This window comes from Emys orbicularis, chromosome 1 (genome assembly GCF_028017835.1).
Source record: "Emys orbicularis isolate rEmyOrb1 chromosome 1, rEmyOrb1.hap1, whole genome shotgun sequence".
Classification (NCBI taxonomy): domain Eukaryota; kingdom Metazoa; phylum Chordata; order Testudines; family Emydidae; genus Emys; species Emys orbicularis.
This window is the reverse complement of record NC_088683.1, coordinates 308,463,395-308,701,568: the sequence shown is the minus strand read 5'-3', so window position 1 is coordinate 308,701,568 and position 238,174 is coordinate 308,463,395. Positions and strand designations below refer to the sequence as shown.

The 238,174-nt window shown below is 42.9% G+C and overlaps 3 protein-coding genes across 5 annotated transcripts; all 3 read left to right on the top strand.

The window, feature by feature from the left end:
- The first annotated feature begins 36,415 nt into the window (after positions 1-36,415).
- LCP1 (lymphocyte cytosolic protein 1) lies at positions 36,416-79,430 on the top strand. Of its 2 annotated transcripts, XM_065401976.1 has the most exons (17): positions 36,416-36,504; positions 52,121-52,211; positions 54,004-54,167; positions 54,716-54,845; positions 55,193-55,325; positions 62,502-62,583; positions 64,787-64,952; positions 66,717-66,859; positions 68,017-68,043; positions 68,374-68,469; positions 69,009-69,204; positions 71,339-71,417; positions 71,718-71,832; positions 73,238-73,371; positions 74,172-74,295; positions 75,904-76,028; positions 77,936-79,430. In XM_065401976.1, the coding sequence occupies exons 2-17, from the start codon at positions 52,145-52,147 to the stop codon at positions 78,066-78,068; spliced, it is 1,914 nt and encodes a 637-aa protein (XP_065258048.1). In that variant the 5' UTR covers positions 36,416-36,504; positions 52,121-52,144; the 3' UTR covers positions 78,069-79,430. The 2 variants fall into 2 exon arrangements, with proteins under 2 accessions (XP_065258048.1, XP_065258056.1); XM_065401984.1 differs by lacking the exons at positions 36,416-36,504; positions 68,017-68,043 and adding an exon at positions 51,555-51,564 and having other exon boundaries at positions 52,170-52,211.
- A 17,353-nt stretch (positions 79,431-96,783) lies between these two features.
- On the top strand, positions 96,784-130,230 carry CPB2 (carboxypeptidase B2). Its single transcript, XM_065417491.1, has 11 exons — positions 96,784-96,935; positions 102,936-103,011; positions 109,547-109,671; positions 109,772-109,880; positions 115,747-115,848; positions 116,774-116,881; positions 118,823-118,933; positions 122,551-122,641; positions 126,362-126,564; positions 129,840-129,924; positions 130,046-130,230. Exons 1-11 carry the CDS (start codon positions 96,784-96,786, stop codon positions 130,228-130,230), a joined length of 1,347 nt encoding a protein of 448 aa, XP_065273563.1.
- Positions 130,231-132,735: 2,505 nt separating this feature from the next.
- Positions 132,736-192,159, top strand: ZC3H13 (zinc finger CCCH-type containing 13). 2 transcript variants are annotated; one of them, XM_065416446.1, is made up of 19 exons: positions 141,231-141,347; positions 141,780-141,889; positions 148,802-148,913; positions 159,849-159,957; positions 161,420-161,559; positions 162,391-162,548; positions 163,969-164,166; positions 165,679-165,852; positions 166,786-167,096; positions 168,313-168,777; positions 169,857-170,039; positions 174,971-175,505; positions 179,190-179,293; positions 179,707-180,702; positions 183,725-184,234; positions 186,991-187,140; positions 187,941-188,141; positions 190,124-190,287; positions 191,339-192,159. In XM_065416446.1, exons 1-19 carry the CDS (start codon positions 141,231-141,233, stop codon positions 191,507-191,509), a joined length of 4,908 nt encoding a protein of 1,635 aa, XP_065272518.1. In that variant the 3' UTR covers positions 191,510-192,159. The 2 variants fall into 2 exon arrangements, with proteins under 2 accessions (XP_065272527.1, XP_065272518.1); XM_065416455.1 differs by lacking the exons at positions 141,231-141,347; positions 141,780-141,889; positions 148,802-148,913 and adding an exon at positions 132,736-132,758.
- Positions 192,160-238,174: the final 46,015 nt, after the last annotated feature.

The following is a 238,174-nucleotide window of genomic DNA, read 5'->3' as shown; positions in this document are numbered from 1 at the left end:
CCCACATTCCCCCTCCTCCCTCCCGCTCTGATCTTGGTTGGGGGTTGCTAAGTGCTTCCCTGCTCCCCACTCGCCCTGCAGCCCCTGCACCCCCCCCGCCCCTGCAGCCTCTGTGCCCCCTGCTCCCCACTCACCCTGCAGCCCCTGCACCCCCCCGCCCCTGCAGCCTCTGTGCCCCCGTCTGCCCTGCCCCTGCGCCCCCCTGCCCCTGCAGCCTCTATGCCCCTGCCTGCCCTGCTCCTCCTCGCCCTGCAGCCTCTGCACCCCCCCGCCTGCCCTGCTCCCCCGGCAGCCTCTGCCTGGCGGGGGCTTCGGATGCTCAGCGGCGACCGGGGCAGCGCGGGTCCCTGCAGCCCCGGCACACGCCGCACTCCCTGCCCCGCGCCGCAGCCTCCTTCCTGCCACGCGGGGTGATGGGGCCGCAGGAAGGGTCCCCCAGTGGCCGGGGAGTCCCCGCCCGTGAGGGAAGCCCGAGCCGTTGGCTGGGCCCGGCCTCCCCATGGTCCTGCGGGCTCGGCTGGGGCGCGCGGTCCGCCCGGCCTCCGGGGGCAGCAGCAGCCCCTTCGCCGCCTTCTGCGGCTGCGCCCCCCCCTTCCCCCGCCCGAGCTCGCTACAATGTAGCTGGGCGGCTGGGCTGCGCTGCAGACCCGGCGGGTCGTGCTGGGGCCAGGCGGACCCTGGCTTATGCTGCCTCCCTATTTCCCCGGACATATCCGGCTTTTTGGCAATTCCCCTCGGACGGGGATTTGAGTACCAAAAAGCCGGACATGTCCGGGGAAATCCGGACGTATGGTAACCCTACTCTTTAGGGCCTAGTGGCAAAAGGTGATTATAAAAGGGACTTTAATGAAGAGAAAGTGGTAGCTTGGTACACTGGCCTGGGGATAGCATTCCATGCATAGGGGTATTCCTGGAAAAAGCCCACACAGATGGGAGTGAGAGAAAGAAAGAAAGAAAGAAAGAAAGAAAGAAAGAAAGAAGTAATTGAGACTGGCATCATTCACAGATTATAAAGTGAGAAGGGACCACTGTGATCATCTAGATCTAGTGTAGTCTGACCTATATAACACAGGGCATTAGGCTTCCCTGAATTAATTCCTGCTTGAATTAGAGTACATCTTTTAGAAACACATCCAATCTTGATTTAAAAATTGTCAGTGATGGGGAATCTACAACAACCTTTGGTAAATTCTTCCAGTGATTAATTACAGTTACTGTTCAAAATTTGTGCTTTATTTCCAGACTACATTGTCTAGCTTCAGCTTCCAGCCAGTGGATCTTCTTATACCTTTGTCTGCTAGATCAAAGAACCCACTATCAATTTTTTGGTCCCCATGAATTACTTATAAACTATGACTAAGTCACCCCTTAACCTTCTCTTTGTTAAGATAAATAGATTGAGCTCTTTGAGTCTATCACGCTAAGGCAGGTTTTACATCCTTTAATACTCTTTTGGTCCTCCTCTGAACCCTCTCCAATTTATCAACATCCTTCTTGAATTGTTGGCACCAGAACTGGACACAATATTCCAATAGCAGTCACACCAGTACCAAATACAGAAGTAATATAGCCTCCTTACTCCTACTTAAGATTCCCATTTTACTCCTGAGGGAATTCTGCATCAAAAAATAAAAAAATATGTGCCAAAAAATAAAATAATGCTGCACACAATATTTTAAAAAACTGCAAAATTCTGCAGATTGTATTTGTCAATAAATGTGGAAGTTCTAGCATGGCAATGGGGAGCACAGGCCACTGGCTGCATGGAGGTGGGAGATCACCCTGCACTCCCCCTACCCCCCAGGACATGGACTCAGTGGTGAGGCTGTACTTGACCCTGACACAGTGCAAGGGCCGGGCTTGCCCCAGAAACACCCGAGGCCCTGCCTCTCCACATCAAGTGTGGGCAGGCAGGCTCAGCCCAGCAGGATCCGAGTGTGGAGGGGCTTAATGTGGGGGGGTCCAGGTGTGGGGCGAGAGGGTTCTGTGTGGGGCAATCTGGGTGTGGGGCTTCAGTGGGGGGGGGGGGGTCTGCGTGTGCGGGGATCTGGATGCACAGCACCTTGTTGGGGAGGTTCAAGGTACAGGGGCTGGGGAGGGCTGGGTACAGGAAGTAAGGCTTGGTTGTGGGAGGTTTAGATGTGGGTGGCTCAGTGAGGGGGATTATGGTTGCGACGGGGAGGTAAGGCTCAACAGAGGGCCCAGGGGGGTCTGGATGCACAAGGGTTGGGCAGATGGGGTGTGGGTCTGACCTGGCACCAGCCAGGGTGTCCCCAGCCCTCCTTTCCCCCCATAATTTACCTCTCTGCCAGCTGCTCCAGGTGCCCAAAACAAGATGCCTATGCTGCTGGGCTCTTGTGGTTTCCCTTTGCTTCCCTGTCAGAAAGTCATTTTTCTGTGAGAAAGCAAAAAAAATCTGCGGGGGCCATGAATTCTGCGCACACGCAGTGGTGCAGAATTCCCCTAGGAGTACCATTTATACATCCAATGATTGCATTAGCCTTTTTGGCCACACAATCACACTAGAAGCTCATGATCAGCTGATTGTCCACTACTATTCCAAACCTTTCTCAGTGTCACTGCTTCCAAGGATACAGTCCCCATCCTGTAAGTATGACCTACATCTTTGTTCCTAGATGTATAACTTTACATTGGCCCTATTGAAACACATCCATGACCTGTCCTCTTCATTATTTACCATCTCACAATCTTTGTGTCATCTGCAAACTTCATCAGTGATGATTTTATTTTTCTTCCAGGTCATTGATGAAAATGTTAAATATTTTAGGGCCAAGAATGGATTCCTGTAGGATCTTATTAGAAACACACCTGCTTGATGAAAATTCTGTTTAAAATTATATTGAGACCTATTAATTAGCCATTTTTAATCCATTTAATGTGTGCCATATTAATTTTGTATTGTTCTCATTTTTTAATCAAAATGTTGTGTGGTACTAAGTAAAATGGCTTACAGAAGTCTAAGTATATTATATCAACTCTACAACCTTTATCAACCAAACTTGTAATCTCACGAAAAAAAGATATCTTATTAATTTGACAGGATCTATTTTTCATAAACCCAGGTTGATTGGCATTACTTATATTACCCTCCTTTAAATTCATTATTAATCAAGACCCATACCAGCTGTTCTGTTATTTTTTTCAGGATTTAGGTCAGGCTGACAGGCCTATAATTACCCAGGTTGTCCCATTTACTCCTCTTTTAAACATTGGCACAATATTAGCTTTCTTCCAGACTTCTGGAATTTCTCCAATATTCCAAGAGTAATTGAAAATCAAAATTAATGATCCAGCGAGCTTTTTGGCCAGCTCTTTTAAAACTCTTGGATGCAAGTTATCTGGCCAAGCTGATTAAAAATGTCTAACTTCAGTAGCTGCTGTTTAACATCCTCCTGGATTACTATTGAATTAGAAAGTGTTTCATTATCATCATGATACATCAGCTATTTTTTCCACCAAATAGAGAACAAATATTTATTGAACACTTCTGCCTTTTCTTCATTATTTTATTGACAATTCTACCATTTCTATCTAGTAATGGACTAATACCATTGTTAGGGTTAATTGATGAGGCAGAAGTGTCAGGATAGGAGACAAGGTCTATAACATAGGCAGGAACACAGCTCTAGAAGACACTGAAAGGCAGGACTCGAAGTTTAAGTTATATACAATGTGTAAAGAGGTTCATAGAAAGATTAATGAAGTTTTCATGTGACTCTGGGCTTACATGCAAGTGAATCTCTGTTGGTTTGCTTTCAAATAATGCAATATTTGGTTTTGAATGATTTCATATGAAATTAGCATCAATTTGATGGTTTCATTTGGAAGTCATTTTGACTTTGTTCAAACCTGAATATATGTCCTGGACTACACACAAAGATTCACTGGTTTAACTAAGTGTGATGTACCAATTTAGCTAAACTGGTGCAACTTTGTGTGTGAAGAAACCCTCAAAGTGAAACAACAATTAAGAGATGACTTGATCATAGTCTGGAAAGTACCTACATGGGGAAGAGATTTCTGATAGTAGACTGTTCTTTAATAAAGCAGAAAAAAAAAAAAGCATTAACGAAATCCAGTTCACAGAAGCAGAAGCTAGACCAATTCAGGCTAGAAATAAGGCCCATTTTTTTTTTTTTTTTTTAAACACTGAGAGTATTTAACCCCTGGAACAACTCACCTAAGGACAAGGTGGATTCTCTATCACTTAAACCTAGACTAGTTATTTTTCCAAAAGAGAAGCTATAGCTCAAACAGAAGTTATGGGCTTGATGCAGAAATTACTGGGTAAGGTTCTATGGCCTTATGCAAGTAGTCAGAATGGATTATCATAATTATCCTTTCTCATCTTAAAAAACTATTAAGTTGAAGAAGAATATATAAACCCTTGCAAGCAAAACTGCAAGTTTGACACAGCTGTAGTAACAAGATCTCTTTTCTCATATCTAATTCTAGCACTCTTCTTCAATCATGTTATAAATTTGCACTAAAGGCCAAATGCTTTCAATGTCTTTCACTCTAAATTTCCTCTCTTCATCTTTTGTGACTAATACAGTATGGGACGCAAATCAGTTTAAAGTGTGAACTAGATTCTATTTGGCTTTAATAATTGCTAAATATCAGAACCACTATGCTCTGTATATAGCAGAAATAGATTTATACCCACATTAGGGTGACCAGATGTCCTGATTTTATAGGCACAGTCCCAATATTTGGGGCTTTTTCTTATATAGGCCCCCCACCCCCTGTCCTGATTTTTCACACTTGCTATCTGGTCACCCTAACCCACATGTTATTAACTGCCCAGGACAAAGCACCTGCTTTGCATGTTAAATGAAAAAGTAACTTTTTCATAAATGTATACTTTGAAAAGAATATTACAATTAGGGACAAATAAAGATTACTGTACAAAAACTACCGGTAATACACAACATTATACTTGCTTTTGTTTTGTAACCAAGAATCCTCCCTCCTCCTCCCCTCCCATTTTGGACTCAACTTCCAAAAAAATTCTTTCCTATAATACATTATTTCTACATATCCTTTAAAAAAAGCACATTTTGGTACAGTAACATCCCCGCTATAGTCAAACTATATTTTAAGCCCCTGCCCCAATTTTATTAAAGTGAAGATTTATATATATGTGTATACACACACACATACATAACAATATAATACTCTGCATGTCTATCGCTCCTTCTGTGCAAGGATCTCAAAACACTGTACAAACAGTTGTGATATTTTGTGCCATTTTCTGACAGCCGCACGCTTTGTTTCATCCAAATACAGCACTGCTGACCACAAGTGGTAAAAAAAATCATGAGATTGGCTTAAAAATCACGGGATTTGACAAAAATAATCGATTTAGGGTTGTTTCTATTGGTCTTCGAGCCATGGGGGTGCACTCAGCCCTGGTTTTCTGATTCCACCACAACCAGGAGAGCTAGAAACTTTCACTGAATCAAAGCAGGTTGAAATTCGCAGCTAATACCGGCTTGCTGGGGCTCTAAGAACAACCCCCGCTGTCAGAAATCTGGCAAGCTGGCAGCATTACAGCCCCCAGGGGAAGTGTGCCAGAGGGGATCCATCCAGGATCCCTTTGTCATAGAATCATAGAATATCAGGGTTGGAAGGGACCTCAGGAGATCATCTAGTCCAACCCCCTGCTCAAAGCAGGACCAATTCCCAACTAAATCACACTGCTCTGCCCCCCTGACCCCAGCCACCCCGCAGCCGCACCTTACAGCCCAGGGGCCTGGCATTGCCTCTTGCAGCCCTGCAGTGACATGGGCTGGGCGCCCCAGCCTCTCCTCAGGGGGAGTCAGCCTCACAGCAGCCTCTGCCCATCCCCTTTAGCACCAGGAGGGGGCGGGGGTGGTGGGGAAGGGGCTCCTCTCCGCCCAGCAGCAGCCGCAGGCCCTCACATGCCTCCTAGGCCGCCCCAGGCGTCCTTGGAGACGGGCCCTAGCAACCCCCAGGGGAGCCTCGTTCTCGCCAGCCCGCGCGGCGAGAGAGAAAGAGAGCGCGAATGCGCGTCCCCGCGCATTCCTCCAGGGCGGGGGGAGAGAGAGAGAGAGGTCGGCGCGCTCCCGCCCGGCGCGCGCGCTTGAGCTCGGGCAGGTGTGGTGCAGCTCATCTGCAAGGTGCTAGTGGCCAAGGTGGGGAGGCAAACAGGAGGCGGCGCTGGACCCACGTGCAGCAGCATTGCACTACAGGGGTGGTGAAGATAATTAATAGTATTGAGTTTATAACTATGACACACTCGTAATTAGCATGGGCTCGTCTAGATTCATTTGTTAGTGCAGGCTTCATTTGCTTCCTAGTCAGCATTTCCAGAGTTAGTGGTGTCGCTGAATAGTTATGGATGATGCTAGAATAGTCCTTATCACTACTGCTATAGGGTTAGCTTTATCATCATTAGTGATAAGTAATTATTGATGTGATTATTATTGCTGTTACCTTTTTGTTGTACTTCCTTTATTACCATCTGCAGTTATTTATCAGCCGTGGTGTTACAGTATTCCTTATAATTTATGTTTTTCATTGTTCTGCTTGTCATTGCTATTTATGGTTGTGATTTATTACTGGCGCATTACTTGTATTAGATTTTTCTGTACTGATTGATTATTTTTTAATAATCTATAATGCCATTTAATATATTGATCCTTGTTAATGAGGAGACTTATTGAGCATGCTGCTTGGCAGTTAATGAGTCAGGAGTACTTACCCTTTTCCTCATCCTTTCCTTTCAGTGCAGGATTCCAATGCCTGTTTGTGTGCTTAGGAACGAAAACCACTGGCTGAAGGGCAGCAGCACCAGTTAAAAAGAAAACAAAGCAAACAGTGAGTTTTGAAACCATTATCTACGGTCACATTCATCTTACGTTTGTTGCTCTGGATGTTGTGTCTGGTTTTCCTCGTGTTTCTTGTGTGTTAAGTTATCAGCTTTAAGATAGTTGACAAAATAGTTTTTGTCTGTGTGTAGTCTGGAAAGGTGCAAAGTAAAAGGGAATTGTCCTTAGCAGTGATTTAAAAAAAAAAATCAAAGAAACTTCAAATTTAGCTTAGTTGTATTCATTTAACCTTGACCCATTGTCTTGTTATCTACTGGACATAGAGTTACTAATTGCATTTAATAACAGTGCAGGTTTCTTAGTGGCTTTTATTTCCAAATTGACTCAAGCTTCCTTCAGATAACATTAGATTTCAGCAGGGTCACCAATACTGCAGTCCTGATTCAAGCAAAACTCCTATTGATTGACTGCACTAGAAATGTTGCCTGAGGAAAGACTACACTGGGTCCATTCCAGACTATTTGTAAAAGGGAAGGGGTGAGAGAGAAAGCAGAGATGGAGTTGCTTTTTATAACTCTGTCAGGGGAAAACGTTAAGTTCAGTGACATGTTTAGGAGAAGCAGGAAGATAGTATCTCTGTTGTGTGAATAGTGATCGCTCTTGTTTTTTGTTTCAATGATTCAGCTAATCTTAGTTTTTTAAAGGAGCACATTAAAGAAGTTTTCTTTATATTTGTAATTATTTTCACAAACATTGAAGGTCATTTCCTCTAACTCAGGGGTGGGCAAACTTTTTGGCCCGAAGGCCACATCTGGGTGGGGAAATTGCATGCAGGGCCATGAATGTAGGGCCGGGGCGGGGCTTGGGGTGTGGGAGGGGGGTGCGGGGTGTATGAGGGGGTTCAGGGCAGGGTGTTGGAGTGCAGGACGGGTTCAGGGTGTGGACTCCGGCCCAGTGCTGCTCACCTTGAGTGGCTCGGGGGTGGTAGTGACATGCAGTGGTGCTAAGGCAGGCTCCCTGCCTGCCCTGGCCCCACGCTGCTCCCGGAAGCGGCCGGCACCACGTCCTTGCGGCCCCTGGGGGAGGGAGGGCAGAGGGATCTGTGCGCTGCCCCCCCCCCCCCCGGACCACAGGGACGTGGTGCCAGCCGCTTCTGGGAGTGGCGCGGGGCCTGCAGCGCCACAGGGGTGGCAATCCCGTGGGCCGGATCCAAAGCCCTGACGGGCCAGATCCGGCCCACAGGCCGTAGGTTGCCCACCCCTGCTCTAACTTATTATGGAAATAAAGAAACTGTTTTGCATGTTGCTGATTTAATATGTTGTTTGTCCTTTATCTGCAAGGTTAATGTTTTTCACCTGGACTGTCATCAAATCGATTGTCCTGTCTTGTGCTTTTTTTAATGTACAAATTCAGCTACATGGAAGATTACAGATCAGGGATGGGAGGAGGGGAGACATTTTATATTTTTTTATACAAAACAAAACCAAAGATATTGACTGTAAAGTAAATAATAGAAAATCGAAGGGGGGTTATTTGCTAAATTACATCAATACGTTCAGATTTTTCTATATAAGTATCATTCCTTAATCAGTAACCAATAACAATGTGATATCTGGTCTACAACTCATATACTTCTGTTGTGTTTAGTGATGTGAAATCCAAAGCAATGTTTTTATGTCTAAGATGTGTTCTCACAGCAATGTAATGCGAAATGATGAACTCTAGATTAGATTGTAAATTCTTTTGGGCAGGCACCACATCCGCTACTAAGTTTGTACAGCATGTAACACAACAGGGCACAACAGGATAATACATCCTGATTAAGACTTTTAAAGAAATCCTCTTGTTTAAACAGATCTCAAGAAAACTGTAGTGCTGAAACTAATTTACATTTTCACATTGTCCACAGTGAAGTATTTGGTTGGGTTCCTTGTCTTTGGCTGAGAATGGTCAATTTTGTGACTCGTGTATGGTGCAATCATACAAATCCTTACTGAAATAAGTACTTCCTCATGTAAGCAATACCATTGAGCTTAATAAAACCAACAGTCTGAGTAAGAACTGCACATGAGAAGTGTTTGAAGCATTGGGCATTATATAGTTTTAGGAAAGGCAGATTATTGTATTTAAATATTAAACAGTATTAGCCTTCCAACTCTTTAGGAAGTCAAAACCAAATAGTAGGCCTGATCCTTCATTACTTGCATATGGAATGCAGGGTTGGGCTCCAAATTTTAAGGCCCTGATTTTGCAAACCTTACGGGAATGTCTACACTGGAGCTGGAAAGTACATGAATTTCTTCTACTTTATGGACAAGTTGTTAATACAATTGATTGCTCTTTTGGAATGCAACGACTTCTGTTTTTGATGATTACCTGTTGTGATCCTTTTTATACATTTTTTTTAAAAATGGCTTTATTTTTTAATGATATGTAACAAACTTTCCCTAAATATAATTAATTTTATCTCTAGCTTTACATTGTTTTGCCTTTGTTCCTTTTAGTGACTGAAGCTTTAATATTTAATCTTTCTTTCCTGCTGTGATATATTATTGCCAGAGCAAGGTGATTATGCTTTGAATGTATGTCCTTGGCAAAAACAATGAGGAGTCCGGTGGCACCTTAAAGACTAACAGATTTATTTGGGCCTAAGCTTTTGTAGGATGCATCTGAATAAGTGGGTTTTTTACCCACGAAAGCTGAGGCCCAAATAAATCTGTTAGTCTTTAAGGTGCCACCGGACTCCTCATTGTTTTTGTGGATACAGACTAACACGTCTACCCCTATGATACTTGTCCTTGACAATTACCATTTTAAAAAATCCTTAAGTAGATGTTTCTGTATTTTTCTGTCATTTCTTACTGTAAAGGCAAATGCCATAATAAGATTATCCTGTTTCATTTTGTCCTCTAAGGCCCTGATCCTGCAAGCACTTAATTGACTTTAATGGGACTAGAGAGATAAGGTGGGTGAGGTAATATCTTTTATTGGACCAACTTCTGTTGGTGAGAGAGACAAGCTTTTGAGTCACATAGCTCTGGTCTGTGAAAGATACTTCAAGCTCTGTGAGGCTTGAAAGCTTGTCTCGTTCACCAACAGAAGTTGGTCCAATAAAAGATATTACCTCACCCACCTTGTCTCTTTAATATCCTGGGACTGACACAGTTACCACAACAGTCATACATTTAATGGGACTACTCAGATTCATTGCTATTACATTATAGTTTTATACCAGTGAAACTTGGTTGATTTCCCTGAAGTTACACTGATGTAAAACTGAAGTAATGAAGCTGTGAATCAGGCCCTTGGATTATCTTTTAAAACCTCTTTGTTCCCATAAACCAGTGATCGGCAACCTTTGGCACGCGGCTCGCCAGGGTAAGCACCTGGTGGGCAGGGCGGTTTTGTTTACCTGCCGCGTCCGCAGGCTTGGCTAATTGCAGTTCCCACTGGCCGCAGTTTGCCGCTCCAGGCCAATGGGGGTGGTGGGAAGCGGTGGCCAGCACATCCCTCGGCCCGCGCCGCTTCCCGCAGCCCCCATTGGCCTGGGATGGCGAACCGTGGCCAGTGGGAGCCGTGATCGGCCGAACCTGCGGATGCGGCAGGTAAACAAACCGGCCCGGCCCGCCAGGGTGCTTACCCTGGCGAGCTGCGTGCCAAAGGTTGCCGATTCCTGCCATAAACAATCACTATTCTCATGAAAGGGAAGTTTCTTCACTTTTTCCTATCACCACATTGTTATGTTTTCTAACCTTGACATGTTACTTGAAAGTAGCTCCATTAGCATTTTAAAAGTGCTTATTGCCCTGCTTGGGTTGAGTTGCCTGTCCCTTACTTTTATTGACAGGAGAAACTCAGAAACAATTTAGTACCCCTGTCTATTTTGGTAAAATGAATCTATTTCTGGGTACAGTATGAATTGAGTGCCATCACTTTGGAAATAGAGGGAAGAGCGCACTCCAAGTATAATACAGACAGTTGTTGCTACTTATTTTTTAAAGTTAACCTTTATAAATTGCTTTGTTGTGATGTTCATGGAAAAAACAAACATACAAACATGCTAGCAGTTCTTAAGCAGAAGTCTCAGATGAAATTACTGTCTAAAATGATATACCTCAGAAACAGATTCTACATTTTAAGGTTGTGAAATAATATATGAGAACATCCTTTAATGTATGTGAATATAAGTCTCCAAAAGATTAGCTACAATAGGATGCCAGCAAGTTCTTTTTGTAATGCTCATGGGGAGAACTGAAGCACAATATCTCAGTGCATCTTGTAGACCAGTGCTTTCTTGAATGTAGGAGAAGATAAATCATTTAAACTCCACATATTTTCTGACTATACAACCTCAGCTCTATTGTTATATTTGGAATCTTTAAATCTCCTGGGTGTGTTTCAACAAAGTTTTTAAGTTCTAAGCATTTGTAATTCTCTGCTGTTTGTACACAGTCTTCAATCACTGATGTTCTGTTTTAAAAAAAAAAAAAAATCTGTGCGATTTTTATCATGAAATGTATATAATAAAATATTGAAAATTTAACTTGATGTTAGTAGTTTAGACTTGACAATGTATTTTCCCTTTCCCGCTCCCATTTCATACATTTGTTGGCTATATACTAGCAGGTGTTCTGGCTGACCTTTGCCCTCAGATTTTTTTGATTATATACTTGAGCCAAGATTTTGAAAAGTCATTTGCAATGTTGGGTACCTTGGTTTGGGTGTACAAATTAAAGGGGCCCCGATTTCCATGAAGTACTGAGCACTGTCCCCTCTTAAGACAAGGCTCTATTTAAGGTGTCAGACATGCAAAAACTAAGGGTATGTCTACATTGTCATTAAAAACCCTTGGCTGGTCCACGCTAGTGGACTCAGGCTCAAGGGGCTTGGGTTAAGGGACTGTTTAATTGCAGTATAGACATGTGGGCTCGGGCTGCAGCCTAAGCTCTGAGACCCTCCCACCTTGCAAGGTCCCAGAGCCCAGGCTTCAGCCTGAGCCTGAATGTCTATACTGCAGTTAAACAGCCCCTTAGTCCAAGCCCCACAAGTTCAAGTCAGGTGGCAGAGGTCAGCCGCAGATTTTTAGTAGCAGAGTAGACATACCCTTACGCATGCAGCCTCACTAATCACTGTTGAAGTTCTTGGACTCTAGCTCCTCGGATTCTCTGAACTCCATTCATTGATCTATAGGGTTAAACCTGTCCAAGAAGAGCATTATTGGATTATATTACATTTTGCAGGTTACAGTGAGATCATGTATGTATACAAAGTCAATCAGAACTGTAGTTCTGTGCACACAAACAGTTAGAAGTGCTAATGGGGATGAGAGAAGATATAATAAAGCCTTTTTTAACCTATAAATTAAAATGAACAACTAATTTAAGTATTTTTAAAAATACTTAAACTTCCCCCAAAATCTATGTTTATTTTAAAATGGTCTGATTGTCTTTTCTCAGCCAAACTTCTCTTCCACTAACTAGGACTTTGATTATTGGGCAGAAGTGTGACGTCACCTAAGATATATCACTTTAGGAAAAAGGAGAATAATTCCTAGAACCAAAAAATGTTCCAGAAAGGAGAAGTTCAAGCAGATATGGGGCTCCCTGCAATACTGCTTAATTGGCCCGTGCAACTAAAAGGTCCCAAACATCAGTGAGAAATCTTCTACCCTACTCCTCAACTAGCCCAAACTCCTTTACCATGCTAACCGGTGAGGTAGACACTGAAGTGCAGTGACGACTTTGGATGGGTTTGAAACGGATATGAGTGGGAGAAGGTTTCCTGTTAAGTAGACGAGGAGAGAACCTACTATGTGCCCAAGCCAGGCAGAGATACATTGAGGAGATGTCTGTATTCAAGGGATTCAAGTTGTTATGACCACTGCGCTCTCAGTCAGCACAAAGCAGCTTATGCCTCTCATTATATGAAACTGGAGCACAGGAGTAAACATCACGCTACCAGTGCAATCTATCCTTGGTGAGGTGGGGCCTCAGAATCCCCGGGCCTCCTTTGGCTCAGGTTAGGTTGTATTCTCTGAAGCACTCCTGATGCCAGACATACAGTTTCTCAAATGATTCTTATTTTTAAATATGTTTTGAAACTGGGGAATTTAGTGCTTGTGAAAGGTTCAGTATTGGCAGTGTTTTTATATTGTACCATAGGTGAGCATGGGACTTTATCAGCAAATAAAAAAGGCCTACAATGGGGGTGGGGGTGTTGGATTGAGGTTCACTTACTCAGCAGAGGGGTCTAACAAATATTTATTACAGCAAAACAGCTCAGAATAGTGATCAGTTTCTCACAAGTGGGAAGCTTATCAGGGCCATCTCATCATAGTTGCCTCCAGCATTGGACAATACAGCTTCAACCTCCGTTTGACACACAAACTTATTTATAACATTTTGTTCTCTTTTCTTTTGTATTATTAGTCTCTCATTTCCATGTTAACTCTCCTCCCCCTTCAGTACAGGTTTAGCGTTAGTTCAAACCGGTCTTATCTAGCTTGTTAGTTACTTTATCTTTTCTCGTTCTCACAAACATGATTACTCTGCCATTTCTTTTATATACACAGTTCTACTTATGCAGTTTATCATAACAGACTCTTGAACTCCACAGCAGGCTTCTGTCAGATCTAAATATGCTTTCGTTCCCCGGGAGTGAGGGGGGTAGGTTTGTACTTTTTGGTCCTTTATGATTAACAAAGGCTTGGAAGTTTTTAATTTCTGCTTTATATTACATCAGAAATTCAGTTCTTGTCTACCCGGTTTGTCCTCGATGACTTCGTGGCTAGACTATGACATCACAAGTATCAAAAAAGTGATACTGAAGTAACTGAATAGGAAAGGAGTTTTAGTCAGCCTTCAAGGAAAGATGTTTTTGTTAAAGATTCATCACGTCCACCCTGGTCCTCCAGTAAGAACAGTACAGAAAAGACTACGTAGACCTCATGTGTAATGGCAGAAGAACCCATTTATCTTTGTACATTTTTTTAATTCAGTATGTTTAAAAAAAAAAAAATCTCTTTTTTTCTCTTTGCAGGTATTTCTTAAAAAAATGTCTGAAGCTGAATTCACAGACCCTGTAAAGTTCCAGTGCAGGTTTAAGCCATTGGCTACTGATGTGCCTCAACTCAGTTCTTCAGGGACCAAGTCTAGGTGTGTGAGGGCAATTCACTTTTCAAGCCATTTCAAACCTGACTTCTCTACTGAGACTGCCTATTAGGGCCAGATTTCAGTTAGCCTCACAGGAAAAGCTGTGAACACAAACACCTGCATCTTCATACACAATACTGACTGGCATGTGTAACCTGCAACATTTGCTTTCACAATTACCTATTAAGCGTAGACAGATAAAAAGTTATGTGCAGACAAACAGATTCCCTGGTCCAGTAGTTAGAGCGCTAGCTTGGGCCATCTGAGACCTGGAGTCAATTCCTACTCTGCTATGGATATCTTGGGCAAATAACTTAGTCTCTAAGTGCCTCAGTTCTCAATCTGTCAAATGGGGACAATAGTAAACCCCTCCCTCCTGGGGGTAGTGTGAGGATAAGTACATCAAAGATTTTGAGGCACTCATATACTACAGTACTGAGGGCCATATAAGTACCTAAGGTGTTTGCAAATTTTAAAACTGTAGGTAAGGAGATCTGATGAAAATGTGGCCCTTAGTAGAAGAGGTTTTTTTTTGTATTGTGGATACCAGTCCACTGGGAAGGAAGTGAGACCACCAATTCATGGCCACAGAACATCTATTAGATGGCTATTCTTTACAGTCTCTACCAGCCTGGACTAGATTTGAACTGTTGATTAAGAGGGTTTATAGCCTGTTATTTATACTACATTTCTAATGTACCCATCACTGTGTTGGCAAGGCAACAATATTACTAGTGGGAAAATAATTGCTAATTCTTTGAGTTCCTCTAGCCACCCAACATGATCTTAAATGAGCACATAGGAGATACAGTCTCCCTCTCTCATTTCTGGTGCCCAGCACCACAGTAGCCCCAGGGGGCTGGGAGGAACAAATGCAGGGAAAGTCTTGCTCAGCCCTGCAACCCAGAATAGTGCATGCTTGGTACAGAGAGAATTTTCAGAGAACTTAGCTGCCAAACTCTGACAAGTGTTTACTGAGCATGTGTGAACTGAGATTTTTCAGAGGCTTATAACTTGGCAAAATTTGGGTAAATTTTTACAGGAATGGCAGAAGGCACATCTCTGACACAAGGCATGCCCCATGCCAGATTTCAAGTCTCTTCTCTGAAGCACAGAGGCACTAAAGCTTATCCATGAAATGGATGGGGAAAAATTTAACTTGGGGGAAACAATGTATTTTTTTTCCCCTTTAACTTTGTTCTCAGAAACAGGTAAACTGTTTTGGCTAAAACTTTGCAGAAAGATTCACCGTGAGCAGACACTCAGCATGGAAAATTTCAGCTTGAATGGCTGGCTATATTTTGGCAAAGTTATAAGTTACAGAAAACAAGATCTTATAATGGGAAGTGTAGGTTAACCTTAACCACAGGCAGTCTATCTGCTCTGCCTATAATAAGTAGTTAACTGAATTTCCAAAGTGTGCACATGCTTTAAACAGAGTAACTGAATGATAGACTACACTTGGATCACTTATTCGTTACTGAAATGCAGCCACCTCTGACATGACACATAGCCACTGTTCAGCAGGAGAGGAAGTGAAGAATACAGTATCCAGCTAAAACTTCAGAGGCAGGCAGAATTGCCAAAACTACAATTTGGCCAGGACACCAAGTTGTAACTATAATGACATCAGTTTTATGTATGAAGTACAAGAAAGAATCTCCCAGTTGTGATTGAAAGATGGCACCTCCAACAGCAGAGTGCCCCCGAACGTCATGCTAGGACTTCGCTGCAACACTGAGGGAAAAAGTATTTGGGTTCCTGGGAGACCACTGCAGCCCAACAATGGGATCCCAGTCAATTTCTTCCCTTTCCTATAGCTGTTCAGGGATAACTCTCATGGTCCCAGCTGAGGGGAGAAAGGGATCAGGACTAGTACAGAGTTTCTTGGGCAGAGGATGTGAGAGCTTTGCCTGACTGCTATAATTTGATTATCCAATGATTCTGTATGGTAGTAATGATTTCCTCATATACAGCAGCGTATTCCCTGCACTCTACAAAAAAAGGAGGGCTTGAGGAATGCAAACCAAAGGCAAACTGTTTGGGTAACCAGTGGGGACCCAGTTCTTGGAGGAAGTAAGGGACTGCCCAAATCTAGTAAAGGGATTTATTTCTGGGGTGTGGGGGCAGGAGAGAACCTAAAGTGTTGTTGGGGCAGCAGCTTTGTGTATGTGGGGGGCAAGTGTCAACGTTGAGGGGTTGAGGGTGTGCAGAATTTGGCACAGCTTCCCCCATTCTACTCCTCTCCCCATTAGCCCCATCCCCTTTTTGGGCCATGCCTCTTTTCATCCATTGATCTCTCCCCATTATCAGTCCTTGCCCACTCTGAGCCCTCCTAGTTGACCCCCACATGTCCCTGATAGCAATACCCAGCTGCCCACTCCTCTTTCTTCTAGCTGAGGGCTGACTTGGCACCAGCAGGGGAGCAGATTGATGATGCAGAGATGCTGCCTGGCTGTATCAAACCTTGAGTCACAGCATCCTCTGGCAGCTGGGAGGTAAATGTGTGAACGTCACTTGAGATGTAGGACATTTGACAGCCCTCAGACACTTATGGACTGTTTTTCAGGAGAGTTGTTCATCCACAGTTCCAGCTCATGGCAATGAGAGCTGTGAATGCTCAGTAACTTTGAAAGTCAGGTACGGTATCTCATGCTGGGAACTCAGAAAAGGAGGCACCCAGAGTCAATGGTCACTTTTGAAAGTTTGGCTACCAAGGGCAAATCCTGGTCATCATTGAAGCCAATGGGGAGTTTGGCCAGGGACTTATATCGGAGGGTGCTGAGGGAGTTGGCTGATGTGATTGCAGAACCAGTGGCCATTATATTTGAAAATTCATGGTGATCAGGGGAGGTCCCAGACAATTGGAAAAAGGCAAATATAGTGCCTATATTTTAAAAAGGGAAAAAAGAGAACCCGGGGAACTACAGACCAGTCAGCTTCACTTCAGTCCCCGGCAAAATCATGGAGCAGGTCCTCAAGGAATCCATTTTGAAGCACTTGGAGGAGAGGAAGGTGATCAGGAACAGTCAACATGGATTCACCAAGGGCAAGTCATGCCTGACCAACCTGATTGTCTTTTATGATGAGATAACTGGCTCTGTGGATATGGGAAAAGCAGTGGATGTGATATATCTTGACTTTAGCAAAGCTTTTGATATGGTCTCCCACAGTATTGCTGCCAGCAAGTTAAAAAAGTATATATTGGATGAATGGACTATAAGGTGGATAGAAAGTTGGCTAGATTGTTGGGCTCAATGGGTAGTGATCAACAGCTCGATGTCTAGCTAGCAGCCGGTATCAAGTGGAGTGTCCCAGGGGTCGGTCCAGGGACCAGTTTTGTTCAACATCTTCATTAATGATCTGGATGACGGGATGGATTGCACCATCAGCAAGTTCACGGATGGCACTAAACTGGGGGGAGAGGTAGATATGCTGGAGGGTAGGGATAGGGTCCAGAGTGACCTACACAAATTGGAGGATTGGGCGAAAAGAAATCTGATGAGGTTCAACAAGGACAAGTGCAGAGTTCTGCACTTAGGAAGAAATAATCCTATGCACTGCTAGAGGCTGGGAACTGACTGGCTATGTGGTAGTTTTGCAGAAAAGGACCCGGGGATTACAGTGGACGAGAAGCTGGATATGAGTCAGGACTGTGCCCTTGTTGCCAAGAAGGCTAACGGCATACTGGGCTGCATTGGTAGGAGTATTGCCAGCAGATTGAGGGAAGTGATTATTCCCCTCTGTTCGGCACTGATGAGGCCACATCTGGAGTATTGCGTCCAGTTTTGGGGCCCTGCTACAGAAAGGATGTGGACAAATTGAAGAGAATCCAGTGGATGGCAACAAAAATTATTAGGGGGCTGTGGCACATGAATTATGAGGAGAAGCTGAGGGAAATGGGCTTATTTAGTCTGCAGAAGAAAAGAGTGAGGGGGGATTTGATAGCAGCCTTCAACTACCTGAAGAGGGGTTCCAAAGAGGATGGAGGTAGGCTGTTCTTAGTGGTGGCAGATGACAGAACAAGGAGAAATGGTCTTGTTGCAGTGGGGGAGGTCTAGGTTGGATATTAGGAAAAACTATTTCACTAGGAGGGTGGTGAAGCACTGGAATGGGTTACCTAGGGAGGTGTTGGAATCTCCATCCTTAGAGGTTTTTAAGGCCCGGCTTGACAAATCCCTGGCTGGGATGATTTAGTTGGGGTTGGTCCTGCTTTGAGTAGGGGGTTGGACTAGATGACCTCCTGACGTCTCTTCCAACCCTAATCTTCTATGATTCTATGACTTCAATAAAACCAGAGTTCAGATCTGAATCCTTCATTTTATACAATTACTATGCAGAATTATATAAAAAAATTAACTAGTCAAAGATGTGCGTTCAAAAGTTCACTCACTATTCATGATGTCTTTATGCCTTTTCAGTTATGATAAACATTTAGGGATCCAGGCCCAGATCCACAAAGATACTTAGGTGCCTAAACCCCAGACTTCGGGTCCAAATTTTAGGCTCCATTGTGATCCACAAAATTCCTGCTCTGCTGTCACCTAACTCCTGTAGGCACATACGTTTTCAGGGTTGAAGTTCTCTAGGTGCCTAAACCTCTTGACAAGCACACTGCTGTCTCCCTCTACCCATTGTATGCTTTTACCACATAAGCTCCAATGTGATCCACAAACTGTGGAAAGATAGGCATCTGCATGTCTATCTTGCCTGCAGGGCCTGATCTGGTAGGCATGCTCAGAGGCTGCCTACTAGATCAGGTCCTGTTCAACACCTCACTGTAGGTGGTGCTGCCCACCTTATAACCTTTAGCCCAGTGGTTAGGACACTCGGGATATAGGAAATGTAGGTTCCATTTCCCCCTCTGTCTTAGTGGGAGAAAGGATTTGAACAGGGGTTTCCCACACCTCTCGGAGGAGTGTCTAACCACTGAGCTATGGGATATTCTGGTGTGGGTCTTCCTCAGTCTCTTCTCTTGAAGCTGTTCCACTGTGTATAAAGACTTAGAGTTGCTGGGCCACAGAGAGAGCCTGAGAGTGACTCTATTCTGGTGGAGATGCCAGGTCAAATCCCCTGGCTCCCATGACTCTTCAATTATTTATAAAAAGTGGAATAGCTTCAACAGGAGAGACTGAGGGATTCTGAATATCCTATAGCCCAGCAGCCGGAGCACTCTTGTGAGAGGTATAGGAGATCCCTGATCATATCCTTTCTCCCCTTCAGGGAGAGGAGGGAATTGAACGGGGGTCTCCCACCTCTCAAGTGAGTGTTCTAACCACTGGGATAAACTTCTAAAAGGAATAGCAACTCCTCCTCCTCCAGCCATTGTGTATGGAATGAGGCAGGTGCCTAACACTTTCTCATCAGAAACCACTTATCACCTAGGCCAGTGTTTCTCAACCTTTTTGATATCAGGGACCGGCTTGCTGCCTCCCTAAACTGTGTCAGGGAGATGACCGGGACCGGTCCATGGACTGGTCGTTGAGAAACACTGACCTAAGCCACCTGATTCCAGGAGTGAATCTGGTTGTACAACATTAGTTGAGATAAGCACCTATCTCCATGAGAGGGGATGGCCTTAGGATACCCCCTTTTCCTTGGCATCTCTCATTAGCTAGCATGCTGGCTTTTGTGGATCCATTCTTGGATGCCTGTCTCTCACCATTCATTATACAGGGAGTCTAGGTGCCTAACTTTGTGGATCATCAGTGTTGTTACTGTGATTTTCTAGGTGACTAAAAGTTAGGCATTCCAATGCCTAAGTCCCTTTGTGGTTCAGGCCACAGTCTGGAAGTGTGGTCTTGTACAGAACCTGTGGTCTTGTACAGAACCTGCTACTGGCTCTGCCACCAACTCACTATGAGAGCTTGAATACAAAGTCATAGTTAAGTTTTTAGGGTGTGTGGCAATAGGCCAGTCCCTTCCCTACCAACTTCCCCCTCTGCTGTTGCTCTTTTATAGATTCTCTTCTCCCAGTGCTGTTTTTTCAAACAGCTTACTTTGTTTTTATAAATTTCCTGAATTACTGAGCCACTAGAGTCAGTGGGTAAACCATTCTGTCACCAGTGGTGTCTTTGCTACATCCTCATTTATTTCCAGGCCAAGTGACCAAGGCAGGGGAGGCCAGTATCAGCATTCCGGTAAACAGTTGTTGAAAGAAAATGTTGCGCAGTAGCACTTTCTCACTCCGCCTCCGTTACTCTCTCTCCAACTCCCCACTTCCTGTCCACCAACTTCTTTCCAAACTCTGTGGCCACCTCATACGCTGCAGAAGCTCTATCATATCAGCGATGTTTAAACAAAACTCCCCCAGTGATGGCAGTGCTTACAGCAGGTAGTTTTACTTGAAACTGGATGGGAAAATATGACTCCAAAAATGCAAATTATTATGACTGGTTTATCTTGAATTATGGTGCACAAAAAATATTGTTTGCATTTCCCTCATAGCATTGTGTGCAGATCTCGGAAAACATGACAGTTGCACAAGAGAGGGTTATACAAGGGTATGCTCAAACAGGGAGCGAAGCAGGAAGGAAAAAAGAGGAGGAAGGAAGAAACTCAATTAAGCATATTAAATATTTTCTTGTCAATAGTGTTTTCTTAAACATTGGAAAGTCTGAGTATGTAAGTTAAAGCTGCCTGGGCAGACCGTGCTTACTCATTGGATTCCATAAATCACACTGATGTTACCAGCATATTTTGTTTCGATGATTTCTCTAATTCATTCATCACATGCTGTTGTTGGACTTGAAGACCTAATATTCTCCATCTCTAATTTGTATGGGACAGATCCTTCAGTCCTAACTCAGGTCCAAGTCCTGATTATCTTACTCCTGCAAATAGTCCAATTATCTTCAAATGGGACTAACTGCATGGGTAAAGTAAGCAAGATTTGGCCTTCAGTCCATACACAGCTAAAACTCCGACTGCAGTCTAAGGAGGTTTTGCCTAAGTAAGGACTGCAGGATTTGACTCGATACTATGATTGTGTTCAACCCATACTTCTTTTAACAGTAGAAAGCAAAATTCCACTATGATTTATATTACCGTATTGTATATGTCAATTGTTTGAGTTCCCCTATGTTCTTTTGGTATTATCTCAGGATAGTGATGAATACAGAATCTTGATTCAGACTTGTCTGTCTTTTAGATAGTTTTAGTGCTTATTGCTCTTTTTCAAGAATTGGCCTAGGGTTTATTGGGAAAGCTTTTGAGAACTATCATTCTCATTTTAACATTTGAAAACACATAGGGTCTCTTTGGCCTGGTCTACACTAACCCCCCCCCAATCGAACTAAGATACGCAACTTCAGCTACGTGAATAACGTAGCTGAAGTCGACGTACCTTAGTTCGAACTTACCGCGGTCCAGACGCAGCAGGCAGGCTCCCCCGTCGATGCCGCGTACTCCTCTCGCCGAGCTGGAGTACGGCGTCGACGGCGAGCACTTCCGGGATCGATTTATTGCGTCTAGACAAGACGCGATAAATCGATCCCAGAAGATCGATTGCTTGCCGCCGAACCAGTGGGTAAGCGTAGACATACCCTTTGTCTCATTTCTCCCCAGTGTGCATTGGCCCTAGCCGCAGAGAATGTGAAGCAGCAGCTTATGATATTGGAAAGATCACTAGGAAAGAGAATGTGTTCTGATTCTTCTAGCTCATATTTTCTATGCATCCAAGTAGCTCCTGTATATTACCCACTAGTGGAGAGCAAACTGCCTTTCTGTGGGCAAATGACACCTGCAGCCAAATTTTCATGTGGTCTTGCATTCTGGATGACTGTATTTTTCAGTGTCCAACCTTCAACACCTTGCACGCCAGACTCAGGGTGTCCCAAGGTCAGCACTCAGAAATGGAGGCACCCCAAATTAGAGGCCACATTTGAAAATGTTGGCCTTAAGGTGTAGGTTGGACTACTTCCTTATCTATATAGTCAATAAGGAGATTCTCTAGGCCTACATTTTAAGTATTTAAATATACCATTAGCTAACCTTGTCCAAACCTCCTCATACTCTTCCCCTATGCTCTATATCTAATAAAAAACAACAAAAAAACCCAGCAGTCATGGGCACTGCTACTGACTAATCATCCAACGGCAGCTGAAGATCTAGCTAGATCACCAGATTTTGAACTTTAGAAATAGTAAACAAACACCGTCAATCCAAGATACACTAAGGATTGTATGTGCATCTTCTATTTGCTTCCATAACCTACCAACATCACCCTAGTCTTATTTCAGTTGAACCAGAGAAACCTAGATCTCATCCACGCTCCAGTGTCAACCAGTCATTCAGGCTTGGTCTCTATTACATAGACTCAGTTGTGCATGTGTCTACATGTAAATTTGTCTCCCAATGATGTAAATGCCTGTTATGGTCACACTGTAACACCACCTCCCCAAATGGCGTTAGGCCATGGTTGATGTACTGAGGTTGATGCAGTGTGAGTATAGACACTATGTTACCTATGTCAACCATAACATCCTCCAGCAGCTATCCCACAATACCCAACACTGACCATTCTGGTCACAATTGTGAACTCCACAGTCCAGAGATCTCACATACTGGAAGCCCTCCCTCCCCCTTCCCCATTTCCCTTAAAACCCTGCAAATTTTGGAAATGCCTTTTCCTGATTGTCCAGCTTGGTGAACAAATTAGCAACTTTCCATTGTTGTGTGCAACTGCCCGGCCAGCCATGCCAACTACATGCTCCAGATATGCTTCAGCCTGGAGAAGACAGGAGATATTGGATCTCCTGGACCTATGGGTAAAATAAGCTGTGCAGGCACTGCTACAGATCAGCCATACAAATGTGGACATATAGGAGAAGATTGCACGGGGAATGCAGGAGAAGGGGTACGACAGGGATCAGCAGCAGTGCTTCATGAAAGCGAAGGAATTGTGGCAGGAATACCAGAAGGCCGACAGTCGATCTGATGAGGCGCCTCAGACCTCTTGCTTTTACAATGAGCTGCATGCCATACTTGGCAAATACCCTACCACCACCCTTTAGACCACCATGGATACCTCTGAGGAACCCAAGACGCAGACCCCTGCTGTGAACAGCAAGGAGGAAGAGGAAGTGGATGGGGAACAAGCAGCTGGGGGATCCAGCTATACTGAGAGCCAGAACCTGTTTGAGACTCCACTGCAGTGCAGTCAGTCCCAGCAGTTGAGCATAGGTGAACCTGATGCAGGGGAAGGAACCTGGGGTAAATGTGTGAATGTAATTCCCATTAAAATGATGCACTGATGGTACCTCCAACTTAGCAGGGCACAGCTATTGACTTTTCATTCATTTACTCATACTAGAATAGGTAGAGTACAACAAAGACAGGCAGAGTTGTTATCTGCGGTTCATTCCCCTGTACAGTGAGGCAAGGGGGGAGGGGGTATGTGAAGCAGTTTGTTTATGTACACGGGGATGTCCCTTGAATCCTCTGGAGAGATCTCGATGAAATTTTCACGGAGGTACTCTGAAATCCTCTCCTGAAAGTTTCTAGGGATGGCTGCCTTGTTTTTTCCTCCCCAGTACGACACTTTGCCACACCAGTTGGTGATAACTTGGGCAGTCACCATTGCAGTAAACAGACTAGCAGCATTCGGGCCTGGGCAGCTTCAGGACACCAACAGGAGCTGTGCTCTCTGTGCCTTTATTACACTCAAGAGTGAGATATCAGCTAAAATCACCACCGCCTGTTGAAAATAGTGCCAGTATTCAGTGCCATTGCCCTATACTCATAGTTTCATGCAACTGAGCCATTCCGTCCCCATTTCCCTCACCCCGGCAGGCCATGCTCACCATGTTTGGTGCTGTGAGTGGCACCGTGCACAAGCACCCTGAAGTATTAATAAGCATGTCTTGTTTAAAACTTTAGGGAGCAAAGGAAGGCAGTTCTGAACCTTAATTTTTGCTTTCTGTTGTGACTATCCTGACAACGGTACCTCTGTGTGTTTTATTGTAACTACTGTTGTCGTGGCCTTGGGGTTCACCTTCTACACTCGTGGAATCAGGGCTGGCTCCAGGCACCAGCATTCCAAGCAGGTGCTTGGGGCGGCAATCTGCAAGGGGCGGCAGTCTGTGTGTTTTTGCCCCCCCGCAAGCAGCGCGCCGAATTGCCGCTGCAGACGGCGGGGGCAGTCCGTGTGCCGTTAGGGCGGCACATGCGTTTCTGCAGCGGCAGCTTCTGTCTTCAGCTGCCTGCGGCGGCTGCCTCCAGCTGAAGACAGAAGCTGTCGCCGAATTGCTGCCGCCGCGGAAACACGCGTGCCGCCCTAACGGCACACGGACTGCCCCCGCCGTCCATGGCGGCAATTCGGCGTGCTGCTTGGGGCGGCAAAAATAGTAGAGCCGGCCCTGCGTGAAATGCCTGAGTCACATAAGGAAGAGAAAGAAGAGGACTCGGGATGACATATTCAGCGAGATCCTGCAAGCCAGTGCTGCATCAGATCATGAGCATAGGGCCTGGAGGGTGAATATTGCAGAATGTATGGAGAAGGCAAGAGTGGGTAGGAGAAAGGCCAGGAGTCCTAACAGGAAAAGGAGAGGGAGCTGCACCAGGACATAATGGGGCTTCTCAGGCAGCAAACACTCATTCTGGTGTCCATGCAATGGACTTCTGGGGCAAACTCGTCACACAGATCCAGGAATGTGGCTTTATGCATCTGAAAGTTCTGCAGCCACTGCTCACCGTCCAAAACGTGCATTACAATGCAATCCCACCAGTCAGTGCTTGTTTCTCAGCCCAGAAGTGGCGCTCCACTGTCAACCCTGTGAATGCCACCAACAACCTGGAATTGGTTTTTGTTCACTATGTCCCACAGCAATCTGTCTTCCATGAAATCATGATGTGGTTCTTCTTGTGGGTGTGGCAATATCGGAGGATCATGTGTCCTGTACTTGCAACACTCATGACAATAGTGCAGAGCTGTGTAATTTCCATGCTTCTGTTAGAAATGGTGGACAGTGAGGAGGGTCATATGCGTTTATTGGATTTTTAAAAAAGGCATGAAAATTATGGGATAGGGCTCACATTATAGGCTGGAGAAAGTCTCATGCAGGGAACTTGACCCCTTCTCCTAATCATGCCTGTGTGACTTGTTTCTGCCCCACCCTATGTTGCCCAAACTTCCCAAAACAGTGCTCTGGACGGTGGTGGGTTGCACACTGGAATATCTACCCCTGGTGCACCTCACTGTGCATTGACACAAACATTGCTGGTGAATATGCTCAGCGCTGATGCAAGGAGCCAAGTATGCACGTGCATTAGTGATCTACTAAGTGTGGTGGCTTTATGCCAATGTAACATGCTTCAGCCAAAGTTTGTGGTACAAACATGGCCTCAATAAGGCATTTAACCAACAAGATAAAAAAAAATCCTACTGCCATTCCTGCAAACTTAGTTTGATCTCAGTAAGTCAAGTTGGGTTCCTTCTTTCTAGTGCATCACCACTAATAAAGGTTCTGCAGGCCAAATTAGGTCTTCATGATGCTGTCAACGGCACCAGTACAAACTGGTGCCTTCTGTGCTAGGTTACCTGTTGGTGATGCATAAGAAGGAATAGAATCCAGCTCCCACGTTTAGCTGTGTTAGCTCTGTGGGACTAACAGAAGTAAACATTAATTTTTGTCACGGAGGGCAGCAGATATGACTCAATACATATTGGGGGGGGGGGGCGGGTGATCTGTCAGGTAAGATGATAGCATTTTTACACAGTCATTTTTCAGGGTAGAGCTGAATTGAATGGGGATTGCTAGCCCAAACCATTCAGACATTCCCTGCTATGGTCCTTATATTTCATTCTTGCAGGATATTTCAGTAAAGTTATTAGCTTCATTTCTTTACCAACTCCATCCCTCATCCTCCACCTCGTATCCATCTATATTTTTCTGTCCTGTAGCATCCCTTTCAGTCAGTGCCGGAGTTAGGCATAAACAGACTAAACAATTGCTTAGGGCCCTGACTAGTTCCAGAGGCCCCCCTATTCACTTTCTTAGTATGTGTTGTATGTGAAAGGGGCCAAAATATTTCTGCATAGGGCCCCCAAAAAGCAGCACTGCCTCTGCTTTCAGTCTAACACTAAGGCGCACAATCAGCTCTGTGACAACTGTCATTGCTTTTTTTTGCTGGAAAAAAATGGAGCCCATGACCTTCAAAACAACTATGGAAATGTTGAGAATAACACTTCTGTATTTCATCCAGTCCTTCACTTTTGGAGTTTACTATCCCAATTCCGTGCAAAGATTTTTATGTGTTGTGGAAGGGTAGCAAGTTCCTCATGGGGAAGGCCTAGTTCCTGTCCTCACAGGGAACTGATAGCAATTTTTACAGACTCCTATCTTCAAAATGCTACAAAACTGCTGAGTTGTATGAGCTATGGGTTTGAATGGAGAAGCCAAGTGCTGGGGCATTCTTGGCAGGGTAATTCAGAGATAAGCAGGGAGCGAGGCTGGGTGCTGCAAAGAGAAGTAGGAAGGAGAAGAGGGTTGGAAGAGGCCACATGACTGGGTGAGGGCAGGCAGAAAGAGAATGAGGGGAAGAGTCAGAAAAGGGTAGTTAGAGGGAGAAAGTGGAAAGGGAAAGAGATTAAAGGGAAGTAAGGTGAAATAAAAAGAACCCGTGGAAAGAGGGAGAGAATGCATTATATGAAAGAGAGGGACAAGTGGGAATAAGGGAGATAGAAAAAAGTGAACAGCAGACACTGAAAGACAGAGGAAGAGACACGGGTATAGTTTTCAAAAAAACTGAGTGAAGGAAGTGAAAAGAATAAACTAAGAGCAAAATGAACAGAGATTGGCAAGTTAGAATGTTAACATTTTAAAGCCAAAATGTGACAAAGTACACCAATTATTTTAGTTTGCAAGTGTGTATATGTACAAACACAATTACACATGCACGTGTGTGCAATTTTCTGAGTGAAATCCAAAAGCAAAGCAAATTAAATTGCTGTTTATTAGGGCTGCCAAGTGATTAGACTTAAAATTAATCATAATTAATCGCACAATTAAAAAAATTAATCACGATTAATCGTGCTGTTAAACAATACTAGAATACTATTTATATAAATATTTTTGGATGTTTTCCACATTTTCAAATATATTGATTTCAATTACAACACAGAATAAGAAATGTGCAGTGCTCCCTTTATATTTATTTTTTATTATAAATATTTGCACTGTAAAAATAAAAGAAATAGCATTTTTCAATTCACTTAATAGAAGTACTTTAGTGCAATCTCTTTATCATGAAAGTTGCACTTACAAATGTAGAATTATGAACAAAAAATAACTACCTTCACAAATAAAACAATGTCAAACTTTAGAGCCTAGAAGTCCACTCAGTCCTACTTCTTGTTCAGCCAATCGCTCAGACAAACAAGTTTGGTTATATTTGCAGGAGATATAATGCTGCCTGCTTCTTGTTTACAATGTCACCTGAAAGTGAGAACAGGCGTTCGCATGGCACGGTTGTAGCTTTCTCCAATTTGTCCACATTTTTCCTGAAATGCGCAGAACTGGACACAATACTCCAGTTGAGGCCTAATCAGAGCGGAGTAGAGCGGAAGAATTACTTCTCGGGTCTTGCTTACAAAATTCCTGCTAATACGTCCCAGAATGATGTTCGCTTTTTTTGTAACAGTGTTACACTGTTGACTCATATTTAGCTTGTGATCCACTATAATCCCCAGATCCATTTCCGCAGTTCTCCTTCCTAGGCAGTCATTTCCCATTTTGCATGTGTGCAACTGATGGTTCCTTCCTAAGTGGAGTACTTGGTATTTGTCCTTATTGAATTTCATCCTATTTACTTCAGATCATTTCTCCAGTTTGTCCAGATTATTTTGAACTATAATCCTATCCTCCAAAGCACTTGCAACCCCTCCCAGCTTGTTATCATCCGCAAACTTTATAAGTGTACTCTCTATGCCATTATCTAAATCATTGCTGAAGATATTGAACAGAACTGGACCCAGAACTGATCCCTGCAGGACCCCACTCGTTATGCCCTTCCAGCATGACTGTGAACCACTGATAACTACTCTCTAGGAACGGTTTTCCAACTAGTTATGCACCAACCTTATAGTAGCTCCAACTAGGTTGCATTTCCCTAGTTTGTTTGAGAGAAGGTCATGCGAGACAGTATCAAAAGCTTTACTAAAGTCAAGATATACCATGTCTACCGCTTCCTCCTATCCACAAGGCTTGTTTACCCTGTCAAAGAAAGCTATCAGGTCAGTTTGACATGATTTGTTCTTGACAAATCCATGCTCACTGTTACTTATCACCTTATTATCTTCTAGATGTTTGCAAATTGATTGCTTAATTATTTGCTCCATTAGCTTTCCAGGTACAGAAGTTAAGCTGACTGGTCTGTAATTCCCCAGATTGTCCTTATTTCCCTTTTTACAGGTTTTTTTTTTAGTCTTTAACCACTTGAGCCGCTGAGGTCACATTTTCATCCTTTCCCCCCATAGTCATGAGAGTTTGAAACTTACTATTAAAAAAATGAAAGCTGAGATTCTTACATAATCACTTGTCTCCAGGAGCTCAGGCTTTAAGAGATACACCAGTTTTCATGAGCCTTGTGATTAAAATTAAGAGTGTTGGCATCGCTATAAAACTGTTTGCGAACCACTGGTGTAAGTCATGCCCTTTTGAAAATATTCGTGCATTCAGCATAAGACTCAATTTGAGACATAGCGTGATCCAGAAAGATTACATTTTTTTTCATGACAGCCAAAATAAGCACTTTTGTATTTCACAGCCACTATTTTACCTTAGTTGTGTAAGTAGAGTGCCAAGAGGCTAGTTGTCTAACAAAAAAAGATACACCACAGCTGTTCTGTTTCACTTAATAGTAGGCAGAGACTCCTCTAAACTGGCCTACTTCCACCTAGCTGTACCTAAGAGGGGCTCATATTGTATCAGTCATATTTAACCAGAACTCCCTATTGCAACCAGTGCAGGGATCTGTTTAATAACAGATGGCAGATTATGTCCTATTAAATTTGCATTAAAGTGTATCTTTTATTTCACTTATTTATCATTGCTTTGGTTTTACACTGTTGTTTAGCCAATCATTTTTCACTTTCTTATACACCCGTTCTCCTCCTGCCCTCCTCCCAAAAAATAGAATTGTTCACAGGGAATCAATGAGACTGCTTGTTCCTTTTAAGTCAGGTTATGTTTCTCTTGATGTCAATTGGATTTTTGCCACTGGGTAAGATTTTCAAAAGCAACTAGTGATTTAGGCACCTAAGTCCTATTTTTTAAAATGACTTGGGTATTGAGAAGTCCTATTGACTTGCAATGAGATTTAGGTGCCTAAGTGCCCACATTACTTTTGAAAATGGGACAGAGGCACCTAAATTGCTAGTTGCTTTTGAAAAGTTTATCCACTGACTTCAATGGGAGCAGCAGCAGGCTCTCACTGAATAAGGTACTGATTCAATTCCCATTGAATTCATAGAGATAGCCCTCCCCCCTTCACCCTGTTAAGGTTGGGAACTCCTGCAGTGGGGGCCAGATTCACTTTACTCTGTGAATTTGGGATAGCTGGCAAAACAGTAGTTGCCATACACACATCAGGGGTGGGCAAGGGGAGTTTGAAAATCAACAAACACACCAAAACCACAACATCATCTTTACTAAAACCAATCACTTAATGAGTTGTAGACCAATCTCAGGAGTTACTGGGGTCTGACTTAATATTTGAACTTTTAAGGTTGGTAATACTGTAGAAGGAAGGGCATTTATACCTAACCCCCTCCTCATCCGGTCTTGCTAGTGCACTGGACTCTGCTCACTGGGACCCAGGGAGATTGGCTGGGTGGAAGCTCACAGCCCCAGTTTGACCCTCAGCACTGAGGGGTGAGAGGAATTCCAGCCCATTCTGGCACTGGAACTCTAGTCCGAGGCCCTAAACAAAGGAAGCAGCCTGGGTTTTGTTCCAAACTACTGCCACAACACCACTTCCTCCTGCTCATCATCTACATCCCCTGTCCCCAGGGCCGGCTTTAGGCCAATTCAACCAATTCCCCTGAATCGGGCCCCACCCCTAAGAGGGCCCCGCGCCCAAGCCCTGGTACCGGGATGGCCCAGCTTCTCCAGGGGGCAATTTAAAGGGTCTGGGGCTCCCAGCAGGGGCTGGAGCTCCAGGCCCTTTAAATTGCCACTAGAGCCCCACTTCTGGAGCCCTGGGGTAGGGCTGCAGGGCTCTGGGGGCTATTTAAAAAGTCCGGGGCTCCCGTTGCTTCTACTGCCCCGGCCCTTTAAATAGCCACTGGAGCCCCACCACTTCCCCAGGGCTCCTGCAGCTATTTAAAGGGCCGGGGCAGTAGAAGCAGGGGAGTCCTGGGCCCTTTAAATAGCCCCCAGAGCCCTGGGATAGCGGGGGAGCTCTGGGGGCTATTTAAAGGGCCGGGGCTCCAGCTGCCTCTGCCGCCCTGGTCCTTTAAATAGCTGCTGGAGCCCCGCCGCTTCCCCAGGGCTTCCTCGGCTATTTACAGGGCCGGGGCGGTGGAAGCAGGGGAGCCCCAGGCCCTTTAAATAGCCCACGAGCCCCGGGCTGCTGCTGCTACCCTGGTGGGGGAGGGAGGAGGAGGGGGCACTTACCGTACATGGTGGGCTGTACCCGCACCCCCTGCCCACACCTACCCCGCACCCCCTGCCCTGCCCGCAGCCAGCCCCTGTCTCCAGCCAGCCCCGCACCCCCTGCCCGCAGCCAGCCCATCTCCAGCCAGCCCCGCACCACCTGCCCTGCCTGCAGCCAGCCCCTGTCTTCAGGCAGCCCCTGCCGCACCCCCTGCCCACACCAGCCCTGCACCCCCTGTCCTGCCCGCACCAGCCCCGCCCCCCCCGCCCTGCCACTGCCTGCAGCCAGCCCTGCATCCGCTACCCACAGCCAGCCCCTGCCGTACCCCCTGCCCTGGCTCCAGCCAACCCCTGCCGCACCCCCCTGAGGCCCTGCCCGAAGCCAGTCAGCCCCACACACACCCCTGCCTGCACCAGCCCTGCACCCCCTGCCCTGCCCTGTCTCCAGCCAACCCCTGCCGCACCCCCCTGCCTGAAGCCTGCCAGTCCCGCACTCCTCTGTCTCCAGCCCTGCCAACCCCTGCTGCACCCCCCTGCGGCCCTGCCTGACGCCAGCCAGCCCACCCCACACACCGCTTGCCCTGCCTGCAGCCAGACCCTACCTCCAGTCAGCCCCTGCCCTGCCTCCAGCCAGCCCCATGTCCAGTGGTGCCCTGCAGTTCCCAGGGCAGAAACCCTCCACACCTGCTTCAATGAGGGGGGCAGGGAGCAGCTGGGACCCACACATGTGCACACACCCCCAGGGAGTGGTGGGGACCCACACATGTGAAATGGAGCTCATTTCTAGTTCAGGCCCATCGTTTTAAAAAAGAACTTTAGGTAGGGTTAACATACATCCGTATTTTCCTGGACATGTCAGGCTTTTTGGTTCTTAAATCGCCGTCCGGACGTATAGTAACCCTATTGGTACAAAAAATACATACTGTGGCACATCCCTTAAATCAGAACTTTTTATAGGGAACCGGTTGCTAAGAAATGAAAGGCTTTTTTTTACATGTGTTTTTTTTTTTTTTAGTCATCCCTGCAGGGCCCCGCTGAAAATGTTCGAATTGGGCCCCACACTTCCTAAAGCCGGCCCTGCCTGTCCCACAGGTTTGTCTAGTTCCAGAAAAAATCTGGAACAGGATCATACTGTCTCCAAAGACTTCCCCCACCAACCTTAAATGGCTAGTATGCCCTCTTACAAAAATGAACAGCGCATCAATCCTGGGAGAAGGGAAAGATTGCTAAAGGACATAGTGGGAGACAAAGTCCCAGATCTATCAGGTCAAGGTGGAGTTGAGGGAGAAGATGAGAAGTTCCAACTCAATGCAGCATGCAAGGGGAAGCCAATGCAGGGATTCTGAGTTGGAATGGCCTTATCTCATTGACAGGCACAGAAGAGTGGCTGTGTATTGGGCAGATAGGTGGGGGACAATGGCAGTGCTGAGAAGTTAGACGTGAAAAGGCACCATTCGAGGTGCTGTGTTAATTAATGATCTTGAAAGAGGGATGTAGGTAGCAAAATTTGCAGATGATACAGAGTTATTTATTTTAGTCAGGACTAGAGAGGGCTGGGAGGAGCTTCAGAGACACCTAAACAAGAATGAATGGATGGTAGATGAATGGGCTACATGATGGCTAATGAAGCTCGGTGTTATTAAATACAAAGTAATTAATACTGGAGGGAAAATAATTAGCTACTCCTACACTTTACATGACTATCAATTCAGGTAAGGGACCAGGGTGTCACTGTAGACAGTCAATGAAAATCTCTGCTTAACAGGGCCGCCCAGAGGATTCAGGGGGCCTGGGGCAAAGCAATTTCGGGGGCCCCTTCCATAAAAAAAAGTTGCAATACTATAGTAACGTATTTGGAAATGTAAAAAATAACCAGTGAAATACATTCAAAAATTAATTTTTAATAATTTGAAAATACACAAAATACATTATTTAAAAACATTAAATGCTTTAATGGTATGTTTACATTTGCAATTACATAATGGGCTGTCGCTGGGTGATGGTGATGGTTGGTGCCATGAGCTGTCGCTGCCTGGGGGTGGCGCTACTGTTGCCCAGGGCTGGGTGGGGAGCTGGGCTCTGGGGTCGGGGGTGCCCGGCTCAGAGGGGCTGGGCTCGGAGCTGGGGGTCAGGGCTGGGGGGGAATGGGGTCGGGGGAGTGTCCGGTTCAGAGGGGCTGGACTTGGAGCTGGGGGTCGGGGGATTTCCGGCTCAGAGGGGCTGGGCTCGGAGCTGGGGGTCAGGGCTGTGGGGGGATGGGGTCGGGGGGGTGTCCGGTTCAGAGGGGCTGGGCTTGGAGCTGGGGGTCAGGGTTGGGGGCGGGAATGGGGTCAGGGGGGTGTCCGGCTCAGAGGTGCGGGGCTTGGAGCTGGGGGTCAGGGCTGTGGGGGGATGGGGTTGGGGGGGGTGTCCGGTTCAGAGGTACTGGGTTCAGAGCTGGGGATCAGGGCTGTGGAAGGATGGGGTTGGGGGGGTGCCTGGTTCAGAGGGGCTGGGCTCGGAGCTGGGGGTCGGAGGGTGCCCGGCTCAGAGGGGCTGGGCTCGGAGCTGGGGTTCGGGGGGTGCCCGGCTCAGAGGGGCTGGGCTTGGAGCTGGGGTTCGGGGGGTGCCCGGCTCAGAGGGGCTGGGCTCCGAGCTCGGGGTCAGGGCTGTGGGAGAATGGGGTTGGGGGGTGTCTGGCTCAGAGGGGCTGGGCTCGGAGCTGGGGGTCGGGGGGTGCCCAGCTCAGAGGGGCTAGGCTCAACAGGGCTGGGGGGCTGCCCGGCTCAGAGGGGCTGGGCTCGGAGCTGGGGGGGTGCCCGGCTCAGAGGGGCTTACCACGCCGCTTACCTCCTCTCCCAGAGCCTCAGCGAACTGCGTCCAGGAGCTCCTGCCGCTCGGCCTGCTGGAGCTCGCAGCTCCGCCCCCTTACCACATGGCTCCAAGCGGGAGGACCTCAGGCCCCGCCCGAGCCAGGCCGCTGCAGCGCTGTCCAGGGCCGCTCCTGGGTGTGGCGCGCTGAGGCAATGGGGGAAGGCGAAGGCGGAGGCGGGGGGGAGTCTCTGACATTCTCGTGGGGGCCCCTGCGGGACCCCGGTCCTGAGGCAAATTGCCCCACTTGCGCCCCCCTCTGGGCGGCCCTGCTGCTTAATGCAGAGCTGTGATAAAAACAAAACAAACAAAAACACACTGAACATCGGGAATTGGATGTAGAATACCAAAAATATTATAATGTCATAATCTAAATTCCCTGGGGTGATCTCATCTAGAATACTGTCTATAGAACCGACCAGCCCTGGGTTTGAGATGGGGGACATTGGACTCCCTGTTTGTGTACCAGTGCAAAGGCCCAGTACAATAAGGTTCAGTTTTGTCCCATAACTAGTACTAATAAGTAGCCTGCTGCATTCATAGCACATGAAACGAGATGGTGTTCTGAGCGTAGGGCTGGGCATTCTGCATTCTAATCCCAGCTCTAGCACTATGTGGCTTTGAATGAGTCCCTTAACTTCTCTGCTTCATGTTCCCTATTTGGAATATGGGGATAGTAATACTTATATACATCACAGGAAGACCGTGAGGATTAATTCATGTCTGTAAAACACTTTAAAAATGAAAAACACTTTATAAATGCTAAGCAAAATCAGGTATTATATACAGTAAAACCTGCCTTCAGCAGCCACATCTTCTTCGGCATCTCCACTACTGCAGGTTTGCAACTAATTGTAGCCCATGGTGTATGATTCTCTGCTCATCTCTTTTTGGCTATAGCCAAGATACCACATTATCCATCCATAATCTTCTTTTTCTGTTTCGTTTTCTTCTGTCATTAACTTTCCCTTCCAGTGCTTGTAAATATGCATTGGCTGCTGAACATCGCAAAATGTGCCCTGCAAATTGCATCTTTCTTTTTCATAAGATCTCTGATGAGTGTTTGCTGAGTTCCAGTCATTTCTAATACTTTTTTTGATGATTACACAACCACATTAGGGACCAGCAGAAATCTGTTGCTTATAAGAGGTAATCTACTCATAACAGTTGAGCAGAATTCATAGAATCATAGGACTGGAAGGGACCTCGAGAGCTCATCTAGTCCAGTCCCCTGCACTCATGGCAGGACTAAGTATTATCTAGACCATTCCTGACAGGGGTTTGTCTAACCTGCTCTTAAAAATCTCCAGTGATGGCGATTCCACAACCTCCCTAGGCAATTTATTTTCAGTGTTTAACCACCCTGACAGCTAGGAAGTTTTTCCTAATGTCCAACCTAAACCTCCCTTGCTGCAATTTAAACCCATTGCTTCTTGTCCTATCCTCAGAGGTTAAGAAGAACAATTTTTCTCCCTCCTCCTTGTAAAAACCTTTTATGTACTTGAAAACTGTTATCATGTCCCCTCTCTGTCTTCTTTTCCAGACTAAACAAACGCTGTTTTTTCAATCTTCCCTCATAGGTCATGTTTTCTAGACCTTTAATCATTTTTGTTGTTCTTCTCTGGACTTTCTCCAGTTTACAATATTCCAGTTGAGGCCTAATCAGCGTGGAGTAGAGCGGAAGAATTACTTGTCATGTCTTGCTTACAACACTCCTGCTAATACATCCCAGAATGATGTTCGCTTTTTTTTCAACAGTGTACACTGTTGATTCATATGTAGCTTATGGTCCACTATGACCCCTAGATCCCTTTCTGCTGTACTCCAACCTAGGCAATCATTTCCCATTAATTGGGGTGGTCTCCTAAAACAGGAGGTTGCCTACTGTGGAGAGAACGCCCGTGCAAGTTTCACTGTAATACCATACCGTCATATGATAATATCCACCCCCAGATTGCTGTATTTGCATCAGTGATGGGATCTTAAGCAGGGGGTTATAATTCAGGTGTGGGGGGTTCCAAAGCACTCTACATCTTCAGGTGTAGAGTGGTCCAGTTAGTCAGTTTGTCCGATTAATGGTGCTCTATTTGTTTTTGATGAAGGGTCTTTTTTCCTCCCCAGCAGTAACCTTACTGAACTTAAAACAGTAAGAAAAACTGCTCAAAAGAGTCAAAAGAGAAAGGGTGAAATCCCGCCCCCCATGGAAATTAATGGGAGTTTTGCCATTGACTTCCATGGGGTCAGGATTTCACCCCAAGTTCCCATAGTACTGAAGAGTCATTTTTACATACCAAGATCCTGATTTTCGGTTACTTTAAGGCCCCTATACAGTACTCTGGCAGTGTAGAGGTGGGTTAAAGTAGGTGTAAATTATATTCACACCCACTTTAAAGCACCTTTTACTCTGAGCCTGAAGCCTTGGCTACACTGGCGCTGTACAGCGCTGCAACTTGCTGCCCTCAGGGGTGTGAAAAAACACCCTCTGAGCACAGCGAGTACAGCGCTGTAAAGCACCAGTGTAATCAGAGCCTGCAGCGCTGCAAGCTATTCCCCTCGGAGAGGTGGAGTACATACAGCGCTGCGAGAACTCTCTCGCAGCGCTGGCGGCGCAACTACACTCGCGCTTCACAGCGCTGCCGCAGCAGTGCTGGGAAGTCCCGAGTGTAGCCAAGGCCTCAGTGTGACTGTGAACTGTGACCTGAAACTGTAATTGTTCAATTTTGAAAGAGAAGAGGCATAAATAGTGTGTGTATGTGTGTGTGTATATATAGATAGATAGGAGAGAGAGAAAGAGAGAGAGAGAGAGATGCTTTTAAGAGACATAAAAAGGAAGCGGAAAGAACTCTACATTTCAATGTGACCTGCTCTGTGTGAGTAATCAGGTGATGGGGGGGGGGTTGCCCAAAGTAAGTAATATTTCCTTATAAAGACAAAATCTATCTCACTGCCAGATGACGTTTGATCACTCTAGTCACTTCCTTCGTTGGGGTCACATACTGAAGGTTGACAAGTTGCACTTCGGATCAGAAAGGAGGGTTTTCCTAGGCACACTCCAAGCTGCTTCTACTTATTTTTTTACAGCTTTCAAACAAGGTAATTTTACAAAAAATCTTTCCTTTCAGTTTGAGTTGGATCTCACACTGCCTGGTAATTTGGACCACAGCATTAGATTTCTGGTATGCTTACAGCACCTGTTATTTTTCTGTGCACCCACCCTCAATGTGCACTCTAGCAGTTTAACTGCACAGGAAACCTGTGGTCACCAGAAGCAAGAGCATAGGATCAGTAACAGCATGAATCATTTTCCAGTCTAGTGCAGATTATTTCTATAAACCTTTGGAAGTATATGTAGTGTGTTATTTTGGTATATTGCCGTTCGTTCGATTTGTATCGGAGTTATCGGCTGTATTTGATCCATTTGAAAATGTTGTGAGAATGAGTGGATTGATGTGGTGGTGTAGTTTAATTTTAGTTCCAGTGGTCTGAAACAGGCTGATATTTTCTAGATGATTTACTTTTTCTGATACGGCTTAAAATTGTTGCTTGTTAGGAAGACATACAAGCTAACCTATTATCTGTCTAGTTTCACTGTGCTGTCCCTTCCCCGATAATGGGAGCCATATTGGGTTATCAATTTTAAGGCAGAACTTATCACTGATTTCAATAGGGACTACTGCTTAAAAACATGTGGGATGGCCCCAGAATAAAACTTCGTTTTTAAAAGCCTGAGCCAATGTGCATTTAAGTCAGTCAAAGTATTGCCATTGACTTGAATGGGCTTTGATTTAGACTCTAAATTTATTGTGTGTTACAAGTCTCTGGATTCTCCGGGTGGCTTTATCTCTTCTGAGCATTCAGAGGACGTTTGCACAAACAAGGATCTTCCTGCTGATCCTTCCATTCCATAATTTCCATAGACTTTCCTGCCTCCCTCGGCCAAGCAGGTGTGGATTCACCATGAAGTTAATTCAAGCTTCATTAAACATTGGCTGTATAGAACTGTGGAACATTATGTCTCTGGATGACTTTGATTTCCAAATCATAAATGAAATGAGATGGCAGGTTCTAAATACATGACACTAAAATTTCAGGAAAGAATAACAAATATATATTAACCAAGATACAAAATCTTCGTTAACGTGACACAAAATGTAATGGCCAAATCCTGTAGTCCTTAGTCCACTAACATCAAAGGGAGTTTGTCTCAATGCAGGATTTGTCCACTAGCTCCTGCGAACATCAAGTGAAGATAATCTTCAAAACAAATTACAAATGAGGCTACTTCTTTAGGGATGCAGATCGATTGTTGACAAATGGAGTTTTGATCATTTTGGTGAAATCTCAGGGCCACGTGTGTAGAGGGGACCCTCCATACTCATATCTCCCCCTCCTTATGCTGAAGGGGTGGGTCAGACCTCCATGGTGTCTGAAAGTAGAGAATGAGTGGAAGGGGAGGGCAGGGAAAGACCCAGGCAGTCTCCGCCTGCATCGAGTAGAAACAGAAAACCCCCTTCTTATTGGAAAATCCCATTAAGAGTTGGCACAAGCTGCATGAGCCATTTGGGAAATTCCTGATAGAACAGCTAGGTATTTCTGCATAAGAGCGTGATTTGGCTGATAGAAAGTTCTGCTCTCTCTTGATACAGTGTCAAAATGTATTTACTGTAATCCCAGAAGTTGAAGTAAATGATAATACATTCTTCCCCACCCCAGAAAAAATCATATAGTCAGTTTTTAATCAGAAGCCTCCATTGAAATACATTAAGAGTTCTGCCTAAACATGGATGATGTAATATAGCTCTAGAATTTGCAAGATACTTTTCAAAAGTAACTGACTGTAAGCGTATGCAGAATGGCATTCACTGAGTATAGTCTCCTCTCTTCTGCCCACAAAATTAGCATGAAACAGATAGTGTTATACCGTGCCATTGATTTTTAAGCCCCGGTACTGGTATTAGGGAGATGAGCTTAAAATTCAGTGGCACAATATGACTCCATGGAAATGATGACCTTAATACGAAGATTTTGATGGAGATCTTACAGCAATGGTTATCACAAAGATTTTATTAAAATATGTGCTTACTTTGGAAAGTGTGTGTATATAGGAAATGGGTGGCGAAACAGGAAGATAAATTAAAATTAAACGGTGACTTGCCTTCAAAATACCAGTTAATTAATTCATCTACTTATCTGTTTCGTACACAGCTGCAGAATCTAGTCAAATTCTGATGATGTTTTGCAATATGTTTAGCAAATCAAACCACATTTAGCATACTAAATCCTATCTTGTTATCATACAGTGGTAGGCTCATCATTGGTCATTCTGTACTAAACCAGGCCCTTTACAATTAACAAAAAGGAAAATGGGTGCTGAGGATACAGAATAAATTGGTGCTGAGGGAAAGAGAAGGGTTTTGATGATGATTTTCATCAGTTAAATTATTGTTATTAATTATTTTTATTACTAGTAATTACCCATTACTGTGATGATGACTAGATTGTGGTAGCAACCTAAATATGCTAGGCATTTTCTGAACACGGGAAGACACTGCCCCTGAGGTGGAGAGTGTGCATGCAATCTTAAAGACGAACACAGATGATTGATGGGAGGGGAAAAGGATGAAACACACAAACAGAATGATCATCAGGGTGGTAATGGGCACATGACTTCTTAGACAGGTATTTATTTGTAGTCATTTTTGTTCTCTTTTTTCAAAGTTAGACACACTAAACTCCCCTTATCCCCCCTTCCCTCCACAATTTAACCTTCCCAGCTTTCTCTCATGCTGAATCCCAGATTCAGTTCCAGTGTCCTTAGGCCTCTCCTCCCCAACATTTCACCTCCCTCCCACCATGCAGAGGAGCAGTTCATTTATGAATCAAAGAAACAGAAAAGTGGATGATTTAGTCAGATAGTTTCTTGAAGAAATCACAAAAGTGAGTTTTCTTGAGGGAAGGTGCAGAGGTAGTTGTGGGAGAAGCAGACAAACAGGGCACTGGCAGAGTAGAGAGGGTGAGGTGATAAGATACAAAGGCAGGTAGGTAAGGAGAGGCAGAATTATGTAGGGTCTGAACAGGTTTAGAACAGCAGGCATAAGGAAACTTTAGTTTACCTAGAAAATAGTAACTAATTGGAAGGACCTCCTAAGCAAGGTTGTTGAAGCAAAGACACAGGGACAATTAAATAGAAGTCATTCAAGAGCATATAGGAAAGCAGTACACCACAGTCAAACAACAGTAGGATACACAGAATTTTCTTCCATTTCTAGTATTCTTGGGATAGCTGAATGAGTTTGGGCCATATCATGACCTCAATTTTAAAGCAGAATTCCCCAATGAAAGCAATAAGGAGTTCTGCATAACTGATAACACAATATGGCCCTTAGTATGCCCCAGGAAGAAATCTACCAGCAGATTTTCATACTGGGGCAAAAAGGAAAAAAGGACTGGAGAATATGAGAAAAAATCCTTCATAAATCCCGTTGGAACACCAAACTGAAATAAATATTAATAGTTTATACATAAAAATATATTGGCAGCTCTTTGTTTTACCTTCTGAATATATTTTGAAAGTTTAGCTGGTTATGATTATTTTACATGCACCATGTTATTGGTTACATACTAATACGCTTGAAATATGTACAGTAATTTTCTTCTATGAATTTATATCAAATACATTTATTATACTGTACATATTCAGCATACTTTAATTGAGTAAACACTTTGAGGTACGTCTAACAACCCACCACCATGCATAGTGCCACCACATTTTGCAGAGCCCCTGGGACTCTACTGCGTAGGAATGGGGGATCGATTTGAGAGAGACTGTCCTCTGTTTACTTAAGATTTCTTTATGCAGTCCCTCTCTGCACTCAGTAGGTGCTGAACATGTAGATTAAGTCTGCTTGCTAATATCCGAAGTGGACTTTGCTGGGAATTCTGCTCATTGCCCTTCTCAGGTTCTAAGAAGTGTTATGTCGGCTATTTCTACAGCAGGAAAAATTTGATGGATTTATTGCACAGAAGGGCAGGGCTAGTGATTCCACAACTCTGCATAACCACTGGCCAAAAATCCCTGCAGGATTAGCAGCCACTACTACAGCCTAGTAGTGGCTGGGCTGGTGTGTGGGAAGGAGGACTCCATTCCCCTACAACCTCTCTGGAACTCTCTTGCATAAACTCTGTTTACTTAAGCTAGGTCTAGGATCCAAGATTTGGCCTTAAGCACTTAATAAATTATATTGAGAAACAATGTCCTTTCTTGAAAGTTTACGAAATTAAGACTTGTGTAGCACCACCATGTTGTCTTTCAAGCAGAGATAAATATGTCGTTTTGCTACAGTCTCTTCAAATTCTCTGATGCAGCGTCTTTATCATTCAGCAGCTATATTGGGGATGGCTATAGTCTTTTTGGGGACGGTATTATCATTTACTGTGGACCAATTGTGAACCCCTTATATTCACACTGGGGAGCAGTTACTCACAGAAGTAATCCCATTGACTTCATGAGGGTTGCACAATCTTGTCCTGTAGTTCTATACAATGCCTTGCACAGTGCGGTCCCAACCTAGTTGAAACTTCTAGGCGCTACCGTAATAGGAATGTTACGTATTGTTAATGGAGTCAGGTACATTTTGGGCTGTTTGGGATTCAGAATTTAATTCAACACCCTTGAGAAAATTAGAATGAAACTTTATTGTGTATTTGTAGCTATTTAAGTAGGCCGATGGACACACTACAAAGAATATACACCTAGAAAAAGAGCATTTTCTTAAATGCAGCATATTCAAAATACATTAGTCAGTCTATACCCTTCAGTGATCTTGGAAGTCATTTTATTAAGAATTACATTTTAATTTGATATTTTGTTCAGAAATTGTTGGTGTTTCCTAATGTAGTTAACCACAGTGGCCTAGGAAGGAGTACTGCGGAAAGGGATCTGGAGGTCATAGTGGACCACAAGCTAAATATGAGCCAACAGTGTAACACTGTTGCAAGAAAAGCAAGCATCATTCTGGGATGTATTGGCAAGAGTGTTGTAAGCAAGACTCGAGAAGTAATTCTTCCGCTCTACTCCACTCTGATCAGGCCTTAGCTGCAGTACTGTGTCCAGTTCTGGGCGCCACATTTCAGGAAAGATGTGGACAAATTGGAGAAAGTCCAGAGAAGAGCAACAAAATCGATTAAAGGTCTAGAAAACGTTACCTATGAGGGAAGTTTGATAAAACAGAGTTTGTTTAGTCTGGAAAAGAAGACAGAGAGGGGACATGATAACAGTTTTCAAGTACATGAAAGGTTGTTACAAGGAGGAGGGAGAAAAATTGTTCTTCTTAACCCCTGAGGATAGGATCAGAAGCAAAGGGCTTAAATTGCAGCAATGGAGGTGTAGGTTGGACATTAGGAAAAACTTCCTAACTGTCAGGGTGGTTAAGCACTGGGACAAATTGCCCAGGGAATTTGTGGAATCTCCATCATTAGAGGTTTTTAAGACCAGGTTAGACAAACACATCAGGTGTTTATTATTTAGTCCCGCCTTGAGTGCAGGGGACTGGACTAGATGATCTGTTGAGGTCCCTTCCAATCTTACATTTCTATGATTCTGTGATGATAAATAACCAGTGAAGGACAAGGTGTTGCAGTGGGTCCTTTCACCTTGGGAGATGTGGGTTCAAATTTTGTCTTAGACTGCTAGTGAAAAATCATTAGACCACATAACTAAACCGCCACACAAATAGGAAGGATCGCCAGTCTGGTCAAGAACCTCCAGACTGAAAAAGCAAGAGTGTTGTAGATTAGCACTGGAGCATTGATGGATCTATCTAGCTGTCTAAGGCATTGCTGTCAGCTAGATTCTTGTAGACCCCCCACCTATAAATTAATCCTGCCCCCACTCTGAGGGAAGGTTGACATGCTAACACTGCCTGTCCTCCCGGGCTGTGAATACATCCTGGGTTTCCTTCTTGGCACAGAGAGGTGCAATTTACCTCTGACAACACTAGAGAATCTAGGGTTTTATGTACATTACAGCTTAAAATAACAAAAATAGAATATAAAATGTGTCCTGAGGAGTGAGAGAGAGGAAATTTTAGACTATGCTGTAACTTCATTAAATATGTTTTGCTGAGCATCAGCAACATTATTTTGCTCTCTCCATTTAGTGCCTTTATGGATGTTGATTTTAAAGAAGTTAGGGCTTTTTTCTTTCTTTTTTTTTTTTTGCCAGTGAACGGAAGACTAAAGTTGAGCAACTTTTAAGCCACAATGTTGTGGTTTATAGCATTGATTCTTCTTTTCACATGAGATCAACTGAATAATTTCTCTTTTTCTCTCTCCTTGTGTGTGAGAGCAAAAACAGAAGAAAATATTATGTGCCCTCCCTGCAAGACTATCTGCAGTTGTCAAACATTTCTAAGGCCCAAAAACATAAATGCCACCTTCCCTCCTGTACAAAATATGCTAGTTGGACACATAGTCTGACCAGGACACCTTTGCATGGGGACTGTAGCTGGGTCAGAGGACATATGGGCAAAACCATGGAGACTATGCGTGCTAGTCCCCATTGAGAGAGAGAGAGAAATATTCCAGGAGAAGAATGTCCTACCAGAGACATTCTGATCACCATCAGTTACATGCACATGGATGAGGAGAGGAATTTAAGAAACATTGGTTGGAGGAAGGATTTAGTGAGGAAAATCCCCCAAAGATACCACCTACTCCCATAGGTGCTGGAAATAGGGTAGGTGGGGGTGCTGCCGCACCCCCTGGCTTGAAGTGGTTTCCATTATAGACAGGGTTTACAGTTTGGCTCAGTGGCTCTCAGCACCCCCACTATACAAATTGTTCCAGCACCCCTGCCTACTCCCGTATATCTTTGTGATATTCAAGCACACTTGGGATACATCAGAAGATGCAGAACTCCTTTTCACTTCCCGAAAGCTCCTTCTCAATCGCTGTTGCTTATCTCATTGCCCAGATGCTGTAGGTAAGGAGAATTTTCCTGATGCATTTTGGGTCAAAAACTCTCCTTGAAATTGATCAGAAAGAAATGCTAATTCAGAAAAGTGGAAAACTATTCTATAATCCTGATGAAAAATCCTGCAGAAAGAAATCAGGTCTCAGATAACTGACAGCCTGGATAGGGCAAGGAAGAGTAAAGAAAACAGGAGTTAAAGGGGATCCAGCTCTGCCAGAGAAAACAGTACTGTGTTGTCGGGGAGAGCTCCGTCTTGTGTTTTTCTTCTGCTGCTCTAAATGCTCTATTTCGCAGGGATGACATGCTTCTTGTTCCAGCAGCCAAAGTGAGAATAACCCATTTAGAAGAGGGTGGCTGGGGCAGGGCCGGTGCAACCATTTAGGCAAACTAGGTGGCCGCCTAGGGCGCCTAGTGGTTGGGGGCGCCTAAAAGCCCACTCAGGCGCGGAGGTGGAGTGGAGGTGAGCTGGGGGGGTGGGGCGCAGGGAGGGCCTCCCGCAGTAACAGGGTGGGGGCACGCAGGGGAACCACTCCCCGACCCAGATAACCTCCACTCTGCCTCCTCCGCTGAGCACACAGCCCCTGCTCTAAGTCTCCTCCAATCGGCGCTGCAAGCCTGCGAGGGGAGAATTAGAGCGGTGCCGGCGTGCTCAGCGGAGGAGGCGGAGCCGAGGTGAGCTGGGGCGGGCTCCCCAGGCGGGGTTAGCTGCCGCGGTGGGGGTCTCCCCAGGAAGGGTTAGCTGCCGCAGGTGGGGGGCTCCCTGGGCGGGGTTAGCTGCTGCGGGGGGGGGGGCTCCCCGGGCGGGGTTAGCTGCCGCAGAGGGGGGGTAGCTGCTGCGGGGGGGGCTCCCCGGGCGGGGGGGGGTGGTGGGCTCCCCGGGTGGGGGGCTTTGTTAGCTGCTGCGGGGGGGGGGCGGGGTTATCTGGGTGGGAGGGCTCAAGGTGGAAGTTTCGCCTAGGGCACGAAACTTCCTTGCACCGGCCCTGGGCTGGGGAGTTGAAAATTTATGAGACAAGGGACACACCCAATTCTCCCCTCCCTGTTCCCCACAATACTCTAGAAAAAAACATACTATTAACAAAGTAATGCCCCAGTGGGTAAAGAGTGTGTGGAAAATCTTTATTTCTTCAGCTATTCCAGCACTTTAAGTCATTGCTGAGTTGATAATGACTATTCAAATATGTGTTTATGAAATGTAATGTTGCCACATAAAATTTGCCATTTTGCTCCGGGGAAAAAATGCAACTTTACTTACGGTGCATTGATATATCTGCACGGTTTTCATTCTAGTGCCTGTGAGAAGCCACAAAATGGAGGAGCTTATGAAACGAGAGCTTCTAGTAACTAATTTAGTACAAATTGTGAAAGCATTCAGTATTTAATGACTTTTTACTATTTATTATTTACATTGCACCGTGAGTGAACACTTACTTTGCCGAGTAATATGTAATAATTCATGAGATTACAGTACTTTTCAGATTTTTTTAACTATGGCCTCATAATCAGAAGAAATGAAAGTGCATTAACGCTGAAGTGCATCAGTTTAGTGGTGACATTTCATTCCTCAGGTTTGAGACTGTTGTGTTTGTTCCACTGTGTCCTAGGCAGAAAATAGTTTGTCATTAGATCTCTTAAAACATCCATGATATAGCTGTTCCTTTTGAGGATGAGGTCAACTGAAAACCAGACAAATTACACTGTTGTATTATTTTAAATATACAACAATAAGGGTAATGGCTTTACAGAAGCTATTTCAGCGTAATTTTGTCAGCATTCTCAGCACACAGGATGAGAATATATTTTTAAATAAAGGAACACACAAAACAACATTCAGATACGGTTAAGAAGATGGAGCAAGAATGCATTTGCACACTTTGCTCCTATGTTGCAACATTGGTGTGAGCGGTGCTTTGCAGGTAAATAAAAAGACAAGGCCCCAGACCTAAGTAACACACAGTCTGGATGTCCCACTACTATCTTAAATTCAATCTATCCAAAACGCAGCTTTGTACCTCTCCTTTTAATCTGTTTCCATTTACTTCTGCCTCTTTCTCACTGTTGTCAACTCCACTTCTTCACACAGCGCACAGTCAACTGGTGGAACTCCTTGTCTGAGGAGGTTGTGAAGGCTAGGACTATAACAGGGTTTAAAAGAGAACTAGATAAATTCATGGAGGTTAAGTCCATTAATGGCTATTAGCTAGGATGGGTAAGGAATGGTGTTCCTAGCCTCTGTTCGTCAGAGGGTGGAGATGGATGGCAGGAGAGAGATCACTTGATCATTGCCTGTTAGGTTCACTCCCTCTGGGGCACCTGGCATTGGCCACTGTCAGTAGACCCGATACTGGGCTGGATGGACCTTTGGTCTGACCCAGTATGGCCGTTCTTATGTTCACTATTTTCCCCATCTCTCTGGCATATTGATCGTCATCAACTCCTTCCTTTGCATTCAAGTTCTTGCTAAGTCCAGTCTTTTCATTCTCTGCAATGGCCCCCAGCTATGCCATTTATTCTGCTATAACCCTTGACCATACCTTGCTCATTCTTCACTTTGATTAACCTTGCCCTTCCTGGCACCCCTGCCTTTCCCCTCTCCCCTCTATTCAAATCAACTGCTGCTAATGCTATTTTCTTTCCCACTGCTCCAGTCACTACAACCCTTCCTTAAATCTCCAAAAAAACAAAGAGGAGTCTGGTGGCACCCTAAAGACTAACAGATTTATTTGGCATAAGCTTTCGTGTGTAAAAAACCCCACTTCTTCAGATGCATGATGCATCTGAAGAAGTGGGTTTTTACCCACGAAAACGTATGCCCAAATAAATCTGTTAGTCTTTAGGGTGCCACTGGACTCCTCGTTGTCTTTTCACCTTGTTCACCTCACCAGTAATCTCCTCACACCCTCCTTTGCCTGAACTACTGTCCTGCCTTTGTTTGTTCTGTCCTGTCTTGTCTGCCATACACAGCAAACTCTTTGGAGCAGGGAACGTGTCTTACAGTAAGTTTTATAAAGTGTAGCATACATTTTTTACAGTGCATTGTGAATGACAAGTTACAAGGTTGTTCAGATTCAGATGGAGTTGGTGGACTCTCAGTAATCCCAATATCTGTGAAATAAATGCAGGCGTCTTTGCTAGAGTCCAAGCCAGTGTCACTCAGTGTACCTTAACCAATAGGTAGGGTTGCCAAAGTGTCCTAGGCCCAGGGGTGGTCACAGGGGCTCTGCACGCTGTCCCCACCCCAAGCACCAGCTCTGCAGCTCCCATTGGCCAGGAACTGCGGACTCCCAACAATCCCAATTGTCGCCACTTCCAGGAGCTGCTTGGAGCCGAGTAGGGAGACCGGGCTGGTCAGTGGTGCTGAGTGTTGGTTAAGGTACACTAGGCACCTGGCCCTTGACAGCTCTCTACTTTCTCAGTGCATTTCATTTAACCACCTCAGATAATTTCAGAAAAGTGACAATAATTTTTAAGTATAAATTAATGCACAGGAAAACTCCCTTGGCATCCCCAACAAATCAGACTCTCAAGCAGCATCTTTCCAAAATAAATCACATTGACATTAACACAAAATTTGTTTCTCTTACTCTGAAAAGTTTCTGGACAAGATTCTGCTCTCAGTTCTTCCAGTCTACGTTTGGGGGACCTTAACTGACTTTACTGAGCAAATCTGGCCAAATATGAGACTATAAGTATTAAAAATAAAGACTTGGTTCTTTCACCCCCTTTACTGCAATCTATTGCCAAATTGGGGTTAAAGGTAATCTTGAAACAGTGTAGGAGCGGTGTTCCACTAGGGACTTTGCTGTTGATATTATGTGGATATTATGTACCTGCGATGAGGTACTAAGGTGCCCAACTTTACAACTTAAACAATTATGTGACTTGCAAAGTCCTGTGATAGAGTTGTGCCGATGGCAGTTTAGGGTTAACTGACAAAAATAGAATCTGGGGATCCAATTTTGATCGCACCCCAGGGTAATAGGGAGTAACTCCATTGAAGTAACTATAACAGGACCGCTTGGAAATAGTGACCATAATACAATAGCATTCAACATCCCTGTGGTGGGAAGAACATTTCAACAGCCCAACACTGTGGCATTTAATTTCAAAAGGGGGAACTATGCAAAAATGAGGCGGTTAGTTAAACAGAAGTTAAAAAGTACAGTGACTAAAGTGAAATCCCTGCAAGCTGCATGGGTGCTTTTTAAAGACCCCATAATAGAGGCCCAACTTCAATGTATACCCCAAATTAAGAAACACAGTAAAAGAACTAAAAAAGAGCCACCGTGGCTTAACAACCATGTAAAAGAAGCGGTGAGAGATAAAAAGACTTCCTTTAAAAAGTGGAAGTCAAATCCTAGTGAGGCAAATAGAAAGGAGCATAAACACTGCCAAATTAAGTGCAAGAATGTAATAAGAAAAGCCAAAGAGGAGTTTGAAGAATGGCTAGCCAAAAACTCCAAAGGTAATAACAAAATGTTTTTTAAGTATATCAGAAGCAGGAAGCCTGCTAAACAACCAGTGGGGCCCCTTGATGATCGAGATACAAAAGGAGCGCATAAAGACGATAAAGTCATTGCGGAGAAACTAAATGGATTCTTTGCTTCAGTCTTCACGGCTGAGGATGTTAGGGAGATTTCCAAACCTGAGCCAGCTTTTGTAGGTGACAAATCTGAGGAACTGTCACAGATTGAAGTGTCACTAGAGGAGGTTTTGGAATTAATTGATAAAATTAACATTAACAAGTCACCGGGATCAGATGGCATTCACCCAAGAGTTCTGAAAGAACTCAAATGTGAAGTTGCGGAACTATTGACTAAGGTTTGTAACCTGTCCTTTAAATCGGCTTCTGTACCCAATGACTGGAAGTTAGCTAATGTAACGCCAATATTTAAAAAGGGCTCTAGAGGTGATCCCGGCAATTACAGACCAGTAAGTCTAACGTCGGTACCGGGGAAATTAGTCGAAACAATAGTTAAGAATAAAATTGTCAGACACATAGAAAAACATAAACTGTTGAGCAATATTCAATATGGTTTCTGTAAAGGGAAATCGTGTCTTACTAATCTATTAGAGTTCTTTGAAGGGGTCAACAAACATGTGGACAAGGGGGATCCAGTGGACATAGTGTACTTAGATTTCCAGAAAGCCTTTGACAAGGTCCCTCACCAAAGGCTCTTATGTAAATTAAGTTGTCATGGGATAAAAGGGAAGGTCCTTTCGTGGATTGAGAACTGGTTAAAAGACCAGGAACAAAGGGTAGGAATTAATGGTAAATTCTCAGAATGGAGAGGGGTAACTAGTAGTGTTCCCCAAGGGTCAGTCCTTGGACCAATCCTATTCAACTTATTTATAAATGATCTGGAGAAAGGGGTAAACAGTGAGGTGGCAAAGTTTGCAGATGATACTAAACTGCTCAAGATAGTTAAGACCAAAGCAGACTGTGATGAACTTCAAAAAGATCTCACAAAACTAAGCGATTGGGCAACAAAATGGCAAATGAAATTTAATGTGGATAAATGTAAAGTAATGCACATTGGAAAAAATAACCCCAACTATACATACAATATGATGGGGGCTAATTTAGTTACAACAAGTCAGGAAAAAGATCTTGGAGTCATCATGGATAGTTCTCTGAAGATGTCCGTGCAGTATGCAGAGGCGGTCAAAAAAGCAAACAGGATGTTAGGGATCATTAAAAAGGGGATAGAGAATAAGACTGAGAATATATTATTGCCCTTATATAAATCGATGGTACGCCCACATCTCGAATACTGCGTACAGATGTGGTCTCCTCATCTCAAAAAAGATATACTGGCACTAGAAAAGTTTCAGAAAAGGGCAACTAAAATGATTAGGGGTTTGGAACGGGTCCCATATGAGGAGAAATTAAAGAGGCTAGGACTCTTCAGCTTGGAAAAGAGGAGACTAAGGGGGGATATGATAGAGGTATATAAAATCATGAGTGATGTGGAGAAAGTGGATAAGGAAAAGTTATTTACTTATTCCCATAATACAAGAACTAGGGGTCACCAAATGAAATTAATAGGCAGCAGGTTTAAAACAAATACAAGGAAGTTCTTCTTCACGGAACGCACAGTCAACTTGTGGAACTCCTTACCTGAGGAGGTTGTGAAGGCTAGGACTATAACAGCGTTTAAAAGAGAACTGGATAAATTCATGGTGGTTAAGTCCATTAATGGCTATTAGCCAGGATGGGTAAGGAATGGTGTCCCTAGCCTCTGTTTGTCAGAGGATGGAGATGGATGGCAGGAGAGGGATCACTTGATCATTGCCTGTTGGTAGTCTCCCTCTGGGGCACCTGGCATTGGCCACTGTCGGTAGACAGGATACTGGGCTAGATGGACCTTTGGTCTGACCCGGTACGGCCGTTCTTATGTTCTTATGTAAGTTGGTGGCACAAGGGGCTATTAGGTACTAGGATTAATTGGGTGAAATTAAAAGGTACAGTTAGACTGGGAATATAGAAAAATTCCAACTAATGTGTGTGTGCTGGAGGGGAGGAGACATCAGGGTACTTTAGTGGTATGAATACAGCAGCATGCTGGCAGTTCCACTCTCAGCTCTGACACTGACTCTGTAGCCTTGGGTAAAACATTTAACTTTTCTGCTCAGTTTCCCCATCCGTAAAATGGGGCTGATAATATTGACCTCACAGGGGTATGTGAGGATTAATAACAGTGAAACCTGTGCCTTTGGTGGCCATTATTATCAGGTTGCATTGTACTTCATGGACCAAATTCTCCACCAGCATATGTGGGCACAACTCCATTGGTTTCAATGGGACCATTTATGCAGATGGTGAACTTGACCCAATATTTGTAACTGAATTGTGTGATAGTATGTATGTGCTATTATTGTTATTTACATTATCTATTGTACTGTGGAATAATCTTCCTGGAGCAGTGTTAGACATCATATTGCTTGATAACGAATCTAGCCTGGACAGTATAAACCTGCATTGGAAAATGGATTAATGAGATGCCCTAATAAGTCTTTTCCATGATTTCCTGTCCAGTAGGTCCCTAATAGTAATACTTCTCAATACTATTAATAAGAGTGGCCCAATTGTACAAAGCACTATACAAACACAAAAACACAGTCCCTGCCTTTACAATCTTATTTGTGTATTGTGTTATTCTTCTCTATAGGCAATGCTTCAAAAAAGTCTGAGCAAGATGAACCAGCTTTCTCTCCTGATGAAGAAGTCTTTTAGTTCTGATCCAGAACTTGCAGAGATTAGGCAGCTAAACTGTGCTACTGTAGGGTCAGACAGGATGAAAGAACCAACCACATTTTATTGCCTTTGGCTTATTTTTAATCCATTTCCATAAAGAGTTCTCCTTCTATGCCACACTTACTGACATTATAAATCAATGCATAAATTCAGGAAGGCATTAAACCTGAAATCCAGATAAATGGTGCCTAACTGTTATACTCAAATTATTGTAGCAAATGTGTCAAGTATCATCTTCCATTTTTCATATCTACCCTGAATATCTTTTACAAAACAATACAAATGTTTGCAATCTGGGCCTTCTCAATGAAGTTATGGGGTTGGGGTTTTTTTAGGTCTGAAGTGGTTTTAGTGCATTCTCTTTTGATTCTTTCCTAAATAAGGGCACTGCAACTCAGCAGCCACCCTCAAATCCTCTAACTAGGGCCCATATAGTATTCTAGTCTAATACAGTCCTTATATTATTTTGTAAATCGTATTTTATTTATTACACTAGTGCCTAAGGACCAACCAAAAGTGGGGCCCCATTGTGCTAGGTCCCGTACGAACCCAGAACTGTAGACAGTCTGTGCCCCAAAGAGCTTCTACTATAAACAGACAAGACAGGGGCAGGGCAGGACAATCCCAGTCCTATTACCATGGTATGGGAGCACCCTTCAGCAGTGCATGAAGCAATGTGACAAGCATCTGTCACAAGTGGAACTGAATCTTCCACCTCTGTGCAGCATTCTCAATGATATCAGAATGAAGGCACAATTGTGTTTAGAACCTAATCCTTCTTTGTGTTGCATTGGTGTACTGAGAGGGAGAGGGCACAAAATGCCTCTTTCTCCCACAGTGTGCCGATAAAACAATAGAGCTACAGTTTCAACCTCGAGCTGAGGAGATCACTAAAATGAAGGCCCTGTTACAACACTTGCCAGTGTATCCCACTCCAAGGGATACATGTTCTGCTAGCTCGAAGACCCAAGTAGGCCCTTAGCATGTATGCTGCAATGTGAAGCATTTGCTAATTGGTGATCCAAGCTGCCCCCCATGGCAACAGTAGCAAAGTGCTCCCAATCATGTGTTTTCCCCCAAACATCCTGAGCCATCCTGACCCACACTTGCAGGATGGCTTTGGGAATTCCTGAGTGTCCAGCATAATTCTGTTCTGTCCCTCCACAGAGTAATTAAGGCAAGTGAGGATGGGATTTAGGTATCAAAAGTATTCACCAGCCTTGACAAGAATTTTGGGCAGGACTTGGCAAAACAGCGCAGTTTGGTAACAAATCAATGTGGATTTACATCTATAGGATCAAAAAAGGTCACCTCTTAGTTACACTACTGGATACAGATGGAAACTGTGTTGTAAATTATGAAGAATGATGCAGTGACTTCGTGTCATGCTGTTAATTCTAACTTCTAAGTGAAATTGCTTTGAACTTCTGACTCTTAAAAATAAAAGGCACAAACTAATAACATGCATTTTCCTGCAGACTTGTCATTCAAAGAAGTAAAAAATGGCATCAACAGCACACATCTCAGAGGAAGAGATGACAGACTTAAGAGAAGCTTTCAATAAAGTCGGTGAGTACAGTTAGCATGTAACATACAACACTAGGTGAAGTTGTATTGTATCCCTCTGTACTGACCAGCTTCAGTTAAATGAGCCATGCTTCAGTACTGTCATACTGTGAAATGGAAACTATATGAAGTAATGTTCATACAACTGCAGTCCTTTTCAAAGAAAACCACTTTAGCCTGCTGTAGCTTTCTGGAAGTACAGTATTGGCATTCCTTTGCTGAATGAAGACAGCAGAAAGTTGTGAAACAGGTTTTATGAAATAAATTTGAAAACCTTTTTGAAAATGATACATGAAGTATTTTAAAGTATTTTCACCCAAACATTTATTTGAGGCAAATTACTGAGAAGACAAAACAAGGATTTTTGATATAACATAATACACTGGTTCACATCCCCTAGGGAAACTAAAACAAAGGCAAATTAAAAAAACCTCAAATGTACAGCCCCTTTTCCTTGATCCTTTTGTGCTCTATGTGTGTTTTTAAATTCATATCCCTTTTTCTACTTTTAAGCCCCATTCTGTTTTTCTCTGCTTACACTGGCCCATCTTTCTCCCCTGATTCTAAGGATATGCATTTCTGTCTCTCACAGCTCACTTATTCTCAGCCATTAAGTCCTTTCATTGCTACCAAGCATTTTTCCTCTCCCAGTCCTGATCCTCTCTCTAAGTCCTCTTCTCTCTACTAGTTTCTGTTTCCACTGTGAGACAGACATTGAAAGGACACTCTTCACAATCCCATATTAATCCATACTTCTGTTGCTAAGAAGCAGCCTCAAATGTAGATCCTATGTGGCTTTGCTGCAAATGGCATGGTCAATTTCCAGCTCAACTCAGGAAATCACAATATATACTTCTTTGAAATCTCTCTCTGGGCAAATGAAGACTACAAAACAAAATTTGGGACAATATATATATATATATACTGAGAGTATAGGAGAGTTTATTACAAATAACAAGTTGCTAGCATTTTCATATGTCAAAGAAAAAATCTGTCTACATGACATCTAAATAGTTTCAACATATAAATCCCCTCATTAAAAATTCCTTACAAATCACAATAGGCTGTGGTACAACTGAATGTTTCATTTTTAAATTCCATAGAATTCTGCATTTTGATGCCATGGGTTGCTGATGGCTAAACATTTGCACGTACAGGACCCTCACCAATATCCAAAGCAAAATGAGAAGCAATGAAAGAATGGGACAATATTGGAATAATCATACTTCTGTTATTATTTGCCTGCTACTGTTCCACATAACATGCAAGGTTACTGTCATAGAAAGAGATTAGAGAAATAAAATTATTTTACTAATTTTTCTCATTTGCGTAATTTGTGCATTCGAGAGCAATTTGTGGATAGTCATTTTGCATATTTTCAGAAATGCTCCTACAGACAGGGTAATCTCTGCCTAACTCACACTCTCATTTTGGGCCTTAATAAAAGAATGTAGTAGGAGAAAGCTAATAACTTTTGGTTTTGAGTTTGTTTTTGTTTATTTTGTAAAAACCATTAATTCAGTGTAAATTTAATAAATTCAAACTATAAATACATCCACATATCATGCTGCTACTGTAACATATATCCAACTATCATGCAAATTATTCCTTCTTTTTTTGTTTGATGGTCATTATAAACTTTCCCTGGGGTTGAAAAGGTCACTGCAATTGTTAAAAATAATTTACTATATTTTTGTTATAAGATTAAAAAATCATTACACATAATTCACATTTCCTGAAAAAACAAACTTTTCGGTGCAGACAGGTTCATTAAGCTGTTTTTTTTCCTTTACAGACATTGATGGAAATGGTTTCATAAGCAGTTCTGAATTAACAGAGCTGTTCAAAGCAGCCAATCTGCCTCTGCCAGGATATAAAGTCAGAGAAATCACTCAGAATTTGATGGCCACGGGAGATCAAAACAATGATGGCAAAATCAGCTTTGATGAATTTATTGCAGTGAGTAAAATGTTATTTTGGAGAATATCCTCTAAAAAGGGAATTCAGAAAAAAACAGTTTAACTTTCAAAACTAGAGCTGGTCAGGAATTGTTTGTCAAAATGATTTTTCAGTGGTAAATGCAGTTTCCACAAACTGGGACAAAAACAAATGTCAAAGTATTGGAATTTCCTGCAGGATGGAAATTTCAGAATTTCACTTACCTCTGTTCAAAACTTAAACTTCTAAGGGCTTGTCTCCAAAATACAAAGATTGTAGATTTCTAATACTCTTTAACTTCCTATTAATTAGTTAAAATATAAAAAAATTAAAAGGTGCCAATTCTGCAAAGGGAGCCACAAGTGTGAACTCTTGCTTCTGTGCAGAGTGCCCATTCAAGTAATTGTTATTATTACAGATTATTTATTTATTCGATGCCCACGTTGTTTTCAGCTCTGAAAAAAACATAGAGGACAGCATGGTCCCAAGAAACTTACAACCTAAAAGCTCATAGTTTTACTCTAGTTTTATAACTTGCAATTTTAAAATCACTCTATGTATTTTGAAAGGTTTTCCAGGGCCTGAAGAGCACAGATGTTGCTAAAACCTTTCGAAAAGCAATCAATAAAAAGGAGGGGATTTGTGCTATCGGTGGAACTTCAGAACAGTCCAGTGTTGGAACCCAACATTCTTATTCGGGTATGTAGAATCAATTGATATAGGTAGTAACTGCAACTAAATGGTTCCTTGGAGATCATTTCGTAACTGTCTGTGTGAAAAGCCTTAGGGAATTGCAGTATCGGTAAGGGTGACTTAGAATAGGCATATTTTGGACAAACTGTAATAAAGCTGAGGAGAAGTAAGAGCAGTATTTTGGCCGAAAATGCAACCTCCCTTTTTTAAAATAATTGTTCGGTTCCCAGGTAGAATAGATAAGTAACAGAAAAGATGCCAAATCACTTTTAATAAGAACTGACATTTTCATGTCAAGAGAATTGGTAAAAGTTTTAGGCTCCAAATTGATAGATCTGACCTTTTGCTTGCAGAAGAAGAAAAGTACGCCTTTGTGAACTGGGTTAACAAAGCCCTAGAGAATGATCCTGATTGCCAACACGTGCTCCCAATGAATCCAGACACTGATGACCTCTTCCAGGCGGTTGGTGATGGCATCGTGCTGTGGTAAATACCACCTATGTTTCCCTACACAGTTAGGCCTTGACCCTGTGAAAACTGATGCATGTGCTTACCTTGAAGTACACAAGCAGTTGCATTGCTTTTAGAGTTAGGCATGTGTGTAATTCTTGCAGGATCAGGGCCCTAGTGATTCTCTTTCTCACACATCTTTTCTCTTAAGAGATTATAAGCTTTTTTTAAACTATTGTTTATAATTGAAAAATAGATATTTTATATGTTAAAAGTACTGTCTCTGTCCATTAGAATCAGGGGAGAAATAACGGAGCCAACAGGAGTGAGCCTGAGTAGAGAATGAGTAAAAACTGGGTAAGGACCTCAGAATATAGAACCCAATGAGTTTTATATACTTATTTGCATAGCTGAAATGTCCTGCATTACACAACATAAGCCAAATCCTGAAGTTCTCACTCAGTCCTTACTCATATACAATTCTTATGTTGGATTAGTTGGAGATTTAGATTAATAAGGACTTCAAGACTTGGCACAATGGAAATTTTGCTTAAGATAAGAACGGAATAACTTAGTAAGGGCTTCAGGAGTTGGTTCCACCTTTTCCATTAAATGATACTGAAACACAACCAACCTGCCTAAATGTGAAGAGCTCTGAGCAGCCCAAGGTTTTACAACTTACTATTAAAGAACTATATTGTTAGATGCAAAGGGAAAATTCCACGTCAATCATGCCCAGTAAACACATGAATGTGTCGTTCTTTTTCTTCTGTATTAACTATGTTTTGTAATAGTAATAAGAAACTTGAGACAGGGAATTTCTAGGGGGCTCCTATCTAGAGGCAGGGCCGGCTCTGGCTTTTTTGCCGCCCCTCCCCCCCCCCCAGCGCCGGGGGGAGGGCGGCGAGCCTGCCGTGGCTCTGCTGGCGGCCGGAGCCCCGGGAGGAGGGCGGAGAGCCCGGCCGGGGCTCATAGACTCATAGACTTTAAGGTCAGAAGGGACCATTATGATCATCTAGTCTGACCTCCCGCATGATGCAGGCCACAAAAGCTGACCCACCCACTCCTGGAATAATTCTCTCCCTTGACTCAGCTGTTGAAGTCCCCAAATCATGATTTAAAGACTTCAAGTCGCAGAGAATCCTCTAGCAAGCGACCCCTGCCCCATGCTGCGGAGGAAGGCGAAAAACCTCCAGGGCCTCTGCCAATCTACCCTGGAGGAAAATTCCTTCCCGACCCCAAATATGGCGATCAGCAGAACCCCGAGCATGCGGGCAAGATTCTCCAGCCAGACCCACATTGACCATTGATACTAATTACCAGCGATGTCACGTTATTGACTTATTGACTAAAATCACGTTATCCCATCAAACCATCCCCTCCATAAACTTATCAAGCTTAATCTTAAAGCCAGAGAGGTCTTTCGCCCCCACTGTTTCCCTCGGAAGGCTATTCCAGAACTTCACCCCTCTGACGGTTAGAAACGGTCGTCTAATTTCAAGCCTAAACTTCCCGACGGCCAGTTTATATCAATTTGTTCTCGTGTCCACATTAGTACTAAGCTGAAATAATTCCTCTCCCTCCCTGGTATTTATCCCTCTGATATATTTAAAGAGAGCAATCATATCCCCCCTCAGCCTCCTTTTGGTTAGGGTAAACAAACCGAGCCCCTCGAGTCTCCTTTCATACGACAGGTTTTCCATTCCTCTGATCATCCTAGTGGCCCTTCTCTGTACCCGTTCCAGTTTGAGTTCATCCTTTTTAAACATGGGAGACCAGAACTGCACACAGTACTCCAAATGAGGTCTCACCAGTGCCTTGTATAACGGAAGCAGCACCTCCTTATCCCTACTAGAAATACCTCGCCTAATGCATCCCAAGACCGCATTAGCTTTTTTCACGGCCACGTCACATTGCCGACTCATAGTCATCCTGCGATCAACCAGGACTCCGAGGTCCTTCTCCTCCTCCGTCACTTCCAACCGATGCGTCCCCAGCTTATAACTAAAATTCTTGTTAGTCATCCCTAAATGCATCACCTTACACTTCTCACTATTAAATTTCATCCTATTACTATTACTCCAGTTTACCAGGTCATCCAAGTCTCCCTGCAGGATATCTCGATCCTTCTCCGAATTGGCAATACCTCCCAACTTTGTGTCATCCGTAAACTTTATCAGCCCACTTCTACATTCGGTTCCGAGGTCAGTAATAAATAGATTAAATAAAATCGGACCCAAAACCGAACCTTGAGGAACTCCACTGGTAACCTCCCTCCAACCTGACAGTTCACCTTTCAGTACGACCCGCTGCAGTCTCCCCTTTAACCAGTTCTTTATCCATCTCTGGATTTTCATATCGATCCCCATCTTTTCCAATTTAACCAGTAATTCCTCATGCGGTACCGTATCAAACGCTTTACTGAAATCGAGGTATATTAGATCCACCGCATTTCCTTTATCTAAAAAATCTGTTACTTTCTCAAAGAAGGAGATCAGGTTGGTTTGGCACGATCTGCCTTTCGTAAAACCATGTTGTAATTTGTCCCAATTGCCATTGACCTCAAGGTCCTTAACCACTTTCTCCTTCAAAAATTTTTCCAAGACCTTGCATATTACAGATGTTAAACTAACAGGCCTGTAATTACCCGGGTCACTTTTTTCCCCCTTCTTGAAAATAGGAACCACAGTAGCTATTCTCCAGTCCAACGGTAAGAACATAACATAAGAACATAAGAAAGGCCGTACTGGGTCAGACCAAAGGTCCATCTAGCCCAGTATCTGTCTACCGACAGTGGCCAATGCCAGGTGCCCCAGAGGGAGTGAACCTAACAGGCAATGATCAAGTGATCTCTCTCCTGCCATCCATCTCCATCCTCTGACGAACAGAGGCTAGGGACACCATTCTTACCCATCCTGGCTAATAGCCATTTATGGACTTAGCCACCATGAATTTATCCAGTCCCCTTTTAAACATTGTTATAGTCCTAGCCTTCACAACCTCCTCAGGTAAGGAGTTCCACAAGTTGACTGTGCGCTGCGTGAAGAAGAACTTCCTTTTATTTGTTTTAAACCTGCTGCCTATTAATTTCTTTTGGTGACCCCTAGTTCTTGTATTATGGGAATAAGTAAATAACTTTTCCTTATCCACTTTCTCAACATCACTCATGATTTTATATACCTCTATCATGTCCCCCCTTAGTCTTCTCTTTTCCAAACTGAAGAGTCCTAGCCTCTTTAATCTTTCCTCATATGGGACCCTCTCTAAACCACCCCCGAGTTTACAGATTCATTAAAAATTATCGCTAACGGGCTTGCAATTTCTCGCGCCATTTCCTTTAATATTCTCGGATGAAGATCATCCGGTCCGCCCAATTTAGTCCCGTTAAGCTGTTCGAGTTTGGCTTCTACCTCAGATACTGTAATGTCAACCCCCCTCTCCATTATTCCCCTCCGTTACACTGCCTCTATTCCTAAACCCTTCATTAGCCTCATTAAAGACCGATGCAAAATATTCGTTTAGACATTGTGCCATGCCTAGATTATCCTTAATCTCCACTCCATCTACAGTCTTCAGCGGTCCCACTTCTTCTTTCTTTGTTTTCTTCCTATTTATATGGCTATAAAACCTCTTACTATTGGTTTTAATTCCCCTCGCAAGGTCCAACTCTACACGGCTTTTGGCCTTTCTCACTCCATCTCTACATGCTCTGACCTCAATAAGGTAGGTTTCCTTGCTGATCCCTCCCCTCTTCCACTCTTTGTACGCTTTCTGTTTTTTCTTAATCACCCCTCTGAGATGCTCGTTCATGCAGCTCGGTCTAAATCTCCTGCCTACGATCCGTTTTCCCTTTCTCGGGATACAGGCCTCCGACAGCTCCTGCAACTTCAACTTGAAATAATCCCAGGCGCTTTCCGCCTTTAGATCCATAAATATGTTAGTCCAATCCACTTCCCTAATTAGTCGCCTTAATTTATTAAAGTTAGCCCTTTTGAAATCGTAAACCCTAGTCTCCGATTTAATTCTGTTAATCCTTCCATTTAGTTTAAACCGAATTAGCTCATGATCACTCGAGCCAAGGTTGTCTCCTACAACCATTTCCTCAACGAGATCCTCACTACTCACCAAAACCAAATCTAAAATGGCATCCCCCCTCGTCGGTTCAGTAACTACTTGATAAAGGAATTCATCAGCTATCACGTCTAGGAAAATCTGAGCCCTATTATTGTTACTAGCATTTGTTCCCCAATCTATATCCGGGAAGTTAAAGTCTCCCATGATTACACAGTTCCTATTAGTATTTACTTCCCTAAAAACATTAAAGAGTTCTCTGTCCATATCCAGGGTAGATCCCGGCGGTCTATAGCACACCCCAAGCACTATCCCTGGGGAGGCTCTAGTAGTTTTTTTACCCAATGTGAGTATTGCCCAGACAGACTCCGTCTTATCCATTCCATCACTTATTATTTCTTTACAGTTTACCTCATTATTGACATACAATGCTACTCCCTCACCTTTACCTTTGTTCCGGTCGTTCCTAAACAGCACATACCCTTCCGTACCTGTACTCCAGTCATGACTACTGTTCCACCACGTTTCGGTTATTCCTACGATATCCGGTCTCATTTCTCGGACCAGGAGCTCCAATTCCTCCATTTTGTTACCTAGGCTTCTTGCATTGGTGTATAAACATCTTAATTTATGCCGTTTAGCCTCCCTCACATTAGTTATCCGATTTGGTACGGACACCGTACCGCCAGTCTGACCTATTAGTCTAGAATCCATCCCCCCCCCTCCTCCTTATGTCCAATCTCTTCCCCCCGGCTATATCCGTTCTTATCTTGTCACCCTCCTTCTCAATGTTGTAATTTGGCGTGGAGATTAACTGGACATCTCCCAACCGTCTCCCCCGAATTCCTAGTTTAAAGCTCTTTTGTTGAGATGAGCCAGCCTCCCTCCCAGAAGTCTATTTCCTTCCCTACTTAGGTGAAGTCCATCCCGTGAGAACAGTTGTCTGTCCCCGAAAGCCTCCCAATGGCCATACATCCCAAAGCCCTCCTTATAGCACCACTCCCTTAGCCAACTATTTATCATCACAATCCTGTCAGCCCTTTGCTGCCCTTCTCTAGGAACAGGCAGAATCCCACTGAAAATGATCTGAGCCTCGATTTCCTTAAGCGTCTTCCCCAGCCTGGCATAATCTCCCTTGATTCTCTCTAGCGAGAACCTAGCCATGTCATTCGTTCCTACGTGAAGGATGATCAAGGGGTTCCTACCTGCTCCTTTTAGGATCCTTTTCAACCGCAGGTCCACATCCCGTATCTTAGCGCCCGGCAGACAGCACACCCTTCTGTTCTCTGGGTCCGCCCTGGTCACAGGCCTGTCTAACCTCCTCAGTAAGGAGTCCCCAATCACATAAACCTGCCTTTGCCTGGTGACAGTGCGATCTACTAATCTATCCCCTGTTCCCTCTAGTCGCAACCCCTGTCTGTTCCTATTTTCCTTTATAGTCCCCCTTATGCCACCCTGTACCGTCCCGGGGCCCAGATTTGGTGCTGTCTCCATCAACTCCTCCCCTCTTTCTATGGGACTAGCCGCTCTTCTCTTCTTCCTCACCCTTCCCCCCTCCACTCTTCCCGGCGGCCAGAGCGCCGGGGGGAAGGCGGCGAGCCCACTGCGGCTCCGCTCTCCCCGGCGGCCAGAGCGCCGGGAGGAGGGCGGTGAGCCGGCTGGGGCTCCGCTCTCCCCGGCGGCCAGAGCGCCGGGGGAGGGCGGCGAGCCCAGTCGCGGCCCCGCTCTCCCCGGCGGCCAGAGCCGGAGCGCCGCGCCGCCCCCCTCCAGGTGCCGCCCCAAGCACAAGCTTGGTGGGCTGGTGCCTGGAGCCGGCCCTGTCTAGAGGCATGCAAAATATTTGTGATGCAAAAATTATGGTTTTCACATTTTATTGTGAACGTTAAATTCTGCTGAAGTCTGCCTATTTTTTGAGCAAAATTGAGGCCATTTTTGTACAGACTGGTCCATTTTTGAGTGAACATGGCTTTGTGTCAAAAATGTGTGTAAATTTGAGGATTTGGTTGCAGTTGTGGACAATGAAAATAGCTTTTTTTTTTTTTTTCCAAATTTTGCATAAAATCTTTGGAGGTAGAGGGTGAAAAGCAACATGAAACTGAATATTTTGACATGAATTTTCACAAAATGAACATTTTGAATTTCACACAGGTTTACTTTATTGCCCTTTTTGGCCACTATTCAATATATCTGCTTGTCACCTTCCCTGCCTCCACTGGTTAGGAAAAAGCTGTGCTAAATATTGCAGTACGTGTGTATATGAGTGTGTGTGTGTGTATGTGTGTGTCTCTCTCTCTCTCTCTCTCTCCAGCGTTCCTGGACTTTCTAATGCACTAAGCAAGTTCTTGTGTCAATTCAGTCTCTGGATATCTGATCAACATGTCACACTCTGCACTGATTAGGTCTCAACTGGCGTATTGTGTCCAGTTCTGGGTGGCACATTTCAGGAAAGATGTGGACAAATTGGAGAAAGTCCAGAGAAGAGCAACAAAAATGATTAAAGGTCTTGAAAACATGAACTATGAAGGAAGATTGAAAAATTGGGTTTGTTTAGTCTGGAGAAGAGGAGACTGAGAGGAGACATAAGAGTTTTCAAGTACATAAAAAGTTGTTACAAGGAAGAGGGAGAAAAATTGTTCTCCTTAATCTCTGAGGATAGGACAAGAAGCAATGGGCTTAAATTGCAGCAAGGGAGGTTTAGGTTGGACATCAGGAAAAATGTCCTAGCTGTCAGGATAGTTAAGCACTGGAATAAATTGCCCAGGAAGGTTGTGGAACCTCCATCATTGGAGATTTATAAGAGCAGGTTGGATAAACACCTGTCAGGGATGGTCTAGATCAGTGGTTCCCAAACTTGTTCTGCTGCTTGTGCAGGGAAAGCCCCTAGAGGGCCGGGCTGGTTTGTGTACCTGCCGCGTCCGCAGGTTCGGCCGATCGCAGTGCCCACTGGCCACAGTTTGCTGCTCTGTGCCAAAGGGAGCTGCTGGAAGCGGCGCGGGCCATTAGTGCAGGGGACTGGACTAGATGAGCTCTTCAGGTACCTTTCATTCCTATGATTCTATGATTTTATGATGAAGGTTCAAAATGACTTTGTTGTAGGCAAAGTGACATATTTCTCACTTGCGTTTATTCTTTAATTTACAGTAAAATGATCAACTTTTCAGTGCCAGATACAATTGATGAAAGAACAATCAACAAAAAGAAGCTCACTCCATTCACTATACAGGTACTGAAACATCAAGTATAAATGCTGAGTCTCTGTTATGTAATTAATTAGGTGTAATGCTATAAATTTCATGGCCCTGCACAATGCAGCCAGACACAGTTTGTGGCAAAGTAGGGTACTTGAGCTGCAATTCTGCAAAGATTTATATCCATGCTTAATTTTGAACTTGAGAATGATCCCATTGAAGTCAATGGGACTACTCATGTTCTTATAATTAAGCAAGGTATAAATCTTAGGAGGATCTAAGTGATAGGTGCCTAATGAATACTACAGATGAGATGAGATGAAGACAATGACAAATTCAAATATGGGTTAACCGCTAGAATACTAAATGCAGGGGTGGAAGTAACAATAAACACTTACTGGTACAAGGGCCTGGAAGGGGCAGGGCCTTGGGCGGAAGGGGCGGGGCTGGGGTCAGCTTCCCCCAGCCAGCCCATCCGCGCTGCTTGGCCTGCATCGCCCCGGGCTCTGGTGGCGATTTAAAGCATCCGGGGCTCCGGCTGCTGCCGCGGTAGCAGTGGCGGTGGCCAGAGACCCGGGCCCTTTTAAATCGCTGGCCCTGGGGTAGGTGCCTCTTTTGCCCCCCCCCGCCCCCCCCCCGTCATCAGCCTGGAGGGGGGCAAAAGGGGCAACGATGTTAAAGTGCTGCCACAGCAGCACTTTAAACAGAGTCCTTAAAGTGCTGCCGTGGCAGCGCTTTAATGTCGGCTGCGTACAGGCCGGTACTGGTGGCCACTTTTTACCGGTACGCCGTACCGGCCTGTACCGGCCCACTTTCACCCCTGAGTAAATGACACCTGAGTACTGTGATTAAGTGACTTCCCCATGGTCACACAGGAATTCTGTGGCAGAGCCAGAAACTGAACCCACATCTCCTGAGTTCCAGTCTAGTGCCTTAATCAAAAGGTCATCCTTCCTCTAGAAAATACCACATATATGAAAGATGGCTGAGTTAACGTTGTTGGGCCCTTAGCATTTGCATTTTCTTTTGTGATTTTTATCTGTTCAACCAGCGTGTTGGATTCATTTTGTAACATACATTGCGTGCATGTGTGCACACCTTCATTTTTTAAAGATGAAATTCTGGAAAATAAAATTCTACCTGCCAAGATCTAAATTCAGGTTTATTCTATTTCCTTTACAATAATATGTAGAGATACATCATTCTATATACAGTATATATGTACCTCTGTACCAGGATATAAATAAATATCTACTATATATGTACACATAACCCACTGTAGCCTTTAGTTACTCTGATTAAATGGAACATTAGCCAGGCTCAAGTGAGCTTAGAAGCCATTAAGTTTGGTTTCTGTGCTGCAGTCCACATTTTTTTCCAGTTTTAATCCTCTTGGTCTTATTGATGCAGCACAGATCAATCCCTGTCAGATTTAGACATGATTTAATCAATATAGCTTATGCTTTAACTTAACCCTTTTACAACTGTCAAATAAAGAGAGGGTGATTATTTTTCAATGCTATAAATTTTTCATTTTATGACAATTTACGCTTTGTGTCCCTGTGTATTTTCTACCTAATCGAATGTACCTCTCACACTCACGGTGGTGAAATCCATGTGATAAATTGCAGAGCCAGGAAACAAATGGCATTTGTCATGCACCTTTGCCTGCCTCACCTGCCCTCTGCCTACTAATCCATCTCCCCAGGGGCTTATTCGAACAACCCAAGCCTTTGAGCAGATTCAAACTGCCCTTTTGAAAAAAGAAAAGAAAAGAAAAGAAAAGAAGCCACCTGCCCGAAATGTTTCTTCTTTCCATCCCACCACCTTGATATATTGAAGCTCCTTCTTTCCACCCCACACTCCTCAAAATATGGATTTTCTCTCTCATCCCATATTCCACCAGTGTAAACACCAGAATGAGCAATATCCAGACAAGGACAAGTGAGGGGCTTAAGGTCCAATGTCTTGTAACAGTTCAGGACAAGAAATGGAAGCTTTTTAATTTTGCAAAGGAGAGGTTCCCTGTGCTGCAGAAGGGCACAGGATTTGCTTTTACTCCTGGGAGTTCTAAGCTATCACACCCTAGGCCCTGATCTGAAAAGGGTTATACCTAATTTTGCTCACTATATTTCCACTGAGTTCCCCACCCCCTCTTTAGTTCTCCTCCTCCCTCCCCTCCACTATTTAGTTATTGCATAATAAGAAACCTCTTTCTCTCTCTCTCTCTCTCTTCAGGAAAATTTGAACCTTGCTTTGAACTCTGCCTCAGCCATCGGGTGCCATGTTGTTAACATTGGGGCTGAAGACTTAAAAGAAGGGAAACCTTACCTGGTCTTGGGCCTCTTATGGCAAGTTATCAAAATTGGCTTGTTTGCCGACATTGAGCTCAGCAGAAATGAAGGTACATGCGGTACACTTTCTCAAACCAGTGCTCTCATCTTTAGAAGTGTTATTTCAATGAGTCCTGTGGACTCTTAGGGCTTGTCTCCACTTACTGGAGGAATTGACGCACGGCGATCGATCCACTGGGGGTTGATTTAGTGGGTCTAGTGAAGACCCGCTAAATTGATCGCCGATCACTCTCCCGTCGACTCCGGTACACCACCGGAACGAGAAGCATAAGGTAAGTCGACGGGAGAGTTTCTCCCGTGGATCCAGCGCAGTGTAGACACTGCAATAACTCAACCTAAGGTACGTTGACTCCAGCTACATTATTCACGTAGCTGGAATTGTGTAACTTTGGTCGACTTAGCTCCATTGTGTAGACCTGCCCTTAGTCAAGTCTTCATTGCCTCTCTTCTTCACTACTCTGATTCACCCAGTTCTAGTCTCCATAAGCCCAGAGGCCCCAAACTTTCAGTCCAACCAAAATGTGTATCCTTGTCTCCTTACCTATACCTGGGATCAGGAGCACATCATGCTACAGTCAGGAAGCCCTGCTGGTTTCCTGTTCTTCATAGAATCCAGTGCAAAATCTCCCTTCTCTTAAAAATGACACACGCACACTGCTCTCCAACCATATATTTTCCTGCTGCTTCTTTCCCTTCTCCCCTGGATTTGATACCCAGTCACCAGCACTTCTTATAACCTGTACCACCACCGCCTCTGCCGTCTCCCCTGAACATATTGCTTGGCTTCTTCATTCTCCCCTCCACACTGCTGTCCTGCTGAGGGCTGGCAGTCCCACTGGTATCTCCAGTTGCAGAGAATGGCTCCATTTTCCTCTCTTTCACTTATTATATAGTGATGGTATCTAGAAGAGGCAGCAAAGCTCACTCTTCTTCCTTGTTCCCAGCTGTTTTTAAAGGCCTGCAGGCTCTCCTTGCAATGAAGAACCTGGCCACTTGTACAAACAGCTGGAAACAAAGGAGGGAGCCAGCCCCAGGTGACCAGCCAGCTCTGTAAATCACCAGCCATTGCTCCAGAGACTACCAGTGATCCATAAACCACAGCTGGGAATTTCTGGACTATTCATACCTTACTTTCTAAACTGCCTTGCTCTCCATACTGATGCTCTTCATTCTTCCTGAAACTTAGCCTTTGTACCCTGCTTCACCGCTGCCCGGCGACATCTGTAGATGTTACATGCATGAGACAATATACTGTAAGCTATAGATGTTACTTTTCTTTGTGTGTTTAGTGTGCAAAAAGCTGGAAAGCATTCTGTGTCACTTGTGAATGAACAATGCTCTAATACATTGTGTTGGGTTTTTTGTCTATGTAAAATGTAGCTCCTTAACATAAAATGAAAACCAAACACATTTGAGAATGTATGGCATGTGAAATAGAAAAACAAAATTAAAAAGCCAAAATGTAAATCTGCCAGTAGAATAACATTTTTTTATTTGAGCACGGAAGGAGGAAGTGGGGTTTACAATTCTTTGATGCAACAGTTATACAAAACACTGCCCAGAAGACAGCAAAATGGCTGTAACATCTCTAACAACAAATTAATTCCTTAATAATAAAATAACTGTAGGCTCAAGGGACAGCTTTCGCTTTACTTGAGCCTCTCAAATATATAAACACACTGATCTCCCCCATTTTCTTCGGTGGGAGAAGGATCAGGCCCTTGCTCAGTAAAGGAAGTTAAGATGGATAAATTAAGAGCACAAATATTCCTGTGCATGGTGTTTATTTTTCTTTCCATTTTGTGCTTGCCCAGCTCTGATTGCCCTTCTGCGTGAAGGAGAGAGTCTAGAGGATCTGATGAAATTATCCCCAGAGGAACTGCTGCTGAGGTGGGCTAACTATCACCTGGAGAACGCTGGATGCAACAAAATCAATAACTTCAGCTCAGACATCAAGGTATGAGAAACACTGATCAGCTACAGCAAAAATAACAACCCCAAGCTTCAGCTTTCTCCTCTGGACTGAGCTTGTTCACCTGGAGGTGATGGCTTAGGCCACAATCCTGAAAACACGTATGTGTGCGCTTAACTTTAAGCTTGTAAATAGTCCCGTTCAATTCAATACGACTACTCACTTGATTAAAGTTAACCACGTGGGTAGAGTGTTTCCAGGGTTAGGGCTTTAGGGTATGTCTACACTGCAGCTGGAGGTGAGCCTCCCAGTCTGGGGTAGACAGAGTTGTGTTGGCAGCGCTTGCATTAGCATGCGAAAAATAGCAGTCTGGATATTGCAACTCAGACCGAGGCTTGGGCTAGCCACACAATAACAAATAAGAGTAGGAAGAAAATATGAAAGATTTTGAGCCCAATTCTACAGTCACCTCATGCATAAAATTTCCACTGAACTCAATAGATATTTTTTAACTCAATAGATATTTTTCCTGGAGAAGGGCTGTGGGACCCTCACCCTTACATAGGCAGGCTGGAGAGTTATCTAATGTAGCTAATTAAATCTAAACTATGATTTATGTCACATCAATGTTGGAAAATATAAAGTAGACATTGACTTCAACAGGGCCAGGATTTCAGCCTATGTAACTATTTACTACTTCTAATCAGCTTTGCCTCTTTTATAAATACATATGTTATACAATGAATGTATGCTTACAAGGAAGCATTTGGGTAGAAATCTGGAAACTTCAGTGGAATTACTTGTGCACATGAAGACAAATTTCAGCAGTAAAGGTTTGCAGGATATCACCCGGAGCCTTTTTCCATGTATCTAAATAGTAACAATTTCTTGGTCTTTTTTTCTTTTTTAAATCTGAATCTTTATTTGAAGGGCTGTATTTATGTTTAAGATGATTTCTGACGTGAGATTAATTTTTTGTACACATGGAACCAACACTATGCTTTATAAAGATGAAAGTAAACAGCATGTGAAATCTTTGTCTTGTTTTAGCCTTTTCCTAAAAAAATGCTTTTTAACTTGTCAGCTTTAATGTCTGTCCTTGAAAACTTTACTTTGTACTTTGTGACCATTTCAACGTTTCTTTAAACTCTGCTTTAAACTTCTGCTTCCTCCTTCTGTCTGTTCTTTTACTAAACCTTTAGCTGACTGACTTCTACAGCCTTATAAAGGTATATTTTTCATATCTCTAATTTAATATGTTCATATTAAATCAATTCTATCCTTTTTTCCTAAATGCAACATGCAGTATTGTGTCTAATGCTTCCAGCTTTTCCATATTTAACGTTTTAATTACTTTATAAAACAAACAGATATGCAAACCAGAAGGCATACAATGGAAACTGTTAAATGCTTTCAGCTTGATTAATTTAATTATGTTGTCAAATGGTTGATGTAATAAAAACAAAGCATGCTTGCTCATTGTTCATCGGAAGTATTGGCATGCAAAACCTGGCTTTAGATGTGACTTTTCCCCCCTTTAATTTCTTGGTCTGTTGCAGGATTCCAAAGCTTATTACCATTTGCTGGACCAAGTTGCCCCAAAGGGAAATGAAGAAGGTATTCCAGCTATTGCTATTGACATGACAGGATTAAGGGTAAGATGATACGCACTTATACACTAACATTCCTAGAACCTAGGATGCACTGTAATACCTAAACAAGCAAACTAGATTTACCATTGGAGCGTAATCCTGCATTCAAAAACCAAAAATGCAGAATTAAATTGATATGTGATAACAAACTATCTTCCAGCATGAGTTATCACAGAAGCTTTAAAAGCCAATGAACCAGCTAGACACATTAGCAATACTTTGCCAATATATGTTTACGGACATTTTTCTGGGTTATTTTTCAAGCTTATCCTATGTGTTAAGATTTATCTTAAACATTCATTTTAATGTCGCATGGTGTAGCACATTGATTTTAGTTAAAAGCAATTTGCAGATATTGACGTGATTTGTAATGTGGAAAAGGAAAATGTTATGGATTTAAACAAGAATGTGTTGTAGTTTTTACAGCATCAGTATGAAAAGAGACAGCACGTTCATGTGTATTATGAGTGTGATATTTCAGTGCTATTGGATGTCAACATATTTTCATGTTTTTGCTGACTGACGCGTTTGATATCTCTTAGGAGAAGGATGACATCCAGAGGGCAGAGTGCATGTTGCAGCAAGCAGAGAGATTGGGCTGCCGGCAGTTTGTTACTGCCACAGATGTAGTCCGTGGCAACCCCAAGTTAAACTTGGCTTTCATTGCCAACCTATTTAACAGATATCCTGCCCTCCAAAAACCAGAGAACCAGGACATTGACTGGAGTTCTATTGAAGGTAAGGAAAATACAAATAAGAATTGGCATCCAACTGAGGCCTCTGACTTTTAACATGTAACTGAGACCTGGTTGGGTAATTCAGCTGTTAGCTCAACTTTCTCCTGCCATGTACTTACTGCAACATTAGCCAAGGCAGGTTTGAGGATGAGATATTGCTGTGTGTTACTTGCATGTGGCTTCAGATATAGTTGGCTCCCTTCACTGTAGGTGTATTTGTTTGAATGCACTGTGGCTTTATGCCTCCTTGGTTTGTCTAGACTAGAATTCGTGGTCCTGTTTAAATTAGAGTTAATTGACTAGGGAGGTTGTGGAATCTCCATCATTGGAGATTTCTAAGAGCAGGGTTAGACAAACACCTGTCAGGGATGGTCTAGATAATACTTAGTCCTGCCATGAGTGCAGGGGACTGGACTAGATGACCACTTGAGGTCCCTTCCAGTCCTACAATTCTATGACTCCACAAATGGTAGTTCCAGTTTTGTGTCCTGGAACAAACATTTATGGGATGTCTGAACTAGCATTTATAATTGTATTTGTCAATTAACTTGATTTAACTAACAAACAGTTAAGTTAAAACAAGAGCAAAAACTCTAGTCTAGACAAATCTCTTATGGAGTTATTATGAGAAAGGCACAGTTTGCTTTGTTGCACATCAGATCTCCTTTCTGAGCAAAGTGAGTTCTTGTCTTCTGTGGCACTAGAGCCACCTAAGCTTATTGACTTTAATGACTTCAATATCTGTGTGGCTTACAGTTATTGTGAGCTGACCTTAGTTCTTTTATCCAATATGACAACTTGGAAATGTCCATTATAAACTTATTTCCTTTGTATGTAAACCTCCTAAAAAATTTTTGTTTGGACTGAAACTTCCTGCTTGGTCTCAGCCCAAAGTTGAATTTTTCTGGGAGGAGGTTCTGCTTGGAGATTTTTAAGTTAAATGAGCAGAAAAAAAGTATAATTTTCCCTCTTTGCTAATATTTTAGAGACTTTTTCTGTGCACAAATAACTCACAAACATCTGAATGCAAAACTTTAAACTTTGCATGTGTCTAGACATCAATCAGCAACAGTCACTGATAGCTTTTTGAAGAATTCTAAAATATAGGTAAATTATAATCAATGAAAAGCAGGCTTTTGCACATGCTCAGTGTGACACTTCTATTAAATATTGTTGTGTAGCTGACAACAACAACAACAACTAAGGAGTTCTTTAAATGCAATTTCACCAGTCTGCAGTAGCAGCGCAGTTTTGCAAAGTGCTGATCTTTCTAGTCCAATGCAGCAAAAAACCTAAATTGTGTGCTCAAAACTAAGCATAAGCATATGAATTTCTTCACACACTGCACAGTCAACCTGTGGAACTCTTTGCCAGAGGATGCTGTGAAGGCCAAGACTATAACAGGGTTCAAAAAAGAACTAGATAAGTTTATGGAGGATAGGTCCAACAATGGCTATTAACCAGGATGGGCAGGGATGCAAAACCATGCTCTGAAGTGTCCCTAACCTCTGTTTGCCAGAAGATGGGAATGGGCAACATGGGATGGATCACTTGATGATTACCTGTTCTGTTCATTCCCTCTGGGGCACCTAGCATTGGCCACTGTCGGAAGACAGGATACTGAGCTAGATGGACCATTGGTCTGACCCAGTATGGCCGTTCTTATGTTCTTATATGTTCTTATGAGTAGTCCTATTGAAGTCAATGAGATTTTTGTGTGTGCTTAAAGTTAAGTAAGTGCTTTGCTGGATTGAGGAAGAATGCTCAGCTCCATACAAGATCAATCTCTTATGTGGTGTGACTGCAGACGGCAACTCATCATAAATCTGTATTTTCAATTGCTTCTAACTTTCTCACAAAGCTCATGCTGAAATGTCTCATGATTCGACACAGACTAAAGTTGAATTTCTTAAGTAAGTTTGAGAACAATCTGCTCAAATATGACAGTGCATATGGTATGTACAGAACATTACCTACTGTTCTGTACTCTCGTATTTCACTGCCTGTTGATATTTCATTCTACATGTCATTTTAGTATACAGTAAAATCTGCATTTATATTTTCCTTGTTGTAAAAAGTTTATTTCACTGAAGTGTTGTCTTGAGGATCTGTTGATTGATATTCTGTTATTTTAGGTGAAACAAGGGAAGAGAGGACATTTAGGAACTGGATGAACTCCTTGGGTGTTAGTCCCCGTGTCAATCATTTATATAGGTAAGGAAAGTTATCCTTCCTTTAGATGACTAATGTGATCTACATCTTAAGAAAAAAATATTTCTAGAAAACATGAACACATTGCTAGTCCTTATGAAAACAGATGCCTCTGTTTCATTCTTTAGGAAAATGTGATTCGTTCTACTAATGCTTAAATTAGAATCATAGAATATCAGGGTTGGAAGGGACCTCAGGAGGTCATCTAGTCCAACCCCCTGCTCAAAGCAGGACCAATCCCCAACTAAATCAACTGGATTCCTTGCTCACATTATAAGTCACAATATGTTTCCATTGTTTCAGTGACCTGTCAGATGCCATGGTTATCTTCCAGCTTTATGAAAAGATTAAAGTGCCGGTAGACTGGAGCAGAGTGAACAAACCACCATACCCTAAGCTGGGTGGTAACATGAAGAAGGTAAAAAAAATTGGCATGGTTCTTATGAGGATATTTATTCCATTTCATCTACACTACTGCTTAAGTCGATGTAAGTTACATCGCTCGGGGGGGTGAAAAAAGCTTACATCAACCTAACTCTTCTGCCTCTCAGGGAGAGCGATCTCCCATTGACTTATTGCGTCTTCACCAGACCCACTAAATTGACGCCGCTGCATTGATTGCAGTGGCGCTGATTTAGCGGGCCAGTGTAGACAAGCCCATAGAGAGCAATCGACCCATACATAGCCCCATTCATTACAGATTGACTATGCACATGTTTGAAAATGGAACTGAGTCCTTAATCAACAAATTACAAAGTGTAAAGTCTGATTTGCCTTTGTTACTGTGGGTTACATTTTCAAAGAATTCTCAATCTGGCCTCCTTTTGTGTGTATGTAATTTTGCACCTGCAGACACTTGCATCTGTATTCTTTCGAGTGCAAACAATAGCATGTAGCATCTGCATGTGACAGATGATTGTGCTTAAAAATGTCTGTGTAGGGACTTGCATGTGCCAGCAGACATTGTTCTCAAGTCATAAGTAGATCCAACCAAATTATATTTTTATTGTCTAATCAGTGTCTACTTTCCATGAGTTTCCTAATAAATTCAACCATGTTTCACAAGCTGGATGGATGGTCAAACATTATTTGTGATATCAAGAAACTTGACATTTTTCTATCAGTCTTTAAAAATGTATTAGTGAATAATTTTTCCCACTATCCAATTCGCTCTAATCACAAGTCCCGATATATGTCCATGATGAGTCATGTGACACCCACATTAATTCCAGCCCTCCAGATCACCTCCACCACATGAAAGAAATAAGCAGATTTTAAACATTCCTGACACAGATACCTGACAAGCTGGTTAAGAGTTCCCCTCTGAATCTCCACTAACTACCCAGCTTTCTCCCAGCTCTACCACAGTGAAGAATTTTGGTCCGGAACATTCCCATACTATTTGTGTGAAGCAGCACAAGATGACTAAAGGACCTAAAACATTAATACTTACGGACTGAAAACCTCAGTTATTGTCCCACACAATCACTCTGCGGTGCTGGAGGTGGGCATGATTGCACAATGCTGTACACTCTGTCTCCATATTTCCTGGTCTGTGTGATGGCATTTAGGCTCTGATGATATACAATAGCATTTCTATGTTAGATTTGTCTAAGCTGCCTATCCTCATAGTATCTAAGGGCCAGATCCTAAAACAGCCAAACCCCTGTACACACATTGACCCCCATTGGATGGAGCTGCTGCCTGGATCCATTGGCAGGATCTGGCCTAAGTTCCCTGTAACAATTAAAGATAGCATGAATGCCCTGAACAGCAACTGTTTCACATTTACGAAGCACCCTAACTGACTCTGTCATTAACAGCTTGAAAACTGCAACTACGCAGTGGATCTGGGAAAGAATCAAGCCAAGTTTTCCCTCGTTGGAATTGCTGGGCAGGATCTCAATGAAGGAAATCGCACACTAACCCTGGCCTTGATCTGGCAGTTAATGAGAAGGTACGCTAGTTGAACATATACATACTGCTGTTCTGGTATGGAGAGATTCCATGGAAATGGGGTGCCAGCACTCACCACTGCACAGGAGGATCAATACCATTATTATTATTCCTATTGTCTGTATTGCACCATAAGTGTTCCTGGCCCTCCACAGACAATCATTAAAAGGCAGGTCTTTGCACCAAGAAAGGAGAGAGAGAGAAAACATTGGAAGGTCAAGGGCTGAAACAGTGGTTAGAAGTCCTGATCTTTGCTTTCTGTTATGGAAACACCTTGTTAGATCCTTTAGGGATGTCATGGATTTTCCATCCCTTACAGTCTGTAAGTCAAGACTGGGTGTTTTTCTGAAAGCTAGGCTCTAGCTCAAACTGAAGTGTTTGGCTTGAAGCTCAGGGTGAGGTTCTACGGCCCATGTTACGTAGCAAGTCAGACTAGATGATCACAATGGTCCTTTCTGGCCCTAAAATCGACACATCTATTATTATTTTTAGATACTGTGGTCCTGAGTCTCCTTTGCACCACTCAAGCCATATAAAAGGGCCTTAGCACATGGGAGTAAATGTAATTTGTACCTATTCTGAACCCCTTGATGCTGCCAGAGCAGTGTTAAGGGGCCATACTGTAAATGAGAATCAGCCCTGTACTTTGTATTGGTTAACTTAACATGAGGGAACAGAATCAGGTGTGAGTGAAGACTGCAGCATTTGGCCCTTGTCAGGTTTCACAGATACACTATGCTACAATGCCAAGCTTTTTATAAAGCATGAAGTAGTAGACAGCATTTTGTCCTCTGTGTTAAGGTACACTCTGAGTATCCTGGAAGATATTGGTGGTGGACAGAAGGTCAATGACGACCTCATTGTCAACTGGGTAAATGAAACACTGACTGAAGCTGGAAAAAGTTCAGTCATCAGTAGTTTCAAGGTACAGTATTTCATGATAAGTCTCTGTTTTGGGACCCCGGGTGGGTACATGTGTGTACTGTTGTTTATTTTTCACTGCATTTTCAAGGGATGTTCAGATCTGGGGGTTCGGTTCAGGCTCATCTCTAATTCAAGCAGTAAAAGCTTTTTTTAAAATTACTGCATTTATGACATTCAAAAGCTGAAGCGTTATACCCTGCTTGGATCCATCCCAAAGGGACCTTTATGCTAAGTGAGGTGATAATGAGAGTTTTAATCTCTGCCAGTCGTGGTCAGCCTCACACAGCTGGAAAGTCACTTCATCAGTGAATGGGGTTGTAGTGAGCCAGTGAATTGCACAGTAATGTCTTGTATAGCGCAGTTGTAGCCGTGTCGGTGCCAGGATATTACAGAGACAAGGTGGGTGAGGTAACATCTTTTACTGGACCAACTTCTGTTGGGGAGGGAGAAGAGCTTTCGAGACATACAGAGCTCTTCTTCAGGTCTGGGAGAGGAGTCTGGGCTGGGAGTTCCTTTCCCAGACCTGAAGAAGAGCTCTGTGTGGCTCGAAAGTTCGACTCTCTCACCAGCAGAAGTTGGTCCAATAAAAGATGTTTCCTCACCCACCTTGTCTCACACAATGCCTTGGCATTCTGTGGTCATAGTTGTTCATGGCGTTCAATTTTTGTGACACAAAATCATTGCCTGTAGATCGGGGCAATGGATTCTTCCTAAAAGTGTGTGTGTGTGGGGGGAGAACAAAGCCCCGCCCCCTCCGTGGCCCCACCCCCTCCTTTTCCCTCTGAGCTCCCGGTCCTCCAGCCAAGCCAAAAGCTGTAGCTGGGTCAGGAAGCCCGGGACCCTCCACCTGCCCAAGGTGGGGGGGCCCAAGAGCAACCCTCAGCCCATGTTCCTGCCCCCCGGGCCCTCTGCCCAGAACAGGTGGAGGTTCCGCAGCTCCCCACAGCTGCCTGCGTGGCTCTTATCCCGATCCAGCTCCATCTTACAGCCTGGCCTAGGGGTGGGGCCTTGGGGGCTGAAGAACCGCAGCCAGGCCATGGTAAGAGCCACCGGGGCAGCTGTGGGGAGCTGCAGACCTTCCATCTGCCCTGCGCGGACATGGGCTGGGGGCTGCTCTCAGGCCGCCCAATCCCAGGCAGGTGGAGGGTCCCTGGCTCCCCCCACAGCTGCCCGGACTCTCTGGGCCACTCTTACCCAGGTCAGGCTCCAGCTTCTGGCTGGCTGGGGGCGGGGTCTCAGGGGGAAGAAGAAGGGCAGAGGGCTTGCCTCCCCGTTCTGGCACCCCTGCTATAGATATAATAACATTGTGACACATATATTGCAATGCAGCAGCAAGATAACCATGCCAGGGTTATTGTGTGGCCATTGCAGCTCCTTTTGACTCCATGTCACCTTTCTCTTCTTCTGCCCACCTCCTGGCTGGTTGGAGGGACAAGGTGGAATCCTGGTGACTCATTCCATGTCTCACCACCCGCTGTGCTGCTTGTTGCAAAGTTCTAAACAGTATGTCATTTGAATGACCCATTCACTGTCCTTGAGCCATTATTATGGCTTTGTAGGACATCTGTCAATCTGTGTTTATATCGAACTGCATTTTCCCTCTGTGCAGGACAGCAAAATCAGCACAAGCATGCCAGTCCTGGATCTCATTGATGCCATTCAGCCAGGTTCCATCAAATATGACCTTCTGAAAACAGAGGACTTGAATGAGGAAGAGAAACTTAATAATGCTAAGTATGTGCATGCCATGGGACACTAGGGTTACATTACACTGTTTGTTCTTTTTGAAAAAAAAGCTAATCACACTGTCTGCTTTTAATGTATATTTCATCTCCCCCTCCCAACTGTTCTGTTCCTTTCACTGCTTCCTGCACTTGTCTTTCTTCACATGGCCCCTTTCTCCCCCTCTCCTCATGCTCATGTTTCCCTGTTACCTACTTCTCTTCTCCTTCACATGCGTCCTGGCTGTTTAGTTCCTTTCTCCTCTGCTGCCCTCAACATATTGCCCCAGCCCTTTCTCACTCTGGTGGCTGGCAGCTCCAGTCCCACTGATGAATCCAGGCCGTGAGGGCAGCTCCTGTTTGCTATCCCCCTCCTCTGTAGCAGCACCCCGGTAAAGGCAGCTAGGTTGGCTCTTCCTTCTTGCTTCCAGCTGATTTGTAGGTTTATATTCTTTGTGGTGAAGTGCCTAGACACCAGTAGAAATGACTGGAAAGACAGGTGAGAGCCAGCACCATCTGACCAGCCTCTTCTCTGCAGGTCACCAGTGCTCCTATGGGCCTCAGGATGGGAACTGCTATACTACAGGAGTGGACTTAATCACAGATATATTTCCATTTTAAAACAAAATACCTGAAATTCAGTACTTCCTTTCCTGATCTGTCAAGTCTCTTCACCAAAGGAAAACTCCAGCTGGCAATAAAGGACCTATGCAGCCTCACTGAAGTCAAAGTGATTGCAGCAGGCATAAATCAGGGAAGGGACTGGCTGAGAGTTTTTCTCTTTATGTAGCATTAATAAACTTTACTTATTTAAAACAGGAACCAAAAAGTATTCTAGGAATATCACCCTCACCTCTGACTCCTTCCTCTCACAATAGATGTGTGCTTTGCTATCTCCTGTCCTTTAACCCTACCTATAACTACTGCCTAATGGATTCACTTCTTCCCTAGTGTTTGGAGGCACTCAGATATGATAGTGATGGGGGGCCATAATAGTCCGTAGATAGAGAGAAGCTTATTGAATACCCTGTCTTCAATTGCTGCCTCACATACCTCTAACTCCATCTTCAGTCCTTTCTGGTTTGGCTTCCAGCCTCTCTGCTCCACTGAAATGGCTCATACCTCGGTCTCTAACCTGTTCCTTGCCAAATCTCAGGGTCCCAAGGCCATTCTCATCTTCTTTGACCTGTCCTGCTGCTTTTGACACTGCAGATCATTCTCTCCTGCTTCCCAGCTTATCCTCCCTTGACTTTTCCAACACTTGTTCTCCCTGGCCATTCTTTTTGCATTTCTTCTGGTGTATCATCTTCCTCCCTTCTGCTACATCCCATGTGAGTCCCACAGGTCTCTGTTCCCTCCTCTTCTCACTCTACCTTCTATATCTGGGTGAACTCATCAACTCATAACACTTTACTACTATCCATATGCCAACACCTCACAAATCTACCTTTCTACTTCTGGTCTGTCTCCATCCGTCTAATCTTGAATCTTGGCTTCACTCTCCAACATCTGGATCTGAACATCTTGCCACCACCTTAAATTTAATTATCAGAGGGGTAGCCGTGTTAGTCTGGATCTGTAAAAAGTGACAACAAGTCCTGTGGCACCTTATAGACTAACAGATGTATTGGAACATAAGCTTTCGTGGGTGAATACCCACTTCGTCAGATGCATGCTTATGCTTCAATACATCTGTTAGTCTATAAGGTGCCACAGGACTCTTTGTCACTTAAATTTAATATAGTTCAAACCAAACTCATGATCTTTCATCTGAAACCTTGTGCACTCCCCCATTCTCTGTCACTGTTGAACTCACCTCCAATCTACTGTTTATCTGTATGAAGCACAAGAAGTTGTTAAACAAATTGATTACTAAGGTTGCTTCTTACTTTTTTTTTTCATTTTTTCCCCCCAATGTAGATATGCCATCTCCATGGCAAGAAAAATTGGAGCAAGAGTCTATGCCCTTCCAGAAGACCTGGTTGAAGTAAAACCCAAAATGGTCATGACTGTGTTTGCTTGCCTTATGGGAAAAGGAATGAAGAAAGTTTAAGCCATAAAAGACTGATACTCATGACTGGTATATGCCCCCTGACTCCCTCAGACCGGATGTTCCTCAGACTCAGATATCAAGGAAATATGCAGTCTTGGTACTTTCCAAAGCATGGATGCTAGACAAGGTTCCAAATCATACAAAAGATGACATGCATATCCAGCAAAACACTCTACCATGTTCTGTATGGAACAGCAATGTGCTTGATTTCTTTGCCACATTATCCCCTTTGCTAGATGTAGCCTTTTCTGCTTCCTGAATATGTTTCCAAACAACACGAGCTTTACATGTGCTGATATTAATGGCTGTCCAGGTCATTGTCTGGAGATCACCTGGCATTTTTGTTTTGGGAGCAGGATTAGGTTATACACGTTTTTCAGGATTGTGAAATGTTACATTAACTCTCTTATAGGTGTTCATGCTTGTGACATTTACGCTATGCTTTCCTTCAGCTTGTACCTGGAACTACAAAAGAGATTTCCTTAAGCCAATGCAGGTACTGCATAGTGTCCTTATCAGTGTTTATTTTTCTGTGATAGTAAAATCCACTCTGTTGGGAAACTCTTGTGGCAACAAAAGTGCTAATTAAGGACCCTATTGTGGCACCCTTATTCAGACTAAGTAGTACTTTACACCGCGAGTCGTCCCAGTGCTATCAGTGGCATTACTTGCAGAATATGACATTAATCATTGAATAAAAGTCTGGCCCTCAGAGCATCCTAATTCTGTGAGACCTTCACAGCCTATGTTGTGCAAGATGATCATTCATTTTTATTTCATGACATGCTTTAAAACAAAGCAAGAACATCCTTAAAATGAAATCTATGCTAAAGAACTTAAGGAGAGGTCTACTCACGTAGTAGCAACAATACAGCTGGGACCAGAGTGAAGTGAGCATAAGGCCACATAGTGACAGATTTATTTATCAAACAATAATTCAGCCCTGCTAACAACTTTGAACAGGCTTGCAGACAATACAAGGTATGCTACTGAACACACAAGGGGCCAGGGCCCTGATTAAGCAAGGCAATTCAGCATGTACTTATCTTAATTAGGCACATGCTTAAGTGCTTTACGGAATTGGGGCCCATTTCCTCAACTGGGGTAAAAAAGCATAGCTCACATTGACTTCAACATAGCTCTGTCAGTTTACTCTAGCTGAGGATCTAGCCCTATCTGTTTAGAATAAATGAAATACATTGCACTGAATCTATTCTTTGGCATGTGGTATTCATTGTTATGCTCATTAAGCGCATTCTACTGTAGTTCAAATGCAAAAGAAGTGAGTTTTGCCTTAATGCACATTCTTTCCCCTTGCGAAATTGCCTTAATGAAGAATAAATATACAGTGATGAGAAAAGCCTCTCTAAATAAAACATTCTATAAGTCAAAATTTAAGACTTTTCCTTTCAGTGATATATGTGCTAATGATGTGATAAGTACTGTATGCTTGTACAACTGACACATACAGATTTTAAAACAAACTCATGGGACTCAATATATGTAGACTTGTATGCTGGACTTGTACATTATATAATCCACCACTCCGTATCACCGCACTTTATGGACACTAGCCATCAACATTAACTTTACTGCTTTATTTGTTTTGTAATGGAAATATGCTGTTGGGTGTACAATATTGATTAGAAAGGCTAGATTCTGCCACCCATATTCATCTTGAGTAGTAACTTGCTCCTGACCAGATTCTGCTCCCTTACTTGTATTGAGTAATACCTTACTCTCTGAATGGTCCCAGTGACTTCAGTGAGACGGTTTGCATGGAAAGGCATGGAGTAAGGATAGCAGAATCTGGCCCTTTGTGTTTAGTTCTTTTGATTGAAAAGGGAATGCTGATGGAATCAAGTGCAACTCAATGTGAGTAAGGGTTGCAGAATCTGGCCCTAACTGTGTACTAAAGATTTTGAAAGGAATATAATCCCATGGTACATTTAATTATGTCATTATATATCCCATCGTGTGATGTGTTGGTAGAGCAGAAGAACTTTTTTTATGATACATTTAGCTATGATTGGCATTATAAAAAAATCACTGGTTCTCGAACCCAGGTCCACAGGCAACCCTGATAGCCCAGCTGTGATCCAGCAGCATGCTAGTAGCTGCTAGGCTGAGTGGTTAATGGAGCCTAGACCCACCAGAGGCACCACCCCCAGGAGTCCTGACTGGAGGAGTGCGTGCTTCCACGGATGGGTCTGGCTCTGCTATGTAAGCCAGAAAGAGGCACAGGAAGTTGTCTGGGCAACTGGGTGAGTTCCTGGCTGGCTGCTACACTGGACCCTGCCTTCTCACCTGACTCCTGAGCCCTGATTCCCTGGCTGGTTCTTGCCTTCTTGCTGTGTTCCTGATCCCTGCCCCTGTTCTTACACTCCAGCTCTGACCCTAGGCCCTGGTATTCAGCCTCTGACTCCAGTTCTGACCTTTGGCTCTGATTCCTGGCTCTGATTCCAGCTTGATCCTTGACTCTGGTCTCTGGTGTCTGCCTCTGGTTCTGACCCTAGGCTCTGTTTTCTGGCTCCTGACTCCTGCTCTGACCACTAGGTCAGACTGTCCACATTCCGATCCCTAACAGTTTGCATGGACCTTTAGCCTCCCAGGGTTGACTCTTCTGGGAAAGATGCAAGCAGAAGAGCTCTCCCACTACACGCGTGCCAGAATCACCAAAGCAGGAAGCCTGCCAGCAGGCAGACAACCAAGCAATGCAGACCCAAATTACACAGCTGCCAACCGAGAACCAGATGTTACAGGAACAAATACTTCAGCTTTGCGCTGAGAAATTTGCACTTTGGACCTGGCCTGCAGCATTGCCCTTTGATCCAAGACCTGTGATTCCGCTGCCAGAACCCTCAGAGAGTCCAAGGTTTCATGAACCACTGCTGCTTCCTGTTCCTACTTCACCTGCAAGTTTACTTTTCCAATGAGACCAAGGTAGGCCTGGTAATTAGCCTGTTGACTGGGGAAGCATTGGCCTAGGCCTTCCATTTACGAGAGATGACAGTCTAGTACAAGCCAACTGGAATGCCTTCCTAGGGTCGAGCTTGACTATCTTTGACAACCCCTATCGTGGCTCCTCGGCCAAGTCTTCCCTATGAAAACTCCAGTGAGGGCAAGGCACAGCTGCCTCCCCCTACGTGGTGCATTTCTGTCAACTCATATCAGACACTGAGTGGAGCAAAGTGGCCCAGCTGTAACAAATCCGATGAGGCCTAAAGAGGAGGTTAAGGACAAGCTGGCTCAAGTAGAAACCCAACAGGTGTGGATGCCTTCATTGACCTCGCTATTTAGATCGACAATTGTTTATGTGAGCGGCAGGAAAAGAGGGTTGTCACAGCCACCTAGCCCATGGCCCCTGCTGTTAAACCCTGCTCAGCACACTGCGCTGATGCCAGTAGACCAGGCTTGTCGATAACTTAACCTTGAGGGAAAGGAACAATGATGACACCTCAACCTTTGCTTCTAGGCCACCCCATCTCAGAAACTCATAGACTTTTAGGCCAGAAGGGACCATCATGATCATCTAGTCTAACCTCCTGCACATTGCAGGCTGCAGAACCTCACCCATCCACTCCTCCAATAGGCCCATAATCTCTGGCTGAGTTACTTGAAGTCTTCAAAACTTGATTTAAAGATTTCATGTTACAGAGAATACACCATTTACTCTAGTTCAAAGCATGGCCCATGCAGCAGAGTACAGTGACCCTCTTCCTCCCTTCCCAGGTCTCTCCATCTGCCTTATTCAGAACCCAGCCCAAAAGGAGACAGGAAACAAGCTGGCCAAGGCTTGGTAAGTGAGGGCTGGCTTGGGCATCACAACAGCGTACCATTAAGTCTCCAGCCCCAGTCTTGATCAGAACACGCACTGGGTCCTGCCAGTTGACTCCAGGCCTTCAAGTACTGACCTGATTACATATTTCTGGACAGTCCAGATGTCTTCCTGTGCAGTGGGCCCTCATTGACACACGTGCAGCTGATAACTTTATGGATATGTTGATAGCCCCAGTCTGCCCTGGACCTGGGAGACATAACTGATGGGTGCCATCTATCCTCAGGGCTGCTGAGCATAGAAACTGTATCTTTCGAGGTTCAGCACTGGGAAATGCTGCAATTTCATGTGATCCACTCACAGTACTTTCTCCTGAGCCTAGGCATCTTCTGGCCGACCCTCCACAACCCTCTTGTCCATTGGCAGGAGCAAAGGGTCAGTTTTCTCTCAGAACTTTGCCAACAGCATTGCCTTGTTAAAGAAGGTATGGGGTCATGTACCTCTCCTTGGTGAAGATTCTGTTTGACCACGTTTATGCCATGTCAGAGCCTGAGTTGGTCATTCTATGCAGGTATCTCCAGGAGAACTTGTTTGTCTGTCCACCTTGCTCACCAGGGCACCTGTCCTCTTTTTTAAAAAAACAAAAGCAAACATAAAGATGGCCATCTCTGCCTCTGTTTTGAACCAGATAACTATAAGGAATAGATACCCTTCTACTCCTGCACCCCAAACTGTTGGGTCATGGGGGGGCCACTTGAATATTCATGGAACTGGACCTCCAGAGAGCATATAACCTCATATGTATCAGAGTGGGAGATGGGTGGAAGCAGGGGCGGCTCTATGTATTTTGCCGCCCCAAGCACGGCAGTCAGGCGGCTTTCGGCGGCATGCCTGCGGGAGGTCCACCAGTCTCAAATGAATTAGCACACACCCCGAAAGTGGTGGAGACAGTAAATTAAAATATGGTTAAGATATGGAATGCATGTTGATGAATGCTTGATGTACATAAATGGTTAGGGAGGTGCCAGCCTAGAAAGGGAGTATCCATCGGCCGAAGAATGTGTCAAGTAGGACCACCAGACAACCTCCTGAGGGTAAACTGGGATCCACCCCATCACCTAAAAGGATGAGAAACACAAACTTTGGACAGTGTGGAGCCACCAGGAATGTGCCACTTTGAACAGGAATGTGCCATCTGCTGATTGAGTCAGCAACAGCAGGATGAAACAGTTCCCATAGACTAACATAGGAATTAAATCCTATAAGAATGGACTCTCAAGACTGAGGACTTTGAGTCTCTGATTCTGCTGCCAACCTCCAGGAGCATCAGGTGCACCTGACACAGACTCGGCTCCATCCTCATGACCAAGATACCTGGCCAGTAATTTGGCATGAGCAACTTCTAGGCTGGTAACTATAACACCTATACAGAACTTGAATGAATGATTGTGTGAATGAATCTATCTATCTATCTATCTATCTATCTATCTATCTATCTATCTATCTATCTATCTATCTATCTATATGTGTGTGTATAAGGAATAAGTATTCAAACAACATTGTTTACTTTTATCTTTTGCTTTATCATTATATTTACAATAAATGTGGCATCTTTGCCTTATCCCTCTTAATAAGATCCTGCTGGTTTTTATTCTATTGGTATAACAGCAGCTTCAGTGGGTTCTATACTTTCCCCATTTTGACTTTATCTCCTACTGGCTGGGATCCTGGAATGGCAAGGCTGACATTCTGTCCTGTAAAGGGGAGTACTGTGTTGATCCAAAGAGGCCTAATCAGGAAACCTCCTGCATCCTTAAGCCCCATAAATTTCTTGGTGCAATGGTCAGCCATGATCTGCTTGTCCTAATCACAGGGACTCCCACTGACAAACATGAAGTTATAAACTAGGAATCACACGACACCCGGAATGGACTAACTTTCACAAAGGAATACATATACCGATCGCCATATTTGGGGTCGGGATGGAATTTTCCTCCAGGGCAGATTGGCAGAGGCCCTGGAGGTTTTTCACCTTCCTCTGCAGTGTGGGGCATGGGCATGGGTCACTTGCTGCAGGATTCTCTGCACCTTGAGGTCTTTACACCACGATTTGAAGACTGCAATAACTCAGACATAGGTTAGGGGTTTGTTACAGGAGTGGGTGGGTGAGATTCTGTGGCCTGCATTGTGCAGGAGGTCAGACTAGATGATCATAACGGTCCCTTCTGACCTTAGAGTCTATGAGTCTATATACGTTTCCGCTGGACTTCCACAAGTTGCAAGTGTGCCACAATTTCCCCTGGATGGGGCATTTCCACTCGCTCGAAGACCCAGTATTTAGCATCTTGTTCCTTTTGATGGCCCTGAATGAGAGCAGTGACAACGGAATGTGTTGCCTCCTGCAATATATGCACCCACACCAAGATGTTGCGCAGTAAACCCCTCAGACTCTTTCAACCCTCTAGAGACTCCCCCTAGATTCTGCAGGGCTATTGCTCTATACTTCATCATGGAGCTACTTGAGTATATGACAATTTTGACAGTTGTGGATCATTTCACAAAGACGGCTCACTTTATTCCCTGCACCCACCTGCCCTCTCTTCCAAGGAAACCACCCAGCTATGGGTTAACCAGGTTGTCCACTTTCATGGGCTCCTGGATCACATCCCTTCAAATCACAGTCCACAATTGATCTACTGTTTCTGGCATCAAGCCCTCCAAATATTAGGGGCTCACTCTTGCTCCTCTTTTGCCTACCACTCCCAAGTGAACGGCCAGCTGGAGAGAGTAAATCAAATACTAGAGTAGTACCTATGGTGTTACATCAATCATCAACAGAATGACTGGTCCTCACAGTTACCCTAATGTGGAGTTCACACATAACAATGCAGAACATGCCTCTACTGGGAAAAGCCCTTTCTGTAAGAGTCCAGGGTGTAGGTGGTCTGGCCTAGCAGTCACAGCTGAGCTGGGGGCAACACATCAGGGGTGGTAGTCAGTGAGCAGGAGTCAAAGGAATTGCTAGAGCCAAGTTCAGTAAGCAAGAGTCAGGCCAGAGTTGGAGACCAGAGATCAGGGTAGTAGCAGGCCAGAGTCACGAGGCAAGAGTCAGCATCAGAGTCAGGTTGGGATCAGAGACCAGAAGATGAGGTTAAGTCTGGCATCACAGCAGGCCAAAGTCTGTGCAGTTGCCCAGACAACTTCCTGGGGCACCCTCCAGAGTTAAATAGGGTGCTCAGCCAATCAGAGAACTGAAGGGTACTGTCACTCTGGGTCCCTTGGGTGGACTTCCTGTGGCATCTGCTCTCCAAAGTGCTCCCTGACTGCAGCTCTGCATGGCTTCTTTGTGGCACTGTGGGAATGTCAATTGGTCCAGGCTCTGCAGACTTGGGTTCTAATCCATGGATCTTTACACTTCCTTTGCAAATTATGGGGTCCATCCCCTATTCCACCCAGAGTTCCCCATGTCCTCCTCTACCCCAGCAGTCTCAGATTGGATATAATAGATCCATTAGACCCAAGAAATGTTAAAGAACTACCTTGAAGAAGCAAAAACATGTTACAGGCAATATGTGAATCCATAAGGGCAGAAGATGTCTCTCAGCTAAACATTACACATGGACAGACCCACAAACAGCATCATCTGTTCGTCAGCCCCCATTGGATCCATAGACAAATCAACCCTCTCAGTTTTGAGCTCCACCTGCCTCGATCCCTCAGAATAGACACTTTTTCATACATCGCTCCTAAAGCTGTGTATAAAGAAATCATTTTCCCATAAAACCCAACTGCCTTCCCATTGCTACACATCTAGGATCATGACAAGTATATTGTGCATGATGTCCTCAATTGTAAGTCAAGCGGGGCAAGTGCTGGTACTTGGACTATTGGGAGGGCTACGGGCTTGAACAATGCTCCTAAGAGCCTGCAGAGAATGTTCCTGCCTAAGAACTTGTGAAAACCTGCCATGAAAGCCACCCTGAGAAGCCTGGTCCAGTGGCACCTTGAAGGTGCCCTAGGGAAAGGGTGATGTGAGGATCCATGGGTCTTGAACCTGGGTCTCCAGGCAGCCCTTGTATCCCAGCTACCCTCTGGCAGCTTGCTAGTAACTGCTGAGCTGAGTGACTATTGGAACCCTAGCCCCACCAGAGGCACCGCTCACAGAAATCCTGATTGGAGGAGTGCCCAACCCCACTGACTGGTCTGGCTGTGCTATTTAAGCCAGAAAGAGGCACAGGAAGTTGTCTGTGCAACTGGGTGAATTCCTGGCTGGCTGCTACATCAGACCCTGCCTTCTCACCCTGAGTCCTAGTTTCTGTCTTCCTGACCTGATGCTGATCCCTGCCCCTGCTCTCTGACTTTAATTCTGGCTCTGACCATTGGCTCAACTTTCTGACTCTAATTCTGATCCTGGCATTTGGCCTTTGGCTCTGATTCCTGGCTTTGACTCTGGCTTGACCCTTGGCTCTGGTATCCAGCTTCTGACTCTGGTTCTGACCATCAGCTCCACTTCCCGGCTCCTGACTCCTCCTCCAACCACTAGATCAGCCCATCCACGTCTGAGTCCTTAACATGTAGATCTGACTCACAGTCCAGCCCATAATGAACAGGAAGTGGATCCATTGATGGGAAATGTGATTTTAGCATCTCCTAGTTATTTATTTTGACCTTTGCATATATTTTGCACATTCTAGGGGACATTTAGGCTGAGTGGTTAATGGAAGTCAGAGAGTGGGGTGAGGCAATAGTGCGTGACTAAGGATAATGTGGCAAGGGGGAACTGGCAGTTCTTTTGCACACTTTCTACTATTTGTTGTTTTTTAAAGGGTAGAATATTTCATAGAATCACAGGACTGGAAGGGACCTTGAGAGGTCATCTAGTCCAGTCCCCTACACGCATGGCAGGACTAAGTATTATCTAGACCATCCCTGACAGGTGTTTGTCCAACCTGCTCTTAAAAACCTCCAATGATGGAGATTCCACAACCTCCCTGGGCAATTTATTCCAGTGCTTAACCACTCTGACAGTTTTTCCTAATATCATCTTAAACCTCCCTTGCTGCAGTTTAAGCCCATTGCTTCTTGTCCTATCCTCAGAGGTTAAGAAGAACAATTTTTCTCCCTCCTCTTTGTAACAACCTTTTATGTACTTGAAAACTGTTATGTCCCCTCTCAGTCTTCTCTTCTCCAGATTAAACAAACCCAATTTTTTCAATCTTCCCTCATAAGTCATGTTTTCTAGACCTTTAATCATTTTTGCTGCTCTTCTCTGGACTTTCTCCAATTTGTCCACATCTTTCCTGAAATGTGGTGCCCAGAACTGGACACAATACTCCAGCTGAGGCCTAATCAGTGTGGAGTAGAGTGGAAGAATTACTTCTTGTGTCTTGCTTACAACACTCCTGCTAATACATCCCCGAATGATGTTCATGTGAGTTCTCTGCTTAAACAAACCTATTTAAACCTTATTTTACAAACCTACTAAAAAATCAGGGCAAGTTCCAAATAAAAGCTTCCTTTGAAAAAGAGATAAGTTTGCATATGTGTTTCAGCAGGTCCAGTGAAGAGCCCAGAACATTACTCCTTTACTCTCTAGCTCAAACAGCATGCCAAGGCCACTCACGGACTCCACTGTGATACTCCAATGCTTTGCTATCAGCTCTCTAATGCTCCCAATACTAACAATGCAGTAGAGCAAACTAACCACCAGATGGCAATACATCTAGCTGGAGTTTTAACACAAATATGTGTGTATGTAACCATACAACTGTGAAACCGTCTCCCATGGGGAGCAGTGGAAGCCCTTCACTTGGGATATTTAAACCTGGACAAAAAATTAGCACCTATCCATGTGCAATCGGCTACAATACTGCATTGTCAGGGCAATATAGTTAGATGACCCAGCAGATCTTTCATCTCTAACATTTTATAATCTTATGTGAAAAATAAACCTGGAATAGCTATATTCTTGTAGAATTTTATAAATATTTTCACTTTCACATACAGAAAATGGGACCTCGCTAGCTTTTTGCTGATGGACTCAGGTGGTGTTTGAGGTTTTGCTTTGATGGACTGGTACGGAATGACGCTCTTAGTGGTTACTGAAAGGTATCATTCCATGGCATTTTGATCATGGCACAGAAATTCTGAACTTTTCATTGTCTCTTTCTCCCTAGTTTTCTATCTCCCCAAGAGGCATCAGATGTCTTTTAGTCTTCACTTCCAAAGCAAGCTGGCTTTGTAACCTGTTTCATGATTGATTTTCAGTGCACAAGTCATCATAATTTAGAAAGATTCAAAAAGGCTTAGACGTTTATATGAATAAGAATAGAGCATCAGCAGTTGCACTAGCTAGGATGAAAATTACAAGGGCTCAATCAGCATGCTCCAGGGCATAATCTGATCACCAGATGGAGTCAGAAATAAATGTTCCCCCATGGTATAGTAGAGCATAATTAGGTGCATTATGAGGATTTTACACCTTGCTTTAAATCATGTGGTCCTGGCTTCTTTCAGAAACAGAATACCAAATTGGATGGATGCTTGCTATGTTTTACTGTGGCTGTACCAAGGTGTATATCTACATTATAATGACGTCAAGCCAGAACTCTACTTCTGCAACATTTTGTTCCCCCTCTGAAGTTTGGTAAAGTTTGGATCCAGATATTAACTTTACAACTGGCCCATACCTATGGCAGGGCCAAATCAGAACATTAGATTCTGGTTTCTAATGTGTTCAAACTTCGGGGTAATTCAGATCTGAATCCAGATCTGAGCTTGGGCCCATCTCTAAGAGATGCTGCAATAATCAAAGTAAAGGTGACTCTATTGCTGATTATGACAATTTGTACAACATGGGCTATATCTTGCTTTCATTCCATGTGTGGAACCCACAGGATGTAGCCCGTAACTTTCAAAAATGTGTTCAAAAGTCCCAGAATTCTGCATCAGTAGCTTATGTGACTTTGCTAGGTATGACGCTTCCCAGGGGTACCCAGGGTTGTGAGCCACCTCGCAACCACCTGCCCTGAACATGAGGAAGTCTTGTCTGTGCCTGCTGTGGGTCAGGTCCCTGACTCCAGCAGCCACGGGCAACACAAGCTCTCTCTTCCAGGCCTACAGAGGCCCCACACTCTCTCTCTACAGGTTAGCGGTAGGCACACACCAACCACGGAGCCCGCTGAGCATCTCCCTGGAGCGTCTATCCCCTGGTCCACTGGACACATGCAGTATTCACAGATTACCTCTTCCAAAGAAGCAGTGCACCCCAGCTTACCAGTTCTACCTCAGATCATTGCTCCATTTGACACATAGCACTTAGATATGTTTTTAGGGAAAACAAGTAAAAGATTATTTAACAAAGTACTGTGTAGAGATTCAAGTGACAGAAGGTAGAAGTATTGGAAACAAATGGTTACATATAAAATAAAATCATAATTTGCATTCTAGACTTACCTAACTAGATACTTTCATGTCTTATAGAGCAATGCTCAACCAAGGTGCTTCCAGCGATTTACAGCCAGGCTTGATATGATCTTCCATTCATGAGACAAGGCATAATGTCAGCTTGCCTCCTTGATGAAAGACGCCAGGAGTCTATTGGGCCTTAGACATAGCAGGACAGTCCTTTATTCTTTTTCATAAACAGGACCCCCTCATCCTCCCTTCCCCCTGCCCCTCCCACTGACTGGGTTTTCCTGTGGCTTCCTTTGTTGTCCATTTAGCAATCTTTTGATTAGCATCAGGCTCAGTTTGCAGCTAAACCACACAATGGACAATACATAATGACCAGATAGGGAGATAAGCATCTGCTGCACACTGCCTAGAAGGAACCTGTCCAAAGCATGCCACCTTCTGGTGACCTGCCTTACCTTAAGAACGTAATTTTCAGTATCAATACACAATTTCTTCAATACACCTCTACCCCGATATAACGCGACCCGATATAACACGAATTCGGATATAATGCAGTAAAGCAGTACTCCGGGGGGGGGGGGGGGGCTACGCGCTCCGGCGGATCAAAGAAAGTTCGATATAACGCGGTTTCACCTATAATGCGGTAAGATTTTTTGGCTCCTGAGGACAGCGTTATATTGAGGTAGAGGTGTATTATCTTTACATACATTTCACAATGATTATGATGACCTGGAGGCTACTGGCTCTTGGTAGAGACCTCACATGCCACCCTTTGGTGAACTAACGTGTATATATATACACCTGACTTAGGGGATCTCTGTTCACCCCATGTGTCCTCAACCAGTTGGCATCAAGAGGTTCCCTGGGTCACATTAGGATATACAGAAGGTTTGTGTGGGTCTGTTGCAAAAGTGTGAACTTTGTAACTCTGTGATCCTGTATGTGAGATGATATTATTATTATATACTTAGATTGTGGTTGTGACTAAAGTGTGCCCTGAAGAATGTCCAATCTAAACAAACTTTAAAAAAAAAGCAGTGCAGGGAGAAATTTTAAACATTTAAAAACCTTTCTGAAGATACCTTTAAATGTTATCATCCTAGAGGGCAAGACTGTCTTGCTAACACAGAGCCACACTTTTGAAAGGGGCCCCAACCTCCCCTCCAAATATGTACCTTCAACAGATATAAACAGGTGCAGGTGCAATTGATGGCAGTTAGATAGCTAACCATCTGAACAATGGATGTGGTCATGTACTTATGCAAATACTCATTTGCATCTCCAGCATTCATCCATCCACCTGTCTATTGCATATCTATGCAGTGTTGTTGTAGCTGTGTCGACTCCAGGATATTGGAGAGACAAGGTGGGTGAGGTAATACCTTTTATTGGACCTACTTCTGTTGGTGAAAGAGACAAGCTTTCGAGCTACACAGAGCTCTTCTTCAGGTCTGGGGAAGGTACTAAGAGTGTCACAGCAAAATAAAAGATCAGACAGATAGACACTGCATATCTATGGCAGTTTTAATATGCCTGTTGCTGTAGCAGCTGGGCATCAGTGTACTAACAGCAGCAGGCACAAAACTGCAGTCAAAAATTGGAGACTGTTTTTAAAAAATTAGTCCATGATGTCTATTTCCTTCTGAGGAACTCTCCAGCTATGATTCAGCATCAACAATGACGTTGCCTCCTTTTTTAGGGTACATCTTCACTACCCGCCATATCGGTGGGTAGCAATCGATTTATCTGGGATCGATATATCGTGTCTCGTTAAGACGCAATATATCGATCCCCGAACGCGCTCACCGTCGACTCCGGAACTCCACCAGAGCGAGCGGTGGTAGCGCAGTCGACGGGGGAGCCACGGCCGTCGATCCCGCACCGTGTGGACCCCAGGTAATTCGATCCAAGATACTTCGACTTCAGCTACGCTATTCGCGTAGCTGAAGTTGCGTATCTTGGATCGATCCCCCCACCAGTGTAGACCAGCCCTTAGCTAGTCTCAACTCAAATTACAGCTTTCTAGAAAGAAGAAACACTGAGGTGAATCCTAAGGATTTCGTCAGGAATCAGGGCCTACAGCAGAGCCAGTCTCCGGGTAACCTGACAAGTGCCTGATCAGTTGGAAGAGTCAGCAGACCGGCTCTTAAGCCCAGCAGCAGCAGCAGTTCAGTGGCTGTTCAAAGCATTTGCCCACAGTTGTGACTGCTCCTGAGCCTGCTTGTTTCTCGTCCTGCATGGACCCAGCCGTGCCCCTGCCTTGACTCACTCCAGGTAACCCGGTTCTGATCCTCGGCTCTGATTCCTGATCTCTGACTTTGACTATGGGCTCTGAAACCGGTTCTGATCTGGGGCCTCACTCCTGGCTCTTGACTCAGGCTTTAACCTTTGGCTCTGTCCTCTGACCCTGGCACTGACATTGGGCTCTGATTCCTAGCTACAGACTCCTGCTCCAACCACTAAGAATGACTGCCCGAGTCCCAGTCACGTGACAGATCTTTCCTTTCTTAAAATGATCTTTCCTGTTTGTGGCTGATTCCATTATTTATGATTATTCTATTTATTTTTTCAACTAAAAAAATACAGAATGTCAAAAATTAAGAAAAAAGCAAGAATTAAGGAAAATATAAAAGTGCATCTGCGAGGGCTGTTTCCGAGGACACGTTGCTAATGACTGACTACTGCTCTTGGTACTGGGAGCAGACAACCCAATGTAAAAGCTAATTCCTGGTCCAATTGACTTCAGTAGGACCAAGATTTAGCCAGAAGTGAATTACAGAATCGTATTGATTCAGACATACTCAAGAGTTTCTTATTTCACTGGTTTGATAGGCTGCAAATTGTTTCCTCAACAAGATGACAGAAGTTGGTGACATTGCCCATGTATGTAAATGATCACAGTATCCTGTGGAGATGAACTGATCATGAATAAAGATGAGGAGCAGAGGTGTGGAGGGAGAAATAATTTATCAATTATATGCCATGGAAAAACTGAAAGATGGTGTGGCCTTAATGGCTGAATGAATTTGAGAGGGAGACTTTTAAATTGAGTTCTAATTCTGTTCTGCTGCACTCATAAGAAAAAGCTGTTAAACTAATTGCATCTTTCCGTGGTTCATGAACAACAGCATTATGCTGCATGGTATGGAGGACAATGGAGATCAGAGTTTAATTAGACTTTAGTTATTGTCCTTTCCATCATATAAAATGGAGAGCAGCTAGTTATTTTTCCCCACTGATAATAATAATAATAATTAATAATTAATAATACCAGAGGTGGGAAAGGGGACAACTTTTTGTTTCAGAAAATGGAGGAAGTAACCAGGGGGACAGCCATTTTAGACTTGATTCTGACCAACAGAGAAAAATTGGTTGCAAATGTGAAGGTGGAAGGCAATTTGGGTGAAAGTGATCGTGAAATGACAGATGTCATGGTTATAAGGAAAGGAAGAAGTGAGAGTAGCAGAATAAGGACAATGGAGTTCAAAAAAGCAGTCTTTAACAAACTCAGAGTGAGAGAGGTCCCATGGGAAGAAAAGCTAAGGGATAAACGGGTACAGAAGAGCTGGCAGTTCCTCAAGGACACAATATTAAAGGCACAAATTCAAATTATGCTAATGTGAAGGAAAGACAGAAAGGATAGTAAGAGATCAATATGGCTCCATGAGGAGCTCTTTAATGATCTGAAAATAATAAAGGAATCCAACAAAGAATGGAAACAGACAAATTACTAAGATGTACGAAAGAATTGCACAAGTATGTAGGGATAAAATCAGAAAGGCTAAGACACAAAATTAGTTACACCTAGCAAGGAACGTAAAAGGCAATAAGAAGAGGTTCTATAAATACACTGGGAGAAAGAGACAGATGAAGAAAAGTATAGGTCTTCTACATAGAGGGGGAAAAGGCAAATATCATTGTTAGGGGTATTAACAGGAGGTAAGACATAGGAGGCAATTGTCCCATTTTACTCGGTGCTGGTGAGGCCTCAACTGGAATACTGTGTCCGGATCTGGGCACCATACTTTAGGAAAGATGTGGATAAATTGGAGAGTCCAGAGGAGAGCAACATAAATGATAAAAGATTTAGAAAACATGACCTATGAGGAAAGGTTAAAAAAACTGGGCATATTTAGTCCTGAGAAAAGAAAAGGGAGAGGGGACTTGATAACAGTCTTCAAATATGTTAAAGGCTGTTATAAAAGAGGATGTGATCAATTATTCTTTGTGTCAACCAGAAGTAGGATAAGAAGTAATGAACTTAATCTGCAGCAGGAGAGATTTACCTTAAACTTTAGGAAAAACTTTCTAACTATAAGGATAGTTAAGTACTGGAATTGACTTCGAAGGGAGGTTTTGGAATCCCCATCTCTGGAGGTTTTTAAAAACAGGTTGGACAAACACCTATCAGGGATAGTCTAGGTTTACTTGGTCCTGCCACAGTGCAGGGTGCTGGACTTGATGACTTCTCAAGATCCCTTCCAGCCCCACGTTTTTTATGATTCTATGCTAATGAGCATGAAGCCACAGCCTCTCACAGATTCATCTAATTCAGTGTTTCTCAAACTGGGGTCGCCACTTGTGTAGGGAAAGCCCCTGGTGGGCCGGGCCGGTTTATTTACCTGCCCCGTCTGCAGGTCCGGCCGATTGCTGCTCCCACTGGCCACGGTTCGCCGCTGCAGGCCAATGGGAGCTGCTGGAAGCAGCGGCCAGTAAGTCCCTCGGCCCGCGCCACTTCCAGCAGCTCCCATTGGCCTGGAGCAGTAAACTGCGGCCAGTGGGAGCCGCGATCAGCCGGACCTGCAGACGGGGCAGGTCAACAAACTGGCCCGGCCCGCCGGGGCTTTCCCTACACAAGCGGCGACCCCAGTTTGAGAAACACTGATCTAATTCATCTAGGAATAGTGTAATAATATTATGAATGTGGTATATATGGCCTTGTTATTGAGGCAGACTGTAAAACTAGATGAGGCTAGTGGAATGTTTATTATATGCCTATATCGATTTAACTCTATGAGAGTTGTTGGATGAGTAAGCAGGAAAGAACCGCAAGAGATCTAGATAAGCAATCTCCAACACACCTTCAAAGATAATGGGGAAAGCTATTCGCTCTGGGGAATCCTATATTGTGTCTCCAATGCAGATGCAAGCCTGGTTTTGCCAGACTGGGAGCTGAGAGAGCAAAAGGATACAAAACAATTAAAAAGCCCTTCTCAGGAAAGAAAGGGAGAGGTCAGTTGTCAGAGACTGACAGAGGCTCTAAAGAAGCTGGGCTTTCCCAGATCCAGGGGACGGCAAGGCTTAGGGAGAGGCAGGCATGCCAATAGACTGGTTTATTATTTTAATATCTATTTGCTTCTTAAATGCTTTGGTTCTAAATAAATAATACTCTGCTTTAAGAAGGCTGTCTGGTGACTGGTTATCACTGTCATTGCTCTCAGTGGGACCAGAAATGCACACATTGAAAATAAATCAGGCCTGATGACTAGTTGTGGTTGAGAACAGGGGACTGCAGCCCAGGGCAGATTCTGAGAGTGAGAGAATCACATGATTCCATCCCAAGAGAGAGGAGACATCTTAAGGCCTGAGACCTGAGGAGGGTGCACTCAAAAAGACCAGGAGAGCTCAGAAGTACAGTTAGTCTAGTAACCATTGACAGAGAGCAACAAGACTTTCTAGTGTCAAGTGAATCTTGTGAAACAAATTATTTTTTTGCCTACCTAGGAGTGACTTCGGAGTGATGTTTGTGTGTGTATGTAAGAGGCTCTGGTTTCACAGTGGAATAAGACTCTTTAGTGTTATTGTCCAGTAAGTTGTTGTTTCTATAACTAATACAATGACTAGAGTCTGTGGTGATGGGTACTTTTATCAATTAATCAATCAGCTAACTACATAAATTAATAGTCTGAATGACTATAATACATTATTTCCTAGGGTCCCTGCTACATTGTCATGTGCTTTGAAGCTCAGTCTTCAGATTGCACAATCCTCCAATATTCTACTTTGCTACGCATTTCAAAATGAAGAGAGACCATTATTTCTACAGAGAAATTGTTGATTTATCCAGGGCCCTCTGGAAACCTGGTCTCAATGCAGCAGGCAGCTTTTCTTATGACAGAGGAGCACTTGAACCATTGGTTTAAACATCAACCACTATGGCAGAGTGCTCACTGCTTCCTTATCTGAGAACTGTTTGCGTAACTTACTAGAAGCTGATATTTATTTGTACAAAGTTTAGAAACGATAAAAAAGGGACTTCGAAATCTAGGCAGTAATGGGTGGCATTGTAGTGATTCTTTTTATTATTAGTAATTATTTTTCATTTCCTATGTCCTGCTCAACCAGTCTTGCCCTTCTTTTGTAATTCAGGGTCTTTTTTATGATTCATGTATTTTTACTGACACATTAGAGGTATTTTCCTTTGGCTTATTTTCATTTTTGGCTGTGTTGGGATCCATTATTTGTCTTATGATACATTCAAGAAATGTCCTTAGTTTAAAAGACTCAACTGTTTTTGTTAAATAATACTGTGCATGTCTATACAGCTTTCATCTGAGGATCTTCAAGCACTTTGGAAACATTAATGAATTAAGGTTCACACCATTCCTTTGAGGGAGGTACATATTATTACATGTATTTATATAGGTAAACTTAGGCACAGACCACTACCAAAGCTGAGAATATAACTCAGAAGTCTATCCCCTGCTGCTCCCCATTGATCCTCGGGTTCTTCACCCCTGTATCATCACCTATCTTACTTCAAGTATTACATGAAGCAACTAACAAAGATACAGGAAAAGTTTTGGGCCTTTACTTTTCATTTGAAGCACTATTGTTTCTATATTTCCCCCTCTCAGTCTCACTGGGCCTAAAAGCAGAAAGCACCAGTGCTCCTCTCTGGATTGTAAAACAGGAGGAATCCTATGCAAAACAGTTAGTACTTCCATCACAAAGCTAAACCTCGAGGGCCTGATTCACGACCTGGCTTCCACCAGGCTTTGGGGATCAGCAAAGGAAGATCTCCCAAGAGAGGGGGTGCAGCAATGCAAGTAGCCCACGGTCCCCGCTCTGCTGGAGTTGGCCAATGCAGCACCAAAAGTGGGCAAGGTCAGCTGTGGTTGAAGCAGGACTAAGAGATGTGTTCCAATCCTGATCTGAAATAGTGAGAGAATAACATGGATATCTGTCTGCTTCTGTTGGGACTGAGAGCACCATCCCTGTTTCACATTAGACCATGATTTCCTGTATGCTGTATAGAATGATAACATTAACAAACTTAGGCATCAATGTGGCTTTTTTGTTTAGGCCCGAGTTTTGTAGCCACAATAAAATGATTTAAAAGCTCAGAAGACAAAGTGACTCGTCAATATGAAAATGATTAAAATGTACCATGTCCCTTCTAGTATTTGCTTCATCAGTATGAACAGAATCTCCCACAGGAATTAAGTCACATTTACTCAACCACAGGAAGCGGGGGACAGAGAAGAGTGACAGTATTAAATTTTAACCACTCTTCAAATAATGGTTTTAGAAATCAATGGTGTAGGTCCTGAACCCTTGGCTCCTCTAACTGCACTTGATTTCATGGCAGATGCTGTTGAGATGAAGTTTTACCTCCTATTTGTCACCCTAGCTATCTGCATTCAACAGAAGCATGTCTTCACTTTTCAAAGGTAACAAACTCCTGGTGCTATCTGTATTTTAGTGGGTGTGGGTATGGAAGGCTGTCTGGCTGAACCATAATATCTCCTACTGGTATAAACAAACATTTTACAAAGATCTAAGGTTATTTATTGTATTTGTAATTGGATGTATAGATCAATATAATATATAGATGACGTAGGCAATGAAATTAATATATGTCTCCTTTGCAACCATAAATCCTATGTTTTTAATCATATTAAAACTATTCTTTTTGGTCTAAGTGCAAATCAATTCTGTTCAGTCAGTGCTCTGGAATGCAGTTAAATGGCACACTTAAGCTTAATGGGAAAAAATAATCTGCTTCATTTGCCTTAAAACAAGGCTTTAAATGAATTACTTCTTGAAGTGGAAATAGAAACCATTTCTGAAAGTGCTAACAATCTGTTTTCTTTCTAAAAGAGTTTTTATGATTGTTTTTTCCTGCCATAATTCATTTTCGAATAACCATTTCATCCTTGTATGACATCTGAGAAGCAGCTTTATTGCTACCTATTGATAAACCTCAGAAATGGCCTGAAACCAAAAAGCTCTAGTAAAAACATGAAAACAGATGCCAGAAACAAAAACAGCCAAAAAGATTATATTTTCTAATATTCAGATGGTTTTAAAACCTGAAACACTGTGATATGTGGAGATAAAAAGATAATGCAGCTTGTAACTATATTGAGCAAACCCAGTAACAAAAATAATCATGATTAAATAGCACCCACCATCAGAAGATATCAAACCGCTGCACAAATATGTATGAATTAAACCTCACAACACTCTTATGTGACTTACTCAGGTTCACACTAAAAGTTTGTGGCAGAACTGGGAATAGAAGCTAGATCCAGGTCTTCTGGCTCCTAGTCTTGTGCCCTAAACACAAGATTGTTTTTATTGCCTTGTGTTGTAATCACATTTTCCAATGGTTACCTAAATACAGGTTACAACTGGTTATACACAATGGGATAAATAGGGAAGGAAGTGGACAGGCTCATTAAAATAACCTTTGGGTGAAGTCAATGGAGCGACACCAATTTACACCAGTGGAAGCTTTTTTTAATGTTTAAACAGAATAGTTAAGATTTGACGTAGTCAGAAGAAATGCAGTATTTCCAACCCCAAGTGTTCAAAAATCATGAGTCAGGTCCCCTAAAAACATTGAAATTGGCTGAAAAGTTGTGAGATTTCAAAACTAATACATTTTATTTGACTACTGGTGTCAGAGCATTTAGGGATCACATTTCCAGGCTTTTCTCTGTAACCACAAAGCCTGTAGCATGATTCCAGGAGGTAGACCTTTAAGAAAAATGCCAAATACTGCAAGATTAGTGATAAGATCATGAAAGTTGTCAACACTGGAATGTGTCCATCTCACTGAACTGTTTTAGGGAGGGGATAAAGGTGGAGACTGTTTTACAGCACCTAAAAGGTGTGTGGAAGGGAACAGACTCCATTGTTCATAACTCTGTTCTCCATTGTCATGAAATATCTTAATTCCTAGTCATGAGGGACCATTTTATGTGTCAAATATACAAGCCATGAGTAGTGGAGGAAAGCAAGACACATATTTGGTGAGATTAAGGACACTCATGGCTGCCAGAAAGAAGCTGTAACAAATCCCTGGCCACCTGTTATTCTTATTTACTATTTGTATTATGGTGCCCAAGAGACCTAGTTGTACACCAGGATTCCTTTATGCTAGGCAATGTACAAACAGAACAAAAAGAGAGCTTGCAATCTATGTAGAAGATAAATGACAACACATGGATACGGACTGACTGATGAGGGAGTACAAGCAGGGCTGGCTTTAGGAACTGTGGGGCCCGACTGGAATACCCGGCGGCGGTCCGGGTCTTCGGCGGCACTTCAGCGGTGGGGCGTCCTTCACTTGCTCCAGCCCCCCGCCACCTAAATGCCGCTGAAGACCCAGAGCGAGTGAAGGACCCCCCGCTGCCGAAGTGCTGCCGAAGACCCGGACCGCCGCCGGGTATGTAAAAAAAAATTAAAAATTAAAAAGGTGCCTTAGGCGCGGGGCCCTCTTAGGCATGGGGCCCGATTCTGGGGAATCGGGGGAATCGGCCTAAAGCTGGCCCTGAGTACAAGAACATAATGAGACAATAGTGGGCAGCATGACTGACAGTGGTCTCTCAGCACATCAGAGTCTGGCCGTTGCCAAGTTTTTTGTAGTCATCACTGGAAAGATGAGATTTAAGGAGGGATGTGAAGGTGGATAATAAAGTAGCTTTGCTGATGTTTACAAGGAGCAGCTCCCAAGCATGAAGGACAACATGAGAGAAATACTGAAGGTGTTTGAAAATTTAACAAGTGGGTGATGGCCGATCAAAGGAGAAATGATAGGTAGGCATAGGCATGAAGGGCCTTGAAACTAAAGACAAGTAGTTCATGTTTCAAGAGATAGAGAAGGCAAACTCTGTGGAGGGATGCAAAGAGAAGATTGACATAGTCAATGCAATTGATTAGCAGAACGATTTTTGTAGCAGCATTCTGAATAAATATGTGTGGGGCAATACTGCATTTATCAAGACCAGAGAAAAGGATGTTGCCATAATTGAGACATGAGATGATGAAAACATTGGATGAGAGCTTTAGCTGTGTAGATTGATAGGAAAGGCCATATCATAGATATGCTATCCAGAAAGAATCTGCATGATTTATACATAGACTTGATATGATGATCTAGAGAGAGGTCTGAGTCAAAGATGACACCCAGGTTACAGGCCTGAATGACAGGCAGGATGGTGGTGGTGTCCACAATTATTGAGAAAGGAGATAATGGGGAGAGGTTGCGGGGAAGATTAAGAGCTCTGTTTTGAGTTTGAATTGGCAACTAGACATCCACGAGAAGATGTCAAAGAAACAGTCTGAAATTTTAGTTTGGACAGAAGGAGACAGGTCTGGAGTAGAGAGGGATCTGTGAGTTGTCAGCATGGAAATGGTAGTTGAATTTGTCTTTGCACATAAGATTACCCAGAGCGAAGGTGCAGAGAAAGATGAAAAAGGGACCAAGGACAGAGCCCTATGGAATACCCATAGGAAGTTGGAGGGGGGATGAGGAGGATCCCTTGATAGACACACTGAAAAGCAACTAGAGATATAGGAGGAAAGCCAGGAGAGAACAAAGTCATGGAAGCCCAGGGAGGACTGAGTTTCAAGAAGAAAAGCATGTTCAATGATGTAAAAGGTAGCTGACACGTCAAGGAGGATGAGGATGGAGTACTAGTTCTAGATTTGGCTAGGAAGAGGTCATTAGAGACTTTGGCGAGAGTGGTTCCAGTTATGGGAAAGTGACAGAAGCCAGATTGGAGAGGGTCTAGGATAAGAATTCTCAGTTCCTGTCCTCCAAATCTATCAGTAGGATTTCACAATTGTCTCCAGGGTGCACACCATAGTATCTCAAATTTCACAACAGCAGTAAGGACAGAACTCAGATCCTTATGCTCCAAAAGCACAGGCCCCTCCAACATAAGTTATAGGAGAATCTCCATTAACTATTGACTAATTTAATGCCTATAACAGTCAGCTGAGCAGTTCTGATTCCATCCAACAGAAGATAGTGGTATGAATACACAACAGTCACCTCACTGTAATACTTTGCACTATAGTGAGCAATGGAAACTACATGAAGAAGTCACATGCAGGCAGCCCAGTTCAGGCACCCTTTGTAAAATTAACTCCCATGGTAGATAGCAGCACCAGGAGACAAGCTCCTTTTCAAAACAACCCCAGTCACAAGTTATGTAGTGCACTTGCCCTGAGAAGTGCACAAGTAGCCAGTGCTTCATAACTCTGATTGCTGTTTGATTCTCTCTTGTATGATTTGGGGGGGGGGAAGGGGGAAAGGCTGGCACATTGTTGGTTCTGCCTGAGAAACAACAGTGATTGTGTGGAGCACAGCTAAAAGCAGAAATGATAAATCACTTGGTTGCTAGCCTCAGTCAGGTCACAGCTAGAAATAAATCATAACAGTGGGTTGTGACAATCATGATCCACAGATTAAAACTACATGTTTTGAGAGCCCTGTCTGTTTTGTTTTAAGGGCAATTTTCTGAAATGGTGTTGTCAGTCATCCTTCAAGAGCTTGCTTCATGCACTGTCACCAACTCCATGGGGTTTCTGGGTCAACCACTTCTACTTCAAGAAAATGGAAATGGGGCTCAGACCTGCACTGGCTCCTCTCCCCGCTCCCCGTACCTACTTATACACCAGACATGTCAAATCTTTTTCACTGGGTGTGAGACTCATTCATTAGCAAGCTATCTCACTCTCACACAGATTCCTAAGCTTATCCCATTCATTTTGAGTAAATATATAAAGATTTAAAATAGTTCTACTCAGGCACTGTAAGAGACAACAATATATCTAGGGCCACAGGCACAGGGCTTAGAGCTTGGAAAGCCACTTTCCAAACTTGTGTACTGTGGTAATCATAGAAACTACCGGCCTGCATTCTATACGCGCGCAAGAGGAGAGAAGAAGTTACGTGGAGGGGGTGGGGAGGTTGTTTGTGTGTGTGAATATTTGGCGGTCAAAAAAAATCTGAGTTCGCCCAAAAAACGAGCAGGACTTGATCAAAAGATGGCGGGTTTTGCAAAATACAGTTCAAAATTTAAACCACACTGGACAAATTCATGTCTCAGGGATTGTCAACCATCCAGGTTTTTGTTCCAACCAGCAAATAATTGTTTTTATTAAAATCCACTGTTTTACATTGCATCTAGAGTTCTCATATGCCCTAGACTTACTATGAATGAGGACATTTAAGTGTTCCATATGCAATATTAAACAGTGCACATTTTAAAACAAACTATTAAGTGCTGATTGGATTAAAAACCTGGACTATTGGATGTTGCCAAGGATCAAAGATGAGAGTCCCTGTCTTAAGCAATGACCTAACAGACCACCTGACTCTTTGGGGCTGTAAATCTCACTCTTAAGGACAGCCAACCCTTGGCATCACTGATACACACATGTTATTTCAAACTTCTCCTAACTCCCTGATAAGGGTGCATTCAAACCACCACTGTTCTGTACTTACATAGGGGTTGAAAGTTATTTCTTAACTCCCAGTCAGCAGCGTGTGTACATCTCTGGTCTGCTTCCTGTCTCAGTCCCTCCCTACAGTGGTGAACAGGCACTGATTTGGGTGAGGGATACAGTCAGAGGAAGGACACCTAGCCCTGGACTGAACAACTGGGGCACTAATCGGCACAACAGGTAGCTAGCCACTCTGGCTATGGGTTTCAAGCAGGATGATGAGTATCAGTATCTGTAAAGAATGAGAGAGAGGAGCAGGTCAGTAGTATATAGGGTTCCAAACCACCCGCAGGCAGATAGATAGTAGAGTAGGGGAGGGGAGGGGAGCAAAGGAAGGGGGAGATGGACAGGATTGGGCACTGGGAAGAAAAGAGAGCTGGGGCATCTTTAATATGTGTAAGGAAGAGCATATTCATATTTTGTGGCAATCCAAGACATGCCATCAGGAGCTCACAGTATGACCTCAACAAGTAAAGAGAGAGGGCCAGTTTCTCTGCTGCACTCAGCATCCTCTGGGGACTGCAGCATAAGAGCTAGTTGCAGCTTCCTAATCCTGGGACCAGTTATACACCAGCCCTGATGTCCTTTACAGGCTCAGGCTGCTCTAAAATAGGTCAGGCTGGTTCCAGACACACCCTAGGGCTATGGGAGAGCAGTGTAAGAACTGTCTACTTCAGCTTTTTATCAGCTGGGGGCTGCTCTGTTTTTGGGAGATCCAGGGGTTTTTCAGCAATGTAAAGGGACCCCAAGTAGGGGATAGAATCTGGCCCAGCATTTTCATTGCTTGAACCTCCTTCGGCTCCACTAGCACTCAAGTCAGAGAAGCCAATTGAGACTGAGACGGACTGTTCAGACTTGTACATCAATACAGAATGTTTCCATGCACACACTCAAGCCTTTGCTTTTTCTGAATGTCTTTTTCTTTCCAGTGATCAAGTATTATGGGCTCTCCCACGATCAGACAGACAAGCTGAATTCCTTCAGAATTTAACCACCAACTTTGAGGTAATTTGTTCTCTATAAACTCTAGGCCAAATTCTGCTCTCAGGCATGCCAATGCCATTCCACTGGGAGGAAGATTTAGCTCCCCCTTTCATTCTCTTATGTTATATATTTTTTTAGTTTGTAGAAGCACAATGGATGCTTTATTTCCATCATTTTAATGTCTACTGATTGAGATGAGCAGATTCTGCTGACTAATAACATTTTATCACATTATATCAAGCACCCGATTTCAGAATTATGTAACTGATTTTGTATAGTAGCAGCAACAAAACAAAGATGATGAAGTACTGACATGTGATGGTTGGTAAAATCATTTGTCAGGAAGTCCCAGGAGTATAAGCTAATGCAATTTCTAACTGTATGACTTCTAGGATCCCGACACGCAGGATTGGATATTACAGTACTTGGTGGTGTTTCGCTAAAGACAGAGTTTAGATGATAAGACTCTTTTCATCTAGAACTAATAATCTCATAGAACGCCAGCAGGATTTTGTGATTTCCATCTGCTATTACAGGGAAGAGCATTTAATTAAAATAAGGCATCCAAATTTCTTCTAAAGCACTTCCCCCATTATTTTATCATATTTTCGTTCGAAGTCAGCACCCCGTAATGAAAAGCATAACCATTTCCCTATTCAGTGTCGTTACCAGGATCCCTGATGTGTCCCTGATCACAAGAGCCTTTAACAGCCCCTGTGCCCATAGCCTGTCTCTGTCCAATTTGCTCCCCTGACACCTGTCGCCCTCCCGCCCTTCCCCTATCCTATCCCTCCGTCCTGCTTCTTATTTCCATCACCAACTGCTCCTATCCACCTCTCTCACACCAGGTCCAGTCTCCCTCCCCTTCTGCTGCCTCCCACCTTCTAGCGCTGGATCACCCTCTCCCCTCCTCTCTCTCTGGCTATTGTAATCCCCTCTTCCCTCACTCTGCATTCCCTCACTCCCACACCAGCAGAGGGAGGCACTGAAAGCAGAGGAGAGACAATCTCCCTGCATGCAGTTCCAGTTCATGGTGCCACACCTCCCAGAAGCCAGGAAGAGTAAGTAAAAGGGTTTCATGCTGTCTGGACTGGCTCACAACTGAGAGTGCCAACCTCAGGGCAGACTGTCAAAAACATGGCAGACACCCCAAACTGGTGGTATGTTCTGTAATTAGATTTCACCTACCTGGTAATAAGTTTGAATTCCTGGATCACTATAACAGTCTTACCATGTTTCAGAGTAGCAGCCGTGTTAGTCTGTATCCACAAAAAGAACAGGAGTACTTGTGGCACCTTAGAGACTAACAAATTTATTAGAGCATAAGCTTTCGTGAGCTACAGCCCACTTACCATACCTTAGGCTCTCCAGTCTATCTTGACACTCAGAAAAACTGGCTTAGTGATAAACGGTCACTTACACCAAAAACCACAAAATAATCAGCTTGCTTTCAATCCCAAAAGACCAGTCACTTACCCCAGATCAGTTGGTACCCTAGCCCGTACACCAATGACAACACCTGAAGCCAATCTTGTAATAAACCGTCTAAAGGTTTAATAGCTAGGAAGAAAATTGAGAGAGTAATTTACAGGTTAAAGCAAGCAAACATACCCACAAATGAGTTACCATCTACAGTTCCTAAAGATGACAGAGATGTAGTTATCTGTCAATTCAAAATGTCTTTCAGGGCAGACCTGGGGTAACTCCTAGGGATTTCTGCCTTAGTTTAGTGTCTCTGGCCCTGTGAAAATTCAAACAACAAAGAGATCACCATTTCGTCTTGTGAGCATCTCTATATGACCTTCCCCCAGAGTTCAAACCAATGGGACGAGGGCTCCTGCACGTAACTTCTTCCTGGGTGGCTGGGGCAATCAACAAAGCTTTTTTTCCTAGATGGCCCATTAAATCTTCATAGTCCTTCTTGATGGGCAGAGGAACTACTCTTCCCATCTGAGCTCACAAGGTCAGAGCAGGCATTTTACAATTATAAAACAAATTTATATTTTACCTTTTAGCATGGAATGCAGATGTTACAAATGAGATTAATGCATGCAGCAACTTACAAGCATTTCATAGAGTCTAAACACTAAATACATTCTTCTAGGTCTAATACCTATTTTGAACAAAATTAACATACAGGTGAGCTGGTTTGGTTTCCAGCTATGAGTTTGTCAGTTCTTAGCTAATGCCTATGACCTTGGCCAAAGCTGGCATTTGATTTCCAGCATCACAAAGGGAAGGTCTTGCTCAGCTCCTGCAGTACTGGGTTGAAGCATGCTCAGTGAAGGTAGAGCATTCAGTGAATTTTCCTGCCAAATTCTAACTAGTCTCTACAGATCATGTGTGAACTGAGAATGTTCAGAGGGTTATAACTTGGCCACATTTGGGTGGATTTTCATGGGGATGCCAAAAGGCACATCCTTGACACAAAGGCCAACCCCATGCCAAATTTCAAGTCCCTGCTCCAAAGCATGAGGGCACTAAAGCTTCTTAATTAAACAGCTGTAAGAACTTTTTTAACATGGGCAAAACAATGAATTCTTATTCTCAGAAACAGCTGAGCTATTTTAGCTGAAACTTAAAAAATAAAAATCAGCCTGAGGCTGTCATGTGGCATGGAAAATGTCACCTCAATTTAGCAGACCAGTTTGGCAAAATTAAAAGCAAATGTATTTGAAAACAGGGTCTTATAATGGGAAATATCAGACAACCTTAAATATAGGCAGTACTGCCTTTAGTAATTAATGGTATATAGAAGATAGACTGACCACTCCTAATATAAGAACAAAAAGTGTCTATTGAAACTGAAAGCTTTCAGAATATGTAACGTTTAAGGATAACTGACAAAGGAAATAGTTTTTCTCACAATACATAGTTATCCTGTGGAATTTATTGCCAGAAGATATCACTGGGGTCAAGAGGTTGGCAGGATTCAGCAAAGCATTGTACACTGACAGAGTTATACTAATAAATATCTGAAAATTAACAAGAGTTTTGGAAGGGATATCAACTGTCATGCTTGTGGGCATAAGCTAACCCCCCTCTGAGGGAAAGTTAGCCCATCACTGCCTCCTATAGAGTTTCTTGTGTCTACCTCTGATGTACTTAGTACTGGCCACTTTTGGTGACAGGATACTGGACAATGGTCTGAGCCATTCTGACAATTCCTATGTTACCTGTATTACTTCATTCACCTGCTAGACTCTCTGCTAACTTAGTTATGCCAACTTAGACTTCATTGTACTTCCTTATACTCAGACTTAGTAGGCCAGATTTAGAGATATATGTACTAGAAGGGGTAAATGTTGCATGTTCTTAAAGTAGTTATTGAACAAATAAGTAAGTTGCTGCAATATATATTTTAGGGGGGCTGGAAAGAAAGTGTAAGTTACACCAGTTTAATCTCCCTCCAGATTTAGATTCACCTTTGAATATGGCCTTCATAATGGGTATTCAAGACCTAGCAGCTTAATTGATTGCATTCAGATTGTATGATACGTCTCCTTAAAACTAATGTAAACCTCTATTGTCCTGCCTATACTATACATTGAGAGCTAGATTCACAAAGGTACTTAGGCATTGCAGGCCAGAGGTGCCGATTTTCTAATGTGCCGGGGGGGAGGGGGGTGCTTGACCTCCCACTCTTCCCCAGACCCCACCCCCATTCCACCCCTTCCCCCAAGGCCCTGCCCTCACGCACCCTGACTCTTCCCAGCCCTCGCTCCTCCCCCTTCTCCCCAAGTGCCTCCTGCACACCATGGAACAGCTGATCACGGCAGGTGGGAGCCACTGGGAGGAAGGGGAGGAGCCAATTGGTGGGGCCGCTGGCAGGCGGGAGGCACTGGGGGTGAAGGGAGAGATGCTGACCTGCGGGGCTGCCAGTGGGTTCTGAGCACCCTCTATTTTTTCCCCGTGGGTGCTCCAGCCCCAGGAGCCTATGTTGCAGGCCTTACCCCTAGTCTGCCCCTGAGATAGGCACCCCAGGCTAGATTTATATAGGGGACGTAGGCATTGCAACTCTCAATGTTTTGTGCCTTGACCCGGGTCCACACCCCTGTGTGGTGTAGTTAAACTGATCTAAGTCCCTATGTAGACAGTGCTAGGTCAGACGGAAGAATTCTTCTGTCGACCCTAGCTACCATGGGCAGAGGTAGTGTCTACACTGAAGTGCTACAGCAGCACAGCTGAGCCACTGTCACATTTTAAGTGTAGACAAACCCTAAGAAAGAAGAGTGAGAAGCAGCCTAAGCCAGCCAGAAGGGAGGAAAAGTGAAAGGTTTCAGAACATGTAACATTTAAGGATAACCGATAAAGGAAATAGTTTTTCACACAATACACAGTTAGCCTGTGGAATTCATTGCCGGAAGATAGCAGAAGAAAAGTGTGGGGCTTAGAGCCCAGGTTTTCAAATGTATTTAGGTACCTACCTCCCATTGATCTGGCCTTAGATGCCTCCCACTGCCTGGAACTCTGCACCAGGGCAGCACTTTCTCACAGAAAAATAGAACGACCCCCTTATTATTATTTTTTTAAAAAGTGTGTGTGCCCAGAATGCCCAATAGTTAGGGCACTTCTGTGGGATGTAAGAAAACCAGCTTTGAGTTCCCACTCAGCCTGATTTAGAGCAAGGACTTTAACCCAGGTCTCCTGAATCCTAGGTGAGTGCTCTCATCACCATGCTATGAGATATTCTGGGGTAGGTCTTGCGCGCTCTCTCTCTGTCGCCCGCTGAAGCTGTTCCAATTTATATGAATAATTAACTATTCACTGAGTCAGCAGGAGACTAACTTTATAGGTCAAAAGTCAGGGTACTTAGCTGGGAGGTGGGAGACTCCGGTTCAAGTCCCTGTTACAATAAATATTTAATTATTTTATACAAAGTGGAACAGCTCCAGCAGGAGAGGTTGAGAAAAACCCAGCTCAGAATACCTAATAGCCCGGTGATTAGGGCACTCACCTGAGATGTAAGCAAAACTGGGTTCAAGTCCCTACTCCAAATTAGGCAGAGTGGGGATTTAAATGTGGTGAGTGCCCTAACTACTAGGTATTCTGAACATGTAGTGTGTGTGTGTGTGTACGTGCACGCAGGCCTAAGCCTGAAGGTGTGCTGTGCACATGACCATGGGATCAGGCCCTGCTGGCAAGATAGGCAAGGAAACACACAGTTTGAGAATCCCGCTTGGGGACTGCTAGGGCTTTGGCTTGCGCTAGGTCTCCAAGTAGCTCATTAGCTATGGGGTGGCATCAGGACAAAGGCAGTTTTGTGCATGCCCACTAGCAGCAATGTAGGTGCCTATTGGGTTAGGCAGAAGCTAAGCACTAATTTTGAGAATGTCACCAGCCTCTAATGGTGGACATAAGCACCTAAAGAGGCAACTAGGTACCCAAGTACCTTTGGGAATCTGGCCCTTAATTTTGTTTAAAATTTAGAATATATTCTCCAGAGGCTTTCTCTACGTTGGTTGTTCCAAAGGCTCTAGCTACATTGCACTGCAGTGCAGACTATGGGGGTATGAATTTCAGAGCACACCAAAATGTTGGGTGCTAACTGCCCCATGTGGATGCTCCTGGTGTGAACTAAAAAGTACCTAGTTTGCATTAACATCATAGGTGCCGACTCCATGGGTGCTCTGGGGCTGGAGTCTTTTCCCCCCAGTTCCTCCTGCCCATCTGTGGGCCCCGCTGATCAGCACTTCCCCCTCTCTCCCCTGGGTCAAGCACCCCCCAGCACATTGGAAAGTTGGCACCTGTAATTAACATAGTCCTATATGGTGCACCAAAATGAATACAATATTCAGAGTATAGTTGCACCAGATCCAAGGAGAGCATGACATGTTGATTTTGAATATGCAGCAAAAAAATTGCATTGGCCTTTTTTCGCATTATAAATTCATGTCTAATTTGCTGTCCACTACCACTCCTAAGTCTTTTCAACATTATTGCTTCCCAGTTTTCAATCTCCCACTGAATAGCTGAGTTTCAGATTATTTTATTTCATTAACTTTCATTTTACTAACTTTCATTTTACTAAAATTAATTTCATTTTATTTTCTGCCCAATTTTAATCTCTCTAGGCCCCTTTATATTGCTGCTTCATCTGAATTTATTTTGAAATCCCTTCTGGCATTTGGTTCATCTATAATCAAAGTAATCACTGAATACAATAACTGCAATGACTAGTCTGAGCTGCATTAATTCCCCAAATACCCTCAGGAAAAATAACCCTCCACTGATTTGAGGATTTGGATTATAATAATCAGCTAAACAGATATATTAAACTAGTAATATTATCTCATGAAAGGTGATGTTCCTGCCTTTGTTCTTGATTTATGAATTTATATTCAGCTGTTATTATAAATTTTTCTTACCCACACACTTTTCATTTTTAGCAATAGCATGATGTAACAGCACAACACGTGAAATATAAAACTGCTTCCCACACATGACCTAGTAGATTGAAGACATGTATTGTGTTTTGATCATGTTCAGAATGTTTACTAAATGGTAAAGTATTTTTTCTTTCCTTGTGAAAAAAATGTTCTTGGAAACTTTGTAGGTTGTTCTCTGGCAACCTGTTTCGGCTGAAAACATTATGAAGAACAAAGAAGTCCATTTCTATGTTAATGTGTCCGATATAGATGATGTGAAAGCTGAGCTAAACCGATCCACCATCCGATATAAGTATGATTCTTATTTCTTGCTGTGAAGATATTAAATCAGAAATTCAAGCCAATTGGCGACACTGCTTAAGAATGGTTTATGCTCTTTGTTTGTTGTTCAGAGTTTTGATGGACGATATTCAAGGAGTTATCAAAAAACAAACTGTCAATGACACAGTCAGCCCCCGCAGTTCTGCATCCTATTATGAACAATATCACTCTCTGAATGAAGTAAGATATGTTATATTTTTCTTGTGATCCTTTATGCATTTATTGTTATTGCATTAACAAGGGCTTAAATTTAATTTGATGATGATGGTGATATGGACTGTCTGATGGTGATATGGACTGTTACATTACAGACCTATAGGGGAAACAATTACATTTGTATTGATTAGCTAATAATAGTTCATATTAATACAGTACCTTTAATAAAGAAGGATCCCAGCACCTTACAAAACACACTACATAAGAACCACTTTACCCACCAACTGAAACCACGAGAAATGTAAGGTAGGTGCAATGTAATTACCTAAAATGAAATTTGGTCAAGATATTTTAGATTTCATGTAAATGCTCACCCTAAGTTTACAATCATAACTTCAGTTGCTTCTGAAAATTTAATTCTAATGGATCATTCTGCAACTCACCTAAAAAGGCACCCTGCACGGTGCAATTGTGTATTTCTGCCAAAATTGCCTTAACATGGATTGAATGTTCACTCCAAAGAAGTCTTTAGTGAGAATAATGTGGAAAGCTCATTGAAAGCAAGGTTAGGGAAAATGCAAAGAAAGGAATATGTTTTTCTTTCTTGATTAATATCTTTTCTTCCTTGCTGCTGCAAAAAGATATGCTAGATGACCTGCTGCGTGTTTTACATCTCTAATCTTCTACCTGTGATTTCTGTAATTCTTTTATAGAGTTCTAATCATTTTCACTTAGGACTCATGAGAAGCAGGACAATGTGCTTGTAAACTCAACACTCTACAGATGATTCTGTTTTTCTGAATCCTAAATGGATATGAGCCAGCAAGGAAGAAATATTAACAGGCTCTCCTGTCAACCTGTTTAAAGCAGGGCTGTCAAGCGATTAAAAAAATTAATTGTGATTAATTGTGCGATTAATCGCGCTGTTAAACAATAATAGAATATCATTTATTTAAATATTTTTGGATGTTTTCTACATTTTCAAATATATTGATTTCAATTACAACATGGAATGCAAAGTGTACAATGCTCACTTTATATTTATTTTTGATTACAAATATTTGCACTGAAAAAACAAAAGAAATAGTATTTTTCAATTTACCTAATACAAGTACTGTAGAGTTAATCATATTAAAACACATATTGTTTGCTTGCATCCAGTTTACCAAGTAATCCAGATCACACTGAATCAGTGACCTGTCCTCTTCATTATTTACCACTCCCCCAGTTGTTGTGTCATCTGCAAACTTAATCAGTGATGATTTTACCTTTTCTTTCAGGTCACTGATAAAACTGTTGGATAGTGTAGGGCCAAGAACCGATCCCTGTGGGACCCTACTAGAAACACACCTGCTTGATGATGATTCCCCATTTATAATTACATTTTGACACATATCAACTAGCCAGTTTTTAATCCATTTAATATGTGCCATGTTAACTTTATATCACTCTAGTTCAGGGATCAGCAACCTTTGGCACGTGGCCCGTCAGTGAAATCCGCTGGAGGGACGGACAGTTTGTTTACCTGCAGCGTCCGCAGGTTTGGCCGATCGCAGCTCCCACTGGCCACAGTTCGCCATTCCAGGCCAATGGGGGCTGCGGGAAGCCGCGCAGGCCGAGAGACGTGCTGGCCATCATTGGCCTGGAACGGCGAACTGCGGCCAGTGGGAGCTGTGATCGGCCGAACCTGTGGATGCTGCAGGCAGGGCCGGCTCTAACTAGTCACCGGGCCACTCAAATCCCTGCCCCCCAAGCGCCGCGCCGGACCGCCCAAACCCCTGCCCGCCCCCCGAGCGCCGCGCCGGGCCGCCCAAACCCCCGGAGCGCCTCGCCGGGCCAGCCAAATCCCCCCCCCCCGAGCGCCGCACCGCGCCAGGCCGGGCCAGGCCACCCAAACCCCCGGAGCGCCTCGCCAGGCCGCCCAAACCCCCGGAGCGCCTCGCCAGGCCGCCCAAACCCCCGGAGCGCCGCGCCGCCCAACCCCCCCCGAGCGCCAGGCCAGGCCGCCCAAACCACCGGAGCGCCTCGCCGGGCCGGCTAAACCCCTGGAGCACCGCGCCGGGCCGGCCAAACCCCCTCCCCCCCCGAGTGCCGCGCAGGGCCGCCCAAACCCCTGCCGGCCCCCTGAGCGCCGCACCGGGCCGCCCAAACCCCCGGAGCGCTGCGCCGCCCAAACCCCTGCCCCGAGCGCCGCGCCGGGCCGCCCAAACCCCCGGAGCGCCTCACCGGGCCAGCCAAACCCCCCCAACCCCGAGCGCCGCACCACGCCAGGCCGGGCCAGGCCACCCAAACCCCCGGAGCACCTCGCTGGGCCGCCCAAACCCCCGGAGCGCCGCGCCACCCAAACCCCTGCCCCGAGCGCCGCGCCGGGCCGCCCAAACCCCCGGAGCACCTCGCCGGGCCAGCCAAACCCCTGCCCCCTGAGCGCCTTGCCAAGCCGCCCAAACCCCCGCCCTGAGCGCCTCGCTGGGCCGGCCAAACCCCCGGAGCGCCGGCCCGTGCCGCTGAACCGAGCGCCGGGCTGCGCCGCCGAAGTCCCGCCTCCCCCCCCAGCGCCGCGCCGCCGAAACACCCCCCGCGCTGCCCGGCCGAAACAAACAAAAAAAACCCCTTGAGCGCCGCCCCACCGAACAAAAACACCGCGAGCGCCCCCCGCCACCCCAACATTGGCCGCCCCTTCTAAGGTGCCGCCCCAAGCACGTGCTTGGTCGGCTGGTGCCTGGAGCCGGCCCTGGCTGCAGGTAAACAAACCGTCCCAGCCCATCAGCGGATTTCCCTGATAGGCCGTGTGCCAAAGGTTGCCGATCCCTTCTCTAGTTTTTTATTCAAAATGCTATGTGGTACCAAGTCAAATGCCTTACAGAAGTCTATTACATCAACACTATTACCTTTATCAACTAAACTTGTAATCTCATCAAAAAAAGATAGCAAGTTAGTTTGACAGGATATATTTTCCATAAGGCCATGCTGATTTGCATTAATTACCCTCCTTTAACTCTTTATTAATCAAGTCCTGTATCAGCCTCTCCATTATATTGCCCAGGATCAATGTCAGGCTGACATGCCTAAAATTATCCAGGTCATCCTGTTTACCCTTTTTAAAAATGGAGATAACATTAGCTTTCTTTCAGTCTTTTGGAACTTTTACAGTGCTCTAAGACTTATTGAAAATCAACATGAACGGTCCATCTCCTCAGCCAGCTCTTTTAAAACTCATGGATGCAAGTTATCTGGATCTGCTGATTTAAAAATGTTTAACTTTAGTAGCTTCTGTTTAACATCCTCCAGAGATACTAGTGGAATGGAAAAAGTGTTACCATCACTTTTGATGAGACTATAGCATATGTTTTTATTCAAATACAGAACAGAAATAGTCATTGAACACTTCTGCCTTTTCTGCATTATTATTGATAATTCTACCATTTTTATCTAGTAATGGATCAATAGCATTGTGAGGGTTTTTTTGGTTCCTAATATATTTTAAAAGTCCTTCTTATTGTCCTTCACTCTGCTGGCCATAGATCCCTTTGCTTCCCTTATCAATTCTCTATAATTCCCAACTTCTGATTTATATTAATTCCTATCAGCTTCCCTTTTCTTCCATTTATTATATGTTTTTATTTTTTATAGCTTCCCTCACTTCCCTTTTAAACCAGGTCCATCTTTTAACCAGTATGGCCTTTTTCCTCAATTGTGGGACTGTAGCTTTTTGGGCACCTAGTAAGGTGTTCGTAAAAGATTCCCAATTACCGTTCACATTTTTCTGATTAAATTCTTCCTTCCAGCTGATCAGGATCAAAATTGTTTTAATTTGTGTGAAACTGGCCTTCAATGAGTGTTAAATTAGGCTCCTAATAAAGATAATCGCTTATGCAGGTTATACTGTATATTTACATTCCACACAAAAAACTATGTTAAAAAAACATTATTAAGATTGCAAAGTCAAGCACTTAGAAGTTAGGAAATGCCAGAGTTAATGTTCCTGTGTACTCTTAATTTGGCGCTCTGTGGATATGTATTAGCATACAGTCTTCAAGTACCTGATCACATACTACTTTTTCAGCACAAGGAGCTATGAGAAACTCGAGCATGTTCAGTGATGCTGGAATCATCAGATTTTAGCTGGTAAAATCAGAGAAGTCTCTACTGAGTATGTGCAAAATGTCATTTTTCAAAGGCTTATAACTTGGCCAAATTTGGGTGGATTTTTACAGGGATGGCCAAAGGCACATCCTTGACACAAAGGTCACCCCCTGCCAAACTTCAAGTCCCTGTTCCAAGCATGGGGGTGCTAGAACATAAAGAAAAAAATATTAAAAAGGTAACTAGAATTTTTTAACATGTGCAAAACAACATTTTCCTTGGGCCTTTTTGGGAAACAACTGAGCCATTTTGGCAGGTTTAAAAAAAAAAAAAAAAAAAAACAGCCTGTGGCTGACATTTGGCATGTAAAATTTCAGCCTAAACTTTTAGAGTTTGACAAAAATATAAGCAATTGAAAATAGGGTCTCATAATGGGAAGTGTCAGGCAACCTTAATAAATACTCAGTTCTACTGGCCCCAGGTACAGTCAGGGATGATTTAATATTTTTTTCTAAATCATAGAGGAGAAACAGGAGAACAGCTTAAAAAACTATATTTGTTGTAAAATATTTTACAAGTCTATCTTACAGGTGTAATGAATTGAGTAAAAATTCACTTTGAACTAAAGGGTTTGGTCCTAGATAATTTATCCTAGTATAATCGTATTTTAGCTCCTTTCCTAATTTGGTCTTGCAGTGTCTTGTTTAGGGTTTCTGTGGTGGAGCTGGGAAAGAACAGATAAATCATAGATTACTGCATTAATAATTTTATTAACAGTTTTTACACACGTTTTCTAATTAAGCTAAAAAATGAAGGAGCAGCAAACTGGAAAAAAAATTGAGAACATAGTATTTCTGCTCCAGCTGATTTTATATCTGGTGACATAACGTGTATTCAAGATAGCTGACAGAAAGTATCCACTTTTCAATTTTCATTTAACTACATGAAAATGCATGCACAAATTACTATGGTTAGAAGTGTAACTAGCCATTTGCATATACAATTACTTGATGTGTGCATGTAAATTAAATACACAAATGTGCCTGTATTTCTCTAAACACCTAATTTTGAACAAAAGGCCCAAAACATTTAACTTTTTTCCGTGTCTAATTAATATTTCCCCATAAAAATCTTCTTAATGAATATTCTGTTGACATTCTTCCAAGCTTCCATACCTTGTTCAGTACAGCACTTTTCATTCATTCTTTGGTTTTAAATATGGCCTTTAAAAGCTCTGAAAAAATTATCCAAAAGTGTTTTCTGCCTTTTCTCCCCTACGCAGACAGCTTTTAAAGAAACCTATCTTCTCTCTTGAATGTATTATTTCAGGCCACTTTACCTTGAATGGTCCCTAAAAACACATGCTAAATACTTATGCTAAACTATCTATTGGAACTTGTATTTAACTGTGACACTCTTGGTAACTTTCCCAGAGAGGACGAAGAGCTCTGTGTAGCTCGACAGCTTGTCTCTCTTACTAACAGAAGTTGGTCCAATAAAAGATACTACCTCACTCACCTTGTTCTTCTTCTTTTGTCACTCAAATTGTATGAGATAGACGAGATGGCTATGGATAATTAGCCACTGATTGCGGGTGGGAACTTGTGCAGCTACATCATGTAAGCATTTTGGAAAAATCCCTCCTTCCCTTTCTAAAAAGAAGGCACAGCCATGCATTCCTTGCACTAAATGCGAAATCTCCCATTAACTACAGTGGGAATATTTCCTGTGCATGGAAAGCAGAGTTGGGGCTGAAGACTTTTAAACTGAATCTATATTTGCTAACTGATCCACTGCATCTTTATAGATATATTCTTGGATGGAAGAAATAACAGAGATGAATGATGATCTCCTCCAGAAAATATATATTGGATCCTCGTTTGAGAAACGGCCACTTTATATATTGAAGGTACAGTTATGATTTAATGTGCAATCTTTTTCTGTAGTAATTTAAAATACAGGTGTAGGTTTTTGTCAGAGAGAATTTTTAAAAATGGTACTAGTAGCTCAATCAAAAAAATTTTGATAGAAAAATGTGTGTTTTTTTTTTTTTTAATTTTTGTAAATGCTCCACTCCTCCCTTCCCAAAAGTAAACAGGGTGCCACTGAACTTTGGCATATGTAGTGGGTCAAATACTGCTCTCCTTTGCACTACAGTAAGTCAATTGAGTTACTGGGTACAAAAACTAGTGTAAGTGAGATCAGCGTCCAGCCCAGTGTCTCCTTGAGAACGCCATGCAAGAGAGAGAGAGAGAGAGAGAGAGAGAGCACTTCCTTTTCTTGTCTCTCTTTCTTCTTTTTGTTTACTGTTCTATTTCCATTCTCATGTGCCATTTCAACATAAATAAGGCTGTAAGAAAATCGTGGGACGCAATTTTTTTGTGGAAACTGCATCTTTTTATAGTTGCCGCAAATTTGAGTGTTGCGACCCTGTGCACCACATTGCAATGACACTCACTCAAATTTGGCCCAACTGCCTTTCTACCATGCTTGCCTCTGAGAGCAAAATAGGATACACCATGTGGTTTTGGCTGCTGCCCTTCTTTGGAAGGCTGCATGCCTTGGAAGAAGGTGCTGGAGCTTAGGTGTGAGTGTGCACCCAGGGCTGCTGCTCCTGTCGGGGTACCCTGAGGGGGTCTTCCTTCCTCATCAGGAAACAGCTTGAGGGGAAGCCTGAGACTAGACCTCCAGGGGAGTGTCTTCCTAGTGCCGTGTGGATACGCTGATTGCACCAAAACCACAACTTTAATACACTGTGGCCACTGCTCTTGAAACAAACAAACAAAAATCCACAACTTTCTTACAGCCTTAAACATATCATATTTTTTCATTAGCTTTCATCTAATAGAGACAGAACACCAAAAAGTGCCATATGGATTGACTGTGGTATCCATGCAAGGGAATGGATTGCTCCTGCTTTTTGCCTGTGGTTCATAGGACATGTGAGTAGATTTCATTACAATATTTAAAACAAAACGAAATACCTTGATCCTATTTTCCTTCTCTTGCAAATTGTGCTCTATCTCAACAACTTCCTATTCAATTTAATGCCACAGCACTGAAGAATAAAGTGTCTGCATGAGACAGAGATTAAAAAGCTCAGTTTGTATAGCAGTTATAAGGGTAAATTTTTCACATCAGCAGTAAATTAGGCCAAGTCTTTCATATTTATGGAATGGTCAGGAGTGGAGAACACAGGTTATTGTATTTCAAACTAAACCTATGTCTACACTTCGAGCTGGAGGAGACATACCCATGCTAGCTCTGACTAAGCTAGTGTGCTAAAAATAGGAGTGGTACGAACGGCAGAAGGGATAACTGCCCTAGTACGTGCCTAACATCTCAGATGGTATCATACTCAGGGCAGCCAGCCCCTCCTGCCGCTATAGTTACATTATTTTTTGTGCACTAGCTCGATCAGAGCTAGCATGGGTATGTCTCCTCCAGATGGAATTTACACCTCCAGCATGACAGTGCAGACATACCCTAAGAGTGCATTTGAGTGGTAAAGTCCAAACGTAGAGTTACCCAACTAGAAGGCGGAATAACAGTTTGTCCACCATGGAGTTGAATGATATACAGAGAGTAAAAGCATCAGACTAAACATAAGGGTCTAACTTCAGCCCTCAGTTACACCCATAAAACTCCACTGAAATCAATGTGGCTCCAGAATTGGCTGGCAGTATGTGAAGGAGTTTAGATAGGAGATTTCAAAGGAGCCTATAGGAGTTTGGTGCCCAAATCTCTTTGAAAGTCAATAGGATTTGGGCACCTAACTCCATCAAGCCCCTTTGAAAAAGGCCAGCCTTAAACACTCCCTTAGGAGCTAATGCTAATTAACCTCTTGCTGTTGGTCTAAATGATGACCAGCTGTGCTGCTGTCATGCCACTGAAATGTACCTGTAAGATCTGTAAGCAGTTAACAAGTTGAGAGAAAATGTAAACTGTTTGCCTCCCTATCTCCTTCATCTAATTTACATGAGCATTTTAAATTCAATCCAAAGCTTTATTCCCATGTCACTTTATGAAGGAACACTTCTATTAAAATTGTCACAGACATAGCCACACACATTCCACATAGTAGTTTCTTGGCTACAATAAACATTCTTCTTAATGATGTTTTGAATCTTGTTTTTAGGCACAATAAAGACTGCCACTTTATATTCACATCAGAGAAAAACAATTGCCAGGGAATAAAAAGGACAGGAGAAGTTACAATAATAGGACATGCCTAATGCAAGACATACGAGGGGGAAAAAAGATACTATTAAACTTAACTCTTTATATTTAGTAACTCAGCTAAATCTATTAGGGTACAATTTACCCTTATGCAGAGGACAAATAAAAGGCATAGGTGCCACTTAAGTCCCACTTACGCCCTCAAAATAGGTCTTAGGTGGGACATAGGTAGTGCCTAGGTCTTGTGGTGGCCCTTTGCACAAGGGTGTATTTCATTTTTAATAATTTTTAAAAACCCAAACAATGCATACTTGCAACAGCCATTTCAAATGCTATTATTAAGCAGTTTTAGTGCTTGTGACAACTTTGGAGACTTAGACTGTTTATCTGCATAAGCAGCAAAAGTACAAGCTTCTTCACCAATATGCCTCAGTCCTGGCCTAGAGAGACCACCCAGTTGGGTAAGCGGACAGATGAATCTCCATTTTAATTGAATTCCAAGCCTCTCTGTGCTAACTAAGGTTTTGGTTGTAGTGGTGACTTCTGTGATGTGGGAATTTGTCCTCCAGGGGCTGGACTGATGCCACCACTATCACATTATTATTTTACATAGGGCCAACTGAGGACCTGTCAGGTGCCTTTCAAGGATGGTGAGGAAAACATTATTATAAACATTATGAACAAGTTCTTTTCATGTTCTATAGACAACCCACTTCCGTGAGAAAGATCGGACCATGACAAGACTTCTGCAGCATCTTGATTTCTACATCATGCCTGTGATGAATGTAGATGGCTATGAATACACATGGACGACTGTACGTAGGTTTCTAGACAGACGGTGGAACATTCCAGCATGTTATTCACAAGTACTGTGAGGGCTGATATACTGGACAGATTTAAAGGCATACTTTTCAAAGTGCCATGTGGCAGTTTTGAGCCCAAGCCTCTGAACTCGCACTTGGAATTTTCTATTCTTTGTCCCTTCGTAGACTACAATAGTTACTGCAAATATGTGATTTTAACTCATAGAACACAGGCATTTTCCAGATCCCAGGTCAAACCAATGCTTAGGAGTGTCATAGCATCCACCCTGTGATTTTAATTCTTTCGGATGTGAGGTGATAACTATGATAGGCTGCATCAGCAAGACTGCCAATACTATGACAGTCCACCATAAGGGCACAAAGGCCTGACTGAACAACTCACTTCTCCTTTCTGTGGTCTAAGGCCAGATAGCATAGTTTTCCAAGTACTTGTTGTTTCAAGTAAATGAATGAGCAAGGTAAGCTCAGACAACATCCCAGTCTCTTATCAGGTATTTTACTTACTCACTATGAGAAGAAGGTTCAAGACTCCCAGAGGCTGAATGATTTATTTGCTTTATGAATTTATCCTTTTACTTAGTTTCCAGATTCCCTTTTTAGGCAGAAACCTGTTGTCAGGGTTCCCTCCCCACTCTGAACTCTGGGGTACAGATGTGGGGACCTGCATGAAAAACCCCCTAAGCTTATTTCTACCAGCTTAGGTTTAAAACTTCCCCAAGGCACAAATTCCTTCCTTGCCCTTGGTATCGCTGCCACCACCAAGTGATTTACACAACATTCATGGAGGGCCACTTGGAGCCCTACCTCCCCCAAAATATCCCCCCAAGTCCCTACACCCCCTTTCCTGGGGAGGCTTGAGAATAATATCCTAACCAATTGGTTACAAAGTGAGCACAGATCAACCCACCTGGGTCTTTAGGACACTGAAAAACAATCAGGTTCTTAAAAGTTTATTTAAAAACAAAAAAGATAAAAGAATCACCTCTGTAAAATCAGGATGAAAGATAACTTACAGGGTAATCAGATTCAAAACACAGAGGATTTACCCTCTAGGCAAAACTTTAAAGTTACAAAAACAGGGATAAACCTCCCTCTTAGCACAGGAAAAATCCACAAGCTAAAACAAAAGATAATCTAACGCATTTCCTTGCTAATACTTACTATTTCTCTAATATTGGATGCTTAGTTCAGATATGGCTTAGGGAGATGTATTTTCCCTGCCCTGGTTCCTCGCTGACCCATAGAGAACAAAGGAACACAAAACAAAAACCTTCCCCCACAGATTTGAAAGTATCTTCTCCTCTTATTGGTCCTTTTGGTCAGGTGCCAACCGGCTATCTGAGCTTCTTAACCCTTTACAGGGTAAGGAGGGATTTTATGTTACCCTTAGCTGTATGTTTATGACACCTATCTTCTCCATTTCTATCAACTTTGGGCTATATTTTTAAAAGGGCCTCAATCCAACCTCTATTTGTGTTCAACTTTATATACACAGTCTTTACAGGCTGCCAGTTGCATCCACAATTCATAGACTTTACACGTGATATACCCAATGGGTCTCAATCTGTGCATGCAAAAGAGTTTGGTGTATGAAAATTCTATCATTAGCAGTAGTTCACCTCCTTTTTATAATGCACAGTGCCATTGAAATCAGTGGAGTGAGATTAAGGTAACAGGAGAATTTGGGTCATGGAGCCGCATTCTAAAATACTGACTCCATTTTTACTTTGTCATTATGTGGGCAAACTCCCATGGACCTCAATGAGAGTTTGACTGAATAGATACTGAGTAAGAACGTCACAATTTCCCTTTTTGTATGCAGAAATTGTACAATCTTTATTTTAAGCAGCATCTTTCAAAATTCTCTTAATTACCCCCCTCAGAAGTCTTTTAACAAAATCTTTCATTAAGCTCAAATGTGGTTTTGATTTGCAGTTGTCAAATTGGGTGTCTGTACAAATCTTTTGAGTCCTCCCCTATTTGCATTGTCCAAGTTCTAGTCAAATCAGAATAATTATACCAGACACAACCAGGCGTTGTACTGTACAACTTTTCGTCTTGTTACCTAGCATGTTTAGCATTACTTAATTTCAGTACCTGGAAAGATAACTGAGCAAATAATCAAGCAATCAATTTGCAAACACCTAGAAGATAATAAGGTGACAAGTAAGTCAACATGTTTGTCAAGAACAAATTGTGTCAGACCAACCTAATAGCTTTCTTTGACAGGGTAATAAGCCTTGTGGATAAGGTGGAAGAGGTAGATGTAGTATATCTTGACTTTAGTAAGACTTTTGATACCATCTTGCATGACCTTCTCATAAACAAACTAGGGAAATACAACCTAGATGGAGCTACTATAAAGTGAATGAATAAATGGTTGGAAATCCATTTCCAGAGAGTAGTTATCAGTGGTTCACAGTCAAGCTGGAAGGGCATATTGAGTGGGGTCCCAAAAGGATCAGTCCTGGGTTCGGTTCTGCTCAGTAGTTTTATAAATGATTTAGAAATGGCATAGAGAGTACACTTATAAAGTTTGTGGACAATGTCAAGTTGGGAGGGGTTGCAAGTGCTTTGGAGGATAGCATTAAAATTCAAAATAATCTGGACAAACTGGAGAAATGGTCTGAAGTAAATAGGATGAAATTCAGTAAGTACAAATGCCAAGTACTCCACTTAGGAAGGAACAATCAATGGCACACATATAAAATGGGAAATGACTACCTTGGAAGGAGTACTGCGGAAAGGGATCTGAGGGTCACAGTGGATCAGAAGCTTAATATGAGTCAACAGTGTAACACAGTTGCAAAAAAAGTGAACAGCATTCTGGGATGTATTAGCAGGAGTGTTGAAAGCAAGACACAACTTGCTTTCTTCCGCTCTACTCTGTGCTGATAAGACCTCAGCTGGAGTATTGTGTCCAGTTCTAGGTGCCACATTTCAGGAAAGATGTGGACAAACTGGAGAAAGTCCAGAGAAGAGCAACAAAAATGATTTAAGGTCTAGAACATGTGACCTATGAGGGAAAGATTGAAAAAAATTGGGTTTGTTTAGTCTGGAGAAGAGAAGACTGAGAGGGGACATGATAACAGTTTTCAAGTACATAAAAAGTTGTTACAAGGAGGAGGGTGAAAAATTGTTTTCATTAATTTCAGAGGATAGGACAAGAAGCAATGGGTTTAAACTGCAGCAAGGGAGGTTTAGATTGGACATTAGGAAAATCTTCCTAACTGTCATGGTAGTTAAACACCAAACAAATTGCCTAGGGAGGTTGTGGAATTTCCATTATTGGAGGTTTTTAAGAACAAGTTAGACAAACACCTGTCAGGAATGGTCTAGTTATTACGTAGTCCTGCCTTGAGTACAGGGGACTGGATTAACTGACCTCTCAAGATCCCTTCCAGTCCTACACTTCTATGATTCTATGCAGATAACTAGCTTATTGTTTTATAGGCTCCCTAAATCTCCTGTTTTGCCCCCCTTCATTGGAGGTTTCTACCCTCGACATCTAGAAATGTAAAAGTTGCATTTTCACTAGCAAATGAAATCGTGATGAGCATTTTTCTAAACTTTTATGTAAACCCACATTTTTGTGTCTCTGTCCACAGAATCGGTTGTGGAGGAAGAGCCGCTCAAGGCACGGCAACAACAGGTGCATTGGTACCGACATGAACAGGAATTTTGATGCAGGCTGGTGTGGTACAATGCAATTTTCTTTATATTTTATTACAGACATTTCAGTTTTAACATTCAAAGTTCTTCATTTTGAAAATATTTTTATTTACCTCGTCATAGAGTTGTTTCTGATATAAAGATAATGTACCTTAGTAATTAACTTAATCAAAATGTTTATAAGAAGGTCAGGAGATCAGAGAACAATTCCCAGTTTTGCCACATACTTTCTGTGTGGTTATCAGAAAGACACTTAAGCTCTGTGCCTGTTTTCCCATCAGTAAAATGGGAATAAAGAAACTTCCCTACCGAGTGTTGTGAGGATAAATTCATTAAAGTTGTGAGATGCTAAGATACTATGGTGATGGGGACCATATAAGATTTAAGAGTAATATCAAACGTAAAATACTTAATCAATACAGAACTTGGAGAAATCAGGAAGTTTAATAGGAAATTTATATGCTGTGAATATTAATTACAGCAGGGATTTATATATCACATTTAATTTTCAAAGCACTTAAAATGCTTAGCAACTCCAACGTCATCTCTATTTTAAAAGTGAGGAAACAGGCACACTGAGGTTAGAGCAGTGGTGGGCAACCTGCGGCCCATACGCAGCCCATCAGGGTAATCCGCTGGCGGGCCGCCAGACATTTTGCTTACATTTGCATGGTCGCCCGCAGCTCCCAGAGGCCGCGGTTCGCCGTTCCCGGCCAATGGGAGCTGCGGGAAGCAGCGGCCAGCACATGGCAAAAAAGGGCACCTTTATATGCAACACACCTACTTTCTGGGTATACTGAGTCATATCAGATGACTTCAGTAACTAAAATAAGTTTCTATTTTGTGGAGCCAATATAGCTATCAGAAAGCTAACTGAATTCTATTCCTTCTTGGACATTCTCAGTAGAATTGCTTATTACATTTCAATAATATACACCTTAGCAAACCCATTGAAAGTAATGGGATTGTATAGGTGTAACTCACAACATAATCTTGCCTGCAGACTCTTCATTATTGATGATGGTTGAGTCTTATAATTCTTTTTAAAATATTTTTTACTTAAACTGAACACATCTGACACACAATCACCATGAAAAAATAAAGGTGGAACCCAACAATTTCAATTTAACAGAGGTATTTTTCAGAGTAGAATCACTCTCTGAAGGGCTTCATTTTCAGAGGTGTTGAGCAGGTACAACTACAACTGACTTCAGTTGGCATTATGGACCAGAACACACTATCTTAAAGCAGAACCAGATCCTGCTAGAACAAGATATGCAAAACCTGTCAACATATCTCCACTGCTACGATGATCAACACCCCCACAACACACCTATTAAGATCCATGGGTCCTACACATGCCTATCACAACATGTGATGTATCTCATCCAGTGCACTAAATGCCCGATAATAATTATATGAGTGAAACCCTCACACAGAAAAATGATAAAAGACATAAACACCATATTGCCTGTGTGTGAACACTTTTTTACAAAACAATCACTCTATATGTGACCTCTCAATCCTCATTCTTAAAGGCAATCTGCCCATCATCTTCAAAAGATGAGCCAGGGAGCTTAAATACATAATTTTGCTAGACATTAGAAATCATGGACTGACTAGAGACAACTGGATTTATGGTTTATTACAACAATCTACAACCCACTAACAATGCCTCCGCCCCGCCCCCCCACCGCATCCAGCTGCCTTTTTCCCCCCCTCCCTTCCTTTCCCTTCTCTGACTAGAGACGTGTTAACGGGCCACTTCTCCTTGAATGGTCCCTTGAAATATGTGTTAAACTAAACAATTTGTTCCACCTTGTATTTAGCTGTGAAACTCTGAGGGCTGTGCCGCTGTAGCGCTTAAGTGAAGACGCTCCTATACCGACAGGAGAGAGCTCTCCCATGGGTGTAGTTAATCCACCTCCCCGAGAGGGAGAAGATCTCCTATTGACATAGCGTTGTCTACATGGGAGGTTAAGGTCAGTATAACTACATCACTCAGGAGTATGGATTTTTCACACTCCTGAATGACGTAATTATACCTACATAAGTCTGTAGTGTAGATCTGCTGTGACCGTGGTGCCTGGAGGGGCTTCACTGAGAATGCTTATTCAGGGCAAACTGCAAAGAATAGGGCAGACAATCCCCAAAACTGGTGGTTTATTCTGTAATTAGATTTCACCAAGCCAGTAACCAAACAGCTATCTGGTTACCAAGAAGCCAAAATACAGTCCCCTTTAAGCAATCCAGCCTTTGGCTCCCACCCAGACAGCCAAGTCTAATATAGGGAGGACTACTAAAAACCTTATTCCCATTATATAAAGTTCTACCAATGCCAAGTGACTGGACACATTGCTCACCAGGTCAATGAATATTTCAGATCTCATCCAAATACACACTTATAGTCAATCCATATTAACTAAATCTAAGATTTATTAAGAAAAAGAAAGAGAGTTGCTATGGTTAAAAGGTCAATCTACATAGAGATATGAATAAAGTTCTTAGGTCAGTTTCATAACAGAGATGGTGAGGCTGCTGATTTGTAAAAATCCTTCTGGAATCAATGTAAAAGGTTATAATCCAACAGGCAGTCCATGTGCAGAGTTTGTTCCAATTCTACCATTTCCCTTGGTAGCTTGTTCCAATGGTTAATCAACCTCACTGTTAAAAAATTGTGCCTTATTTCCAATTTGAATTTATCTAGCTTCAGCTTTCAGCCATTGGTTCTTGTTATGTCCTTCTCTACTAGATTAAAGAATCCCTTGGTACCAATGTTTTCTCCCCACAAAGGTACTTATACACTGTAATCAAGTCACCTCTCAAACTTCTTTTTGATCAGCTAAATACAGGGCCGGCTCCAGGCACCAGCCCACCAAGCTTGTGCTTGGGGCGGCACCTGGAGGGGGGCGGCGCGGCGCTCCGGCCGTCGGGGAGAGTGGGGCCACAGCCGGGATCGCCGCCCTCCTCCCGGCGCTCTGGCCGCCCTCCCCCCCGCGCCCTCCCCCCGGCCGCCGGGGGGAGAGCGGCGAGCCCCTACCGGGGCTCGCCGCCCTCTCACCGCCCTGCACTCTGGCCGCCGGGGGGAGAGCCGAGCCCCAGCCGGGGCTCGCCGCCCTCTCGCCGCCCTGCCCCCGGCGCTCTGGCCGCCGGGGGGAGAGCGGAGCCCCGGCCGGGGCTCGCCGCCCTGCCCCGGCGCTCTGGCCACCGGGGGGAGAGCCGAGCCCCCGCCGGGGCTCGCTGCCCTCCTCCCAGGGCTCCGGCCGCCCTCCCCCCCGGCGCCCTCCCCCCGGCCGCCGGGGGGAGAGCGGAGCCCCCGCCGGGGCTCGCCGCCCTCCCCCCGGGGCTCTGGCCGCCCTCCCCCCCCCCCCCCACAGGGGGGGGGGGCGGCCGGAGGCTTTTTTGCCTGGGGCGGCAAAAAAGCCAGAGCCGGCCCTGGCTAAACATATTATGCTCTTTAGGTCTCTGAATGCAAACCATTTTCTCCAGCCCTCAAATAATTTTTATGGCCCTTTTCTGTATCCTCTACAATTTTTTTAACGTAAGGCAAGGTAGTGGAGAATCAGGCCCAGATGCTTAAACGGTGCAATAATTATACATGCAGTAATGATGCATCCAACATGCCCCAGTTTCTATGCTCATTTGTATAGCATCCTAATGCTTTATATTATCACTGAGGCATGAGACAAATTCAGTGTATATTATAAGTACTCAACAGGTGACATTGTATCCTCTATTTTATTACAGGTAAAGGTGCCTCTCATAATGATTGTCATGAAATATACTGTGGACCATATCCTGAGTCTGAACCAGAAGTGAAAGCTGTGGCTAATTTTCTCCAAAAGCATAAAGATCACATTAAGGCATATATAACTATGCACTCTTACTCACAGATGGTACTGTTTCCATATTCCTACACTACGAATAGAAGTAAAGACCATGATGAACTGGTAAGTGTTACCACTTACTAAGTTTCATCTATATCTCCCACTTTCATCACCTTGCTGGAATGGACATTTAATGAGAAGTGTGAATGACTGCCTTCAGTAGGCTTTGAGTCTGTTCAAGATTTGGGAAAATTGATTTTTCGATGGATAAGAGCATAAGGAAGCTGGTTGTTGGCACCACCACTATATGATTACAAGAAAGTATTCTAGTTTTGGAGGACACTGATAAGATGAAAGTGTTTATTCTGGATGGATAAGGTAGCTTGACTTTCTGATATTTTCAAGGCATTGCTAAGGGAGCAAAGTAAAGGTAACTTGAGTACCTTAGTACGGCATTTCAATACATTCAAGTACAGGTTTCTTGTAAGTTTTCCCCTATATCTGAACCTACTGAGTCTGTAACTTTTTTTAACTCTATTGCTCTTGAATGGTGTGCACCCATAACACTGATAGGTGCCTGCAGCCTTTACTGCAGCTTAAGTAAATCTTTTTCTATGGGAAATAATGTTTAAATGGTCCTAATGGTCTGATGGAGACAAGCCCTTTTTTACAGACCCTGAAGCAGAATACCTCTTTGATTCTGCAGGTCATGAAGTTGTCCGCTAGCCAGGGGTCCTGGGGCTAATAGTCTCCTAAGGCCTGTATAAAAGAAGTCCAAGTCCTGTGAAGTTCTGGAGATCCACACGATCAGGGCTCCTCTTTCCTGCAGAGCCTAGGAGTTGTGTAGGATCAGCTCCCATTCTATTAATCAACAGGATAAACAGGGAAAGCTGGGAAGTGAAGAACACTGTTGTTCTTTTTCCTCCACTGGTTAGCCCCCAAGCCTTCACGTTTATCTAGATTAGGAAAAGAGATCCAGGCTAGGTTGGAGTTAGCCAATATATGCAGGCCAATTAGGCTAGTTGAGTTGCTGAAGAGCTTCACAAGATTTCCTGGGGTAAGGAATAAGAAGAGAAGCCCCACAGAGTAAAGAATCCTTTCCCTGCTCCCTCTGGCCAATTTCCTGATGCTTTCTATGCATGGGGAAGTGGGGCAGGGGTTCTTTACTCCAAGTGTCTCCTGCATGGGACCAGGGAAGGAGTAGGAAGTGGCTGACAGAATGGGGAAAGGGCTTTTCACTCCATGGGACCTGCTATGTGGAGACACAGGACATCATCACGGTGGACATAGAATCATAGGGTTAGAAGGGACTGTAAGGGTCATCTAGTCTAACCTCCTTCAAAGATCCAGGATTTGTTGTGTCTAAACCAGTGGTGGGTAATCTGCGGCCCGCAGGCCACATGCAGCCCGTCAGGGTAATGTGCTGATTACCCTGACTGGCCACATGCAGGAGTGGGGCTGAGGGGTTCGGAGTGTGGTCGGGGGCTCGGGGCTAGGGCAGAGGATTGAGGTGCGGGGGGCTGAGGGCTCTGGCCATGAGTGAGGTGCCTCTCCCCAGCTGCAGCAGCTCTGGTGGCGCCAGGGCCGGGGCGCCTCTCCCCAGGCACTGCAGCTCTGGCAGGGCCAGGTCTGGGGGAGAGGTGCCTGTGCCGCGCAGCTTAGAGGGAACTTAGCTGGATAGCCATCTGTCTTGGATGGTTTAGACCAGTGGTTCTCAAAGCTGGTCCGCTGCTTGTTCAGGGAAAGCCCCTGACGGGCCGGGCCGGTTTGTTTACCTGCCGCATCCACAGGTTCGGCCGATCCCAGCTCCCACTGGCCGCTAGCGGCGGGAAGCGGCGGCCAGCACATACCTCGGCCCTCGCCACTTCCCGCAGCCCCCATTGGCCTGGAACGGCGAACCGCAGCCAGTGGGAGCCGCGATCGGCTGAACCTTTGGACGCGGCAGGTAAACAAACCAGCCCGGTCCACCAGGGGCTTTCCCTGAACAAGCGGCGGACCGGCTTTGAGAACCACTGGTCTAAACCATCCAAGACAGATGGCTATCCAGCTAAGTTCCCTCTAAGCTGCGCGGCACAGGCACCTCTCCCCCAGAGCTGGCCCTGCCAGAGCTGCCGTGCTTGGGGAAAGGCGCCCCGGCCCTGGCGCCACCAGAGCTGCTGCAGCTGGGGAGAGGCGCCTCATTCACAGCCAGAGCCCTCACCCCCCCGCACCTCAATCCTCTGCCCTAGCCCCGAGCCCTCGACCATACTCCGAACCGCTCAGCCCCACTCCTGCCAGGCATCAGCTCCATATTGGTACACATAACAAAATCATTCCGCACATGGATGTAAAAAATTGGAGGTAACATTGTTAACCAGCCTCCTTTTGAAAAACTCCAGAGAAGGAGCTTCCACAACCACCCTGGGCAGTCTCATGACATTCTTTATGCCACAGCATCCCCGGCATGGGGCCAAGCAGCAGCAACAGGTGATGGGTATTTGGGATTGCTCCTTCATGTTGCCTCCAACCTTTCCATTCCCTCCCGTTCTTTCCCCACACAGATCCAAGGTCTTTAAGAAAGATTTTGAAAATTAGCTGTTACTATCTCTTTAATGGAAGTTTTTTTTTCTTTTTTTAAATTAATGGGCTTTGTACAGTGATAGAGTAGGAACACAGACACTGTCATATTTGATCAGACCAGATCTCTATCCAGTCCAGTATGCTGTTTCTAGCAGTGACCAGTGCCAGCCTTCACAGGAAGGAGGAAAAAATCCTGTAGCCAACATGAAATAATTTGCCCCCAGGGGAATGTTTTTTCCCAAGCCTCCTCAATTTAGTGACCATCTTATGGCTTGAAAGTTGAGGGTTTATATCCCTTTTAAATTTATTTTTTTATCCTAGCTAATGTATTTGTGAAAGAAGATAAAGAAAATATAGATTTGTCACTTCTTTCCCTGTGAAGCAGAGATGTAACATCCTGTAAACTAATTACAGAATAGTTCATTCTAGTCAGTTGTTCAAGAGTAGTGTATTATCAAATCCTTTTTTGTATGCTTCAGCACTAACTTTAACTTAAAATACTTAACGCTTACTTAAACAATATTTGACAGGAAATGGAAAATACAGGACAGCTACACAGAATGGATTTGGTGATAAGTTTGTTGTCCAGTTGCAGCATAGATGCTATTTGTACCATGGACATAACCTAACCATGTTTAGCCACATCTTGTAAGCATTCTAAAGCCAACCACATATTCACATTAAAAACTGCAATGCAGCCAGGTTTGGGGACAACCATGTTGTAAACAGGTCCTCTCTCTTTATTGTACCCATAGTGGATGGTTACAATGCCCTAACAGAGTCAGTGTGAAACACTTTTACTAAATTATAAAAGTTAATTAATATTTTATTGATTTCAGCTATCTGTGGCAAATAAAGTAGTTCATGCTATTAGAAAAACAACTCAGAAAATGTATGAGTCTGGCCCTGGTGCACAAACTATCTGTAAGTATCATTTTTAGTACTATAATCAGTATGACAGAGTATCCTCTCTACCACAAGGCAGTGTGTAAGACTGAGGCCAAGGTTGCAGATAATAATCTGTTTCCTTTTCTTTCTCCTACAGATTTAGCTCCTGGAGGTTCAGATGACTGGGCTTATGATCTTGGCATTAAGTATTCTTTTACCTTTGAACTTCGGGACAGAGGAACACATGGATTTTTGCTTCCTACAAATCTAATTAAACCCACTTGTATTGAAGCACTTAGTGGTATCAAAACAATAGCTTTACATATTATCAACAATATTTAATGTGCTATATTTTGTCATTTCATTGCTTTAACTGGTAATTTAGGTGACCTGATGGGCAGTGTCGTTCATTTAAGTCTGCTTTTTTTAGTTCACTCAAATAAAAGGAATTACTTACTGCTTTATTATAATTATTATTTGTTTAGGGGCAACAGGTAGGTGTTTCATTTACTACCTTTCACCTTGACATATATTAAATTGCTTCACAATTTGGCTTAAATGTAGCCATCTGTAGAATGAGAAGGATAGTGACAGATAAACTACAACTGTGCAAATGCAACCTCCCAAGCCCAATAATATTCAAACAAATACATGTTGTCCGTTTTAGTACCCCATTAGTGTTTGCTTTCGGAGAACTTTTGAATAATCCAGTTCACTCACACCAACAATGGTGAAAAGCAACTTTTAAAACAAATTGTAATATTTGTACCTGAAGTGCTTGTGCAACCCACTGATGAACATGTTACAGGTACCTCCCTGTGCCAGATCCACAGAGGGTATGAATGTCTTACAACCCCAGCTAGAGAGCCATGGCGCTGTAGCCATGATGTAGCCACTTAAGTTTTTAGCACTAGAAGTCCCTGGTTTAATCCCTCATGTTTCGGCCAAGATGGTGGCAGTCACCGTTGAGGTGCCTCGCCATGGAAGTGGGAACAACACTATATGACTGAGCTAACCTCTCACTATTATGCAACACAGCTCAAATTTCCAATATCCCCAATCAGTCCAGCATCTGAATAGACTGAAGAGATATGCCTATGGAAAGTCCAGTTGAAAAGGGGAACTGGCAGTGTGCAGTCAGACGTACTGACTGGACACCAAAAGTCTGCTTACCGCGGGGCGGGGGAGGTACCGTGTGATTAACCCTCGCCAGTCCCTGCTTAGCCAGGGCTGCCTCATACCTACAGGCAGGCACCTTGGCAGGCTGCAGCAGCTCCCGCCCCAGCCTCAGCACAAAGGGTGCCCAGCTGGTGGGGGAGAAAGGTGGAGATGATCCAGTGAGCGATAGGGAGAAGGGAGACAAAGGAGTGAGTGATGAGGGCGAGGCTTTAGGGAGAAGAGACAGAGGAGGGGCAAAGCCTGGGGGAACAGGTGGCAAAGGGGGCAGAACCTCAAGGGAAAAAGCGGAGCAGGGGTGGAGCCTTGGGTGGAAGAGGCGGGTCGGGGTGAGGCCTTGGAGGTCCCGATACCAGCAAGTATAGGGTTACCATATTTAAAAAATAAAAAAAGAGGACACTCCATGGGGCCCTGGCCCCGCCCCTTTCCCACCCCCAGCCCCGCCCCAACTCCGCCCCTTCCCCAAAGTCCCCGCCCTAACTCCGCCCCCTCCCCTGAGCGCCCCGCATTCCCCCTCCTCCCTCCCAGCCACGCGAAAAGGGCTGCCCGAGCGCTACCGGCTTCACGGTTTGTCGGGCAGCCCCCAGACCCTGCGCCCCCGGCCGGCACTTCCCCAGCGCAGCCGGAGCCCGGGAGGGGAAGCGCCCAGCTGGGGGCGCAGGGTCTGGAGGCTGCCCAGCAAACCGTGAAGCTGGTAGCGCTCGGGCTTCGGGCAGCCCCCATGCCTCCGGACCCTGCGCCCCTGGCCGGGGACTTCCCCTCCCGGGCTCCGGCGGCTGCTGTGCTCCCTGAACTCCTGGGCTCTGTAAGGGCTGAGCTGCCAGAGCGCTACCGGCTTCGGGCAGCCCCCATGCCTCTGGACCCTGCGACCCCGGAGCCCGGGAGGGGAAGTGCCCGGCCGGCGGCTCAGGGTCCGGAAGCATGGGGGCTGCCCGAAGCCGGTAGCGCTCAGGCAGCTCGGCTTTAAACAGAGCAGAAGAGTCAGGGGAGGAGCAGAGCAGCCGCGGGAGGGGAAGTGCCCGGCCGGCGGTATTTTTCCCGGACATGTTTGGCTTTTTGGCAATTTCCCCCGGACGGGGGTTTGATTACCAAAAAGCCGGACATGTCCAGGAAAAAATGGACGTATGGTAACCCTAAGCAAGTAAGAAGATGGCAACCCTATTTCTCTTCCCCTGATCAGGCCCCTCCCCTCCGTCATTTCAGGCCCCTCCCTCTTCTTTTTCCATGATTAGGCCCCACCCTCCCCTATTTCAGGCTCCTCCCCCTTCTCTTCCCCTGACCAGGCCCCTCCACTCCGTCATTTCAGGCCCCTCCCCCTTCTTTTTCCCGGACTAGGCCCCACCCTCACCCATTTCAGGCCCGACGTCTCGTTGCCCTGCGCGGCCGGAAGTTGCGCTGCTACGCGCGATCATGGCGGCAAGGCGGTTTCCGGTGAGCCAAGGCTCCTCCTCCCGACGGCGGCAGCGGCGGCGGCGCTGGGGCCGGCCGGTTGGTTGCGCTGCTTTCCCGGCAGCCCCTGTGCTTGGGCAGCGCCGTTCGGTTGCCGGAGCGGGCCGCGCTCCTTGTCTTCCTCCCCGTGTGGCTCCGCGCTCAGGCCCGGGAGGACGGACTCCCCCCTCGCCCCCTCCCACCCTCTCCGCCCCGGGCGGCGGCGGAGGAGGCGGCGGGGACCGCCCAGGCAGCGGAAGGAGCAGGTGAGTGTGGCGCCCCGGCGGGGAAACCGGGCCTGGGCGGCCGGGGGAGGGGCGGAGCGGGGAACAGGCCCTTCTCCCACCGCCGCGAGGAGCAGGCCGGCGGGGCCCCGCATCCCCGTGCGGGGGCGGGGGGGCTCGGTGCTGGCAGAGCCTCCCCACCCGCGCTGCCATCCTGCGCCCCGCGGCCCGGGCAGAGCGGCTGCAGAGGCCGGGGGTCACGGTGGGGCCGCCGGAGGAAGCGCTGGGCTGAGGGGCTGTGACTTGTGAGGGCAGCGCGGCCGGAGGGCGATGGTAGGTGACTCCCGGCGGGGAGGGAGTCGGAGAGTAGCTGGTCGGGGGTGCGGGTTGTACCAGGCGATGGCGGGGGGGGGGAGATGATTGTGATGTAGGCGGGAGCGGATCGGCCCCAGGCTGTGGGGTCGTCTCTGCCCTGGCGCTGAGATGGGTATGGTGGGTGTGTGTGTGTGTGTGGGGGGGGGTGATTTGTGAGGAGAAGCAGGGGGAGAGCTGTGGGTCAGGGCACCGATCAGCCAGCGAGTCTGCTACACTTGAACTGCCAGCTAGGCCTGCCATCCTACCATGATTACCATCTTCTGTGGTTGATGCTTTACAGACGGGAACCCTGTTGTGGGCTTCTCATTGCCTCCCACACGCGTGATCTCTGTCCTTTGTGGGTTTCAGGGTACTGGAGTCCCTGTCACGTCTGCTGATAGTAGTGAAATGTAATCAGCCTTTTTAGCTGAATTTGGGACTTGTCAGCCCTTGTAGCATAAATCCTGAACCTTGGTGCTTTTGCCTTTTCTTTAAAGACTTCTGTCATTGATGCCCATGCAGAACTTGTAGTTTAGGCCAGTGATTTTCAAACTTTTTTCCCTGTGACCCAGTTGAAGAAAATTGTTGAAGCCCGTAACCAAACATAATTATATCTTTTCACTAGAGTTTTCATAAAACCATAATATTGCAATACATTCCAGCTTAACCCACTTTACATAACTAACACTAGAACATTAGCCTTAGTAAGCCTATGGTAAGGAGAGTGGGAGGTGGCCCAGGGTAGGGCAGAGGATGGTGTGTGGGGGTGAGGGTTGTGGGGTGGGGCCGGGGATGAGAGGTTCAGGCTGCAGGAGGGGGCTTAGGGCTGGGGCAGAGGGTTGGGATGCGGTGGTGAGGGCTCTGGGGTGGGGCCAGGGATGAGGAGTTCGGAGTGCAGGCAGGCTGCCCCAGGACTGGGGCCGAGGACTCCCCCCAGCCCTCTCCCCACCGGCAGCAGCTAGCTCTGGGCGAGGGGCCTCTCTCTCTCCTTGCTGGCAGGCCGAACGGCGGGGGAAGGGGCTCTTGTTTCCCCCTGCTGGCAGGCAGCATGGAGTTCCGGGGGAAGGGTCCCTCTCTCCCCAAGGGCAGCAGTGAGCTCCGGGGCTGGGAGAAAGGCCTGCAGCAGCCCTGCAAGCCCCAACTTGCGCCTCTCCCCAGTTCCAGCCCACCTCCTACCTCTCTTCTCTCTAGGTTCCTGCTGCATGGCAACGATCTTTATAATTTTAATCAGCAAGGCGACGCAGTGCCTGACATTCCGCGACCCAGTACTGGGTCGTGACCCATACTTTGAAAACACTGGTGTACGCTGATGACCCAGATCCTCAAAGGCATTTAGGTGCCTGATTCCCATTGAAATCAACAGGAGTCGGGTGCTTACATATCTTTGAGGATATGAACCTGTGTGACTAGTATTATAGATTCTTCATTTTGTCCCCAGCATCACACCTAGGGATCTCTACTGGATCCTCACTAGACCTAGACCATTGCTTTTTTAGATTGGACTGCTTCAGGACCTTTTGAAGTCTAGATTCTACGGTACAGTAGATTGTGTGCTACTGAATGGAACGTGATGGGAACTGGCTGGTTGCATTTAAAGACAAAGGGCTTGTCTTCACTACAGGGCTAAGTCGACCTAAGATGTTATGCTAGTAACTGGAGTTGATGTAGCTTAGGTCAATTTACCATGGTGTCTTCACTGCGCTGCCTCGACGGGAGAGACTCTGGTCGATCTACCTTAATCTTCTTGGGGAGCTGGAATAACGGGGTTGACCGTTGATTTAGCGGGTTTTCACTAAATTGATCCCAGCAGCGTCAATCTCCCCGTAGTGAAGACCAGGCCTTAGTCTGGTAAAAGTTGTTTTGGGAAGTGGCTCCCTACCTTTTCAGAGAAAATGTGAAATACCATGCATATAAGACAGCATCCGTACTTTTTTTTTGTTTACCTTTTTCTGTAATCTTAGGGACTGAATTGTTGCATTTTACCAAAAGATGGCTAACCCCAATTCACAAATGTAAACACATTACTGTCGATTACGGTACTTACCATTACTGGTTTATACATTTAAGATGATAAAGGAATGCTTTGTGTTAAATAAGAGTTGTAGTTAACTTAAATAAGAAGACATGTTCATAGCAGAGGGTTGTAAAATGCCAGACACAAGTTTTCATTTGCAACTTGAAGACTGGTAATTTGGTTTTACTTTTATGTAGACATCACAGTTTTTGTATGTTATGCATCTGAAAATTGGCCATCTGAATATTAATATACAACATTTAACCTTTTTTTTAGCACTCTAATGTGTGGCAAAATGTCATTTATCTCTTAATGACATTAGTTTGCTATATTCCAGAATATTGTAACATAATCAGTGTACAGTTAAATTTTTAAAATATTTTCAATTTTAAAAAAGACATATTTTCTAATGGGACATTATTTATAGCAGCGGTTCTTAAACTGTGGGTTGGGATCCCAAAGTGGGTCACAACCCCATTTTCATGAGGTCGCCAGATCTGGCTTAGACTTGCTGGGGGCCAGGGCCAAAGCCCAAGCCCGAGCGCTTCAGCCCTGGGTGGTGGGTCTAAGGTTACAGGCCCCCTACCTGGGGCTGAAGCCCTTGCACTTCGGCTTTGCAGTGGGGCTTTGGCTTTGCCCCCCGCCCTGCCCTCTGTGTGGTGGGGCTTGGGTGGTCTCAGGCTTCGGTCCCCCCTCCTGCGGTGTAGTCTCCTTCAAGAGTGTAATAAAAAACAATGATTTTAAAAAAATAAAAAAATAGATTTTTATTGAAATTTAATTTATTTAAATACCATCTTATTATTTTTTTTAAAAACGATTTAAAATTAAATGTGAAATTATGTTAATTTTTATTAAGGCCTACATTTATTATAATCTATTAAAATAAATTAAATATTAAGCAGTACGTGTTTGCTATAGAAGAAAGTCAAACCACTGAACTGGTGGAAATCACTGACTAAGCACCGAGAACCAGAGTTGTTGAAGTACTAGACCAGCTTTTGACAGCAGTCGTCTCTTCTGTAGGTGTAGAGAGAATGTCTTCTTCATTTTAGCTTATTCAACTAGTTCAATTCAATGACTATCTTGAACGACATGGTGACCAGAAACAATCAGTTCAGTTCACTAACTACAGATAATACTTGCTTTGTTTAATAAATCAGTTCTAAATGCAAAACATGTTTTGGTAAACTTTTTTCTTACATACTCAGTACCTGTAAGGTAATTTATTAAACTAATTAAAAAAAAAAATCAAAATGCTCTTTCTGCATTTAATTGAATTTGTTTTCATCCAAATAGTTTGACACAATTCATAAGTTTAAAAAAAAAAATCATCTAGTAAACAAGAAATGCATTATTCACCATTTTCTAACATCATAAAAAGGTAAAAAATAAGATTCCAAATAAACGGAAGTTAAACTATATACAGTAAAAGCTATGTTATCCGGCACTTTGCCAACTGGAAAGCTCTAGAAACTGGCATTTCGGGAGGGGGTGCGGGGCGGTATCTCTGGGAGGGAGTTTGGGTGCAGGAGGGTCTTGGGATAGGGGGTTGGGGCGTGGGGGAAATTTTGGGGTGCGGATCTGGCCGGTGTTCACCTTGGGCCCCTCCCTGCAAGTGGTGACATGTCCCTGCTGCTGCTGCCCCCACCCTGAGCGCTAGCTCCGCAGCTTCCATTGGCCAGGCACTGCGGCCAAGGGGAGCTGCGGGGGCGGCGCCTGCAGGCAGAGGCAGCGTGCAGAGCCGCCTGGCCACCCCTCAGTCTAGAGCAACAGGGACATGTCGCTGCTTGCGGGGAGCTGCCCTAGGTGAGCACCGGCTGGATCTGGCGCCCCGTCCCGTGCCCCAACCTCCTATCCTGAGCCCCCTTCTGCATCCAAACTCCCTCTCTTAGTTAACCGGAATTTTTGACTTACCAGCACTCCCCATGCCTTTAACATGCTGGATAACAAAACTTTTACTGTAACAGCTTAAATAAGTGTGTATAGATATAGTGTATCCTTCTGGAAGCACCAAATTTTGTGTAAAGGCTGTATTTACTTGGAAATCAACATATTTTAATGGTTACCAGCTAATGAGACTCAACCTTTCTTTAGGAAAATAATTAAAAAGTACAAATGCAAAACAACATTAAAATCGATTATTTAAATTAGGGTTTCTTGCTTTTTGATTTAAATCACTTTGATTTAAATCATTCCACCTGTTACACATGATCATTAACAGAAGTATCAAGGAAAATATTACCCAAACATCATTATTTGTATTGTTGTGGGGCCTGGGAGCCACAGTCATGGATCAGGACCCCCCAAAAAACAGAACAAAAAGACAGTCCTTGCTTCAGAGAGCTTATGCTCTAACTATAAGAAAGAGACAACAAATGGATACAGATGCATTGTTGGGGGAGTACATGTTAATTCATTTGCAATATAGTAATACAACGAATTCTGTTCACTAAATGTTATCTGTCATGCATTTGAAAAAGCTTCATTAATAATAAGCCACCTTTTATACTGCAGAGTGGTATAGAAATATCTACAAGAGAATAAGGTACAATAGTGTTGATAGTGTATTCTTATTTTTTTATAGTGCCGCCTTTGGATATTATATACATGTAGGGGGGGGGGGGGAGGCAGTTTAAATAATACAATTAACCCTGTAAATTGATTAAGTATTATAAAATTGATTTCCCTGTCCCATTTTCATTATTTTTTTTCTGTGATATTCATTAATAGTGGTAAGATGTCATGGAAGTTGCAAACTTCTAAATATTCCTAAATGTATTTAGTTTCTAAGTTATGTCACTGAAATAAATAATTAACAATTATTCCTTCTAATTACATTAATTTAAAAAAGATATTTCCCAATTTTGTGCATTTAATGTATTTATTGACTGAGTTGGTAACTGTTGAGTGCTTACGGCTCTATCCTCACTGGGGCTCAATTAACATTTGCTGAACAAGTTAAAAGTTGAAAGAGGAGACACAGAAGCAGACCAAATGGGATTAGGAGTCTGAACTGCATTGGTGATCATTGTAGGACTGATTTTTTTGGACTGTGGTCAAGCAGGTATAAGAGCACTTCTTAGAGAAACCTAGGAAGAATTAAAGTAATTTGCTGAATTTTATGGGGACATTACATTTCAGTTGCTCTTGGCTATCTGTTAAATTGTTGGCCGAGAGAGTCAGAAATAAAACTTCCCCCTTAAAATTTTGGAATCCTTCCCTCCCTCTGCCTACACAAGAGTGCATATGGAGGGAGGCAAAGGGAATGTTCCTATTCTTGCCACAACATAGTCAAAATACAATTTCCCTCACTACTTGCATGTAAAATATCAACTGTATTTTATGCTTTTAATTTCCGTGGTTGTTGAAGAATAAAAATAGTGATTGTGCATTCAAATAAATGCATTCTACTTAATTTCATAAATGTGTGTTCCAGTGTACTTAGTTCTCAGATATACTTGTCTCTGTCTAGATAACCATGCCTGGGCCCTGATCCTGCAACTGGCTCCAAATGCATGGATCCCCATGGAAGTCAGTGGGCCTTTACTGTAGGTCAAGGATCTGACCATTCAGATCTGTTTACAGAGGATTGAGACTCTTATGTGCACTTTGATGGTCCTTGAAAGCAACATGCTGTGCTCTCATAGCATGCTGTTTTCGCTTGGAATGGTTTGTCTCACCAATTTTTTTTTTCGGTTAGCAAAGTACATGATTCTCATTGACAGCTGGATACGTGCCAAAATTTAAAAATGGAATCAATCTTATGTTATCTGAACACATGCATACAAAACTCCATTTAAAAAAAAAAAACTTGGTGAAGTGTGAAAACACTTTTTCCATGTTCAGAAAACTCAAATGGCTGAATGGAATTTAACTAAAAATTCTTTTTGGTTCAAAAGAGTATGAAGAAATTACAGTCCAAAGTGTAATTTTTGTGTGAAGGTTACTCATAAGTACGCTATTCTTATCACAATACTATAAAAGATCTATCCTTTTAAAATTGACAATCATCTTAACTTTTCTGTGGCAGTGAATTCCAAAAGTCTACTAGTTGTTGAGTGAAGAGTAAATTAAAAATAACCAGTTCTGTTTGTTGCCTTTGTTTTTTTGAAAATAAAGGGGCATTCTTGTTATAAGGCAAGATGAATGGGAACTCCTTATCAGTGTGTTCCTATTCCATATATCATTATATATTTTACTCACCTTTCATATGTTCACCCTCTCCCCTTCCCATGCCGTCTTTAGTACTGTTCTAAACTTTTCTTTTTTCAGATGTCTCTTTTAAGCCTGTGAAAGTAAATGCAGTATTTGATGTGTGGTCTTAGTGTTAATATATACAATACCTTTTTAATATATTCTGTATTCTCTTCCCCCCCCCCCCCATCCAAGGATCTAATTGCATGGTACCTTAAATTAGAGTGAACAAAACACCTGGATAAACTGTAGGGAACAACCTTGAACTGGAAGGGAGCTGGGCTAGTCTAGACTTAATGTTTTACTCTCTAACTTTGACAGTTTATCTTTAGACTTTTTAACCATTGCTGCACATTGAGCTATCCACAATGACTCCTAATTATTTTTCTCAGAAGACTGGGCTAATTTGAACTCATAGTCTATATACAAATTGAAATAATTTATCCCGTTGTGCATTACATTGCATTTATTTACATTTCATTTGCTGTTATATTGCTCAGTCTTCTAGCTTCAATAGAACTTTCTGGAGTTCCTCAATATTCTCCACAGTTTTTACTAACCTAAATAACTTCTTGTTACTGGCAAGATTTACTATTTTGCTGTCTTACTTCACCCTTCAGATCATTAATAAATGTTAACCATTGTTTCTAATCTCTGGTACATCCTACAATTAACTTCTCTCACAGCATGTAGCAACGTTGCACATACAATAAAAACGTGGTAATGTGAACATTGATTATCTGAAAGAATGTTATGTCCCAAGCAAAGATTTGAATAAATAGTCAGGGGACTGGGAAAGCCTCTTGCAGAGCCCTAAGCTGTCTCCTGCAGTTTATAGAAGGGTTAAAGAGCTTAAGGACTTCAGTGTATAGTTTTCTACAGAGAGAACATTGTGTGAAGTCAAAGCTCAGGGAAAGAGCCAACATTCAGATAACGAAGTCTCAGTGTAGTGAAGAAATCAAGAGACATTGTCAAAGGTGCCAGATCTAAAATGTAGGTTACATCAGTGGCATTTTTTTTCTTATGTAATGCATTTTTCTTAAAACTGGTTGTGGATTGTTTTCGCACAAACTGGCTTGCCCAAGCTGATTTTTTCTGTATAAATTAATATCGCTTAAACAAATGAAGAATCTTTTTGGACTCAGTTCTCCTTCCTTTGTAGCCTGTTTCTCCTGCCTCATATCCTCCTCTCCCCTTATAGCTTCCCTCCTTGCTCCCAGGTAAGACAGATTATGGCTAGGAAGATTTGTCAAGCATAAGGTGTATCTGTTTGCAAAATGTATTCAGTTCTTTTAGTGATCAGAAGGATTTCAGAAGTACATCAGCATTCTTTCTTTAAAGCATAGCAGTTGCAAACAGCCATACAATTACTAGCCATGCTCATTGTGCATGCTGGTTTAAGTAGGGGAGGGGAGAGGAGAGGATGGCTGCCAATAAGTTCTCATAAACAGTGAGGGGAGCAATGGGAATTCCTTAGAAAAGTACGTTGCCAAACTCTGAGCCCTCTTTACCAGTCAAACCCCATCTCTGGAAAGAGTGGTTAAATACCATTCAAAGTGCTCTTTACACTTGAAATCACTGAGGTAATGGCCAAACACATGTGCCCAAAGAAAGCAGCTGTTCTGTATGTTTGCTGCCTGAATGAGCAGAACAGCATCTGATGTTCTTCCAAAGGGGGATGTTGGGGAATCCAAAGCAGGTCCATAAAATAAAATTAAAAACTTTCATTGTTGGTGTTCAGTTGACTAGTTTATACCAATTTTATTAGTAATCAAAGGCATCTCTTTAGTCAGGTACATTCCATTTATTTATGATTCTCCTATTCCTTTATTCGTCACCTGTCCTGTAATTTATAGCATAATATATTCTTTTTACTTGTGAATTCAGTGACAATAGCTCCAAACTAAAGGATTTTACAGTTTTGCTTTTTTTTTTGGTTGAAGTAGTACAAAATGTCAAAAATTAGAAGGAAGGTCACAGTGGAAAATACCAAGACCATATCCGATAGCACATCCCGAAGACCCAGTGTGTTTGAAAGGCTTGGACCCAGCACTGGAAGTACTGCAGAGGTGAGTTGTAAAAGTGTTCTTCTCTTCCTTCCCACCCCAGCATCTTCTCTTCCAGGACATAAGTAGTGGGGTAGAGTTGTACATGAGTACTGAATGAATATTCAGTCATTAGTGATGTTAGTAAAGGTAAAGAGAACACATTCACACATAGATGTTCAAGATATTAATCTTTTAGATTTTCAAATTACTTGTGGTGTTCCAGCTTCTAGTGAGGAGCGGTAACAATGTACATTTACTAATATTTTTATAAACCTAAATTTATCTGGCAGACTTAATGCTCATTGTTGGTTTTTAATGAAGTAAATTACTGGTGGATGGAAATCTCAGATAAATGGGAGTAAATGTGGACTCATTTGTTTGTTCTGCCACACTCACACCAATGGTATTTCCAGAAATGAGTGTGAAATTCACCTAGTAATGTCTGTCTCTTAGACACAGTGCCGTAACTGGCTGAAGACTGGCAACTGCCTCTATGGGAACACATGTAGATTCGTACATGGCCCTTCACCACGAGGTAAAGGCTATAGCAGCAGTTATAGAAGGTAAATCAAGAACTCACTTTGAATTGTTCACATGCTGTAGGAAAATAGCTTTTTCAAGTATGTCTTCTGTAAAAATTTTAAATGCTGTGGTGTGCCTAATGGTATGTTTTATCAATAACCTTATTGGATTGTGAAGCTGCTGAAAACAAATAACTTGGCAAGATGCAGTGGGTTTTCCCTGGATTTTCTTGTGTGTGTAACTTTAAAAAAGAATTAATAAAGTGCTCTGGATGCAGATTAACTTCTTTTGCACAATAGTGTTTTAACCTGCCTTGAAATGGGACATGCAAGTACTTTAATAAATGGATTTTTGTGTAGTGTGTCACTGCAACTTCTGTCTGCCTCTCTATCCTCTACTAAAATGCTGTTTTGCAACTGTTTAAGGCAATACTCTCAAAATCACAGCCCATATCCCTTTGCCTTCACCAGTAACAGTATTTTTGTTGGTATGTGAGGTGGCTGTTCTTTTTCTCCGGTTGTGAAGAGACATGCTAGGACAGTGGCTCTCAACCTTTCCAGACTACTGTGCCCCTTTCAGGAATCTAATTTGTCTCGTGTACCTCCCAAGTTTCACCTTATTCAAAAACTACTTACAAAAACTACTTAGCTTACAAAATCAGACAAAAAAATACGAAAGTGTCACAGCCCACTATTACTGAAAAATTGCTTGCTTATTTATTTTTACCATATAATTATATATAAAATAAATCAATTGGAATGTAAGTCTTGTACTTACATTTCAGTGTATAGTGTATGAGAGCAGTATAAACAAGTCGTCTGTATGAAATTTTAGTTTGTACTGACTTCACTAGTGCTTTTTATGTAGCCTGTTGTAAAACTAAGCAAATATCTAGATGAGTTGATGTACCCCTGGTTGAGAACTACTGTGCTAGGTTAGGAAAATGTGGTTTCATGACTACCTCTACAGACAAATGTCCAGCAGAGAGATTAAAAAAATGTGCCTTTGTTGTTAAGTAAAATCAGTGCACTTTATAATGTCTTATAATATACCCAGTGCTATCTTTCAAAAAGTGCACTGTGTAGTAGCATGAGTCCATGCTACCTAACCAGAACTGTATTCAGTAAGTCTGTATCATTCTTTCTGAAGGGAAAAATATGATTTAATAATTTTCACTTCAGCACCTTTCATACAAAGATGTTACAAACATTAATAATGCTTCACAATGCCCCTTTGAGGTAGAAACTAGCCTCACTTTATAGATGCATAAACTGAGGCACCAGAAGTTAAGTGACTTGCTGAAGGTCAAACAGGATGTCTGGCATGGATATTATGGTTCTATTCCTGGCTCTGTTTCCCATTTCTGTGCCTTAATCTTAAAACCATCTTAACTTTCATTGCTTATAAAACTGTAGCAACTGGGATACAAAATACAGGTTATCTTTAACTTTTTTTTCTCAGTATGCAAGGGAACTTACTGTAATGTTATGTGCTGAATTCTCCAAAGAGCAAAGGAAGAGAAGTGCTTTACATGTAAATGATTCTAAACTTACCTTTATGTGCTGAATGTCACTTTCCCTTGCCACAGTATTTGGAGTATTGAGTGTATAGCCCTTCTTGCTCACTTTATTTTTTTTTTTAAAGCTGTTTACTTTTAATGGCTAGCAGTTTTTTTGTTTTTAATTTTTTGCTTCATATGAAGGCATGAAGTTATCACTGGTATTCAGGAATAATGTTGGTTTACATCTTTATTTATATTAACTTTTTCTCCTATAAGTTATATGAAAGTCAAATTGCATAGCTTGCTGCTTACTGACTGTGAACTTTGGATAAGTGAGCGACCAGAGCATTTGGAAGCTTGCTTTAACTCATCTATAGGTCTTAGCAAGGCACAAAAGAGTCTGTTCTACACTAAAGAATGTTGTCATCTTCTGTACCATTTTGTATCAGGGAACATCTGTCAGACACTGTTCCAAGAACCCGTACAGTTATACTGTCTCCAAGTAAGTCTTGTAAATGCTTCCGTCTGCACTATTTCAGCTCAGACATTGTCAGTGCTACGGTATCTGGGAAGCCCAGATGTTATGGTTGCACTGGGTCAGTTGATCCTCTCAGTGTAGTCCCATGACTGTCTTGCAAGCAACTTTGGTAGCAGAAAACATTGCCACCTGTCCCTGCTCCTGCAATTCCAGGCCTGCCCAAAAGAAGCCACAGTGATACTTAATATATCTATCCTGACCATTACACACTTCGCAGTTCAGGCCATCCTCCTACGGTAGGAAAACAAGACACTTCTTAGCTTCTTCAAACTTCAGAAATGTTAACATAAAACTTTATTTGAACTTTAACATTCCCTGTTTTCTTCCCATGGGTCTTGGTCTGTTCGTGACAAGCACAATATAAAATAGATCATCAGACAGACACATTGACACACATACTGCATTCCTCTTGAGAAAATTAAGAATTTAATAACACACCAATAAATTACTATATGTTCGTTACTGAGGGACAAGGATGGCATCACAGTAGACAGCTGGCTGAGCCCTATCTCTGAGACATCAGAGTTACTCGACAATCCCAAAGTGAATCCTAATTTTTTACTTACCTGCTAATGGTACCTCAGTAGCCAGTTGTTTGGCACTCCTTATGTACTACCTGATGTCTGGTACACCTTGAGGGCTCATTTCATGAGGTGGGGCATGAGGTACAAGATGACTGGCTGGACTTCATTATTTTGCCTAGAGAGATGTCTTTCTTCTGTATCCTGGATTGTTACAGAGGAATCCAGGCACATAGCGTCATCAGCAGGTGTAGGGAGATCTGGTTGCCTTCTGCAATATTGTTGTCATAGAATTGTTTGAAGACACAACCCACGCTCATCGCAAACTATGCACGCTGTACAAAACCACTCGAAACAATTGCTGGAACAAAGCACTGATTAAACCAAATACCGCATAAGGTTAACAGGTACAAATATGTGTATGATGTATTGAGAGGCACAACTAATAAGAGAGAGATGAACTGAAAACTGACGCAATCTTAATTACGGTCTCGCGACCACTCAAGCATAGTATGTGCACATAGAATATACACTATATATAAATATACATTGTGGATGTCTGTGTGTAGTTTATATATAAAATCAAACTGCTTGCATTATTGGATAGGTGCCACAATGGTGCCCAAAACAATTGGAAGGACTGTTGCGAGTGGACACATGCACTGGTTTACGCAGCTTGGTTTGTGTAGTATGAACATGTTGAACTGCTGCAGGAAGTAATGGTGCTAAAAGTGCTTAGCTGCAACATGAAACCTTGATATGGTGAAATTCTCTAGTGTAGACACAGTTAAAATATGGACCATCTGTGTATCTTATGTTAAAGTCCCTGGAGAAAATACAGGCTTACTGAAGGGTACTTTGTTAGGAATTTCTGTTTAAAATTGTTACTGGAGACAGCTGTAGAGTCCTTTGTATACTATAACATGCACACTTAATTGGAATCACCTGTGGAACTAAAACCTTACATTTAGTGTCCATAATGCAGGAATTTCTGTCTTGTGTACTATATAGAAAACTTAAGATCTTTTAAAGGAGCAAACATTATTTAAAATAATAATGTTTTTATTTTTTTGGTGCACCAGATGAAACAGCTGCAGAAAATTTACTAGAAAATTCCAATCAGTTCGTGGGTGGTTTGTTTTTTTTTTTTTTCTGTGCCCCAAACCAAAGTACCCAAACCAGCCAATGCCTCCTAAGCAACCACCTGCTAAGGAGTAAACCTATTAACTTAGTTTCACCAAATTACTTATTTCTACTGTCTTTATGTTGTTTTATTATTTGCAGGAGGAAAGGGTTTACCTTTATTTCACCTCCGTGTTTATCTCCCAAAGCAATAAAAGATGACAGCCACACAAGGCTTTTTTCTGCTTCTAATTTCCCGATGGCCTTCCTCATCTTAAAGTAGTTTTGAATAATGCCTAAATAAATTGAGCTGTTGTTGGTTTCCAGCTTTTTCCAACTTAGAAATGTGTATTGAGAGTGGTGGGTTTGGTGGGTTTCTCCATTTATCCTGAAACTTAAGGAGAAAGCCCTATGCATTCTAGTAACATCAGATCCTTTCTGTTGGCAGGTACATGAGTTGCATTCTCACTAGGTTCTGTTGCTTCTCTGATTTGTCCACAGAGGGTATTATGAGAACAATGCTTCAACCAGTAGTGTTGGGGCAAAATATGTCATCTTTAGATTATATATGTAATCTCTCTGCCATGTAAATGAAATTTGGTCAATTCCACAAGTCCTGCTCCTTCATGTAGCAAGTTTGGGATTTTTGATGGAACTGATTTTTAAATAAAATAGACACAAAGAACATTAAAGAAATACCACTTTTTGTAATGCTGAAAGCTGTTTGTGGAGGGAACAAGTAGCATATTGAGCGTCTTTGAAGAAATATTGATACAGCTCAAAGGAACGTTTTTTTAGAGGATTAAAAATTACTTTTAAAAATGAGCGATAATTTACTTAAAACTATAAATTTAAAATATGGTGCAAGTATGCATGCTAGGAAGGTGACTTTTAATTATATTTATGTGCAGGGTATTTTGTTGATTAGTACTGCTGGGAAAGAGAGCAGATGGAAAACCCCCTGTTACGGTTGAACCTTTCCTCTGACTTGAAAATGACTTGTGTGTACAATTTTGCTGCACGTTAAATATATTTAAAAGCAGGAGGAGGATAAATAGGAGTCACTGTCCTTTTTATTGGATCTCTTTAAGATTACCTTATGGCCATGTTTAACATCTTAATGATGGAAATATTGCAGAAGAGGAAATTGAAACATAAATAACAAGGCTTCAAACAAGCAATTTTTAAAAGTAGAAGCAAATTTTATTTTTTTCTTAAATAGCTGCATGTACAGGAAATAGACGTATTCTATAATGGGGAAACAACCCAACAAAAAATATAGAAATCTATCATTCCTAATGACAACACAAATCCCTCTAGGGAAAAAAACAAATGCCCTGAACAGTGGTTTTCACTGTTCATTTGTGGACCCCTAAAGAATTTCAAATGGAGGTGTAGACCTGTTTGGAAATTCAACCTGTGGTCCCCTACCTTAGACTGAAAACTGGCTGAACAGAAATCAACTATAAACGTTGCATGTGCTTGGCATGGCATTTGATGCAGCGTGAGAAAGGATGCTAACCTATGGGCTTCTATGGTAACAATAACACTTCTGGGTTTTGACCTGTAGGTGGGGTTAGTCATATAGTTTTGATTAATGAGAAAAATGGAATACCTTTTCTAGGATCTGAAACTTTATTTTCATAGTCACCTTTTGCAGACCCCTTAGACATAGTCTGTGGGCCCCAAGGGGTCCGCGGACCACCAGTTGAAAACTGCTGTCCTGAAACAAATGGAAGTTTCATTATTTCAAATATCAGACAGGCTTCCTGGAGCTAGTAGTTCATCAGTATCTTTCAGTGTAGCTATAACTAAGCTGGTAAAGATATAAAGCTAATAATGTTACAGAATTATCTGAGATGAGAATCTGCAGTAGGAATTAAGAGCCATTGCAGATACACACACAGTGCAGTATTCAGCTAGGTTTATTTGGTGAGAACAATAGATGGCTTTTAACTTGAAAGGCCGTGCCTTATATCGATACAAGGTATTCCCTAAGAGGGGAAATAAGCCAGTGTTTTTCAACCTTTTTTTGGGCAAAGGCACACTTGTTTCATGAAAAAAATCACGAGGCACACCACCATTAGAAAATGTTAAAAAATTTAACTCTGTGCCTATATTGACTATATATAAAGTAATTCTCTTGAATAGGAATCAAATAAACACAAAGAAAGTATTTTATAATTACTTTATTATGAAATAGTAAGTAAACAGAAATATGAAAAATTATAAAATACTTTATTCAGTGCGCAATATTTTTTTCCCACGGCACACCAGGCAACATCTCGCGGCACACTAGTGTGCCGCGGAACAGTGGTTGAAAAACACTGAAATAAGCTATACTGGCATAAGGCACCTCATTACCATAACTGCATTCGAACTAGGGGTGTTGTACTGCTATAACTATTTCAGTTTAAAAAAAAAAAAAAATCATACACTTTATCAGGATAGTTATACCAGGACAAAAATTGCAAGTAGTCCTGGCCTTAGGGTGCAGGTCGTTGGAACCTGAATTCAGGTAGGCTTCCTTTTGTTTGGCAAAATGGCCAAGGCTATGGGTGAGTGGCAATTTTGAATGATGTCTGCTCAAAGGCCTTATCTATGTTCAGAGTTGCACTGGTTTAACTTTAAATCCGTTTAAACAAAGATTTAGTTAAACCAGTGCAGAGCCCTGTGTGGATGCTCTTAATGTGTTCACAGAAGATTTTGCACTGGGTTTAAATAAAGGTATGATTTTTCTTTTAAATCTAGTGCATCTTTGAATATATACAGGGCCAGCGATAACTGGAAGGGTTTAGTGGGTCATGAGTGCGATAACTAGAGCTAGATAATAGTTGAGGAAAGGCAGACATAGTCAGCCTGGCTGGGATTTTGAATACAGTTGTGAAAGTGATGCTGCATCTGAGTTATAAGCTGCACTCTGCCCTGCATATGTCAGTTTAATTGGACTAGTAATACAATATTGTGCTAAGTCATTTTGCTTCCAGTGAGAAAACAACCCATTCTTGAAGTTCAGTCTTTCTTGACTGCTAGGAAACTGTTACATGATCTTAATTTCCAAAAGCTGTTTAGTAACACCAAACCCAAGATTTCATTAGTTTTCCTCACTTTTGCTGGGTGGGGATCTTTGGCATCATGGCTGAATTACTTAAATCAAATTTTGTCAACAGATTTTTCTATAAAAATTAGTTACAAAAATCAGTAAAGGAAATTGAGTGTCCTTTTCCTTAAAAGGAAGCAGCTACATCATATCCGTTTCTGCCTTATACAGGTCACCAGAAAGGCCCACTGGGGATCTTCGGGAGAGAATGAAGAACAAGCGTCAGGACGTGGAGGCTGAGCCACAGAAACGAAATACAGAGGAATCGTCCTCTCCTGTTAGGGTAAGAATGGAGTGCATGGAATATCCAGCCTCCCTCAGTAGCAATAGGTTAGTGTGTCCTAGAAATATGGTCATTGTGAATTGTTTAATATTAAATAACGTGTTATAAAATATTTAATTTCATATTTAGTTGCCTTACAGTATTTAATATTATCTTGCATCTGTATAGTACTTTTTGTCTTGAAAGTTACCTGAATTCTTTACAAAATCCACAAGCTGAAATGCGTATTATAAAATTTTGACATTCGGCTACCTCTGGAGTGAAACTGGCAGCTCTTTAACAATATAGCAGAACCTTTTGAAATTGTCAATAAAATGTACCAGCCCAGGCAAACACCTACTAGCTCATTTTTACTGTAAACACTGACATGTATAAAGCACCTACCCTTATTGGCATTATAACACATCATTTACTTGTTACTCACCCCCAACTCCATCTTGCTTATCAGAAAACACCCCCTTCATAAGCCCATGTAATCACTACTCCATGTATTAATTCCCCTCTGTTCTCCCATCATTCACCCTAGTTCATCAGTTTTTATCTCTGCAACAAATTCACCAATTCTTGTTCTCTGCCATCCCATCCCCTCCAATCAATTTTTTTTCTCAGCAAAGTCTATTTCACCTTCTCCACTGACATTGCTAATGAAGAGAGACAAAGTTGGTAGAGCTCCTCTGCAATTGGAAAACAGCTGCAACATTGATTTACTCTTTTAAGTATTTACAATTTTTTCACAACCGTAAGGGCTAAAACCTTTTTGCTTTTAAAGGAATATTTTTAATTCTGCGAGCATTATTGGCATTGTTTCTCTTCTGGGTCTGTTCCAACTTGCTGCATGTAAGTGGAAATTTGAAAGACTGCTATATAAAGGAATCAGCAGGAACTGCTGTCACTAAAGTTACATAATGGTTTCCATTCTAACCTCGTTTTCAGTTGCTGATAACTTGCTGAAATTTTCAGTGCTGTCAACTCTCTACACTAAGGTGATTTTATTTAAGTTTGAGAAAAAATGGTTCAGTTCTTGAGTACAAGGAGAGTGGGGAAAGTGTATTTTTCCCATGAATAAAAAAGGTATTATGACTTAGTTGCTGTGTGCAACCTTAACGTGCACATTTTTTTAGCACTTAACTAGGCAGCCATAATGTTCTATTCCTGCTATTCCTGTAGTGACCGAAGAGAGAGACACAAGAAACCCAAGCTAATCTTTTAAGTATATCAAAAGCAGGAATCTTGCAAGAGAAGTTGTGGGTCTGCTGAACTACCAGTGAGTAAAGGGAGCAATTAAGGAAGATAAAGACTTTGCAGAGAAGCAAAACTATTCCTTTGCATCAGTCTTCACCACAGGCGATGTTGGGGAGATAGCTGCTCCCGACGTACTTTCTTCAGGTATTAAAGATGAGGCAAAGTCACAGAATGAGTTGTCAAGAGGTGGTCCTGGAACAAATTGTTAAATGTCAATGGGTCACCAAGACCAGTCAGTAAACAACCAAGAGTTCTCAAGGAAGAATGAAGTGACTTGAGTTGTTAACGAAAATATACAATCTTCTTATAATAGCTACTATTCCAAAGGACTGGATGGTTGCACAATTGGATCTTTTTTTTTTTTTTTGCTTCCCCCTAAAGCTCTAGAGGTGAAGGTGAGAATCAAAAACAAGTAAACTTTATTTTGAAATAATTAGTTACGAAACACTTTTTGGACATGATATGATAGGGAAAATGAGCACAGCTCTTGTAAATTAAAATTGTGCTTCTTTATTCTACTAGAATTGAAATTTGTCCACAAAATAGCGGCTAAAGGAGAACTGATTGACATAAATTGGACTTGAGTAGTCTCTCTTGAAACAAAAGTTTTCTGAAAGAACTAAACAGTCAAGGTGTGATTAGAAACTGGCCAAGAGACAGAAAGAAAGAAATGGTCAGTTTTCCACAATGGGGTGCTCCAAAGAGATTCTGGAGAAAGGGTTGAACAGTAAGAAGACAATTTTCAGAAGATAATAAAATATATTTACGTTAGTCAAAACTAGGGACAATTATGAGGAATTTCACAGGGACCTAAAAAGGAAGCAGTTTTAGGTCAGTACAATGGCAGATGTAATTCAGTGTTAACAAATGCAAGGTAATGCACATTAAAGGGAGTAACTTAAAGCACTCATTCACATTACTGGGTTTTAAAGTAATTGCAACCACTCAGGAAAAAGACCTGGGATTATTGTGGATAGCTCAATGAAAACATCGGTTCAATGTGCAGTAGCAGTCAAAACAGCAAACAAATGTTAAGGTGTATAAGTAATGGAATAGAAAATAATTCTTAAAATATGCCATGATGTAAGTTAATAGTCCACCCTCATTTGAAACACTGTTTTATTCTGGTCACCCCATCTGAAAGAAGATATAATAGAAGATGATGATGTCTGGAAGATGAACAATGAGGTGAGAATGGCACTGTTCGGAGAGGAGCCAAATAAGCGGGGACGTGATAGAGGTATATGATAATGAACGGTAAATAGAACATAAATTAGGCACTCCTGTTTACACTTTCTCATACTAGAAGAACATGGAGTATTCCAATGAAACTAAAAGACAACAAATGTAAAAATAAGGAAATTTCTTACAGTGCACGTAACTAACCTGGGGAACTCATTGCCATAAGGCACAGTCCAAGAATTTAGTATGTTTCATAAAAGGACTCGACAGTTGCATTAGACAGGAAAAAAAACTTTTTTTTAGAAGGGATATAGATCCTCATGCTTCAGCTAGCCAATAACTGCCTGAAATTAGGAAGAAACTTCTCATATGGACTGGATATTCCATAATTGTCCATTCTGGGGATTCTTGCATCTTCCTTGGACATATCTATTTCCTGGCCACTTTCAGAGAGAGTATACTGGACTATGAGGACAACTGCTCTTATCTAATATGGCTATCCTATGTTCCTAGATATTTGTATGGAATTATTTTGTATGCAAGTGTAAGTAAGTGTATGCAAAATGTTTTACGAATAATGGGACAAGATCCCTGTGCTTACAATCTGATTTAGACAGGTATAATACTTAGAGCAGCTCAAATGTGACTATGAGCAGACACATTCCAATTGGGGGCTTGTTACTGGGAAATTTCACAATAACTTATTGAGTGTGTGGATGGTTTGGTTGCACATACAGTAACTCCTCACTTAAAGTCGTCCCGGTTAACAATTAGGGAACATGCTCGTTTAAAGTTGTGCAATGCTCCGTTTGGCAGCCGTCTGCTTTGTCCACTGCTTTCAGGAAGAGCAGTCCATTGCAACTAGCTGGTGGGGGCTTTTAACCAGGGTGGACTGGCAGCCCCCATATCAGCTCCCCGCTCCCCTAAGTTCCCTGTGCAGCAGCTGCCCAGCAGGCTAGCAATTGCAGCTGTCCCTCCCCCCACTGCCATGTGCTGCTCCTGCCCTCTGTCTTGGAGCTGCTCCCCGAGACTCCTGCTTGCTGTGTGGGGAGGAAGAGGAGGGCTAATGTCAGGGTGTCCCCCGCTCCCCTGCTCCTGCACCCCGCTTACCCCATCTTCCATAGAGCCGGGGGGACACATGACAGGGCTCAGGATGGAGGGAGCTTGCTGGCAGTAGCTGGGTCTCAGCAAGCTGATCTAATTAACAAGGCAGTGTACTTAACGGGGAAATGCGCATCTCTCTCTCGCTCTCTCGCTCTCTCGCTCACTCGCTCGCTCACTCACTCACTCACTCACACACGGTGTGTGTCTCTGTCTCTGTCTCTCTGCGATGCTGTTCCCCTCCCTCCATTCCTTCTGCCTTGTAGAGTGTGAGAGTTAATCCTTGAGGGCTCAGCTAATTGCTAGTTCATTATTTAGCAGTAAGGCATTTTCTGGGAAATATCCCACCCTCTGACTCCTCCACCTCAACCAAGCTTCACAATCATCATCACTGTGTACCAGTATTAAATTGTTTGTTTAAAACTTATACTGTGTGTGTGTGTGTATGTGTATATATAATATAGTCTTTTGTCTGGTGAAAAAAAATTCCCTGGAACCAAACCCCCTCATTTACATTAATTCTTATGGGGAAAATGGATTTGCTTAACATCGTTTTGCTTAAAGTTGCATTTTTCAGGAACATAACTACAACGTTAAGTGAGGAGTTACTGTAGTGGGAGGCAGTTCCAAGAGTAGAGGCAGGATGAAGGTGAGAGGGAGAGAAGGTCTTAAAGCATGCAGTTAGGCAAGATTATTGGGAGGAATGTAAGGCGTATGTATGTTTAATCCATGTGCTTATACTCTGTCTATCACTGTGGTATCTGAATGTTTGAGATGAGAACAGATACCAGCATGCAGTAACACATTTGTGACTGGAATGGAATTACTGACCATGAGAATGAGAGAGACCATTGGAGTCTAATAATGCAGCAAACAAGGGCCTCAGAACAAAAACACCTGAGTTCTAATCCCAGTTTTACCACTGATTTGCTGACCTAGGGAAAGTCATTAACTTTGTCTTCCATTATCTTCTCTAAAGTGGACTCAGTACCTTTCTACCTCACTGGGGAGCTTTGGAGATTAATCAGTGTTTGTTCAGTGCTTTGAAGTGTAACATATGTTATGAAAGCTAAATAGTATTGTGCTTGCCCAAAAGATTCTAGCTACAGTCAGTAGAAGCTTAATTGTACTAAACTCCAAACCTTCTGTGGTTTAGAATCTGTGTACATGTTGCAGTTTATACTACTGTTGCATGCACATGTACTGATAGGTTATTACTACACCAGGTAAGCATAAGATGTTTTGTATAAATGAATTGCGGGATACAGGAGAACCATGAACTTTCATAGATTCTAGGACTGGAAGGGACCTCGAGAGGTCATCGAGTCCAGTCCCCTGCCCGCATGGCAGGACCAAATACTGTCTAGACCATCCCTGATAGACATTTATCTAACCTACTCTTAAATATCTCCAGAGATGGAGATTCCACAACCTCCCTAGGCAATTTATTCCAGTGTTTAACCACCCTGACAGTTAGGAACTTTTTCCTAATGTCCAACCTAGACCTCCCTTGCTGTAGTTTAAGCCCATTGCTTCTTGTTCTATCCTCAGAGGCTAAGGTGAACAAGTTTTCTCCCTCCTCCTTATGACACCCTTTTAGATACCTGAAAACTGCTATCATGTCCCCTCTCAGTCTTCTCTTTTCCAAACTAAACAAACCCAATTCTTTCAGCCTTCCTTCATAGGTCATGTTCTCAAGACCTTTAATCATTCTTGTTGCTCTTCTCTGGACCCTTTCCAATTTCTCCACATCTTTCTTGAAATGCGGTGCCCAGAACTGGACACAATACTCCAGCTGAGGCCTAACCAGAGCAGAGTAGAGCGGAAGAATGACTTCTCGTGTCTTGCTCACAACACACCTGTTAATACATCCCAGAATCATGTTTGCTTTTTTTGCAACAGCATCACACTGTTGACTCATATTTAGCTTGTGGTCCACTCTAACCCCTAGATCCCTTTCTGCCGTACTCCTTCCTAGACAGTCTCTTCCCATTCTGTATGTGTGAAACTGATTTTTTCTTCCTAAGTGGAGCACTTTGCATTTGTCTTTGTTAAACTTCATCCTGTTTAGCTCAGACCATTTCTCCAATTTGTCCAGATCATTTTGAATTATGGCCCTGTCCTCCAAAGCAGTTGCAATCCCTCCCAGTTTGGTATCATCCGCAAACTTAATAAGCGTACTTTCTATGCCAATATCTAAGTCGTTAATGAAGATATTGAACAGAGCCGGTCCCAAAACAGACTCCTGCGGAACCCCACTCGTTATGCCTTTCCAGCAGGATTGGGAACCATTAATAACAACTCTCTGAGTACGGTTATCCAGCCAGTTATGCACCCACCTTATAGTAGCCCCATCTAAATTGTATTTGCCTAGTTTGTCGATAAGAATATCATGCGAGACCGTATCAAATGCCTTACTAAAGTCTAGGTATACCACATCCACAGCTTCTCCCTTATCCACAAGACTCGTTATCCTATCAAAGAAAGCTATCAGATTGGTTTGACATGATTTGTTCTTTACAAATCCATGCTGGCTGTTCCCTATCACCTTACCACCTTCCAAGTGTTTGCAGATGATTTCCTTAATTACTTGCTCCATTATCTTCCCTGGCACAGAAGTTAAACTAACTGGTCTGTAGTTTCCTGGGTTGTTTTTATTTCCCTTTTTATAGATGGGCACTATATTTGCCCTTTTCCAGTCTTCTGGAATCTCTCCCGTCTCCCATGATTTTCCAAAGATAATAGCTAGAGGCTCAGATACCTTTGTCTCAATTAACATTAGTAAGGTGATGAAACTTCTTGGCTTGACGTCTGTTTTGCTGGTTTATGGCTGTGTCCTCTAGTCCAGTGGTTTTCAAACTTTTTTTCTGGCGACCCAGTTGAAGAAAATTGTTGATGCCCATGACCCAATGGAGCTGGGGATGAGGGGCTTGGGGTGTAGGAGGAGTTCAAGGCTGGGGAAGAAGGTTGGGGTGCGGGGTGGGGCCAGGAATGAGGGGTTCAGGATATGGGAGGGGGCTCTGGGCTGGGGCAGGGGGTTGGGGTGCGGGAGGGGGTCAGGGCTCTGGGCTGGGGGTGCAGGCTCTGGGCTGGGGCCAGGGATGAGGGCTTTGGGGTGCAGGAGGGGGTTCTGGGTTGGGGGGGCTTAGGGCTGGGGTGGGGGATTGGGGCGCAGGCTTACCTGTGGCGGCTCCTGGTCAGTGGCACAGTGGGGGTACTAAGGCAGACTTCCTGCCTGTCCTGGCACCGCAGACCATGCTGCGTTCTGGAAGCGGTCAGCAGCAGGTTCGGCTCCTAGGCGGAGGCGTGCAAGCAGCTTCTCACAGCTCTCACCTGCAGGCACCGCGGCCCCCACCCACCCATTGGCTGGGAACCAGTGGAGCCAGTGCTCAGAGTGGGGGCAGTGTGTGGAGCCCTGTGGCCCCCCTCCCCCTCCTGCCTAGGAGCCGGACCTGCTGCTGGCCGCTTCTGGGGTGCAGCGCGGTGTCAGAACAGATAGGGACTAGCCTGCCTTAGCCGGGCAGCACCACCGATGGGACTTTTAACGGCCCGGTTGGTGGTGCTGACCAGAGCCACCGCGACCCAGTGCCTTACATTCCGTGACCCTGTAGTGGGTCGTGACCCGCAGTTTGAAAACCACTGCTCTAGTCCTTACCCAGGCAAACTTCATTGACTTCAATAGGAAATTGCCCTAGGTATGGATCAGGCCATAAGAGTCCAATTTTGAGGTGCTGCACACCTTTTTTGAGGGGCAGAGCTCCTACAACTCTGATTTAACTAGGAGCTAAGTGTACTCTGCACCTCACAGAATTGGTCCCTTAAGATCTGGTATTATTCTACGTACCAGATCCCTTTAATTTCAGCATTAGGCCCTTCATTTGTAAACATACTCCTACGGAACAGATTTTTTTTCAATAGCTACATTTTATAATGAATGATCCCATTGTGCCTCTGAAGCTAAATAGAGAGGGGGCTACTAAATTATTGTCTATGCTTATACCACGGTTCCATTAATAAAGTTGTTATAGAAGATAAATATTTTAAAGTACTGTGAAAGACACTATTCTTTCTCAGTTTTCTGAGTAAGTACTTCCTTTTTCACAATCTGCAGAAAGGCTTGACTATTTTACGGTGCACCCAAAAGTGTATTAAATCCTTCCAAATACAGGTAAGGCATAAACTTTGCCCAGAGGTGTTTACCAAATAATGAGGAGTGTACGATCCCTTTAGGGAAGGTTGAAGAAAGGAGGATAAGGACAACAATAGTAAGGTTACGGGGTTTCTCATCAAGTCTGGTGCATACTTCGATGGAACAAAAACAATGTTTTTTTGAGTGCAATAAAAAACTAAAATGAGTAAGTACAAGACTTACCACTGAATTTGTTTTAAGTCTCATGGAAGTAGTAGGTATCCAGGACATATTAGGGAATTAATATCTTAGATTTTTTAATTCTATCCTCTAGAAAAATACATATATTCAACAACGGGAATGTATAAATTGAGTGAAAAGAACAGGAGTACTTGTGGCACCTTAGAGACTAACACATTTATTTGAGCATAAGCTTTCGTGGGCTACAGCTCACTTCTTCGGGCTGTGCTTACTAAGCTCTGATCGCTTTTTGGCAACTGAAAGGATGAAGTTGTTTAGCATAACTACAGGTGTATTGTATGTTTCTTAAACTAGAATAATAATAAATTAGCTTACGTAACTGATTGTCTAGCTGTTTTCACTGTATTTATCAGTGATTAAAGGAGGAACTGCTTTCACAAATGTTCTTGTTCCCCATTGTATTATAGAAGGCAGATTGTCCCATCACAACTACCATTCTGTATTTTGTTATTTAGAGGAAAGACTACAAGCAAGCTGTTTTTGAGGCTTAGACTTGGTTGTAAATTTGCAATAATAGTAACAATGCAATTTGGGCTCCAGCAATACATGAATTAGAGATTTAGGCAAGGTATATCGCATACAGTTTTTAATTTTTGGAGGATAAAACATTCTGTCGTATTAACAAGTTGTGTTGGTCTTCAGGCCTTCTAGCTCATATAAGTGCACCTGCTGTGTTGACAAGTTACTTTGTATATAGGCTTTGAGAAGGTAGGGGTGTATTGGAGTCAATGTGTGGAGGATCTGCCAGTATATGTGCAAACTTCAAATTTCTAGTTACTTCCACTGTCAGATTTTTACTGAAGCATCAATGTCACATTCCATTAATGTTGTTGCTTAATTAAATAGCAAGTAATTAATGGTGAATATAAGCGGCCAACATTGTGAAAGAGGGTGTTTGCAGACTGGATGGAAAAGAACCTAGGAAAATGAAGAATCTCTAAGGAAAAAAGGCTGCAAATGATGTTCGTTCATAGAATTGCACAGCTAAGAGATTTCTGTAATAGGGCTCTGTCTTTTTCAGAAATGTGTATTTTGGCTGAAATGTTCCATACTTGGCCTTAGACCAGGTGCAATTTTCCTTTGAAAGCTTGATAAGTTATTGTCAGATGCTCAGCAGGTGTGAACGTGGTGTAGCACCACTTATGTCTATGAAGGTATTGTGATTTGCACCAGCTGAGGATATGGCCCAGCATTTTTGAGATATCCAACCATGAATAAGCAAACCAAAACCAAGCCCTTCATACAACACATGCTGCTTTTAATTACATTTGACCTGAGTTCTTAAATGATAATTGCCTTTGACATGTTTGAAACAATGTATCTGAGAAATAATGTGTATAGCATTTGAGAAAGCATTTCACTTAACTTTTGAACAGTGCATCAAAGAGAGAAACTTCAGATAGCTATGCATTGAAATAAACATATTTACATATTTATTTCAGAAATCACAAAGCCAAATAAATTCACAGTATTTTCACGTGGTAGTGCCTTTTGTAAAAGAAAAGACATTTTTCTAGAAGATAAACTCTAGGAATTATTTTGGGGAAGTTCTATGGCCTGTGTTATACAGGAGGTCCCGCTAGATGATCATAATGGTCCCTTCTGGCCTTGGAAGCTATGAAAATCTTAACTGAGACAACATTTAAAACTATTAATGCAAAAACCAGGAAATAGAATTTTGTGCAGTTGGGAGTGATTATGTGATCTTATTTCCTTACTGTAATTCTAAGATGATTGAGGTCTGAAATCAAACCCAGTTCAAGCTGCCAATAGAGAGAAATTAAGTGTCCTAGTTGGTTTCTGGGTAACTTTTTTCTTATGACTGGACAAGAGCTCTATAAGTCTGCAAGAAGGCCCATAAAAAGAGGCAGAATAGGCACCACATTTGCAGGAGGTGGAGGCAAAGGGAAAGTGATGGATCTGCAGTATACTTCTCCTCCCCCCGCCTCCCCAAAAAAGTCCTTTGGGAAGGGTGCATAGAGAAAGTCCAGCTCAGGAGCAGCTGTCATTGGCTACTGGGATTGGGTGAGCGGAGAGGAGCAGCATAAGGCCAGCTGTCTTTTTGGTGACCTTAGAATTTCTGTAAGATTGACTCTGTTTTCCTTGTGGATCCATAGGGTTCTGTGTCCTTACAGTGGGTAAAAAGACTTTAGTTTGTTTAGGCCAGTAAAATACGTAGTTCAGATGTAAAACTGTCAGGAAAACTTTAGCCTATTATATGTTTTTAATTCCCCACCCCACCTCCATACAGGACTTTTTGGTACTTTCCACAGTCTTTAGCCTCGAAGGCACTGGTCCCCAACCTTTTTCGTCTGGTGGGCGCCGGACGACGAGCCACAGTGGTCCTCGGACAAGCATCCGCCAAAATGCCGCCAAGAAGGAGCGTCATCAAGAAGCGTCGCCACCGAAATGCCGCCGAAAATCAGCGGCATTTCAGTGGCAACGCCTCTGGATGACGCTGCTTCTCGGCGGCATTTTGGCAGATGCTCGTCCGCTGGCCAGTACACGGGTGCACATAGATGCCCCAGCGGGCGCCATGGCAGGGACCGCTGCTCTAAGGAAATAGGCAGTTAGTTATCAATTGTCAGTTCAGTCCTCAGGAGCTAAATTGTAAAATGCACATAACCATTCTCATTTAAAATTGTATTACTCTTTTTCCAGCTGTTCTAATAATACTTTTTAATGTTCACTAAATTTCTCATATAAAAATTTCTGGTCTTTAAAACCGATCTGCTCTTTTTTCAGTCTCCATTGTAAACATCACTTTCTTGGCCTACCTTTAAGTCTTTGTTGACTTCACCTGTATGAATGTTTTTCCTCCCGATCCACTGATTATATGAAATTACATTAGAATATTTTCCCAGTGTAATTGCTTCTTAGCTAAGACGACTAATCAGACTAAAGAAAACAATTAGTTTAATTCTTTCAATAAAGCACAAACTACTGTGCAAAATTTATCTACTTCTGCAGGCTTCTGTTTTAAAATATTGTTACTCTAATTCAGCATTTTTTCCCTGTAGAAAGAGTCTTCAAGAGGAAGGCATAGAGAGAAGGAAGACATCAAAATTACAAAGGAGAGGACTCCAGAAAGTGAAGAGGAAAATGGAGACTGGGAAACCAATAGAGAAGGTAAATTGAATTCAAGTAAGGCTCTCCATTTAATCTATTACAGTATTCTAAATACTACAGATTATCAGTTTGTAGGAAGTTTTGTCCATAGCAATGGACTGATATGTTGACTATTCATGAATTACTGATGAATAAGGATTGTTTCAATTTATCTGTGGACAAGGAATACATTTAGTGGTTGGGTTGGACCAAGTAATATAATTAAGCTTGGCAGCATTTGATTTTTTTTTTTCTATACTTTCAATAGATATTGGTTTATTTTTAAGCATTTTTTTAAGATTTGTATCTATTTAAATTTAATGGCAGTAGACATAAATATTAAAAAAAATAAAGCTTTATAACCATTAAAATCACAAATTATCACAATCACATGTCAAAATATATCAAGTAAATATCCTTAAACCAAACTCTTTGTAAGTTCTCAAGGATCATTTTTCTTTCTTTGCCTATCTATAAATTTTGATTATCAATAGAAATATATTTGTTGGTTTGTGAAATCAATATTTACTCACATCTACCATTAAAAATCTAATCCTTCCAAGTTAAATATGATGCAAAACAAGAGGTTGTTACTGTCTGCCCTCTCTCTCAATCTGTTTTGAAACTTGATGAACAAGAGATCGGTCATAGAATTGTTTGATCAGTACATAAGCAAAAAGAAATTGGCCCTCAGCCCCTGACTGGCTGGCAGGGCCTTTCACATCTAGGTCACTGGTTCAAATCCAGCCTACATCAGTTGTGGCTGATTAACAGCTGATCAGTGAAATAAGGTGTGTTTACTCATTTAAAATAAAAAAGGACTCAATTTTACAACAATTTTTACATCTGCCTGTCTCATTGAGCACAAAAACTAAGTTATCTTTGCACATAGCCCATATAGGTCATTGTTGAAGCCCATTGTCAGGGTGACAAAAGAAAGCTTGCTACTTGCTACTGCTTCTTGTTCTATGGTCAAAAAGAGGATTTTGGTATCCAGGATGTCAGTCACAAACAGTCATTTTTTAGCTTTCATTTAACTAAAAAACTGTACCAACTGTTTTTTTTGGATTGAGACGGAACAATTCTGGGGGAAGATCACCACTTCTATTTCCCTTTGTTGGGGGAGACAGTTGACTTGTTCTGACTGACTATGAAGTTATCCTGGTTTCCAGTGAAGCTAAGTGATATCTACATGACTATGAAATACTTCATGCTACTTTGAGTAGTTGAATATTATGATGTGTATTTGCTTAGGAGCCCTAGTTATGGCCCAGGACCCTGTTTTGCTAGGTTCTGTACAAATATAGGACAAAAAGACGTTGCCTGTCCCAAAGTGCTTATAATCTAAGTATAAGGCCTGGTCTACATTAGAAAATTAGGTCTGCATAAATAAGTCACTCAGGGGTGTGATGTTTTTTTGAGAAGTATGACTGTTTAAGACCACTTATTTTATATATTGCCTGTCATCTTTTTTTAACTAAAGACTCTGATAATGGAGAAGTTAATTATGATTATGACCATGAGCTGTCTTTGGAAATGAAACGTCAGAAGATTCAGAGAGAACTCATGAAGCTGGAACAGGAAAACATGGAGAAGCGAGAGGAAATAGTCATTAAAAAGGAGGTTTGTATCTTGAAAATAGGCACGTGTTCTTATAACTAATCAACTGCCATTTTATGTCCTTAGAGTCCTAATTGTTTTCTGCATGACGGGAGCCGCTATGTGCTACCATGGGGCAAATGATAAATGACTGTTGGGCATAACTTTACAAACATAGGGCTGTATTCTGGCTAGCCTTTCTGTGTAGTCAGGGAAGGAGGCAGATAGGAGAGGAACTTTGGGGCACAAATCGTTGGGACACTCAAACTGGCTGTCCCAAAACCTGTGAAGTACATGTGAGAGAGGTCTTCCCCATGTCTGCCCACATTGGGGTTTAGGAGCTGTGAATTTATTTCATATGCTTCAGTCTGGACCATTTTATCTATGCCAGTCCACCACCTGCCCTCACTATTCATATTACACTGGCTTTTATTAGGCATAATCTTGGTGGGTGGTTCATAACTGGAAAGAATATGCCTATTTGGGGTGTGGGACCTTAAGAGCCAGAATTTTTGGGCTGTAGGTAAATCTTCCTGGAGTGCAATTTTTCAGGCTAACTTTAGAGTGTTAATTAGAACCATTTTATGGATATGAATGTAATGATCTGTTAGGTGTCATTTAATTATATCGTAGGTCATTTGTGCAGCATTTTCTTTAAGATTAGCTTTATTTTAAGATATTTTAATACTAATGTAATTAACTACTTCTGCAAAAAATGTGCTTAGTATGTCTGAGGCAGATGGTGTGTCGGTGGTTATTACTATCTAAAGTTTGAATTATATTAGGATCCTTATTCAGGATACACATACAGCACATGAGTTTTTGGTTGTAGTTTAAACTTTTTCTTTATCCAAGATTTCTCCAGAGGTGGTTAGATCTAAATTATCACCGTCTCCTTCACCAAGAAAGTCTAAATCTCCAAAACGAAGGTCAAGTCCCAAATCTTCATCTTCAGTTAGTAAGAAAGAGAAGAAGACTTCTACAGTGTCTTCACCGCTCTTGGACCAGCAGAGGTCAGTAGGTAGACATACATTATGGTTGGGGAACAGGGTGGTATGTTGATACATTATGAAATGTTTCGTGCTAATCAGTGGATATAGATACTCATTTTCATTGCCCCTTAAGGTGTGAATTCAGTGTACCAGTTTTGAAACTGTCGATTTTTTGCAGAGTTCACAAAAATCCCTGGGACAAGGCAGCGTATATATGTCTTTATTGATTTTAATAACTTGTAGATTTTGCATTGAACATTGTTTCTTTAAATGACGTGAACTGCCTAGAGCCTGTGAGATGCACTGGAGAAATCTAAATAGAAATAAAATTACATTTGTTCAATGGTGTGGGGTGTTGGTGGTGGTTAAACGCAAGTTAATTTAGGCTAGAATTGAAATTTTGCAGTTTGGGGAGTCAGGTGTTCTGTTGGCACTACATATTGCTATACAAGAGATACTACTTGGCCTTCTAGGTTAAGGAGTGACCTGGAGAGTTATAGCACTGGGAAAGGGAGACAAGAGAGGGGATGAAGTAGGAAAATCACAGGCTGTTACAACTGGGCTTCTTATCACAAAAAAATCAATCAACTAAAAAAGACCTTGCTGACCCTAGAACCTGGGAATCAATGTTTAGCTCCATTAGCTGTGAGGAAAAATTACAACCCTAATACAAGTACAGGCACCTATATTTGCCAAGCAACTTGCCTTTGAAGCAAGTTATGCTTAAATAGGGGCACAATACTCGTAAATGTTGGTTTTGCTGTAAAAGACTAGTATAAGGGATTGCTTGCTACAGTGCTTTAAGATGCAGTGACATCTAGGTACTAATATGTTTGTATCTGTTTGTGACTCACTTATGAAAAATACGTATGGTATAAAGAAATATCTTTACATTTCCTTGTAATTCATGGTGGAAACAAAATGTTCAATATTTATTCATAAAGCTCCTGAAAATATGGTAGGATGCTTTACATACAAGGAATGAGTGATCCCTACTCCAAATAGCTTAAAATTTGAGGCACTGACACCGCACTGTATTGTGCACAGATGTATTGTATTCAATTGCAGAATCTGGACAAGATACAAAGGATTTTGGTGTTTTGATGCATGCAGTTTTACAAGGGCATTGTAACTTTGGAAGCTGTAGTTACACATTTGGGAGCAGTTCCAAATTTTGCAAGTCTGTTTCAGAAATAAGGGTTATAAATTAAAATGGCCATGGGAAACTTCAAAGGAGAGCTTGACATTAATTTTCCTTTGTATTCACCATTCAGTCAAGTACAACTGCAAATGCCACTATCTGCTGATGGAATAGAGAAGTCTGCCCCAAAAGCTGCAAAGCGCTTAACTCTATAAATTGGTGCTGCTAGTATCCTGAGAGATTAACAAATATTTTATTTAGTCTTTTAAATAGCTTTTTCCGGTATTTTGATACATTTAGGAGTTCCAAAAGCACCCAGAGTAAAAAGAAGGGTCCTCGTACGCCTAGTCCACCTCCTCCAGTACAAGAGGAGACTCTCCTGGGGAAAAAGCATAAAGAAAAACATAAAGCAAAAGAGCGTTTAGAAGAAAAAACTAGAGAGGGGAAAGACAGAGGACGTGACTTTGAAAGACATAAGGAAAAAAAAGAGAAACAGAGGTGAGTTCTGTTGCATTATTAGATTTTTAGCATTAATGTAACCTTGCTTAGGTTGTCTGCATTTCTGTTAAATCTGTAGTTCATATTGCACTAAATAGAGAGGGTTTTACATTTGACTTACTGCCAACTTTCTCTGAATTCATTAAATATAATAAATGCATCATATAGTGGACTAATAAACTACAGCTAATAGAGTTGTCACTTTAATAAAAATAACTTGTTGAGATGCCCTTCTGAAATAACTGTCATGTTCTCCATCAGTGAGTCAGACCTTGACTGGTGGTCCAGTCCAGGGTCCTCACGTCTTCATTCTAAAGCCATAATTTTTCCATTATACCTTGAACTTCCCCTTGTAGAGAAACACTACTTCTCTTCTTCAGAATATCAGGTCAGTGGACCCGTGAAGAGAAAACACTATTATTCTGCAAATTGGCCATTAGGAGGCATTCTCCTCTCCTGAAAGCCTCATTTAGTAAATCTAGCATTTTAGTAATGCTGTTTCTTCAAAAATTTGCCTCTTAAAAGTCCCTACCTTTTGGGATGCTTACATCCAAAGGTGGTTCTATGTATTCACACTCATACCTGCCCACCTTATCCATCCCAAAACCTATATGTCCACGTGGGGAAGGTATGTCATATTCATTCTCATTCTCTCTCTCTCTCTCTCTCTCACACACACATGACGTATAGTGGTAAGTTTGCTATTACTTTGTGAAGACTAAGGAGTTTAGGAAAACCTTTACATTCTGTCATGAGCTGATAAAGTAAACAGACTCAGAAAGGTGGTTGGATCTGAGGCAGTGTTATGCCCCTTTCCATAATTAGTGTCAGAAGGTCACAAGCAGTAGTGGGGAGCACTCAGTGCAGCTGTGATAGAAGCGGGAGTGTATTTGGCAGCCTGTGTGCGTGTGGTACCATGATAGCAGTAGGTACTTCCATGGCAATGGCTGCAGCCTGTTATACAAGTGTCAGTGACCTTTGTGTGTGAATTTTTAAGTTACTTAATATTGAAAACAAATACTTGAAATCCTCCTGATCCTTCAGTAAGCCAAATGGCAGTTCAAGATACCAGCAGTCTTTTTCTTCCTTCAGAAGTCATCATTAAGGTCCGAAAACTTGTTTGAACTTTTTTATAGTAAAGTTCTGATTTTACAGAATTCATTAAATTAAAGCAACAAAAAGAACAAATTCCCTATTTTTTTATTGACATCTAGCTGCTTAAAAAATTACAGATAATCTAGAGGGTTCAGGCTTCACACTGTTTGTATTACATTGAAAAATATATTAAATGGGATCTTCTGGAACTAAACAAGTTTGTAGATTGTGTAGATATTAGATTCTTGAGCACTATATGATGAAGATAATTTCATATATGATGAACAAACTATTCTACCAGAAGTCATTCTTGATCTGGTACTACGGGTGTGGTCTTGGATGTGACTTTAATTGATTGGAGATGTACTGATCCCATATTGTGCATGCTGAACAAGCTGCTACTTGTATGTTTCTTAGAGATCCTTCAGAAGGCTCCCATAGACCGAAGCGTTCTCCTAGTCCTGCTGATCATTCTGGCAGTAATTCCTCTCCTTCCAGAGAATATTCACCTCCTACCTCAAGGAGAAGACAAACCTCCCGAGCTCCAGCCAAGTCAACTACACACAAGCATACTTTCTCACCCTCTCGCAGGTGGGAAGTTAATAACATAGTTCTTATTTTCCTAAACAATTCAAATTTTCCTGCCACCTTATGAAGTCACTTTCTCTTTGGTGAGATCACATGATATCAGTGTTCTTTCCAAAGATGTGAGCATTTTGATACAGAATTATTTACCCTAGTAGCAGTATTAAAGAATAATCTACTTTACTGTTAACATGAGTAGCTGTGAATCCCTGGTCCTGCAAACTCTTTCTCACCTGCATAACTTTAAGCAGATATGTAGTCCTGTTGACTTCAGTGTGGTTATTCAGGTGAGTAAAGTTATGTACATGCATAAGAGTTTGCAGGATTGGGGCCTAAATTGTCTTGGACAAAGAGATATCCTAATAAGAGTTTACAGCTAACAGAAAATTACAAAAACAGAAATTAAGAAGCCAGTGTTACTTGCCACAGGGATGCTGTATATAGCTATACTTAGAGTGTGCACCCAAGAAAGAAAATGTATAATTTGTCTGCTGCATGTTACCAGGATTTCTTGAAAGCACCTCATATTTAGTAAAATAGCTATGTTGCTGGGGAAGACTGCATGTTTCATAGCAACAAAGTTCTTGTCATTGTCTAATTGAAGGTGCCTTTTTTTTTTTTTTTTCTGAAATGTATATATTTTTTTTACTGGATGACTTGCTCTTGAATATTAACTAAAGATTAAACTAGGAAGATAGAGTGGTTATAACAAACTCTTAAAGCATCGTTATTTTTGAGATAACAGTAAATATGCATGGGAGAGAGGAGCAGTTTATATATTATAGAAATAAGGATTTTATTTTCCAGTTGACGGCTAGAGGGCGGAGACTATAGAAATAAATTTTTTTTTAATGGATTTTTTTATTGAGGTTTTATTATATATTTTATAGTATCATAAAAAACTGCATGTTGTGGCTATTTTAATGATGTGTCTTGCAGGTCTACTTCCCCACCAGGGCAGCATCACTCTCCCATATCATCAAGACATCACTCCTCTTCATCACAATCAGGCTCCTCTGTTCAAAGACATTCCCCTTCCCCCCGCCGCAAAAGAACTCCTTCTCCAACCTATCAAAGGACAGCTTCCCCAACTGTGAGGCGTTCCTCCTCTCCCTATCCCCCGCGCTCTTCATCCTCTCCTCAGAGGAAGCGAAGTCCTTCAAGACATCAGTCCCCAGGGAGAGAGAAGGGGAGGCATGATCGTGACCGGACTTCACAATCACATGACAGACGCCACGAAAGGAGGGATGGTACGAACAAGAATACGTTTTTCAGAAACATGTTACATTGCCCCCAAACTGTAGTGAGCTGACAATTAAAAAACCTGATTATTTTAATCATTGTCTCATCTAGATGTGCTCCAAGCAGTTAGACAACACATTGGTTAAAATGCCAGCAGACATCTATGCTAGCACTCCTGTTCCCACTATATCGGGTATAGTGCAAAGGGGAGAGACTTTAACAAGAATGATAGTGTAGGCAAGGTCTCTTTCACTGTACTAGGTCTCACCAGTATGATATGTGTTAAAGTCCAGAATGGCCTTCATTTTTTCTCTCTAGTATCTAACCATCCTTTCCTGTATATGGCAGTGGCTGCACCAATCACAGTAGGATAGTGGTCTTCTCTCAAGGTGCCAAATATCTGCCAGTGAACCACATAGCCTATCAAGTCTGTTGGGCAATTTTGGTGAACAAAAATGCCATCACCCCCAAACTTATGAAGAGAACATTTGTCAAGTTTTGTAGACCAACTATAAGTTAATACAATGGAACCCCATTTATCTGACCCGTCATTATCTGTTTCTCCATATTAACCCAACAACCAGTGCGCACAGGTCTAGAAGCGGGCGATCTCTCTGGTGGCCGCTAGATGGTGCTGTAGTCTCTCACTTTCCCATTTTCTCGATTAGCTGAACTTTTGATTATCCAATCTGGCCCCGGTTCCAACTAGATCGGATAAATAGGGTTCTGCTGTATTTATAATAGGAACATATTGTGAATAAATAAATATTTTAAAAATCAGGTTTCAGTGGTGAGAGATCTTAACAAAGATGATAGCATAGATGCACTCTGAGCACACTGTCAGGTGCATAAGGAATTGAAAAGGGAAATTACCACAAGAAAAGTACTTGAACTCAGTAGTCTATAAAGGAATATGCTCCTGGTCCTAAAATTATTGCAGCAAATCGTTGTCCTAACACATTTTGAAGTTACTGAATCTCTAAACAATGAAATGTGATACTTACTAGATCATAGATTCAAATCCATGGGGGAGATTTTTCTAAAGCAACAAAGGTAGTTAGGCACCCAACTCCAATTTGTGCCTTTGTAAATCTCTCCCCATAGGCTTTTGTGTAAGAAATCTAATTTGGTTGGATCATTTTATATCCTTTCTACTTTGGATTGTTAGAATCTAATATTGAAGACTTTAATCAAGATGAATATTACATTTAATTTGTTTTCCAGAAACTAGAGGAAAAAGGGAAAAAGAGAGGGAAACCAGAGAGGAACGAGATTATGACCAAGAGCAGAGTGCCTCCAGGGATCATAGAGATGACCGAGAATCTCGGGATGGAAGAGATCGGAGGGAGACCAGGGATAACAGAGACCGCAGGGAGCCAAGGGAATCCAGGGACACTCGAGACTCCAGGGATACAAGGGATTACAGCAGAGATAATAAAGATAGCCGTGATCAGAGAGACTCACGTTCTATACGAGATACCCATGACTACAGAGACAGAGAGAATCGAGATACCCATAAAAAGGAAGACCAGTATCAGGAGGAACCACGCAGTTATGGAAGAACCCATGGCAGAGAAGAGAATTCCCGTGCTGACACACGGAATGAATCCAGAAATGAATCGAGAAATGAAAGTAGAAGTGACCGAACTGGCAGAAGTCGAGGCAGAGGTCCAGAATTATCTGACAAAGGTACTATATGATTTATTTTTTCAATGTCTGTTCTACATTATTTGATAATGAATTGCTGCCAAATAAGCATATGCTGTTAAAGCAATCCTTAAGTGGTATTTTCATTAAAATAGAACTGTTGTCGCTTAAATGCATAGCACTCCTCTGTTTTCCATTGATTAAAACAGTATAGCATTGGCATCCTGCCATAGTACTTAAAAATCCTGCGCCACTCTGTTTAATGTATCTGCAACCTTAGCTGTTCCCAAGGGCCATGAAATACAAATAAGAGCCTGAAGTGTAATGAAAGACTAGCAGAGGCAGATTCTCTAGCCATATGCATTACACAACCCCTCTTCCTTCTCCTCAAATACGCATGTATAGCCAGGTTCAACTTCTCCCATTTTTCTCACGTACGAAATATGTAACTTTTTCTATGGCTTTCCAAAATCCGTTCCATTGTAATTTGTATTTGAAGAACTGTTAATTCTTTTATATTATCACCATTTGGTCATCTGTATTCATTATGTTTTTTGCTTTGGTTTCTTAGTTTTAATGTAACAGTTTTCTTTTTATTTTCTTTTTTAAAAGCTTCCAATAATTTTAAAACAACCTCCATCATATCTTGACTGCTTGGTCTGCTCATTTCCTTCTGCACAATGTCTGCAGCCTTGTATTCTTATAAGGACAAATTTCCGCCACCTCCATGCTACCTTATTACCAGTCAGAAAAACACATATTGTAACTAGAGGAAGTTGATTTCTCCTGAAAATAGAGTACAGTATTTGGGCATGGTGTATATAATTTTCAGATGCCTAGAACTCAAGTGCAGCATCTTAATTCTGGTTTTGGTAGGTTGTCGTCTCACTATCACAAATATGTGTATCAGATTTGTTAACTATAAACTTTTAAATCATCAGGATGGGGAGTTGAGCATTGAAACAGTTTCCTATGTCAAATAGAGTTTAGAATTTAACTTCTGTTTCAATGGTATAATTAAATGAACTTAGATATTTTAAATCTTATAGTTAATTGTTATAAAATGTCAATGGATTTTCTTACACGTGAACTCTTATGGCGGGTGGAAATATTTTCAATAGGAAGTCGGGCAACCAGAGGGTCTCAAGTTGACAGTCATAGCAGTAGTGGCAACTACCATGACGGCTGGGAATCACGGAGTAGCTACCCTGACCGAGACCGCTATGACAATCGAGAGCAAGCAAGGGATTCATCCTTTGAAAGAAGACATGGAGAAAGGGAAAGACGTGACAACAGAGAGAGAGGTATGCAAACATGCATGCACTAATTCAGAAACATACAGCTGACCTGATATTGGAGTTTCGCATCAGTCTTGTTCTGAGGTTAACAAAAATTGACATATCTAGTACAAATGCTCATTAGCACAGCTATATAATAGATTCTCCCCCCTACCCCCCTCGACTGGCTTATGGCATTCCCCCACTGCTGTTTTTATTCATTCAGTATGTTTTAAGCAAACAACTTTGGGTGACTTCAATGTAAAATGAATAAGTTGAAAAGAACTGCACATTTTTCTGTTTTATTTTCTGGAGGATATTACCTATTTATATACATGAGCATGTGGCTACTGTCGCATTTCAATACAATGTTACTTGTTGATATAGAATCATACAGAATATTTTTTGTCTTAGTATTTAAATATGCTATTGTGAAGGTTTAGCTAACCTTGACTGGCTACTAAAATAAGGCACAGTATAATACTGTGATTAATACAGTATGACATTTTATTGACTTGGGAATTTAATATTGATTAATGCTTTGCTGTGGTCAGTGTCAAATGGCTAATAAATCTTGATACAGATGCTGGTGAGGATGGGGAGAGTCCATGTTTTTATAAGGGTCTGCCATTTTGGGCTTAGCATGAGACATTTCATTTTCATAGCAGAGAGAATGCGGAAGTTGTCCCTAGGGAGTTCTCTTCTAACATCCAGTCTGAAGAGTCATCTTAGAGTTGGCTTCTGAAAAAGTTGGCTTGCTGACTTCCTCAGTTAGCAGAACAAGAGAGCTTAATTAAGGCAAATTCAGGGTTTAGGGACAGTGAGGAGAATAAATGTAAACGTACAATGAATTTTTGGTCTTCAGGAAGGTTTTAATTGTGTTGGATGTGGCCATTGAATCCCCAGATGCTGCCTGTGTTCATTCCTTTAAAAAGGCATGTTAGGCACTACTCTTCCAAGTTTTCTTCTCTCCACAGAACAGCATAATAAGTCATGTCTTCTGTTCCTATGAAAAGCTCTGGAGGTTTTTTTAAATTGCTGCTCTGCTTTAGTTTTTCTTCTACCTTCAAGGAAGGATTTTGTTGAACCTAATCTGCATCTTCCTTCTTGTCATTAGCCTACAGACTGCAGTCTGAATGTGTCCTGGACATTGGCAGTTTCTAATTACTTTTTATCTCTACCTCCTTTGCAGTAACCAGCTGATTAAATTATAGTGCAGTTTGAACTTTCATGTCTTATTGAGTTCTAAGTAAAAATCTTAAAATTAGAAGTAAATATAAATATGCCAGTACAACAAAGGAAATTTATGGGAGGCAAGCCATTTGTTTTAGAGTGAAATGCACAATAAATGTTTATAAGGAGCTCTAATAGAATTGAGTCAGGCTTAAATATCTTTCCTTAGCTCTTATGGTTTTACTTTGCTCTGTTTCTAAAAAATAATAGTTTTTCTAACATTAAAACCTTCTCAGAGTTAATTTTAAGTACAGATTTACATAATGTTTGAGAAATACTAAGACAGTGCTTTAAAAAGGGAACACGTAAGAGAAAATTTTCTCAAATACATTAGGAGTTGTTTTGAGTATGGTTTAAAATATTAAACTACATAATACAAAACTAAAATACAGATTCTCAGGGCTAGGCATCCTGTATTCAGCTAAAACAGAAATACTTTAAAGTTAAATCTGATGTTTCCAAACACAAGTATAATGTTTCAAAGGAGAAAGATGTGAACGTATAGTACAGTAATTATTAATCCATCCATACCCACATGTATTTAGCAAATATATACTTCCAGATGTCTGTCGTGTTTCACATTTAAGCATTGTTTGCAGCATGGTGGATTTGATTTAAATCACTAGTCAGGAAGACTCGATTTAATCATGGATTTCTACATAAAAGTGCATTCTTAATACATATTCTTCACAACTCAGAGATAGATGTAGGTTTCATTTTTAGAAGGTACACACTGTACATTTTTAAAGTGAATTATTCTGAAAACTTTTCAGATTAGTTTTACAGCTATATCAGAAAATGAATGATTGTTTGGTTATTTCATTTACCAAAGGTAATTGAAGCAGATATTTATGAAGTCATTGGGAGGTGAACTATCTCCAATTCAACAGGTTAATCATTAATATTTGGAGGATTTTCTTGCCATGCTGTATTAGAAAGAGAACATCACCAGACAGACATTTAAATTGTTTTATTTAACTAAAACAACAATGTTATGTATTCTGGATTTTTTTCTTCAACAGAAAACAGATAATGTTTTAACAAAACAAGCATATGAATTTTTGAATTTAAACATTCAAGTTTTTTTAAAATCAGGTTTGTTTTTGTTAAAATTGTTTTTAACTAAAATAGTTAAATGAAATATTTAAAAAAAAAAAATTAAATTGACTGTGTTAGCCAGGTCAACATGAGAAACTTAAAATATTGGCTTCTGCAGCTAACTCAGTTGTCTTCATCTTCATTTTCCTGTTTGTTCATAATCTGGAAAAGAAAAACAAGCTTTCCTGCTTTTTCAGGTCCCAAACAATTTCTCAATTTGGAATGAATTAGTCCAAAGGAAGAAATTATTCTTTCTACACCGGCAGAAGAAGCTACTGCTGTTAAAAGTGAGATTATCACTTCAACAGTCTCTGAATCCAAGTGCTTAAGTGACTTCCACCAGTTCATTGGGGTGACTTTCTTTAAAACATCATCAGCAAACATATATTTCTTGAATGGTTCTTATTCCCAAACTGGGTCTCTTTTATGGCCTGCTGCCATTATAGGTTTTCCCTTCTAGTGAGAGAATGGTAGTAGATCTCAAATCAATGAAGGCTACACTCAGAAAGACCTCAAGACTGCTGGGTTATGCTGCTCAAACAGTTTCACTTTTGTTTCTACTGCCTGTCCCTCCCGTCTCGCATTTATCTCCAGACTTTTCTCCTTGTCCAGAGCTATTCAACCCCCAACAATCTTCTATTCATTGAACTTTTTGAAACTGCACTTTTTAAAGAGAGGCAAGGGATTGACTCTGTACACAAATTTGCAGAGGGACAATAGGGTTGAGGTCTGTTATTTCTCATCTCTATATATTAATTTATTTATTTAACAACATTTTTGCTGTTAACATGCTTGTTAACAGCAAAAATGTTGTTAACAGCAAAAATGTTATCTCTGGAGAGACAAATCTGCAGTCTGAGAACTGCAAAACTAAGCATCTCTGATGATATCTTCTAGACTGAGCACTGAGTCCCATTGGGTAGATAGAAAGATTAACCTAAATAATCTATACAGAAGCCCCTGGAATCCCATAAGATTGGGTCCCTAATCCATGAACTATTGGAACTCATTTACAAAACTTTTCTTAAACATTACATGAATATATTGTCTCATACTATAGAATTAGAATTTAAAATCCCTATTCCATGATGAGATATCTTTGAGCTATAATGTATCTTAATTAAAACTATCTTTAGATAGGTTTTTTCCTCAAAAAGCATTTTATCAAAAAAATCCGATTTTTATCCACCCTGGTTTGCAGATACTTAATACCACTCCTCGTGGCAATATAATGTGGAAAAATGATAGTTTAAAAATGAAGAACTTGAATTACAGTGTAGTACTATTGCAATAAGTGGTATTGAAATGATGTGGGCATACCAGCATAAAGAATGTGAATCTGTATCTGGACCCGAGTTGCCTGAACTAACGATTCATATCCAAAAAATGATTGTTTCGGCCATAGCAGAAATGTCATTCCTATTTACTTTTAATTTTACCTGGAAGCAAGGGAGCATTAAATCATTATTAATTCACTCGCAGGTGAAAATTGATTAAACTGAACGGGAACGTATGTTTTATTGACCCAGTTCTGTTCAAACTCCACATGCATGCCCCTGAAGGATATTCTCTCAATAATGTATGGAGATGTGCATTATGTCAGCTTTGCAATAATGGACAAAAAGTCAAATCTGCATTTTCCTTTATTCATACAAGTGTTTCCTCCACCTCTTTATGTAATGTCTTTAACATACACCATGGAGAATTTTTCTATTATTCTTTACTAAAATAGAATTAAGATCACAGTGTAGTTATTGATGCAAATTAGTCGCAATTTATATCCACATAAGTGAGATTTAGATGTCTGCAACTATGTATATTTTTTGTTGCTAAGGAAAGCTAATATTCAAGTTAAATAGGACTTTCCCTGTGATTCTAGACTAGTTATTTCCTATTTACACATGTATTCTTCCCCCATCCCTCACCACCAGTTCCTGTGTACTGTGCCTATAACAGCTTTGCTTGTGAAGCCGCAAGGAATATTTGAAAGATTTCAGTTCTTTCAGTTTCCAATATTTCCTCTTTGCCTCCTTCTCTTGATCTGAGTCACCTGAATGATCAGATGATGAGCCACTGAGCCAGGCCGTTTCATATTTTTCTAAGTATTGAACGTGCTGGCTAGAGGAACTGTGGAACTGAGAATGGATTGAAGAAAAGTAAAATCCTGCATTCTTTAATAGAATGATAAACTTCATTTTAAAATGAGTGTCCATTTTAAGCATCTGTTTAATTGAAATCATATAGAAAATATCTGATCATGCTTTTGGGCAATAGTAGTAATCAAATGGTAAGCAGATAAAGTTTTGAAATTACTGGGAATAGACTTATACAAAATAAAACCTTTATAGCCATGGTTTGTAGTGACCTTAAGCTTCAAGTAGAAAAGACTAGAAATATTTTTAAAATGAAGAAATTTAAGGTAGTGCACTTCCCCTCATGTCATTCAGAACCTTTTCCAGCATTCTGCAAGAAGCTTCTGGTTTATGTTTAATGCAGATATCTAGATTGTATCCTTCTACTTTAATAAGAATACAGAAGCTTCTATTCTAATTTTAAATGATTAGTGTACTGTGAGAGGCGTATCTATCTAATTAGTCACTGGCAATGAAACTTGACTTTCTTTACAGATCAAAGACCAAGCTCACCAGTACGGCACCAAGGAAGGAGCGATGACCTTGAGCGTGATGAAAGGAGAGAAGAACGAAGGGTAGACCGGGTTGATGATAGGAGAGATGAAAGGGCCAGGGAGAGGGAACGAGAGAGGGAGAGGGAACGAGAGAGGGAAAGAGAGAGAGACCGGGAGAGGGAGAGAGAAAAGGAAAGAGAACTAGAACGCGATCGTGCCCGAGAACGGGAGAGAGAAAGAGAGCGAGAGAAAGACAGAGAACGCGAACGGGACAGAGACCACCGAGACCATGACAGAGAAAGGGAGAGAGAGAGAGAAAGGGAGAGAGAGAAAGAACGAGAGCGAGAGAGGGAGGAACGGGAAAGGGAGAGAGAGCGAGAACGAGAGAGAGAGCGGGGTCGCGACAGGGATAAGGAACGAGAACGTCCGAGAGACTGGGAGGACAAAGAAAAAGGAAGGGATGACCGCAGAGATAAGAGAGAAGATGTCCGAGAAGAAAGGAATACAAGAGATATCCATGAGGAGAGGAAATCTAAGTAAGTGATTCTGCATGTGACTTATTTTCTCACCAAAAATATAAAATACCATGTGATCCTTTAATGTTTCATGGTGTAACTCTCTCTGTTTTCATTAAAAATAACAGGAGTACTTGTGGCACCTTAGAGACTAACAAATTTATTAGAGCATAAGCTTTCGTGGGCTACAACCCACTTCTTCGGATGCATAAAGAGTGAACCATATATTGAGGAGATATATATACACACACATACAGAGAGCATGAACAGGTGGGAGTTGTCTTACCAACTCTGAGAGGCCAGAGGTAAGACAACTCCCACCTGTTCATGCTCTCTGTATGTGTGTGTATATATATCTCCTCAATATATGGTTCACTCTTTATGCATCCGAAGAAGTGGGTTGTAGCCCACGAAAGCTTATGCTCTAATAAATTTGTTAGTCTCTAAGGTGCCACAAGTACTCCTGTTATTTTTGCGGATACAGACTAACACGGCTGCTACTCTGAAATCTGTTTTCATTGTTGTAAACCAAGTGTTTGCTACGGCACAAGTAGCACATGTCTGCTAGTAGGAGCTTGTAAAGGGTTATGTGTTGACTCCAGAGCCCCTAGCAAATCTCTGAGAGTTCACTCTGTCTCATTCAGATGTTACTGTAGCAGATCCTTTGTTGAGATTCTTGCTTAAATATGAGATGAAACCTCTGCTATGTAAGAATAACATAGCATATCCTCCCTACATTTATGGCATTTACTCTAAAAAATTCATTCTGTATTTAAAAAAAAAAAATCTAGTTTAAATAATCAATTAAAAAGTTTAGAAGGATAATATAAATTTTTGCGCTTAACTTTTTTCTAGATCCTTCTAGCAAATACAGTCTTGATTCTCCATTGGAGTGATCTCTGTGTATTTCCATTTGTAGGATGCACTTCCGAGTTTTGGGAACTGTCTTTAAAGCAGTGCTCATTGGGGCCACAAGACTAACCTCAATCCTTTCTTTATGTAGCCAGCTGTGGATATTGTGATCTTTTCACTGCACTCAAAGCAATGTCTTGGGTTTTATTCAAAGCTCCTTTAATTTCTCATATATTGTTGGTTAGCTAGTTTGTAAAGGAAATAGCTTGCACTGTTTCACTTTTAGGACCAGATCCTCAGTTGTCCCAGCAATACTTGAGAGAGTCTTATGCTCTGGATCAAGCTGCAAATCATCTCCATTCCACTGGCACAATGAAATAGTTTAATGAAAGGGTTACATTTATTTGTGCAGGAGACAGTGCTTTCTTAGGCTATGTCTGTACTACAAAGGTAAGTCGACCTATGTTAGGTCGACTTAGAGCCACCGCATTAATTACTGCGGTGGCTGATGTCCACACTACCCTGTTTCTGTCAGTGTTGCACGTCCTCACCAGGAGCACTTCCACCGACTGAAGGGGGGCAATGTGGGGGACTGAAAGCCAGGGCTCTCAGGTCCATGCAGCTCCCCACTGGGAGCCCCGCTGCCCCCTCAGGCTTCTCACCTCAGTACTCCCAGCCAGGAGCAGGAGGTAGCTGCCTAGGGCTTCTCACCTCTGGTGGGGAGATCCACACCCAGAGTCTGGTCAGCTGCCATGCTCCTAGCGAGCAGCCGACAGCCAATGTAAAGAATGCAGTGTCTACACAGACACTGCATTGCCCTAACTACACCGACATAAGCCCTTCGTCTCTCATTGAGGTGGTTTTATTATGTCTGTGTAGGAGGGGAGTTACATCGGCAGGAGAAGCATTTCAGTGTGTACACCTCCACTGTTTTGTCGACAAAAGATGATAAGCCCTCAGTTACTAGTGCAAAACTGTGGAACTCCCACAGGAACAAAGAATTGCCTCAAACCTTTCCACTTTCCTTTCCAAGTAGAAGGCATGCTTACAAATAAATGCAAATAAACTAGGGCCCAGTTTAACCATTAGTCTAAGTTAGAGCAACCTCTGGGCTGCTTATACTATGTGCAGTTGCAGTAGCCCTCAAGGGCCCGTTCTGCATCCAGATTTACAACAGTACAGCTGTATTCAGGCAACCAACCCCTCCTTGACTCTAAATTACCAGTGATTCCAGCACTCCAGTAGAATTCTGAGCTGCCTCGTCTTTGCAGCCTGAATACCACTTGAGTCATGCAAGGGAGTGGGAACGGGGGCCAGACTCTGGTCCTTTGTTTTTATTTTGGGCTTTGGTCAGATGTCTCTCCAAGGACTTGGACAGGAATGGCAGATTGATTTAAGTGGTATTCATCATGCTGCTACTTCCTCCTGGAAGTAGATACACACGTCTGTATGTATGTACTTCCTGGGAAAAGCTTTTTTTCCCTGGATCATTCTTGGTGTGGAGGGTCTTCACACTTGGAAACCAGACCAATAGGCAGTGGGGGTTCTATGTCTTTCTTACCAAGGTGGTCTTATAAATATGCCAGGTCACAAGCAAGAACCTTTGGTGTATTGTTGCTGAAACACTTTTGGCATCAAATAGGTTTGTTCCTGTGGAACAAGGTGTGAGTACTCTCACAGTGCCAGGATTTTCCTCAGTGCTAAGAAAGTTAGTTCTACACCCAAAGGCCATTGGGTGTGGGCTCCTTGTTGGCACAATCTCTTCTTCAGCCTCAAGCAGGAACTCCTTTTAAGATCACTTCTTTGTCATTTTTGGTTGTCTTACCAAGGGCAAGAAAAAGGTCCTAAAGGGTTTTTGGTACTGGAATTCTTAGCATCATCCTAGAAGAAAAAGGATGAAACATCACTAAGGCTATGTGCTACTACAGCTGTGCCGTTGTAAGGTACGCAGTGTAGCCGCTCTTTGTCAACAGGAGAGAGTTCTCCCAGTGACAAAATAAAAGCACCCCCAACGAGGTGCAGTAGCTTTGTCAGCGGGCAAGTGTCTCCTGCCAACATGGTGCTGTCTATACCGGCACTTTTGTTGGTAAAACTTTTATCGGTCAGGGGTGTGTGTTTTGTTTTGTTTTTTCTTCACACCCCTGATCAACAAAAGTTTTACCGATAAAAGTGCAGTGTAGACATATCCTAAGAGTTTAAGGCTGGTGTGGCTGAACTGCCCACCATGGTGCTGCAGGTTATGACTACCCCTCTGGCATAGCCTGGGTTGCTGATTCATAGGATTCTAGGTATCTGTATGGGACCTTTGGCACAAAAAATATTGATATTAAGATCATCTCTTAAACAATACTTACCAGGTTTATAAATTCCCTTTGTCTAAAACAGGGCTGCCCAGAGGATTCAGGGGGACCGGGGCAAAGCAATTTCGGGGGCCCCTTCCATAAAAAAAAAGTTGCAATACTATAGAATACTATATTCTCGTGGGGGCCCGAAGCCTGGGGCAAATTGCCCTACTTCCCCCTCCCCCCCCCCCCCCCCCCCCCAGGCGGCCCTGGTCTAAAAAACAGTCGATCATCTTAAAGAATATTTTGTTTTGTTTAAAAGTTGGGAAGTATCATCAATGAAAGTATTTTAAGTATTTGGAGTGCAAATGAAAACTGATCTTACTTGAAACTTTGTTGCTAATGAAGCTAGAAAATTGTGGGACATCTTTTGGTATCTTGTATTTTGAGAGAGGTGCATAGAGTACAGGTGGTGTTATATTACTGATATTTACAGAGATGATAAAGAAATACAGCTGTTGGTTTTTTAAAAGGCATCTGCATGGAATTTGCATTTATTTGTCCAATATAGGAAGCGTCACAGAAATGAAAGCAGCCCTAGTCCTCGTCCATCACCCAAGCGCCGCCGTGAGCATTCTCCTGATAGCGATGCCTACAACAGTGGAGATGATAAAAGTAAGTAGGAGTGGGTTGTGTCTGCCACAGTATACAGGCTAACTTGTAACTATGAAGAAGTTCCTTGCAATCTTAAATAGAAAATGAGGGATTAAGCTTTTCAAAGTGTCTTCATCTCCCTGTTTTTTCACTGTAAGGCTGTTTTTCTTGTAGAGTGGTGGGGCTATGTATTAGACATACTATTTATTCTATATGCTAATTTTGTTATAATGTATTGGTATTGTCCTGGGGCAGTAGCCCCAACATTTGTCTTTAAGAGGCATATCTATTAAAAGTGGAAAAAATCCATCGATACTGCAGCTGTTTAAAAGCTTGAAGAATGTAGCTGGAAATAATGGATTGTTGCACAAAATGTGTATTCCCCCCCCCCCCCCCCCCCGAACAATAAAAATATATATCTTTTCCACTTGTAGATGAGAAGCACAGGCTGCTAAGTCAGGTTGTGCGACCACAAGAATCCCGATCTCTCAGCCCTACGCACCTTACAGAAGACAGGCAAAGTCGAAAGCCAGAGAGAAAGGAAAGTTCAAGACGTTATGAAGAACCGGAGTTCAAAGAGAGGGTTTCTTCAGGAGATAAACAGAGAGAGCAGAGAGAACAAACAGAAGTCACTGAAAGCTCACGGACCAGGGTTCAAGAGAGCTTAGGACATCGCCCTTCTGAAGAACGAGATGCATCTGATAGAATACATGAGGAGAATAAGAAGAAAGCTAAAGTTCAGAAAAAGACCACAAAGAAGAAAAAAGATGATGACATCGGGGTGGAACGGTACACTGAGTCAACTGTAGAAGAGGGCCAGGTCTTTTCACCCAAGAAAGTTCCAAAAAAGAAGAATGTTGAGAAGAAACGTAAGAGGTCAAAGGGTGATTCTGAGGTTTCTGATGAAGAAATTGTCCCACACCATAAAAAGAAAAAAGGCCCAAGAACTCCCCCTGTAACAACAAAAGAGGAGTTGGTTGAAACAGTAGCTGAGAAAGCTGTGGCAGTAGAAGCTGCTCCGAAAAGAGAAGACACAACATTTAGTGACTGGTCAGATGAAGATGTTCCAGAACGTGGTGAAATCATTGTTCCAGAAAGAAGCACTGAAGAATCCCACAGAAAAAGCCATAGACTGAGGGGAGAAAAGGTAGAAACCCCACATGTTACTATAGAAGATGCACCTCATCGCAAACCTGTGGATCAGAAGCGCAGCAGCAGTCTTGGTAGCAATCGAAGTCATACTTCAAGCAGACTTCGATCACCCTCCAATGAGTCAGCTCATCGCAGTGGAGATGACCAGACAGGTCGGAAAAGGGTCCTGCACAGCAGCTCCAGGGACAGAGAGAAAAAAAGCTTAGAAATCACCGGGGAACGGAAGTCTAGAATTGATCAGTTGAAACGAGGGGAACCCAGCCGCAGCACGTCTTCAGGTAATAAGACACTGTCCTTATGAGACAGATTTATATCATACTGTGTGAAAGTGAATAGACTCCACTTCCAAATCCTTCTAGCATGGCCTTAAGCTCTTGCTTTTCCTTTCAGATCCAGTGAATCATCTTCTGCCTCCATAATAAAATTAGAGGGAATTGAATATTCCTTCAAATTATGATTTAAAACTCTTGGCATCAATAGGGATGGATTATCCCTTTGCTGAGCCTGGAATATTCAACAAGAAATAGCAATTTATGCTGTCAAAGTTAAAACATATTTGTGGAACTAATTAAACTTTTAAATTAGAAAAGCTCTTATGCTATGCTATGCTAACACAGAGCATAGTAGTAATTTTATTATATAAAATGTACTTTAACAATTATAAACAAATTGAAATTAAATTTTAATATTGAAATTATGCAATGATGTGCATGAAGTTAAATTTTACATGTTTCAAGGAGCTATGTTCAACATGGTTCCTGAGAGAAATTTGCAGTGAAGTCATTAGGTTGCGGCCCTTAATAGAAAATTTAATACAAATGAAAATCATCTTTGTCCTGAACCTAAATAATCAATTGGAACTGAATTACTTAGCTTTATGCCTGTGGAGAGTGAGGAAAACAGGCAAGAAATTATTTAAGATATTAGGCCCCTTCATTGGAGTGCTACTGTTCTCATGAAACAAACTGGCTGTTGTAGAGCTCCAGCTTCTTCTTGCTTCCTGTACTACATTATACATAACTTAGCAGTACTGAAAATGCTTTTCACCCACTTGGCAGATGGGGAACATTAGATGTTTGTCTGATAGAGACATCAGTGGATGTTCCTCCATGTGAAAAGAGAGCAGGGAAGAAGCAAGAGCAGCCTGGATGTTGTCAGGACAAAATTGGCATGGAAGACATACATTTGTGTCCCATACTCTGATTTATTTTTTAACCCTTTCAGATGGCAGATAATTTTTATGTTGAGACATAGTCAGCAGTCTGAGATTGCTGCTGTGGAGTTGAAAAACTTGACCTGACCCCTGACCAGATTGCATTGTTTTTCAAGTCTTTATTTTTCTTCTTGTTTGTTTCAGGTAATCTGTTATACTGAAAAAATTTGATCTTGCTCCAGGGGGGATGGTCTTTTAGTTAAACTTAATTACTAAACCATGAACAGAGGATTCAGCCCTCTAGGATGTTAAAATATGTCCCCATATTATGTATCCTTATTTTATTTACAGATTCCATTTTAAGGTGAAATCTCCATTACCACCTTCTGTGGTGGTGTTTCTTTTGTCCAAATTATTCCCTATAATCTTCTGATGAAAAAATGTGGCTGTGACTTCCAGTTGTTTCCTCAGGTGTCTGGACAAGCCTCCGGAGTCTTCTCCTGCTCTTTCTAGTCCAGTTCGGTTCAAATTAGGATAATAATCATACCAAGCTTCTCCTAAAACTTCTTGATTTAGCATCAAGAAAATACATGGACTTTGTGCCATACTTTACATACATGAACCTGTCAGGTTTATAAAGGTTTGCCATAAACAAAAGAAAGTATTTTTTCACACAACGCACAGTCAACCTGTGGAACTCCTTGCCAGAGGATGTTGTGAAAGCCAAGACTATAACAAGGTTCAAAAAAGAACTAGATAAATTCATGGAGGATAGGACCATCAATGGCTATTAGCCAAGATGGGCAGGGCGACAGGGGATGAATCATTTGATTACCTGTTCTGTTCATTCCCTCTGGGGCACCTGGCATTGACCACTGTCGGAAGACAGGATACTGGGCTAGATGGACTTTGGTCTGACCCAGTATGGCCGTTCTTATAATAAGATACTGTCAAGAACACAAATATACCCATATGAAAACATTTCAAAATAAACAGCATTTACACATGCTATTTAAAGTTATGGATCTTTAAATCCAATAGCAAGCTTTTTATAGGTAATGGTTTCCTTTAAGTGATACTGGACACAATGGAATATTTGTTTTAAACTTTCAAGAAGCCTTTAAATGGTTTTGCAGACAATTGGGCAGCAGTTACTTGGTCCTCTGTCTCTGTCCTGTACTCTTGTTGCTGGGCAGTGGTTGTGTGTGATGACCTGACACTACTGTCAGTCTTTCTACTGGGTCTTTAACTTCAGTGGGGGAAGAAAGCTATACTGGTAGCTCTTAGTTAATAGACGTGCCAATCTTTGTAATTTGCACATGCATAGGACCTTTCATTTAAAGATTGTTGAGGGCAGATAAGGAATGTATAGAAAATATTTTACCTGCTGTGGAAATATGGCCGTGTCTTTTTGAGCAAAGCTGTTTTAACATTTCATGCAGTGCTACAAAGTACTTGTAAGTGAAGAATACAGTATCTGAATGGAATTGCAAGGGGAAATTAGGCAGAAACCATTGCTTGATTTGAAATGGCTGATGATTACAACTGATCAGATCATTGGTTTTCCTCTTTTATGGGTTAGAATGCACCCTCCACCAACACACTATTTCCTAAAACCATGCTGGAGAATTGGTTCAGTACTGACTCGGGGAAAATGCCAAACTTCTTGCCACTGTTGGGTATATCCTGGAGGGCCCCAGTCAAATGTCAATCCACATCTTGCTTAAATTTGACATATGATGGGATTACAGAACAAGTTTATTTGCCAACCATAGCTTTACTGGATTTCAGAATGGCAAATTTTCAAAATGATGACACTTGTTTTCCCTTCTTTTGTTTCACATACAAAATACAGAAATACCTACAGTTTGATTTTAAAGAAGCAGTTTTTAGCTATTGAAAAATGTTTTTTGGGGGGGTGGGGGAGGAGGAAGGTGATAATTAAGAGAAGTCATGCCCTTGAATAAGGTTAAATACATAGAGGTGATTTTTATGAAGAAATCTTCATTCTGTTATTCTTGCCCTCAAAGGTCTGTTTTGACATCAGAGTCTGTAAAACTGTTTATGATATTTTTGTCTGTTTTGATACAGATAAATGTGTACTGCATTCACTTGCTACAGTCATGTCTCTTTAATATTTTATTCAGATCGTCAAGATTCAAGAAGCCACAGTTCAAGAAGAAGTTCTCCTGAATCAGATCGTCAGGTCCATTCCAGATCTGGGTCCTTTGATAGCAGGGAGAGGCTTCAAGAACGAGATAGACATGATCACGATCGTGAACGAGACAGAGAAAGGAGGGATGGAAGGCCGAGAGAATGGGACCGGGATGTAGATAAAGACTGGCCACGGAATCGTGACAGAATCAGAGACCGAGAGCGAGAGAGGGAAAAAAGAAGAGACTTGGACAGGGAAAGAGAGAGACAACTTCCTGATACTACTGAAAGAGACAGAGACAGGGACAGAACACTTGACATTTCTTCTCAAACAGAGACAACAAAGCGCAATGAACCAAAACTGGACAGGGATCATGAAAAGGAATCTGATGTGGTTTGCCGGGATACTACAGCTTTGGAGAAGGAAAGGACAGAAAAGGACTTGGGAACTTCACAAGGATTTGAAGATGGAAATGAAGCTGAGAAAGTGGAGAGCTTAGAAGGTGAGATGTTCTGGAACAGAAACTAGTGTGTCAATTATTTTATGCCTTCCCCTTTTAACATAACATCAAACTACAGTAATTAGAATAATTTTCTACGGAAAGGTCACTCTCTGATATGTAGATTGGCTGCAGCTTTTCCACTGTGGAAGCAGGTACCCTGAGACGTAATCCCTATGAGCAGCTTTTTTAGCATGTGCTTCGTTAATTGTGTACTTCCAAAGCAGTCTTGAGACAAATAAACATAAATGAGACAAGGTAAAATTTGCTTAGGCACCAAATTTCTGAATAGTCAGGTGGTTTAAAGAACAAAAATTCCCTTTTCTTCATCACCCCTTTACACCATTAGCCTTTTTCTCAGTGTGGGAGTGACAGCTGTGGAGGATATTGGTAAGAAGAGTTAAAGGGGAAAACTGTAGAAAAATAGAAAGCATTTTAGGAGAAGAAAAATTGATGATAGTCTTATATTTTCCTTCATTTTAAAAAATGTTGCATCATTAAAAGATGTCTCAATCATATTATTTTTTTCCACAGAGCCAGTTGCCAGAGGACTGCCGATGGTATAATTTTAAGATGTGTATAGTTCTTAGCATATAGATAGGTCTTGTCCAGGAATAACTTCAGAAAAGTAATTTTATTCAACACAAATAAAATTTGCTAGTTTTTCTGGCTCTGAAAAAATATGTGCTTGGTTTAAGAAACAAAGGTAATATAGACATGGGCAACCACTTAAATCGAAAACTACATTTAAAACCCACTGAGGAAGAGCTGAACTAAGTAGCTTGAGTCTTGCCCTTAAGAGAGACTGAATTGTCTGGTTCATTATGAAGCAGGGAAAAATTCCATAACCTATTTGGAAAATCTAAAAAAGCAAGCACAAATTTGTGACTGAATAAGAAACTGTATTCTCAGTGCATGTTTCGCTGACATTCAATAAATTCTTTCTGCTACGTTTATATTGTCCATACCGTCTCCCAAAGGATCACATACTTTCCTTCCCTAATTATTTTGTCACTCAGTTTTTCCTGGTTGTATTGTATTTTTTTTAGCAGTCTGAAATCTGTTTATATTTACCTTTTTAATTACAGCATAGTTTTGTCTTAATTTATATCTTTTCCTAGACACACAGAATAAAAAACAATTCACTTCCAGTGATTCAAAGCAAAATATTTCTTAAAATGGGAACTAAAACACAAGGGTGATGCACATTCTTTCTCCTGATTATTACCTAAGAACTTTGGTTGTTGGGTTTGAATTATGGCTCATGCACATTTTATGAAACAACATATGTGGCACACAAGGAGGTCATTCGACTTTTGAAAATCAGAAAATATCTGCTCTACTCAAACATGTAGTTGAGAAAAAATGTGAACTGGTGTGTTCAGTAGTACAGTATTCATAGGGTCTACTAGAAAATAGAGGATGTATCATGAAAATCTGAAGTTTTTTTATGCAAGTGTTGACACTGAAAATTATGATGAGATCCAGAGTGAAATTTAGTGTAGATTCTAAAAATTTCCCTTTAGAGAGAAAAGAGTGTATCTTAGTACAACTTTCAACTCTGATGTTGGTGCAGCATCAGCTGTCTTGTTCTGTTTAGGCTACAGTCATTGTGTATAGGCCTAACATAAAATGTGTGAGGATTTAATTACTTAATTATGATTGTGTGTTGAACGTTTAATGTGTTTGCTTCAAGTGAAGACTTTAATGATACCAGAGATGCTGTGCTCCCTGCAAAGCAGTGACAGGTGTTCTGAGTAGTTAATTTACACTCTTACTATTGTCTTTCCCTTAGTTTTCTGCATTGATTTCTAATTTCTTAATGTACCAAGGGCAAACAAACTGTACCCTTGGATGCAGCTTCCACACAAGGAGAATTTCACTTCTGGGCGAAAAGGACAGGTGGCAGTATTTCTGCTACACTCTGCAAGGAGAGGGTATCTGTACATTCCAGCTCTTTCTTGATCAGAGTCCTGCTGGCAGAGGCCGCTCACTCAGTGGATTGAATCAGTACATCTCCTAGGTGCCCAGATCCAGAAAGTCTACTCCGGCTTGTAGATGCTGTCTTTGAGGTGACTTATGGAGTGGATGGCCACCAGTTGGCTGTACACATCCTTATCTGGATTGTGGGAACCCATCTGGAGTGTGGGTTGCATGTGGGCGGTGCTGGTGCATAACTGCTTTGGGTGGACTTTCAGTCCCAGAGGAGAGGCAGAGTCCCAGCCATTTCTCCATGGGCCGCAAGATGACCTAATTACAATAACTTATGACATCAGTGTGGTGTTTCTAATTCGAAGGATCAAATTTAGGGGTGATGTGTAAGGTAGTATAGGTTGCAAATTATCAAACAAGTGAAACAGAGATTAAGGGAACCTGGTGTAACCTTCTTCAAGCTCCTTGCTATAGCTTCTCAGAAAGGGGCTTGAAAGTGTAAGATACACACACCTACCTTCATGTAACTTACACCGCTTTCTGTATTCCTTTTAAATTTGACCCTGAGTATGCATGCTGCCTAACATTGCACAAGTAGAAATTGACTTGAGCCAAGTTAAATTCAAGGGTTTATTATCTGTCAGGTGGGAAAAATTATTTGACCACCCGCAGAACTGAACAGCTTCTATCAGTGTTGAATGTGCTTCCACAAGAAAGCTATCAGGTTTATTTGCTCAAGCCTATACATGCTGTAGCCTAGTTATCAGGATACTGAAATATTAAAAAATGACAGTTTTTAAGCTTGCAGTGCATGTCTGTTTCTGTAGGAGGAGAAGATGAGGCCAAGATAGATGATTTGCAGTCACTAGGGTCTGCTGCTGGAGAATATGAGCCAATCAGTGATGATGAACTAGATGAAATTCTGGCAGGTGATGCTGAAAAGAGGGAGGATCAACAGGAGGATGAGAAGATGCCAGGTAAAATATATAGTAAATCCCTTTTTACTAGCAGTTGAATGCAAAAATTGGACCAGTTGATTTAATGATAAGTATCTTTGTATCCCATTCATTATTTTTACTAGGGAACTGGTGTGTTTAAAAGGGACAGGAAATTTTAGAGATACTGTAATGGTTCCAAGATTCATATTTTTCAATGTATCTTAATGAATTGACTGCCTATCAACCTACCCAAAGTAGGAAAGGCATTTCATGCTAAGTCCTGTGGGATATGTTCATGCTGGCTACAATATACCTGCTGTGTTAGACAAAAACACAGCTCCAGTAAATCACGTCTTCTTAAAGAGCAGATGTATTTTATTGCCTGCACCAATGCTACAGCAGAGAATAGCAGCCAAAGGTCTAATCTATACACCAATCAGTTAAATATTTTGAATCAGGTCCATTGTCGTGTGTTCTTAGTTGTACTATGATTTCTATGCCTACTGAAGCGACTATTTCCAGACCCGCAGATTCAGCAGAGCCCAAGCAGTCTCTTCGTTAGGAGGTTTCAAGAATATTAAAAACAGAAATTGGGTTTTCTTTTTAAATACAAGCAGGAGACACAGATTTTGGAGGAATCCCTTAATCCAGTTTACCACCACCATCATGAGTTTGACACCATAATCTAAATTCTGAAATACGAAAGAATTCACCTTTTGAGAGGGCTTCTGAACAATATTCAGCTGATTTATACTACCTTCAAGACACCAGATGAAGCTAGCCATTCATAATAAGGGATGATGATGTGATAGCTCATTCTCCATTGTATCTTTTTGCAGATCCTGTTGATGTAATAGATGTGGATTGGTCCAGTCTTATGCCAAAGCAGCCAAAAGAGCCACGGGAGCCTGGGGCGGCACTCTTAAAATTCACACCATGTGCTGTTATGTTGAGAGTTGGCATTTCCAAACGACTGGCGGGCCCTGAACTCTTCACCAAAATTAAAGAAACCTGCCAGAGAGTTTTAGAAAAACCTAAAGGTAATTCTGTTTCCCACGGGGATAAAATTCCATCCCAGGATTAGTAAAGTGGCAAAGCCCTGGCTGGGATGATTTAGTTGGGGTTGGTTCTGCTTTGAGCAGGGGGTTGGACTAGATGACCTCCTGAGGTCTCTTCCAACCCTAATCTTCTATGATTCTATAAAGTGTCTTTGAAAAGAAAGAACTAGTAAGCATTTTAGTTTCAAGATGCACAGAGATTTTATGTTGATACTTGCTGGTATAAGTATATATTTGTATTCTTGTAGTGGCTCCATTGATTTAGGTTGATTTGTGTTTACTTTTTCACCTATTCATATACATGGATCTCTTGCTTCTATTAGTGAATTGAAGTACAAAAGAAAGAAAACCCCTTTTGGGATTCTTGTTTGTTTATCCATTTTCTAGCAAGTGATGGAATTTAAATCTCTAGTCTTTATTTGGGAGATGGAGAGGAAACAACTAATCAGTACAACTGTTTCCTCTTAGGACCCAGGTGCTTAGCTGTGAAACATGCTCTTTGAGCAACAGCATCTGGCACCTTGGCAGACTCCTGGTTACAGGCAGGCTTTGAAGTTGCCTTTTGGTCTGTCATTTACTTGAGTTCCTGATTAGCCATCTGGATTGTCTTGGCAACTTCATTGTTATTTTCTTTGACCCATCCTTGATTCTGAGTACTTTTTTACTTTTACCTTGTCTGGAAAATGTCCTGCTCAGCTTGGTCAAAAGATCACTTTGTAAGTGGATTAAAAATGTGTCCCTATGTCCCTGTATGCATTCTGCCTAGATCTCTGCAGTAGCCTTCAAACCTTTATCTGTTAGGCTTGTCCCAGGTCTCTTGCTTTTTACAGTGCCATATGTAAGACTTCATGTAAAATGCTCATGCTCTCTGCCAAGCACCAAATAAAACAGTTTTTGATATTTAGATGTCACTGAAGTGTACCTAAGGCCATGCTTTTTTTCTGTAGTATATCACATTGGTCTTTGTAACGTAAGTTTTTCGGTCACACTGTTATGCTTTAATATGTTATCCTTCTGTTTTTACATTAATCAGAGGTGGGTTTGGATACATCCTCTCCTTTTTATTCTTGGATTGATGACAGTGTTATCTGGGTTAGAGGTTGTGACCTAGAAAAGAGTAGAAAGAAGCTCAGGTCCAAATCCACACTTCTCTGTGATTCCCCCAAGAAAAAGCAGTGGCAATGGGGCTGGCCTAATTGTTTTGCTGCTGCTGCCCACTGACACTTCTGGGAAAGATATTATACAGAACATAGAGGAAGTATTAATGCTTCCATTCCAAATAGCATTAACAGGGTAGTTTTTGGGGGGTGGGAGCGACTCACAGGAAGAGTGTGCTGGTTAGAATATCTATTTCCTGACTTGTTCTCCATGGTTCCTGGGCACCTTTTTGCCATCCTTTTTGCAGAGAGAGAAGTGGCAACTGCACTAAGGAAAAGGGAAATATTCTACATCTCACATCTGTTTAGCCACATCTGGCCCATTTTGATGGTGGTGTACCCATTGGTCATACACAAAAGGGGAACATAGGACTTTGATTAATGCCAACTTTGAACCCCCTTGTCTTCACACCCACTCATCTGATCATGGAGGAAGGCCATTCTAGAGCTGTGCCCAAGTTTTTAACCCTCAGTTATGACTGCCATCATAGTCCTTTCCCTCCAGTGCTGAAGGTGAAAGCACACTCATTCTAGAGTCTTCTATTTAATGCTGCTCCACCAATCAGTGGAAAGGGTGAAGTGAGGAGCTGTTGTTTGTATTCTTCTCAGAGGTCAAGAGTCACCTCATCTCCTATTTCCTCTAACACTGAGTTCAATTTTGGGCAAGAATTTTAGAAATAATACATGACTAGGGAGTCTGTAAATCACATGTGAGAATTTTTACCTTCAAAAAATTCACTCTTCTGTGGGACAAAATATATTTCACAGTCGGCAAAGTTATTCTTGTATATGCTGATCTCTTTGTAGATGCAGAAAATCTGTTTGAACATGAACTTGGGGCCCTGAACATGGCTGCATTACTGCGAAAAGAAGAGAGAGCAGGTCTTCTTAGTAACCTTGGTCCTTGCTGTAAAGCCCTGTGCTTTAGAAGGGATTCTGCAATTCGCAAGCAGCTAGTGAAAAATGAAAAGGCAAGTGCATGGATTACATAAAGCATTCAAAATATAAGAACATGAATTGTCTTTGCCTTCAAAATATTTCTACAATGATATAACCCTTTCTTCTGATATAGTTTACATGTTATTGCTGGTCTATTTTTCTGTTCTCACCTCCCTCCACTCACAAATAATTAGACTTGGCAGAATTTGATTTTTTTTTTTTAAATTTCAGTGGATAATATCAGTGTTTATATTTAAGCATTTTTTCAATTTATATTGATTTAAATTTTCACAGTTGTGCAAAATTAAGGGAGTGGCCAGGTCAGACTGTAATTGGCAGCAGATGTTAACATTCACAAAATTGAAGTTTTATAACCATTAAAACACAGGTTGTCAACATCACATGTCAAAACATACAAAACGATTATCCTTAAATCAAAGTGATTTCTCAAGCAGCTTTTTTTTTTACTTTTCCTATCTTTACTTTTTGATTATTGATGGAAATATTTTTTGTCTGTATGTGTGCAGTGAAATCAATGTTTACTGACCAAAATCTAATGGAGGACGGACTTCCATTGGTATTAAGTGGTCATGGGATTTTTATTTTACTTTAGCCTAAGAGATTAATTTGAGATGTGTGACTAGGGGTGAGTGCTCCCTCGTATGCTAGATTTTATTTAAATTCTGGGAACACGCTTTTATAAAGGTAGAATATATAAATTAAAATAATTTAAAGAAATGTGGATTCAGGAATGGTTTTTGAATAATCCCTTGATGTCTTTGGATTCTATGGGCTTTTGTACAAATAATGTTTGTAAAAGTATAGTTTTCTAGTTTATGAATGTTACTAAATATTTGTTCCTGTAAAATGTTTTCTCTAAGGATTTGTCAGTTGTCACATGCTGAATTAGGTTTCCTGACTTTGCATGTCAATAGAGAAGGTAAAATTACTGTTAGAATTAATGCTAGGAGGAGCCATTTCCAAGGACATACGGTTATTATTTAATTATTGAGGATATTTGAGTCTAACATCTCAGCCCACTTGTCAAAAAGCCACTAATTTTTCTTTCTTCAATCCAAACAGGGCACAACAAAACAGACTTACACGAATTCCCCAGTAGTAGACAGTGACTTATTAAGGTTGAGTCTACGGTTATTTAAACGCAAGACTGTGTGCCAAGGTCCTGGGCAGGAAAAGACAGAAGATAGTAAACTTCCACAACCAAATATCCAGCAGGAAGTATGTGTGTCTTAAGCCAATGTCCACTTTGGAACTCCATCTAGTTTATCTCCCATCAGTAATGTTGATATTTATACCCTTTGAACTTTTTGATTTGGTTGGAAAGCAGCTGTAAGACATTGAAGAAAAGACTGTTTTTACAGGTAATTCTATTATGTGTTTGGAGGGAATAATTAATAGTAAAAATACAAAGATCTTTGTTTTCAGTTCATTTCAACTTTATAACATTGAATCTTACAATGTAACATATACCTGTTTTATGCATCAAGTGTAATAATTTCAAGATGTCCATTTTTAGAAGTCTATTACATCACCTGATATTAAAGGAAGAAGAAAACTGTCTGTATCTTTTTTTCTCCATTCTGAAATAATTTTTCATGGGACCAGTAATTTATATATTATTACAGATACTTAAAAACAATGTGACCATCAACATGAAATCAAATCCAGCCTTTTTTAGGTAGCTCTGCATAAAGGCAACACATTTTTACCATAATGCTTTCCTAGTGTGTAGGCATCCAGCTTTCAGTTATGTACAGCAAAATGCTAGTAGTGTAGCTTTTAGCGAATGATGTTATTTTTTTAAAGAAAATATGCAGCTTTGTTGTATGCACATGTGTAGGTATATTTATACCTGTATAGGGTATGCCTTTGTATACGTTTTACCATTTTGGTTTTATGCTTATTAAAGTAAAACATGGCCCGTACAAAACTTACATTCTTTCTATCTCTTTCACGTTAACATTTTTGGGGGCTTATATTACTTTAATTCTGTTGGGGTCTTCCCCATGTGCTTTATGCGCAATTAATCTCTTTTTGTGATTTAATGTGTATTTTAAATACACACCAGTAGTCTAAACTGAGCAAGAGTTAACGTACCTGTTCTGTCGAGGCTTTAAAAGTGCTCTAGCTTATTTTATAGCTACAAGGCAGCCTTTGAGCTGAATGTATTAAATCATAGCTTCCAATTGTGTTAGTCTATTTTAATCTCCTTTTCCAAAACACACACATTTTATTGCTAAAAACAGTCTTGTGTAAGACTGCAGTACACAAAATAGATTCACTGTTTGGTATTTATTTACAATGAACTTTCTTTATTCACCTTCCCTATAAAACAGTCAGGGTCTGTATACACATTGAATGTGTAGAAGAATATTTTTCACTTTTCTCTATAAAGAATGCAAAATAGAGTAGGTTTGATGGGCTAGTGGTGGAGTGTTTCACTCAGTGGCTGTTTGCATTAAGGGCCAAATGCAGCACTGATATATATATATATATATATAAATCACACACTCTCACACACACACCCTTCCTTCATCTAATGGTATTGCATGAAATCAGCACTGAATTCAACCCTAATAATCCAGTATGCTCTTTTGCTTCCAGTATGACAAGAACTGTGAGTGCTGTGGAGAGGCTTTGCTTTGCCTGTGAATGTAGAAGTGCATTACAGTGCTCGGCAGGAAACCTGGATGCTTTGGGAGTAGCAGTGAGGGACTCTGAAAAGAGTTCTATGCAACCTATCTCAGTCACTGCAACAACAGGCCCCAAAAAGTGATGTGAAAGTGTTTATAGGTGGGGAAGTCCTCCGGTTGTGGAGAACATAAGAGTTTCCAGGAATCCTGTCTGAGAGAGGCCAATTCAGAATATAAGTTACAAAACCCTCATAGTGCATTTAGCTAATTTTACAATAATTTAGGGAAGGGGAATTTCACTTCTGTCCACTGGCTCTAAAACTTTTAGTCTAACTCTACTTCCTGAACCATTCCTAATGTTATCAGGGATTGCATCAAGAATAGCCTCTCATCTTTTATGAGCCTTGCTGTTCCAAGAAACAATTTTTTTATGCCATTACAAACTGGTTTTGCTAATTTGTGTCCTGAAGTGACATTTCTGTAGCTGAAGTGGGTCATTGTAATGATTCTAGCAGTCTCCTCAAGTTCTTTCAGTGGTGACTCATTACCATCACTTTCAGTGTGGTGTGATCAGTCATATGCGCACACTGTACAGTATTTGTATTCTAACCTGGAATTTCTATTAATATGCAGTCCACCCTATTGATGATCTACCCATTGGGTGCTAGGAGGTTTTCAGGCATCTTTTCTTTTAAAAAAAAAAAAAAAAAAAAAAAATATTAAAAAACTAAAACAATCCTGGCTCTGAAAAGGCTTTAGTGCAGTAGTTCTCAATTTGCTGCCTGTAGGCCACTTGCAGCCCAATCAGCACACAGCTGTGGCCCATGTGACATCCTCAGTACCATACAGGTAGTGTGTATATATATGTGGATGTTGCCCCCGTTATACACAGAGGGCTGCATATGGGGCCCACAATGGTAAATAGGTTGTGAACCACTGCTATAGTGTATACCAGATATAGTGAGTGTGAGCAACAACCAATGAGATAGGAATGTGATAAAATTAGTTCCATTTGGTTACTCTTCTGGTCCTTTCCATTCAGAAATTTTTCTTTTGGGCATTTATAGAATCCTTATAACTGGTTGTCTAAATCTTTCCTGCTATAATACAGATTGCTGCAAGGCTACCAACTTCTTTTTCAACGACGCATTCGCCCACTGATTACTTAGAAAAAAAATATTCTAGAGCCAACTAGGAAGGTCTCCATTGACTGGAGTTTGAGAGCCATAGCATACCTCCTGGTACACCCTCTAGCCCTGTGGTTAGCACATTCACCTGGAATGTGAAAGAGCTCGGTTCAAGTCCTCACTCTGGGTCAGAGCAGAGATTTGAATTTAGGCCTCCCATAGTGCAAGTGAGTGCCCTAACCACTAGGATTATTTTGGGGTCTAGCTTCTCTCTCTCTCCCCTGTTGGAGCTGTTCCTCTTTGTGTAAATACTTGAATATTCATTGGCACTGAGAGAGAGAGACTATAGCCTGGTGACTAGGGCACTCACACAGGAAGGGGCACCCAGGTTTTGGTTCCTGTTATCTTGGAAAGCACTTTGATTTTGTTACTGGATGTTTCTACAGGCTTCAAGGTAGATTATGAAAATCTCTATCCAGCCATCACCTGTGGGACTGATATATTTCTCAGACTCAGGTCTTGGTCTCCCCTTTTTATTGAAGCTCTTCAGAGATCTGCATAATCTTCAGAGATATTCTGCTCATTTACATCTTCATTATCTCATGATAGTAGAAATCCCATATTTTCCTAGGCTGTTTCCTGTAAGAAACCTAAGGGATCCCCTTTTGTCCTATATCCCAGGCCTCTGAGCAGTCTCAAACATTCTTGAGTTGAAGAATGATCTAGTAGTTAGGGGACTGGCCCAGGATGCAGATGATCTAGGTTCAATTCCCTGCTTTGCCAGGGACTTCCTTTGTGACCTTGAGCAACTCATTCTCTGTGTGGCTCAGCACCCCACTTGTAAAATGAGGATACTTCCCAACCTCATAGGGGTGTTGAGGATAAATATATTAAAAAGATTGTGAAGTGCTTGGAGATCTGATGAAAACTGCTATATAAGAAATAGGCATTATTATAACTTTTTGTTACTCACCCTGGTTTCCACCTCTGTGTTGTTACATGCCCTTCCTGTTAGGGATGCAGTCTTGGCCTTACTGTGGAATCCTCAACATTTTCCAGCTCCTCCTTCATCTAGATCCAAGTCTAGGAATAGCTCATCTCCTCCTAAGGAACCATTTAACCAAGGGCTCGTCCAAGAATCTGAACAAGAGTCTCATTCTGTAAAGGAAGATCTTGTGGCGGAATATGAGACTCAACCCTTTCCCTTGGCTATATCATCTTCATCCCCAGATGAAGTGGTAACTCCATCTGCTGCTTTGGCAATAGATAATTTCAAGGCCTTTCAGGATCTGCTTAAAAGAAGGGCAGAGATGTTAAAGAAACTCCTCAAAGTCATTAAAGTAAGGTCTCCTACATTATTTGGCATTTTACATCCAGTTTCCCAAGGCTTGCTTGGCCAGGCCAATCAATTAGGGTATTCTTGAGCCTGCTAAAGATATGTGACAAACCCATGTGCCATGTAGCTTAAAAAAAGCAGATAATAAATTCCAAGTTCCCCATAAGGGGTTCAAATATTTCTTTTAACACCAGTCCCTGCCTCTGACACTGCAGCCAAGACTATGGCTACTGCAAAAACTATGTGCAGAACATTGTGGCTGCACTTGTCAGAGGAAGGGACTGGATGTGAACAGAAATATTCAAACCCCTTAGGGGGAACTGCTCCAGATCTTGACCAAGAACCTGCCTTTTGAGAGCCATAATCGTTTCAACTCTGACTGACAAAGCACTTCCTTCTTTGAAGGGCTTGAGAGGAAAACCTTTGATCTCTTGACCTTTATGCTCCATACCAGAAGAAGATGCAGTCTATACCCCCTCATCCCTCTCAAGATACTTCCTATGCCCTTGGACCAGTACCATCAGAGGGCTCCTGATCTGCATAAGAGACCTAATTTCCAAAAGAAAAGAGTCCCTCTGTCTGCAGGCACTATTCACTCTTCATCAGGCCAAAGGCCACAGGATTGATGCCACAGTTGAGTTGTGGACAAGCTTGTGGAAATCTATACCCCTTCCTCCATCCCTTTGGGAATTGCCTTTCTTTTTTGTGGATGTGTAGGCAACACTTACTACTGACCAGTGGGTGTTCAAAGTTTTCCAGGAAGGATTTTCAATTCAACTCAGCACCCCTCTACCTTGTCCCTCTTCCGAGACATTTCCCATGACTGTGTTGCAGGGAGCGAGAGTTTTTTCGTCAGTGGGGTGTGACTGAGACAGTGCCTCCAGCATCTTGCAGCAAACAGTTCCTTTCCTAGTACGGTACTTCCTCAATCAAAATAAATAAAAGGGGGGTTGGCATGTCACATTAGACCTCAGACATCTTGACTTTCAGCTGTTAACCTTTTTTGTCAATTCATTCACTAGATCCCATGGCCTGGTTCACAGCTCTCAGCTTGCTTGAATGTGGCAGTCCATCCAGTTCAGTGGAAGTTTCTACGTTTCATGCTTAATAGACATTATCAATTCAGAGTTCTACTTTTGTCCTTTCATCAGTCCCAAGGGTGTCTTCCAAATGCCTTTCAGTGGTAGCAGCTCACCTGAGGAACAAGACCTTCATGTATACCCATGTCTTGATGACTGATAGATTTGGGACGCACTTATCAGCAAGTCATCAGACATTCATATGGCACAGTCTTTCATTCATTCATTGGGTTCAAGATCAATCAAGAAAACCCACTCATCTTATCTCAATCAATAGTTTATAGGGGTAAACTTGGACTCTATTTTGGCAGGAGAGTACCTTCCTCAGAAGATGTTTTGCATGATGACTCATTGCTTCAAACCTCTGCTCCCAACCAAGAAACTTGGTGAAAGTCTGCCTTAACTTGTTGGGTCACCTGATAGTCTGCACTTACATGACTCAGCATGCAGGACTGCCCCTCCATCCTCTTTAGAGGTGACTCAGATCACTTTATCATACAACCAGAAAGCACTGATTTACAGGTAGAAGTTCCTCTAAGGGTGCTAACATTGCTGTGTAGGTGGATGGACCGCCTTCAAATTCAGCAGTGTTCTATTTCACTTGCCACCTCCCTCAAGGATGGCAACAGACACGCCCAAGCAGGGTTGGGGAAATCATTTAGATGACCTCTGCATTCAGGACCTTTGATTTCTGGCAAAGTCTCGATTACACATAAATGTATTAGAGTTCAGAGCACTTTGGCTAGCCTGTAAGACTTTCCTGTCCATGCTGCACCACTGCTCAGAACAGACCATGCAATGGTGATTTACTATGTAAACTGGCAAGGGGCTGCAAGATCCCATTATGCCAGGAAGTGATTCTTTTGTAGGAATGGTGCATTCTTTATCAAAACAACATAATAGCCATTCATCTCTCAGGGTCCAGAACAATTTGGCAGATCGTTTGAGCAGGGAAGGGGCTCCATAACCTGAGTGGGAAATGAAGAATTGTTTTAGATCAAGTACTCCGGAATTAGGAGTCCTCTTCCATAGGCCTATTTGCTGCCAATGTGAACAAGAAGTGTCCTGTAGTTTGCTCCTGAGGAGGAGTGAGTCAAGGCTCTCTGACAGATGTAATTCTGATTCAGTGGAAAGAGGCGCTGCTATACGCTTTCCCTCCTATTGTTAGTTTCCAGAGTTATCAGGAACGTACATCAGGACAAGGCCCAGGTAATAATGATAGCTCCAGCCTGGGCACATCAGGTTTGGTTCTCTGACCCGATGCACCCTGCAGTCTTCCCACCTTTTCCGCTTCCAGTCTTTCTGGACATCATTTCAGAGGACCAGGGTATAGTGCTACATCCAGACCTGAAATCTACATCTGACCGCATAGAGATTAGCTGTCTTGTTTCTCTTGTTAGAAGATGTTTGGTGTGAGTTCAAGAGGTTTTGATTCAGAGAAGAAAGGCCTGTACCAGACTGACAATAGTACTAAATGGAAGCATTTCTTGTGGTCCATTCAGAGATATTCAACTTGCAGGATCTGTCTCAGTTTCTCTGGGCTATTTATTGTTTCTAAAACATTCAAAACTGACATTCAGTTCTGTTATGGTGCATTCGACTGCTATCTTTGGAAAGCATCTGCAAGTTGAAGGGCATTCAGTTTGTTTCCAAATTTCTAAAAGGGTTGCCTTATTTATTTCCACCAGTTAAAGACTTTTTTCGACCTGGGATTTGATTGTGGCACTGATGCCCTCAATAGACCTTCTTTTTGAACCTATTTTGTCATGTTTGTTGTATCATTCCTCTATAAATACAAAATGTTTAGTGGCTATCGCTTCCGCTCACAGAATGAGTGAGGCACAGGCTTTGGTGGCAGCTCTTCCCATACACTGTATTTCATAAGAGTTACTCTTAGGTTGCATATGACATTTTTATCAAAAATTGTTTTGTATTTTCATTTGAATCCAGTTCAGAGTTACCTGTATTTTTCCCCAAAGCCTAATGACTCTTCTGGAGAGACAGCTTCATATGCTTGATATTCTTAGAGGTACACCTCTACCCCGATATAATGCTGTCCTCGGGAGCCAAAAAATCGTACCGGTTATAGGTGAAACCACGTTATATCGAACTTGCTTTGATCCGCTGGAGCGCGCAGCCCCGCCCCCCCGGAGCGCTGCTTTACCGCGTTGTGTCCGAATTCATGTTATATCGAGGTAGAGGTGTATGTCCTTTTACCTTTCTGGAACACAGCCATTCTGGAAATCTGCCAGGCTTTTCATAGCTCCTGTTAGTAAATCCAAAGGATGGATTACTTCCTCTCACAGGCTCTCAAAGTGAGTTTCATGCTGTATTAATATCTCTTATGTATTGAACAAACTACCTCTTTAGGGCACACCGCTCAGGCAACATTTGTAGCATGTTGGAAGGGTGTGTGTATCTCTGGGATTCGAAGGACCATCTTTCTTTAGATAGGACTCTTATCACACACCACCTTGAGAGGCAACTACTAGTTAATGGCCTACCATGGGATGGATGTGGACAAATGCTTGAAGAAGAAAGAGGGAATACACCTTACAGTAGCTGGAGTTCTTTGAGATGACTTTGTGCATACAGGTGCCACAGTCAGCCTCCTTCCCCATTGAGCCAGTCTTTTACCTGGCTATCTGTGGTGGGTGGGGCTGCTTTACCTTTTATACCCTAGGGAAGGTGGTGTGAGGGAAGGGGGGGGACTCGTGAGGCCGCAATGGACATTGGTGGCTAAAAGATTCTGGGTTTGTGCAGGGGGAGCATACATTTTTACAGTACAGAGCTGTGTGGACACAGGCATCTCAAAGAAGTCCAGTTACTGTAAGGTAAGTAACCTCTCCTGGAAAGGAGGTGGGGGGGCACAAATATGGGTCAGGACTAGGTGTGGTACAAACAGTTCAGAAAGATGGTCCCTGTCCTAAGGAGCTTAGAATCTAGTAAAAGATGAAACAGACAAGGAGAGCACAAAGAAACAGTAAGACAATATTTGACAGTGTGATGGGCTGCAGTGCTAGCGCACCAGGTGCCTAACAGCTGTCCAGATTTTTTGTAGGCATGATGGCAGAGGAAGGTTTTGAGGGGGCAATCAAATCCATAGATATGGAAAGGATGCTACTTAAGAAGACAATCTCAGAAGGTATAAGGACTGCTGAGCAACAAGGGAACCAGAGAGGCAAGGAGTAAACCGATCTGTCTAAAGGGAAATGTTCAAGAGATTATTCAAGACAAACAGAAATCCTTCAAAATTTGGAAATTTGACACTAGGAGGACACATTATATCAGGTAAGATGTTAGAAGGGTTAAGATGGAATTCAGAGAACAAATAGCTAAAGGTATATAAACAAAAAGATCAGGAGCAGGCAGCTTACTCCTCCCTCCCCCACCACCACCAAAAAGTTGGTGTGTTGGTTTCCGAGGGGATAAAAGGAGCAATTAAGGTTCTGAGACACTTAAATAATTTCTTGCATCAGTCTTCACCACAGAGGATGTTTGTGGAGATACCGACCCCTGTCCTGCTCTTTTCTGGCAACAAAGGGCTTGTCTTCACTGCTGAGTTACATTGGCGCAGCTGTGCCGATGTAGCGCGTCTGGTGAAGATGCGCTATGTTGACTGGAGGACGCTCTCCTGTTGACATAAGTACTCCATCTCAATGAAAGGTGGAAGCTATGTAGGTGGGAGAGCATCTCCCTCAACAGAGCATGGTAGAGACACCGCTTTGTCAATGTAACTTGCATTGCTTATGGAGGTGTTTTTTCACACCCCTGAGTGACGTAAGTTGCATCAACTTTAGTCTTTGATATTACCTCATCATTGGGTTTGTCTACACTACCACTAAAGTGTCAGAAGATGGGCTAGAACAAATTGATGATGTAAAAAGCAAGGCATCCCTAGACCTAGATGGCATACATACAAGAATTCTGAAGCAGTGGTGAAGTGGCTGAGCTGTTGGCAAAAACAATCGATCTCTCATTAGAAATAGCTAGTGTACGAGAGGAGTGTTGGGTAGCAAATGTTGTACCTGTATTGAAAAAAGACTCTGGCATCATCTGGGTAATTAGACTAGTAAGGCTTACATCTGTACTGGGCAAATTTGTTGAAATGATCATTAAAAATAGAGTAAAACACCTGAAAGTTAAATATGATAGGTCTAACCATGGTTTCTGCAAAAGAAAGTTGACTTAGTTTGTTTAGGCTTTCAAAAGACCTGTGATGTGGTCCCTCATGAGGATATTAAAGAAACTAAACAGTCAAGAGGCAAAGTATTGTGGATCAAAAGTTGGCTAGAAGACGGGACACAGGATAAATGATCAGTTTTCTTCATGGCAAAAGGTTAACAGTGGGGGTGCTTTAAGATTCCGTTCTAGGTCCCGTGTTTAATAATGACATGGAGGGGTGCTGGTGAGAGAGGGGTAAGTAGTGAGGTAGCAAAAGTTGCAAATTATACATTTATTTAGATTAGTTAAAACCAGAGAGAATTGTGAGGAATTTCAGAGACCAAACTAGTGAATGGATAACATGATGGCAAATGAAGTCCAATGTTGACAAATGCAAATTAATGCACATTGAACTATTTGCACGTCTTTCAGGGTTCTAAATTAACTGTATCAATCCAGGAAAGGGAGCTGAGCATAACTGCAGATAGTTCAATGAACACCTGTGTTCAATGTACAGCTGCAGTCAAAAAAGCCAAAAGATGTTAGAATGCATAGGAAATGGGACAGAATAATATGGAAAATGTCATCATATATAATCAATAGTGCAGCCTCATCAAGAATACTCTGTGTAGTAGTCATCCCTTCTCAAAAGAATATTGCAGAACTAGAAAACATTCAGAGAAGGGGACAAAAATGATTAGGGACATGGAAAAACTCATATAAAACGAGATTAAAATGATTGGGTTTGTTTACCTTGGCAAGGAGATGAATGAGAGTACATGATAAAATATATGAAATAATGGTACGGAGAAAGTGGACGGGGAGCTTTTGTTCTTCCTGTCTCATAGCACAAGGAGACATTCAATGAAATGGAGAAGTGGCAAATTCAACTGATAAAAGGAAATATTTTTTCAGTGAATGTTGCATATTATTGTGTCCATACTGAGCAGCATGTCCTCTGTTCCCTGCTGCTAGGCAGTGGTACCTTCCCTTGCAAATTTTGTCTAAACAGTCACTTACTGTCAGAATCTGAACTCAGAAGTAAACTGGAAATTACAGAATAATAAATTTGAGAAATATTCATACCTTTCATTTTTTAATTGCTGTACTATAACCCATTCCCCCTTTTTTTGGCACACAAATTTGAGTCTGTACAGTACATTCTAGACCGAGTGAGTCCTTAGCAGAATGATTCATAAATGTGTATTTTATTGATTTAGTTCACTCTGCATACTTCTAGTTAACACTGCATTAATAATTAAACATGCTAAAAATTGGAAAGCTATCGGAGGACATCTTAATATAAATTACTGTCTCCTGTGATCCAGGTGGAAGTGTGAGATCTTGTTAGATCACCTGAAAACTAAAATATACTGATATTAGCACTGGTCTTAGAGTCATCTCAAACAAGTGAAAGGCAAAATTGTTACATCCCTTGTGCATTTTTATGTGAGTACATGAGTGTTTCATTGGGAGCACTGGAGCAATAGCCTCTCAGTGTATATGCAAATGTCATCAAAGGAAATACTGCATTGCTGCTGTGTTTGTTCATAAGGAAACATTCAAGTTAGGGTGACATTTGAGTACCTTTTTAGGAAAAGCAAAAAAAGCAATTTCACATTGCTCATATACCATGGTAGCATAAAATGGGCCCATTTCACATTAAATTGCTGAAGCCTGTAATAAAATGTACTGGTTAGTTAGTGAATTAGGCAGCTGGACAAGAAATTTCATAGTCTGATTTTTTTTTTCATTTGGCAAGGGGTATACATCAGTTCTAGCCTTAGATCAGCCACACACTTCTGGATGAAGAGGAATAATCATGTTTACATATGGGTGATTCAACTCTCATTTTCACTTGTAGAAAGAAGTGTGAACTGTGAAGAGAATAACATGACTAAATCAACATACTCCCAAAATGATAAAACTAATACCTGGAAGGATGTTTTCCTTCTGTGCTTGCTTTTAAACTGCAGAAATTGGTTTTCAGCACCTCAGCCTTTAAGAACAATGAAGAAGACAATCTTTTGTTTTGTTTGTCTTTACAGCAACACAAATATTTCTGACAATATTTAGAGCAGCTAGTCAGTGGCGTATTTATTTGAGTGTCAAAAGAGGAGCAAGTGTAACAGGTTAACAGCACCAGCATCATCTTTTGACTCTTGTTATTGGTCCCTGATTACCACTGAAATGTATTTTTCTTTGACAGAAGGTTCAGATTTCTGAAGGGGACATGTGTGTCTGGTGTGACCAGCAAATTAAATGGACAGCAGGCAAAACATCTGTACTGGATTTCTACTAATCTGAATTATTGAATTTCTGTAATCATACAGCAGCAGCAAATGGATTCTGGAGCATTCCCAAGCATGACACGCTGTACTTGATGTGATTAGAGATGTTTTGTGATTGTGGATTTTAATAATAAAACTAAAATAGAGCAGTCTTTGGAAAGAATTAGACTCCTGATATTTGACCCCTCTGCAGTAACGCATTCTGGAATGTGGTCCAAGGTATTCCTCATGGCAGCTCGTGGTCTACCTCATCTTTAATCTGAGGTGCTGTACATCAGCAGGTGATGTTCTATCTCGATCTGAGCTGCTTCCCGCAGCATTGAGAGACCACCACACAGTTCACACATAGGGGTTGGGCTGAGGGGCTGTAAAATTGCTATGTAAACATTCGGGCTCTGGCTGTAGTCTGAGCTCTGGGACCATGCAAGGTGAGAGGGCCCCAGAGCTCAAGCTCCAGCCTGAGCTCAAACATCTACATAGCAATTTTTAGCCCCACAGCCTGAGCCCTGTTGGCCTGAGACAGCTGACCTGGACCAGCCACAGCCATGCCATGGATCTTTTATTCCAGTGTAGAGGTACCCTATGAGAGCAGTACCTACGGTCTCCTTAAGTACAGTCTGTATCCAAGTTGACCACTAGATGACTTCAGTACCAGGAAGACACCACACTTCTCAAATGGTCTTGGCACCTCCCAAGACATCCTTGTTGGTCCTGGCTACTTCTGCCAGAAAAGACTTGATGGGACTGCATCTGCCCACACCACTGACAGGGGAATGGAGTCCCGTTGCTCAAACCCCACCCGATACTGCAGGAGTTCCGATACTCCAGGCACTTGCTTGTGTCAAAGGAACCAGAGTCCCCTTGTTAATGGGTATTGAATGATAAGACAAGCTTGATCACTGAGGTGAGACCTTTCCCCAGTAATAGTCAACTCTCTAGCACCTTCAGAGTGGAGGGGCTCCCCCTTTTGAATTCTCCTCCGACTCACATATTTCAGTCCCAGATTCCCCTTAAAGGAATTCCTTCCTGACACTCTTGAGAAGAAGGGGGAGTTACATCAGAGACAAGCCCGTACCTACCCAACCTGGTTCGAGCACCAGTGGATGCCACCTCTCCAGTGTTCACACTAGGATCCTTAGGCTGCATATCAGCAACAATTTTCCCATACCTCTAGTCTCTTTCACAGGGACTACAGAGGGAGAACTCCTCCTCCATTCACATCCCTCCTCAGGTACAAGAGTCTCTTGAGGAGTAGGAAGCCAGGGCAGATAAAGAGGCTACTCTGCAAATGAATATTTCTTCATCTTCCCAGATGAGGCGGTTATACCTCCCCCAGTTGATGACTTCAAACACTTCCAGGAGCTAATAAAATGCATCACAGATTCCTTACAGATCACCTTGGAATCGATCAGAAAGCTGCAGAATAAGCTCTTGGATATCCTTCAATGGACTCACTTCACCAGGGTTGCCCTGCCTTTCAATGAGACTCTGTTGAATCCTGCCAGATCCCTCTGGTAGACCCCTGTGATGATACCACCAATGCATAAAAGGGCCAAAAGAAAATATTAAGTCCCAGCTAAGGATTCTGAATTTTTGTTTACGCATCCAGTACCAAACTCCCTGATTGTGGAGGCAGTGAATGGTCATGGCTGACAACACCAGGAACAAAAACATCTAGATCTATTTCTGCAGAAAGACCTACTTCTTCCCAGCTCTTTAATTCAGGATTGTGAACTATCAAGTTCCCATGGCAAAGTACAACCACTAAAATTATGCCAAGTTCACCACCTTTATTGAGCAGCTGAACAGCGTGAACAGTTTCAGGCTATTAACAACGAGGGCAAACTGTTAGCTAGAACATCACTACAGGCCTTGCTGGATGTGGCCAACACTGCTGATCGATCCATATCTACGACAGTGGTCACGTGGAAGGTGTCCTGGCTCCAGCTTTCCGGATTCCCAAGGGAGGTTCCAAACACAGTTGAGGATTTCCTTCCAATGGTCTCATATTGTTCACTCAATCCACTGATGAGTCCTTGCATATCCTTAAGGATTTCAGAGCCACCTTGAGATCCCTTAGGATGTACACACCTACAAGCAAATGAAACTTTAGCAGATCCCAAACAGCACAAAGATCCCACCACGCTCCATTCTCAAAGTTTCAGAGACCTTATGAACCACCCCAGAAGAAATCAAGGTTCCAGAGCAGGAGACCATCTACTTCCTCTGTGTCCACTATTGAGCATCCATTATCATCTAAATGACAGTTCTAACAGGCTGGTCGAGGGCCCAGAACAACTCCATGAAACTGAGCTGCATCTATACCATTCTACCCACCTCCCTTCCTTTGGAGTCTCTCCCACTTTCAAGCCTGGTGGGAGCAAATTATGGCAGCCAAATGGGTGCTGGAGGTTATAAGACTGGGGTACTGTATCAATTTTACCTCCTTCTCCTCTATCTACCTCTGTTCCTCGTCTCGCCTCAGGAACACTTCTCACAAGTACCTTTTAAAACAGGAAGTCGACTCCATTCTGCACATAGGAGCTGTAGAACCAGTTCCAGTTCAGCACAGAGGGGGAGGGGCTTTTACTCCAACTATTTTTTGGTCACAAAGAAGAATGGGGGATGGAGAGTGATCTTGGCTGTAATACTCCTAAACAACTTTGTGAAATCAGAAAAATTCAGGATGGTGACTCTCAGTTATCATCATTACAACTGCGGGACTGGTTTTCAGCCCTCAATCTTCACAATGCCTATTTACATATTGCAATTCATCCATCTCACAAACAATTCCTGAAGTTTTTGATAGGTCAGGATTACTTCCAGTATCATGTAATTCCTTTTGGCCTTTCTTTTGCCCCAAGAGTGTTCTTGAACATATTGGCAGTGGTCGCAGCTTACCTTTGGCACTTGGGGATGAACTTGCTACTCAAGGGCCAATCTTATAATGAGGTTTTCACTGCCATAAAGATAAGATCCCTGTTCTGTGAGCTAGGTTTGCAGCTCAACATCGAGAAATCCACTTTGAGGCCGGTACAAAGACTAGAGTTCATAGGAGCATCCTTCGATGCAATATCAGCCCGGACTTATCTTCCCTCTGACGGATTCTTGATGTTAACAAATCTCATCTCAAAAATTCAAATCAGCCCACAGACATCAATAAGAATTTGTCTTTAACTACTCACACATATGGCAGCTTGCACCTTTGTGACACAACATGCCAGGCTCTGCTTTTGATGTTTTGAGCTGGCTCAGGACTGTTTATATACTCCAAACAAACACAGCCTGAACAAGCTGGTGTTGGTCCCTTGTCAAGCACGAAATTCTCTCAATTGGTGGAAAGATCCAGATAATGTCTGCATGGGGGTTTCATTTGTTCAACTTCCTCCTTCCATCACCATAACAACAGATGCAACCCTGATGAGCTGGGGGGGAGCGGGAGGGGGCAGCGCATTTAGGAACCTCCACCACTCAGATCAAATGGTCTGCCTAAGAGGCATGACTACATATCAACCTCCTCCAGCTGAGGGCAGACAGGAATGCTTGTATCCACTTCCTGCCTTTAATCTCAGACAGGTCCATAAAGATCTTGACGGACAACATAGCCTTGCATGTTTTATATCAATCGATATGGAGGGGTCAGATCTCCTTCCCTTTGTGCTGAAGTGATAAAGCTCTGGAACTGGTGCATAGCCAATTGCATCCTAATCTCAGCAGCTTACCTCCCAGGGAACAAAACAGGATAGTGAATGACCTCAGATGACACTTCTCCCACAACTATGCTGGGAATTAGATTCCTGGATTCTCAATCAAATCTTTCTAGCTTATGGATTTCCAGAAATAGATCTCTTTTCCATGGTTAACAACAGGAAATGTAAACACTTTTGCGGGGGTGGAGGGTGTTAGGCCCTTTCTCACTGGGAAATGCCTTCCTTGTTCAGTGGACAAGAGGCCTTCTATACGCATTTCCACCAACACCCTGGATTCTGAAAGTGGTAAACAGTATCAAGCAAGATCATATTAATAGTTCCAATGCGGCCAGACAGATATGTTTCACGCACCCACTTGTCAGGTAATCAGCCTTCCACCCACGCCTCATGTTCTTTCTCAGGATGCTAGTAGGACTCTTCACCCCAATCTGAAGATTCTTCATCTCAAAGTTTGGCTCCTCAATGGTTTGTGGGAATAGAGTCTACTTCTTCTGAGGAGGTACAACAGGGGTTATTGAACAGTAGGAAAGATTCCACAAGCTATATTTATCATCACAGATGGAAAAGGTTCAGCCTTCCATGTGTCCAGAGGCATTTTCCATCTGCTCACTCTTTCCTCTCAATACTTCTAGATTACCTCCTAGAGACCAAAAAGACAGAACTATCTCTGAGTTCTATCAGGGACCACTTGGTGGCTATAATAGCCTTTCATTCCCTGGTTGAGAAATTCTCTGTTTTCGCTCATCCCACAACTGTAAGGTTGGAGAACCTTTCCCCTCCAGTTAAGGAACCCACTCTGATTTGGGATTTGAATTTAGGATTTATGGATCCTCCTTTTGAGCCAATGTCAGCTACTTCCCTCATTAATTTATCTCTGAAGATGGCCTTGCTGGTGGCTATTACCGCTGCCCAAAGGGTTGGAGAAAGAGTCTCTAGTGGTAGTGTGCCCTCCATTTACAGTATTTTTCAAGGACAAAGTTTTGTTATGTTCACACACACAATTTTTATCCAAGGTGTCATCCAAGTTATCCATCTTGTGTTTTTTTCCCCCCAAAGCTGCATGAGTCCAGAGAGGAGGCTGTTTTGCACACTTTGGATGTTAGGAGGGCATTAGCCTTTCATTTGAACAGAACTAAGTCATTTAGAAAATCACCAGAATATTTGTGGCATATAGCTGCCTCCTAGGGTATTGGCCCATTCCATGATATCTCTCTCTCTATCTATATATATATATATATATATTATGGCATAACTCAAGAGGATTCCTAGTCTGGACATTTGTAAGGCTGCCACTTGGACCTCAATACATACCTTTTCCAAGCATTCTGCAGTGGCCCAGTCTTCTAGATTGGAAATATTATCTTGTCTTGAGTCTTGAACTTGGTTCCAAAGGCTCCCCTCCCCCAGTGGGGGTACTGCTCGGTAGTCACCTGAAGTGGAGCACCCATAGGGACACTACTTTAAAAAGGAGAGGTTACTCACCTTGTGCAGTAACTGGAGTTCTTCAAGCTGTGTGTCCATATGGGTGCTTCACCACCTGCACTCCTTCCCTTCTGCTTTGGAGTTACCTCTGGAGACTTTGTGATGGAGAAGGAACTGAGGGCATTTTGCCCGTGCAGCCCTATATAGCCTCTGAGTGGGGCAGAGGGATACCTAGGGTGCACGCTCTGGTCAAACAGGGACTACTACCAAGTACCTCTGATTAAAGTTGCATGGGGTGTGAGCATACCTGAAGTGGAACAACCATAGGGACACATATCTCAAAGAACTCCAGTTGCTGCACAAGGTGAGTGTAACCTCTTCTTTCCAGTGTTCTTACTCACTATCACTTAAATCTCTATTATTTGATAATAAACATATTCTCGTTTTCACTGTAAATATATCTAATGCTGTGGTGGTAAGCAAGTGCTGGTCCTGAGCTGAATCTTACAAGCTGGTGTGTGGTGTTCCTTTGAGAACAGCAGACCTGGTAATTCTGTTGAGTGTTCATTGGAAAGGGGAAATGCTCAGAGAACTTGAAGGTCACTGTGTGCCTATCACTACCCACACAGAGCCAGCAAGGCCTGGATGGTATTGCTTGTGCTGCTAAAGCCTCATAGTTTCAGGGAGCTGATCTAGAGGAGCCAAAAACAAGGTTTCCTCTTGCTAAAGGCAGGTGTTGGTGAGATGCCACACAACCTGAATATCCTCAGGAACACCACACACCCGCTCTGATTTTCATTTGAAGTTAGCATCACTATCCCCTGCTTAGTGAGTGGGGTTCAGTGTAACGTAACTCCTTCAATTAGGGCATATTAAGTACAGTTCTGCTGACTGTTATGCTAACAATAAGGATAATTAAATTTCACTGCTCCTGCATCCAAGACTAAAGTGGATCTTAACCCAAAAACACCAAAATCGATCTCTTTGGCAAGGTAGGTCTGTCTGCTGATCACTGAGGCAAGTAGGTGTGTCTATGCAAATACAGTCTGTTCCTGAGGTCTTTCCCCCCCCCAGTTCATCAACAGACGGCAGAGGAGAGCTCATTCAGACCCTGGCTTACACTTGATCAGGGGTTCTCAAACTGGGGGTCGTGAGGTTATTACATGGGGGGTCATGAGCTTTCAGCCTCCACCCCAAACCCTGCTTTGCTTCCAGCATTTATAATGGTGTTAAATACACCTCTACCCCAATATAACACGACCTGATATAACATGAATTCAGATATAACGCGGTAAAGCAGTGCTCCAGGGGGGCGGAGCTGCGCACTCTGGCGGATCAAAGCTAGTTCAATATAATACGGTTTCACCTATAACGCGGTAAGATTTTTTGGCTCCCGAGGACAGTGTTATATTGGGGTAGAGGTATATAAAAAAGTCTTTTTTTAATTTATAAGGGGGGGGTGTCGCACTCAGAGACTTGCTATGTGAAAGGGGTCACCAGCACAAAAGTTTGAGAACTACTGCACTAGATAGATATATTTGTTTGTTTTAAGCAGATTATAACAATGCAAGCTCTGCAGGTGCAAGAGAAGTCCTTTATCTACCGTCTTCACTGTGTAGTTGAAATTGTCTGCTTCTGGCAATATCTCGTGAAAGAACCTATGAGAAGTCAGCATAACTCTTAATAGGGGGCTGTATTTTTCTTTTTTTCACTGCAAATCTTTCCAAGGCACAGGTAATTGTTGAAATCAGTCGCATGCTAGTCATCAGCATCTAGCAAGGGCTCTACTAGACTTTACAATAGTAAGTTTTAATGTACCTTTGAGTCTTTATATTTGATAGCCAGGCCTATTTATAGGTCTTAGATGTTTCTCACCTGCCCCAGCCTTCACTTCTGCTGTGGCTTTTGTTTGCTTGGTAGTGGAGACATTTTATGTTTTCTGGAGTGTAGGTTAAAAGGAAATGATGAAATGTTATTAGATAGCAACAATAAAAACATTTTAAATCAAAATGTTAAACCAAGAAATCTTAGATACATTTGAAAATGTATTAAAAAGAACTGCTTGCTGTAAATTGTGGCCTTCATTCTAAATTAATTCCAGAACCCCTCTAGTTAAATGACTGACTTTTTCCATCTGTGCTGCCATAACAGCATCTTGTGGATAATTATTTATGAACATTACTCCTGTTACAAATTGTGAAGTACAATTTAAATCAGCCATAAAAGCTGCAAAAATCATTAAAACAATTAACCAGCTTGCTAGAACATTCACCACTGTGGATCTTGCTTTAGGAAGTTAACTAACAAATCTGTTATTAACCACTGATGAGGAGCCATTTTGAAGAAATTATTGCTTAATTAATCTTTGTATAGAGCTAATAAGAATGTTAAATGGGTTCCTTGTTGGATTGGATTGTTAGTATAGAATGCAAGTTCCCTTAGGCAAAATCTTAATCAATATGATATTAAAGTTAGCCATCCAACTAAGAGGCTATTTTAGTCATTTAGAATTAAAAAGACTAATAATTTCATTAATAACTTGATAAGATTCAATGGCTCTATATATGTGAATTATTATGGCCTTTCCTGAAGGTCTTCTGCCATCTCCTTTAAAAAGAAAGCTATATTAAAATCCGTATTTAGATGTAATACTTTTTTCATCAGTCCCTTCTGTTGCAGCATAAATGCAACTTGTCACACTTATCTGTAGCAAGCAGGCTACAATGCGGAGGAAAGTAGCAACTGAAGCCAACGCTAATGTCATTCATGCATTTAGCCTAAAAAAAAAAAAATCAGAAATCTGTTCATATTAGTAAATGGGATGAACATCATAGCTGATACAGTTTGATGCTTGGAGTGACCAGACTGTTCTGGTTTTTCTTACTGTTTTTAATGGCAAGGGCTCAGGACATAGCAGTGTGTCGATATTTACATTATAAACCCCTATTTTCAAAGGTTTAAGATTCAGTGTGTGGTGAAACTTATTTAATGTCTTTGTCTTTAACTCTTATTTACATATGTTATACATCTTGGGGGAGAGAAGGAGCAGAATCCATAAAATGAAAGACTGGAAGGAAATAGTTTGCTGTTCTTGAATAGCTTGTGTCCATAATTCAAAGCTGGCATGATTTAGTACTATTTTACACTGTTAGTCCACAATACTGAGTTAGGGCCTTACAAATCTCTACTTATTTTAGTAACATTTAAAGTGTTTAATCAGCATATGAATGGTTTTCATTATCTTTAGTATATATGTTCCTTACATATGTAAATAATTTATATAGTGTAAAATCAGCTCAATTATGGATTTACAAAATACATCTAGAGCTGTAACAGCTTTTTCAGTTAAAAATACAGACTAACGCATGTATCTGCAAATCTGTATTCTCTGAGGTAGGTTTCTACATTCTCTAAAGTGTTGCAGGTCTGAGGTTTAAAGTAAACCTACAAAAGCCTAGATTATTTACAGATAAGGCTGAAATCTTATTGTTTAGTTGACTCCATTGTAACTAGACTTTGCAGCTCAAACTGGTTTATATTCTTTCCTTGATGCACACATAATTCTGAACAGCATCAATAGAAGTGATGTACTCAGCAAAATAGAACACCATCATAGAAAGGATCACCCACTCTTTAGTGGCTTTTTGCCCATATTGTCCATATGGGAAAATTAAAAAAAAAATTCTAGCCTTAACTGCTTTCTTTGCATGGGTTGGAGGTGGCTCCTTCACCTAGTCTTTATCCATTAAACAGAAGTCTAATAGTCACTAATGCATCACATTGTAGTAACATAACAATACTTTCTCAATTAGCATATTCCTTGGAGACCTCTAAATAGTGCCTCAATTCATTACCAGCATCAAATGATCAATATGCCTAACCAAAGTTAGCTGTACCTTGGATATCTCCCTTGAATTATTAAGGTGCTTTGTTAGTCCTAAGGGAGTACTGCATATTTCTGAATAGGTTCTTGTCCATCCTGAATTTTATCATGTAGTAATATCAGTTATGATTGCAGAGTTCCATAACACTTATTGTTCTTTTAAGGAGCAGCTCTTAGATGACCACCAGAAATAATATTTCTGTGGGTAAAGGATTTGTATTCTGTGGGCAGGAGAGTTGGAATTAATTGGAAAGTCATTGGCTAGCATAACATATTCCTGTGCCTTTATACTGACAGCATCATGATTAATAGTAACTGTATGGAAGGAAAGTGCAGCTAATTTAGGGAAAGGGACTGGAATACTCTGGAGACAATCTCTCATGAGTAGTACCCACAGCATATCCCCCCACGTCAGAGATGTTATTTTTCACATCTCTCATTTTCTCTCTTCTTCCTGCTGACCTTTTAATGTACTAACTGAAGCTAATCTTATGTGTACAAGCAGCATATTGACTTGACATGTTTGTTACAGATAATTAATACTGTACCAGTTGGACATATTCTCAATTATGGCTTCTTCTGGTCTTGTAGATATCAAACTGACAAGCTTCCACCATAGACAAGAGTCTAAGAAGATGTATGTAGGGATGCTAAATAGAAAAGCCTTATATCAATAGTATTACCAACTCCCCACCCCCCAAAAAAGCAACTGGGATCATGCTGTCTTCAAATATGTATTTGACCTACACAATATATTCACAGTTAAAGGTTTGGGTAAATAGGCATGTCATCTTTGTTAATTAAGTGAAGCTCTTGACATTAACAGAACATCGGAGGAGAGTTCACTCATCTGTCAACTAACGGAGAGAGTTGTTTACTGCAGGAGCGCTTGCCCTATCTTATTTTCATTTCCACTAGTCTGTGCTACTTACTGACCACATATAGATGGCCATCCATTTGCTTAGAAATATGATTTGCAAGTTAAATCTTTGCATGGTAAATCCGGCTACAATATAATTCTCAGCAGAGCTGCCAGTGGTATGTATAGTACAGTGGACCACTTCTTATGACTTCCTCTGTGCCATAGGGTTGGGGAACCATTACGTTTACTGGGTCTTATAGGCTCTTTATTGCAGTTGCTTCTGCCGCTGATTCTGGCTTTCTGAAATAGCCATTGGCCAGCTGAACTGGTGAAATTGAGAGCAGCCTGGTGCTGTGTGTGTGTGTGTGTCCGTCCGTCCGTCCGTCCAAGATCTACCATCCACTAGGCTGGTCATGTGTTTCTGTCTTCGGTGAGAACTCCCCGTGAATCTTCCAGAGGCAGCCTTCCTCTACATTTAGAGTTAGATCCATAGGAGTCGGAGACTATGCAGAGGTTAAGGGGAAAGGCTATAAGCAACTCAGCGAACCCCTTCTCCAGATATAGTCACTGGGGCAGGCATCTGTGATTTTGCTTACCTTCTCTGTAGGAGAGGGGAGTGCCGAATGGTGGTAGATAGAGGAGACAGGAAACAGGATTGGAAGACAAAGGATAAAGGGAATGTGACAGAATTAATGTCTGGGAAAGAGAGTGAAGGAGAGGGAAAGGGGTGAATGTCGGGGAGGGGAGTGGATGGGGTAAGTAGACTGAAGCAGGAGGGAGAGAGGCAGAATAAGAAGAGGAGAAAACATGGCAGAATGGATACCCTTTAACCTCTTCACCAGATGCCAAAACACGAGTCCCATCTGCCCCTCCTTGAAACTAGACGTTCACCAGTTTCCAGCGGTTATTTGGCTAGGAGTTGGGTAACTTCCAGTGTTAAATCCCTTTGTGTGTATTGCCTTCTTCCCCCTCTTTTTTTACAGATCATGTGTGAAGTCATCGCTGCCAATCCCCCACATCTAACTGTTTCTAGTTTCAGCAGCTGTTCGATACAACATGATGGTTCCCGACTGAAACTTGCCACTTGAAGCACCGCCCTCCTTCACCCCTGTTGTTTTGTAAGTTCCCACATTTTTAAGTGACCTTCAGGTTTGATCAATCAAGTGTCCCTGCAGGATAGTTCTCTCTGACATTGAACATGCTGCAGTGTGGCGCTGTGCAATAAAAAGAGGAATTAACGGGCATTTAAATTCTGAAATTAATGGAGAGAGGTTTGAGTCTTCTGAACATCTGTTTCCAACGTTTTCAAGGGGGCCTTCAATTTGCTCTAGGTTTTTAACCATGTGATCACTATCCTTACTTGTCAGCTAGCAAAGTCCTGTGTCTTGGAGCAGACACGAGGTTATGACAAAGCAACCTAAATCATCCCTTGTTTGTTTGTTTGTTTGTTTGTTTGTTTGTTTGGGGGCAATAATAGCAGCAGAAGCATTTGGCAAATAGTTTAACCATTTTGAACCTAGGAGTCTACGTACTGAGCAGACTCCATCAGTCCATTGGGTGCAATGCTTCAGCAGAGCATAATGCTTTTCCACAATGCATAGGGCAGATTGTGCAGGGCTCAGGTCTGCGGCTCTCTCAGAGCAAATTCAGAGGAGTGTAAGAGAAAAGTGTTCTTAAAAAAAAATAAAAATCATGTTTTCTCTTTCTTTTTAAATCCTGCCTGTTAATTTAATGCTCATGAAAGAGTTCAGACTGCCTGGAGTGTGGGTTGGTGGGCAGAGTCCACAGAAAGAACGAAAGGTCCACTCCCTCAGATGTGAGGGGCCACAGAGCCCAGATTGCAGGGGACAAAGAATGAAAAAACAGATGTGGAGATACAGGTCACAGGGTCAGAACAAGGAATCCAGAGGGGGACATTAAGCAGGGAAGCCCAGAAACTGCCCACTGCTCTGAGAATGAGTCCAAGGAATCAGTGGACAAAGGAACAGAAGAAGCCATCCCTCAACAAAAACAGTAGGGAAGGTGTGACGTTATGAGTATAATATAATATCTCATTGAAAGGTGACAGGGCCAGAAAGAGTTAATTAACTCACAGACTGACCTGGCCCATGGGTGAACTTTAGAGAATGGTTAGGAAGATAGGTAAATGAATAGAGCTTTGAAATGTAAGTCTGCATTGTTAGAGATAGAAGGGTAGATGTTTGCTCAGGGCTTGTGATGTAAGCAAACAAGTCTTGTCTATTGCTATAGTTTTGATTCAAAGATCAAAAAAGGAATATTAGTATTTAGGAAGACATTTGAGGGAAATAGTATTATTGTCTATATGTCTCTTTAAAGGTTGTGGTAACCTGTATCTGAACTGTTTAATGGATAAATTACCCTGTGCTAATTGCCAGGATGTTTGGAAGGAGAATTAAGCCTATTGTTTTCTCAGGCGGAAAGGCTGCTGGAAATGTATAAGAACCCTGGGACACAATCCTTCTGCATCTCAGATCTGCTTTGGGTTTCAAGAGGGGGAAACCTTAAGCCACAAGGATTGAGATCCCCAGTCATTGACTGGAGCCACCCTGAATATGGACATTGGACTATAACCTATGGACTATTTCTAAAAGGACTTTTGGCAACTACAAGCTCACCTTCTGCTATGTATCTGGACCTCAAGAATTGAATTCAAGTCTGTATGTATATTGATCTTTTAACCAACTCTTTCTCTTTTCTTTTTTAATAAATTTTAGCTTAGTTAATAAGAATTGGCTATAGTGTGTATTTTGGGTAAGATCTAAGTTATAATTAGACCTGGGTATGTGGCTGATCCTTTGGGATTGGAAGAACCTTTTCTTTTATATGATGAAGTAAGATTTTCAGTAATCATCATCATATCTGACATGTGTGTCTGGACGGAGGCCTGAGGCTGGGTACTTTAAGGGAACTGCGTTGTTTGGACTTCTGAGTAACCTGTATGGTAATATAGAAGTTGTTTTGGCTGGCTTGATAAATCTAAGTATTGGAATAACCACCAGCTTTTGGGGGTTTGTCTGCCCCGTTTTGTTTGCAGTTCATCCTAGTTGAGTGACCTCAGCTGGCCCCCACGGGCAGCACCATCACAGAAGGGGAAGCTACGAAAGAACAGGAATAAACTAATGACGGGGGACCAAGACCACACAAAGGAATGGGAATGCAGGTCAGACTGTTAAAACCAGGGACCCAGAAAGGGACACTGAGCACAGAAACCTACACAATACCCACTGCTTCGCAGAAGAGTCTAGGGACTCAGTGGACTTCACCCAAAGGAACTGTGCCTGGATATGTGACCTAAAGAGTGAAAGGAAATAGGTCTCAGTCAAATGAGCCCCACTTTCCTGTTGAGTTTCTTCCTTCTGGATTGGCAGATGGCCACTTTGGCCAGTGAAAGGAGGGAGATCGACTGTCCTGAAGACTGAATCCTCAATCCACAGGATAGGGAGAGCAAGGGCAGAGGCAATGCAGGTTCTACAAACTGTCCTCCTGACACACCTCAACCCTGTGGTGATGGAACAACATCTAGTAGTGAGAGGGTAGTCCAGTTCCTCTGTGTCTCTGCCCAGACTGCCAACAGGTGCTAAACTGTGATTGTTTCCCTGTCTGCTGTGAAATGAACTGGTGTGTTTTCTAGTAACCAAGCTACATTTACGAACTCAACCTTCCTCTCCAATGTAATAGTCCCTGAGTAATTAACGCTCTCATTGAGAGTCTGCTGCTCTGGCCCTCTATGTCCTTGCACTGTTATCCCTGAGTTTCTTTTCTCTATTAGCCTCACATGCAACCCATCTTGTAGAAAAATTTATTCAATGAGTACATCATAGAATCATAGAATATCAGGGTTGGAAGGGACCTCAGAAGGTCATCTAGTCCAACCCCCTGCTCAAAGCAGGACCAATTCCCAACTAAATCATCCCAGCCAGGGCTTTGTCAAGCCGAGCCTTAAAAACCTCCAAGGAAGGAGACTCCACCACCTCCCTAGGTAACGCATTCCAGTGCTTCACCACCCTCCTAGTGAAATAGTGTTTCCTAATATCCAACCTAGACCTCCCCCACTGCAACTTGAGACCATTGCTCCTTGTTCTGTCATCTGCCACCATTGAGAACAGCCGAGTTCCATCCTCTTTGGAACCCCTCCTTCAGGTAGTTGAAGGCTGCTATCAAATCCCCCCTCATTCTTCTCTTCTGGAGACTAAACAATCCCAGTTCCCTCAGCCTCTCCTCATAAGTCATGCGCTCCAGACCCCTAATAATTTTTGTTGCCCTCCGCTGGACTCTTTCCAATTTTTCCACATCCTTCTTGTAGTGTGGGGCCCAAAACTGGACACAGTACTCCAGATGAGGCCTCACCAATGTCGAATAAAGGGGAACGATCACGTCCCTCGATCTGCTGGCAATGCCCCTACTTATACAGTCCAAAATGCCGTTAGCCTTCTTGGCAACAAGAGCACACTGTTGACTCATATCCAGCTTCTCGTCCACTGTGACCCCTAGGTCCTTTTCTGCAGAACTGCTACCTAGCCATTCGGTCCCTAGTCTGTAGCTGTGCATGGGATTCTTCCGTCCTAGGTGCAGGACTCTGCACTTGTCCTTGTTGAACCTCATCAGGTTTCTTTTGGCCCAATCCTCTAATTTGTCTAGGTCCCTCTGTATCTGATCCCTACCCTCTAGTGTATCTACCACGCCTCCTAGTTTAGTGTCATCGGCAAACTTGCTGAGAGTGCAGTCCACACCATCCTCCAGATCATTAATAAAGATATTAAACAAAACCGGCCCCAGGACCGACCCTTGGGGCACTCCGCTTGAAACCGGCTGCCAACTAGACATGGAGCCATTGATCACTACCCGTTGAGCCCGACAATCTAGCCAGCTTTCTATCCACCTTACAGTCCATTCATCCAGCCCATACTTCTTTAACTTGGCAGCAAGAATACTGTGGGAGACCGTATCAAAAGCTTTGCTAAAGTCAAGGAATAACACATCCACTGCTTTCCCCTCATCTACAGAGCCAGTTATCTCATCATAGAAGGCAATCAGGTTAGTCAGGCACGACTTCCCCTTGGTGAATCCATGCTGACTGTTCCTGATCACTTTCCTCTCCTCTAAGTGTTTCATAATTGATTCCTTGAGGACCTGCTCCATGATTTTTCCAGGGACTGAGGTGAGGCTGACTGGCCTGTAGTTCCCCGGATCCTCCTTCTTCCCTTTTTTAAAGATGGGCACAACATTAGCCTTTTTCCAGTCATCCGGGACCTCCCCCGATCACCATGAGTTTTCAAAAATAATGGCTAATGGCTCTGCAATCTCATCCGCCAACTCCTTTAGCACCCTCGGATGCAGCGCATCCGGCCCCATGGACTTGTGCACGTCCAGTTTTTCTAAATAGTCCCGAACCACTTCTTTCTCCACAGAGGGCTGGTCACCTTCTTCCCATATTGTGCTGCCCAGTGCAGCAGTCTGGGAGCTGACCTTGTTTGTGAAGACAGAGGCAAAAAAATCATTGAGTACATTAGCTTTTTCCACATCCTCAGTCACTAGGTTGCCTCCCTCATTCAGTAAGGGGCCCACACTTTCCTTGACTTTCTTCTTGTTGCTAACATACCTGAAGACCCACCAGACATCAGACCCACCCGTCTAGGCACTCACATGCAAATAGCCCAAAATATATCACAGGATGTTTTTAAATGGCAAATCATAGAATCCATGATAGCAGTGACTACAGTCCAGCCGTAGAGGGGGCTTGCGAAGGGAGGGTGGGGGAGGAAATGGGCTTAGTCCCTTGCTATTGTTCTGTTATGGCTTATAAAGAAAGGCTGATTTAAATTAGGAATGCATGTCCTATCTAGGTCTGGAGACTAGTGAAATGGTGACATCACAAGACCCAGGAGAATGAAAGTTGAGCAATTTGGCAGTGATGGGATTTTTGGTTAGACTACCTAAAATGTGTGTAATTTTAGTTTTATTTTAAAACTGTTTTTGCTAACACTTACTTGACTTCAGAGATTGACCAACACACAGAATAAAGGGAACTTTTGTTAAGGCTTTGACAACCTCCCGTCTTCCATTAGGATGCTATCCCCGAGACCTCCCACATATTCTCCAGCAAAACCAGAGAAGAATAGACTTAATGTTCCTGATATTCCTAAGGGAAAAAACAAGCAGGACATTTTTTAGAACACATTAAACAAAATCAGGTTCTCTTTCTGCACTATAAAGGAGTGAAAAAAGGGCACAAACCAGTTTCTTAATAACCCTTTGTAGGTCTCCTTTAGATAGTGACCATATTTCCCTATACCAAATATGGGACACCTGGTAAAATTACTAGTATTCAAGTGAGTTCAATGGCAATCAATTGTACAAACGTTCAAATTAACATCAAGTTGACTGAGCACCTCTTAAAAAGAAATACTGTATAGTTGGATTCTTTTTATTTACCTTCTTATCTTGAAGGCTTTAGGGTTCACACAGGGTGGGTGACACTCCCCTGCCCCCCCCCACTCCCATACACCTCTCTCACAGAGGGAGGGTGACCAACCGACCCGACCCTCCCTGCCCAGCGCTCTCCGCCCTCCATGCCAGGCTGAGCCCCCGGGACAGACCCGCCTCTCCTGGTATCTGGCACCGTGTCCTCCCGAGGCAACACATTGGGGGCCACGTGGGGTCACATGCTCCACTCCCCAAATTTCTGTCAGGGGTCACACCAGAATGTGGCCAGCAGCAGCAGCCTTTCGGCACTGTGTGGCAGGGAAGGGACAGGAGCTGCTTCCAGCTGCAGAGGAGGAGGAGGGGGAAGGAATGACCTGGCCCATGTCTTTGCAGAGCTCATATCTTCCCTTCCCCTCCTGTGTGGCTGGAAGCAGCTTGTCCCTTCCTGTTGGCTGTGTTGAAAGGCAGCTAACACCTCCAGGCTACTGCTGGCCACCACCACCAGCCACCGCCTGTCCCCCAGTTACAGCACGGACAAGAAGGGGTTAAGCCCTAAGAATGTATTGTGCACCAGGGCCCAGGAAACTTGACTACAGGGGCTTCAGTGAACCCGGCCAGAGAGGTGGCTCAGCAGGGGTGGGTGCCTAGGGGATGAAGCAGCCCCGCACTCCCTGGGGGCAGGATGCAGGGTGGAGAGGGGGGAGGCGCAGGTGAAGAGGGTGCTAAGCCCCTGCCCTGGGGGCTGCTGTGTAGCCTGCAGGTTCAGGGCATGAACAGGCTGGAAATTGCTTCGCCCTTCTTCCCCCCCCCACACACACCACTCCAGAGCTTAGCTGACTGGCAGAGAGGCTTCCCTATGCCAGCGCTGTGAGAGGTTTGGGTCTCGAGGGTCTTGGGCTTTCCTGGGATGCCGGCCTAGCCAGAGGTAGTGGGAGAAGGAATGAGCCTGCTGGTCAGGCTGCTGGTGAGCTTAGCGCGCTGACCAGGGACTGGTTCTCCACACTGTGTTGGGAGCGGCACGCGCCCCGTTGGGGGCGGGGGGGAGAATATAGAGGAGCAGCGGGGTTGGTGGGGTGAAGGGACAAAGCAGGAAGAGGACAGCAAGAGGGGGAACATGTAAAGGGCCGATGAGTGGGCACAGGGCCGGCTCCAGGCACCAGCGTAGGAAGCAGGTGCTTGGGGCGGCCAATTCAAAGGAGCGGCACTCCGTCCGGTATCAGGGCGGCAGGTCTAGGTCTTCGGCGGGAATTCGGCAGCGGGTCCCTCATTTCCTCTCTTCCTCTTTGAGCTGCCGCCGAATTGCCGCCGAAGAGGAAGAGAGGGAGGAGCCGCCGCCGAACTGCCGCAGAAGAGGAAGAGAGGGAGGAGCCGCCGCCGAATTGCCGCCGAAGAGGAAGAGAGGGAGGAGCCGCCGCCGAACTGCCGCCGAAGAGGAAGAGAGGGAGGAGCCGCCGCCGAACTGCCGCAGAAGAAGCGGCGCAATTGAGCTGCTGCCAAAGTGCCAAGCTCTTTTTTTTTTTTTTTTTCCCGCTTGGGGCAGCAGAAAAGCTGGAGCCGGTCCTGAGTGGGCAACCGAGGCGACACGTAACTAGTCGCTGCCTGGCGCCTATCCACACTCACCAGCCACTGCAGCTTGCACTGCGCTGCTGGTGCGGCCGGAAACAGGACAGTGGGTGGGGACCTGCTGGCCAAGAGCCAACATGCAGCTGGGGTTGCGCTGACGGACTGGCAGGAGGAGTGGTTGGCCCCACACACTGCATCTTTACCCCACCACCAGCTTTTCACACCCACCCCGATCATCAGTCACTGGCGGGAGGGCAGCTGGCGAGCAGGGATCCAGCAAGAGCAGGAGGTGCCAGTACTTATGTGTGGGAGACAGAAAATATGGGACAATTTGTCCGTTCTTAATAAAAAGTCAGGACACCTGCAGGAGGGCTTAAATACGGAACTGTCCCTTTAAAAACAGGATGTCTGGTCACCCTACCTTTAGAGCTATAAGGACTACTGTAAAAATGTGATGGCTGTTAAGTCAGTTTTAAAAAAGGCTATATCAAGGGACCAGTTTAATTCCACATAAATAAAGCTAAACCTGAAATATTCTTCAACTTTCCTTATTATGGACAATTTTGTCAACGAGCATCTGAACACGAGGCAATCCTAAATACTATTGTTCCTCAACTGCAGCATGTGAAACTCCTTTGTTTTAATAATAGTTACAGGCTGCAACGAGGAGAGAGTGTATGAGCTGGAAAACCTCATTAGAATGGAATGAACAAAGGACAAAATTTTAGCTTCATCTGTAAATTTCCAGGGTCCTTGCTGTGCCAACTATAAAAGTTAATTGTCCATAATGACTCCTCTGATTTTAACTCTCGTGCAGGGAAGGTTTTGGAAGAGTTCATGCTCTCTGTATGTGTGTATATATATCTCCTCAATATATGTTTCACTCTATATGCATCCGAAGAAGTGGGTTGTAGCCCACGAAAGCTTATGCTCTAATAAATTTGTTAGTCTCTAAGGTGCCACAAGTACTCCTGTTCTTTTTGCGGATACAGACTAACACGGCTGCTACTCTGAAACTAGTCAAGAATAGTGCACCAAGTGGCTGCAGCACGATTCTATTATTGCAGCCAGACAGCAGAATCTGGCCTTTGGGGAGTGACATGTCCAGGGAATAGATGGACGTACGACTATGTGGATTATTTAAGCCAGCACAAGAACAGAGCTTCCTGTGTTTCTCTTTGGGACTTTAAAAGCCTGGTAAGAGGGTAGTTTATTCAGATTCAACACCCACTGCTGATTTAGAGCCTCTTGCAATGGCTTCTATCTCTGAAAATCCATTAGTTCACTGGCTTTAATAATCTCATAAAGGGTAATGAAGCATTTTAGGTTTTCTGTCAAGCTGGTTTACATAGGATGCATAGAGTGGTTATGATGCAAGGATTTAAGAAAATCTCAGCCAACTTTTCCAAGATTAAACTACTGTTGCAGCAAATCAGTGTAGACATTTAGAAGCAGTTGTGGTTCAAATTATTTACTCAATTGAAAACACTCTTTTCCTTCGAGGGCCCTGACTCTTTGTGTTCAATTTGACTGCTTTCTTACTAATCACCAGGGTGATGGGATTTAAATCAAAGCGATTTAAGTCTCCAATTTTAATAATGATTTAAATCAGCAAGCAGGAAACCTTGATTTACATAATCAATTTTAATTGTGTTTTGCATATATATTTTATAATAATTTTCCTAAAGAATTTGCAGTGGTTGGCAATCATTAAAACATATTGATTTGCAACTAAATACACTAAATTTTGGGCTTCTTTTTTTGCTAACTAGGAGGATACATTATAGCTATACACATTTATTTAAGCAATTATAGAGTTTAACTTTTTACTAATGTATTAATTTTTTATTTGTGACTTATATCAAGCTCTATCTGGATGGAAATTCAAATTCAATTAAAATGCACAAAACCAGCATTTTTTTTTATTAAGTAAAATAAATGTGCTAGATACCTTAAATGTGCTGGATATCAAATGTGTATATCAAAACATGTTTTACATTTAAAACTAACTGATTTATTAAGCAAAGGAAGTATTATCTCTAGTTAGTTATTTGAACTGATTGTTTCTGGTCACCACGTCTTTCAAGATTTTAGACCTAATAGATCTCATCCTCTCACACCTAGCTTTTATTCATAGCTTGGAAGAAGAAAACTTTTTCAACTTCCAATTTGTTTCTTAACTTTGAACGAACTAGTCATTGAACTGAACTAGTTGAATAAACTGAAATGAAGAAAATATTCTCTCTGAACCTGCAGAAGGGACTACTGTTGTCATAAGATGGGTTAGCACTTCAACAGACTCTGCTTCCAAATGCCAAGTGGCTTCCACCAATTCAGTGGTCTGACTTTCTTTAAAACTTGGCAGCAAACACATACTGCTTATTATTATATTTTTAAGTCCTACCTTCATTCACAATATTGCGGAATATGTGGATGTTTTAACCAGGGCGCAAAGCAGATGCGGAGGGATGAGGGGGAAAAACAGTAGGGGATAGAGCCCTGCAGTGGTCATGGTATTGCCACTGTTGCTGGTGGTGGTGCTGCCTTCAGGAGTGGGCAGCAGGAGAGTGGCAGCTGCTGGCTGGGCGCCCAGCTCTGAAGGCAGCGCCACCACCACCAGCAGTGGAGAAGTAAGGGTGGCAATACCATGCTCGCTGCAGGGCTCTGCCTCCTACCGTTTCCCCCCCTCATTTTTCTGCCCCATTTCCTACTGCCACCAGCCACAGCTTTGCGCCCTGGATGGCTGCCCTGCTCGCCCTGCTCAAGTTAGGGCCCTGCCGTTGCACCAAATTGTCTGGTTATCAAAAAAAAAAAATTCACAGACATAACGTAATAGTTGAGTGTTTGTATTGTTCCAGCAATTTTTTAAAAAACAAATAGGTTTGCTGTGGCTTTTCCAAATTACAACAATTAATAAACGTCCATTATTACTTTTCTGTAATTTTCCATGACTTCTTCGCAACTCAGGTGCAATTATTTGAAGATCATCCCATGATTCAGGTAGGGTCATATATTTTGTATATAATTTAAATCATTTTGATACCTTTTTAAATAAGTTTAGGCCTTAATATAGGTTGTCAATTTCAAATTTAATTTTAAATAGATTTTTTTTTTTTTTGGTAAATCTATTTTTAATTTAAATTTTAAAAAATGACTTACATTTTTAAAAAAATCTGTGGGTTTTTTTTAAACATCAATTTATATCCACCCTACTAATGAGCATGGACTAGGAAGTAACACTCCCTGAAGTGTATTAAGAGGCCAATTTTCCAAGAAGGGGTCAAAATGCATGTTGCCACCAGCAGATCGTTCAATGCAAAGATAGTTCTGCTTCCAGCCTCTCATTTTCAGCCCTTAGGCATGAGCATGAAGAGCTGACCACATTTCCAATCCCAGGTCCAGCTCCTTTTCAAAACATTTAGTCCCTGAATGACTTTCCTAGGGAGTTAGTAAAATCAAACCCTGGACTTTCTAAAATCTTGAGCTGAGATAGCACAAGAAAGCTCAATGTAAATGAAAGGGGGCTTCTGAGCATGACAGTCTCCTCCCCCTTCAGTTCTGGATGCAGGTTTTAGCTTCTCCACCATCAGAATCTAAACATAACAACAGCTTCAGGGGATTTAAAATGCCGGAAGCCAAAAAGGCTGTCATTAGGCATCTCTCTGCTCCCAGTCATCAAACACTGATTCCTGTGTATACGCTAAATTACAGTTCTGTGACAGCTAGATTCAGCATAAAGATGTTGGAAACCTTATGCAGTTTAGCAAATAATAGGGAGAGACTAAGAAATCAACATGTCACACAAATGTCTACTCATAGTGTCACTGTTTTAACAGGCTCTGTTGTTTTTTCTTGTTGGGTTAGCGTCACCCTTAAAAATGGCTTGTCTGTCAGGCTGCAGCCACTTCCAAATTAATAACAACAAACAAACCACTTTGGTCCCCAAACTCTTCTCAAATCCTTCACCGCCATGGTTTGTTTAACATGGTCACAGCTGTATCCGAAGAGTCCAGGCTTGTGATAAGGATCGTTTTTTTGCTTTTTCCCTTTTAAACAAGCTACCCAAGAAAATGTAATTTACACACCGCAAACTTTGATTGCACTAAGTATTTAAGTCCATCAAGTTCCCAGTGACACTTCCTGTCTGCAAGTTTCAGATAAAGACAGGGAGCTAAAGTAGCTTAATGGATTAAAGCAATTGCCTTTGCCATCTAGACACCTAGGTTGGAATCGGATTTAGGATCACAAGTGAAATTGTTAATTTTCTTGGGGGGAGGGGGAGATAAAATGAGTTGTGTGGATTACCCCTGCTGCCTTAGCAGCCTGGACTACAGCCTTCCTGGCTGAAGGATGAGGTGCAGTTGTCATCTGTGTGTCTGGGCGAGGGTGTAGGTAATGAATATGACCTTGTTGAATCACAGCTTCTCACCCACTAGGCATGTGGGCTGCTGATGAAAGGGATCACCATCCTTCACATTTCTAGCCATAAATCTTTCACCTGTCAGGAGCTAAATTCAATCCTTCCCTTTAACAGGGTTAAGAAAGTTACAGTGAAAGAAAGCCAGGTTTTTTATATATAATATGAGCTTCATATCATGTTGACTATAGTCTGACCTGCTTTACACTATGTACAGTCCTATTGATGCTCGTACCGTAGATCACACATTATATGCTTATTAACTCATCTAGATAGCTGGGAGTAAAATACATTTCCAGCAATGATTTGTAGGTTTAGTGATGAGGAACAAAAACCAGGGGAACTGCCCTCCCTACATTCACATCTCGGTGGTGTGCAATGCTTCTCTCACAGCCACATACTAGGACTCAGTAGTATTTGTCATGCTGCCTGGAGTGGTTCAAGACTGTGAGTGCCGACTTCAAGACAGACTGTCAAAAAGCAGGGCAGATGCCCCAAACTGGTGGCATGTTCTATAATTAGATTTCACTAACCCAATAACAAGTGAGAACTCCTGAAGTACTATAACAGTCTTACCATGGCGTCACAGACTGTCTCCTTGGGCTCTCCAGTCTATCATGCCACCCCGGCAAGCTGGACATCGTGATCAATGGTCACTTACACCAAAAAAAATCACAAAATATTCAGATTGTTCCCAGTCCCAAGAGACCAGTCACTTACCCCAGATCAATTGGTACCTTAGATCTCACACCAAAGATAACGCTGGTAGCCACTTCTATAGTAACCTAACTAAGGATTTATTAACTAAGAAAAGAAATGAGAGAGTTCTCTACAGGTTAAAGCACAAATGAGTTACAATCTATGGTTACGAAAGCTGACAGAAATGTAGTAATCTGTCTACTGAATGTCTAACCCAGGTTGACCCTGTGGATCTCTGCTTATGTTTCTTATCTCCAGCCCTTATGAGAATCCAAACAGCAAAGGGATAACTATTTTGTCTTGTGAGCATATTTATATGACCTTCCCCCGTAATTCAAACCAATTGGATGAGCACTCCTGCACGTAACTTCTTCATGGGTGGATGGGGCAATCAACAAAGTTTTTGTCCTGCAATGGTTCATTTAGTTGTGATAGTCCTTCTTGAAGGGTGGGGAAAACCACTCTTCCTGCCTGGGTTCACAAGATCAGAGCAGGCCGTTCCACAATTGTAAAGCAAAACTTTCTAGCACAGGATACAGACATTGCAAGTAAGATTAATGCAGGCAGCAATTTACAAGCACTTTGTAGAATCTAATCACTCATCACATCCTTACACGTCTAACACCTATCTCAAACAATACTAATATATAGGTGAGTTGCTCTGGTTTCCAGCTATGAGTTTGGCAGTGCTCAGCTGATGCCTACAGATTTGGCAAGAGCTGGCACCTGATCTACCTGCGTCACAATATTATTTATTATTTGTGTTATAGTATCATCTAGGATCCAAGTCGTGCAGGGCACCCTGTTGTGCGAGGTGCTGTACAGACATGTGACTAAGACACTCCCTTCCTTAGAGAGAGCTTACAGTCTAGCTGTCAGACAGGAGGTGACAGACCGCCAAACCAGATCTACAGGTGGGAGGATATTCTCCCTACACATGCAGACCTCCCATTTATGTCACAGGGAGGGAAAGCAAAATATCAGAGTCGAGTCCTACCATAGAGATTGGAGATAATTTTGTCCTTTATTTACTGGCTTCCTAGCCAGAGCTTCTCTGTGTCTCTCCTCCTCTACACACCTTTGCTGAGAAGCTATTGAATGTTTCAAGCCTGGATACTATTTCGTTTTCTGATGTGGGTAGTTTGGCTTCTGCCTTACCCTTTTCAACAAAGGTAGAAAGAACTTTGATCTTTTAAGAGTTGTGTGTATAGTCAGTGTCTGTGTGTGCGCACATGTGAAATTATTTATATGAACCGATCTGTACCCTGACATACCCTTTGTGGAGTCTCGGGTTAATAAATGAGATTCTACAGGGTGTAAAGGCGGCCAATATTTGGTCCACAAATAATCCCAAAATACTTTGCAAACTCTCCGTGCACCCCAGGCACTTCACCCAGAGCTAAAAGACAGGCCCTTTCAGACTGAAACACAGCAACTCTTTAGCAGTAACTACACTACTCAACAGTGGAGACAGAGTGATGAATACAGAATCCTGTTGAAACTGCCAGCAGATTGCGAGTGTGAGTGAATCAGGGTAATGGCAATGGGATATGTAGCCTCTAAGAAATCAGGTTGAATGCAACTCAACCAATAGTTGTCACCATCTGACTGTAAATGAAAGAGTTGAAGTCAGTCCAAATCCCACAGGACAGGTGTTCACTAGGTACCCTTCAGAAGGCGGTAATGCATTGACAGGCCGGCCAACTGAAATATCCTTTCTCCATAGGAGAAAGCCCATCTTGCTCAGGGTTGAAACACCTTGGTGGGGGAACTTGCACCGCTACTGCACATGCTGTAACTGTGCTGCAACATTCTCATTCACTTTGAAAAGAGCGGACAAATAAAAATAAAGACAATAAACGGTTAAGATTCCCATCAGGTTACAAAACCTCTTTGATTGTGAAAGCACCAATACTTTACTTTCCATTAAGATGCTGAAGCTTTTCAGCTGTTCAAAGGCTGACAGTAACTGTTTTCTAAGCAACGAGCCCTTTGTGTGTAAAAATATTATAGGTAATGGAAAGATTAGAAGAAAAAAAAGTCCAGCCATCGCCAAGGTATATAGACAATCGATGCCACAGTCACTGCATCTGGATCCATGTTACTAGGAACATTCCATAAAGCTCAGGAGAACTCCCAGGAATTGTTGCTGTTGTTTTTACAATTTTTATCTGTCAGCTTTTAACAATGAGGGGGAGAGGGGGGCAAGTGGGACAATGATTTAGTGTTCCATAAAGCCTGGGATAGCAAAGATGAAACCTTAAAGGGAACCCCCAGCTTTCCACTTACCGTCTTAGAACTTCCAGCTCTGGCACCTGCTTTTTTAATTATTTTTTTTGTCCATCCTGGAGCTGTATTATAATTTTAAAAAATGACCGTACTACATGTGTCTGATGAATGGTCTTGCATGTGTTTGAGAATCAATGCCTTTCACTAGCATGACCCTCACCCCTGCAGGAGTCTAAAGTGCCAGGTAGAATGTATCTACAGGGGCCACTGACCAACTACTGAAATGCAGCCCCCCCCCGGGTGGAGTGCTGCAATCTTTCTGCGACAGCAACAGTATGCAGCAGTGTTTTTGAGGAGATATGAAGGATAACTTCTCTGTCTAGGCCGGCAAAATTATCCCTGCTGGATTTGGCCAAGATAGCACAATTAAGACTCTGCTTTTGCAAACGGATTATTTTTAATGTGAGAGTCAAAAGTGCAGGATTGAAGATAGTAGCAAGGATGTATCCATCCTTTTTTAACCTCCGTAGACAGAGGCTGATTCCATATTCCCAGCTGGAATGGGCATGAAACTTATCCATTCAAGGCCAATGCTTTAAACTAATGATGCATTCAGTATATCTGCATTACAGTGGAAATCATAGAGAAATACTTGTCACAGTCACAGTTAATACCATATTCGTTAAATATGATTTAATAATGAATTGCAACGGCACATAGCCAGGATCATCCCGGGGCTTTAAAATGCTGGCTGCTAAAATATTCAGTCCATCATCATAACCAAGATGACCATTACACTCTTTTGACATGTTCTTCCTATTGCCATTTCCTGCAGTTCCCTGATTTGTCCTCCTTTTCACCCAGGTCTTTCCTGCACAAAAGCTGCTTAAAGTGTGATTGAAGTCAAAAAATGAGAGTAAAACTGCCATTGCAGGGGCTCCATCTTTATTCTCTTGCAGTGATTTCCATAGCAAATCTATCCAGAGCTACAAACTGCCCTGACATCTGAAAATCAAGCTGTTGTTCTTTCTGCCTCGTACTCGGCAGAATAAAGATTCTCCAATTAGAAGCTTAATCATTCTCCTGATGATGCAATGAGGCTAGGGCTGCCAACCCTCCAGGGTTGGCCTGGAGTCTCCTGGAATCGGCATCGATCTCCCGGTGACTATTGAAAGCAATCTGGGAGATTTTCATAGAATCATAGAAGATTAGGGTTGGAAGAGACCTCAGGAGGTCATCCAGTCCAACCCCCTGCTCAAAGCAGGACCAATTCCCAACTAAATCATCCCAGCCAGGCCTTTGTCAAGCCTGACCTTAAAAACCTCTAAGGAAGGAGATTCCACCACCTCTCTAGGTAACCCATTCCAGTGCTTCACCACCCTTCTAGTGAAAAAGTTTTTCCTAATATCCAACCTAAACCTCCCCCACTGCAACTTGAGACCATTACTCCTTGTCTCTGTCTGTTGGAGAATCTTTTAATAGGATATTTTAAGAAAATGACATTACGTCATGTTGGGGGAAGGGGGGAACAAATCTCCCGGAATGGCTTCAGTCAGAATTGGCACCCTAAATGAGGCAGATTGCTCTGTGATGGCTACAAAGGTTCTGCAGTGGCAAACAGGACTGAAAGCATTTTTTTTTCTCAGTGAAGCAAGCAGATATGATTTGAAATCGTTCATGGGCCAATGTGTAGAGTAAAAAGGGGCTATTTTACTATAGTAACTAGAGCTGCCTGGGATAACATTCCCCCCTTCCCCTGCAGAAATGTTGACAAAAATGGAAATTTTTTGTTTTCATTGAGAAATTCAAATTTTAGGATTTTGAGAACTGAAAAATCTTTGAGAACAGAATTTCTTTTTTTTAAAATGTCCACTTACTCAAAAAGCCATTTTTCATTGAAAAAAATGCTGATGACCAGTTTTTGACCAGCTCTACTAGTAATTTTTAATAGAGAGGAAGTTCTCTTTTCAAAATGAACACCTTTTTCTTTTAGAGTTATTTAATTTCTTTTGACTCCTGACAGTGCCCCATCCCCTACTCACAATACAGCTCAGTTTATCAGTCACACATTAGGCTGACTGTTATGAAAACAAGGGCTAAGCCTAGTTCCACCATTCAAAACCTACAGCTCTTTAGAAGAAAAGCCAAGATCTCATGCTACCCTCTCCCAGCCAGCATTCATTTGCCCTGGGAAAGTCCTGGGGGAACAGAGGTCAACAAATCCAGTCTCCATTGAACTGATGGGGGAAATGAGAAGTCCTCCCTGAGAACACCCTGTCACCAGCCCCCTCATGATTAAAGCAAAGGGACAGGAGCTGAGGAGCATCAGCTGGTCTCGGCGCCTGTGGGATCACAGAGGAGCAGCACCTCATGATTGATGTGAAAGGCTGGTAATAGATCTAAAAGTATCGGCCATGGAGACACGGCAAAGGAGATCCTCAATGAATGCTGCTAGCACCAGCTCTATAATACCCTGATCTGAAGCTTGATTTAGAAGGTAAAGGATACTGGGAAAGATCAGTTGCTCCTGGATTTGAGTCACTAACAACTTCACGATAAGCTTACTGTAAAAGGGTTTGCGCCGGGGCTCGACCCTTCAGGACAGGAGGGGAGCCACACCGACTCCCTACTGCACGAATTAAACAGTCCGTTAGCTCAGGACTCAGCCCCTCTGGTCCAGGGAGCTGAGGAAACCACAGTCAAGAACCCAGGCCCTCTGGAACAGGGGCTGGGCAGGCAGTCAGTCACTAAGCTCAGGCCCTTGGATGCAGGGCTGAGCACAAACAGTCAATAAGCCCGGGCCCTTTGTAACTGGGGCTGGGCGAGCGAGTCTATAAGCTCAGGTCCTCTGGAGCAGGGGCTGAGCACAAGTAGGCTATTAGCTCTGGCCTTGGGTCAGGGCTGAGCACAAACAGTCAATCTAGCTCAGGCCCTCGGTAGCAGGGGCTGAGCACAAGCAGTCAATAAGCTCTGGCCCTTGGAGGCAGGGCGGAGCACAGATAGTCAATTTAGCTCAGGCCCTCTGGAGCAGGGGCTGGGCACAGATAGTCAATTTAGCTCAGGCCCTCTGGAGCAGGGGCTGAGCACAAGCAGTCAATAAGCTCAGGCCCTTTTCAGCAGGGGCTGAGCACACACAGTCTATAAGCTCTGGCCCTTGGAGGCAGGGCGGAGCACAAATAGTTAATTTAGCTCAGGTCCTCTGGAGCAGGGGCTGAGCACAAGCAGTCAATAAGCTCAGGCCCTTTTCAGCAGGGGCTGAGCACACACCGTCTATAAGCTCTGGCCCTTGGAGGCAGGGCGGAGCACAAATAGTTAATTTAGCTCAGGTCCTCTGGAGCAGGGGCTGAGCACAAGCAGTCAATAAGCTCAGGCCCTCTGTAGCAGGGGCTGAGCAGTCCGGTAGTCCCTTAGCTCTGGCCCTGGGTCAGGGCGGAGCACCAATAGTTAATTTAGCTCAGGCCCTCTGCAGCAGGGGCTGAGCACAAGCAGTCAATACGCTCAGGCCTCTGTAGCAGGGGCTGAGCACACAGGCAGTTTAGGAGCTCTGGCCCTGGGTCAGGGCGGAGCACAAGCAGGCAATTGGCCTAGGCAGGTAAGGGACTCAGGTTCCTACCTGCGTTGGGTGAGGGGGAAGCCTGCCACCCGTGTGTAGGGGTGGCAGGGGGGGACACAGGCCCACCCACTCCACTGTGTCCCAGCCCGGGGCCCTAGCAGCGATTAGTGTCGCTGCCGGTCAGTGGGGTATCCTGACCGAAACACACTGCCATGGGCTCATAGGCCTCTGTAGCCTGACTGGGGTCGGCTATCCCCGGGCTACTTCCATTATCCCCCTCAGGGCCTACCTCGTCTGTGGCACCGGCTGCGGTCCAGTCCATCAGTGGGGCCTCCTCTCGGCCGGGGCTTGGCGGCAGGTCTGGTAGCTCTGTAGGGAAATCCGGCCACTGGTCCTCGGGCGGTTCCTCCGGATAACAACAGGGCGGGAAGGATTCTGGCGGAGCCTCTCCTTCAGGGTTGCTGTGGGGGAGTTCCACGGGCGCTTCCCAGCGACGGGAGCGGACGGGCTCTGGCGGCTCCTCCTCGTAATGAGCTCGGGGCAGCTCCGGCCAGCTACGGCATCCACCTCGGGCCTCCGAGGTATCCTGGCGGGGAGCTCCCGACCGCACGTCTGCTCCCTGCGGCGGCCGGCGCCTGACTGAGCTCTGGCTGCCGGCCTTTATACTTCCTGTCCCGCCCCTTGACTTCCGGGGGGCGGGGACAGGCGGCGGTGGCTCCGCCCACTTGGGTGTTTGCGCCGGGGCTCCCTCTTCAGGACAGGAGGGGAGCCACACCGACTCACTACACTTACCAAAAAAGGAAAGGTTGGAGTCAGGGTATTAGCTGGAATAGTTGGTTGGACTGAGTGATGATTTCCCAAGCACAGGCTGGATTATTGTGTATTTCATGTTTGCTGGTAGCTCTCGTCTCTGAAGTTCTTGGGCAGTGGCAGATCCAGACTTCAACTATTAGGGACATGGATCCCCCTCCATGTATGGCGATGCTGGCTTCTCTCAGTGCTCTCAGGACATTTGGTTGTGAGACTGGACTGAAATCATGTTCACTAACCTCTGCATGCAGTCCTTCGCTGCAGCGCTGGAAAGAGTGTCTTAGATAGGGCGAACTTATCCATAAGGTAGGGGGAGATGTCTTTGCAATAGGAGGTACTCGGGTCTGACACTGATTGAGTTGATGATTAGTCAGACCATTTACTGTCTGGACAAATACCACAGGCCAAAGTTTGGTGGACTCTATGGTAGAGGAGGAGGAGGAGGATTCCTTGGGCTCTCTCCCCATAACCAATTGGCATCTGGGAGGAACTGCCCAATCAACATGTTCACACAGGCTTACTACAAAGGATGGTCACTCAGAATGGCTGATGGGAATTAAGTGGAAAAGAACAGAGCAGGGAAAGCATGCAGGGTCAGCTAATTTTGTAGCTCTGACACAGCAAATCAGTAAATGGAATGACGTGCTGTAATCTACTTAGCATATGAAAGTGCAAGCCCTGGGTGGAAGGTAATTCAATGTTTAGAGACAGGGAGTAGTTTTGGGTGGATAGAATTTCCCTGGCTTCCCATTCATTTTCAAAACACAAACAGCCATCAGAAATTAAAGACAGCATGTTCTAGTGAGCAAGGAATGGCTTGGAAAGTTAGGAGATGCGGCTTCTATTCCTGTCTCTGCCACAGGCTTGCTATGTAAGCTTGGACAAGTCACTTCATCTCTCTGCCCATTTATAAAATGGGGATAACAATGTTTGCCTACCTTCTGGGCATTGGAAGACTTGGCATGAAATCCTGTCCTATTGAAGTTATTTGGAGTTTTACATTGACTTCAGTAGAGGTAGTTGTGATGCTAAGCATCCCTGTAGTCACACCCTGCACACTACTGTAATAGAATATTAGGGTTGGAAGGGACCTCAGGAGGTTATCTAGTCCAACCCCCTGCTCAAAGCAGGGCTAATCCCCAGACAGATTTTTGCCCCAGATCCCTAAATGGCCCCCTCAAGGATTGAACTCACAACCCTGGGTTTAACAGGCCAATGCTCAAACCACTGAGCTATCCCTCCCCCTAATCTTTATACAAAATATACCTTGTGTGGTATCATTTGGAAATGAATAACTCATTGATCATTAATAATCTTCCATGATGTATGTACATGGTGGATATTAAGAGTTATGGACATATGCTGGACTGAAAACTAAAATGCGTTCTAGAGAGGCGCATCGGGGGAGTTGGTCAACAGGTTGCTTTAGACAAAGGCCTGATCTACACTACGAGTTTAGGTTGACTTTAGCAGCGTTAAATCGAATTAAGCCTGGACACGTCCACACGACTAAGCCCTTTCTTTCGACTTAAAGGGCCCTTTAAACCGGTTTCTTTACTCCACCTCCGACGAAGGGATTAGCGCTAAAATCGGCCTTTGCGGGTCGGATTTGGGGTAGTGTGGACGGAATTCAACGTTATTGGCCTCCGGGAGCTATCCCACAGTGCTTCATTGTGACCGCTCTGGACAGCGCTCTCAACTCAGATGCACTGACCAGGTAGACAGGAAAAGCCCCGCGAACTTTTGAATTTCATTTCCTGTTTGCCCAGCGTGGAGAGCACAGGTGACCACGCAGAGCTCATCAGCACAGGTAACCATGATGGAGTCCCAGGATCGCAAAAGAGCTCCAGCATGGACCAAACGGGAGGTACGGGATCTGCTCGCCATATGGGGAGACGAATCAGTGCTAGCTGAACTCCGTAGCAGTAAACGAAATGGCAAAATATTAGAAAAAGTCTCAAAGGCCATGAAGGACAGAGGCCATAACAGAGACGCACAGCAGTGCCGCGTGAAAATTAAGGAGCTAAGGCAAGCCTACCACAAAGCCAGAGAGGCAAACGGAAGGTCTGGGGCAGAGTCGCAAACATGCTGCTTCTATGCGGAGCTGCATGCCATTCTAGGGGGTGCAGCCACCACTACCCCAACCGTGTGCTTTGACTCCATCAATGGAGAATCACGCAACAGGGAAGCGGGTTTCGGGGTACACGGAAGATGATGATGATGATGAAGAAAATGAAGATAGCTCACAGCAAGGAAGCGGAGAAACCGGTTTCCCCAACAGCCAGGATATGTTTATCACCCTGGACCTGGAACCAGTAACCCCCGAACTCACCCAAGGCATGCTCCCAGACCCTGAGGGCACACAAGAGACCTCTGGTGAGTGTACCTTTGTAAATATTACACATGGTTTAAAAGCAAGCGTGTTTAATGATTAATGATTAATTTGCCCTGGCAATCGCGGCCAGTACAGCTACTGGAAAAGTCTGTTAACGTGTATGGGGATGGAACAGAAATCCTCCAGGGACATCTCCAGAAAGCTCTCCTTCATGTACTCCCAAAGCCTTTGCAAAAGGTTTCTGGGGAGGGCTGCCTTATCCCGTCCGCCATAGTAGGACACTTTACCACGCCAGGCCAGTAGCACGTAGTCTGGAATCATTGCATAACAAAGCATGGCAGCGTATGGTCCCGGTGTTTGCTGACATGCAGACAACATCCATTCCTTATCTCTCTTTGTTATCCTCAGGAGAGTGATATCATTCACAGTCACCTGGTTGAAATGGAGTGATTTTATTAAGGGGACATTCAGAGGTGCCCGTTCCTGCTCGGCTGAACAGAAATGTTCCCCGCTGTTAGGGAGGGGTGAAGTGATCATCCCAGAGAATTGTGGGGGGGGGGGAGGGTAGTTGGGTTGTGCTGCATGTTAACCCGGAAACCGCAGCCCCTCCTTTTACATTGCAAACTCATTTTAAATGGCCAACCCAATGGGTCCTTGGTATGGGAAATGAGGGTGCTGCTGTTTGAAACCATTCCCACATGTTATGAAGGTTAAAAAAGCCAAAAGACTGTGGCTTACCATGGCTGCCTGCAAGCCGAATTCTGTTGCCTGGCACTGCGTGAGTGATCTCTCACACCAAACCGGCAGGCCCTCAATATAAGAGGAAAAATGCGACCTTGTAACAAAAGCACATGTGCTGTGTAATGTGAACAGCAAAATTTAACGTGAAAGAGTGTACCCATTGTTCTCTAAAATGTGTCTTTTTTAACCACCTCTCCCTTCTCCTCCACCAGCTGCAAATGTTTCTCCTTCACAGAGGCTAGTGAAGATTAGAAGGAGAAAACGGCGGACTCGGGATGATATGTTCTCGGAGCTCCAGATGTCCTCCCACGCTGACAGAGCACAGCAGAATGCGTGGAGGCAGTCAATGTCAGAGTGCAAAAAAGCACAATATGAACGAGAGGAGAGGTGGCAGGCTGAATCGCGGGATGAAGAGAGCAAGTGGCGGGCTGAAGAGGATAGGTGGCGTCAGCTTGCTGACAGAAGGCAAGAGTCGATGCTCCGGCTGCTGGAGCATCAAACTGATAGGCTCCAGCGTATGGTTGAGCTGCAGGAAAGGCAGCAGGAGCAGAGACCGCCACTACAGCCCCTGTGTAACCAACAGCCCTCCTCCCCAAGTTCCATAGCCTCCTCACCCAGACGCCCAAGAACGCGGTGGGGGGGCCTCCAGCCACCCAGCCACTCCACCCCAGATGATTGCCCAAGCATCAGAAGGCTGGCCTTCAATAAGAGTTAAAGTTTTAAAGTTTTAAACTGCAGTGTGTCCTTGTCCTTCCCTCCTCCACCACCCCTCCCGGGCTACCTTGGCAGTTATCCCCCTAATTGTGTGATGAATTATAAGTATAAATAAAAATAAAATAAATAAATTAATGGAGATATCCCATCTTCTAGAGCTGGAAGGGACCTTGAAAGGTCATTGAGTCCACTCCCCTGCCTTCACTAGCAGGACCTGATTTTGCCCCAGATCCCTAAGTGGCCCCCCTCCAGGATTGAACTCACAACCCTGGGTTTAGCAGGCCCATGCTCAAACCACTGAGCTATCCCTCCCCCCATTAATAAATTAATAAAGAATGCATGAATGTGAAGTAACAATGACTTTATTGCCTCTGCAAGCGGTGCTTGAAGGGGGGCGGGGAGGGTGGTTAGCTTACAGGGAAGTAGAGTGAACTGGGGGGGGGGTATGGGAGGGATCATGAAGGAGAAACAAACAGAAGTTTCACACCGTAGCCTGGCCAGTCACAAAACTCGTTTTCAAAGCTTCTCTGATGCGCACTGTGCCCTGCTGTACTCTTCTAACCGCCCTGGTGTCTGTCTGCGCATAATCAGCGGCCAGGCGATTTGCCTCAACCTCCCACCCCGTCATAAATGTCTCCCCCTTACTCTCACAGATATTGTGGAGCGCACAGCAAGCAGCAATAACAATTGAAATATTGGCTTCACTGAGGTCTATCCGAGTCAGTAAACTGCGCCAGCGTGCTTTTAAACATCCAAATGCACATTCCACCACCATTCGGCACTTGCTCAGCCTATAATTGAACAGGTCCTGACTCCTGTCCAGGCTGCCTGTGTACAGCTTCATGAGCCATGGCATTAAGGGGTAGGCTGGGTCCCCAAGGATAATGATAAGCATTTCAACATCCCCAATGGTTATTTTCTGGTCCAGGAAGAAAGTCCCTTCCTCCAGCTTTTGAAACAGACCAGAGTTCCTGAAGACTCGAGCATCATGTACCTTTCCCGGCCATCCCACGTTGATGTTAGTGAAACGTCCCTTGTGATCCACCAGGGCTTGCAGCAGCATTGAAAAGTACCCCTTGCGGTTTATGTACTCGGTGGCTTGGTGCTCTGGTGACAAGATAGGGATATGGGTTCCGTCTATCGCCCCACCACAGTTTGGGAATCCCATTGCAGCAAAGCCATCCACTATGACCTGCACGTTTCCCAGAGTCACTACCCTTGATATCAGCAGGTCTTTGATTGCGTTGGCTACTTGGATCACAGCAGCCCCCACAGTAGATTTGCCCACTCCAAATTGATTCCCGACTGACCGGTAGCTGTCTGGCGTTGCAAGCTTCCACAGGGCTATCGCCACTCACTTCTCAACTGTGAGGGCTGCTCTCATCCTGGTATTCTGGCGCTTCAGGGCAGGGGAAAGCAAGTCACAAAGTTCCATGAAAGTGCCCTTACGCATGCGAAAGTTTCGCAGCCACTACGAATCGTCCCACACCTGCAACACGATGCGGTCCCACCAGTCTGTGCTTGTTTCCTGGGCCCAGAATCGGCGTTCCACGCCATGAACCTGCCCCAGTAACACCATGATTTGCACATTGCTGGGGCCTGTACTTTGTGAGAGGTCTATGTCCATGTCAATTTCCTCATCACTCTCGTCGCTGCGCTGCAATCGCTGCAATCGCCTCCTCGCCTGGTTTTGCTTTGGCACGTTCTGGCTCTGCATATACTCCAGGACAATGTGCGTGGTGTTCATAGTGCTCATAATTGCCGCGGTGATCTGAGCGGGCTCCATGATCCCAGTGCTATGGCGTCTGGGCTGAAAAAAGGCGCGAAACTATTGTCTGACGGAGGGAGGGAGGGAGGTGCGAGGGACGACATGGCTTACAGGTACA

Coding starts and splice junctions, on each gene's coding strand:
- LCP1 (XM_065401976.1), top strand. CDS start 52,145: ATGGCATCAACAGCACACATCTCAGAGGAAGAGATGACAGACTTAAGA. Junction 54,168..54,715: donor GCTTTGATGAATTTATTGCA/GTGAGTAAAATG, acceptor GTATTTTGAAAG/GTTTTCCAGGGCCTGAAGAG. Junction 62,584..64,786: donor TCACTCCATTCACTATACAG/GTACTGAAACAT, acceptor CTCTCTCTTCAG/GAAAATTTGAACCTTGCTTT.
- CPB2 (XM_065417491.1), top strand. CDS start 96,784: ATGGTTTTAGAAATCAATGGTGTAGGTCCTGAACCCTTGGCTCCTCTA. Junction 96,936..102,935: donor CATGTCTTCACTTTTCAAAG/GTAACAAACTCC, acceptor TTTTCTTTCCAG/TGATCAAGTATTATGGGCTC. Junction 118,934..122,550: donor ATGAATACACATGGACGACT/GTACGTAGGTTT, acceptor CTCTGTCCACAG/AATCGGTTGTGGAGGAAGAG.
- ZC3H13 (XM_065416446.1), top strand. CDS start 141,231: ATGTCAAAAATTAGAAGGAAGGTCACAGTGGAAAATACCAAGACCATA. Junction 159,958..161,419: donor CTGGGAAACCAATAGAGAAG/GTAAATTGAATT, acceptor TTTTAACTAAAG/ACTCTGATAATGGAGAAGTT. Junction 164,167..165,678: donor GAAAAAAAAGAGAAACAGAG/GTGAGTTCTGTT, acceptor TATGTTTCTTAG/AGATCCTTCAGAAGGCTCCC.